Below are 236,242 nucleotides of genomic sequence, written 5' to 3'. Positions count from 1 at the left end.
CTGAAAGTCTTCACCAATTGTCTAAATTTCCTCTCAGGATGTTCAGATGCCTGAGGTGCTCCATTAATTTCATCATCCTACAGACGGCTCCTAGAGCTTTCTAGCTCACTACCATCTGGACATTTTTATTAAGTTCAATATTCATTAAATGTTTTTCTTTGACATAGTAATTATTTTTATTGTGCTTTTGAATGTGTTTTTCAATTTCCAAATGCATGGGGATTTTTGATTTATCATTCAAAATTGATATCTAACCCAATTTCATATGGTCAGAGATGATGGTCTGTGTGATATCGATTCTTTCAAATATTATGAGACTTCCTTTATATCCTAATTTGTAGCCTAATAAGTGGTGAAGTGAGAAAATGGATGTGAGCCTGAAAAAAAAGAGGTGTTCTTTAAGTATTGAATGCAGAGTACTATGTTCATCAAATCAAACTTCTTAATTAGAGATACAATGAAGTTTTGTTTCAGCCTCCTGATTATTCCAAAAATCTGCCATTCAGCTGGGTTTTTGGATTCCTATACTCATGGATGACCAATGATTATGGGATCGTGTAGGTTACCATCATACCTGATTCTGTGGATCCCGGGTTGCACTGAGCACTCCAGCCCTGTGCCTCCACAGTATTTATTTTGAAATTGTATGTTTGTATAACTGTATCCCCTGTTAGGCTATGTACTATTTTCCTATTATGGCTGTAAAAAGTTGCCACAAACTCAGTGGCTTAAAACAACACGGATTTATTATCTTACACCTGGGGAGATTGGAAGTCCGACATGAATCTCACCATGCTAAAATCAAGGTCTTGGCCGGGCTGGTCCCTCCTGGAGACACTGAGGGGAGAATCCACTTTCCTGCCTTTTTTGGCTTCCATGCATTATTCCAGTCTCTTCTGCCATCACATCTACTAGTGACACTGATTCTCCTGACTTCCTCTTCTAAGGACCCTTGCAATTACACTGGGCCCATCCAGACAATCCACGATAATCTCCCTTTCTCAAGAACCTTAACTTAATCACATCCACAGAGTCCCTTTAAACAGGTAAGGTAACATAATCATAGGTTATCATAAACATAGGTTTGGAAATTAGGACATAGACATATTTGGAAGTCTATTATTCACGTCTGTACATATAGTACATCTTTTCTGATAATTCCAATATTTGGATTTATCTGTATGTCTCTACTCTGTTGTTTGGTATGTGTGTGGGGTTTTTTTTTTCCCCCTCTTGGTTTTCCACCATTTGGTCTTGTTTCCTGATAAGGCTGATAAATTTTTTAGTGCATCCTGGTCTTTAAGTATGAAAAATTACAGAGATAAGTTGAGGATCTGGATGGTGTTATCTTCCTCCGGAGCGGATTACTATCTCTTCTGGAAGGTTATTAGAGTAGGGGCAGACTACTTTAACCCAGTCTAGACTGTTCTGATTCCAAACTGGGTTTTTGTCTTTGTGAGGGCTGGTCTATTTCTGTAGCATCTTAATCCCAGGATGTAGCTCTGCAGGGGTGCTGGGCAAGTCCTGCCAAACCTCTGCTCAGCTTTTCAGCCTCGCAGCTGCTGCTTTCTGGTACTTAAAAATCAGCAAATACCTTGAGGTTCACCTCTCTGGACCTTCTCTCCTGAATCTCGATTTCTCAAATCCTCACCTACCTAAGTCTCCAATGCCTTCAAAAAGATTTTTAGCGACAAAAGCAAAAATGGACAGATGAGACTACACCAAACTCAAAAGCCTATGCACGTTAAAGGAAACGATCAACAGAGTTAAAAGGCAACTTATGGAATGGGAGAAAATAATTGCAAATCATCTATCTGATAAGGGGTTAATATCCAGTATATACAAAGAGCTGCTACAATTCTACCATTAAAAAAAAAAAAAAAAGTGGGCTTCCCTGGTGGCACAGTGGTTGAGGGTCCGCCTGCCGATGCAGGGGACGCGGGTTCGTGCCCCGGTCCGGGAGGATCCCACATGCCGCGGAGTGGCTGGGCCCGTGAGCCATGGCTGCTGAGCCTGTGAGCCATGGCCGCTGAGCCTGCGCGTCCGGAGCCTGTGCTCCGCACGGGAGAGGCCACGGCTGTGAGAGGCTCGCGTACCGCAGGAAAAAAAAAAAAAAATTCTAGAGATCTGTTACACAGCAATGCGAATATAGTTAACACTGCTTAACTGTACACTTAAAAACGTAACTTTTATGTTATGTGCTTTTTACCACAATTAAAAATTCTCCCCCCGGAAAGATTTTAAAATATATTTTACCAGCCCTTCTAGTTGTTCTCAGCAAGAGGGTTGTTCTGACATAAGCTAGGCAGTCATAGCCAGAAGCCATGAAGGCTTTTCTATTTTTGTTTCTAATAAAGTTGTTTACTTCCCTGTTTCCATTCTTTTCCCCCTCTAGCTAATTCTTGACTTAGTAGTCAGAGCTTGATTTTTAAAATATAATCAGAGTATTCTACTCCTTTGTTTAAAAAACTATCAGTGGCTTCCAATTGTGCCTACAATAAGATACAGCATCTATAGGAAAAACCTGTCTACCTCGCCAGCATCCTCTTCAGGCTCTTTCTTTTTCACTCATTTTGATCCAGCCACATTGGTCTTTTAGTTCCTCCAACAAACTGAGCTCTTTTTCACATGAAGGCCTGTACACATACTGTGCCCTCTTTTTGCCTGGAAAGTTCTACCCCCCACTGGCTATCTTCCAGTTATCTTTGATATCTCAGATTAAATATCACTTCCTTAGTGAGGACATCCCTGACTACACAAGCCCAAATAGGTACTTCTATTATATGAAATTCACTGTATACTTCTTTCCTTTGTAGCTCTCATCAAAACTTTGGATTATTTATTTGGGGGTTACTTGCTTAATCTTTGCTTATCTCTCTCACTAGATTATAAACTCTATAAACATCCATGTCTCTTTGATACAGTTCAATGCCAAGTATAGCGCTTGGTATACTATATATATTTATATATATTTGTTGAAAGAATAAACCAATAATTATTTTTTCAATTGCTCTATAATATTCATTTTACAGGAAAATTATTTCCTCTTAGTCAGGAGGTGGCATTGTTGGTTAAAGAATGTGTAAGTGGAAAAAAAAAATCACTTAATAAAGTGGCTTTTTAAATTAGTCACTTCTTCCACCAGTATTTAATCAGGACCTTCTCTGTTTGATACACCATAGTGACTAAAATCTTCCAAAGAGCCCAGTTGTCTGATAAGATATATTATTAAGATAATTTTAGTTAGGGAGTAGCAAAGTACAGTCAGCAGATCCACTGTCTGCTTTTGTAAATAAAGTTTTTTTTGGAACACAGTCATGCCCATTTATTTGCATTTTTGTCTATGGCTACTTCACAATACAATGGCAGGGTTGAGTGGTTGCAACAGTGACCATACGGCCCACAAGCCTAAAATATCTATCTGGCCCTTTAAGAAAAAGTTTGCCAACCCTTGTTTTAACTGCAAAAGAGCAAAATGAACAATATACATATACACACATACATATATATGTTTTTCTACATAAGTTTTAGTTTACAGACTGGGTTGAAATAACCTAATTAAAAAAAAAACTACCTTAGAAAAATCTTATAATCAACATATTAAAGTAATCCACAAAGATACTTCTGTGTCCTTCTCAAGAGGCACTGGTGGCAGCCTAAAGCAGTCACGTGAACCCACGTGCAGCTAATAACAAAGAAAAGTAGACAAAATATAATAAAGATAACTTTTTAAAGATCTGAAAGACAATGAATTTAGGCAGAAACCACAGAATTTACTCAGCAACTGGTGATAATTATGAATCTGTGGCTTTTTACCTGACAGTGTCCCTCACCCCTTCAAATACAGGAGTGAAACACTGCAGTCTTTTTTTTAATATGTATATATGTTTATTTATTTATTTTTGGCTGTGTTGGATCTTTATTGCTGCATGCAGGCTTTCTCTAGTTGCGGCGAGCAGGGGCTACTCTTCCTTGTGGTGCGCGGGCTTCTCATTGCGGTGGGTTCTCTTGTTATGGAGCATTGGCTCTAGGCGCGCAGGCTTCAGTAGTTATGGCATGCGGGCTCAGTAGTTGTGGCTCACGGGCTCAGTAGTTGTGGCTCACAGGCTCTAGAGCGCAGGCTCGGTAGTTGTGGTGCATGGGCTTAGCTGCTCTACGGCATGTGGGATCTTCCCAGACCAGGGATCAAACCCGTGTCCCCTGCATTGGCAGGAGGATTCTTAACCACTGCACCACCAGGGAAGTCCCAACACTGAAGTCTTATTGGCTCAAGGTGGTAGCAAACTAAGTTCAAGGTTGTTAGAAGAGAACCTGGAAACTTGGGAGGGAGTCCTGAAACAAAGGACCCACAGAAGGGAAAAGATCCAAAATCCGAATAAAAACTCTGCCAAAACCCTTGGCTGCATTCAACTACATGCGCAGGACCTGCTGAAATATAGCAATAGCAGTCAGGAGTCCTTGGAAAACAATAGCATTGGGTGAGAGGTGTGTTTGCTGCCCTCTGACAACATATATTCCCCAACAGATGTGCACCTCAGGCAGCAAAAGCTGAAGCCCTGTGGGTTTAAGATAGCAGAGAACAGAGACAGGGCTAGCAGAGAGAGTAGCTTGACATTTAGAAGGGAAAACTGATCATTAGGGGAACAGCGAAGAGGGTGAACCCCATAATCTGAGCAAAAACATTGGCCAAATCTTTGTTTAAATGGAGAACTAAGCAGAAATATAAGCTACTACACTCTACAGGGTTTGAGTCCAGGCAAATTCACTTCTTTCTAAATTAAAGCCACAATAATTTTCTTAAGAATGTAACAGAATCCAGAATGTCAGTGAACTTACTTTTTTTTTTTTACAACAAGTGGTAAATTTTAACTGACTAAAATCTGACAGAATTAGAAAGAAGAAATAGATAAAATAATTATAGTTGCAAATTTTAACATGTCCCTCTCAGTATTTGATATAACAAGTAGACAGAATATAGAACTGAAAAATACTCTTAACCAGCTTGTCTTGATTGATATTTATAAAACATTTCACCCCAAAACAGCAAAATAGACTTTTTTTCCAGGTATACAAGGAATACCCAGCAAGACAGGCCACATGCTAGGCCATAAAACAAGTCTCAGTACATTTAAATGGATTGAAATGTTACAGTTATATTCTCTGACCACAATGGAAAATTTCTAAATATTAGCATGAATCTCAAGGGCATTATGCTGAATGAAGAAAACCAGTCTAATAACTTACATACTACATGAGTCCATTTATTTGACATTCTTGAAAAGATAAAACAACAGGGATAGACAGCATGTCAGTGGTTATCAGTGTTCAGGGGTGGTTGGTAGACATGACTACAAAGGGATAGGGCAAGAATTTGGGGGGGGGGTGTTAGGGGAATGGAACTATTCTGTATCCTGATTGTGGTGTTCCTTATACAAAATCTATACATATGCTAAAACTTATAGAACTGTATACCAAAAATAAAGTCAATTTTACTGTATGTTAATTTTAAAATGTAGTGGTGGGACTGGCCTTCTTGTGCATCTGGTTCTAGGATTCAAATGATGTCAGGTCTTGACTTTTCAGTTTCTCTTCCATCTCTTGCAGATTTTGCTACATTCTTCAGGTTGCATATGCTAGCCCTTGGCAACTTCAGGCTCATATCAGCACAATGTCACATCTAGCAAAGGAGAGATAAAGAGCATGCTTAACTGATAGCTCAAAGAGAAGTCCCAGAATTGTCTTGTAGGCCTTGACTAGCCTTACTAGGATACTTTGCACATTTTTAACCAATCATTGTAATTAAGAGGGTGAGAGGGATGCCCTGATTGGCTTAGTGTAGATCATGTGCTCCACCCCTGGCTCCAAGGGGGTTTAGGGGAAGAGGTAACTTCATAGAAACCAGATGGCCTAAGACAGGAGGAGAAATAGATCCTCACATGAAAACCAGAGTACTGTTATCCCAAGATGAGGGCTTAGATGGCGGGAGGCAAAAGCATTACATGGCCATTACATTAAACAGCAATTTGCTCATTTGCAGTCAAGCAGACCACACTGTCACTATTTGCCAGGTACTAGAGCAAATAATTATTTGATTATTACAGTAGGATGATTTTTTTTAAAAAAGATCATTTCAAAATTCCTTTTAGAACAATTTCATTATTTAGATGCTTCATATGTTTAGGCTCCAGGATAAAAGAACTTCTAAGATTTTAATAATTTATTACAGGTTCTCAAAGGAATTATGCAATTAACTGTTTTCTCTAATCAAAATGAAGATTATCAAAAGAGAGAAAAAACTGGGGGGGAAATTTGAAAGGTGATCAGTTTGAAGGGTGATGATTTAAATAAGAAATTCTCTTGGCAGGAATATGGTTTGGAGAACCTCAGGAGTGTGAAGGAAAGTTTTCTCTATCACCAAAGTTTGAGATTCACAATGGTGTTAGGTGTATCCCTCATGATTTTTCTGTAGTCAGCTAGATATCTCCACAGGAACTTCCCACAGGCATCTTATCCAATTCAATTCGCCTACAAGTGAACTCATGAGCTTCCACTCCAAAACCTGCTTCTCATCCTGTATGCAGTCCATGTCTTAGTAAATGGTTTCATTTCCCACAGAAGCCCTCATTCTCCCTCCATCCGTCAGTCACAGGGTTCAGCTGACTTTAACAACGTCTTTCAAATTGATCCCTTCTGTCCTTCCCACTGTAATGGGGATGACTTGTTTGGCCTATTACAGTTTCTCCTAAACGGCCTCCGGTGTCACTTAACCACCTTGCATACTGTTAAGAAAAGCATTTTCCTAAAATGCAATGGAATTTCCTCCCTGTATTGCTTAACTATGCTTCAGTGAGGAAAAACACCCAGATGTTGAGTAGTTATCCTTGAACCGTGGGATTGATGATTTGATGTTTTTGTTCTTATACATTTGGGCATTTTACAATATTTAGTAATGAGCGGAAGAAAAAGATTCAATGCTTTCCATCACCTACTTAGCATGGTATACAGGCCCTATGAGACCCCACACCACCTCTCCATCTTGGCCTACTCCCCCTGACTCCAGTGAATACTCTTTGTAGACCAGTGGCTTACAAAATGAACTTAACAAAGTCTCTTCCTGGAAGTGCCTTGGAGGTCACAGCAGGGGATTAAGGGCTCTCCTTCACTCAGAGGATCCCCTTGCCCCTGTCTTTTATTTCTTAATGTATTGGGCTTTTTCATGATATTTCCTTTAAAAAATGTATTTTGCTTCTAATTAAAGGTTTAAAAGTGGTTATCCCAGTTACCATCAAGAAAGCATTTTCTGATCTTACCGTGCTCTTTCTCTCCTTCATAACTTTTACTTGCTGTTTCTTGTACCTCTGATGCTGTTTCCACCTTTATCTTTTGGTAAACTCTTCCTCTTCAAAACTTACCTTTTAGAGTGAGGGGGGTCAGAGTGGGCAGGGTGGTAAATCTTTTGTGAAATCCTCCCTTATGATGTGAAACTGAGCTAGTCACTCCTTTCTCTGTTCCTCAGCCTCTATCCAGTCACTAGATTCATTTATTTCTGTGTTCCATAAACATACATTCCATGTGTCAAGAACTATGCTAAGCTCCCCAATGCTAGGTTTTCCAGCTGTGCTGCTGGGGCCTTCAGGGGAGGGTAAGAAGGAAGCCCTGACTCACCATCTCAGGATCTCTTTTATTTCTTTCATGGATTGAGCCTCTGCCTAAGATTTCCATTCAGAAAGGTTTCTGCCACGAGTAATAAGCAAATAAATAGTTTGAAAATCGCAAAAAAAAAAAAAAAAAAGAACTATGCTGAGAACTGGGGTGCAAGGTTGATCAGCACACTGACTAGCCCTGAGTTAGGTCCTCCTGCTTTGTGTTTCCATAAAACTCTGTTTCATCTTTTATAGCACTGATCACACTTCGCTTCTTTGCCATTCCCTGCTGGACTATAAAACAGCGTGAGGGAAGCGAATCTTCTGTCTCGTCATCTCTCCATGCCCACCAACTACCACAGAGCCTAGAACATGGTAGGTGCTCAAAAATTATTTATTGAACCCTTGTCCTTAAAGTCGACACAAATTGGTGGGGGCAGACGTGATGGAACAATATATTATTTATTTATTGCACAGAGATTACTGGTGGGAATATGAAAGCGGTGCTGGTCATTTCTACCCTAGCAGTTCTCCTATGATACAGTTTATTTCTTTGGGCCATTTTTCTGGCTGTCCCTGAAGGCTTTTGATTGAATGCAGGAAAATAAACAATTACAGAGGTTCTAGATGATCTTATCTTTCTACAGAAAGATTGACCTTATTTTTTGGCAGGCAACTAAAGTAGGGCAGATCAGTTCATTACAGTGAGGGCTGAGCTCATGTAAGGCTGGGCTGCAGTCTTACAGCAGTTGCTCTACCTCTAGATTACACTCGGGGGATGCCTTCCAAGAGTATCAGTTGAGAGGGATGAGTTGTTTCCTGGATTACCGCATTCTGGCAGATGTTCAGCTCCAACTTCTGGGTACTGGAAATTCTACTTTGCTTTTTAGCCATTTTCTGCTTTGTTCTATAGCCTCTAATCCATGTATCTTAAGAATCAGTACATACCTCAAACTGAAATCAAGTGTCAGGGGACTCCCCTGGGGGCACAGTGGTTAAGAATCCACCTGCCAATGCAGGGGACACAGGTTCGATCCCTGGTCCGGAAAGATCCCACATGCCGCAGAGCAACTAAGCCTGTGTGCGCCACAACTACTGAGCCTGTGCTCTAGAGCCTGGAAACCACAACTACTGCACCCACGTGCCACAACTACTGAAGCCCACATGCCCTAGAGCCTGCACACTGCAACTACTGATCCCATGTGCTCTAGGGCCTGCGTGCCACAACTACTGAGCCCACGTGCCACAACTACTGAGTCCACACACTGCAACTACTGAAGCCCGTGCGCCTAGAGCCCATGCTATGCAAGAAGAAAAGCCACCGCAATGAGAAGCCCGTGCACCACAACGAAGAGTAGCCCCCGCTCGCTGCAACTAGAGAAAGCCTGCACGCAGCAACAAAGACCCAACGCAGCCAAAAAAAAAAGCATAAATCAAGTGAGTGTCAGGAGCTAAGTTCACCTCTGTATCTCCCTTATTGCCAAGATCTTGACTCAAGTCCTGGCTGCTCAAACTCCATTTGTTCTCTGTACCGCCATGAGATTGCTGAAATCTGCTGGTTGCTCTGCCTTTTGGCCCCTACTCCAGTTCTTCCTGTTGTAGATTCCTCGGCCAGTGCTCTCAAATTTGTTTTATCATGAAGTTATTTTCACTTAAACAATAATCAAACATTAATAATAATACAGGTTCAAGAGTGTGTTAATTAAAATGAGAATTTATAAAGGAAACACCATTCTGAAAATGAATAACATAGAGTATTCAGTAGAATAAATTCAAAATAAATAAATACACACAGCTCTGTTTCCAAATAGCAAAAATGGCTGCACATCAGTTTGAGTCAAATAAGCAACCAAACAAGAGTATGAAAACTCCTAGAATTTTATTCTAAAATCCTGAAGTTGACTATGAAAGTAAAATTTTTCTATGTTTAAAAAAGTTTATAAATTAAGGCTTCCCTGGTGGCTCACTGGTTAAGAATCCGCCTGCCAATGCAGGGGACACGGGTTTGATCCCTGGTCCAGGAAGATCCCACATGCCGCGGAGCAACTAAGCCCATGCACCACAACTACTGAGCCTGCGCTCTAGAGCCTGTGTGCCACAACTGCTGAAGCCCACGCGCCTAGAGCCTGTGTCTTGCAACAAGAGAAGCCATGACAATGAGAAGCCCGCACACCGCAACGAAGAGTAGCCCCGTCTCACTGCAACTAGAGAAAGCCCATACACAGCAACAAAGACCCAACTCAGCCAAAAATAGAAACAAATAAATAAATTTATATTTTAAAATAGTTTATAAATTATATGACTTGCAGTTTCATAAAATTCTGAATGAATGCTCTAAGGACAAAATAGATCCCTGAGCAACGTATCATATTTGAACAAGGCCCCTGAATGTCACAGATATCAGTCACAAAAGTAAACACTTATCCATGGCAGACTGAGTAAAGATTTCAGTGTGATATTCTAGAAGGTCAAGACTATAAATCACTTTTACTGTACACAGCTCTACACACAGAGTTTTTTGTGGGAATTCTTGGGTTTCCACTTTGCACTTCATCTATCACCTAATGTGTGAAATCAGTTCAGACATATGCAAAAAGTTGTACAAGTTACTGTATTTACGAAAATGGCACAAAAGTGAATTCAACAGTCTATGCGTGTACATACTTCATTCACCTCTTCAACAAAAACAAAAAGATATTCTAACACTACAGAAGTGAAAAACACTAGGTGCCATGGGCTCTCTTACATAAGCATTAGGGTCACACAAGGTTACACCAGAATAGGCAAATATTGCCCAGGAAAAATTCTATTTTTAAAAATGAAACAAGGTTAAGGCAAATCAAGTTCAGCTACAGGGACACAAGTCTTTCATATGTGCTTGAAATACATGATGTCTTCTAATCTGTGGTCTTAAACTAATGTTTTACAAAATCCAAAAAGAAAAAGACAGAGGAAAGTAACAATAGAGGTTATATGAAATAAGAAAAATATTAAAAGTTTAAAATTAAGTGAAGAAACCCAAAATATTAACATCATAAAATTTGCTTATTACTTGTTAGAACTAGTTCTACACTAGAAAATAGGAAATATATACAGTTGTTTTCAGAAAATTACTTTATACTGCTCTGATGTGTCTTTTTCATTGGTGCATTGTTTAATCCAAAAATTATACACATTCAAATTTTAAGATTATACCCCTTCAAGAAACAGCACATCTCACTGCTACCTATCAAGCTGTCCCAATGACATAGTGTATGAAAGAAAACAAATAGCTGAGAAGTAATATATTAAGAAGAAACAATAAAAATGAGAAGATTCCCAATTCAGTTCTTTTACTCAGCCAGAGAGTTCACTAGCCACAGCAATGGTCTCTGTTTGGAAGTTCCCGTCGAGTAGGAGACATGGTCCCTAGACACCTATGTCTCATCTGAGGCTGCAGTAGAAGTTGCTTGAGGGGCAAGATAGAGGCAGGGGATTAAGAGGTACAAACTACTGTGTACAAAATAAATAAACTACAAGCATATATTGTACGACACAGGGAATGTAGCCAGTAGTTTATAATAACTATAAATGGAGTGTAACCTTTAAAAATTGTGAATCACTTTTTTGTACACCTGAAACATATAATATTGTATATCAACTATACCTTGATAATAATAATAATAAAAGAAATTGCTTGATCTTAATTTTTTCTTTATCCATGTTGTAATTCTCAGAATTTTTTAAAAGGCTTTTTTGCAACTATTTCCTCAAGAGCTCTGCCCCTGGACTTTCTTCTCAGATGAAGATAGCTCGCTTTCAACTTTGTATCTTCATTTTTCTCTAGACTAGGCACTTTTTCTCTCATTTCCTTCATCTCAGCAAAAATGTCGTGGGAATGTCTGCAGATCCAGGACTCCCTCATACACCTGACACTGGGAAAAGCAAAGAACATGCCATCTCTTCCAGTGACTTCCCCCATCATTATTTAGAAGTGTATTTCATAATTTCCAAAGAAGTGGCGATTACACTAATTTTCTTCTTGTTATTGATTTCTAGCTTCATTCCACTATAGCCAGAGTCAAACTCTATGACTTACATTCTTTTTAGGCTAGCATACGGTGAATTTTTGAAATGCTTTGTATGTATTGAAAAAGAATGTGAGGCATCTCTCTCGAATGGTGAATCCTCTGGTTATCGCTGCCATCCTGGCCTTGGCGGTGCTGATTTCGAGACCCTCCGGAGCAGAGTTCCATGCAGGGGGATGTGTCGGAGTCCCTGGCTTGGCGCCCCGTGCTCTCAGGCCTCTGCGGGCCGCAGAGGGGCTCGATGATTGGGAATGGGGCTGGCAGGGGTACAGGCAGCCTGTGGTCGGTGACGACTCTGGAGGTCCAGTGTCTAGCAGTGACCTCTAAAACATGGTTTGCTATTCACTTGACCCAGAAAACACCACAAACTCATGCAAGTCAAGAGATTCAAATCTTCGTGTTCACTCTCAGAACACTCGTGAAACTGCTCAGGCCAGTAAGTGTATGCATATCCGTAAAGCCACCAAGTATCTGCAAGATGTCACTTTAAAGAAACAATGTGTGCCATTCTGTCGTTACAATGGTGGAGCTGGTAGGTGTGCCCAGGCCAAACAGTGGAGCTGGACTCAGGTCGGTGGCCCAAAAAAAGTGCTGAATTTTTACTGCACATGCTCAAAAATGCAGAGTGATGCTGAACTTAAGGGCTTAGATGTAGAGCACATCCAGGTGAACAAAGCCCCCAGGATGCGGCGCAGGACTTAACAGAGCTCATGGTTGGATCAACCCATGCATGAGCTCTCCCTGCCACATTGAGATGATCCTTACTGAAAAAGAAGAGATTGTTCCTAAACCAGAAGAGGAGGTTGCCCAGAAGAAAAAGACATCCCAGAAGAAACAAAAACTTATGGCCTGGGAATAAATGCCGCAAAAAATAAATGCAAATAAAAGTTTAAAAAATAAATAAATAAATAAAAAGAATGCGTATTTGGTAGTTGGGTGCTTCTAGATGTTTTAATTAGGCCAAATGCATTAATCATCTCATTTAAATATTCTGTATCATTGCTAATATTTTGCCTGTTTCTATCAGTTATTAAGAGAAGTATGTTAAAAATCTTCAAGTATGAAGTAAGTCAAAGAGAAAGACAAATACCATATGATATCACTTATATGTGGAATCTAAAATATGACACAAATGAACTTTTATGAAACAGAAACAGGCTCACAGACATAGAGAACAGACTTGTGGTTGCCATGGGGTAGGGGGAGGTGGGAGAGGGACGGAGTGGGAGTTTGGGGTTAGCAGATGCAAACTATTATATAGAGAATGGATAAACAACAAGGTCCTACTGTATAGCACAGGAAACTATATTCAATATTCTGTGATAAACCATAATAGAAAAGAAAATTTTTAAAAAATATATATATATATATAAAACTGAATCACTTTGCTATACAGCAGAAATTAACATAACATTGTAAATCAACTATAGTTCAATAAAAAATTATTACAATGTTTAAAAAATCTTCAAGTATGGTTACAGGTTTGTCTATTTTTCCTTGAAGTTCTGTAATTTTTGCTTTATAAAATTTGAGGCTGTGTTATTAAGTGTATACAAACTTAGAATTTTTATCTTCCTGTCAGATTTTCTTTTGGTTAGTGTTTGAGTGTTTTTTTTAAAAATTGGAATCTTTATATTTTATGAGTGCTTTCGGAATCTTTATATTTTATGAGTCTCTCTCATCAGAGTTTTGTTTTTTAACCAACCTGATGATCTTTGTCTTTTCATTAAAACATTTAGTCCATTTTTGGGCTTCCCTGGTGGTGCAGTGGTTGAGAGTCCGCCTGCCGATGCAGGGAACACGGGTTCGTGCCCCGGTCCGGGAAGATCCCACATGCCGCGGAGCAGCTGGGCCCGTGAGCCATGGCCGCTGAGCCTGCGCGTCCGGAGCCTGTGCTCCGCAACGAGAGGGGCCACAACAGTGAGAGGCCCGCATACCGCAAAAAAACAAAACATTTAGTCCGTTTTCATTTACCGCAATTACTGGCTTAAATCTAACATCTTACTAATTTCCTTCTATTTTTCACGCATGTTCCTTTTTCCTCTCCTTTCTTGCCTTCTTTTGGATTGAGTTTTTTATCATTTTATTGTCTTAATAGTTTTACACTCTATTAACTTGGTAGTTATACATTGTATTACTATCCTTTTAGTGGTTGTACTAGAGATTATAATATGCATCCTTAACTTATTAAGTCTAACATAAATTAGTACTTTTATTATTTCCAAGACAATGCTGCAAGCTTAGAACCTTTAACTTAACCTTTTCTCCCTGAAAATCGTATGCTATTGTTGTCATGTGTTTTAATTATACATATTTTTGAACTCCATAGAACATTATTAGAAGCATTTTAGACAATATTAATTAAAACTTGTCCTTGTATTTACCCTCTCTAAAGCTCTTTATTCCTTCATTTCTGAGCTTCCATCTAGGATTATTATCTTTCTGCCTAAAGAATATTCCATTCCTCCCAGCACTCCCAACTGTCCAACACTTTTTAAAAATATTTATTTATTTGGCTGCGCCAGTATCTTCATTGCAGCGTGTGGGATCTTTACTTGCGGCATGTGAACACTTAGTTGCGGCATGTGGGATCTAGTTCCCTGACCAGGGATCGAACTCGGGTCCTCTGCATTGGGAGCACGGAGCCTTAGCCACTGGGCCACCAGGGAAGTCCCTATCCGACAATTTTTTATTGCTGTTTGTATATTTTCATGGAGATATATATATATATATATCTTGTGGATATATATATATATCTCTCTACAAGATTTTATTATTATTGTTCATATGGTCAATGTTTACTTAAATTCACTCACATATTTGCCTTTTTTGTTGGTCTTTATTCCTTCCTGCATTTCCGGGCTTCCAAGTAGGTAATTTTCCTCCTGCTTGAAGGATACTTTAATATTCCCTTTATTGTATGTCTGCTGATGACAAAGTCTCTCAAGTTTTTGTTTCTGAAGTTTACTTCATCTCCATTTTTGCTAGCAAGAGAAGTCTAGGTTGGCAGGCAATTTTTTGTTTGTCAAACTCTCTAGTTGTATCTGGTCTAACCTCCAATTATCAAGAGGACTACAGTTTTGGTTCTTAAAGATGAAAATCTTAGACATCATGCATATTTTCTTATATTTGGGTGAACATAAGCTCATTTTCTAAAGTTGGGAGTTGGAGTATATAACTATGGAATCTTCACTCAGGAAAAACCACAGTCCTTGCCCACCCTCCCTGGTTTAGAACAAATAAAATGAATATCAATATTTGGAAGTTTAAGAGATGCAAGAATTCACAAAAATGCAGTCAGAGAAATGGGGTGAGTTGTCAAGGGGCAATTCCTAAAGCAAAACCCTGGATGTTTGCTGCAATTCTCCAGGCTTTAAGAATGGTTCTTTTTCTAGAATGAATATGTATATATATGTAACTGAGTATAACTGAGTCACTTTGCTGTACAGAAGAAATTAACACAACATTGTAAATCAACTATACTTCAATTAAAAAAAATTTTTTAAAGAGTGGTTCTTTTTCTTTCCTTCTTACCTTCTCAACAAGTATTTTCTAAGCTCTGCTTAGTGCTAAGTACTGTAAATCTTGATAAATAAGGCATGGAGTCAGCCTGCAAAGAGCTTCCAGTAGAGAAGATGACTGCTACATAAATAGTAGTAACAGACTGAGGCTTCATAAGAGCTGCATAGACAAAAATCCTTCCTAGTTCGGAGGAGTGAAAGGTTACTTTGAGGAAGTAAGGAGCTTAGGGAGGAAAGAATCAGGAAAAATACCTGTAGGAGGCAGCATTTGAGCTATACCTTTAAGAAGAGAAGGAATTTGGTCATGCCTAGATGGTGACAAGTGACAGGTGGCAAGCTTTCCTGGGAAACGTTGTCCAGGAAGGAATAGGCAAGTACTATGGTCACACTGAATTACACGTGCAAAAGAGCAGCGAGAAATAAGAGTAAGTGCCAAACTACAGACGGTCTTGAATGCCAGGCTAAGGAGTTCTGTTTGAGACAAGTGCTCAGCTAAAGCATGTCTTGAGCGTTTCTTCAGAGAGGTGAGGGAAAAGGCTGTCGGGTGTCTATCATCTATCAACCCATCTATTTATCTATCATCTGTCGGGACCAACTCTGTGCCAAGCCCTTTGCCAGGTGCTTTATACACAATCTCTCATTAAATCTTCTTGTCAGACTACGAGATAGGAATCAGGATCCTTACGTCGCGAAGGTGCCCTCACCCGTTTATCTTTCGCGGCTCCACGCACTTGCCTGTTGTCTTCTCAGGACTGTGTTAAGGACATGACCTGGGGTGTCAGACTGACTTTTAAGGCAGATCCTTATGTACTTCAGAGTGTGTGAGTAACTGGGAGAAGATCCCACAGATAGTGAGACTGCACCGAGGCAGCCGCCAGAAGCGGTCGCTCGGGCTGGGCACCAGCGCTGCTCCGGGAGGCTGGAGCACGCCCCGCCCAGTCGTTCGGGATTGGCCGCGGGGGCCCTGACAGATGAGGGGGCGGGGCCGCGAGCTGCGTCCCGGGACTCGCCGGGGACTCCGAGGCTGCAGGCCGCGCCTAGGCTGAGCCGCCCCCGCGTGCCTCCCGCTTGCCTCCCGCGCCGCCCGCACGAGCGCTTCTTTCCAGCATGTTGTGGCAGGGCAACCAGGCACTCCGGCGCTTCTCCACCGGCCAGGTGAGTCCGGCCCCGGCAAGCGTCCCGGCTCTCACCCGGGGGCTGCTTTCCAGATCCGGAGAGGGCGGGCCGGGCAGCGGGGCTGAGGGAGGGCAGTGTTTACTTTGAGCAAAGTGTTTACTTTGCTAAAGGTCAGGACGACGTTTTTAAAACCGGGAGAGTGAAGAGAAGGGTCCGGGGAGGGTCCTGAATGGGGCTTGTCGAACGAGCCATTGTCTTCTACCGGGACGGGGCTGAGGATGTCTGGCTGGGATTGACAGGGTGGAAACAGTCGCTCGGCAAGAGGGACAGAGTCGGTTCCCTTTCCGTTTTCATTTCAACTGTGAGATCCCTGCCTGGTTACGAGATGGAGCCGAGGTACAGGACCGAGACCACCTCCTGGAGGAGAGTGGTATCAAGTCAACCGGGTCCTCCTCCGAGGCCTGAGAGGTGTGAGCGCTCCCGACTGGCATGCAGGGCCCATTCAGATAATGGCACTCCGAGCCGGTGACCGCAAGCTCATTATTCCTGAGCTGCAGGCGGCAAGATTTCTAGGATCACCGGGCGCTGCAGAAGCAGCCACCCTGGAACATTAGTAAACTATGGTGCAAAAAACCTAGCCCTGGCCCAGCCCCGCGCCTTGGAATTGCATCAGCCTCTCCAGAAACGGAATGAGGGAGGACACGTTGCATGGGGCGCTGCCTTCAGCACTTCAGGGGCCTGAGGAGAGATGCCTCCCTGCATCTAGGCAGACTCCAAGCTGTTTAGGGAAGAAAAAGTCCACCCCATGTACATCATCTCTTTTATAGGAAGTGCATGTTTGCTGGGTTATGAAAGAATTTGCTTTTTGATTCCTCTTCTCTGCCAAAGTCATATGCGCATGTGTACATATCCAGATGTAAAAAACTTGGAGCAGAGAGAAGTCTTGAGTAGCATCAAGAACTGGCCCAAAGTTGCATAAATGGAGAAGCTTTTGTCCCCCAGACAGCCACAAGTAATGAGAATTCACTTTATCCCATGCAGTCAGTTCTAGTTATTTTGGGAGTATTCACCTTTTTTTAAATAAGCAAAAAGAAACTTGCTCTGGCAGGTATTTTGCTTGCTCTCCTATGCAGAGCTCTGGACTCCTCCTTAGCTTTCTCCTGCCACGTGGCACACGGGAATCTGGGTTGGATGGCACAGAGAACAAGGGGCTCGTGCATATCTGTTTTATTGGCCTCCTCTGTCAACACCTTTCATTTAATTGTCTTTTTTTGGAGAGCAGAAGGGATTCCTGAAGGATGAAAAAAATGCCAATAATGGGGTTATATAAGATTTCAGTAATAAAAGATGAACATCCCAGGTGGCAAGTGGCATAAACAAAAACACTCTTGTGGGGAAGTGCCAGGTATGGTCAGGGGTCAGGGGCCTGAGTCTATCTCCAGGAATACATGTGGGAGAGCAGTGCCACATGGCTGGGAAGGAGGCAGGTTCTTCAATGGCCAAAGGAAGACATGGAATAATAAGTGAAGAATTTGGGATGTTTTACTCCATAGAAAATGGAGATTCATCCTTTGGACCGTGTTCTATAAGAATTGTTCAAAATCAGACATGGCTGGTGGGAGCGTAAAATGGTACAGCTGCTTTGGAAAACCGACTTTTTTTTTTAATAAAATTAAACATAAACCCATCAAATGACCCAGCAGTTGCCCTCATAGGTATTTACCCAAGAGAAATTAAAACTTATGTTCACACAAATACCTATTTATGGATGTTTACAAAGGGATTATTCATAATCACCAATTTAAATGTCTTTCAGCTGGTGGCAGGATAAGCAAACTGTGGTATATCCATCCATATAGTGGAATCTTACTCAGAAAAAAAAAAGGAATGGACTACTGATATACACAACAACATGGATGAAACTCAAATATATATGCTAAGTGTAGAAGACAGACTCAAAGGGCTGCATATGTATATGAGTCCATTTGTCTGACACTTTGGAAAGAGTAAACCTAAAGTGATGGAAAAATAAGGCCAGGCTGGAGATAGGGGGAGGGATTGACAGCAAAGGGATGGGAGGGGATTTGGGGGGGTGATGGAACTGTTCTTTATCTTGATTGTAACTGGTTACATGACTGTGTGTTTGTCCAAACTGAAAGAATTTTGCATTAAAAATGGTGTGTTCATTGTATGTAAATTGTACCTTCGTATGAAAAAAATTTTTTTAAATCACACAGCGCTTTTGAGTTTGGTATTAAAGCAGAATGAAAGAGGAATGAAAAAAAAATCTCTCAGAACTTAACAAAATCCAAGGAGGAAATTAGTTCATAACACTTCCTGATATAATTAATTTTTCCATTCTCTGTCTTAAAGAAATGGACTTAGAAATATTTAATGATCTCAGCTTAATGATATGACTGGATTTTATTAACTAGTGCAACTATATACAGCAATAAGGCCCTTTGTCAATTAGTTATTATTGTCCACTTCCAGTATCTTGCCTGGCTCATTACTTCTTAATTTCTCCCGATGGTGGGAGCTATTTAGCCTTAATATTTATTTGGCACTCTGTTCTTTAGCTGTTATTTCCTCTGCCAGTGTCTGGGACAAGCCTGGCCGTTGCTCTGGATTCATAGCTTGGTTCCAGGACTTAAGGTTACTTTATGATCCGATTCAAGAGGCTGGACCCTTCCCTGCTTCTTGAAACCAAGTACTGGCTTTATACCCTAGTTCTAGCAACCAGGTCCTTAACTTGTTTCCTTATTGCCTGACCCTCGGCATTGGCATCTAATTTGATTTAGGACCTTCAGATTCAACTTCAAACCATATTACATTGTGTATTATGTGCTGAGCACTTCTTCTAAATCCTGAAGAAATAATAATAATAATAATAGGTATCATTGATATGACTTTGTATGCACCAGGCACTGTTATAAATGCTTTACATATACTCATTTAGTCTTCATAACATCTCAGTGAAGTGGGTACTATTATAATGCCCATTCTACACATCAGGAAACTGAGACCCAGAGAAGTGACATAACTTTTTTAGAGTCTTACAGCCAAAAAGGATAAAACAATAAACAAGAGATAAATAGTCCCTGCTTTCAAGGAGTCCACAGATTAGTGGGACAAATGATTAAACTTGCCTTTAGGTAAAGGATAATAACGGAAGGGAAATACAAGTGGACAATAAAATATGAAAAGGCACTCCACCAAACTAGGGCAGGGACTACTCTTGCCTTCAGCTTAGGGATCCCAAACAACCCCCCCCACCCCCCCCCCAGGCCAAACAGATAAGACAAAAGTAGCATTTGGGCTGGAAGGAGTGAAAGGCCACGTTCAGAGTTAAAGGGAGCAGCCCCTGCTCAGCTGCAGCCGACCGTTCCCACATGCGAATGTCAACCGTGGTTGACAAAGCTCCTGATTTTTAAAGAGGAGTCAGAAATTCAGCCTGCTAATGTGAAACCTCCTAAAAATCGTATCACAGTTCTTCTGCAGATGCTCTGTGGGCCCAATAAAATCCCCTTTGCCAGGCCACTGATTGCAACCCCACCATGCACTGTGCCCAGAGCTTGGCAAATGCTCAAAACGTGCTTGGTGAACAGATCTTGCGCACCATCAGGCACGATTTGGGGAACCATGTGCCAAATGGTCCATTAAGAGTTAGGCATCTCAGTGTCTCAGAAAAATTTATTTTGTTTTATTCTTTTGTGGGAAGGTCCTTTCTCCTTTCCAGTTCTCATTGGGAAAACTGCCAGTTCTCACAATTGCTCATGTGGACAGCTTTGACCTTATTTTACATCCTGCTCTGTTGGTTCTATTAAGGTAACATCTGCTTCACAAAAGGGCTTCGGATCAGCACAGACTCTTAGCACTGTGCCTTTAAGTTCTCCAGAGAAGACTGTGTGTATTTTTCTTTAAACCCTTGGAACATAATCAGAGTCCATATTAACTTGCTTCCTGAAGAATTTCACCAGGATGTGGATAGCCTGGGAATGCAACAGTTGATAGCTTAAGAAACAAAAGCTCTATTCCCTGCAAAGGCCTCTTCTAATGCAGAATGTTATCTCTAGAGGACCCCAAGATAACAGCACTTATCACCCGGATTTAGAAATGCTGTGGGTCATTTTATGCCCCCTTCTTCTTTCTCACCAATATAACAAGGCACTGATAGTGCCTTAAAGTATGTTCTCTGGTCATCAGCCTAACCCTTTAATGAATGGTGCTGTCTCCCATGTCAGGACCACCATGATATTCCCTTAGAAAGTCTGATGGAACTATTTCCCGTAACTGACCTGTCAAACTATCGCCAAATTTTCCTTTTAAAAAAGAAGGGGTGGGGGAACCATCAACATAGGAAAGCCATAGAAGCACATCTGCTGAAGCGAAACAGATCTGAGTTTGAATCCTTCCTCTGCCCCTTCTTAGCCCTGTCCGTGGACAGGTTACTTAACTTCCCCGAGCCCTATGTTTTCTCATTTGTAAAATGGATCACAGTAAGGCTTAAAGACATATGATAAGGATTTGATACATTTTTTTTAATCAGTGAAAAAGGCTCAATACAGTGCCTGCCTTATGGCACACTCCCAGTAGGAAAGATCCATTATCATCATTTTTATTTACCTGGGCATTACTTGTGGTATAATAATGATACTAGTTGACATTTATTGAGCCTTTGTTATTGCCACACACTGCACTAATGCATTACGCTTTACGCTTTATCCCACTAAATCCTCCTAACAACCTTATGAGATAGGTACTATTATTATTCAGATTTTAATTGATGAGGCTGAGCTCAAAGTAGCACAGCTGGTGTTACAGAAAAACAATGGCACTGGGGTAATAACTAGATTAGAATCTCAGAGCTGCCACTGAGTAGTGATTTGACTCCAGGCTGTATCTTTTTTTTTTTTAATACCATGCATTTTCTTTCTTTCTTTTTTTTTTATAAATTTATTTATTTTATTTATATTTATTTTTGGCTGCGTTGGGTCTTTGCTGCTGCCCACGGGCTTCTCATTGCGGTGGCTTCTCTTGTTGCGGAGCACGGGCTCTAGGTGCGCGGGCTTCAGTAGTTGTGGTGTGCTGGCTCAGTAGTTGTGGCACACGGGCTCAGTTGCTCTGCGACACGTGGGATCTTCCCAGACCAGGGCTTGAACCCGCGTCCCCTGCATTGGCAGGCGGATTCTTAACCACTGCATCACCAGGGAAGCCCTTTCGTTCTTTTTTTTTATTCACTTATTTTATTTTATTTTTGACTGCATTGGGTCCTCTCAGGGGTCACTCCTTGCCACGGCACGCGGGCCCCTCACTGCGGCGGCCCCTCCCGCTGCAGAGCATGGGCTCCAGGCGCACGGGCTTCAGCAGTTGTGGCGTGTGGGCTCAGTAGTTGTGGTGCATGGGCTTAGTTGCTCCGCAGCATGTGGGATCCTCCCGGACCAGGGATGGAACCCGTGTCCCCTGCACTGGCAGGCGGACTCCCAACCACTGCGCCACCAGGGAAGCCCCAGGCTGTATCTTAACCTCTCTTTGTTTTAGTTTCTTCATCTGTAAAGCCATCTGTAAAATGGCTTATTAATGTCTGCCTCTTGGGAGTCATTGGGCAATCAAAATGAGGTAACACATATTAAATACCTGACACATACCAGGGTCTCATTAAACTGTTTGCTACTACTTCCACCACTTTTTCCTTGACCCAAACTCCCCAGGGCAAAATCTTTTTTGTAGGGGGCGGACATACACCCTGTATAGCAGAGATTCGCAGACTTTAGTGTGCCTGTCAATCAATGGAGAGCTTGTTCAAATGCAGCTTCCTGGGCTAATAAACTGCAGAGGCAGGATCCAAACTTCCTCATATGCTTTTGAGTTAGTGCCTGCTTCCTGACGGTCTGACTCAGTAGATCAGGGATGGGGCCCAGTAAACCACATTTTTAACATTTCCTCCCAGCTGATTCTGCCAACACGGGCAGTCAGCCCTCAGATCATACTTGGAGAAATAAGACTAAGGTGAAATATCCCAGTCCAGTTCTTTGGAATTATACTAACTCATTATAAATACTTAAAATCTTAAACTCTGAAATTTTTCTCACTGCTAGAAACTCACCTTTATAGTTTCAGTTTTACCACTAAGCTCAGAAAGTGTTTCAGTGAATGTAGAATTTCCGGAGATACTGACATGGTTTCTTTAAACACTGTCTTTCTGGGGCAGTGTTGACTCTGGAATTGAACTTCCAATAACCAGATGACAGCTGAGAGCACATTACAATTGAGTCAGCTCATCCTCTTGGCTCTTGTATGTTTTAAGACTAATAATTTTAGAAGTCTTAAAATATTTGGTGTTGGTAATGGTATGAGGTAAAGCCAAATTTTGTAAGATAGCCAACACGTCAGGTCAGTTCTATTTCAAGCAACAGCATTAATTATAGGATTTTAAGATAGAATACTTAGAGAACATTTTGATATTTTTGATGAGAGGAAATGAAATAGTCATGCGTTATCTGCAGGCAAATTGTGCTGTTCTTACAGAGTTAATCTGTTTGTTTGCAAGAATCTATTAGATGTTGAAGCTCTAGGCTCTTTTGGGATAGAAACTTTGGCTGGGCATGGAAAAGAATTTTTATACCAAAACCTTAATTGTTTAATTATCAGCTCACAGGGAAGATGTGAACCCATATGCTTTTTTTTTTTTTTTTTTTTTTGGGCTACGTTGGGTCTTTGTTGCTGCACGCGGGCTTTTTCTAGTTGTGGCGAGCGGGGGCTACTCTTCATTGCGGTGCGCGGGCTTCTCATTACGGTGGCTTCTCTTGTTGCGGAGCACGGGCTCTAGGTGAGTGGGCTTCAATAGTTGTGGCTCGTGGGCTTCAGTAGTTGTGGCTCGTGGGCTCTAGAGTGCAGGCTCAGTAGTTGTGGTGCACGGGCTTTGTTGCTCCACGGCATGTGGGATCTTCCCAGACCAGGGCTTGAACCCATGTCCCCTGCATTAGCAGGCAGATTCTTAACCACTGCGCCACCAGGGAAGTCCCTGAACCTGTAGGCTTTTAAGTTTATGCCTAAAAAGGGATGCCATCTATGCCCTTAAGAAAGTGGGAAATAAGGGAAAATTGTTTTCCTCATAGTCAGATTTTAACAGTGAGGCTTTACTAAGTTAGAATGACTTTCTGGAACATTAATGAATTCCATTTAGATTGAAGGAAAAATATTCTAAATCCAAATCCTGTGGAGACGTATTCTAACGTGGAGGAATGAAAGATGGAAAGAACTCTGGGGAGCTGGGGTTGGTTCTTTGCCAAGACGGGAAGCTCATAGGAGGTGGTGACCCTCTGATTACCTCTCCATGCACAATCCTGCAGCTAGCCTGCTTCACCTGGTGGCTCTTCATCACCATCTTAACAATCATCATGTCAACATGTTACCTTAAGCTTTGTGAAAAGGTTCCATCTTGGGAGAATTTACAGAAGGCATAATTGCTTAAAGACAGTCCTTAAAAACTTTAACTCCTTTAGTGCCGCTCTTATCTATGTGGTGTTTATATTTATTGACAATCACTGCATTTTTGTGCATCAGTGTTAAAGTTCTAAAAAAGGAGATGGAAGAGATGGGCAGTAGTGGCTCATTTTATTTTTAAGTACCTTCGTGGGTTTTGGGGTCAGATGGCCCTGGATTCAAATCCTACCTCTCCCTTGTTTTGCTAGTATGACCTTGGAGATATACTTGATATTTCTAAGTCTTGGTTTCTTCATTCATAAAATGGTACAAAATGGGGGATAAGAAAACAGGATAGTTGTGAGGATTAAAATAAATGAAATTATGTGCAGCCCTCAATTCCTTATCTGAAATCTATGGGGCCAAATGTGGGGTTCAGAATCATTCACATTTGAGAAGATCAATACGGTATATAGGACCTTACGCACAATTTACAGCAGGGTCTGGGATAGTATCTGTAATGAAGCACATTGACTTTTTTTTTTTTTTTTTTTTTTTCTGTGTTACGTGGGGCTGTCACTGTTCTGGCCTCTCCCGTTGTGGATCACAGGCTCCGGACGTGCAGGCTCAGCGGTCATGGCTCACGGGCCCAGCCGCTCCGCGGCATGTGGGATCTTCCCGGACTGGGGCATGAACCCGTGTCCCCTGCATCAGCAGATGGACTCTCAACCACTGCGCCACCAGGGAAGCCCCACATTGACTTTTCTGCAGCAAATTACAATATACTATAAGTAAAGACTGTAAGTGACATTATCAGTGCAGGTCAAGTTTGAAGCCAAATGACTGCATTAACTTATAAGAAACCTACAAGGGCTATAAAGAACATTTCATTAGTTCAGTCCATGTCTTAAGACCAAATGAGTTTATGCCACTTACCAAGGACTGTAGAATTCTGGACCGTGTGAAAAAACGTAGAATTGTCTAGTATATAGGAAAGCCTTTAAAACATTATTAAAGCTTTTACTTAAACAGTGCTTTGTGTCAGACACTGCAGTAAACCTAATGCATATTGTCATCTACCTCAATCAGAATTGTGTGAGTTGGTGTTATTCCAGTTTTACAGATGAGGAGAATAAAAGGCAAATGGAAGTTAGTTACTTGCTAAAGGTCACACAACTAACAAGGGGTGGGTGACCCTAGGTTTGACCTCAGATAGTCTAGGATCTGCTTTTGACCCCTATGTTATACTAGATGTTAGCTCTTGGCATCTTTTGGAGGTGGGCATAAAAAAATTGCAGGACATAAAAGCATTGTCCATATTGAAGTAGATCTTGCTCAGAATTACACCCCTTTTAACTATGAAACTTATGCTTGTTTGTTAACATCTGGCCTCATTTCATCAAGGAGTTGAAATGCCTTGTAAAAATATATGCAATCCCAATGATTATAATGAATAATCAAGGGAGTTGGAGCAAAGGGAAAATGAGGAATACTTAGGTGTGAAATTATTTTCACTACTACCTATATAGCATGTAGTCTGAGTTCAGTGTATGTCAATAACTATTCTACTGTGTAGATCTTTGAGCCTTTTGTAATGCCCAAGTCATCTTGTATGATTGAAAAAAAGAGTGTTTATTATCCATATGTCTTCTATCCATACTAATACCTGTCACTGTTGAATTGCTTCGCAGGTTTATTTCAAAAACAAGCTGAAGGTGGCACTTATTGGTCAGAGCCTCTTTGGACAAGAAGTCTACAGCCACCTCTGCAAAGAGGGCCACCGAGTTGTGGGAGTGTTCACAGTTCCAGATAAGGATGGAAAAGCTGACCCACTGGGTGAGTGTATCTTGGAACACCTGGATCAAGGACTGCACTGGCCTCCACTCTGCCTGTTGAAAGCCTTCTTAGGCCAAGTCTATTTGTGTGGCAGATACAGACTCAGAAACTCTCCCTTCTCTGTGGGCCTCAAGACAAAGATGCCGGCCCCTATTTTACTAAGTTTCTCCACTTACCTCCATGGTAATCACCAGGTCCCTCAGAGGAATTTCCAAGCATGTGTTTTTCCTGAATTACACTTGTGACTTTCCAAAGGTGCTATGGGACATCTAGAGTAATGTCTGTTGCAGAGGTGCCGATAGGAATGCAGGGAAGCCCACACCCAACAATAGCAATTGATGTGGGGTCATAAAGAATACATTTATCTCAGAACAAATTATAGCTATGACTGCTTGGTTATTAAGGTAGGTAAAGAAAATAGCCATCCTCAGAGCAAACCTACAGCGTGATTCTGATTTGCATGCTATAGTTATGTTGAGAAAGAGTGCAAGAAACAGTCTACAGGTAGGGAATAAGAACTAGCATCTAGAAATCGTGACTTATGACTTGAATCTTTATAAATCACTGGTATGATGCAATACATTGGTTGGAAAACAGTATCTGTGATAACCCTAAAATTTTACTTTTCTTTCTTGGAGGAATCAGCTCTGGGGTTTATTCTAGTTCTTGTTACTGGGGTAGTTGGATGAAGGCAGTCAAAAGGTACAAACTTCCCATTATAAGATAAATAAGGACTAGGGATGTGGTGCATAGCATGATAAATATAATTCACACCGCTGTACGTTATATGTGAAAGTTGTTAAGAAAGTAACTTCCTAGAGTTCTCAGCACAGGGAAAAATTTGTTTCTTTTCCTTTAATTTTATATCTATCTGAGAGGATGGATGTTCACTAAACTTATTGTGATAATCATTTCATGATGTATGTAAGTCAAATCATTATGCTGTACACCTTAAACGTACACAGTGTTGTATATCAATTATATCTCAGTAAAACTGGAAGAAAAAAAAAGAGTCAAGCTAAAACAGAGTTGGGCCAAGAGCACATATGCACATGGATTTAACCACTTGATGTAGAAATTATCCATGTTTCAGAAAAAAATTATCTCAACCTGGGAAATTCTGAGGGAATCTGCCTCGTGAATTCATACCTGGCTCCAAGGGCAGAAGGGGACAGATTCCCGTCACTGGGACTACCTGTCTCATCATTATCTATTCCCACCAGCTTTGTGTGTGGGATGTTTGGAAGGACTTACAGTTGAGGTATCAGATTGGCTGTTGAATCAGGAGGACCTCAAATAGTATTAGCTTAAATAAGAGAGAAGTCCCTTTCTCAAGTTTGGATTGACCATCACAGCTGTTGTGGCAGCCAGATATTTATCACAGTGAAGGCTCCTTCAGTTTGTTGTCTTGCCATTATTAACACTGGGCTTCCATCTCATGGTCCAAGGTAGTGGCTTCAGCCCCCACTATCAACTCTGCATTCCAGCAAGCAGAAAGGGCAAGATGGGAAGCAGAGAGCAAGCCTTTATTAAGGGCATAATCCAGAAGTTTTACATATTACTCCCACTTGTATCCTGTTGGCTAGAACTTAGTCATAGGCCAAATCTATTTGCAGAACAGGCTGAGAAATACAGATTTTATTTGGGGTGGCCATGTGTTCAGCTAAAGTAGAGGAATCCTTGGTAAAGGAGGAAAGGGGCAACTAAGAGTCTCTACCATGTACAGTGAACTTCAGAAGAGTTGCAAGCATATGACTCTTACACCTCCTTTCAAACTGTTTCCTGGGAAATGAACTTTTCCCTGGTGCCTGGTCCCAGCATATGGTTAACAGTGTATGTTCTAGAATCATGAAACTAGTTCTGACTCTGCCACTTGATAGCTGTGTGACCCTGGACAAGTCACTTAAACTCATTAAGCTTAGTTCAGTGATACCCATCTCACATGGATTAAATGAGATAATGTATGTAAACGGCTCAGCACGGCACCTGATTCATAAAAAGGATCAATAATGACAGCGGCGATTTTTGTTGTCAGTATAGTCAACTAGAGCAACAAAAAATAGTCCTGGGGCAGCCAAAAATCAATATGGGGGAGCAACACCTGAATGGCTCAAGCTTGTCTCAGTGGAGTGGATTTTTCAAATGAAGACTTCTAAGTCTCTTCCACCCCATTTTTCTTTCCCAGTCTAACCTTTCACAATTTTCTCCCAATTTCACCACTTTTTTTTTTTTTTTTTTGCGGTACACGGGCCTCTCACTGTTGTGGCCTCTCCCGTTGCGGAGCACAGGCTCCGGACGCGCTGGCTCAGCAGCCATGGCTCACGGGCCCAGCCGCTCCGCGGCATGTGGGATCTTCCCGGACCGGGGCACGATCCCGTGTCCCCTGCATCGGCAGGCGGACTCTCAACCACTGTGCCACCAGGGAAGCCCTCACCACATTTTCTTCACCACCATTTACCCATTTTCCTATCATCTGACATTTTGTTTTGTTCACAGGTTTTTGAACATTTTAGGAACATTTACATTTTGTAAACATTATTATACTGGTCTCTCAGATTCTCCCAATTGGATTGACTAAAGCATCACCTTGAAGGCCAGGGCCATTTTAGGACTTGTTAGGCTTTGGCCTTTAGGCTTCATGGAGGCATCATCCCCTGCAGAGTCTATGAATGTTGATGATTAGATGGGGAGAAAGGAAAGGAAGCCCGAACATGCAGGTACAATGCCTTAGTTAAGACTTCTGGATATTGCCGAAAAGGTAGTTTCTTTGTGTTATTGATGGAGAATAAATATATATACTTAATATATGTAAGGTATATAGTTAATAAAAGTGTTATTTTATTATGGAAAAAATGGGCTTGTGCTGTCTGTACTTTGGAGGGCCATTCCATTTCACACAGAGGTAGGAAGGAGTCATTCCTTTCAGAAGGGACAACATTTCCTGAGCAAAGAGTCTGGGATCTGCTTCAGTACGGAAAACCCTTACGGGGAGCATGGATTCTCCACTCTTGGCCTCTCTCCTCCACTAACTTATTTTATGGGCGAATTTAGGAGAAGGAACTAGACAGACGCAGCTCAACTCAGCTACTTTTGAAACCACACTCCTCCTCAGGTGGGACTCAAACCCAGCCACACCTCGGACTAGGGCTTGAATCACAATCCCTGACCTAGGAGGGGACTTGAACCCACTGTCTTTTCTTTTCATTGAAACCGCTTACCTAGTGTCAGGACTTACTGAAGCTCAGGTTCTTTTGTCTCAGCACAGAAAGAGTTCAGGGTGAGGCAAAGTGGCAGGCAAAGACTGAGTTTATTAGCATAGGAGGCTTGAGGGGTACAAGCAGGCCGGCAAGGGAGTGCGGCCCCAAGAACAAAGAGGGCTACTTTTTTTTTTTTTAATGTTTATTTATTTATTTGGCAGCACTGCTTGCGGCGCAGGGGATCTTTGTTGCTGAGTACGGGACCTTCGTTGCGGCATGCGGGATCTTTAGTCGTGGCATGCATGCAGGATCTAGTTCCCCTACCAGGGATCGAACCTGGGCCCCCTGCATTGGGAGCACGAGTCTTAACCACTGGACCACCAGGGAAGTCCCCAGAGGGCTACATTTTTATAGTCAAAGAAAAAATGGGAGGGAAGAAGACCACCTTCTTCCTCATTTTGTGTATATGTCAAGGCTTACATCATTAGTTCCTCCTTTGACCCTACATGGTCTAACCGGACTGTCATGGCGCTATTTAAATCATATGCATATTAGCAAAAGGGTGGTAACATATACTAAAATATGGTAATTTGTCTCAGGTTTTGGTATAATGTCCCCTTCCACCTAGTTTCTTTCCCCTTTCACCTGTTTACCTGTCTTGGCTACATGCAAGAATGCGGTTTTTCTCAGGGTCTGTTATCTTATAGACCTCCCAAGGCCGAATGCAGGCTTATATCTGTTTTTCTGTGGTATTGGCCTAAGTCAGTCTGTTTAGTTTCAAAATGTTCTGATTGTTGCTTAGCTGCCCGATGGTCTGGGCATTTTCTTGTTGGTGTCTAGCTTATGGTGATCTCCTGAAGTCTCTCTCTATCTATCTTCCCCTAGTGGGATTTCTATCTGTGTAACTATCTTATTCTATCCCTATCACTTTCTCCATTTATCTTTTGGGATCTGCCTGTTTGGCGGGGAGAGTGTGTTCCAGTCTACAGTTTTCCCTGTGATAAAAGGGACTTCCCCCCCAGGAAACAGGTGTGGGAAGGGAATCAAGGTTTTCCATCTGTACCAGAGGCTACGTCTAATTGGGGTGGTGATGTTTTGGCACTTGACTCCAAATCTTAAGAAACAAACAAACAAATGTCCTTTAAATGGCTGTATCAGTAATAAAGGTACAATTTTTGATCTATAAAAGAAGCAGCTTCAGTTAAAATCTCAAAACGTTGTCTAGCCACAAACTTCTGAGTTGAATCATATTATGCCTTAACTATATAGATAAAAATCACATTAGAAAAATAGGTGCATCTTGATAAAATTGTATCATGTCAAATCCTGGTCAGAATCTAAATTGTTCTTTACCATGTTTTATTTGTAAATGTTTCATGAAATTACAATGTGTGGATCCATAGTAATAGAAAATTATGACTAAAACTTTTTTGATGAAAATAATCTTCTCTTTCATGCTCAGCTTTGGCTGCAGAGAAAAATGGGACCCCTGTGTTCAAGTTCCCTAGATGGAGAGTCAAGGGCAAGACCATAAAGGAGGTGGTGGAGGCCTACAGATCTGTGGGTGCTGAGCTAAACGTGCTTCCCTTCTGCACGCAGTTCATCCCCATGGATGTAATTGACAGCCCTAAGCACGGTTCCATCATTTATCACCCATCTATCCTTCCCAGACACAGAGGAGCCTCTGCTATCAACTGGTGAGATTTTTTTAAATAACCAAGATGGGCCCATTCCCATTGCTTGTAATCTTTCTGTGTTTTACCTAGGTGATCAAGCAACTAGGTATGCTTGAACAATTGTGAGGTCCCGATTGGCTGCTACTGTTGCACAAACTCCCCTGAGATCTAGAGGTACTGCATAAGCCAGAACAGTGTTTCCCAAGAATAATCTATGGAGTATTGGCTCTATCAGATGTAACTAGGTATTGAGCAGGCAAAGGTCCTGTGGTTAGACAAGTTTGGTTTATGCTGGATTTCTTTATCTCAGGACTCAGAAATTTTAATATGTGCTTCAATGTGGGCATCATAATCTCCAAGAGGGAATCTGAGTATAAAGTGCTCCCACACTTATTTGGCCGTAGAACATCTTTTTGCATAGAATATCTCAAGTACATTTCAGGAAATATTGAATTACCTGAAATTATCTTTCTCATGGTGTGACTTCCCCCATTCTACTTTAAGCCTCTTGAGGGGAAATAGGACTCTGGTCTAACATTTTTACTGCCGTATGTCCCAGTATCAAGAATGCTGCCTGGTATACTGTAGGTGCCCAGGCCTATAGGTGTACTATACTGTGGGTCAAGGTGGGCCTTTCCCACCTTCTCTACCTTTTCTTCTTTACCTGCACATCTCCCAGCTGTCTCTTAGTGTCAAGTTATCAGATAGGCAGAAAATCTATACTTAGTTTAAATGTGGTAAAAAAAAAAGCATTTCATTGTATTTTAAGGCCAATTACATGAATTGATTTCTTTTTTGCTCTTGTAAATAGTACTATAGTGGATATCTTTGTACTTAAACATGTATTTTTTTTCTCAGTTCACATTGCTTGCACAGGCAGAATCATTGGGTCAAAATACATGAATATTTTCAAGGCCCTTAGATAACACAATGCCAATTAATTCCTCAATATTTCTGAAAAGAGTGGTTGATTGACTGGTTGGTTGATTGATTTAGGTCTTGCTTGATTAGTAGCTCAGAGAGGTAAAAATGATTAGATGGAGAGCATGGCTGACCTACCAGTTCATACTCTGTCGATATTAGCGTGCTCTCTGATATTCTCTTATGTATGTATTTTCATATATCTGGCTTATTGTATGTATTATAAGGTCTACAGGGCCAGCATTTCCTCTTAGGCTAAACTTACAGAATACAAAATACAAATAGTTGAATTAATCAACCATCTTTTACTACAATTTATAGCTAATCTAGAACTAATTCTAGCTCTAAGTGACGCTTGTACCTGAATTACACAACCTAAATTAATAATCAGTTCTCCTTTTCACATTGCACTGATCATCTTCTGTTTTATCTTCCATTATCTTATTCTGCCTAATACGGGGTCAGGTACAATGTAGGAACTGGACATGGGTGGCCAAAATTACTCGATGCTGCCGTAGAAAGCCGACACCTGGGAATCAGTGGGGGGTAGTACTGATGGTCTCTAATGGCTTTTTGAATAGACTATAAGTCATTAGTATGTGTTAACAAGAAAGACTACAGAGATGAGGTTGTATAAAGTAGCAGTACCATTAAGTTCTGCTTTTTTTGAGTGTTTACATCTCCCAGCTCTGCTGTAATTTTCACAATAGTTTCATTCACTGTCTATTTTCCATTGTAAACACCTTGTACTTTAATGTCACTAATTTATCACCTTATGATACAGTTAACCAACATTTTATGTTGAAACTCTTCTTTTCCCAGGACTCTAATCATGGGAGATAAGAAAGCTGGGTTTTCTGTTTTCTGGGCTGATGATGGTTTAGACACAGGACCAATCCTCCTCCAGAGGTCATGTGATGTCGAACCCAATGATACAGTGGATGCACTTTATAATCGATTTCTTTTTCCTGAAGGAATCAAGGCCATGGTCAGTATATTTATGCTATCAAGGAGAATTTAGTAATGCTTTAAAGTTTTTCTTTTATTGAGAATTTGCTCCTGTGAATTTGTACTAAAAATAAAAAGCCCCAAAATAAAATTAGATTTTATATTTGCCAGTAGGATGGTATTTTGAGGGTGGAAATCTGCACTTTAGAATTTCTTAGTCTATGAATCTGACTTGTTCTTCTGAGAACAGTGATCAAGTGGATAAAGTAGTAATCAAACTCCTTCATTCATTTTACCAAATATTTGAATCTCCAGCCGTGTTTATAATGACTAATTGTAAAGAAGCGGCAGAATCTTAAGAAATTTTGATATGTAATTTGGGCTTTCTTCAAAAACATTTAAAATCAGTCTATGTAAAAGGGTGAAATTTAACACTGCTTTATTTGTTCAGATATGCTCTGGATTAAAGGCTCAAAACATGTGCACCACAAAGAAAAAATACATTAACCTGTAAAAACATTGAAAGATAATTTCCATGTCATTTAATGTCTTCTATAGTTTGATATGGTAGAAGTACAACACAGAGATGGACAGTAAGATGATATAAAGAAGCAGCCATTGATTTAGGAGAGAGGAGAGCAGTGCTTTGTATCATTTAACGATTAAGAGAGTAGTTCTCGTTTCACCACTTATTTGCTGTATAATAGGCAGGTCACTTAGCCTCTTTAGCCTTGGTTTCCTCATCTATAAAATGTGGATAATACTGCCTGACTTACAGGGTTGTTGTGAAAATTAAATGACGTTTGTGTAAAGCATCTGGCACACACAGGTGCTCAAAATGATCATTATAATCAAAATAGTATTTTGTGTGTTCAGTAGCATTCGAGCAAGCCTGGATCCTGTACCTGGTGATATTATAATAGCCAGAAATAGATGGAATGAATGAGCTGTAAACTTGGCCCTGTTCCCAGGTGGCTCCCTCCACGTGCTCTTGTGGAGGTTGGAGTACTCAGCTGTGAGTACTTAGAGAGAAAACTGAGAACTTGAGCTCACATAGGTCTCCCAGTGAAGGAGAGAGGCTCTCAACTCAAGGTAAACATAAATATGGCATGGAAGGGGATGTAGGACACATCCCAAAGGCAATCAAACTCATGGACAGTTTTAATTGTTTTTTAATTCCAGGTGTCCTAAGCTAGAAAGCCAGTTGAATTCCTTAAATATGACTTTCTAGAATCATCATGATGAGCAGAAATAACCCACAATGACTTATTTTACAATTATATTCCTGAAATTTCCATTGAAACACCAAGGGGAGATTGAAATTTGCTTAAATAAAGGAGTCATTTTAAAAAGTACAGGATGGATATTGGCAGTAGATAGACCTGGATGCGGATCCTGCTTCTACCACCTACAAGCTATCTCTGTGATCTTGAGCTAGTTGCTTTTCCTCGAGCTAGTAGCTTGAGGCTTTTTGCAGGCCTCAGTTTCCTCCTCTGTAAAACAGGACTAATAATACCCATGTTGTAGGACTGGTATGATGCTGCAAGGGATATTTTACATAAAGTAGGCACCACACTGCCTGGCATAATTATGGATCCAAAGAAATGGTAGTTATTTTTATCAAAGTCTGACTCTCTGGACAGATTGATTTATATGTAGTAATTCTGTTCAACAGAAACTTCAGTTAAACAGGCCATGTCATTGTTGACCACTGGGCTCTAACACAGTTAATATTTTTGGCTTTAGGTGGAAGCTGTCCAGCTCATAGCTGATGGAAAAGCTGCTCGTATGCCCCAGTCAGAAGAAGCTGCAACATATGAAGGTATCCAGAAAAAGGAAAACGCTGAGGTATTTATATCAACTCAGTAACACATCTCAGAGTTTATTGTCATCCACCTTTAAGCAGTTCTCAGTTTACCATTTCCTACCAAAAGGTAAATCTCCAAGGGAGGCTGCTACCCCATCCCTACTCATGTCCGCCACTGATGGAGAGAAATGTTTCTATTGCCTTTGAGACTTGCAGCATTAGAAGTTCAACCTGTGCTTTGTGCATTTCTAGATCTCTTGGGATCAGTCTGCTGAAGCTTTACATAACTGGATCCGAGGTCATGATAAAGTCCCTGGAGCTTGGACAGAGATAAATGGACAGGTATGTTCTAGGAACCTTTTTTTTTTTTTGCATATAACCTTTGTAAGAGGTATTACACATAAGTCTAGTCTTCCTCTGGTTCTTCCTTTGGTTGTGAGGAGAGTCTGTGTTCTAGGTACACGTGACCAGCTAAAAGAGCTCTAGGTACACGTGACCACCTCCCTCTTTACTCCCCATGTATTGAGCATTTGGTGTGAAGCGGACACTAGGCACAGCCTCTGCTCTCAGGGTGACTGCAGTTTTATGGAGAAGGCAGAGAAGTGAATAAACACGCACAATGAAGTAGACAAATGATGTAACTGAGGCCCAGATTCAGGTGTCTTAGGAAAGGCTTTCTAGAAAAGCTGACTGTTTCGCTTGCACTTGGAGAAGAGGTCAACAGGTAGAGAATGAGTCAAAGAGTTAAAGACCCAGAGGTAGGAGAGCATATTACCTGGACAGGGACTCGCAGTAGAGTTCAGTGAAGCTGTAGCCCCAGGTGTGAGGATCAGGTGTGAGAGGCATGGGGAGGGATGCAGCAGGGGCGGTGGCGGGGGGGGGGGGCAGGAAAGGCCTTCTAATCCCTGTGAGATCTCCACTCAACTCAGCTTCTCAGGTTTCACCTCTTGTAGGAAGTCTCCTGACCTCACACGCCCAGCCTGGTGGGATTGGGCATCCCTTCTCTCTGTTCCCGTAACGCCCTGCCTAGCTCTGACACAGCATATTATATACTATAAGCCTCTCTTTATGTATCTATCCCTCTTACCCCTGTAGACTGTGAACCCCTCAGGGGCAAGAGCATCATGTTATTGTCTTGATACTCTCAGCACTTACACAGGGTTCTTAGTGCATATTAGGTGTCAATAAAAATATGTGGGATCAACGAAGGACCAAGGGAAGAGGTTTAGTGCAGTGCTTAAAGGGTGGGATTGGAAGGCATTATGGTAAGTGAAATAAGTCAGGCAGAGAAAGGCAAATACTGTATGATATCACTTATATATGGAATCTAAAAAGTACAACAAACTAGTGAATGTAATATAAAAGAAGCAGACTCACAGATACAGAGAACAAACTAGTGGTTACCAGTGGGGAGAGGGAAAGGGCTGGGGGGCAAGATAAGAGCAGGGGATTAAGAGGTACAAACTATTATTTATAAATTAAGCTACAAGGATATATTGTACAATGCAGGGAATATAGCCAATATTTTATAAGTATAAATGGAGTATAACTTTTAAAAATTGTGAGTCACTATATTGTACACCTGTGACTTTATATTATACATCAACTATACTTCAATAAAAAAATAAAGAATGCTACCATGGACATCCTTGCACATGTACCCTTGATCACATGGTTAGTACTGGGTGTATATCTTAGACTAGAGTGACATCATCATAGCATATGAATATATTTTACCACAACTGATAATACCCAGTTTTTCAAAGCAGATATACTCACACAAAAAAGTGTGGGATCTGAAGCCAGAATGTTTCCATTAAAATTCTGGCTTTGCAACTATTTGCCGTGTAACCTTTGGCAGGTTATTTAACCATTGGGTGCAGGTTATTTAACCAATGGGTGCCTTGGTTTCCTCATTGTAGAATGAGACTAATAATAGTGCCTCCTTTATAGGTTTGGGGTTGTTGTGAAGATGAAATGAGTTAATACACGTTAATTCATCGAAGTACTTAGTCCCTGGCATAGAATGAGTTTTCAATAACTATTAAACATTATAATGCTCAATAAATGATAGCTAATGGCCATAGAATTATAATAATAATTATAACAACAAATCAATTAGTATCCAGTTCTCTTAGTTACAGTCTGGATCCAGTCCTGTTTCCATAAACCAACACACAAAGCACCTGTACCTCCCATCGTACATCCCACTGCAATATAATAGTTTGTTTACTACTCTGCATCTGCCCTCCCTGATACCCCACCAACACCTCCACTTCCCCCACAAACCCTACCTTCAGGCTGCAAAGTCTGTGAGAGCTTTTATCTCATTCACCTTTGTGTCAATGTGCATAAATGATAAATGTATACTCGTGTCACCTGGATGTGCGGCATTTTTTAAAACTCTTCAGTCACACATTCACAGACTATCTCTTGCTTTGTGTCATTTCCATAGATGCTTGATATCATTGGGGGTGGGGGGGGTCCCAAATTTTGTCATAGATGAGAATTGCAACTTCAGCTTTTTTGCCAGGACTGCTGCTCGCATACACCCTTATAACCAGCCTCCACTTCCCCCTTTCACAACCTGGGTTTGATCTCTTTATTAGGTGGTCACTTTCTATGGCTCATCATTACTGAATAGCTCCATCCCTCCTGGAGAACCACTGGAAATTAAAGGTGCCAGGAAGCCCGGTCTTGTTACCAAAAGCGGCCTTGTTCTTTTTGGTAACGATGGAAAAGCAGTGAGTGTTCAACATGGTTACCTCTAAAATAACTTTTTTGGTTTCCTTTGATAAACCCAAGCTATTGAGGGACTAGCTTTCACAGGGTAGTCTGGCTTTGCAGTGGGATGTGGGAGCTCAAGGTGTCTGTGCTCCATTTCTCTCTAGGGATGAGCTGGCTCTAGGTACCTTGATGAGAAGAAGGCTTCTCAGGACGGGCCCCGAGGACCCGCACAGCCTCGTTTGTGATACAGTAGAAAGATCTTGGAGTTTAGTCAGGAAACAGGTCGTGAATCCCTGCTCTGCCACTTACTGGTCTTGGGCAGGACGCCTCTCCCCTCAGAGGCTCAGTTTCCGCATCTGTAAAACAGAGAGTGATCTTGTCTGTCTGCCTTCCCACTGGCAGAGTCTGGGAGGATCAGATGGTGTGGCCCTCTTCAGAGGCTCCCCCCTCTGCCTCACCAGGCAGGCGCCCACCCACTCTGCCTGTGCTTGGGAGCATGGACTCTGGGCCTCTCTGGGTTCTTGGGCAGCTGCCCAGTAAAGGAAGCAAAGGGGCATTTGCAGCTCACAGACACTTTCTGTTGGCTTACAGAATAGATCAGTTACTAAGATTGTAGGCTGCAGAGTCCATCTGGTCCTGGGCTGTAACCCCAGCTCTGTTACTCGCTGTGTGGCACTGGGCAAAGTACTTAATTTCATTGAGCCTCCATTTCCTCATCAGTAAAATGGGGATAATAAGGACACCTGCCTCCATCAGGATTTATGGGATTGAATAAGATACTTCAGCATGTACGTACTTAGCACAGTGCATGCTGCAAAGTTAAGTGTTCCAAAGATGGCAGTAGTAGTAGTAGTAATACTTGTACTAGTAGCAGTGGTAGTTACCGTAGGCTTTAGACCCAATACCTATATCCGAATGTCAATTTTGGGAGGGCTTATCATCCATTTTGCGATATACCTACCCGTAGACGTAACTTCCTCCTTTCTGCTGCCATGGCTGAAACACCATTTCAGTCCTTTTACACATAACGATGAGTGCTTTTAATCCAAATATATATTTTTTTCGGTACGCGGGCCTCTCACTGCTGTGGCCTCTCCCGCTGCGGAGCACAGGCTCCGGACGCACAGGCTCAGCGGCCATGGCTCACAGGCCCAGCCGCTCCGCGGCATGTGGGATCTTCCCAGACCGGGGCACGAACCCGTGTCCCCTGCATCGGCAGGTGGACTCTCAACCACTGCGCCACCAGGGAAGCCCTAATCCATATTTTTATATTTGTCAAATAAGCTGCTTCTTATACCCATATAAGACTCCTCCCACCAGTCTCACTTTTGAATTGTCCTAATCCTCAATTCTTCTGCTTGTTTTGTTGTTATTTTATAGCTGATGGTGAGAAATCTGCAGTTTGAAGATGGAAAAATGATTCCTGCCTCTCAGTACTTTTCAGCGGGTGAGACATCAGTGGTGGAACTTACAGCCGAAGAGGTGAAGGTGGCAGAGACCATCAAGGTGAACATGAGAAGTTCTTAATGTTACTCTTATCTTGGAAAACGAAACCATTTTTGTTAACTGGTACCATTAATCCTCAAAGTAGTTGGGATGGAACTTTTATTTCCTCTTTTTCGTATTAGCTGCAAAAGGAAATCAGTGCCAAAATTTATACGCACATTTATTTGTCACTCACATAAATAATCCAAGGCAGTTCTAGGTTGGCCTGGGGGTTAGGGGTGAAGCTGGAACATGAAGGTTAGGGGTGGAGTCAAGCAGGAACCCAGGCTGGGCTATCTTCAAGGTCCTGCTGGGGGTCATCTCCATCCCAGACAGCCAAGAAGAGCACAAGAACACAGAGAACTGTGTGAAGGAGGTTTTTCATGGGGCAAGTCTGGGAGTACAGGTCACTTATATTCATATTCACCGGCTAGAAGTCAGTCACACGGCCACCTCTAACTTGAAGAGATGCTGAGAATTGTAATCAATCCAGGAAAAGAAGTAGGTTTGGTGAGAAGCTAACTAGTCTCTGCCACAGTGTTCTACATGGCAGCTCCCTCATAAAAGTTTCCCTTGTGCAGGTCATCTGGGCTGGAATTTTAAGCAACGTCCCTGTTATTGAAGATTCAACAGACTTCTTTAAATCTGGAGCAAGCTCAATGGATGTTGTCAGGTAAAACCACCACCTTACTGACTCATACCCCTCCACCAGGGATTTTGACTTTGACTTTGAAAATCAAATCGAAATCCTTTGTACTGGTTATCACTCTATTGTACCCATCTACTGTATTTCTCTTTTCTTCATCTTTTTTGGTTTGTTTGTTTCCATGGTCAAATACATGTATTTGTTCCCTTCTCTTCATTGCTAACCAGGAGTTATTTTCATATTTACTCTACACCTAGAAAGCAACCCTTCTAATGATTTGTTTCATTTAAAAATCTGTCTTCATATTTCTTAGTTGATTCTCCTCCAGTTAAAGTTGGGAAGTTCTGAGTGAGAATGTTAAAAGGGATTTCTCTATATAGTCTCACCTAAAAGGATACCTTACACTGATTATGCTTACCCCTTATCATTTTCTCCTATCTCCCTAAGTTACCTGGTATGATATATCTAGAATGAGGATTGCCAGACTTCTTGCAAGAGTGAGGGTAATCACTCTACAGTCAGAATTTCTCTACAGAGGTTTCAAACAAGTAGAAAGGGCTAGAGGACTAGAAAGCCACCCTCTGTGGCATGAAGAGCAGACCAGGATCCTAACAGTGGCGAGTCTTGCAGAGGTGCTTTTTCTTTGAGGGCCACACTATGGCCATTTACTAAATAAACAAGGTAAACTCCTCTTGACAATCCTTCATGTCGGCAAAGCAAGTGTTCTTGATGAACATTCTATTTATTTATTTATTCATGTATTTAACAAAATTTATTGAACATTTATGACATCAGGAACAGTTTTTTGCACTGGGGATACAGTCATGAACAAGACAAAGTCCCTTCATTCGTGGATCTTTTTTATTCCAATCATCAAAAACAATCCTCTCAAGAGCAAATATCATTACCAGAAGTTAAAAGTTTTGGTTCCTCAAGTTACAGATTTCTCAGCTATGGTTCATGAGTTCCCAGAACCTTCTCATTTGCTCAACTAAAGATTTCAACATTGTACTTTTAACACTAGTTTTTTGCTAACAAGATACTGCTGCAGGAGTTACCCATTTCCTGTTTGAGTCTCTGACTTACCATAATCATCTGATATTATTAGCTTGGACTACCAAGGCACCTCATCTCTCTTAGGGAATAAATGGCTGAGCAACCCCTGTGGTGAGCTTTCTAGTACACCTCTGTCTGGTATACCTGTGCTACTCAAGAAATGTCCAATTAGAGCTATGATTTGAAAAATTAACAGTGAAAAATCAAAGGGTTGAAAAGGACTTTACAAATTATATTAACCTTCCCGATGGTTCTATTTAGTACCTATCTTAGCCATGTAATACAAACAAATGTTTGTTTTATTGTTTCACAGGATCTAGAGAAAATATTCTACGGTATGACTTTGGTTTCTTATAATCGTCATAGTTCAGAAAATTTCCTTATTTCTTATTCCTTGAGTATTTTGAAAGGAAAGAAACTGATTTTATGTGCCCTTTATCATCTTGCTTGCAAGTAATTAAAATGTCTTTGCCTTGATTTCTTGTATTTCTAGTCATGTATAAAAAGAATTGCTGGGACTTCCCTGGCAGTCCAGTGGTTAAGACTCCGCACTTCCAATGCAGGGGTTGCAGATTCGATCCCTGGTCGGGGAACTAAGATCCCACGTGCCATGCGATACAGCCAAAAATAAATAAAATTTTTAAAACATAAATAAAAAGTTTAATAATTGCCACTGTCCTTCAAGACCGCTTTAAAATTTTTTTTCTCCCAATCTTATCAATTTCTCTGATTATTATCATAGAAGATCTCATGGGATATAAATAGGCATGTGACATACGTCCTACTTCAAAGCACGTTAAATGTAATCACAGTCCCTCTAACCTCTTTTAAAAATGTAAGTAACATGAGCTGGTTCTTCCTTTCAGGCTGGTTGAAGAGATAAGACAGAAATGTGGAGGACTTCAGTTACAGAATGAGGATGTTTATATGGCCACCAAGTTTAAAGACTTCATCCAAAAAGTCGTGAGGAAACTGAGAGGAGAAGATCAAGAAGCGGAGCTAGTGGTGGATTACGTAAGCCTGTCCATGGTGTTGAAAACCTAAATCGTTAAGACCTTCGTACTGTAAAAGAATGCTGTACCTTTCATCCATTTGTTTTTACATTTACAACCTTTTTAAAATGACAGTTTTATTGAGATTATAATTCAGATACCATACATTTCACCCTTTTAAAATGTATAATTCGGGCTTCACTGGTGGCACAGTGGTTGAGTGTCCGCCTGCCGATGCAGGGGACGCGGGTTCGTGCCCTGGTCCGGGAGGATCCCACGTGCCGCGGAGCGGCTGGGCCCGTGAGCCATGGCCGCTGAGCCTGAGCATCCAGAGCCTGTGCTCCGCAACGGGAGAGGCCACAACAGTGAGAGGCCCGCGTACCGCAAAAAAAATAAATAAATAAAATAAAATAAAATAAAATGTATAATTCATTGTTTTTTAGTATTTCACCGAGTTGTACAACCATCACCACTATCTGGTTATGGAACATTTTTATCACCTCCTAAAAAGAAACCCTGTATCCCTTGGCAGTCATTCTCTGCTCTCCTCTCTAATTTACTTTCAGTTTCTATGGATTTGCCTATTCTAGACATTTCATATAAATGGAATTAGGTAATAAGTGGCCTTTTGCAGCTGGCTTCTTTCACTTAGCATAATGTGTTCAAGGTTCATCCATATTGTAGAGTAGATTATCACTTCATTCCTTTTTCCTAGCCAAGTAATAGTCCATTGTGTGGATAAACTACATTTTGTTTATCCTTTCCTCAGTTGATGTACATTTGGACTGTTTCTACTTTGGGGCTATTATAACTAATGCTGTTATGAAAATTCATGTATAAGTTTTTGTGTGAACATATGTTCTCAGTTCTCTTGGGTAAATATCTAGAAGTGGAATTGATGAGTCATATAGTAACTCTATGTTTAACTTTTTGAGGAACTGCCCATCTGCTTTCCAAAGTGACTACACCATTTTACAATGCCAGTAGCAATGTAGGAAGCTTCTGATTTCTTCATGTCCTCACCAACATATCCTATTGTCTGTCTTTTCTCTTTCAGCTGTTCTAGCAGGTGTGAAGTGACATCTTGTTCTGGTTTTGATTTACATTTCCCTAATGACTAATGATAAACATCTTTTCATGTGCTTATTGGCCACTTGTATGTCTTCTTTGGAGAAATACCTATTCAAATATTTCACCTGTTTTGGGGGTTTTTTTTGTCATTGTTTCTTTTGTTTTGGTTTGGTTTGGTTTTTTTGGCCTCACCAAGCAGCTTGTAAGATCTTAGTTCCCTGACCAGGGATGGAACCCAGGCTGCTGGAAGTGAGGACACCCAGTCCTAACCACTGGACCACCAGGGAATTCCCTCAAATCCTTTGCTTCTTTTTTAACTGGGATATTTGTCTTTTTAATTTTTGAGTTGTAGGAGACCTTAGTATATTTTGGATACTAGACCCTAATCAGATTTATTATTTGTAAATATTTTGTCCCTTTCTGTGGGTTTTCTTTTCACTTTTTTGATAGTGTCCTTTAACACACAAAAGTTTTAAAATTTGATTAAGTCCAATTAATCTGTTTGTTCTTTTGCCACTTGGGCTTCTATATGTCTTGTTTTATGCCTTTTTTGCTCCTCTACTCCTTTACTGCTCTCTTTTTTGTTAAATGGATATTGTCTAGTATGCCAGTTTAATCTCTTTTGCTATATATTTTTATTTCCTTAATGGTTGCCTTGAGGATTTCAAGAGACGTTTTTCTTAAAACATTCTAGCTCAGATTAATACCAACTCAATATCAATAGTGTAGAAAAAATTTGCTACAGTATAGCTCTGCTCCCTGCCCCCTTATTTGTGCTATTACTGTCATACAAATACATCTTTATACATTATAAACCCACCAACATAGTTTTATAATTATTGCTTTATGCAGTTGTCTTTCAAATCAGATAGAAGAAGAAAAGCGTTTAAAAACAAAAATACATTTATACTGACTTATATTTACCTTTGTCAATGTTCTTTATTTCTTCATGTAGATTTAAATTACTGTGTAGTGTCCTTCCATTTCTGCCAGAAGGACACTTTTTAGTACTTTTTGAAAGGCAGTGTGCTAGCAATGTTCATGTGCAAGCAATGTTCATGTGCTAGCAATGTGCTAGTTTCATTCATTTGGGAATGACTTAATTTCTCCTTTGTTCTTGGAGGGTGTTTTTGCTGTATGTGGAATTTTCGGTTGACAGTCTCTTTCAGCACTATGAATATATCATCCTATTGCTTTCTGGCCTCCATGGTTTCTGAGGATAAGTCATCTGTTAATTTTATTGAGGATCCCTTTTATGTGATGAGTTGCTCCTCCCTTGCAGCTTTCAAGATTCCCTCTTTGTCTTTGGCTCTTGACCATTTTTATATGATGTGTTTAAGATGGATCTCTGAGATTTTTCTACTTGGAGTTTATTGAGCTTCTCGGACATGCAGACTAATGTTTTTCATCAAATTTGGGACATTTTCAGCCATTATTTCTTCAAATATTCTTTCTGCCCCTCTCCTCTTCTCCACTCATTCCTGGGACTCTCATTATGCATGTGTTGGTACATTTGATGGTGTCCTGCAGGCTTCTAAGGCTCTATTCATTTTTTAAAAATATTTATTTATTTTTAAAATTTATTTTGGCTGCGCTGGGTCTTCGTTGCAGCACGTGGGATCTTTAGTTGTGGCATGTGAACTCTTAGTTGCAGCATGCATGTGGGATCTAGCTCCCCAACCAGGGATTGAACCCGGGCCCCCTCCATTGGCAGTGCAGCATCTTACCCACTGGACCACCAGGGAAGTCCCTCTATTCATTTTTTTAATTCTTTTTCCTTCCTATTTTCAGACTGGATATCTCTATTGACCCATTGTCTGGCTTGCTAATTCTTTCTTCTGCCTGCTTGAATCTATGTTGAACCTCTCCAGTGACTTGTAAAATTTCAGTTATTGCACATTGCTTTTTTATGGCTGAGTAGTATTCCATTGTTTATATGTATATGTATATATATATGCCACATCTTCTTTATCCATTCATCTGTTGATGGACATTTAGGTTGTTTCCATGTCTTGGCTATGTAAATAGTGCTGCTATGAACATTGGGGTGCGTGTATCTTCTCAAATTTAGAGTTTTGTTTGGATATATGCCCAGGAGTGGGATTGCTGGATCATATGGCAACTCTATTTTTAGTTTTTTAAGGCACCTCCATACCGTTTTCCATAGTGGCTGCACCAATATAATTCCCACCAACAGTGGAGGAGGGTTCCCTTTTCTCCACATCCTCTCCAGCATTTGTTATTTGTAGACTGTTTAATGATGGCCATTCTGACCCGTGTGAGGTGGTACCTGATTGTAGTTTTTATTTGTATTTCTCTACTTACTGGTGATGAGCAGCAAGCTACCCTCTTGCTATTTTTTGTTTCTTTTCTAGGCATCGTCAATTTCTCTATGTAAAATAATTTCTGAAATCATTAAATTTCCTTTTTAATGCCTTCATTGATGTGTGATCTTATGCCAATAATGCTCTTTCACATATATAATTTTAATTATGTCTCTTAATAACTGTATGAAGCAGGTATATTATCCCCATTTTATTGTTGAAAAAACTGAGATTTATAGAGGTTAAGGGACTAATCTAAATTCACTTGCCAGCTAATAGTAGAGAGTACAATTTAAGCAACACATATGTAAGAGAGGGAAAGTGAAAATGGGGAAGAACACTGGAAAGAAAACTTAAAATGGCACCAGTGTAAAAGGAAACCTATTGACAGGCAATTTCAAAACTTTGAATGACAGTAGTTGGTGCACTCCACAGATGTTGCCACTAGATGGTGGTGTTTCCACTATTTGAGGTCTTCTGAGTCATAGTTCATCTCTATGAGGAAGAAAACAGATCTTTATAAGCTCCCCCTAGAGTACTTCGGTCATCCCAGAAGCTGACCTCCTGTCTCAATGGCCAATCTAAGCATCATGAGGCCTAAATATTACACATGCTTGTCTCTTCTGGACAGTCAGCACTAGAATCCCATTGACTTAACGCCTCCCTCTGCATTAGTGAATAAGCTTCTTTATTGCTATTTGGTATCAAATGCATACGCACAGAAATCCATTGAATCTATTAATATAATTCTCTCTCTTAGGTTTCAAAGGAGGTCAATGAAATGACAGTAAAAATGCCACATCAGTGCTTCATAAATGGACAGTTCACAGATGCCGATGATGGAAAGACTTATGACACCATCAACCCAACAGATGGATCTGTGAGTAATTTCTTAGCGTGTGTAGTGACCACCGATCATGGATTTTTTTCACGTATACACTGTTATAAAACAGTCTTAAAAAGTTACTTATTCTATTACTCTGACCCTGAGCACTTAATATAAATGTACTTCATGCCTTTCTTTCAACTATTCATTTCTGGTACTGGCTGCTGTTAACTACAGTAACCAACTTTAAAGAATGAATATTTATGATGAATTTAGATGGATCACTATACCTATACACATCAGAAGCACAATTCCACATAAAGCTATATGTGTGAAAAAAAAAATCTCAGACTTTGCAAGCTCGTGGTGAGAAATTCCGCTTCCCCAAGGCGAGAGAAGAAATACAGTTTCCTAAATGTGTCTTTTCATAGTGTAGTGTGACATGCGAAGTACTAAATTTTAGGCTCATAATTTTCATGTTAAAATTGTTTCTTTTTCTTTACTATATTACTGGAAGTATTGATTTTCCATCATAAAAATTCTTTGAATTTTATAGTATAATAATTAATCCCAAGAAACATAATTGCATATCTCCATATATAGATAACCTAGAACCTATTTTTTCCTACCTTGAAATAGACGATATGCAAAGTATCCTATGCCTCTTTGGTGGATGTTGATAAAGCAGTGGCAGCAGCCAAAGATGCTTTTGAAAATGGTGAATGGGGAAGAATGAATGCACGAGAAAGAGGAATATTGATGTACAGGTACGATTTTTAAGGACACAGCCTGTGGCCTTTGGATACTGACTAGATTGCCAAGATTTTAAAATTTTCTTCAAAACATTCTAGCATGCACCTGTTATATAGCACGTCTTTTGTTCCTTGCATCCTATAAAATCCCATATATATGAGCTCCTGATTTTTGTACTGTTGCTTGTTTCAGTCAGCGTCCCTGTACCAGAAGAAGTTTAGTAAAGGACTATGTATTTGTAAAGATGTGAGCAAAGTCAAGGGAATCCGTCAAAGGATAATGAAGCACCCAGGCAGGGGTAGAACAGGGGGAAGGTGCTCTTACTCCAAGGCCTGAAGGGACAGAGGAAGGAGCTGTTACTAGAATCAGGTAAGATCTATAGCTATAGGAGAAGACCACACTATAGCGGGTTTGGGTAGAGGGACGCAGCATCTGCTGGTCTACAGCCCATCGCTGAGGCAACCGGAGGATTCAAATCCCAGACCATTTTATCCTCCAGTTCGCCAGTCTCTTGGGGGTGCCTCCCACTGGCCCCTCATTAGCTATGCCCAGTGAGAGAGCACGGGAGCCAGTGATGTAGTCTATAAAGGTCATCCTCCAGGGATCACAGAGCAGGGTGGAGACGAGAGCACATGGAGAACATCCAGCACCCTGCTGTTTCCAAAGGGACATTTTAAGTCTACTTCATGTGTAGGGAGTAGAAGCAAGGAGGAAAAACACTAAGGCCTGGAAAGGGTATTATAAATCGGTAGCTGAGTATGCCAAGAGTAATCAGATTCGATCATAAATTCAGTTTCCTACTTACTAAAAGCCAAATAGCTGACTTTGTCCAAAGATTTCTTGGAACAGGATCTGAAAGAAACATTAGGGAGGAGGATTTCAAGCCTGACTTTGGAATGGTCCAAAAGGAACATCTCAGAACCGCTAAAGGAAGGAAGGAAAACAAATGGAAGAGGTGAACACAAAAGATGAACTTGGACTATTTCATAGTCATTAGACAGTCCTGTACTTATCTTCCCAAAGAAACTAGACACCAAACAGAAACCTGTTGCAGTGTTTATCATTCATTCCATGTTTTTCTGTCTTTGTCCTTTTCATCTAGTGTTGGAAATATTTCTGTCCCAACCAGAAATCCTCAAGTGTTCCTGGGTTCTCTAGGAGTGTGGTTTGCCCCCTAACATCTCCCAGTATATTCATGAACTATCCACATTCCCACTGTTTTCTGTCATTGATCTCCTTGGATTACTGTGGCTCAATCACTATGTTACTGCTTATACATCTATGATGCAAATGATACAGACTTCCAACAGCCTCTGCTTCTTCATTATAACTCTTAAAACAAATTATTAATGAAATTTTTTGTTGAATGTCTGTCTTCCCTACTAGACCATGTTCTCCATGAGGACAGAGACCTGGTTCATTTGTGTTCACCTCTGAGTTCTCAGCCCTTAGGATGATGCGTTAAATGCAGTAGAGACTCAATATTTGTTGAATGAATTTCTTTATGCATACAGACTAGCAGACCTACTGGAAGAGAACCAAGAAGAGCTGGCGACCATTGAAGCCCTCGATTCAGGGGCTGTCTACACCTTGGCTCTGAAGACTCACATTGGAATGTCTGTGCAAACATTCAGGTATTTTGCTGGCTGGTGTGACAAAATTCAAGTAAGTGCAAATGTTGTTTGTCTCCATGTAGGTCATTCCAAGAGGAAAAGGGACGAATGTTTATTAGTCTGTAAAGACACTTTGTCAGAGCCACCCTTATGTAGGTTTTCTCATCTTATCCTTATAACAATCATCTGAGGGAGGTGGATAGCTATTAACTCTTATTACAGGTGAGGAAATTGAGGCTTAAGGACAATGAATGACTTACCTATGGTCACATAGTAAGTAAACCATAGAGCTAGGATTTGAGCTCAAGATTTTCTGAACCTAAAATCTAATGCTCTTGAGAGCATCTAACAGTCTTGTTGGCATATAGAGAGAAGCCTGGTATCATGGAGGAATTGAAAACTCAAATACCTATAGAGGTCAGAGAGCTAACATAGATGGGCTATGCAGACTGGTTATAAGAACAAGATTTTAAAGACATGAGTTCAATAAAAATTTCCACTTCCTTTTTTCTACAAGAAAATAAATATTACATGTGTGATGATAAATGGCAACTATACGTGGCTTTGGTATTGGGATACAGAAGGGAAATAGGGCTTGCAGCAAACAAAAGAATGCATGCCACTCGTAGACTCATGGTAACCATTGAAGCACGAGCCATCACAGCCACATTCCCAGCAGCAAGGAGGAAGTGGGGAAGAGGGAGAAAGGTAAAGGACTTTAAAAAGCATTCCGATCCTCCTGTCCCTTGTGCTTACATCTCCCACTGGCTGTCTCTGCTGAGGAGACTGGGAAACATAATATTTTATCTGGGCACATTGCCGCCAACACCATTAATACAGAGTCAGAGAGAACTGGTTCCAAGCCTCAGCTTTGACACTTACCAGCTATTGTTGTTAAAGTTATTTACCTCTCTGTGCCTTACTTTCCTCATCTGTAAAATGGTCACAATAATCCATACCTTGCAAGTTATGTTATGAGGATTAGAAACAAGTGTTTATACACTACAGGATTAAAGTCTGCACCATAGTAGGTCTTGCACATAAATGTCGTTTTTATTATTGTTCAGCCACAAAATCATACATATATGAGTATTTAGTAAGAGCAGTTCAAGTCCATCCTTCATCCTCAATTATGAAATCCAAATGGCTGTAAAGCCTGAAAATTGATTTGTTTGATTGGTTCAGACTCCTTTGGCGCCAAAACCTGACCTGAACCAATATGAGTCTATAATCTCTATTCATATCACTTAGAGTGAATGTTCATATATTTCACTGAATAAATATTAATATGCTTGATTATGGGGGGCTTCCCCAGACCTTATTGGAGGTTATAGATAAAATAACATTGTATAAGGTATATACATTATATTATGTTTCTAAAGTCAAAAAATTCTGAATCGCAAAACACACCTGGCCCCAAGGGTTTCGGATAAGAGACTGTACGCTTACTTGTATTAGTAACAGCAATAATATTTTATGTGGCAAAACAGATGTATAGCTTCAGTTAAAAGACTACTGTCATGAATCGGTTGGGATCAGATTTGGCTGCGTATAATAGAAAACCCAACTAAGAAGTTTGTTTTTATCTCACTTTCAAGAGTCCAAAGCAGGCACTCAAGTCCAGTGTGTGAGATAAAGATTCCTGCTCTTTCTTTGCCAGGGCGTCCTTATACCATATGATCTCTACCCTCATGGCTGCCTCTTGGTCTCATGATAACCACTGCAGTGCCAGCCTTTTTAGCAACATTCTGAGAAGGAAGAAGGAAAGAGTGAGAGTGAGGGGGAGAGTAAAAGAGCACTTGTCCAAGCTGAGTCAGCCTACTTTAAAGAGTGTTCCCCTTTCAGTGCTTTGTGCTTACGTCTTCCATTGGCCATCCCTATCTGCTGTGGAAACTGGGGAACGTAGTAGTTTATCCGGGCGCGTTGCCATTCCCATTATTAATATAGGGTTTCTGTTACTAAGAACGGAGGGGAGAATGGATATTGCTCAGGCAGTTAACCTTCTCTGCCATGCCAAGAAATTGGGAATGGAGGCGATTAAATTAGAATTATGTTTTTTTTTCTCCTGTGTCTCAGTTCTTTTGAGAAAGACATAGCAGTTCCTTTTTAGGTGTAGATATATTTCTCATCAATTGAACACTGCTTTTTTAATATCAGCTAAGAAAAAGCAAGAGAGGCAGACGGAAAATGGATTCGTTAAGTTTACCCACTGAAATTAGTAAAATAGTATCAACCTTTTTCATTCTTTAGGGTTCTACAATTCCCATCAACCAGGCCCGTCCAAATCGCAATCTGACCTTCACCAGGAAGGAGCCACTTGGGTAAGACAAGGAGAGCACTTCTGAGTGACTTGTGTTAGTTCGAGAGGACTGAGGATGTCTCTTTCTTCCCCGGCAGTGTCTGTGCTATTATCATCCCCTGGAACTACCCGCTGATGATGCTGGCGTGGAAGAGCGCCGCGTGCTTGGCAGCAGGCAACACTTTAGTGCTCAAGCCGGCGCAGGTAAGGCGCGCGGGGCAAGGTACAGCATCTCCTCCTCTCCCGTTTACTTAAAACCAGAGACGTACATTTACAAATATTATGTCTTTAAGCAAAAATGGGATCAAAAATCACAACATCATTTCATATATCATGGGCATCTTTTCATATTAGTAAATATTCATTTTTAATAGCTACCCAGTGTATCCTATGAGGATTCCAAACTTTAGAACTTCCATGACAGTGGCAGCAGGCATAGTGTATGTCAGTGAAATCCATTAAATTTCTACAAACCAATTCAATTCTTGCAAAATGCCACATGCCCAGTAGTGATTTAGAGTAGCTACGACATATCAAAAGAAAAAGGTTTTTGCAGGCATTCAAATTTTCATTATCAAAAATATTGTAAAGTTATGCAAGATAACTTTACATGCAAAAACTTTACATGCATGCAAAAGAATGCATATAATTGTGGCAGCTGTGTGGAAATATATACATGTGGAAAATGAGGAAATAATTTAAAAAATAATTCAGATGATAAGAGTTCTCAAAAACATCTTTTTAATGCTACAGTAGCTTTTCAAGAAAAAAATATGGTAGCCAACTTAACACCTGGCTGAGCATTTACTCCGGACAGTGCACATTGTAGACATTCTGAGGTACCCAAGTTGTGGAGAAAACTTGGTCTCTATTCAAGAAGAGTTTACAGTTTGTTACTTATTAACTATTCTTTTATTTCTTCTTTTAGGATTTAAAAAAATACAATTTTGTTTGTCATAACTACATAGTCATGTGACCACAGCCATCTTGTTTTCTCATTAAAAACAATTTCAGTAAAAAAAACAGGTATACATTCAAAAATTGTTTTAATTCAAAAGATACCAAGAGGTAGATAGTGAAAAGTCTCCATCTTATTCCCCCAGCCCACCAATTTACCTCCCAGAGGCCACCAATGTAATTGTTATTTATTAGTTTCTTAGGTATTACAGAAATATTCTCTGTGTATACAAACATATTTTTTAAATTAAATGAATAAATAATTTAAAAAATATATTTTTTAACCAATTAAAAAACACACAGGAGGAGAAGGGGAAATGGGAAATTGCTAATCAACAGGCATAAAGTTTCAATTATGCAAGATGAGTAAGTTCTAGAAATCTGCTACACATCATTTTGCCTGTAGCTAACTATACTGTATTGTACACTTAACAATTTAAGAGGGTAGATGTCATGTTAAGTGTTCTAACCATAATACAATACAAAATTAAAATAAAATAAAATAGTAGCATTCTATACATACTACCAAAGGGGGAAAAATAACTTTAAAAAAAATTTATTGAGCACTTAGTATGTGCCATATGCTGTGTTAAGCACTTTTTCTTTAATTTTAAAAAATTTTAAAATATGTATGTATGTATGTATTTATTTATTTATGCCGTGCCGGGTCTTAGTTGCAGCATGCGGGATCTTTTATTTGCAGCATGCGGACTCTTAGTTGCGGCATGCATGCAGGGTCTAGTTCTCCAAATACAGATCGAACCCGGGCCCCCTGCATTGGGAGCTCGGAGTCTTACCCACTGGACCACCAGGGAAGTCCCCAAAACTTCTTTTTTTAAAACAGTTTCCGGTGTGTAGATAAACAATATTTTATTTAACGAATACCTAATTAATAGATATTGAGATTTTCCCATCTTTTTGCTGTTATAAACTATGTTGCAGTTAATAAGCTTCTAAATATGGCATCATGCACATGTGCAATTACCTTTATAGGGTGGTATGTTCCTAATAGCAGAATCACTTAGTTAAAAGATACATGTGTTTGTGTGATAGCTGCTGGCTCATCCTTCCATGGGAATGGAACAGTTCACCAGCATTCTGTATAAGTGCTGTTTCTCCCAAGCAGCAACACTCATTAAACAGCAAGAAGCTAGTAAAGTGAAGAGAGAAGGTAGATAACCTAGCCCAGTGGTGCTCAATCCTGGCTGCACATTAGAATCATCTGGAGTTCTCTTTTTAAAATACTGATATCTGGGCCCCATTGGCAGAGATTCTAATTTAATTGGTCTGGGTCAGAGGCCAGGCATCGGTATTACTTAAAATCTTCACATTAGTTTCTAAGGTACAGTCAGGGTTGAGAACCACTATATGGCATCCAGAGAGAGTGCTAAGCATTGGAAAACCCTAGTGATTACATAGAATGTTCAAAATTTACAAACATGTATTGAGTGCCCACTGTTTGCCAGGCATATTATCAGTGACAAAGACATAAAATTTCTGTTCCTGTGGAAATTAGTCTAACTCTATCTGCAATTTAAAACTGATAGTTTAATGATTGATTATCATTTTAATCCTGAGAATGAAAGACCCAAAGTTGCCATTGTTATGTGGGAGGTATCTTTTTATTATGATATGAAACCATTGATAGTATTAAGGCCCTGTGGAAATGGCAGGAGGGCTGAATCAGTTGGCTTTCCCCCCTTGACCAGTAAGAAGTACAGATTCCCATGGTCTGAACTGGTCCAGGTCTGTCAGGCTCTAACACCTTTTTTAATTTAATATTTAATAATGACCTACTCGTGCCCAGAACACTGCTAAATGCTTTTGCATATATCATTTAAACCTATAATCCTGCCATAATATAAACCTATATTCCTGTTGGTTAGCCAAATGGAAGAAAATCAATAAAATGAAAAGGGATGAGATAAAGATGAAACAATTTGTTTTATTTTATTTATTAATGGCATAAAATCTTTCTATTCTTACTTTAAAAATCTTATCACTAATTTAGGATAGTTTTTTAAAAAGTCTTTCTAATCATGATGACTTCATACTAAGGCATAATAATATACACTTTGGTCTAGGATTGTCTTTAACTATAGTAGGTATAAATCCACTATTTGAAATATCTTCTTGACAATTTCAAATATTTGGGCATTTGAAATTTCTTGTCAAGTCTAACTAGATTGCCATTTTTTTTAAACCTCACAATGTTATTGTCATGGACCTGTTACTAGAAGGAGGAAAAATGTTAACCCTGCTTTTTTCTTGTTGTTTACTTGTATTTGTTTAGTATTATTAGTATTATTTAGTAATATATTAGTATTATTTATTATTAGTAATATATTAGTATTATTTATTATGCAGTTTCTATGTAGATTCTTTTTAAGTCACTTGATCATTTATGAAGTTTGCATTAGTTAAAACAACAACATAGTCTATGAACCCATGCAACCTGGCCTGTAAACGTCAACACACGGCAATATTCTGAAAGCACAGGAGCAAGTGAGGAAACCACTGTTTTTCCCTTGGCCTTGTGAGCTCCTATTCTTTCCTAGGATACCACACGTACCTCTGTGACCAGTGACCATCTGACCTTCATTCAGACGGAGTGAGAGTACCATTATCCAGCCACATAATAAATGTTAGTTATGTTTGATTTATTTCACATCTTCTTCCGTTAAAATATACAAAATAAAATAGCTCTACTATTTTCTATTCACAGCTCAATTTTTGCCCATTCCATTTTTTGAGACCAAGGTAACCGAGTACTAATTTAAGACTTGATCAGCATTGCTTTTTAAGAGTGTAAAAATATGACTTTCATTTTGCTTCTGAGATATGCATTGCTGTAATAGATCTTTAAAATGAGATCCACAACTCTACCAATTTTTTTGTAAAAAGAAAGGGAAAATAAGTATGTTTTCATTTGAGCAAAAAGAAACATACGAGGGATAAACCGGAGACTAATTAGGTTGATTAACTACAAGACTTGGGCAGGATGCGGTGGAAAGGACTGGGGGTGGGAGGTGGTTGGCCAGGAGAACGACACTTCTCTGAATGTGCTTTTGCATAGTCCTCACTTTGGGAAGCATGTTTCCCATACTCAACAAGACAGCAAATGAACAAATAAAGAAAAGAAACACAATCAACGTAGATGAGGCCAAAATCGAATACAAAAAAAATCAGTCAAGCCAAATTTCAAATGAACGACATCACCACGCCGAAGGGAGTGAGGAAGCACTCACCCGAGTAACTTGTGAATGACACTTGCACTCTATGTCCTCAGACTAGAGGCAAAAACACTGAAAATAAGTATTGAAGTTAGTAGGCTTCTTTTTCACAGGGACATGGCTTAATAATTCTCAAATTACTTTCTGTACATTTTAGGATTAAGCAAACAAGTAAATATATTGTGGATATTGGGAGCTATGCTTTTCACTGTTGAAGAGAGTTACAGATATGAACAGAAAGAAGGATAGAATGAGCCCTCAACCCACTGTTGAGAGGTCTTTATGGAAATTCCATTTCATAGGTACGACTGATTAAATCATTGGCTGTCGGTGATTGAACTCAAACTTCAGTCCCTCTCCCCTGGTTTGGGGCTGAAAGTTCCAACTCTCTAACCATGGCCCGATCTTTCTGGCTACAAAAACCCATCCTGAAGCTACCTAAGGGGCTCCCAGCTACCAGCCATTTCATTAACATATGGAAGGCATTTTTCATTTGAGATTCCAAGGTTTTAGGAACTCTGGGCCAGGACCCAGAGACAAAGACCAAATATATATTTCCCATTATATCACAGTTTTAAAATACTATTCTGCACTAAAAGAAACCTGGGCCTCTTGAAAAAATGGTTGGAACAGGGAAAATACAAGATGTGCCTGGAACATCTTGTTGGGCCAAAAAGCAAGGAAATGCTCAAAGAATGATCGGGACATGTCAGAAAGGCAGAGGATCCACACAGGATCCATCAGCCAAAGCTGGAACAATTTGAACCTCAAAAAAATTAACAGTAGTAAAAGATTATAACCATTTGAATAAAGTAAGAATCCATGAGTTCACACTGATGTTAATTGATTAAATAGAAGGGAAAGCTCTTATAGTGGAAAGCCAACTAATGAATATATGTAGAAGGAAAGATGGAATTAGAAAATCACCACTTAGCAACCATCATAATAATGATTGATTCAGGCAGGAATCATCAATGGATACTAAAACTAGTGGAAATTTGAGGAGTAACTGAATATTTAAATAGCCTCAAAGTAGCTCCCTAAAAAATATTTATTAACTACAAAGAGTAAAGTCTCAAAGTAGCTGCCTTTCTTTTTACAGTAACTTACAGTGATAAAACCTGGCAGATCACCTTTACCAAAGGATCAAAGTTAACCTTTCCAACATTGGGACTATTCAACCGCATGTTCCTCTTGATATGATGCACTGAGGAGAATTCAGCATCACTCCTGTGGTGTTCTTGCCAAAAGTGCATAACCTGAATCTAATCACGTGGAAACAGCAAATCCAGACAAAAGGACATTGTACAAAATAACTGGTCTGTTTTTATCGAAAACGTCAGTGTAATGAAATATAAAAGAAAACTCTGAACCTCTTTCAGAGGAAGGGAAACTATAGACGTGGTAACTAAATGCAATGCGTGATCTTGGATCTTCTTTTTCTATAAAGCACATTATTGGGACCATTGGTGAAAACTGAAAAAGGAGTGTAAATTAGGTATTCTAGCAGTTGTTAATTTCCTGATTCTGGTGATTGTATTGTGGTTATATAAAAGAATCCTTTGTTTTTAAGAAATGTACACAAAAGTATTTAGAGGTAAAGGGACACATCAAATTTTACTTCTTAAACAGTTCAAAAAACATTGGGAGAGAGAAGGAAGATAAAGCAAACGTAGTAAAATGTTAACATTTGAGGAATCTGGGTGATGGATACATAGGAATTGTTTGTACTATTTTTTGCAACTTTGCTGTAAGTCAGAAATTACGTCACAATAAAAGAAAAAATAAAATGAACTCTGGTACGGCCATAGCAGGAAAGCTGGGTGCTGATCTAAAGGACAGGACAGAATCTGAAGTAGGTAATTGCTGTCTGCTTCTGCTCAGGTCACGCCCTTGACTGCTTTGAAGTTTGCAGAGCTCTCTGTTAAAGCAGGCTTTCCAAAGGGGGTAATCAACATCATTCCAGGCTCAGGTAAGCCAGCAAGGACCCACTTTGCTGTAACTAATGAATGGTTCAAGGGTAGCTGAGTTTTCCCACTGGTGTTTTGTCCTGACTTATAACTATATTAAAACTAAATACAGTTTACCAGTTAAGTATAAACATACTTACCATGTGCTAAAATCTGAAAGTGGAAATACAGTGGCAGGTGAGTAGGGTGGGAGGGGTGGAAATTGTACAACATTGTAAAACCACCCTACGGTGGCCCATTTCAATTTTTAAAAATGGCTTTGGAAGATTAAAAAATCAAGGCATACCCATCTTTGGGGTACTGACAGTTGCATGGAGGATATTATTCAGATTTTTGTCACTTTGTTATTAGTACAGAAAGTGTAAAACTGAGATTTAAATGAGAGCTTAGAAATCTACTTCAATGAATTCAAAGCCACCTTTACCATAAGAACTCGATAATGTTTCAGTCTGTGTTTTATTCCGTAATTCCACAGGTGGCATAGCAGGACAGCGCCTTTCTGAACATCCTGATATCCGGAAACTCGGTTTCACTGGTTCCACTCTGATTGGCAAACAGATCATGAAGAGGTATTGGTTTTAGTGTGTTGATTTGCTAAAAATCCTGTAAAACCAGGTCTTTGGCTTTGTTTTTGCTTTTTTAAATAGGGTGCTTTTGGAGGGAGAAAAATAACATCGAATTTAGAAGAGAAATCTTACCACAGTAGGGTATTGAAATGTTTGAATACAATAAAATACTTTCCAAAGTGTAAAGCCCAGAGTCACCAAAACCAGAGTTGTACTGAAAGTTCTGATAGCTTTAACAATCATTAAGCACAAAACATTTTCAGTACTAAAGCTGGAGCCCAAATTGGTTTTGGAGCATAAGTAAGAAATTGAAAAGACATATAAAAGACAAATCAAATCTGGATTATTTATAAAATTAATTCCTAAAAAGCAGTAACGTTAGTTCAGAAAAATGCAAACCATCTAAATGTGCAAAATATGGCAGTGGTTAAAGTTTGTTAATGTAATAGAATACTGTGCAGTCATGTCGAATTTTAATAACATTGGAGTGTTAAACGGTAAATAGAAAGAAAAATAAGGTATAAAATTGTATATATTGGGTAATCCTAACTATGTTAAATAAGACAAAGGCTGTGCTTGGATACAGACCAGAAATAAGTATATCAAAATTGTAAAAAACAAAATGGTTGCCATTGAGCCATGGAGTGGAATCCTGTGATTTTTTTCCTTCTTTCTGAATTTTTAAGAGTATTTTTAAAACACTTTAAATAACAATACTTTTGCAAACAGGGAGAAATAAACAGTATGCTTCTAAAAATTGATTTTTTCCCCCGATGTGCCAGTAATCTGGTTAAAGGTTAAATTCTTTGCCAGGTCTTTATGTAACCAAAATTCTTACACCTAAAGAATCTGAATTTACATATGATAATCTCTAATCATTTGACCACAGAATTTAAAAAGAAACCCGTTTCTATTACAAAAGATTTCTAATATTCACAAAGCTTACAGAATAGTGTAATGAACTCCTGTGTGCTCATCACCCAGCTTCAACTGTTATCACCATTCTACCATTCATGTTTTGTCTTTGAATAAGTTTCTTAATATTTCTGAGGCTCAGTTATATTTCCCATGCTAAGTAGTAATTTATGGTTGAAGAAACAGAGAGAGAAACTGATAGACAAACTAAATGCTCATATTCCCTTTATTTTTCTCTAGCTGTGCTATGAGCAACTTGAAGAAAGTTTCCCTTGAACTCGGTGGCAAATCCCCACTTATAATATTCAGTGACTGTGAACTTGACAAGGCCGTACGAATGGTAAGAGTAGGTCAAGTCCACCTAACTAGGTGCCCACTTCGGAAACACATTCTACCTCCTTCTCATCAGGAACCTTAGAATGACGCTTGGTTGGGGTGTTTTTTTCGTTTTTTTTTTTTACTTAATTAGTTAATTGATTTTATTTTTGGCTGCGATGAGTCTTCGTTGCTGCACATGGGCTTTCTCTAGTTGCGGTGAGCGCTACTTTCGTTGCGGTGCACGGGCTTCTCATCGTGGTGGCTTCTCTTGTTGCGGAGCACAGGCTCTAGGTGTGTGGGCTTCAGTAGTTGTGGTGTGCGGGCTCAGTAGTTGTGGCTCGCAGGCTCTATAGCACAGGCTCAGTAGTTGTGGTGCACGGGCCTAGTTGCTCCACGGCATGTGGGATCTTCCCGGACCAGGGCTCGAACCCATGTCCCCAGCATTGGCAGGCAGATTCTCAACCACTGCGCCACCAGGGAAGCCCAACGCTTGGTTCTATCTAATCATAAACAGAAACCATTCTCTTTATGTTTAGATTTGGGACTGCTCAGGGCACTTAATTTAAAAAAATAATGTCATTATAATTAAACGTGTTTTTGAAACTTGGAGGCCAGGATTTTAAAACTGATGTAGAGATTTATAAACATTCATGATTTATTTAAACTGATGTAGAGATTTTTAAAAGCAAAATTTGGTATAGAAATATTACATTTAAATGTATAGAATAATCTAAATTTTCTTGCAACACAAAATCTGTTTTTATCACTATGTCCTTCATGTTATGTACATTTTTTTTTAAGTACTCATGGACCAAAAGGGGGAAAGGAGAAGCAAAATTCCTAAAAATATCAAAACCAAGAACCTCCAAGCAACACTAACTTGGCCAAGGGCTTGTGTTTTTCTCTGTCTTCTCTGTGTTGTCTGCTGTCTTCCAATAACATCTAATTCTCAGTGTGTGCAATTTTACGGCAATCTTGACTTCCCAAGCAATAACAGTATTTTCTCTTTTGCTGCCGAAGGGCATGGGAGCAGTATTTTTCAACAAAGGAGAGAACTGTATTGCAGCTGGTCGGTTGTTTGTGGAAGAATCCATCCATGATGAATTTGTGACGAGAGTGGTAAGCATCTTCAAATTTGCTCTGTGATTTGTATAGAAATTGCCTTTACTTTAAAAGTACTTCTGGGATTATTAATGATAGTTATGATAGTGATGATAGTGCTATGGTTATATTTTTTAAAAAGAACACAATCCTTATCTTTTAGAAGTAGTTTCTGACATATTTACAGATTAGACTATGATATCTGGACTTTGCTTCAAAATAATCCAAAAGGGAAGGAAGTAAGTGGGGGAATAAATTGGTCATGAGTTGGCAGTTGTGGAAGCTGACTGATGGGTATGTGGAGTTTCCTTATATTATTTACCTACTTTTATATGTTTATAATTTTTCTTTAAAAAAAATTTTTTTTATTTATTTATTTATTTTTGGCTGCATTGGGTCTTCGTTGCTGCGCGTGGGCTTTCTGTAGTTGCAGTGAGCGGGGGCTACTCTTTGTTGTGGTGTGCGGGCTTCTCACTGCGGTGGCTTCTCTTGTTGCAGAGCACGGGCTCTAGAGTGAAGGCTCAGCAGTTGTGGTGCATGGGCTCAGTTGCTCCGCGGCATGTGGGATCTTCCTGGACCAGGGCTCGAACCCGTGTCCCCTGCATTGGCAGGTGGATTCTTAACCACTGAGCCACCAGGGAAGTCCCTATGACTTTTCATAGTGAAAAGTTATAGGTCTATATTAGAAAACTTGACAAGGTATGCTTAAGAGCTATTACTACCTATACCTTGCTCTGCATTTATAGTATATTAGATCCTTGATATTTGTAGAAGATATACTCCTAGATTACTGTAAATCCCTAAATTGGCTATGAGAGATATACCACTAGATTCTTACAAATCCTGAATTTACAGTTAAATGATAGTATATAATTTCCTCCACTAAGATAGATAGATAGATACGTACATACCCCCGTAGTTGGGCATGATTCCATAAATATGAGACTAAACGTCATTCATAGAACTACTAAGATGAATTCTGTGGCTAAAATGAACTCTAAACATACTACACAGGGACTTCCACAGTGGCTCAGTGGTTAAGAATCTGCCTACCAATGCAGGGGACACGGGTTCGAGCCCTTGTCCAGGAAGATCCCACACGCTGGGGAACAGCTAAACCCGTGCACCACAACTACTGAGCCTGCGCTCTAGAGCCTGTGAGCCACAACTACTGAGCCCATGTGCCACAACTACTGAAGCCTGCGCGCCTAGAGCCCGTGCTCCGCAACAGGAGAAGCCACCGCAGTGAGAAGCCCGCGCACCACAGCAAAGAGTAGCACCCGCTCGCCGCAACTAGAGAAAGCCCGTGCACAGCAACGAAGACCCAACACAGCCAAAAATAAAATTAATTAATTAAAAAAAAAAAACATACTACACTCTATCATTATTATGGTAATAGTAATCACGAATTTGTTTCTATTTAAAAAACCAGCACCCAGCCTTTTTTCCTTCAGAGCCAATTCCCCCATCCCACCCCGCAAGAAGCAAAGGCGTCTTTCCTCATGAGAGTGGAAAACAAGGAAGTCATATGGAGAGGCAGCTGGAGGGCAGTGGCTGCCTCGTGAACATCCCCATAATTCAGTTTTGTGCCTTAGTAAAATGCAAGGTACAGCACTACACGTCATGGGCTTTCACAGCAACTTGTTGAAATTTAAAATGCTGAGACCAGAAATGTCAAGGATTTGCTGTATCAGTCCATCAACAAACATGTTTTGCACACATATGAACAGTATTCATTTATTCATTCAGCACGTATTTCTTGAGCACTTACTGAGGGATTATTGCCAGACCTAAACTCAAATTCATGGCCCTGTGGGGGCCACTCCCTTTCTTTCTCCTTAGTAGAATTGGACTTAACATCAGGAAACGCAGAAATAGATTAAGATAACCAAGGAGCACATATCAGTGATGAACATTCTTCGATAAAGATGGTTTTTCATTGGAACATTCTAGTATATCCTCTGGTGTGGCTGTACTGTGAGAATTTCACAAGGGCAGTCTTCCACATTTGGGGAAAGGAAAAAGACAACAATGTGGCCATTTTTGAAATTATTTTGCCATGAAGAGTGTAGGTATGCTGTATTAACAAAAATTCCAGAACATCAGGTTTGCTATTTTAATGAATTAGCATTCGGGATAATTTTAAAACTCAGTGGTTACAAACTTGGGCTTTCAAGGCAAGGAAACTCTACAGTATTTAGTGGCTGTGTGCCCTTGGGCGAGTCACTTAGCCTTTCTGATCCTCGGTTTCCTCATATAAGATGGAAATAATAAATATCTACCTCCAGTGCTACTGAAGACTAAATGAGGACACATCTTTGAACAGCTTAGTACAACACCTATCACACAGTAGAAACTCGGTCAAGGGTATCCATTCTTATTATTAACAGTCAATTGTGTTTTGTGAACTGGGTGACGTACAGGTGGAAGAAATTAAAAAGATGAAAATTGGTGATCCACTTGACAGATCTACTGATCACGGGCCCCAAAATCATAAGGCCCATCTGGAAAAGCTCCTGCAGTACTGTGAAGCCGGAGTGAAAGAGGGGGCCACCTTGGTGTACGGAGGAAGACAAGTCCAAAGGCCAGGTAAGACCACCTCCATAGGAGGTGTGCTGGGGGCCTGGCTTCTTAAGTCGGAATAAATGGTAACAGTTTTCGTTGCAGCACCATCTTGCCTCAAAAGTAGTGTCATTTACGTTATGATAAGAATTACTTTCTAGATCCTGCTTGGCCACTTATAAGCTGTGACACCTTCAACAACAGTTCTTCTGAGCCTCAGTTGTAAAATGTGATGAAATGTGCATATCCTGCTTTACGAGGCCATTAAAATCAAATAAAATGGATGTGACAGGCCCTTAGCAGCATAAGTAAACAAGTGTAATGGATACGGTGTTATTCAGGCACTGGTGATTTTCATTCCTGGCAACGTGGGATTTAATCTTAGCCAGCTTAGCCTGGGAAGGATTCATTCCTGTTGTCTAAGGTAGTACTTGTTACAGAAGTATGTGAATGGCTCAATGTCATGATACCCAAAAGGAGAGAAAAACAAACAAACAACAACTGGAAAACCTCATGTTTTACTGTTGTAGGTAGATTGAGCACCAGCAGGACAGCTGGTTATGATGTGCCCCCTGTGGGATTCAGTGTGTAACACAGCATCGTCTATGAAGTATTCTTGCCAAAAATGTTTAACCATGAATTTACTCATGCCTTTAGGTCATATTTTCCATTTACAAGAAATACAGGGGATAGAGGAACAAATTAAATATCATCTCAAGGAAGCAATGACAAATCTGAAATGCATAAAATATTCTGCAGGACAACTGAACCAGTCTGTTTAACAAGTCAATGGCATGAAAAATAAGGGGCAGGGTAAAGGGGAGAAATATTCTAAAGTTATTGGACCCTTATGCTATCTAACAACCAAATGCAGTATGGAACTTATTTGAATTCTGAATCAAACAAGTCAACCATAAAAAGATATTTTCCAGAAATCAGAAATTGAATACAAGTATCGAATCATTATGGTGTACACCTGAAACTAATATGTTCTATGTCATTGCATCTCAATTAAAAAATTGGAACTTAAAAAAAGGAATTGAAATATAAACTATGAATAAGGAATTGGCGTTAATTTTGTTAGGTGTGATAATGTATTGTGGTGTGTAATAAAATGTCCTTGTTTTTTACAGGTTTGTACTGACGTACTTGTGGAGTATAAATTGTAATCTCTGGAATTTGCTTTAAGCTATTTCAGCAAGAAAAAAAAGAATCAAATATGGCAAAATATGCATAAAGATTTATTTTACTATTCATTATACTATTTTCTCTACTTTTACATATGTTTGAAAGTTTTGTAATAAGGACATTAAAAATATAATAACCTAGGAATGCTAACACCAAATAGGAAAATGAAAGTCTTCTTGGTTTTACTGACCCATAACGGAAGAAAAAAATTTATAATGTAATTAAACGAGAGAACTACTAATTGAAAATTACCCTTTAATTGATGTTATTTTCTTCTGTTTTTCAAATAGGCTTTTTCATGGAACCTACTGTCTTCACAGATGTGGAAGACCACATGTATCTTGCCAAAGAGGAATCCTTCGGGCCTATTATGGTCATTTCTAAATTCCAAAATGGGTATGTTCCTCAGGCATAATTTGACCGGATTGCCTGGATACTTTTCTTTTTTCTGTCATTGTGGTATGTACAGAGCATAAAATCAATGAACATATAATTTTCTACCATAAGAGTAATTGTCTTAATAATTAGAAGAGAATGCTAACCAATGTAGATTGTAATATATTTTTGCTCCTTAGTTTAAACTAATGGCTGACATTATGGGATGTTCGCTAAGTTTTAGTTTTTGTACAGTCAGCATTTGAAATGTCTCTGGAATAAGGTCAGTAACTGAGAATAACAGAACTGGTTTTCGCATTTACATTTCTAGGGAAGGCAGCATCTATGAAATCTGATTTTCCCAAAGAAAGAGTGTTTTCTCCATAGGGGATCATGCCCCCAAAAGCCTAATACTCAACTCTTTGTAGAAATGTCCACAATCACCATATAATCAACCGTGAATGACATACTGGTTTGTTATGGTGCCTGAAACTTTGATATGCTCAGTGTTTAGCATACCAAAGAGGGCCGTATGGTAACTGAGCTCATATCAGAATATTTAACACAATAGACTCTCATGGTATACTGCACACAATTCTTCAGAATTCTGGCTTTAGTTTTCCTTTAACCAATGAGAAAACAGAATACAGAGTTCAGAAGGACTTCTTGGTCTTGAACAGACATACTGTGAGAGACCTTTGGGGACACTAAGCTGTAGTGAGTAACCTTTTGACATACTGATCCAAGGATGCCCTGTTACCGTCTTTTCCTTATTATAAGTTTCCCCATAGGATGGTCCTTGTGTTAAATATGCAGATATTAGAAGCCAGTTTTAGGGGATGTAAGCCTAGATAAGTCACAGTTCCTGTCCTCAAGGAGGTCACCATCTAATAGGGGAGACAGACAAGGAGACGGACAATTAACCCCAGAGGGCCTAGGTGGGAGGTGTAGCAGGTAGAGTCTGCACTGACCACCTCTGTGGGCTTGGGCCACTTAATTCCTCTATTAAGTTTCTCTATTTGTGCAGTTTATCTATTTGTGAAGTTGGGTTATTAATAGTATCTACCTTTTTGGGTCATTCTAAGTGTTAAATAAGTCAAGTGTTTGCTGTTGGTGACACTGCAGTCATTACGCTCGTTATTATTCTAAAAGTGGGCAAGGTGTGCTGTGAAGCTATGTCGTCTCAGTAGTCCTCAATGGGCAATGGCATACAGCCGTCTTTCGGCCTTAGTCCAGGCTGTAAGTATTCGCAGTGCAATCGGGTGCAATGCATCAAGTGTGAGAGTTTTAGCAGAGCCTCAGTCCTTTCCAAGTTAGAGTCCACATTTCTCATGAGAGTTGAAGATTGTGTATAGTCAAGATTACCTTTGAAAATCCCTTGGGAAGACACCACATTGAAGCCTATGCTGTCTCTCAAAGAATTCAGCACAACTAATTTTCGCTCCAGTTTTGGAAAAGAAATCGTGTTTCTTTGCCGGAGCCCCAGATAAAATCTTGGCTTACATTTGCTGGCCATGTTGTAGTTCATGCATTTTTTTAACATTAGTATGATACTCATAAAGATGAGATACTCACACTATGGCAGGCATGTTGGAACTGGACCCAACTGAGAGAAGAGCAGGTTCACACCTGCACTTACTTGGTGTGTACACATACTGAGTCAAAAGGCAGGGAAGTCACCAGACCCATTTAAGGATGATTTACTACCCTTTTATTGGATTGGCATATTAACTGCGTTCACTCTCACGTGATGGTGCAACACCCTAGTATACAGAAAAGCAAGATGTTATCCCTGCCCTCGGGGGGGTTCCAGTCTAGTTGGAGGGTGAACACCAAATACACGAAAAGGTAAACCAAAATACTGAATTGGAGGAATATGCGCTACCCTATTATAGCTAACTTTCATTGAGCATTTCCTGTGCTTCAGACACTATTAGCTCATTTAATCCTCATGACAAGAAGACAGGTGCTATTATTATTATTTCCATTTTTTCACAAGAATAAACAAAAGCAGGGGAGATGAAATGATTCACCCAAGGTCACCCAGGCAGTCTGGCTGTGGAGCCTTCTCACTGGGCCACTACACTACACTGCCTAAACAGTGGCACTGGTGGGATCTGGGAAGGCTTCAGGATGAGGCATCGAGTGAATGAGCCTTGAAATGTGCATGTAAAATCTGAATAGATGGAGGGACACTGCAGGTGCTCTGAGAATATGTCTGTAAATGGAGCTCAAGGGAGAGGAAAACAAATGGGGTAATCATGAAGGAGAAGCAATGAAGAAGGCTGAAAAGATGACTTCAGATTTTAAAAGGTGTTTCATGATATATGTGAAAAATATAATACTAGAGTTGTAATATTTCATTGGGAGTTTCTTTTGGTGTAAGCCTGGAATATTTCATTTATAAAAATGTAAGCACATTGGCAGTAATGTTTTCCTGTTTCTAGCACGGAAGGGAAAAACATTAGAACAGAAAATGAAAGTGTTTTGCTTTTGCATTTAATGAGGTTTTATGTCTTCTAAAAACATCTTGCAGGGACATCGATGGAGTGCTGCAGCGAGCAAATAATACAGAGTATGGCTTGGCCTCAGGGGTTTTTACGAGAGACATAAATAAAGCTATGTATGTGAGTGAAAAGCTAGACGCAGGAACTGTTTTCATTAACACCTACAACAAGACGGATGTGGCAGCCCCTTTTGGTGGAGTTAAGCAGTCTGGCTTTGGAAGAGACTTAGGTATGAATATGCCTTACCTTTCTACTGCACATCACAGAACAGTCCGCTTCATGCTTCATGCAACACTCTTGTATTGCTTTAAAGGGCATTTCCTACATGGCAGTTGGATCTGGGCTTTCAAGGGTACTCATTTTTTTCAAAGTTAAACATTTTTATTGAACATAACGTAAATATAGAAAAGTACTCAAATTGTGTGGAAAAGTGTTTCCTTTTAAAAAAGAAGATTCGTGTTGAAAAGAAAACCCTGACAATATCTTTTAGCTAAAATATGTTAGGTTTGTTTTTTTTTTTAACCTGACATTCAGCATGAACTTGGTTTAGACGTCATGGGACCAAGTGGAACCAAGAAAGGAAAATGGGTAGAAGGCAATAACCGGCTAGCCCCAAGAATAAATCCTGTCTCTGAGCCACCTGGCAGTCTTTCAGAGACAACATTGAAACTGGCAGAGTTTTCTGGGCATCTGGGAGCTCAGATTGAGAGTCTGCAGAGAGCCCAAAATGTAATTCACCGTGGGCAGTAACACTATCACATTTCCAGTTACAGCTTACTTTGAACACTAAATATGTACCAGGCCCTGTTCTGACACTCTACCTGTAACAGCACGAGCAGTCCTCACAGTAGCCATGGGAGTGTAGGTGCCATTATTATCTTTATTTTACAGATGGGAAAAATGGGGCTCAGAGATTTGGGGTAACTTGCCCAAAGTCAGCCAGACAGCCACTGGCAAAAAGAATGCAAAGCCAGACAGTTGGCTATGCAGCCCATGTTCTCACGCCCCATAGTCAGTCTGGCAGGTTGTTTCAAAAATTGAAATGCTTGTGATTTACTGCAATTACAGTCTGCTAACATAAATTGGGTTAATTTGGGGTATTTTTACATTTTCTCTTTCGTGAAGACTTTTGGCAGTGTATTTGCAACAATAAAAGTGGCTCTCGTTTTAAATTCCATTGAGTTGAAGGTAAAGTCTTTTTTTTTTTTTTTCATGTCTTCAATCTGGCTTTCATCCCTGGATCCAAAACACATGGGGAGATTTTCTTAGGGAAATTATTTTTATAAAGTGAGACAACAGTGTTCCACTTGTCTTTTGATAGAGAATGATCGACACACTTCATGTCTGTTTTATTATAAAACAGTAGACTTTGTCTAACAGTTTCTTCCTAATTTGAAACTCCCTCAGCCCAATGGTTCCCAGGTGCACATTGGATTAGAATCACCTGGGAGCTTTAAAAAAAAAAGGAAAGATGCTGATTTAATTGGTCTGGGGTAGGACCTGGGATCAGGAATTTTAAAAGCTCCCTAAGGTGATTCTAATTTAACATTAAGAAGCCTGGGTTTAGTCAACTTCCAGAATCATATACTCATTAGTTTCACCTGTGGTATTCATGCCCTTTAACTGTTGTAGAAATCAATGATTGTGGTAGCTCAAAATAGGAACAGAATAGAAGCAGAAAGGCAGACCTATTTATTTTTTCCTGGATATACCCCTGTGTCTCTAACATACTATGTAAGTCAGGAAAACTGCCTTTCCCTTAACTTTAAAATAAGATGAGACCAAATGATCTCAAACTTTCTTTGCTCTATTCTGCTTCATTTAATGTAATCAGAAGGACAGTATCCTGATCACTTCTGTTCAGCCTAAACGGGCAAGGAATAGACGTGGAGATTTGTCATCAAGCTGGGAAATAAAGGAAGGGTTTGGGGTAAAAGTGATAAGCCGACACTCTGGTCCTTAGAAGGCCTGGTAGCTGGTCTAAACCCTCGCTCCTCAAACTGTGCCCCACAAGCCTCAGCATCATCGGGGAGTGGTTAGAAACATATCATCTCGGGGCCTCTGCCGGACCTAATCCAATCAGAATCTACAGTGTCACAAGATCTGCAGGTGATTCACATGAAATTGAAAGTGTGAGAAGCACTGCCTCAGCCCCATTCTATTCGCTTAGTGACTGATATGCCTGCACCTGTGTCCAAGATCTGGCGATATCACATCCACCTGTGAACGTGGTCCATCGGCTGCTTTTCTCTTCCCTAGGTGAGGAAGCTCTAAACGAATACCTCAAAACCAAGACCGTGACGCTGGAATATTAGAGCAGTGCCGTCATCAGGAACCCCGCTCAGACAGCACCGCTCCGCAGCTCTCCACGCTGAAGAAGCCGGGCTGTGCTGAGGAAGGAGGTGTCAGCCACCAGCCGAAAAAAACCACAAGGACCACAAAGAGGGTCGGGCCACGTGTCTAAGCATTTACACATGTTCCTGAGTATTTTCTAATACCCCTTTTATACCTTAAAATGATGTGTAGTTGTTGGGTTTTGACTATGTCATATACCACACATATTTCTAAAATATCAACTGCTTTTGTTCCCCACCAAGACTAACCTCGTCATGGTTGTTCATCTTGCAGACGTCAATATCATGCAGTTATAGTACAGAAAGTGCATTGTTAGGAGCCCTTGTATAGTATGTACAGGTTTTAACCTCTGAACCAGGCATATGGGGTTGTTAAAAAGATTTTCTGTAATTTTGCTCTCAAGGAACAGTATATCCTCTAAGGAATGTGAAGGAAGTTCTTTTTTTTTTTTTTTTCCTTTTTGGAAATAAGATACATCTTTGTGCCTTTGATGTTCTATTTTTCAACCCACTGTGATGAGTGACCAACCCAGAAACGGTTCTTGAGTACCTACCAAGTACGAGGTACTATATCATGTCCTGAGGAGTATACAAAATTTAATGACATGATCTTTGGCCCCAAATAGTTTAAATTCTAGTCAGTAGCTTTTAAAGTGGACTTTATAGTATGATGTATTATAAAGTAAATAGCTTTTGGAGGCTGATCTTGGTTCATACCATACCATCTTACTATCTATGTGACTTTGGGAAACTTATGCAACTTCTCAGAGCCTCAGTCTCCTTATATGTAAAATGGGGACAGTAGTGCCTCCCTCGGAAGCCTTAGAATGAGGATTCAATGCAATAATCTTAGTACAGCACCTTGCACTGGGCTTTGTTTGTGGTAAATCCTCAAATACTCAATAAAAGTTAAGTGCTTTCCCCGTCACTATTTTAAAAATATAGTGAGATATATTAGTTCAATGAATTAATTTCCCTACAGCCCTTTCCAGTAGTCATCAATTCCTATGCTGCTTTTCTCCTCCATTGTCTGGCCCAGCACCTGATACAGCAGCACTGGAAAATACCATGTAGTGAAAAATGGTACAAGGAAAAGGGTGCTTTTCTTTCTACAGCTCATGCGTCCTTCTAGGACATTTGGTTTCCCATTCTCCTACCAATTGGTTCTGCTGCCCACTAGCTGGGTGATCTTGGGCAAATTAGTTACCTAATATCTCAAAGCCCAGATTTGGCATCTATAACACAGGGATAAAGTCCCTGTCTCATTAGGTGTTGTAAGGATCCGGCGGGATAATATACATAACGCACTCAACAAGGTGTCTGGACCATTCTCTGTGCTCAAGAAAGAGGAATTATTACAACCCGTGTAGTACTCACGTAATTGCTCATGTCAGACAAGAGTAGGTGGGTAGATTCTAACCATCCATGTATGACTAGAAGAAGGTGAGATCCTGAATTGAAGAGCCTTTGGCAGGTGGTCAGAGCAATTAATTTCCATGAATCCTCCTTTTAAAGTAAAATTTCAGTAAACATCTCTATCTCATTGGCTTTGAAGAAGCCCTTAGGGATTACTTGTTACTTCGGAAACTCGGCAGCTTAACGTCAGAAGAATGTAGGGAATCAGTAATCAATAAACAACAATAACAAAAATCAGGGGCAGAAAACATTCAATAGGAAGAATATCAGGTATGATCCTGGATGATCAACAGAGCAAATTTTGCCTGTAAGTATTTTGTATTGTACCACAGCTCATTCAGAGCTCGGCACAGGTGAAATTCTAAATGTGGACCCAGCTGGGTCCAAACTGACAGTTCATATTTGAATAAAATGACAATGTTCTTAATAGAAAGGAACCACTTTTTAAATGCAGTGTTTTAACTGATTTCATGTGATTTAAAGTATCAGTTTACCAGATATTTTAATGATAGATGAAATGGCCAACAAAAACCTGGCCATTTCTTCTAGAATGACTTTTACCCTCTAATATTACTCTCAGTAGCAGTGCTTTTAATAGTTTTTGGGCCATAAACCTCTTTGAGAATCTGATAAAAGCTAGATCTCCTCTGTCCCAAATTCACACGTACACACCTAGTTCTGCAAATATCTTCAAGAGATTCACAGACCTCCTAAAACCCACGCTTGACCTCCAGATTAAGAACTCCCTTTTCCCATAGCGAGTTCTAAAGTTCTCAGCGGCTTGAGTTTTTATATCCGCCTGCTGACCAGAATCAAAGGCTCCATGGAATTTATAAAATTACCAGTGAATCTGAATTGGAACGTTGACGATGCACAGCCTACTAGGTGATTTAATTAACACACCGAGTAATTAATTTATCACCATTTCTTCAGATCACTGATTTTGCTAAAGGACAAAGCTGTGATCTGTCCCTCAAACTGGGGAGTTGGGGAGGTGTAGACCCTTTTAAAAGTTGTTTTCCTTCCAAGTCCACTTCCTGGTGCCTTTGCTAAAGCAGCCCCCAGCCCCCACCCACCCCCTAGTCTTTTGCTCAAATACACCCTCCCTGGCCTCTCCTACCCCCCAACTTGGTTGTCAGTGTCTCTCCTCTATCCTCTCACTTGTCTGGAACATAGTACTTACCACTTGGTGCTGGAATTACTGGTCTTCCTAATTAGATATAAGCACCCCTCCCCCACCCCCAGGATTGGCATCTATCAATAACAACAGCTATCATTTATTGAGGGGCTGCTGTGCGCTAGTCACTATGCTAAGCCAACTTAATCTTCACAACATCTGAAAAGATGAATAAATCAAGGTGCTCTTTTTCCTGGCTCCACCACTACCAAGAGGTTATCGCCAGACTCTTGACTGGCCTTCCCGATTCCTCCCTGTGTGGCTCTCTTCAAAGCTTGAGTCAGATGGTGTCACTCCTCTGCTCAAAACCTTCTAATGGCCCCCATTTCACTTAGAATAAAGTCCAGTGTACTTACTGTGCAAAGTCCTATCAGTTCTGTTCCCAGCTACCTCTAACTTCATCTCCTATCAACTACCCTCTCATTCTCTTTAGCCACCCTGGCTGCCTTGATGTTCCTCCAACTGATCAAGCACACTCCTACCTCAGGGCCTTTGCACTTACTGCTCTTTCTTCTTAGTGGTGTGCTGGTAGATATTTAACAAGTGGCTCTCTGAAAGGAAAAGAAAACTCTGATTTGTAGCATTTGCTGATTTCTGTGTACAGATGCTCTCACCAAGGCAGATTTCAAGCTACCAACTTGACTTCACTGAACACAGAGTTGGGATGAGATGTGTGTAATTAGAACAAGTGTGGGCCAGCGCCAGCACACCACTGCCTCTTCCTCAAACTCTTTCCCCACACACCACCCTCAGCTGGTGGCTGCCTTACTTCCTCCAAGTCTCTGCTCAAACATCATCTTAGTAGAGATCCATTTGCTGACCACTCTTCCTAAAATAGCACATAGATCCCCACATTCACACCTCATCTGTCCTCATTCTTTAGTCTCCTTCTCCTGCATTATTGTTGTAGCACTTACCACCACCTGGCGCAGTTATTATCATCGATTTCTTCCCATTAGAATGTAAGCTTCGTGAACAGGTGCTTCTTTCATTCAAGGACTTATCTCCAGTGTCTAACACGTAGGAGGAGCTCAATAAATATTTGCTTTCAAATGAAAGAGGTTAAGAAACCTGCCCAGATCACACAGCTATTCAGTGGCAGAACAGGCACTCAAGCAATGAAACTGGTAGTCTTAACCAAGCTAAGATGCTGTTACTGCCGATGCCTGAATCAGGCCCTCAGTAATGAATAGTAGGCAAATGTTAAATATTTGTCAAAGTAAAAAGCTAAGTAGAGTGAACATTAACTGCAAGAGCTTTTGTGGAAATGACTAGAGACAGGGCAAGGAACTAAACTGGTTCCCCCATACCTCCCTTCTAAGACAATAGAAGCTATCAAGGGAAACCTGGGCTATAAGTAGATTATCAGACATGAGACATGATGGACAGGGTGGATTATTATTATTATACCCATTATGCAAATAACACCCAAGCAGATTTTTTAAATGATTAATACCTAATTTTGTAAAAATAATAAAATGGGAAGGTAAGATTCAACCATAAACTCTCCACAAATAACCACAGATGATATTTGAGATGTTCCAGATTTTTTCTATGAATACACTTTTTTTAGAACTAGTGTAATACTGTACATAACTTTACCTGCTTTTTTCAATTAACAATATGTAAGCATCTTTCTATGTCAATAAACATACCTCTGCATATGTTCAGTGGCTTTAATTCAACTTGTTCTCTACTGTTGGACATTTGTATTTGCTTTCTATTTTAAATGTCAGTCAATCTTAGATAGAAATTTGTGAACAAAACTGTTATTTGCTTAATTAGAATAAATTCCTAGAGGTGGAATCTGATTAAAAGGATATAGCAATCTGTAATCTTACCAACAGTTTCTCCAAAGTTTTGCCACCACTGTGCATTATTCTTTTTAAAAAAAATTTAATTAATTTATTGATTTATTTTTGGCTGCGTTGGGTCTTCGTTGCTGCACGCGGGCTTTCTCTAGTTGCGGTGAGCTGGGACTACTCTTTGTTGTGGTGTGCGCGGGCTTCTCATTGCAGTGGCTTCTCTCTTGTTGAGGAGAACCGGCTCTAGGCGCACGGGCTTCAGTAGTTGTGGCATGTAGGCTTCAGTAGTTGTGGCTCGCAGGCTCTAGAGCGCAGGCTCAGTAGTTGTGGCACACGGGCTTCGTTGCTCCGCGGCATGTGGGATCTTCCCGGACCAGGGCTCGAACCCGTGTCCCCTGCACTGGCAGGCAGATTGTGAACCACTGCGCCACCAGGGAAGCCATGTGCATTATTCTTACAGTATCATAATACCTCACACTTACCAAACACTGTTCTAAGCACATGATGAGTATTAACTCATTAATTTCTTACTGAAACCTCATAAGGGAGATACTCTTATCCCCGTTTTACAGATGGAAAGTGGCTGGGCTGGGATCGATCCAGCTTCAGAGCCCATGCTTGTGGCATAGTGACTGGTAGGCCCACAATGGCAGGATGTGGCTGACTGAACTTAAAAGTTGGCTCCACCAGTTACCTATTGTAAGGCTCTAAAAAAATTTGCTTAGTGTCTCCCTTCCACTTTTTTTTTCCTTAAATCTGTGAAGTAGGTACAAGAGAATATCTCATAAGATGGTGGCCTTTTTTTTTTTTTTAACAAAAAGGAAATTTATTGTGTCACAAAACAAGAAATCCAGTGATAGTCTGGTCTACAGTTATTTGATGCAGTAATTCAGTGATGTTCCTTGCTTCTCTTTGCTATCCTTGACGTGCCGACTGTACCCTCAAGAGCTGGCTCCATTTATGGCCACTAGACCAGAGTTCCAGGAATCATATCCAGTCACAAGATATCCATGTTCCAAAAGAAAGCAGCCATCCTTTCATGTACCTCTTTTTTAGAATGAGAAATCTTCTTTCCAAAAGCCTACTAACAAAACTTGGCTTGTGCCTCTTTGGGAAGGTTGTCACATGCCCATCCCCAAGCCAATCACTGGCAAGGATCTTCCATGAACATATGGTGAGGAATCAACCACAAAGATTCCACCATTAAACTTCTGGGAAAAGTCTACCAATCAAAAGATAGTAAACCTGTCTTTCTTTCCTCAGGACTGTGAACCACTGATGTTTAAAATGTATTACTTTATTGGCATCAAGAGGAAAAAAAAGTTTCACGAACATTTATCGTACATTCCGAGTGAAAGGCACCATGCCAGGCACTGAGGAAAATACAAATGGAAGACTCAACCTCTTTACTTGTCTTTCCTACCACAGTAGTGGACTCAGGCACAGGAATACGAGCTACTCTGCAAGGCAGTTTGTTTTATAAGTACCATATTTGATGCACAGTTAAAGTATTAGGAGAATAGATAGAGGAGATTCATTAAGAATATTTTTGCTTCAAAGACCATTACACCTAATTTTCTGATTTATGACTGTCAAAGAGCCATAGAAAGATAATACACAAGGTTGAAGAGAACATTTCATCAGCCTTAGCAGGAACAGAATTGTTCTCCAAATGGCGGCCATCACCTCACACCAAAGCATCAGGCAGAGAACCCACAGGGTCAGACCAACCAAAGCACAATGGTGATTTAATTTCCAAGAGACTGTAGAGCACACTGCTTACAAACAAAACAGCTTTTTAATTAAGGTATAACATACATAAAGTGCACCGATGTTAAATGTATAACTCGAGAAATTTTTGTGTGTGAGTGGCAGTAACTCTTAAACATAAAACACTCAGAATAGTGGCTGACACATAAAAAGGGCTCAGTTAAGTACTAGCTGTTGTTTGATCTGCCACTTTGAGAGGTAAAAAATACAACATTGGTTTCATTTGCATTTCTTTGAGAAATGGGACCGAACATTTTTTTCCTGTGAATTACCTGTTCAAGTCCTAAGGCCTTTTCACTATTGAGATACTAGTCTTTTTTTTTTTTACTAATTTGAAAGAGCCCATTATATAACACTCACTCTTGCCTTACAATGAGATTATTTTTCCCAATTTGTCCCTTGACTTTTAAATTTCTTTGCCACCCACTAGTTTTAAATATTTATGAATTTTATGCTTTCTTTTTTTTTTTTAATAATTCTACATTTTTTTTTCAATTTTATTTATTTTTTTTGGCTGCATTGGGTCTTCATTGCTGTGCACGGGCTTTCTCTAGTTAAGCTGAGTGGAGGGCTACTCTTCGTAGCAGTGCACAGGCTTCTCACTGCAGTGGCTTCTCTTGTTGTGGAGCACGGACTCTAAGCATACAGGTTTTAGTAGCTGCAGCGCGTGGGCTCAGCAGTTGTGGCTCACAGGCTTAGCTGCTCTGCAACATGTGGTAACTTCCTGGACCAGGGATTGAACCTGTGTCCCCTGCATTGGCAGACGGATTCTTAACCACTGTGCCACTAGGGAAGTCCCTACATTTTTTGGTTTGAGGGCGTGCACCATTTTACATTCCCACCAGCAATTCACAAGGATTCCAATTTCTCCACATCCTAGTCAACAGTTGCTATTTTCTGTTTTGTTTATTTTTATAATAGCCATCCCAATGGATGTGGTAGTATCTCATTGTGGTTTTTATTTGCATTTCTCTAATGTCAATGATATAAAAGCACATCTTTTCATGTGCTTATTGGACATTTGTATTTCTTCTCTGGAGAAATGTCTATTCAAGTCCTTTGCCCATTTTTAAACTGGGTTTTTTGATGAGTTGTGGGAGTTCTTTATATATTCTGGATGTTAACCCCTTATCAGAGATATGATTTACATGATATAAACATTCTTAAATGATACACTAATTTAAAAGGGGGTGGCGGGGTGGGATGAACTGGGAGATTGGGATTGACATATATACACTAATATGTATAAAATGGATAACTAATAAGAACCTGCCGTACAAAAAATAAACAAATAAAATAAAATTCAACAACAACCAAAAAAGGGCTAGAGGGGACTTACTTCCCTGGCGCTCCAGTGGTTAAGACTCTGCACTCCCAATGCAGGGGGCCTGGGTTCAATCCCTGGTTGGGGAACTAAGATCCCGCGTGCCGCACAGTATAGCCATGTTCCAGACAAAGTCACCAGCCTTGTGGAAATTCCATTCTAGTTCATATTTCAGAGCCCCCAAAACTCCAGGCTTTAGTTTAGTGGTATCATTCACTGGGAGGATGAAAACAGGGGATGATCTCTTTTTTTTTTTTTTTTTTTTTTTAGGGGATGATCTGAAGAGGAAGAAATTGAGTTCCATTCACAGTCTAGTTCAGATGGCAGCCGAATGAATACTCAGTAATGGAAGACTTTAGGGAAACAGTTTCAAAAGCCAAATTGCAGAGGGCTGAAAAGTTAGGAGTTTAAGCAGATGGTATAGACTACTCTAAAGCAGCTTTGGGACAAATGACGGAAACAGATGGGATGGTTGGGGTGTGACAGAATGAGAGGTCTTGGTAGGTCAAGTGAAGTAATATGTTGCCACGAGAGTGTGGTGGAAGTATTCCTGGGATCCGGTGGGTAAAGTGAAGTCAAGAGGACCTAAGACCTAGACCAGTGATTCTCAAACTTGACTCTATGCTCTTTTCCTTTGTAATTTCAAGCTTTGATGTTCTGCTTTAAAAAAAAAAAAAAAAAACTTTGCCCAACTATGTTATTAAATATTCACCTATATTTTAGTATGAAACTTATAATTTCTTTATATTTAAACCTTTAAGACATACATAATTTATCTTAGTATCCAACTCTGTTTAAAAACAGCCATCCCTGACTCTGTTTATTAAATAATTCAACCATTTTACACTTACTTAAAACGACATCCCTATCACATATTAAATTTTTGTTTTTCCTTTTCCTCCTATGTCATAAGAATGTCCAGAGGAACTGAATTTAGTTGACTTCTTTAACTGTATAGAATACCTAGTTGAATTATAGAAGGTCATGGCAGGAGAGAAATATAATTCTACACACTAGTATATATTTCTAGACTGACTAGTCTCTTTCACTGAACATCAGACTATTTCTACTAGGCTTTGTATTTCCGGTGAAGGTACACTTTCATATCCACATGGATACCATGGCTTAAAATGCCCTGTACATCCTCAATATACCTGTAAATTCATTTATCTACATCATTCGGTGCCTACTGTGTACCACGCACCAAGCTAAGGAGTGAACCAGACAAATGCAACTCTTCCCACAATGTGGCATAAATATTATCTAGTAGAAGACAATCCTTAAATAGTCACACCAATAATTCATCACACCTGTGTTTGGTGCTACAAAGTACAGCATAATACCCTTTGCAGCTGAGAAGTCTCCTTTCCAGATCTGTTCACTTCTGCATACTTTGAGTGCACAGCCAATTTCCAATTCCCAATGAAAAATACCAGAAGGAACTTGGAGAATTATCTTCAGAGTATTTACAAGATGTCGTAGGCTAATGAGAGGAGTAGGAGAAAACAGTTAAAACAAACCCCTATAATATTAGGCAACAAAGTCCCATCAGCTCAATGCGCTTGGAGACAGTCCTTTAAATTCTCAGGTCTATATCCTGAGCAAAGCCAGTCCCATGGCAGATGAGATCCCAAACAAGTTAAATAAGATCAAGAATGTGGCAGAAAGGCAACTCCAATGCAGGATCATTTTGTCTTTTGAAAGAGAAAACCAGTTACTACCTTTTTATGTACTGTGCCCTATTTTCCTGGGGTGTCCCTATTCTCTACAATTAATAGGTTTCAAAACTGTGGGCAACTGGGAGGAATAATTTTAATAGCTGAAACAAACAAAAAAACTCCTTTATGAGAAAAAGAAAAAACAAAACCAAAAAACCCACAAATTTTTCCAACCGGCAAATTCTACATGCATTGAGAGGCTACAGAGTCACTGACAGTGATTAAACCACAGAGCACCAGTTTTCCAGCACACACTGGACAGGATTTTTTTTTAATTAAAGTAGATATGTCTGAGGGCATCTAAATATAAGTAATTCTTTTCTTTGTAAAAAATTTCTCCCTCGGGGTGGGATAGGGAGCGTGGAAGGGAGACGCGAGAGGGAGGGGATATGGGGATATATGTATACATATAGCTGATTCACTTTGTTATACAGCAGAAACTAACACACCACTGTAAAGCAATTATATACTCCAATAAAGATGTTAAAAAGTTCCCCCTCACTGGACCCATTTTGATGGTAACAAATAAATGTGACTTTATAATAACCTAAAAAAAAAACCCAACCTAGGTTGTTTTATCCAAGAGGCCAATTTTTTTTTTTTTTTTTTTTTTGCAGTACACGGGCCTCTCACTGTTGTGGCCTCTCCCGTTGCGGAGCACAGGCTCTGGACGCGCAGGCTCAGCGGCCAAGGCTCACGGGCCCAGCTGCTCCGCGCATGTGGGATCTTCCCAGACCAGGGCATGAACCTGTGTCCTCTGCCTCAGCAGGCGGACTCTCAACCACTGTGCCACCAGGGAAGCCCCAAAAGGCCAATTTAAAACAAAAACAAATGGGTAACTTGTATTTTTACTTTAAAATAAGTTTGAGATTTCTGAAGTCTATGCTGATGAAAGAAGATGCCAACAAATTCACTCACCATACATAAAGTTAAGCTTTCTAAACTAAATCTCTTTAGCATGAGATCAAAAACAGTCTGCTCTTAGAAGATGCCCAAATGCTATCTCTTCCAACTCTTTAAAAGCCAGCTTCTGTTTCTCCAAGAAGCAAAATACATTCAATACTGCAAAAAAGCACCACAGGTATCTGAAATGCAAAATAACCGGCAAGCCACATTCTTTTTCACAGAATTAGCAGGCATCTATCACCTGTTTCTCAGATTGTTTATTTCCCTGTTTCTTTTTTTTCACTGGCAGGATGGTCCAGAACCTCTATTTTGCCTTTTCCATCTTCTGAATGAGGAAGCTTAATGGTATCGATGGTAACTTCACCTTCAGAAGAGGTGCTATCATCTTCATCCTCAAATTCTGAACTGTCCTCTGAACAGTCTTGTGAATTCTCTTCTGAACTGTCCTCTTCTTTTGAATCAGACTGATTCATCTCAAGCAAGGCCACATCCTGCAAAACACCACCATGTGGGAAATTTATTTCAGGGCAGTTCCCTAAAAAGTTACAGTAACAACTTTGGGAAGGGACCAACCTTTGGCCCAAGAGGCACGCAGGACAGAAAACATTCTTTTTTTTGGCTGTGCCACGTGGCTTGCAAGATCTTAGTTCCTTGACCAGGGCTCAAACCCAGGCCCTCAGCATTGAAAGCATGGGGCCCCAACCCCTGGACCGCCAGGGAATTCCCCCGGACAAGAAAAGTTCTTAATACAATATGGCACTATTATTCTTTCAGTTGCCAGAGTCCACCATAATGATTTATATTTACTGCAAGTCTAAAAAGTCCCCCACAACCGAATTCTATATATCCTGATTATATTCAACACAATTCACTCAACAAATATTAACAAGTATCAACATGAACCAGGTACCACACTAGTGGCTCAACAACAACAAAATCCTGGCCTTTGTGGAACTTATGTTTTTGAGGAGGAGTTGGCAAATCACGGCCTGCAGGGCAGACCCAGCCCACTGCCTGTTTTCGTGCAGCTCTGAGCTAAGAATGGTTTTTACACTTTTCAGTGGTAGAAAAAGCTAATCAAAAGAGTAATATTTCATGAAACATGAAAATTATATGAAATTCAAATTTCGGTGTCCATAAATAAAGCTTATAAAACTTGCCTATTCATTACATATCACCTGCAGCTGCTTAGACAGCGAAATGGCAGAAATGAGTAGTCACAACGGACACAGTAGGGCCCACAAAGCCTAATGTATTCACTATCTGGCCCCCAACAGAAAATGTTTGCTGACTTCTGTTCTAGTTGGGAAAGAAAGACAATAAACAATTACACAGAAAGCATAGTGTAGGGCAGTGAAAATTTAAAAAAATAAAAGCTAATAATAGAGCCACCGAGAAGGCCTCTCAAGGTGACAAGTGATGAGAGATGGAAGGAGTCAAGACGCAGGAATCTGGGGAGGGGCATTCTGCAAGGAGGGAAAAGGCCCGGAGCAAGGAGATGGAGACTGCAGTGCAGTCACTGAGGGTCCTTGGTGGGAGACAAGGTCAACAGAGAGCTGGAGGCAGGATCACACAGGCCCACGGAGGACTCTGAATTAATTAGAAACGTGACGGCAAGCCCCCTGGTTCCCAAACTGCAGGCCACACACACTGGGTGAAGAACAGACTCTGGGAAGAAAGGGTGGAAGCAGGAAGACTGGTTGGGAAATGACCCGGATAATCCAGAGGGGAGACCGTAATCACCTAGAGAAAGGGTGGTGGATGCCGTGTGGAAATGGCTGGATTTGGGATGTGTTCTGGAGGTAGAGCTGCCAGATCTGCTGATGAATCCGATATGATTCTCAACAATGGTGTCAGCGCTGTCCAGACACGAGTGTCATACAGGGAATTCCAGTGTAGAAATAAGATATGAGCCTAAATTGAGAGACAGTTTTCACGTGTGGCTTATGTGATCAGTTATTCTGTTATACACATCATTTACTTTTGCATTCTCAATGAATCAGACTATGATTACCTCTTTTGGGCCTTAGATGGGAAAATAAGAAAAAAATCCAGTTAGAACACTTAGTAAATAAATGCTTCAAGATAACAAATGTACTATTTGACTTGAAAAAGGCCTTCCTATGATGCTGAATTACTAAATTCCTAAACTTCACCCAGGGAAGCTTACTGACCTATGAGATCCTTAATCATCAAATGACCGAGTATCTATGCAGTACTGGAAACATGAGCTGACTTTGAAAGAAGGAAAAAAACACGCAGAATTAAAATTTTAAAGTTCTCTTTTTCAGGTGACGAGGCATACTGGTAATTTTACATTATGAAATGAAAACAAAGCATAGTTACCATTTGTATAACTTTTCCGACAGTCTCGTCAATATTTTCAATATTGAAATGACCAGGTGGTGCAGCTGCCATTTCTTTCCTTAGCTTTTCGTTTGCCTGAGCCATCTGTGGGAGAAAGCTCTGTACTTGGTCCAATACTAAGGAGGGAAAATATAGTTTATCAATATTTATGTTAGTATTTGGCCAAACTTCAAATTTTTAAATCCAGAATTTCCTGTAAAAACACTTCTAAATTTGACAGGAATAACAATAATTATAATAAAATCTTTCAAGTTCCTTCCATTTTACAAACTCCCATCCTCTCCTGAATTCTTAAAACGGTAGGACTACACAATTCTGCAATTATTTCTCAATGTTTTGTGTTTCTCATATATGCCCAGGACTGGAAATTCCTAGAAGGCTGGCATTCCACAAACAGTAACTGAATAAGTCGGCAGCAGGACTTAATAGTTAAATGCACGAGGCCCCGAGGCTTTGGGGTCACACCGACGATGATAATAGAACCCCAGTACCACCTCTTACTATCTGGGTTATCTTGGGCATGTTAATGAAGCAATGGCTGTTTTCACCTGCCCAACATCTGTTCCCCTTTCTTCTGATAATGTAACGATGACTTGCCTTTTAAGCTCTGTCACTCTTAGTCAGTCTTGTCCCTACCCCATTCATGCCGACGTGTTCCACAACCTTGGCCACTATGATTTGGTTTAACGACACTGTGATCTGTCAGGCCAATCAGAGATCACCCTGGGACTCTGGTTGGAACTGTTGAGAGAAATATCCCTTCTTTCCAAGTAAATGACTAAGTGAGCTGCTGAATGTAAGCCTGGAGCTGCTGATAAACTGGCCCACCTGCCACCCGTCCTGGACGAGCTTGTTCTAGATGAAGTCAACACCTAGGAAAGCAGAACTAAGAGATACAGAGCAGAAGATCCTGGATGATGCCAAGCACCTGGATGCAGATGTACCTGAAATCACTGGGGTATTTTTCCCCAACAAAATGAGCCAACATCGTTTGGCTGAAGGCAATGTGAACTGGGTTTCAGTCATTTACAACCCCAGAAGTCTAACTAATACGTTTAGTTTAATCAATCAAAACCTGTTTACTCACCTGTAAAACAGGGATGATAACTGAAAGGCACTATGGTAAGCACAGGGGAGTCAATAAACAAGGAATTTCTAATTTCTTTAGCTCTAAAAAGAGGCCCGGCACATAACTATGCAGATCATGGGCTCTCAGAACTCCTTAAGTCACTGATACAACCACAGAACAGCTGACTGAAATGTCCAGAGTACGGAAGAAGAGAAGAAAGTCGAGGTGAAGGTCAAGAAATGGCCTTTAATTGTGAAACAGGACGGCTGGAAGGATTCCAGATGGCATACCCAACTTGGAGAAGAGTTTGGCAATTTTTTCTTTATTAAAGAATACTTTTCATATGACCCACAAGTTCCACTCAGAGATATGTACCCCCCCCAAAATAAAAACCTATGTCCACACAAAAGCTTGGCTTTGAACGGGGAGCCGCCATGCAGGCATTTTAGCTCTTGTAGATTTAGTGCATACTATAGTTAAGTTCCCCTCTCGGAATACTCATCATTTCTTAGTTTATAGACATGATAACTTCATGCATCATTTACATTGTTTTTACTACTCCTTGTCTTTCTTCTTTTTTTTTTTTAAACATTCAGAGTGAATTACACAGCACCTGAGTATTACATGAATGCTACCTGAACAAAGTCTGAGTGGTCTATAGCGTGCAGTACAGCAATATGACACAGTAATTAATGAAGAGAACTAGCCCTGTTATGAGTAACATTTACTATTTAAGTAATTATGTCCAATTTAATGGGATCTGATAGTGTTTTCCCACACATGAATACTGAATTCGGGACTCAGTAACCTCTAGAAAAATTCCCCATGGAGAGTAACAATAATTGGTTTTGATTTCCAAAACTCCATCCCACAAGGATTTTTTCTGGGCAAGGTTACCGTCTTAAAGCAGGGGAATAATGTATTATCCCTGTGCACTGAATTCACAACATAATTCCCAAGTAAGACTTGCTCGGCTTCACCCTCTGTGGTTTGATATCTGACAACAAAGGCAGATACTGTCCCATCAAATAAGCGTTTAATTAGGCAGAATTTCACATCACAGAGGGTTCTTGAGAGAGAGAGAAAGGAAGAGAGAGAGAGGGAAGAGTACTTACGGGGACTCCTCTCTATTCGAACTGTTTGAAGAGTGGAATTCTTTCTGGAATTAGGCTTGGAGTTGATGAGCAACCTGTCCCATATACCTGCAAACACACACACTTCATTTACTATAGCGTAAAGAAACAGGAGCCCATCAGCAAACTTTCCAAGACCACCCTCAAGCCCTCAGGTTTTGACCATTTGTTTCTCACTTCCCAACACATTTTTTAAAAAAAGAAGCACTCCAAGTTCCATTACAACATTTTAGTTCTGCACACAGATCTCCCCTTTCTTAAATCTGTCTCCTACATCTCTGCGTTACCAATGCCAGGTAATAAAAGAACACTGAACTGCACCTTTCTGGGTCAGAAACCCATCAATAACAAATGTGGGTCGGCAATGACAGAACACAAGAAGCAATACAAAGTACAATAAGGGTTAAGTGAAGCCAGAAATTGTTTACCAGCTGCATTATATCGGACAAAATTACCTAAGCTTTCTGAGCATGAATTTCTTCATTTATAAAACATGCCTGCCAGATTAGTTCCCCCTCAGTAAAGATGTCCAACCTAGACAGAACAGCTCTTTAAACCTCCCCACTCCCAACTCCATCTATTCAGCCTTACATTCACAACTCCTCAAATCAACCCCACTCTCCAGCTCATCAGAGCTCAGAGAACAGGACTTGTCTTTCAAAACCCAAGGCTTTGCGCACCGTGTTTCCAAATTTTTTTTCGAAAATCTCTTCACTCTGGTGTAAAAATCCCGTTCACCCTCAGAGCAGCAGCTCAACATTCCTTGCTTACTACCTTAGACCTGGCAATTGGACTAGTGCAAAGAGCATGGGCTCTGGAGCCCCGCTGACTGGATTCAAATCTCAACTTTGCCACTTCCCAGCCACACCATCTCCAGCACGTTACTCATCTGTGTGATACACCAGCTCTCAGTTTCCTCATCTATAAATGGCGATAACAAAGCCTTCTACACAGGGTGGTTGTGAGGCTTAAATTAGTGAATTAATTCCTGGGTCAAAGCAGGCACTAAGAAAGCTTCGGCTATTATTATGACAACTTCTCTGGATGCTCTGGATTCTCATAGAATGTTTTCTTCAAAATAGTATTTAAGGAGAATATGCCCAAGACTTTTAGGTGTATTCTTCTTAGAAAAAAAAAAAGAAAAACAAATTCTATAGATACTACTACTTCTATTTTCCCAATGTAAAAACTGAGGCGTTGGGAATGTAAACAACTCTCCTAAAGTTCCATAGCGAATAACTCGTGGGGCTGGGATTCGAATCCTTGCTTTTTAATTCTCTATTATGGTGTCTGAAATCCTGTGCGGATTTCCTGTACCCGTCTTCCTCTAGAGAGAGGCACTAAGGGTGGCTCTGTGGGCATCTGCCGAGGAAGGGTGGTTAATACTCATCCGCTCCCCTTACCAGTCAACTGCTGGGACCCAGAGCCGACCATAAGGCCGTCCCCTTAGGGCAGGTGTCTTGCTGTGGCGCACACCAGTGGGCACTCACCGCGGTGCAGGATACAGGAACCACGCCCAGGCCCGAGGCCGGGTGCGCGCCCCCAGCCGCCCGGTCCCACACCGAGTCCTGCGGCCACCCCGGGGGTCCCTCGGTGGGGCCGGGCCTGGGCAGGGAGCCGACGACCGGTCCCCGGCTGCTCCGGCAGCGCGACCCCTGCCGCACGTGCGCGCCCCACGCCGCCGCCACCCGCCCGTCACCTCCGCGGCCGCCGCTGCCCGCCGTCAGCAGCTCCCTGGACACCGAGACCCCGGAGCCGTCCCGGGTAAACGAGGAACAGCTCGCGTCGGGCTGGGATTCGCCGTGGGCCTCCATGCTGCTCGCCCGTCTTCAGAGCAGCTCCTCCAGGTCCGGATGCCGGAAAAAGGCTGGGGAAGGGGGCGGGGCCAGGACTACAATTAGAGGAAAGTCGGAGGGGCGGGGCGAGGGCGGAGCGAGGGTGGCCTGCGGCGAGGGCGGCCCCTAGCGGAGTGAGTAGGCCATTCCTATCGTGGGAAAAGGAAGGAGGAGGGTCTGGGGACCCTGTGATTGGATGAAAGAGCTGGCAAGCCTGGCTTTTTAGCTAAACCTGAAGAGCGCATGGTAAGGCTGCCTTCCTTTTCTTTTTTTTTTTTGTTTTTAATTGTGGTTAAAAAAAAACACATAACACAGAACGTACCATCTTAACTGTTTTTAGGGGTACAGTTCAGAAGTGTTAACTCTACATTCTTATGTAACAGATCTGTAGAATTTTTTGCAAAACTGAAACTCTATATCCATTGAGCAACCTCCCCATTTCTCCCTGACAATCACCATTTTTTATTTTATTTTATTATTTTTTTTTTGCGGTACGCGGGCCTCTCACTGTTGTGGCCTCTCCCCTCTCAACCACAGCGCCACCAGGGAAACCCTGACAATCACCATTTTAACTTCTGTTTCTATGAGTTTAACTATTTCAGATACTTCATATAAGTGGAATCATACAATATTTGTCTTTTCGCAACTGGCAGATTTCACTTAGTATAATGTTCTCAAAGTTTATCCACGCTGTGGCAAGTAATAGTATTCCCTTCTTTTTAAAAGCTGAATAGGGGCTTCCCTGGTGGCGCAGTGGTTGAGAGTCCGCCGGCCGATGGAGGGGACACGGGTTCGTGTCCCGGTCCGAGAAGATCCCACATGCTGCGGAGCGGCTGGGCCCGTGAGCCATGGCCGCGGAGCCTGCGCGTCCGGAGCCTGTGCTCCGCAGCGGGAGAGGCCACAACAGTAAGAGGCCCGCATACCGCAAAAAATGATAATAATAATAAAATAAAATAAAGGCTGAATAATAATCCATTCCATGCACATACCACATTTCCTTTACCCATTCGTCCCTTGATAGCTGGGTTGCTTCCTCCCGGATATTGTGAATAATGCTGCAATGAACATAGGTATGCAAATATATCTTTGAGGTACTGCTTTCAATTCTTTTGGATTTATACCCAGAAGTGTGATTACTGACTATATGGTAATTCTATTTTTAACTTTTTAAGAACTTTTGTACTGGTTTCCATAGTGACTGCACTATCCTATTCCCACCAGTAGAGCATAAGCGTTCCAATTTCTCCACATCCTCACTAATGCTTATTTTCTTTTTCTTTCTTTTTTTTTTTACAGTGGCCATCCTAGTCAGTGCGAGGTGATAACTCATTGTAGTTTTGATTTGCATTTCTCTAATGATGAGTGATGTTGAGCATCTTTTCATGTGTTCACTGATCATTTGTATATCTACTTTGGAGAAATGTGTATTCACATCCATTGCCCATTTTAACTCAGATTGTATGAGTTATTTACATATTCTTATCAGATATATGATAATGTTTTGGAGACATAGACCATTATGAACGTACAAGGACTCAGGAAATATTGTTCCCATACCCCTTTTAAAGAATTTACTAGAGAATACGATTCAGAAAATAATTGGAGAAATTCAACTTAAGTTTTGGTGATGAGCATTTTACAGTAGAATTGGAGAGAAACAGTGAGAATAAGGTTGAAAGAATAGTATTTAATTTATATAGGTTTAGATAATATGGATATAACACAAATATGAAAAATGGGGAGGAAGCAGAGACTATATATGAAGAGAAAAGCTGACTTTTTAAAAACTGGGACTAAAAGGGTAATACTTTAAGTTAGATGCTGGGGGTAAAGGAGAGAAGAGAAAGAGGAGATGACTTGCAAATTACAATATTGTTCATAGTGGGAAGACAATATAAAAAAGGGGGCGTACTGAATGGTATTGAGTAAAGATATTAGAACAAAATTAAAATATTCCTAAATACCCAAATTAATGAGATAGAAAGAGAGAGAGAAAGAAATAAAACAGACTTCATAGGAAAGACTTTATATGATTATGACAAAACTGAAGCAAAGCATATCAATTGTATAATACATGCAATAGGGCTTAAGTGACCTATAAAAAGAAAAGAATTTTCAGATTGGATAAAAAGTCAATATCCAACTCTATGCTGGATAGAAGAGACTTACCTAAAATATAAGATTAAAATGGTAAAAATAAAAGGATGGTGTTTTTAAAAATTTAAGTGTACCTGGTATATCTATAACCATTCTAAGTAAAACCTAAATTTTAAAAAGGGTGGGGGGGATCAAAGCCACAATGAGATATCACCTCACACCTGATAGAATGGCTATTATGAAAAAGACAAGAAACAGCAAGTGTTGGAGAGGATGTGGAAAAAAGGGAACACTTGAACACTGTTTATGGAAATATAAATCGGTGCAGCCACTGTGGAAAACAGTATGGAGGTTCCTCAGAAAATTAAAAATAGAACTATCATATAATCCACCAAGTTCACTTCTGGGTGTTTATCTGAAGGAAATGAAATCACTATCTCAAAAACATATTGGCACCTCCATATTTTGCAGCATTATTTCCAATAGCCAAGACATGGAAACAACCTAAGTGTCTATCAACAGGTGAATGGATAAAGAAAATGTGATACTTATATAAATTCAGCAATATAAAGAAGGAAATCTTCCCATTTGTAACAATGTGCATGGACCTCAAGGTTATTATGCTAAGCAAAATAAGTCAGACAGAGAAAAACAAATACTGTGTGTTCTCACTTATATGTGTAATCTAAAAAAAAAAAAAACCAATAGAACACATAGGTACAGATTGGTGGTTGCCAGAGGATAGGCGTGGCAGTGGGTGAAATGGGTGAACTTCTAGTAAGATAAATAATTCCTGGAGATGTAATGTACAGCATGGTGACTATAGTTAACTATACTGTCTTGATATTTGAAAGTTGCTAAGAGAATAGATCTTAAAAGTTCTCATCACAAGAAAAATAATTTTAGGTGTGTGAGGTGATGGATGTTAACTTATTCTGGTAATCATTTTGCAGTACATACATATATCAAATCATTATGTTCTACACCTAACACTAATACAATGTTATATACCAATTATATCTCAATTTAAAAAAAGGTAAACAGGGTCATGACTTTATTATTAGACAAGCAAGAATTCAGCCTTGTTCCCCCTAAAGGAAACAAAAAGACACTTTATAATGCTAAATACTGCAATTTGCAAAGAGGAAACTATCATTAATATCCATGTGCCCAATAAAACAGCAACGAGTATTATAAAGCAAACTGAAAAGGAATGCAAAGATAAATAAGCAGAAACTCTAATAATTGGAAATTTTAACACGCTTTCATAACAGAATAGACCTAACTGGACAAAAAAATGTGTATGGATACAGAAGACCTGAACAAAATTGTAAACAAAGTAGATCTAATAAATGTAAACACTGAATCCTGATAATAGAGATTAAACTTTCTTCTAAATCACATGGAAAATTCACCAAATTGACGTATTATAGTCCACAAAGAAAATTTCAATACATTCCAAAAATGTAAATGATATAAGGGGCCTTCTGTGATCACAATTCTATATAACTGGCAAATAATGACATTAAAAAAATCTCTTCCAACTAAAACTGTAAAAACACACTGTTAATCAATCCTTGCATCAAGAGGAAATAGTGAAATGAAACTGTGCCCCCCAAAAGCTAAGTACTGAAAAAGTCAAGAAAATGACAAACCACTAGCTAACCTAAACCAAGATAGGGAGTGGAGGAAGGTTTGAAGGTATAAACATATGAAATAAAAGGTAATGGAACAATAACCATAAAATCAGAGGAAATATATAAAAACTTATAAACACTACTTTGCACAACTCTATGCAAATAAAACTGAAAACCTGTATGAAACCATTTGAAATGGTTAATGTTCCATAAATATATAATTTACAAAATTTCCCCAGAATCAATAGCAAGTCTAAAGAGAGCAATTTCTACAGACATTACAGAGAAGGTTTTCCCACATAAAAACACCATGCCCAGTTGGTTTTACAAGGGGCTTTCTATCAAACTTTTAAAGATCAGATAAATCTAATGCTACTTAAACTATTTCAGAGTATGGGAAATAAAAGGAAATTTCCCAAGTTCTAAGAAATGAATATAGCATTGATACCCAAACTTCACAATGATTGTACAAAAAAGAAAATTAGGGACTTCCCTGGTGGTGCAGTGGTTAAGAATCCGCCTGCCAATGCAGGCGACCTGGGTTCTAACCCTGGTCCGGGAAGATCCCACATGCCGTGGAGCAACTAAGCCTGTGCACCACAACTACTGAAGCCCGCGCACCTAGAGCCCGTGCTCCGCATCAGGAGAAGCCACTGCAATGAGAAGCCTACGCACCGCAATGAAGAGTAGCCCCCGCTCACCACAACTAGAGAAAGCCTGTGCACAGCAACGAAGACCCAATGCAGCCAAAAATAAATAAATAAAATAAATAAAGTTTAAAGAAAAGAAGAAGAAAATTATACACCTGGCTTAATTGGGTTTCCCTAGAAAGCCAATATAGAGACGAGGTTCAAATGCTAGTAGCTTGGGAGTCAGAGGGGGAAAGAGAAACGAGGAAGGAAGGGAACCAATAATGTGTTACTATCAAGCAAATTGTGGCTAAGGGCAACTGGAACTTAATCCTGCTGGGGAATTCCCAGAGTTATCCTGGGTGAGCCTTGGTATTTATCCACCAGCTCATGTTAGTCATTGGTTGAGGGCTGCTCCAACGGGGTGCAAATTTCCCAGCATTTCTGGCCTGCTCCTTGCTCTCTAGTTAAGTGGGCTCCACTGGCCAGAGAAAACCTTCAGGCAGAGTTGTAAATGCTGGTCATTGAAAACTGGGCAGATGTGTACACAAATACTAACTGCCAACGTGGTATGGGTGAGGCACTGACAGCCTTTACTCAAGGCCAGTCTTAATTATGAATATTGATGCAACAAATTAAATATTAGCAAACAGAATCCAAGAGCACATTAAAAAATAGATGCCATACAAGAGATGCTGATTCCAGGAGAAATTAGTATATTTATTAAAATAGTATAGTCATTAATATAATACATCAGTTTAACAGAATTAAGAAGAAAAATCACATAATCATCTCTATAGATGTTAAAAAGATATTTGAGAAAATTCAACGTTCAGTAAGATGAAAATTGATACCCATTATGCAGGATAAAATGGGTATACCTCTGCCCCCAAATCAGCATTTAACTTAATGGGGAAATACAGGGCTTTCCTGCTGAAGTCTCCAGACAAAATACAAGGATGTTCAGAGTCTTCACTAGTACCTAAACACTGAATTGGCAATGTTAGCCAAAACAGTTACATAAGAGGAAACAGTGAGAAACAAGAATTCGAAAGCATGAAGTAAGACTATTTCTAGATGCAGATGTTCTGATGGTATACCTGGGGGTGGGAGTGGGGGAAGCATCAGAAAAACTGCTACTAACAAGAGAATTTGGTAAAGTAGCAAGAAATAACATAAACACACAAAAATGCCACCCAGTCTGAAAATATAGTGGAAGGGAAAACCCATTTATAAGAGGAATAAGATAAAATACCTCGTCATAAGCTTAACAAGAAATCTGCAAAAAATGTATGAAGAAAACCATAAAACATTCTGGAAATATAGAAAACAGATTTCAGTAAATGGAACGATATAACATAGATAATCCATGGTCTTGGATAGAAAGATTCAACGTCAAAACATGTCAGTCTCCTAAAGTACACTATGAAATTTTCCCAATCCTAATATAAATACCAGAAGATATTTTTTTCTCTTTGAGAGATTATAAAGTTCATACAAAAAGACGAACAAACAGTAGCAGCAGGGAGACTCTGAAAAGGAAAAGCTATGGTGGGAAGGGGGAGCTACCCCTGGTAGATATTAAAAACATAAAGTCTGCATAATAATTAAAAACAGTATTGGTACACAAACAAAAGAGGGGACAAAAAAGAAAACTCAGAAGGAGATCCCAGAGCACTGGGAAATTTGGTGTAGATAAGGGGAGCATCTCAGATCAGTAGGGAGAAGATGGGCTTTTTACTAAGTGGCAGTGGAACAAAAGAATAGCCATTTGGAAAAAAAAGGGAAATTTGCATCCATTCCACACACTATGCAACCAAATAAATTCAAAATGTATTAAAGATTCAAATTTTAAAAATGAAAGCTTCAAAGTACAGAGAGAGAGGGAGGGAGGGAGGGAGGGAGAAAACATTTTCTTTATAACTGGAATCAATGGGGAAATTTTTCTTAACTATCATTCAAAATATAGAAGCAGTAAGAGAAAAGATCCATGATCTGACTATATTAAAATTCAAAAATAAACTTTATATAACAAAAATCAGCATAAGCAATGTAAAAAGGCAAATGACAAACTTGAAAACAAGATTTCCAACTTATCTCACTGGAAAGGGTCAATACTCATAACATTAAAAGCTTCTAAAACCTGAGAAGAAAAAGACCAATAACTCCACGGAAAAACGGGTTGGAGAAATGAACCAACAATTCACAGAAATAGAAATACAAATAATGCTCAAGCATATTTAAAAGAAAAGGTGCTCAAACTCATATTAAACAAACAAACACACAAGAGAAAATGACACTGGAGAACCATTTCTCATCTATCAGAAAGGCAAGAATAAAAAATTACAACATACCTACTGGCAAAGTTGTGGGGATCCAGACATTGTCATACACTAATGTTGGGAATGCAAAATGGTCGAGTTGCTATGGGAAGGAATAGGCATTATCTAGTAAAATTACACATATGCCTTTACCTTTATACCCAGAAATTCCTATCAATACTCTGGGAAAAAATTCAAGATAACATACACACTGTGGCACTATTTGCAATAGTAAAAATTAAAATAACCCAGATGTCTATCATTGGGGATCTAGTTGAATAAACACAAAATGGAATACTATGCAACGTAAAAGATGAGAAAAATATGTATATCCTGCTATGGAGTGATTTTCTGGATATATTGATAAGTGAATAAAAAGCAAATTGCAAGAGTGTTTATAATATGCAGCCTTTTATGTAATAAAATGAGGGAAATACCTATATATGTTTATAAACATGAACACATACATACATATGCACATATACTTATGTCTTCCAAAAGAAGCAATGGAGGATAAGCCAAAAAAGAATGAAATAGTTACCTATAGGGGAAAGGAAGAAACAGGGAAGGTATTAGACTTCTCCGAATGTGCTGTTTTATAGTTTTGTCTTCGGAATCATGTAAATACTTTATACTTTAAAAAAAATTAAATACAAAAGGAAAGAAAACCCACCCAAAACTGAAAACAGACTGAAATAACTGAATTTAACTATATATCAAGTTTGTGGCCTAACAACACAGAAAAGAATTATTTTAGGCGACTTTAAACCTCAATATTTGGATGGTACATCCTTAGTAAGATGTATCTTAAGGGCGATGACAATAGCTACACACCCTCAGAGAAATCTTAAATTGTATTCAATCATCTTAATTTTTCATACTACTATTGGTATGGTTATTTTGAAACTGCTATGTAAATATTTTAGATAGAGCAAATAAGTAATTATATTAACACCATTTGCAGCTTAGATGTTTTGTTCAAGAGAAAAGAAATAAAAGCAAAACCCTCCTGTAATCTTAAATTTGAATTGGCAATATCTGTATAAATTCATGGTTTCCTTTTCTCTTTCTGAAAAACTACTTATTCCCTAGCTTGGTCCACTGGAAGGTCTAGAAACAATAGCAACCCACCATACAAGTATCCCTGAGCCCAGATCGTGCCTGTTAAACACCTTTCCCCACTAAAAGGAATAGAGCTTCTTAGATAAATGACTGATTTCAAGTCTGGGTCAGGAAATATAAACCTGGGACACCTGTGGAGCCAGAAAACAAGGAAGCTCTCAAAGACTATTGGGGTCATGTCAAAAGGAATCTGGAACTAACTCCAGAAATTCCCACTAGCCCAAACTGACAAAATCTGGATCTGCCAACCATTCTGACATCACTAAAAGTGTGACCAACCAGTTTGTGCCCTGCTGCCTTAATGCATTAGGAAGTGCACAGTACCACCTAATATGTTTTGTAAAATAATGACAACTTTTCTAAATCAAGCACCTGGTTCTAACTACCATTTTATAGGAAATATAAGGAAGAGAGGGATAAGTGAAACTACTCAAGGAAGCAATCAGCCTAATCTAGAATATGGGAAATTGTACAGGTTAAATTTCTGTTTTCTTCAAAGGGAAAATCATACAAAAAGAAGATGAACTGTTTTAAATTTTAAGATACTTAAAAGGCATATAAATATAAGAAACTTGTTGGTTGACCTGCATATAGGTTATAGTTATTATCATGGGCAAAAGCTCTAATCATGAGAGAAGGGAAGCAGCCCCCGATTGCTGATTGGGTGTTACCTTAAAACTTTTCCAAGAAATTGGAATTAAGATTTGCTATCCAAAAGTTAAAATGTAAAACTAAACAACTTGGGTTGTGGGCCCGCCATTGAATTAGCTGAAACAATTAGGATGAGCCTAATTGGTTTAGGCAAATCAGGGCCTACCCCTCCAGTTGGGGGTAGGCGTGTCAATATCACCCAGAAGGCAGAGCTGCTGTTATATGGAGAGGGTGCAAAGGAAATTAGGGAGGCATCCACATGTTTGCTGCAGCCAATAATATTTGGGATTTATTATTTTGAGAGTCTTTTCCTAAGAGGTAAATTTTACTCATTTTTTATCTTCAGCAGACTCACCAAACTGATTATTTATGTTGGTAACTTTTCAAGTTGCTATTACCTGACTATCAGGCCCATAGGAACAATTATCTACTTAATTTAATTATCCAGTTTTGCAAATCAAAACTATTTTATCTCTAGAGACATGGATATTTTAATGCTGAAAATTATGGTGTAATTACATTGCAAATAATTTATTTTGATTAGCTTCATAATTCATCCATTTAATGCTACGGATAAAATCAAACATTTGTGTCAAAGAAATGCTTTATTTTCTAGCAACATAACATGTTCACGCAGGGGGAGGGAGTAGGGAGGCATGGGGAACAGGATTTTATTTCTAGTTCGGAAGAGTAGCCGCCTTAAATAAACTGGCTTAAACCTTGATTCTCTGCCTCACCTGCTGGAATTTAGAAAAAAATATTTTAAGGGTTGAATTTTGTATACAGTGCAAGGTGTCCTTTCTTTGTCAAAGTTCCATCCATAGTATGGAACAAATGATATCTGTGTAAAATTCTGCTAAATATTAATGAACCAGAACTAACACCCATGAGTTAAATCCTGAGAGAGGACTGGAAGGAAACACTTTTTTTAAAAACATTGGTAAATTGTGTACAGTTTGTACTGTTCCCTTTTTCTCATCCTACACTACCTCTTCCATCTATCTTATGTTAAGAGCACTTTGCAGGTTTAGACATTCTGATTATAAACTATGACAGGGCCCCCAAGTTGCCATCCAGGACAGAGAGATCTCTATTATTTTAAAATGAATACTTTCATTTTCACAGAAGCTGTCTTCCTTTGAAGCTGCCCAAACAGACCACCTACACACTGGCTAGAAGTTCCTGATTTTTTTTTAGCCAAGAATACAGAAGGTATCAAAAGAGGGGTGGCTACAGAGAGCAGAAGCAGAACCAGCACGTTTTTGTATGGCTTTTACCTCTGCACTGGTGGGATGTTACCAAAATAACCCTTTATGTGCCTGTTCCTCCATCTCAATTTTTTGTCGCTTTTTGGGGGATAACATTTCTGATTTACAGACAAGTTGCAACAGTATTATAACCCCTGTAAACCGTTTACCCAGATTCAAAAATGGATATATTTTGCCCCATTTGTTTTTTGCTTTGTCATATTTTTCTCTTTCTCTCCCCACACCATACAACACAATCCTTTTTTTTTTCACAATCCTTTTTTTTGAATAATTCAAGAGCAAATTGTAGACTTCCTACTCTGTTTAACCTATAAATACATCAGTATATAAATCCTAAGGATATTTTCTTACATAACCAGAGTACAATGAACAAATCAGACAGTTTAACATGAATATAGTACCACTATGTAACCCATTGTTTGTATTCAAACTTTAATTTTCTCAATACTGTCCTTTATAACTTTTTTTTGCCAGTCGAGGATCCAACACAAGATCATGCACTGCATTCAGTCCTCTCTATCAATCTGTGACAGTTTCTCAGTCATTTTTTCTTTTATGACTTTGACATTTTTGAAGAGGATAGACCAGAGATTTCATAGACTGTCCCTCAATTTGGGTCTCTCTCCTGTTTCTTTGCAATTAAACTCAAATTATATATTTTTCGCAAATAAACCACAGAAGTGATACTAGGTCCTTCTCAGTCCATTATATCAGGCAGTACATGATGTAGTTTTGTCTCATTACTGGTGATGTTAACTTTGATCACTTGGTTAAGGTGTTTGTGAAATTTCTGCACTGTCAAATTACTAGTTATTTATTTTCAATTAACAAGTATTTGTGGGGAGATATGTAAATATATTGTCTCATTAAACTTTCACTCCTTAATTTTTACATCTATTGATGATTTTCTATGTATTAGTTGGTATTCTATTGTGAGAAAGAGCTTTCTCTTCTCCTATTTACTTATTTATTCACTTATGTATACCTGTGTGACTCATGGATTTTTATTCTATTTAATGGGCTCTCATCCATTACTATTATAATTTATTTTAATACTAAAATTGTCCCAGCAGGAGCCCTTTCAATTTGCAAATCTCTCCTTTTTATGTATCCCCATCGTTCTTTGAGCACTTCCTTAATTTCTGGTACAAGTTATTGCAGATTCATTTTGTACTTTCCCTGTCCCAGCCCTGGAATTAACCTTTTCTCCAAGGAGCACTGGCTCCTTTTAGTGTTGAGAATGATATTTAGAAAGTAAGATCTGAATGTGTTAGTTAGCTAGGTGTGTTAATTGCTAATTATGTGTCCTAGCTTTTAGGCCTTCCCATTGTAGAGGGCAAGGAAACACACACATACACTCTCTTATCCACAATATATCTATATTTACTTCTCTATTTATCTATGTTTAAAAGCTTCAAGAATGAGAAGCTTGCAGCAACGTGCTGGAACCAGCATGAACCAGCTCAAGAACGCTGATTACTAGCTATTTGTAATTTTGTGAGCTGGTTGTTGTCTGAAATCATCCAGGAGAGAATTTATACCATTGCAATTGACAAATGCTGCAAATCAAGTTTGTTTTTATTTTACCCCCCACCAAGAGAACCAGTTTAGCAGAGTACCACTGGAAATCTGACTTTCATTATTCTCAATATATTTATTCAAAATACATTACGTGGCAAAAGGGAATTAAGGTTGCTAATCAGCTGACTTTAAAATAGGGAGATAATCCTGGATTGTCTGGGTAGGCCCAATGTACTCACAAGGGTCCTTAAAAGTGGAAGAAGGAGGCAGAAAAGAGTCAAAGAGATGTGAGGATGGAAGGAGGGTCAGAGACATTGTGTACACTGCTGCCTTTGAAGAGATGGAAGGGGGCCACAAGCCAATGAATGAGGTCTGCCTCTAGAAGCTGGAAAAGGATTCTCCCCTAGAAGAGAGCCCCCAGAAGAAATGCAGCCCCGCTGACACCTTACTTTTGGTTCAGTGAGATTCATTTTGGACTTCTAACTTACAGAACTGTAAGATTACAAATGTTTTGTTTTAAGGCACTAAGTTTGTGGTAATTTGTCCCAGCAGCAATGGAAAACAAATATGCATAGTATGTATATTTTTTCTGTCAAGGCTCTCTCTCTTTCAGCATAGTGTCAGTGAGATTCATCCATTTTGTTAAGTATATCCATAATTCGTTTCACTTCATTGTGGAGTAATTCTATTATTAACTTAGTTTTTCCATTCTCCTATGATGAACTTTTGATTATTTCTAGTCTTAGACAACTATGACAAAGCTGCTATGAACAGTTTTTTAAAAAATTTATTTTATTGAAGTATAGTTGATTTACAATGCTGTGTTCATTTCTGCTGTACAGCAAAGTGATTGATTCAGTTATACATATATATTCTTTTTCATATTCTTTTCCATTATGGTTTATCACAGGATATTGAATATAGTTCCCTGTGCTATACAGTAGTATCTTGTTGTTTATCCATTCTATATATAATAGTTTGCATCTGCTAACCCCAAACTCCCACTCCATCCCTCCCTTACCCTACCTCCCCCTTGGCAACCACAAGTCTGTTCTCTAGATCTGTGAGTCCGTTTCTATGAATGGTTTTATACAGTCTTTTCGGGGCGGGGGGGATATATGAGCATCCATTTAAGGGAATGGTCACAAATATTGGGTTTGGACTTCCCTGGTGGCACAGTGGTTAAGTATCCGCCTGCCAATGCAGGGGACACGGTTCGAGCCCTGGTCTGGGAAGATCTGACATGCCACGGAGCAACTAAGCCCGTGCACCACAACTACTGAGCCTGCGTTCTAGAACCCACAAGTCACAACTACTGAGCCTTCATGCCACAACTACTGAAGCTCGTGCACCTAGAGCCCGTGCTCCGCAACAAAAGAAGCCACCACAATGAGAAGCCCACATACCACGATGAAGAGTAGCCTCCACTCGCCGCAACTAGAGAAAGCCCGTGCGCAGCAATGAAGACCCAACACAGCCATAAATTAATAAATTAATAATAAAAAAAAAATATTGGGTTTGCCAGGTCCTTAAACCAAACAGTATCAGCAAGGCCACATCCTCATCCCCAGAAAAGTAGTCAATACCCAGATGTCCCTGAAAAATATCTCAGCCATCAGCATCCAGTGTTACAGAAAACCTGTCTCCCAACAAAATCCGAAAAGTCAGATTCAAGAAGCCAGAACAACGCCATATATAATTACATTTTTAAATCTATTAAGGGACTTCCCTGGTGGCACAGTTGTTAAGAATCCGCCTGCCAATGCAGGGTACATGGGTTCGAGCCCTGGTCTGGGAAGATCCCACATTCCCGGAGCAACTAAGCCCATACGTCACAACTATTGAGCCTGCACGCTAGAGCCCGCAAGCCACAACTACTGAGCCTGTGTGCCACAACTACTGAAGACCACGCGCCTAGAGCCTGTGCTCTGCAACAAGAGCCCGCACACTGCAATGAAGAGTAGCCCCCGCTCGCTGCAACTAGAGAAAGCCCGTGCACAGCAATGAAGACCCAACACAGCCAAAAATAAATAAATAAATTTATTTTAAAAATTAAAAAAAATAAAATCTATTAATAATTCTGCTGGGAGTGGAACTGGAACAGAAAATCAAAATGCTGATAGCAGCACCACTAAAAGTAAAGGAAGGTCAATTAAAATGTATTTATTTATTCACTTCAGGGTGAAAATTATTGAGTATCTGTTCAAGGCTAACAACAGTGTTCTAGTCTGAGATTTAAAGGCCCTGCTGATAACCTAGTAGAACGATGGACAGATAAGTAAACATTTCCAACGTGGTATTTTAATTAAGTGCCATGATCATGCCCTTCACTGGCCATCATGGAAGCAAAGAGCGAAGACCCTGAGTTCAGCTGGTGGGTGCAGACTCGGGAAGGCTTATGGGAGAATGGAGTGTCCTAGTTAATGAGAACACCAAGCCCCGAAGCTGGGAGGCAGGAACCCATGGGCATGGTTGAGGAACGACAGGGCCCTGATGAGTATTCAAGGATAGCCGACCTCTGCTTTCTCAGAGACACGTTCTAAAGACACCAGGAATAGGGAACCCTTGAAACATTACCATGAGTTCTTGGAGGAAAACTCTCAATAGGAACCAATCAACAAGGTGTTCTAAAGGAGATACAAATGTCACACTGAAATTCTTCAATTCCTGAAAATCCCTGTCCCCCCTCTTTTTTGCATAAGTAGTTCCGTCTGCCTGGGATACTCGCCTTCCTTTCCTATCCTACCTCCTAAAATGGCTTTTAGTTGAACTATTGATCCTTTAGATTTCAGCTCACTATCACTTCTTGTAAGTCTTCCCTGACTCCTGCCTGTCTTCCCTCCCCACAAACTTTGGAAGATGCTGCTGCTTTGTACAACTGCAGCCCCTCAGACTCTCCCCCACAGCCCCAGATATTGTTGTAATTGTTTATTGAGTTGTGTGTCTTCCCTGACAAACAATGCAGTGGTAAACTCAGGAGTCCTATCATCCCCATTTTACAGCTGTGGAATCTGAGGCACACTGTAATGGCTCAGTTACTCACCCATAAAGTAGGAATAGCAGCAGTACTTAACGTAGAGAGTTGTCACGAAGACTGGGTGAGTTCACTCCGACAAGGCGATTAGAACAGCGAGACCTCACCAGGTGACCTCATTCCTGTCTCCTGACTTTCTTCTCAGAGTCTCATTCAGTCCTCCACCGGGGATCCCGTTGAACCCTAAACCACTTCTCTGCTCAGAGCCCTTCAGTGGCTCCTGTCTCTCCCAGAGTGAAAGCCAAAGACCTCACCATGGCCTACAAGCCTCGTGACCTGCCTCCAGCCACTGCTCTGCCTGCACCTGGGACCACTCTTCCCTTGATCACATCACTCCAGCCACACAGGACTCTGCTGTCTCTTGAACACAACAAACACACTTCTGTCTCAGGACCTTTGTGCTTGCTGTACTTCCCAGATAGCAGAGCTCTTCCCTCACTCCTTTCTGTTCAGACCTGCAAGACCTCCCTGGATCACCCTATAGACAGAAAGTCTCCCTTTCTGTCTACACATCCCCACAACCTGCCCCCAAACTCTCCAACTCCTGTGTTTTCTTTGTCTTCATAGTAGTTACCACCATATGGGATATACATTTGTCTATCAATATACATATACAAGCATATGTCAGTTTGTTTGTTGTCTTTCTCCACTTGAATGTGAACTCTGTAAGGCAGGAATTTGTTCATTTTGGTCACTGCTCTATTCCCAGAGCACAGAACAGAGAGAGCATGGCATTAGGTAAGTGCTCAGTAAACATTTGTAAATGAATGAATGACTACTATTATTATTATTATTTGGCACATAGTAGGTCTACCATGACTACTTGTTGATTGAATGAACAAATGAATGTTCTAGAGATTCCTGGGAGGAGTGTTAATATTGTAGGATGCGGGGGAGGGGGAAGAAATGGGACATATGTCTGCAAACATGGGCTGCATGGGCTGCATGTCCTCTGAATCATGCTTTCCTCTAATCCTCTTTTCTTTATGAGTGTTTTATATGGTTTGTGGGACCACTTTTAAACAGTCCACAGGGTGGTTCTTGAACCTCAGTGATCACCAAACTACCCGCAGAGATTCTTATTTAATTGGGAATTTAAGTAATTTTGAGCAAGGATTTAACCCTTAGTTTCCTCATCTGATAAACGGCATTATAACACTGCCCTCATAGGGGGTGAGGATTAAATAAAATAACCTCTGTGAAGCATCTCACAAGTAGTAAATTTAGATTCCCTTTGCTTCTGCTCATCTTCTCTAAACCTTAGAGGTTCAATTCTTACAAACAAGTCATATTCCCTGTTCTCTTAAAATTTAGCTTTATCTTCAGTCCAGATCTCTACTTTGAGTTCCAGATTTATTTTCCAAATATATACTCAGCATCTTCACTTGGATAGCTCATAGAGGCTGCAAACCCAGCATGTCCAAAGTAACTCAAAATGGTCCCCTTTAGCCTTCCTCCTCCAGATTCTCCCTCTCAGCGAGTAGGATAAGCTCAAGCCAGAAACCCGGGAGTCATTTTTGGACACTTTTCTCTCCTTCACCTTCCACACACAGTCAAAGATCAAGCCTTTGCAGTTCTAACCCTGATCTACTTCTTTGACCCACTACCTCCTAAATCCCCATTGCCCACAAACGGACCTTCACGCCTCCTCCATTGCTCCCTTCCTATTCCTGGTCCACACATATGACCAGCAATGTCCTTCATAAAGACAAATCTGATCATGTCCAAATGGACCCTCTCCAACTCTTCAGTGGCTTCCTTTTGTCTTTAGGAATAAATCCAAAGTCCTCAGCGTGGTCCTCAAGGCTCCTGCCGGCCTCTCCTGCAGAACGAGCCATCTCACTCTGGCCACAGTGGCCCTGTCCCAAGGCCTCCACAGGTGAAACCCCTTCCTACCAAAGGGCTTTCAAATCCGCAGTTTCTGTAGCTTCAAGGGCACACTCCCCACCCCACCCCCTTCCCTTTGTTGCCAGGCCTCCTCCTCTTTATTCTTCAAGGCTCAGATTAAATGTCACTTCCTCAAAGAGATCTTTCTTATCCGCCAGAACAGACAGGTTCCTTTGTTACACACTTTCATAACTCCCAGCCTTTTCTCTAGCAATCATCCAACGGTGATTACTACATATCCTCAACTCTAAGTCACTTGCTTCACATTTAGGGTTGCCAGCTGTCAGGTAGAAGATGAACTAGTAATGTGGTGTTGCCTGCACACATCGGGACCTAACTTTTCAGAAGGGGGTAGCTCTTCGCCAGCTTCCACCCTGAGCTATTTTCAGGGTTGAAACTTAAATTTGGATTCCAACTCGAAGCTTAAAATAACTAAAAAAATATACTCTATGTTGTGGCATACAGAACGAAGGGTGCTGTATAAGCAGAAGGTTGCTACATACATGGCGACTAATGAAATTCAGGGCAACGGAAGCCATCAGCTCTCTGAGAAGAAATGTTGGTAGAATTTTCAAAGCCGGTAGAGGGTGGCCTCTCCTATGTATGCTTTGCGCAGAAATCTTGAAAGACTGCAGGACCCAGAGGAGGAACACATCCGTTTGGAACTTTTACTTCTGGCAAACTTTCAGCAGCAGCTAATTACCTCTGAGTGATATGCAATTCAAAGCATTAAGAACAGAAAGCACTTGAAAAGGCAGTCTAAACACTGTTTTTCCATATTCCTTGCAATTATACTTTCTTTCCTAATAATGATGTTCAGGGGTGAAGAACACTTGCATGGGCCATTATAAAAAGCATTACCCCAGATGGCCAAGACTGATACAGAAGCACCCTGAAGGTGAAGGTCAAAACTCTGATGGCAAAGCAAAAGAAACAAACGGGATAAATGTACTCTCTGATATCCTTTAGCACCTGAAAATCTGCTACTAAATCATTAGAGTTACTTAGAGTTGGTGGAAGCTTTGATTTGAGGAAGTGTCATTTGCTGTGTAATTTTTTAAATGACAGTCTCTCTTTTAGAAGAAGAGCCTGAGGACGGAAACCTTTGTTTGGGTCACTGGAATACCTCCGCGGCGTTGCCCATTACCTGCAAAAGATGCTCAAAAGATAGTTGTTAAATAAAATACACGAGTTCTCGGCTTTACGTTGCAAACTGTGGCTCACTTTTATATAGACTACAAAACAAACACGGGCAAGCTTGAAAAGTGTGGCATTCCAGACACCTCCACAGGGCCCATGCACTTTGCCTGTACACCTCTCTCCCACTGCTGGGAGCTGCCCTAAATCTCATTCTTCTGGGGGTCGCTCCCCTTCTCTCCTACCTCGGATCAAGCATGGCCCATTCTGCACTGCTCTTAAGAAAGGCTTACACAGTTTTAACCCCGGTCTGTGAGAAGGAAATACGAAGACGGCCAGCAGGAGGTCCCTGGTCTGAGAACAGAAATCATGAGTCATAGATTTGGGGCTCGGACCGAGGAGCAGCCAGCGATGTGGATGTGCGTGGGTCGGTGGGGATGGAGGGGGCTGACGAACAAGGAAGTCCACAGCACTTCTCTGCTGAGTAGCATCCCTTGAAATATTCCCCTTTTGCTCTGCCCTATCGGGTTCTCGGCCCGCGTTCGTCAGGTTGCCGCCAAAGGTCCGGGAGAAGGCGGCGCTCGGGCTCCCGATCGCCAACCCAGCGGCCACATCACCAGGCTCTCGCTTCCCCCGGGGCGGTGGCGCGGCTGCGCCTGCGCTGGGCGGCCGCGCGGGGGCGGGGCGGGCGGCTGGAAGCCCGCGGGCGGAGGGCGCCGGCTCCGGGGCTGTCACCGTGGGGCTGCGACGGCGCGAGGAGGCGCGCCAGAGGAAGGAGCCACGGCCGCTGGGCAGCCGCCGCCGCCGCCGCCGCGGGGGAACTAGGTGAATGCCCCTTCCGTCCCCTGCCACGGTGCCTCGGTCGCGTCTGAGGAGGCGGGGTCCCCTCTCCTTGCACCGCTTTCCGGGCAGGTAATAATGGAGGGAAAGTCTCGGCTTTGGCCGCGGCGCGGGGTTCGGGCGCATCCCAGGTACTGGAGGGAGACTTGAGACCCGGCGGCCGGGGCGTAGGGAGGCCAGGGCAGGGGGAGCGGCCGAGCGGCGGGGCCCGCCCGAGCCGCCGTGTCCCCTCCGGGCCCGCAGGCAGCGCCCGAGCCCGGCCCGCCGCGGCAGCCCCACCTCGGGCGGGAGGGCTGGCCGGCCCTGGGGCGCCCGCAGCGGAGCCGGGCGGCCGTGGTGGGTCGTCCCCGGCCCTGACAGTGGACCGGACAGCGGGTGGTGGCTGAGTGATGGGTGGAAGGTGAGCACGGATGGAGACCCTGCGAGTCAGGCTGGGGCACACCCCAGATCCAAGGCTTCAGGGCTCACAATTGCTCCGTGTCACCGTGTTCTTTCATTCCTTTCTTTATATATGTGATATATATCTCAACTAAAAAAAACCCCCAAACGTTGATTCATAGAAAGAGAATACGTATATGTATGTAATACATTTGTAGGTATATTACATGTCTATGTAATTTCTTTCTGTAAATGAAGAATTTTTTTAAAAAATTGAGATATAGTTCACATACCACAAAATTCATCCTTTTAAAGCGCGGCCTTTAGTATTTTCACCGAGTTTTGCAACTATCACCACCATGCAGAACATTTTCATCACCCCAGAATGAAACCCTATACCCATTAAAAGTCACTCCTCATTCCCCCGTTATCCCCCCCCCCTGGCAACCACTAACCTCCTTTCCGTCTCTATTGATTTGACTATTCTGTAAGTTTCATATAAGTGGCATCATACATTATGTGGCTTTTAGTGTCTGGCTTCCTTCACACAGCATAATGTTTTCAAGGTTTATCCATGTGTAGCATGTATCAGTACTTATTTTTTATGGCTGGATAGTATTCCATCGCATTGATGTACTACAATATCACATTTTGTTTATCCATTTTCAGTTGATGGACATTAAGGATGTTTCTACTTTTTGGCCATTGTGAATAATGCTGCTATGAACATTTGTGTACAAGTTTTTATGTGGGCATATGATTCCCATTCTTTTGGGTCTGTAGATTTAACTTTTTCAGGAACTGTCAGACTTTTCCAAAGTAGCTGCACCATTTTACATTCTCATCAGTGTATGAGGGTTCCAGGTTCTTCACATTCTCACCAACACTTGTTATTGACTATTTGCTAGTTTTTATTACAGACATTCTGGTGAGTATGAAGTAGTGTTGATTTGCATTTCTTCATGACTAATTATGTTGAGCATCTTTTCATGTGCTTATTGGCCACTTGTGTATCTGCTTTGGAGAAATGTCTATTCAGATCTTTTGCCTATATTTTAATTGGGTTGTCTTTTTATTGTTGAATTATATTTAAAAAATTCTAGGTTTGGGGGACGAGTACTGACCGAAAAACCCAACCAACCTGATACCAAGCAACATAATACTTCTACTTGGGGGAAGTGAATAAGTGCCGTTTAAGTCTGTCAGAATATGCTAACTGTCATTTCTTGGGTGCCTTACTGCCCCTTTACCCTTTCTGGTATTTTGAGAAAAGCCACAAAAAGTGTGTTCATGACCAAAGTCAAGAGAGAACACACACAGCATTTTCATGTATTCTATGCTTGGTTTGGAAAGTCCCAGTCATCACTTTAATTACAAATAATTTATTTTGGTGGCTAGCTAAGCAAACTAATAAAAAATAGCAAACACCAGTTACTCAATTAAAATTTCATATACTTCTCAGGCAAAGTGGAAGATCTTATCATCCTAAGTGTGTGTAGTCTTTATTACAGCTATATTCATATTTGGGCGGCAAATAAGTATCTTTTATGGCGCTGAAGTTAAGAGCCACTTGCAGCTGAATGAATGCTACTTTGCCTATTCCGTGCTTAATTTCTGAGCGCACACAAATTCAGCATCAGCCGCAGGTCTTTCATACAAAAACCACTGAAAAAGACATGATGTTTACCTCCCAGGAATTCAAGCTCATTTTTCTTTTACTCTAATATGACTGTTCTAAAGTACACTACCAAATTTCAGAAACGTTATGGAAAATAAAATTAGAGATTTTCAAGTGGAATTAATGGATAAACAACTGATTCAAAGTGGGTGAAGAGCCGTCCAGTCCTGCTCTTCAACTACTAAACTTTAAACAATGGAAATGTTATTTAACCCCTTTATGCCTCATTGACCTCATTAGTAGAATGAGGTAATAATTGCAATATATAACCTGAGTATATGTTTTACCTAATAGAATGATTGTCAAACATACTGAAATTATAATGTATCCAACCTAATATTGATTGTAACTGACTTACCCAATGGATGACTAAATATCCTGTAGTTACAAATGCTTTCCCAAGTTGGCTTTCTCTGCCCCCTGGGGCTTTTAGTGTCACTTAAGGACTGAAAGTTGGGGAAAATGTGGGAACAACTTTGGGGATGTGATCCCTGGGAAATGCTAATCAGAGCGGACCTGGCTTCTTTATGGGAGATTTTTAGGCACCCCTCATCTTTTCTCTGAAATTACTGTAGTTAGATTTCTATAGCTTAAAAATGTCTGTGTCTGTGTGTGTGTGTGTGTGTGTGTGTGTAAAATAAAAAATATGTGTATCTCTAGTAGGCTGGCTAGACTGTCAGCCAGTTATTTTATCTTAATGTGAACGAATTTAATCAGATTGCTTTCCTCCAGATCAGCTGCACTGAGGAAATGGGAGTTTTGACATGAGGAGGGATAGGAGACGTTAGTGGTATGGGATCATGGAACATTTTGGAGGTTTGGGGAAAACATGGTCTATTTCTACAAGTGTGGGTGTTGAAAATGGAGATCTATGGGCAGCATAAAAGGTCTGGAAGATGAGAAAAGAGAAGCAAGAATGAGAAACAATTTGGAGGGGAAGGTTGTAGGACACAAAGATAGGTTCAACTTCCTTAGACATTTTTGCCCAAGAAAAATTCAAACGAGGAAAAGTGAAAGAAACCCTTTCCTCCTTCATTTCATTCCCTTCCCTTTTGCTCCACCTTGTTGCTCTGTGCTACTCTTCTCCTCAGACCCAGAAATCAGACTGGGATGACTGTTATTCCTCTTGGAGCTTTTCAGTTTGCTGATTACATCTCTTCTCCCTCCAGATTCTGCAAACTGAGATCAGATTCAAGAAGCCAGATGAGGATTATAGTACTATTAAAATATAATTTAATTTTCATTTCTGGTAAAGCTGGATTGGAGAATTTAGCTTAGACCCACACTTCCTCTGCTCCTTCTTAATTTATCTACCCACGTGATTCTATAGCACCTAAAAAACTGCAGGTCTCCCCTGCAGGCAGGGAAAGCCCTGTCTTGGGGAAATTTCCTCATGGGAGTTGGAAGGGAAAGGAGAACCTTCTCTTCTTGAAGACAGATAAATCCAAGAGCCAGTGAGAGCTCAGGGCTGGGGCCTGTCTGGAATATTGACCCTTAGTCTTATCTCAGCCATTAGATAAGTCACTTTGCTCTAGGAGGAACTGATAGAGTAGGGAGGAAGCAAGATGTCCCTTTAATCCTGTTTTCTCCTACTTAGAGGAGTGAAAGTTCTCTTGTCCTTGCAGAGAGGCAAATAAGCAGCCATCCGCTCATCAGTTAAGTGCTTGTGGGTAATAGCGTTTTGTAGGCTAGCTTAGGAACTTAATCACCATTTATATAATTGGGACTGAGAATATATTTTCCTTGGAACTGGCTAAACCTCTTAACAGTTTTTAAGTGGGTGCTCATTTCATTGTGCGGTTAAATATATAGATTATTCAAGTCCATTTCCTTACTTGCTTTACTCCTCATTGACTGAGTGCCTAATAAGTAACAGGCACTGGGCTAGGCTCTCAGGATTCAGCAGAGACCAAGAATGGGTCCTGATGCTTATGGAGTTTACAGCCTAGAAAGACAATTAGCACACATACAATTACAGTAAATCTTAATGAATGTTAGAAAGCATAGAGTACTTCAGGAACACAGAGGAGGGGGAACTAATCTAAGAGGGTCAGGGAAGTGATGTTTAAGAGCTCAGGTCACAAAGTACCATAGGAAGTAGCCAGAAAAAGGCAAGAAGGAGGATGAGCAAGAATGTTTCCGGCAAAAAAGAATGTGTGGAAAGGCCAAGAAGTGAGAGAGAGAGAGTGTGGTATATACCAAGGTGGTATTTTTCAAGCTGCAGGCACCTAGGCACCTACCAGGAGATTGTAAAATTAATTTAGTGGTTGTGAACTGCATGTTTTTAAAAAGAAAATAGAAAATAAGCGTGTCACACATAGATACTTTACTAGATTGTGATGTATAAAGTTTGAAAATCCCTACAATAAAGGAAACAGAGAAAAAGAACAGTATGACCACAGCCAAAGATCTTGGGTAGGTGGGAATGGTGATGCAAGATTTAGTTACCCTTTTTAAACATTTTGGCTTTATCTTAGAGGAAATGAGAAGCCATTGAAAAGGTTTAATCAGAGCCTGATTAGATTAATATTTTCTAAGGATCCCTTTGAATACCTCGTTTTCCTCTACTCAAATATAAACTTTGCATTCCTCGGCCCAGTGTTACGGGTATTCCAAAGTCTGGTTCTGGTCTCTTTCTTCTAAAGAATATTTCTATTTTTGGTACTGGAACTTCTCGTTTCATAAAGATTCGTGGTTTGCCAAAGTGCCTTTGCACCAAGAGGGAAAGATCTATGAGAGCAGGCCTTGCTTCTGTCTTGTTCACACTGAACGTCTGGCGTTTAGCATGGTGCCCCATGCCCAGTAGGCACTAGGCAAATCTTTGCTGATAGAGTCTAAATACCCTGACTATTAGAACTGTTACATAGTAGTAGAAGTGACCTTGATGTTTCTAGCAATCCTTGCTTTTGGAAAAAGAAAAAGGGGTTTTTTTTGTTGTTGTTGTTTTAATTTTTATTTATTTACTTATTTATTTTATTTTATTTTTGGCTGTGTTGGGTCTTTGTTGCTGTACGCGGGCTTTCTCTAGTCGCGGTGAGTGGGGGCTACTCTTCGTTGCGGTGCGCAGGCTTCTCATTGTGGTGGCTTCTCTTGTTGTGGAGCACAGGCTCTAGGTGCACAGGCTTCAGTAGTTGTGGCACATGGGCTCAGTAGTTGTGGCTCGTGGGCTCTAGAGCGCAGGCTCAGTAGTTGTGGTGCACAGGCTTAGTTGCTCCGTGGCATGTGGGATCTTCCGGACCAGGGCTCGAACCCGTGTCCCCCACATTGGCAGGTGGATTCCTAACCACTGCGCCACCAGGGAAGCCGGAAAAAGGTTTTTATTAGAAATTCTTTTTGCCCAGTTGGATTCATTAGTGATAGAACTCCATTCACTTATTTAACAAAAAGTTAATTTAACAAAAAGTACTTTTGTTATACTAAAACAGTAGTAGAGATAAGAAAAAGAACAACAGACTTTCTGACTCTGGGGTTTCTGCTTTCAAGAAGTACAGAACATTGCAGGCTGTTCACAGGAGGAGGCAATCGGGCAGCCATTTATATTTTGTTTGAACAGATAGGCATTCTCTGAGCACTCACCAAAAGGCAGTTTTATAAAGATGGCTGGGGACAAAGAGAATACATTGATTAAAATGTATCAATCACCTGCAGCCAATCCAGCCAACTGTGCTCTTTTCCCCATGGGGGCCTGGTGCGCAGTGGTTGCAAACAGCAGCCTCCTCGGTAGTGTATGCAGCCTGTTGCCTGTATAGGTTGCCCTAAGGGACCTCGAAGACAGCCCTTTCCAGTGGACATTAATGACTGGCATGCTGTCCCCAGTCTAGGCTCCAGACAGGTATGGGTGGTGCCTTTGGAAAGCCCCAGGGCACAGGGGTCAGGGTCCACATTGGCCACGTCATGATGTCCATGGGCACCAAGCTGCAGAACAAGGAACATGTGATTGAGGCCCACAGCAGGGCCAAGTTCAAGTTCCCTGGCTGCCAGAAGATCCACATCTGCAAGATGGGGATTTACAAAGTTTAATGCGGACAAATTTGAAAACATGGTGGCAGGAAAGCGGCTTATCCCGGATGGCTGTGGAGTCGAATGCATCCCTCGTTGTGGCCCCCTGGACAGATGGCGGGCCCTGCACTCGCGAGAGCCTTGGCGCTGTCCCCTCCTTACTCACGCGCACCAATAAATCCTACTTTCTTGTCCAAGAAAAAAAAATGTATCAATCATATGAGCTTAATGGAGAGGCAACAGAAAATAGATTTTGATCTTAGAAGTAAAAATAGAACATCCATATACCCAACAGAACTTACAATTAAGAATTTAGTGATGTCAGTTTGTTGCCAGAGAATGATTGTACTGTCACAGTACTGTGACTTCACAGAATTGGATAGTGAAACCCAACTGTGAAGGAAAATTGTTTCAGTGTATGGTTTTGATAAGTGGCAAGAGAAGTTATGAAAAATTCATGAAAGGTAGAGAGGCTTCAAGTTCTGTTTCAGATTTTTCTTTTATACATTTTTTGAGATATGGAAACTTTGCTAATTAGTTTTGTAAATTAGATTTTATATATCTTTTTTTTTTTTTTTTGCGGTATGAGGGCCTCTCACTGTTGTGGCCTCTCCCGTTGCGGAGAACAGGCTCCGGATGCGCAGGCTTGGCTGCCATGGCTCACGGGCTTATCCGCTCCGTGGCATGTGGGATCTTCCCGGACTGGGGCACGAACCCGTGTCCCCTGCATCGGCAGGCGGACTCTCAACCACTGCACCACCAGGGAAGCCCCTATAGGATGACTTTTAAAAAATACTAATTGAACTTAAATGGGAACCATTAACTTGTATAAATTTATCCTAAGAAAATCATTCTAAATAGGAGAAAGTGTTATGCACAAAGATGTTCATTTTCATTGCAGTATAATTTAGTCAAGAAAATATCCTGCTATAAGGAAATGATTCATTAAAATGTGGCGATTCTCGGGGCATCCCTGGTGGCGCAGTGGTTGGGAGTCTGCCTGCTAATACGGGGGACACTGGTTTGAGCCCTGGTCTGGGAGGATCCCGCATGCCGCGGAGCAGCTGGGCCCGTGGGCCACAACTACTGAGCCTGCGCATCTGGAGCCTGTGCTCTGCAACAAGAGAGGCCTATCGCGGCCTCTCTTGTTGAGAGGCCCACGCACCGCGATGAATGGTGGCCCCCGCTTGCCACAACTAGAGAAAGCCCTGGCACAGAAACGAAGACCCAAAAATAAGTAAATATTATTATTATTATTATTATTATTTTGCGTTACGCGGGCCTCTCACTGTTGTGGCCTCTCCCGTTGCGGAGCACAGGCTCCGGACGCGCAGGCTCAGCGGCCATGGCTCACGGGCCCAGCCGCTCCTCGGCATGAGGGATCTTCCCGGACCGGGGCACGAACCTGTGTCCCCTGCATCGGCAGGCGGACTCTCAACTACTGCGCCACCAGGGAAGCCCCATAAATAAATAATTTAATAAACTCCTACCCCCAACATCTTCTTTAAAAAAATAAATAAATGTGGCAATTCTCGTGAAGAAATTTAACCATTAAAAATGCTTTTTTAGATCAATGGTACCTTATTTCTTTTGAAATTAAAAAGTAAAAAGTGCTCAATATAAACAAAAGTTCAAATAATATTAAAAAAAGGCAGGATTTAAAAAGTGAAAATAGTATTTCAAGTCCTTCCTTACCCTGCTCCCTCAACCTAGGCCAACCCAGTTCTCCAGAAGTCAGTGCTCTGAGCACTTTGGTATCTGTCCTTCCAGACCTTTTTCTAACCCAGTGGTTTTCAAACTGTGCTCCAAGGAGGGGCTTTGGGGGCGTCTCAGTTAGGTAAGATGGGGACTGAGTGGGGCTTCAACCGGTACGGCTTTGCTTTTACCTGTTTTCTATATTGGGGTTTCGAGTAGGGTTTAATTTAAACAAAGCATTCCCCTGCATTAAAAATAAATGTTCAGAAACCATTGGCCTAATTTAGAAAATGAAGTCCTAACCCTGCAGTCAGGAATTCCAGATCTTCCAGTTTTTTTGCTGCTTGGTGATACGGATCTACTCAGACCTGCCTATCCATTTCCCCAGCAGTCGTCTGCCTGGTTGCCAGCCACCTCATTAGGACGTACTTCCCCTTCTTTTTCTCCATCTCTCTAAATGTTGTTATTTAAGGTTCAACTCATCAATGTTTCGTGCACTCCTTCTTTCAACATTTTTAGTGGACACCACCTACATTTTGACTAATACTGAGTGGGGAATATGCAGAATTTTGTATCAAAAGCTCACAGACTAGTAAAGAGCAACCTTCATGTAAATAAGTGCAATTATGTATTATAAAACAAGAGCGTTTGAGATACTAAAGATATAAGTGGTCTCTTCCTTCTACACCACATTATATGGCACTTATAAAAAGGGCAATTTATGGTATGGTTACATTTCTGGGTCTTCAGTAAATAATTGCTCATTTATTTATTAACAGAAGATAAGGCAGAAGATAATTCACCTGTGAATGGGGGGGGGGGTGAGACTTGGGAGGCAGCTGTTTCCATTCTTGAGCAATCAGCTGTGTTCAAAAATAACTTGAATCCAACCTGCTAGATTCCGGTGTAGCGCATGGAGTTGGGAGGGAGCACTGAAGGACTTGTTCTGTAATCCTCGTCTCCGTGGCCACTCACACTGGTGTACAGGGAATGCCTGTCATTTCTGCTTTATCATTAGCTGGTAAGAAAGTTGTGAATTTGAGTCCTGTGTCTTTATTTTACTGACTTTGTAACTTGAGCATATTACTTAACCTCTCTGAGACTCAGTTTCCTGAACTGTAGTGTATGAACATGTCTACCTCCTAGGTTTTCAGAAAAGATTATACAAGTACATACAAGCAAAGTCTATTCTTTTTGCTTTCAGTGGTTTTGATGTTCTGTAGAATGGGTGATTGTTCTCCTTTTTTTGGGGTTTAAGTTTTTAAGTATTTGGGAGGACTTATGGATTAGACTCTAGTTCTTTTTTTTTTTTTTGGCCACACCACATGGCTTGCAGGATCTTAGTTCCCCGACCAAGTATCAAACCCATGCCCCCTGCATTGGAAGCATGGAGCCCTAACCACTGGACCTCCAGGGAATTCCCTAGACTTTAGTTTTTTGAAGAAGTGGGTTTTTTTAATTCTGAGAGTGGCTTTTTGATAAGCTATTCATATTCCTGGCAAGGTATGAATAAACAATATAGGAAAGTAATCAGGCCAAAGAACATTTAGTGGGGAAATAAATCTTTTTCATTATTAACCAGTGTATTCTCCTGAGATTTAAAGCAGACTGTTATATCTATGATCAAGAAAGCAAAATTAATAGGTAGGCCCAGAGTCCAAAGCCCGGCCTATTTTCTTCATTTTATCTGCCACTTTCCTCTATCTTTTACATAACAAACAGTAAAGAATTTTTATGGTAATGTTCTAGTACTCTTTGGAAAAAAAAAAAATCAGAGAATTCTTGTCTGTCATTTCTGGATTATAGGTTTCAGAATAACCCCAGGCAAACTCATGATGGATTCTATCTTTGTAATATTTCTCGTTCTGGTTGAGCAGACTTAGTTCTCTAGCCTAGAATAAACCTTACACTAATGGTTTAAGGTAGTCTGTTTTACTTGTAAATTGTAAAAATGTTATTTAGATACCTTTTTAAAAGTAAAAAAGTACATTAGATATGATATTTAAATTTAACAACAGTATTAGAGCTACTTCCTATTCCAGCTTTCATCTTCTTTTTTCCTTTTAAAACATTGTGGTTTCCTGAAGACCTGTGTTGTTCAGTATATATAGGTACCATTTGTTCTGTGTATATACTGGTCATTATAGATATACAGTATTTTATAGCATGCTAGCAGTTAAATGAAAAATAGGATGAGTGCAGTGTATACAATGTAAATATTAAACTTCAGTTTGTTTTTTAAAGAAAGTAGGAACAAAACACTTGATCTGAAAATTATAAGGTAGGGGTTTAATACAGCACTGTATAACATTTTTGTGATTCTGTGGTCTAGTCTGTTCCTTAGTAAGGGGAGAAAGAGGTGGAAAGTAGGTTTTGAGCCTTTTACAAAAATATATAATAATGAATAAGGATGATGGTAACTAGCTAATATTTATTGAAGGCTCAATACACTGTTCTAAGCACCTTACATGTATTAAGTCATTTAATTCTCACAGTAACCCAATGGAGGAGATATTTTTTCATGAGGAATCTAAAGTATAGAGGCATACGTCCCATAGCTAGTGAAAGTCAGAATTTAAGCCAAAGCAGTTTGACTTTAGAACTCAGCCTCTAAACTACTGTCAATATCATTAGTGTGTTGACACTTCTTCACATTTAATTTTTTGGAAGCAAATCGTCTCTTTTAATTGAAGTGTGGAGATTTGCTGAATAAGTCACTTGAAATTCCCCCGTAAAACCACTCAATGCAAATCATGTTATCCATTTATTCATATAATGAAAGCATTGCATATATCTCGGGAAGCTTTGTACAGTTTCAAACACAGCATAAAGCATTTGCCAGTGATTCCACATGAATAACACAACTTTGAACAAGCAGTTAATATTCTCCATTTCGAAATGTGTTTGACTGAAGTCTGTGTGCTCAAGTCTGGGATTTTGATTGTGCATAGATTTTATCATCTGAGTTTAAACTCATATTATTCCTTGGAACAAAACCTACTCTTTTCTCAATCCCAGGAGGCAGTGCTTAATAGACAATGTAAGCATGTGTTTGAGCATTAGCAAGGGGGCACCAAAAGATAGAAAAAAAATTAAATAATATTTTGAATTTTTTTTCCAGTTTTTTTTAATATATATATTTCAGATTATTTTCCATTATGGGTTATTACAAGATATTGAATATAGTTCCCTGTGCTAAACAGTAAATCCTGTTGCTTATCTCTTTTATGTATAGTGGTTTGTATCTGTTAATCCCGTACTTCTAATTTATCCCTTCCCCTCCCTCCCTTTGCCCTTTGGTAACCATAATTTTGTTTTCTATGTCTGTGAGTCTGTTTCTATTTTGTATATAGATTCATTTGTATTATTTTTTAAGATTCCACATATAAGTGATATCATATAATATTTGTCTTTCTCTGTCTGACTTAGTTTGATAATCTCTAGGTCCGTCCATGTTGCTGCAAATGACAATATTTCATTTGTTTTTATGGCTGAGTAATATTCCATTGTATATATATGCCACTTTTTTATCCATTCATCTGTCAGTGGACATTTAGGTTGTTTCTATGTCTTGGCTCTTGTAAATAGTGCTGCTGTGAACACTGAGGTGAACTAGAGTTTTCATATTTTCTGGATATATGCTCAGGAGTGGTATTGCTGGGTCATATGGTGGTTCTGTTTTTAGTTTTTTAAAGGAACCTCCATAGTGTTTTCCATAGTGGCTGCACTAATTTACATTCCCACAAAAAAACACTGTAGGAGGGCTCCCTTTTCTCCACACCTTCTCCAGCCTTTATTATTTGTAGACTTTTTGGTTATGGCTGTTCTGACCAGTGTGAAATGATACCTCATTGTGGTTTTGATTTGCATTTCTCTAATATGTTGTTGAGCATTTTTTCATGTGCCTGTTGGCCATCTGTTAATGTTTTGTGACTTTTAAAGAAACAATGAAATAGTCTTTCTAGGAAAAGTTGTACCTTGTTGTGACTCTTATTTTGTTTGGAGTTATTTTGAATTATATGTCATGGTTCATGGGGGAGACACACTGTAGACTTGATGGCAGCCTGGCCCTTCCTTGGAACTTGGTGGCACAGACACAGTTGTTTATTCATGATCATCTAACAATATAAAATATAAATGAAATAATTGCTGTGAATACAGTGGAATGTTAGTTTTCTGGAAGTGTTTAGGATGTATTAATTGAATGAATGTTGCCTTTTAGTTGGGTTCCGACCTGGAAACCGTGGAGGGTGAGAAGTAGGAAAGAAGAAATTTTAGAGCCCCTGGGAGTTTTAGAAAGAGGAAATTTTAAGTAGCCATTAAAAATAACTTTGTAGGATACTGATAAGACACTCTTTTTTGATATTTTATGAAGTGCAAAAAGCAGGATGCCAAACTGTGTGTAATATGAACCAATTTTTGTTTTAAACATAGATATAGAAAAAATATATCAACAATAAAGTTATCATACGCACTAATATATCATCAGTGATTATCTCTGGATGCTGGGTTTCCAGAATAAACAACTTTGTTTGTCCTTGATTTATTTGTTTATTTTGCATTGAACACATATCACTTCTGTGAAAAATAGAAAAACAATAGAACTCTATGCCAGTGGATGTTAGAAGCACCATTTCCAAATGAGCTGGGAAAGAAAGGTAGTCAGGATATTTTTATGAGCAAAGGCCAGTATGTGGCAACTAAGTTGTTCTGGGGTGACTTTGAGGGTAGTTTTAGTTTGAACTTCAAGTTGGACTTAGAGCCCTTGGGCTCCTTTTTTTTTTTTTTTTTTTTAAACTGGTATTTGAATTAAAAAGTACGCAGCTCTGACCAAAGGGTAGAGGAGAGACTTGATTGCAGAGAGTAAAGATACTGAAAGAGTTAGATCATTATTTCAGTTTGATGCCAAAATAGTTGAGTAAGGTAACACTGTGTACCTGTGGTTCACCTAATCTAATAGAGCCTCTTGCTGTGAGTTTGTGCACTTGCCCTGCCTTCACAGGTCTGTGTACCAGGGAGCAGTATTGAGGGAAAGTACAGTTTGGGAAGGGGGAAGATTGGTGTCATCTCCCTGGGTGGTACCATTGTGAAGGGGTCCCAGCGAGGGAAGGTGATGGTAGGCCACCACCTGAGGAAGACCTCACTGGGTTTGGGAGCTGTCCTGTTTCGTCACCTAGTAGAAGGTAGTGTAATTCTATGTGGCCTGCTCAGCAGGGTGTAGCGTGCTGCTTCCTCAGGGGTAGGGGAGGAGAAGGGCCCCTGGAGGGGTAGAATGGCTCTGAGTAAATATTTGGAATGAGATCACCATGAAAATTATGGGGCACTCTTGGTCTTCAAATGTAGAAGAAAAATGTTAACCTTACACGTGGCAAATCATTTTTCCCTTTTCCTTTTCTTAGAAAGAAGATTTTTACTTTGACACATGGTTATCCACTCTGCACTTTACAATTCTGGAAGATTTTATATTCAGTTTTCACTTTAATTGTACGAAGAATAAAGTGTATATTTTAAGTTGGCGCTAGAAGTGTGTTTGCGTTTTAAAAATGGAATTCTCTTTAAGAGTATAAGGTTGTATTAAGGCTAAAAGTATGAAAGTATACTTTCTGGTGAGTTCTGAATAATAATTTCTCTTCATTTGAAATGCTGAACTCCAGTTACCTAGTCTCTAAATTTAGGTATTTCAGATTTATAAGTGCCAGGGAAAACCAGTAAGGAAATGTATTATTTATGTTTTATTCTCATGTATACTACCTTTTACACAAAGGTGTTGAGTCACTTTATAAAAAATAACATTTACAAGAAATATTGGGTTTTAAAAAAATTATGAAACCACTACCAGAGAAAATAAAACTAGGAGTATAACATTAAGATGAATAAATTGATCATAGATGTGAGTTTCAGATGTAGCTGTAAGTTTCCTTGTTGCTGAAGTAAAATAAAAGGGTTGCTCAATCTTCATTAAAGAAAAAGAAAAATACCAGTTTTCAGTAGCAAGGCTTTCTGTAGCTATAATTTCTAAGTAAAGTTTCATGTGACTCTATCTAGGGTGATTGATAAGGTGGTGATGTTCTCAGCAGTAGTTTGCAGGAAGTTAAGGAATGTCAGTTGCAAGTTAATTTCAAGAGTGTGGTTAAGTAGTTTTTTTGAATAAGATACATGTAAGAAATGTTTTAAAATGGGAGAAATATACTCTTTTGTTGTTTAAAAGCAGTTTCTCGGCTTCAAAACAGTTCTCTGATTTTGCTCCTTTGCTACCAACTATTCACCGAGTTGTTTCAAACAGTAGTACTAAGTGATATTTCTGGTCATTGTTTACTACCGGTATTATAAATCTGTATCGCTCTTAATCTAATCAGAATCTAGTTAAATGATTGGGGTTTTTTTTTCACTTTTCAGTTGATTTGATAGGGGTTAAATATAATCAAAGTTCATTCTACCAAGTATCAGTCAGTGCACTTGGTAGAATGAACTGTACTATGTTTATGCAATACACTTAGTTCTTTGGACACACACTATATTTATTCTGTCAACATTTTCTCAATAAGCGGAAATGGTTCAATTGCGGATTTTGTTTTAGTTGATTCATTGGCTTGTCTTCGGTGTATCCTTCTTCCAAATAAATCATTCTTTTTAAAAAATTATGTTTTTAAGTGGGGTTGAGGGTTGTGATTCTGAAAACAAATCAGTTGTCTGGTTCTGGTTTCCTCTGGAACATTATTGGAGAGGTATTGAGGATTTATCACACCGAAGATTTATTATACCCACTGATTCTTTCTCTGGGCTCAAACAAATTCTTTACAAATGTTTGGCTGTCTTTTAGGCCTATAGAAACTTGAGGATTGATAAATTTTATGATGTTACTCTGTTCTATCAGTGGGCAGTCTTAGAAATGAGTGATTGTTTTATGGAGTCCTTTAGCTTTGGGATATCAGGAGCTGAATCATGCCCATGATTTCTCAAGCTTCTGTGTTTGTTAGAGAATATCAGGACTACCAGATCAAGAAAGCTTGACATCACTACCTAAATTACCTAAATGTTACCTAAATGAAACCTGTGTGAGTGCTTGAATTCAGTTTAATTAGACAGTTTCCAGTTTAAGCCAAAAAGTCAGCATTTTTTTTTCTAGGAGCTAACTCTATGCATTTCAACCAAAGCAAAAAAAGTGTGTGTGGTGGGGCGGGGGATATGTTGATTCCACTTTAGAGGTGAGCCTTTTAATCGGGGAGGACAGTATTTGTGAGGTAGCAGTTATTTGTTTTTTTTTTGCGGTACGCAGGCCTCTCACTGTTGTGGCCTCTCCCGTTGCGGAGCACAGGCTCCGGACGCGCAGGCTCAGTGGCCATGGCTCACGGGCCCAGCCGCTTTGCGGCATGTGGGATCTTCCTGGACCGGGGCACGAACCCGTGTCCCCTGCATCGGCAGGCGGATTCTCAACCACTGCGCTACCAGGGAAGCCCAAGTTTCATTCTTTAAATGAACGTGGTGGAAGAAAACTGAGCGGCCATAAAGGCAGCCTGCGGTTTGAGTGCTGTAAAAAGCAAATTAAATAGACATAATCCTTCTGTGTGAACCTGCTATTCAATTAAGTACTTACTGGATATTATTCAAAAGAATGTACCAAAATTTTTTATAAAACAAGAAAATAATTTGTGCAATATTGGCTAAGGTCTAGCTAGTTTTGGCTGGCATGACCTCTCTGAAATCTGATTTAACTGACCACATAACACATCCTGTTTGGTGACTATCTACATCTTCATAACAAACAGAAACAGAAGACATATATTCAGAGGAAATGAAAGAAGCAGAATGGGGACTTCCCTGGTGGCGCAGTGGTTAAGAATCCACCTGCCAATGCAGGGGACACGGGTTGAGCCCTGGGCCGGGAAGATCCCACATGCTGCAGAGCAACTAAGCCTGTGTGCCACAACTACTGAAGCCCGCATGCCTAGAGCCCATACTCCACAAGAGAAGTCACCGCAATGAGAAGCCCACGCACCACAATGAAGAGTAGCTCCCACTTGCCGCAACTAGAGAAAGCCCACGCGCAGCAAAGAAGACCCAACGCAGCCAAAAATAAACTAAATATTTATTTTGTTATTAATAATTTTTAAAATTAATTTAAAATTATTATTTATTATTTTAAAATTAATAAAATATTAATTTTAAAAAAGCAGAATGCACACTTGCAGAGTGGTGAAACTAAGAATACACAGTAACCATAGGCTGGCTTGACTTCTAGGTTAGTGTGTGTGTGTGTGTGTGTGTGTGTGTGTGTGTGTGTGAGATAGTGCTGTGGTTTTATGTGTGCTTATACAAATGTAAAATACCCACCCCCCAACAAGTTTTGAGATTTTAGACTAAGTGCGATAATCTTTTTGTTGTTGTTATGGGAAGATAACAAAGTGTTAAACTTCCATTTATTGCCTCTCTTAGTAATGAGGCGTGACTTAGGCCTGCTAACTCACAGCTCTGATGAATTTTTCAAGTGTATTATTTAACCTTTGCAATGGAACAGAATGCCTCTTCCAGCACGATAGGCAGATTTTCTCCAAGATACTGATTTAGTAAATCAACACACATACAATACAATTCTTTTTCTTCTAAAAAGAAGCAATTTTAGCGTTAATGTTTTTTTGTTTTCGTAACTACAGTTGAATTCATCAGGATTGTTTTGTATTAGTTTGTTTTCCTTTAAGTCAGTGGTTCCCTGACACAACTCTATAGATTAATGCTGGCCCATGACAAAGCTTTCACAGGGAGCATGAAGTGAGTTCTTGATAAATCTATATGTGCTCAATGGAAAGGCTTTTAGTCCAAGATTTTGTCCTTTCTGCATTTTTATTTTTAAAGGAAAGATCATTTTTAAATTGGTAAAATTTGGGGGGAAATTTGGTTAATGAGATCTGAATGTTTGGAAAACACTGTTTTCAAACTCTTTAACCATAGACGGAATCCTTATGTGCTCATATATCAGAGAGATTCTCTTAAACTAAACTAGATGGGAATCTGTGGTTCAGATTCTTCTTTAAAATATTTACTTTTTTGGTTAGCTTTTGTTAGATCATGCTGTGGTGGTAAACCCGCGCTCTCAGTGGCTTTCATCAGCAAAGCTTTCTTTCTCGTGTTGCATGTTGCTTGTAGGTTGCTGCAGCTCTGTGTGTTATCTTTGTCCCAGGACCCAGTCTGAAGAAGCAGCACTTACCTAGGACATGTCATTCCCATGTCAGATGGAAAAGAAGCCATAGCTGAACTATTTCTGTTTGTAGATGTTGCTGCCATCATGAGTCAGATGCCCAAACCTGATGTCAGGGGATGTGAGGCAGTATAATCCTCCCATAGTCCCTGCAGGTAACATGGCAACAGGTGGAGAAAACAATCATCTTATAGGAGGGGAGCAATAAATGGGAGTAAGAAAATCTGTCACAATATCACTCATGTGACTGAAGCACTCATGTGATATAATGAAAATGTTTAAAAAACAATAATAAACACGTATATACCATCAAGCTTAAAAAATATAACCACTACTTTTGGAGTTCCCTGTGTGCTTTTGTACTACTTCCCCAAATGTAACCATTCTCTTGAAATTTGTGCTTGCTTATCATCCCCTTCTTCATATATTCCATTGTGTGACTGTCCCGCCATTTATCTTTTTTCTTGAGTTAATTCCAGTTCTTTTGCTAGTGTGAAAATATTGCTAAGGATATTCTTTTATGTATCTCCTGGTGTACAAAGCTAGAGTTGCTTCAGAGTATGTACTTAGGTGTGGAATTGCTGGAATGTGGGGCATATGCCTCTTCAGTTTTTTTTTTTTTTTTTCTTCGGTATGCGGGCCTCTCACTGTTGTGGCCTCTCCCGTCGCGGAGCACAGGCTCCGGACGTGCAGGCCCAGCGGCCATGGCTCACGGGCCCAACCGCTCCGCGGCATGTGGGATCTTCCCGGACCGGGGCACAAACCCCATGTCCCCTGCATCGGCAGGCAGACTCTCAACCACTGCGCCACCAGGGAAGCCCGCCTCTTCAGTTTTAGTAGATAATACCAAATTGTTTTCCAACGTGGTTGTACAGTTTACACTTGCACTAGTGGTGTTGTATGTGTTACCAGTTCTCATGTCTTTGTTCACATTTGAAAGTCTGACAACATCTAATTTTTAGTCTAATGGGTGTAAATCAGATTCTTTTTTGAATGTTCAGGGAAGTGCTTCTCAAACTTCCATGTGTACATAAATCACTTGGAGATGCTATTAAAAGCACAAGTTGTGATTCAGTAGGTTGGGTTATGCATGGGAGCTGAGAATCCTGCATTTCTCATAACCACCCAGGTGATACCAGTGCTGCTGCACCGTGGACCATACTTTGAGTAACAAGGGTTTAAGGCACTCGAATAGACTTGCCCCTGTGTTGGCTCCACATAACACCTAAAGAGTCTTTGGAACAAAATTGCTACATAACAGCATCTGATATAGCCACTCAATCTAGGGTTTTTGAATCATGCCTGATATTTTTATTGACCTTACATGAGCACTATAGATAATACTTCTTTTTCATGTAGTAATTTGGAAAAAAAAAATCAAGCCACAATGTTAATCACTGTACCTGTTTTACCTGCTGCAGATGCTTTTTGTTTCTTTTTTGGAAACCTGTTTTGTGCAAACATTGGCCATTAGCAAATAGAGTAGTGGATTCCTTTTTCCTAGAGATTGCTTGCTTTATAACTTACAAAGAGAATTGAGAATTTAAACCTAAGCTAACCTAAACTTTTAAAGACACTGTTTATTTTCGGCTATGTTGGTACTAGATTAAAATTACCTATTAGGTAGCTAAAGAGTAACCCATAAATATCTCCACTGGTATTCTTTAACTTAAAGCACCTAAAACCAGGGGAAACTTTGCCCAGTTCTATTCACTTATTTTTTAAAATTTTTAGTTGCTTTTACTCATTCATGGATGAATAACAATATAGAGCAACCCAACCAACTTTTTATTTAGTGGCATATGTGTACATTACCTATTTTAAATCAACCACAAAGTATTTTGATTGTAACTATTATTCAATGAGTTTCTAAGTGATTTCTTTAAAGGAAGAAAATTTAAGGAGTCTTTAAGGGAGATAATAGACCTTGTCAATATGCAAGCATTAGAATAACTGATCACTCATAAACTGGATAAAATGAAGGATAAATAAAAATAAACGCATTTTCCTCAGTGCAAGACGGTGGTATGTGGTCCGTGGCATGCACTGGTAGCAAGGTAATTCCTAGTACTTCCAAATTGCATTATTTAAAAAACAGATGTTAGGACAGAAACACCACTCAGACTAGCTTAAGCAGTGGAGATTTCTTGGCCCATATAATTGGGAAGAACAGAGATGGAACGGGCTTTAAATATATGAGATAGACATTCTCATCATGATGTCAGAACCCTCTCATCATCTCCTAGCTCTGATTCTCTGTTTCTGTGGATCCTTTTCTAACACACATGAGCTTTCCTCCAAGTGTTAGTGGTGGTGGTGGTGGTAGTGGTGGTAGAGGGAGCTTTTTGAGGAGGAAGACAGAGTGACAGCTTCAGAATTATTTCCTTCCAAAAGGAAGTGAGAAAACACCCTTCCAGAGGCCTTCCCCTCTGAAGTAGCCCTGCAAGTCATTCACTCTTTGCTCTATCAACTGTTTCCTTCACTGCCTTTACCACAAATTATCTCATTTATTTGCTCACCTGATTGTTGTTCCTCCCCACTACAAGGAAGAATCCTTGAAGCAAGAATAGTGCCTCTTTTGTTAATGGGGCAGCCCCAGGATCTAGTAGCCATTCAGGAAATAATAAGCCAACAAATACGTGAAATTCTGGTAGGACTCAGGCCTGCTCCAGGCACTTGTCATTATGTGGTCTGGAGGGGAGGGGACTGTGATGCTAGGCCTACCAGAACCTCATGGAACAGGGCAAGTGTGGTTTTACGTGGGAGATGGAAATACCATAAGCTGAAAAACTGGGGAAAGATGCTGAGGAAAACAACAATAAAAATGTGGTGTTTTGTTTGTTTGTTTTATGCTCTTTAAGCGTAGTTTACCATTTCACCCAACTGCCCAGTCTTGTTGTTTAAGGTTGTGCAGATCCTGCAGTGCCTGAAGGTGCTTGGCTGAGGGCATGGAGGGGGGCTGAAATCCAGCCGGAGACTCCATTCCTGTGGCTTCCTTTTTCCGGGAGGTACTGTTTTAAATTTACCCAAAGGCTCTATCTGGTCTCTGCACACAGTGGCCCTGTGTACAGAATATCCACCTCTCCATCTAACCTTCTAAAGAAAGAATACTAGGGGCAAAAGTAAGAGCTGGATGTGTCTTTGCATCTGGATCCTGCTGGCCAACTCAGTGCGGACTATGTGCTTAACCATGTCCTGCAAATACTCTAAGAGAGATGACTTGTTTTGGGAAATTTCTCTTTTTTTAACCTTCTCCTCACTCCATTTTCCTATTTAGTGTTAGCTGGTCAATTTTCCTGAGCATGGTTTTTGAGCTGAATGGTGACTGAATGGTGATATACACACTGTCATCTCTCTTTATTGTTTATCTACATTTCTCTGCATTTCCATTTTGATTACCCTTATAATTCTGCTTCAAGGGGAAGAAGAAATTGCCTATATCCATCACTGGCCCTTCAGACTTGTCTGAAAGCTTTATCTCTTTGAGATTTGCTCTGTTTTTTTGTTTGATTAGAGATCTCTTTGGGGCAGTGAAATGCTCACTACTTAAAAACAGGTGAATTGGTTGAAGGAACAGAAACCTACTCAATCTGACTCATGTAAGGCTGCTGGAAATCTCATAAGTTCCAGACATACAGCTGAGCCCTTCTTACATGGAAAGTTCTCAGGCAGCTGTTCTGGCTCTCTTCCTCTTTGTGGACTGCTTGGGTTCTTCTTTGCTTCACTCCGGACATTGCTTCCATTCCTTTGATTTTCTTTAAACACTGCCTTTGTCTGCATACTGATCAGCCTGCAAGTGGCAAAGATGGCAACTAGTACTTAATCTCATCGGATTCTCTGCAGGTCCACAGGATGTCTGTACTGTAATCACTTGGGGAGCTTAAAAAAAAAAAAAGGTTTATATACCTCAAATATATTCTGAGTCAGTAGGTCCAGAGTCCTAGAATCTATATTTTAAGACTATTCTCCAGCAGGAATTCCCAGACCCCTCCATAATCACAAGAGGGAAGAAAGGAAAGTGAGTGAATGATGAAATAGATGAACCAGATCCTAGCATCCACTTGTCCCCAGCATAGTCCCTTTTCTTTTTCCCTTTGCCATTCCTTGTTATTGATCTTCCTATCCAAGGAGAGGAGATCGATATTCTAAGAAATTGAAAACAAATATTGAAGAATAGAATGGTTTTCATTAAAAGCAGCAGTATTGTAGCAGCAATTCTTAGCCTAGCTTGGTGGGTGGGCAGTCCAGTTAGGCAGTGGGCCATCTATCCCTTATCAAATCAGAGCCAATTTGTTGATCTTGGATGCTCTTATAAATGTAAGACGGGGCTGGGCATTCCTGAGAAACACCTGAGGCCTTAGACCCACCCTAATAACTTTGAAAACGTACGTACCTGTGGTGGCAGCTGTCCCAAGAGTCAGACTCTCTACCTGGGCAGGTGATGTACGACCTCACAACTTCAGTGCCTGTCACTCTCAAACCAGCTTACACAATGTGTCTGTGTCTTTAGTTCAGGATCTTTAGAGAGAATCTTGTCCATAACCAGCCAATCAGGAGCATACTCTGGGATTAAGGGCCAGAGCTGACTTTGAGAAGGGCATTAAGTGATAAGTGCATTGCAAGCTTTCTTTTGGTTGGCTTGCAAAATAGGATTAAGTGAATATTTGTAATCCCTTTTCATTTTGGTTATTTCTTAGGTAACAGAGGGATTATATTCCTAAATCAACTATAATGAATTTTTTGTATGTCAGAAACTACAAATATGACATCAGCCTAATTTTACATGTGAAGTAAATGCCATGTACACTATTTAGGATATTTATCAAATAATTTCATGGCAAACATTATCATCGTTTCTTCATATTTTAATAGCAAAATGTATATTATATTAAGTTGTAAATAAAGTAACACAGATTATTATTTAATATGTTTAAAATATAATGTCATATACTTTACCTTTGTTGTGCCTGCATATGTAAAGGGTTGTAGCAATTTGATTCTGAGACCTCAGTATAAGTAATGGAAGCCATTACTTTATTTAATAACTTTGTCTATTGTAGAATTTCGGAGACATTTGAAGACTTTACATGGGTATTAATTACATAAAGTATACGAAGATAAACATTTTTAACCGAGATAGAACACACAAAGAAGCTGCATACTACATTTCTGTGTACAAAGCAGTTATGTGTTAAGCCCAAAGGGTATAATGTCAGTACATTAGGGTTGGTTTAAGAACATGTGTTATTTTATACCTTTAATTATGAAGTATCAAGATAGTTAATCTGACTTTTAAAAACTATTTTATTTTGTTTTTCCAGATCCAATCCCTCTGTGGAACTTCTAAACATCTTCGGTTAGTGGAAACGTTGTTTTCTACACAATGAAGTCAACATCTTAATTTAAACCAGCATTCATGTGGTTCTGATTCATCTGCTATGGTTCATGAAGCTTGAGATCTAAGGCGTACAGGGTCTTTTGCGATGACAATATGACTAATAGTAAAGGAAGATCTATTACTAACAGAACAAGTGGTGGTCCAAGTAGTGGAGGAGGTTTTGTAGACTGGACTTTAAGTTTAAATACAATTCAATCTGATAAGTTTTTAAACTTACTGTTGAGTATGGTTCCGGTAATTTACCAGAAAAACCAGGAAGACAGGCACAAAAAAGGAAATAGCATTTGGCAAGATGGGTTATCAACTGCAGCACAAACTTTTAGTAATAGATCTGAACAACACATGGAATATCACAGTTTCTCAGAGCCATCTTTTCATGGCAACAATGGGCACACGCCATCAAGCTGTAGCCAGAAGTATGATGACTACGCCAACTACAATTATTGTGATGGAAGGGAGGCTTCGGAAACTACGGCCATGTTACAAGATGAAGATGTATCTAGAGATGGTGATGAAGATGTCATTGTGGAAGCAAACCAGAAATTACCAAAGGAGTCCAGTGGTGTCATGGCACTGCAGATACTTGTGCCATTTTTGTTAGCTGGCTTTGGAACAGTCTCAGCTGGCATGGTTTTGGATATAGTCCAGGTGGGTTTTCATCTTTGTTTAACTTCACTGTCTTTGTTGTTCAAAGTGCTTTGTGTTGGTTACTAATCTCAAACATTATATTTAGATTTAATTTATCCCTTAGTTAAACTGAACTGATGCTGACTTTGGTGAAGAATCTAATACTTCTGTTTTTTTGTTTGTTTTCCTTTAGAAGTTCTAAGAGAATTGTCTCATTCTGACCATAGAGTAACTTTTCATAAAATATTAAATAGTAAAGTAATCCCCAATTGGGTAAATCAGCTAAATGAATAACTCAATAAATGTTATATTTAAATACATCCTTATTTTAAAAATAAAAATTAATATATGCTCATTAAAATGAATTCGGACAATGCAGAGGATTAAATAAAAGATTAGTCTTTCCTATTCCTCATCTCCAAACCAAAACTCTCTTCCCCTCCAGAGGTTACCATTGTTAAGAGTTTGCTGTATATACTTGCAGACTTTTTTCTATGCTTATATACATGCGTATGTGCAGTCTTTTTTCAAAAATAAAAATGAAATGCTATATATATTTTTCTGCAGCTTATTTGCATTGCTTATTAATGTATCTTGGACATCTTTCCAAATTAGTAACAAAGATATTCAGCATTTTAAAAAGAGTGCTTGAGGGCTTCCCTGGTGGCGCAGTGGTTGAGAGTCCGCCTGCCGATGCAGGGGACACGGGTTCATGCCCCGGTCCGGGAAGATCCCACATGCTGCGGAGCGGCTGAGCCCGTGAGCCATGGCCGCTGAGCCTGCGTGTCTGGAGCCTGTGCCTCGCAGCGGGAGAGGCCACAACAGTGAGAGGCCCGCGTACCGCAAAAAAAAAAAAAAAAAAAAAAGAGTGCTTGATATTTCCATTGTATATATACACCAAAATTTACTTATTCATTCTTCCATGCTGGTGCTATAACAAATATCCTTATAAATTTATCTTTACACACTCATACTAATTTTTTCATAGGATAGATTTTAAAAATGGGATTGCTGGGTATTAGGGCAGCTGTATGTGTTTAAAATTTTTATAGGTATTGTCAAATTGCCTTTCAAAAAGTTTGTACCAATTTGTAGTCCTGACATCAGTATATAAGTACTTTTATCTATCCGTACCCTTATCAACATTGGATATTCTTGATCTTTTTCATTTTTGCCAATTGATAGGAAAATGTTATCATATTTTAATTAACATTCTTTAATTATTATTAATGTCTTAGCATCTTTTCATGTGTTTATTGGCCATTCTTACCTTTTCTGTGACTATTTCTTATATACTTTTTTGTATCTTTTATCCATTTAAAAAATGGGTATATTACTTATTGACTTGTAGGAGTTCTTAATGTAGTATTATATAAAATTACAAAATTACCTATTATATAATTACCTTTCTAAAGCAGTAAATTGTTAAAAGGTGGCATTCTGTTACTATCAGTTTTCATTCATCAGTCAGAGAAAGCTTGGCTCTGGGAAAGGGTTAGAAACATTATGCTCATGTGCCTTTGTCTTTCATTGTTTGCTCCCTAAAAGAAACCTCAGGTTATCTGTGACTCTAAGACACTTTTAAACAGATAACATTTTTATCTAAATGGAAAATGTACATAAATAGAAACATAATTTTTCCACCATCAGATGGAGAAAAGATATGAAAAGATATACTGTGTTAAATATAATGAATTTTTGAATAGACTGTAATACTCTAGGGAGACCAAACCTATCTGTCTACTTGAAATATAATTGTTTCAAATTATTACCATAGTATCATAGCTGCTAAAATGAATATGCTGTTTTGGGTTGACTTTTTTTTTCTTCATATACCAGTTATTCTGAAGAAACACTCGTCATTTAGCTATAGATGATAACATCTATAGGAAAAATATGTTAGAGTATAGATTGTTAAGCAGAATATTTACGTAGTTCATTACCTTCCTCTGGTGCATGTTCACCTATTTCTTGATGCTATTTGAGAGAAGAGCACATATGTAATTGGGAAAAGTTCCTTTTATGATTTTATGAACTTTAATACTGCTAGCCCTAAGGACTTTATAGTGTTAAACTTCAGTGTTAAAAATCATAAAGACATAATGTAAATGTTTTGAAATATTTCATTTGAATGAGGTTTTAAAAACTTTTAAATTGTGAAATTGAAAACATACAGGGTGAAAACAAACAGCTCAGTGAAAACAAAAACATACAGCTCAGTGAATTTTCATGACACAAACAACCATATAACCATCACCTGGGTCAAGAAGTAGACTCTTACCTATACTTCATTAATGCTCCCTTCCAATAGCTTCCTTTTTTTCCTTCATCACCAAAGATAATCAATAATCTGATTTTTATGAGAACTTTTTTGTCTTTATAAGCATGTATTATTAAGCACCACTGCTTGGTTTTACTTAATTCTTTTCAGAATTTATCCAGTGGAAGTATAGAGTATATATTCTTTTATGTTTGGGTGTTTTTGATCAACATTACGTAAGTTTTAGGAAACTGTTGTTCATTTATTTTTATTGCTGTGTTGTAATCCAGTGTATAAATACATCACAATTTATCCATTCTACTATTTTTTTAAATCCATTCTACTATTTTTTTAATCCATTCTACTGTTGATGGACATTGGGCCTAATGGTGTTTCCAGGCTCTTGCTGTACGTGTGCATGCATTTCTCTTGGGTATATATGTAGAAATGGAATCTCTAGGTCTTAGAATATGCAGATATTTAAATGTAACATTTGTCAAATGGTTTTCCACAGTGGTTGTACCAATTTACAGACTAATATAGCAGTATATGAGAGGTCCAGTGCTCTATATTATTATTTATACAAGGTATCAAAAGTCTTTTTAATTTCAGAAATTCTGGCATATGTGGGGTGGCATCTCATTGAGGTTTTAATTGGGATTTTCCTGATGACTAATGATGTTTACTGACCATTTGGATATCATTGGTGAAGTTTCTTTGCCCATTTTCTATTTGATCGTTTATCTTTGTCTTATTGATTTATAGGAGTTATTTGCATATTCTGGATGTAAGCCTTTTAGTTATATGTATTACAAAATTTTTTCCCCTCTGTGGCTTGCTTTTTTACTCTCTCAGTTGTGTGTTTGGATGACCAGAAGTTCTTAATTTTTATACAGTCCCCTTTTCCCTACTTTTCTATGGTCTGTGCTTTTCGTCTCCTGTTTAAGAAATCTTTCCATACGCTTTGAATTAAGATATTCTCTTATAATAGCTCCTTGAAGCTTTGTTTTGCCTTTTACATTTAGATTATTCCCTACCGGGAGTCGGTTTTTGTACAGAGTGTGAGGTAGAGGTTATATTTTTTCCTTTCCACATGGATTTCCAATTATCTCTGCACTGTTATATAACCAAAATATTTGTTATAAATATTTTCCCATTTATGTGTAGTCAACTTCTGGGCTCTCAATTCTATTCCTTTGGTGTATTTATGTCTCTTGTCGTGAATGCCACACCATCATCATTACTCTAGTTTATAAATCTTGATATCTTAGAGAATGTTCTCTCTTTATTCTTCCTGAAGAGTGCTTTGGTTATTCTTTTCCCTTTGCATCACTATGTATGTTTTAGTATAAAACCTTGTCAGTTTTCAAAAAAAGTAGTAGCGATTGTGATTCAGATATAATAAGGGGGAGAATTGACTCTACACTGTTTAGTCTTCCAACACAGGTATGTGGAATAATAGCCTCCATTTATTTAGGTCATCTTTAATTCCCCTCATTGATGTTTTACAGTTTCTGAACACAGGTCTTTTACATTTTTAGTTGGGTTAGTTCTATTTATTTTGCTTCATATATCCCAGACTCAGAGCTAAAGAAGCCGGCAACCAAGAAATGCCAACAAGGGCAGACAAAACAAAACAAAACCAACAAAAGCCTGCTCTTTGTAGCTGAAGGACTAGGAAAGGGACACCCTAGCAAGACAAAACAGTTTTAGACAATAACTGTTCTGCTCTAGCCAAACACTACGGAAAAAACCGTGGCCTCACCCACATCCACATCAGCAAAGGCCCAGTGGGGAGCCTGGAGGGCATTCTGCTAAGTGAAATAAGCCAGATAGAGAAAGACAAATATTGCATTGTATCACTTACATGTGGAATCTTAAAAAAAAAAAAAAGTCAAACTCATAAAAACAGAGAGTAGAATGGTGGTTGCCAGGGCCTGAGGGGGTGAGGGAAATGGGGAGAAGTTGGTGAAAGGGTACAAACTTTCAGTTACAAGGTAAGTATGCTCCGAGAATCTAATGTACAGCATGGTGACTGTAGTTGATAATACTGTATTGTATACTCGATATTTGCTAAGAGAGTAGATCTTAAGTATTCTCACCAAAAAAAAAAAAAAATTCTCACCAAAAAAAAAAAAAAAAAGTAACTCTGTGAGGTGATAGATATGTTAATTAACTTGTTGGTGGAATTCCTTTCATAATGTATATGTATATCAAGTCATCATACTGTACCCTTAAAATATATTACAATTCTATTTGTCAATTATACCTCAGTAAAACTTAGAAAAAATGAGCAAAATATACCAAAAGCAAGCAGAAGAAAGGAAATAATAAATATAAAAGCAAAAATCAATGAAATTGAAGGCAGGAAAACAGTAGAAAAAAGTCAGTGAAACGAACATCTGGTTCTTTGAAAAGATCAATAAATCTGACAATTTGTAGCAAGACTGACAATGAAAAAAAAAGAAGACATAAATTACCAATATCAGAACGAAATAGGAGATATCACTACAGATCCTGTAGACATCAAAAGGATAGTAAAGAAGTACTACAAACAACTCTGCACACGTAAATTTTACAACTTAAAGTGGGCCACTTCCTCAAAAAACACAATTACCACAATCCACCCGAAATGAAGTGGATAACTTGAATAGCTCTATACTTATTAAGGAAATTGAGTTCATAATTTTAAAAACTCCCAAAAAAGAAATCTTCAGACACAGATAGTTTTACCTGAAAATTCTACCACATGTTTAAAGCAGAGTCAACACTAATTCTACACAAGGTTTTCTGGAAAATAGAAGAGGAGGGAACACTTATCAATTCATTTTAAGAAGCTGGTATTACCCAGATACCAAACCAAAGACAATGCAAAAAACAAACCAAAAAACCCAAAAAACCTACAGACCAATACTTCTCCTGAATATAGACCAAAAAAATCCTTAACAAACATTGGCAAATAGAATTTAGCAGCATATAAAATGAATTATACACCATGAAAAATGAGGTTTATTCCAGAGATGCAAATCTTGTTCACTGTTTGAAAATCAATATAATTCACCATATTAATAGGCTAAAGAAGAAAATCACATGACCATGTCAAATGATACAGAAGAAGCATTTGACAAAATTCAACACCCATTCATGATAAAAAAAAACCCTCAAATAAATAGGAATAGAGTGGAACTTCCTCAACATTATACTTAATTTAATGATGAAATACCGAATGCGGTTTTCCCCTAAGATCAGGTACAAGGCAAGGATGTCCACACTCATTACCTTTATTCAGCATAGTGCAGTAAGTCAAGAAGAGGAAATAAAAGAATAAAAGATGGGAAAGGATGAAATAAAACTGTTCCTATTTGCAGATGACATGATTGTCTACTAAGAAAATCCCAAGGAATCTACCAAAACAAAAACAAAAAACAACTCCAAGAACTGATAAATGAGTTCAGTAAGGCCCAGGATACACAATACATACAAAAAATAAATTTTATTTCTAGCAATGAGTATGTGGACATTGAAATTAAAAATACAATAACATTTACTCAAAAAACAAACACCTAGTTGTAAATCTTAGAAAACACATACAGGATTTGTACGCTGAAAGCTACAAAACACTGATGAAAATAATCAAGGAAGATCTAAATAAATGGAGAGACTTGCCATATTCATGGCTTAGAAGACTCAACATAATAAAGATGTCAGTCCTCCCCAAACTGATACACATGTTTAACAGAACTTTAAAAATCTCCACAAGATTTTTTAATAGAATAAATAATATTAAAATGTATACGCAAAGGGAAAGAAAATAGAATTTTCTTTTTAAAAATCAAAGTGGGAAGGATCAGTCTACTTGATTCCAAGCTTATTAAAATGACCACAGTAATCAAGACTGTGGTATTTGGTGGAGGGATAGACACGCTTAAACTTTTGACACCAAAAGTGTGATCCATAAAATGGAAAATGGATAAATTGGACTTTATCAAATAAAAATTTTGTTCTGTGAAAGACCTTGTTGAAAGGATGAAAAGCCAAGTTACAGAGAGAAAGAAATTATTTGCAAACCACACATCTGGCAAAAGGCTAGAATAAAGAACTCTCAAAAACTCAACATTTTAACAAAAACAGCCCAGTTAGAAAATTGGCAAAAAAAAAAAAAAAAAAAAAAAAGCATAGAGACGTTTCACAGAAGAATATGTACAGATGGCAAATAAACTTGAAAAGATATTTAGTATCTTTAGCCATTAGAGGAACGCAAATGAAAACCACAATGAAATATCACTGTGTACCTATCAGAATGATTATAATAAAAAATAGTGGTAGTATCAAATGCTGTTGAGCATGTAGAGAAAAGGTATCACTCATATATTGCTGTTGGGAATTTAAAATGACACAGCCGCTCTGGAAAACACTTTGACAGTTTCTTTAAAAAAAATAAAACCTAAACATTAACTATCATACAACCTAGGAATTGCATTCCTGGGCATTTATTCCAGAGAATGAAGACTTACGCTAACACAACTCCTGTACGTGAATGTTTACAGCAGCCTTATTCATAATAGCCAAGAACTGGGATACACACCAGAAGTCCTTCAACAGTCAAATGGTTTAACAAACTCTGGTAAATCCATATGATGGGATACTACTCAGCAACAAAAAGAATGAACTGTTGACACATGCAACAATCTAGATGAATCTCCAGAGAATTATGCTGAGTGGAAAAAGCAAATCTCAAAAGGTTATACATATTATATTCATTTATAGAAATTCTTGAATCAACATTTTATGGAAATGGAGAACAGATTAGCAGTTGCCAGGGATTAAGAAGTGGCTGGGAGTGGAGAAAAGTGAACGTGGCTATAAAAGGGCAACAGGAGGAATCATTGTGGTGATGGAAATGTTCTGTATCTTGATATCAATATCAATATCAATATATCAATATCAATATATCAATATCAATATCCTGGTTGTGAGATTGTCCTAGAGTTTTGCGAGATATTAGCATTGCGGGAAACTGGATAAAGGATACATGGGATCTCTCTGTTATTTTTAATAACTGCAAGTGAATCTATAATTATTTCAAAAAGTTTAATGAAAAACATAATGTATGTATCTGGTAACGCATATTTAAGCTGTATGAAACAATATATAAAGGAGAAAGAAGTCTTTTTTTTTTAACATCTTTATTGGAGTATAATTGCTTTACAGTGGTGTGTTAGTTTCTGCTTTATAACAAAGTGAATCAGTTATACATATACATATGTTCCCATATCTCTTCCCTCTTGCATCTCCCTCCCTCCCACCCTCCCTATCCCACCCCTCTAGGTGGTCACAAAGCACCGAGCTGATCTCCCTGTGCTATGTGGCTCCTTCCCACTAGCTATCTATTTTATGTTTGGTAGTGTATATATGTCCATGCCACTCTCTCACTTTGTCACAGCTTACCCTTCCCCCTCCCCATGTCCTCAAGTCCATTCACTAGTAGGTCTGTGTCTTTATTCCTGTCTTGCCCCTAGGTTCTTCATGACATTTTTTTTTTCCTTAGAGTCGATATATATGTGTTAGCATACGGTATTTGTTTTTCTCTTTCTGACTTACTTCACTCTGTATGACAGACTCTAGGTCCATCCACCCCACTACAAATAACTCAATTTCGTTTCTTTTTATGGCTGAGTAATATTCCACGGTATATGTGTGCCACATCTTCTTTATCCATTCATCTGTTGATGGACACTTAGGTTGCTTCCATGTCCTGGCTACTGTAAATAGAGCTTCAATGAACCTTTTGGTACACGACTCTTTTTGAATTATGGTTTTCTCTGGGTATATGCCCAATAGTGGGATTGCTGTCTCGTATGGTAGTTCTATTTTTAGTTTTTTAGGGAACCTCCATACTGTTCTCCACAGTGGCTGTATCAATTTACATTCCCACCAACACTGCAGGACGGTTCCCTTTTCTCCACACCCTCTCCAGCATTTATTGTTTGTTGATTTTTTTGATGATGGTCATTCTGACCAATGTGAGATGATATCTTATTGTAGTTTTTTTGTTGTTTGCGGTACGCGGGTCCCTCAATGTTGTGGCCTCTCCCGGTGCGGAGCATAGGCTCCGGACACGCTGGCTCAGCGACCATGGCTCACAGGCCTAGCCACTCTGCGGCATGTGGGATCTTCCCGGATTGGGGCACGAACCCGTGTCCTCTGCATCGGCAGGCGGACTCTCAACCACTGCGCCACCAGGGAAGCCCCTCATTGTAGTTTTGATTTGCATTTCTCTAATGGTTAGTGATGTTGAGCATCCTTTCATGTGTTTGTTGGCAATCTGTGTATTTTCTTTGGAGAAATGTCTGTTTAGGTCTTCTGCCCATTTTTGGATTGGGTTGTTTGTTTTTTTTGATATTGAACTGCATGAGCTGCTTATAAATTTTGTAGATTAATCCTTTGTCAGTTGCTTCATTTGCAAATATTTTCTCCCATTCTGAGGGTTGTCTTTTGGTCTTATTTATGGTTTTCTTTGCTGTGCAAAAGCTTTTAAGTTTCATTAGGTCCCATATGTTTATTTTTGTTTTTATTTCCATTTCTCTGGGAGGTGGGTCAAAAGGATCTTGCTGTGATTTATGTCATAGACTGTTCTGCCTATGTTTTCCTCTAAGAGTTTTATAGTGTCTGGCCTTACATTTAGGTCTTTAATCCATTTTGAGTTTATTTTCATGTATGGTGTCAGGGAGTGTTCTAATTTCATACTCTTACATCGACCTCTCCAGTTTTCCCAGCACCACTTATTGAAGAGGCTGTCTTTTCTCCACTGTATATTCTTGCCTCCTTTATCAAAGATAAGGTGACCATATGTGTGTGGGTTTATCTCTGGGCTTTCTATCCTGTTCCATTGATCTATATTTCTGTGTTTGTGCCAGTACCATACTGTCTTGATTACTGTAGCTTTGTAGTATGGTCTGAAGTCAGGGAGCCTGATTCCTCCAGCTCTGTTTTTCTTTCTCAAGATTGCTTTGGCTATTCGGGGTCTTTTGTGTTTCCATACAAATTTTGAAATTTTTTGTTCTAGTTCTGTGAAAAATGCCAGTGGTAGTTTGATAGGGATTACATTGAATCTGTAGATTGCTTTGGGCAGTATAGTCATTTTCACAATGTTGATTCTTCCAATCCAAGAACCTGATATATCTATCCATCTATTTGTATCATCTTTAATTTCTTTCATCAGTGTCTTATAATTTTCTGCGTACAGGTCTTTTGTCTCCTTAGGTAGGTTTATTCCTAGATATTTTATTCTTTCTGTTGTAGTGGTAAATGGGAGTGTTTCCTTAATTTCACTTTCAAATTTTTCATCATTAGTGTATAGGAATGCTAGAGATTTCTGTCCATTAATTTTGTATCCTGCTGCTTTACCAAATTCATTTATTAGCTCTAGTAGTTTTCTGGTAGCATCTTTAGGATTCTCTACGTATAGTATCATGTCATCTGCAAAGAGTGACAGCTTTACGTCGTCTTCTCCGATTTGATCCTTTTATTTCTTTTTCTACTCTGATTGCTGTGGCTAAAACTTCCAAAACTATGCTGAATAAGAGTGGTGAGAGTGGGCACCCTTGTCCTGTTCCTGATCTTAGTGGAAATGATTTCAGTTTTTCACCATTGAGGACAATGTTGGCTGTGGGTTTCTCATATATGGCCTTTATTATGTTGAGCAAAGTTCCCTCTGTGCTTACTTTCTGCAGGGTTTTTATCATAAATAGGTGTCGAATTTTGTCGAAAGCTTTTTCTGCATCTATTGAGATGATCATATGGTTTTTCTCCTTCAATTTGTTAATATGGTGTATCACATTGATTGATTTGCATATATTGAAGAATCCTTGCATTCCTGGAATAAACCCCACTTGATCATGGTGTCTGATCCTTTTAATGTGCTGTTGGATTCTGTTTGCTAGTATTTTGTTGAGGATTTTTGCATCTATGTTTCTCAGTGATACTGGCCTGTAATTTTCTTTCTTTGTGACATCTTTGTCTTGTTTTGGTATCAGGGTGATGGTGTCCTGGTAGAATGAGTTTGGGAGTGTTCCTCCCTCTGCTATATTTTGGAAGAGTTTGAGAAGGGTGGGTGTTAGCTCTTCTCTAAATGTTTGATAGAACTCGCCTGTGAAGCCATCTGGTCCTGGGCTTTTTTTTTTTTTTTTTAAACATCTTTATTGGAGTATAATTGCTTTACAATGGTGTGTTAGTTTCTGCTTTACAACAAAATGAATCAGTTATATATATATACATATGTTCCCATATTTCATCCCTCTTGCGTCTCCCTCCCTCCCACCCTCCCTATCCCACCCCTCCAGGCGATCACAAAGCACCGAGCTATCTCCCTGTGCTATGTGGCTGCTTCCCACTAGCTATCTACCATACGTTTGGTAGTCTATATATGTCCATGCCTCTCTCTCGCTTTGTCACAGCTTACCCTTCCCCTCCCCATATCTTCAAGTCCATTCTCTAGTAGGTCTGTGTCTTTATTCCTGTCTTACCCTAGGCTCTTCATGACATTTTTTCCCCCTTAAATTCCATATATATGTGTTAGCATATGGTATTTGTCTCTCTCTTTCTGACTTACTTCACTCTATATGACAGACTCTAGGTCTATCCACCTCATTACAAATAGCTCAATTTCGTTTCTTTTTATGGCTGAGTAATATTCCATTGTATATATGTGCTATATCTTTTTTTTTTTTTTTTGAAATAATGTGATTTTATTCAGGACATATCTTCTTTATCCATTCATCCGATGATGGACACTTAGGTTGTTTCCGTCTCCGGGCTATTGTAAATAGAGCTGCAATGAACATTTTGGTACATGACTCTTTTTGAATTATGGTTTTCTCAGGGTTATATGCCCAGTAGTGGGATTGCTGGGTCATATGGTAGTTCTATTTGTAGTTTTTTAAGGAACTTCCATACTGTTCTCCACAGTGGCTGTATCAATTTACATTCCCACCAACAGTGCAAGAGGGTTCCCTTTTCTCCACACCCTCTCCAGCATTTATTGTTTGTAGATTTTTTGATGATGGCCATTCTGGCTGGTGTGAGATGATATCTCATTGTAGTTTTGACTTGCATTTCTCTAATGATTAGTGATGTTCAGCATTCTTTCGTGTGTTTGTTGGCAGTCCATATATCTTCTTTGGAGAAATGTCTATTTAGGTCTTCTGCCTGTTTTTGGACTGGGGTTTTTGTTTTTTTGTTATTAAACTGCATGAGCTGCTTATAAATTTTGGAGATTAATCCTTTGTCAGTTGTTTCATTTGCAAATAATTTCTCCCATTCTGAGGGTTGTCTTTTGGTCTTGTTTATGGTTTCCTTTGCTGTGCAAAAGCTTTTAAGTTTCATTAAGTCCCATTTGTTTATTTTTGTTTTTATTTCCATTTCTCTAGGAGGTGGGCCAACATGGATCTTGCTGAGATTTATGTCATAGAGTGTCCTGCCTATGTTTTCCTCTAAGATTTGATAGTTTCTGGCCTTACATTTAGGTCTTTAATCCATTTTGAGTTTACTTTTGTGTATGGTGTTAGGGAGTGATCTAATTTCATACTGTTACATGTACCTGTCCAGTTTTCCCAGCACCACTTATTGAAGAGGCTGTCCTATCTCCACTGTACGTTCCTGCCTCCTTTATCAAAGATAAGGTGACCATATGTGTGTGGGTTTATCTCTGGGCTTTCTATCCTGTTCCATTGATCTATATTTCTGTGTTTGTGCCAGTACCATACTGTCTTGATTACTGTAGCTTTGTAGTATAGTCTGAAGTCAGGGAGCCTGATTCCTCCAGCTCCGTTTTTTGTTCTCAAGATTGCTTTGGCTATTCGGGGTCTTTTGTGTTTCCATACAAATTTTGAAATTTTTTGTTCTAGTTCTGTGAAAAATGCCAGTGGTAGTTTGATAGGGATTGCATTGAATCTGTAGATTGCTTTGGGTAGTAGAGTCATTTTCACAATGTTGATTCTTCCAATCCAAGAACATGGTATATGTCTCCATCTATTTGTATCGTCTTTAATTTCTTTCATCAGTGTCTTATAATTTTCTGCGTACAGGTCTTTTGTCTCCTTAGGTAGGTTTATTCCTAGATATTTTATTCTTTTTGTTGCAGTGGTAAATGGGAGTGTTTTCTTGATTTCACTTTCAGATTTTTCATCATTAGTGTATAGGAATGCCAGAGATTTCTGTCCATTAATTTTGTATCCTGCTACTTTACCAAATTCATTGATTAGCTCTAGCATTTTCTGGTAGCATCTTTAGGATTCTCTATGTATATAGTATCATGTCATCTGCAAACAGCGACAGCTTTACTTCTTCTTTTCTGATTTGGATTCCTTTTATTTCCTTTTCTTCTCTGATTGCTGCTAAAACTTCCAAAACTATGTTGAATAAGAGTGGTGAGAGTGGGCAACCTTGTCTTGTTCCTGATCTTAGTGGAAATGCTTTCACTTTTTCACCATTGAGGATGATGTTGGCTGTGGGTTTGTCATATATGGCCTTTATTATGTTGAGCAAAGTTCCCTCTATGCCTCCTTTCTGCAGGGTTTTTATCATAAATGGGTGTTGAATTTTGTTGAAAGCTTTCTCTGCATCTATTGAGATGATCATATGGTTTTTCTCCTTCAATTTGTTAATATGGTTTATCACATTGATTGTTTTCCATATATTGAAGAATCCTTGCATTCCTGGAATAAACCCCACTTGATCATGGTGTATGATCCTTTTAATGTGCTGTTGGATTCTGTTTGCTAGTATTTTGTTGAGGAATTTTGCATCTATGTTCATCAGTGATATTGGCCTGAAGTTTTCTTTCTTTGTGCCATCCTTGTCTGGTTTTGGTATCAAGGTGATGGTGTCCTGGTAGAATGAGTTTGGGAGTGTTCCTCCCTCTGCTGTATTTTGGAAGAGTTTGAGAAGGATAGGTGTTAGTTCTTCTCTAGATGTTTGATAGAATTCGCCTGTGAAGCCATCTGGTCCTGGGCTTTTGTTTGTTGGAAGATTTTTAATCACAGTTTCAATTTCAGTGCTTGTGATTGGTCTGTTCATATTTTCTATTTCTTCCTGATTCAATCTTGGCAGGTTGTGCATTTCTAAGAATTTGTCCATTTCTTCCAGGTTGTCCATTTTATTGGCATAGGGTTGCTTGTAGTAATCTCTCATGATCTTTTGTATTTCTGCAGTGTCAGTTGTTACTTCTTTTCCATTTCTAATTGTACTGATTTGAGTCTTCTCCCTGTTTTTCTTGATGAGTCTGGCTAATGGTTTATCAATTTTGTTTATCTTCTCAAAGAACCAGCTTTTAGTTTTATTGATCTTTGCTATCGTTTCCTTCATTTCTTTTTCATTTATTTCTGATCTGATTTTTATGATTTCTTTCCTTCTGCTAACTTTGGGGTTGTTTTGTTCTTCTTTCTCTAATTGCTTTAGGTGCAAGGTTAGGTTGTTTATTCGAGATGTTTCCTGTTTCTTAAGGTAGGATTGTATTGCTATAAACTTCCCTCTTAGAACTGCTTTTGCTGCATCCCATAGATTTTGGGTCGTTGTGTCTCCATTGTCATTTGTTTCTAGGAATTTTTTTATTTCCTCTTTGAATTCTTCAGTGATCACTTCGTTATTAAGTAGTGTATTGTTTAGCCTCCATGTGTTTGTATTTTTTACAGATCTTTTCCTGTAATTGATATCTAGTCTCCTAGTGTTGTGGTTGGAAAAGATACTTGATACGATTTCAATTTTCTGAAGTTTACCAAGGCTTGATTTGTGACCCAAGATATGATCTATCCTGGAGAATGTTCCATGAGCACTTGAGAAAAATGTGTATTCTGTTGTTTTTGGATGGAATGTCCTATAAATATCAATTAAGTCCATCTTGTTTAATGTATCATTTGAAGCTTGTGTTTCCTTATTTATTTTCATTTTGGATGATCGGTCCATTGGTGAAAGTGGGGTGTTAAAGTCCCCTACTATGATTGTGTTACTGTCGATTACCCCTTTTATGGCTGTTAGTATTTACCTTATGTATTGAGGTGCTCCTATGTTGGGTGCATAAATATTTACAATTGTTATATCTTCTTCCTTCTTCTTGGATTGATCCCTTGATCATTATGTAGTGTCCTTCTTTGTCTCTTCTAATAGTCTTTATTTTAAAGTCTATTTTTTCTGATATGAGAATTGCTACTCCAGCTTTCTTTTGGTTTCCAGTTGCATGAAATATCTTTTTCCACCCCTTACTTTCAGTCTGTATGTGTCTCTAGGTCTGAAGTGGGTCTCTTGTAGACAGTAAATATATGGGTCTTGTTTTATATCCATTCAGCCAATCTGTGTCTTTTGGTGGGAGCATTTAGTCCATTTACATTTAAGGTAGTTATTGATATGTATGTTCCTATTCCCATTTTCTTAATTGTTTTGGGTTCGTTTGTGTAGGTCTTTTCCTTCTCTTGTGTTTCTTGCCTAGAGAAGTTCCTTTAGCAGTTGTTGTACAGCTGGTTTGGTGGTGCTGAACTCTCTCAGCTTTTGCTTGTCTGTAAAGGTTTTAATTTCTCCATCGAATCTGAATGAGATCCTTGCTGGGTAGAGTAATCTTGGTTGCAGGTTTTTCTCCTTTATCACTTTAAATATGTCCTGCCAGTCCCTTCTGGCTTGCAGTTTCTCTGAAAGATCAGCTGTTAACCTTATGGGGATTCCCTTGTGTGTTATTTGTTGTTTTTCCCTTGCTGCTTTTAATATGTTTTCTTTGTATTTAATTTTTGACAGTTTGATTAATATGTGTCTTGGCGTATTTCTCCTTGGATTTATCCTGTATGGGACTCTCTGTGCTTCCTGGACTTGGTTAACTATTTCCTTTCCCATATTAGGGAAGTTTTCAACTACAATCTCTTCAAATATTTTCTCAGTCCCTTTCTTTTTCTCTTCTTCTTCTGGAACCCCTATAATTAGAATGTTGGTGCATTTAATGTTGTCCCAGAGGTCTCTGAGACTGTCTTCAGTTCTTTTCATTCTTTTTTCTTTATTCTGCTCTGCAGTAGTTATTTCCACTATTTTATCTTCCAGCTCACTTATCCGTTCTTCTGCCTCAGTTATTCTGCTATTGATCCCATCTAGAGTATTTTTAATTTCATTTATTGTGTTGTTCATCGTTGTTTGTTTCATCTTTAGTTCTTCTAGGTCCTTGTTAAATGTTTCTTGCATTTTGTCCATTCTATTTCCAAGATTTTGGATCATCTTTACTATCATTACTCTGAATTCTTTTCCAGGTAGACTGCCTATTTCCTCTTCATTCTTTAGGTCTGGTGGATTTTTAACTTGCTCCTTCATCTGCTATGTGTTTTTCTGTCTTCTCATTTTGCTTATCTTACTGTGTTTGGGGTCTCCTTTTTGCAGGCTGCAGGTTCGTAGTTCCCGTTGTTTTTGGTGTCTGTCCCCAGTGGCTAAGGTTGGTTCAGTGGGTTGTGTAGGCTTCCTGGTGGAGGGGACTAGTGCTTGTGTTCTGGTGGATGAGGCTGGATTTTGTCTTTCTGGTGGGCAGGTCCATGTCTGGTGGTATGTTTTAGGGTGTCTGTGGCCTTATTATGATTTTAGGCAGCCTCTCTGCTAACGGATTGGGTTGTGTTCTTGTCTTGCTAGTTGTTTGGCATAGGGTGTCCAGTACTGTAGCTTGCTGGTCGTTGAGTGAAGCTGGATCTTGGTGTTAAGATGGAGATCTCTGGGAGATTTTCGCCGTTTGATATTACGTGGAGCTGGGAGGTCTCTTGTGGACCAGTGTCCTGAAGTTGGCTCTCCCACCTCAGAGGCACAGCCCTGACGCCTGGCTGGAGCACCAAGAGCCTTTCATCCACACGGGTCATAATAAAAGGGAGAAAAAATAGAAGGAAAGAAAGAGAGAAAGAGAGAGAGAGAGAAGGAAACAGAAAGGAAATAAAGTTATTAAAATAAAAAATAATTATTAAGAAAAGAATTTAAAAAAAAACGGACGGACAGAACCCTAGGACAAATGGTAAAAGCAAAGCTATGCAGACAAAATCACATACAGAAGCATACATGTACACACTCACAAAAAGAGAAAAAGGGAAAAAATATATTTATCTTTGCTCCCAAAGTCCACCTCCTTAATTTGGGATGATTCGTTGTCTATTCAGGTATTCGACAGATGCAGGGTACATCAAGTTGATTGTGGAGATTTAATCCGCTGCTTCTGAGCCTACTGGGAGAAATTTCCCTTTCTCTTTGTTCGCACAGCTCCCAGGGTTTAGCTTTGGATTTGGACCCGCCTCTGCATGTAGGTTGCCTGAGGGCATCAGTTCTTCCGCTCAGACAGGACGGGGTTAAAGGAGCACCTGATTCGGAGCCTTTGGCTCACTCAGGCCGGGGGATGCGTGGCGAGCCTGCTGCGGCAGAGGCTAGCGTGATGTTGCACCAGCCTGAGGCGTGCCGTGTGTTCTCCCGGGGAAGTCGTCCCTGGATCACGGGACCCTGGCAGTGGCGGGCTGCATAGGCTCCCGGGAGGGGCGGTGTGGATAGTGACCTGTGCTCGCACACAGGTTTCTTGGTGGCTGCAGCAGCCGCCTTAGCGTCCCATGCCCGTCTCTGGTGTCCACGCTGATTCCCGCGGCTCGTGCCCGTCTCTGGAGCTCCTTGAAGCGGCGCTGTTAATCCCCTCTTCTCATGCACCAGGTAACAAAGAGGGAAGAAAAAGTCTCTTGCCTCTTCGCAGGTCCAGACCTTTTCTCTGACTCCCTCCTGGCTAGCCGTGGTGCAGTAGCCCCTTCAGGCTGTGTTCACGCTGCCAACCCCAGTCCTCTCCCTGCGCTCCGACGGAAGCCCAAGCCTCAGCTCCCAGCCCCGCCCGCCCCGGTGGGTGAGCAGACAAGTCTTTCGGGCTGGTGAGTGCCAGTCGGCACCGATCCTCTGTGCGGGAATCTCTCTGCTCTGCCCTCCGCACCCCTGTTGCTGCGCTCTCCTCCGCAGCTCCGAAGCTTCCCCTCTCCGCCCCCCGCAGTCTCCACCCGCGAAGGGACTTCCTAGTGTGTGGAAACCTTTGCTCCTTCACAGCTCCCTCCCCGAGGTGCAAGTCCCGTCCCTATTCTTTGTCTCTGTTTTTCCTTTTTTCTTTTGCCCTACCCAGGTACGTGGGGACTTTCTTGTCTTTTGGGAGGTCTGAGGTCTTCTGCCCACGTTCAGTAGGTGTTCTGTAGGAGCTATTCCACATGTAGATGTATTTCTGATGTATTTTTGGAAAGGAAAGTGATCTCCGCGTCTTACTCTTCCACCATCTTGAAGCTCCCAGAAGTCTCCTTTTCTATGTGCCCTTCCCCTATTCCCTTCTTTAGAATTTACTGGTATTATTTTTTTCTGTCTCCTTCCACTGACATTAAATGCATGTACATTGAGATATATATATATATGCGCTAATATATATGTGTGTGTGTGTGTGTGTATTCACTAAAAAACACAAGCAAAAAACATCCTATAATGCTGCTCTTCACCCTGCTCTTAATTTATCTTGGAGCTTCCTTATAGATACACACAGATTTACCAAATTCTTCTCTGGAGAGCTCTATTGTTATGTTCTATTGCAAAGGTGTATCATTGTTTTTCTACCAAGTGAGCTAATGAAGGAGATTTAAAGTACCTCAGATCTTTTGTGATTATGAACAGTGATGAAGTTGACTCATTATATGTATGTGTTTGAACTCACATTCAACTTTATTTGTAGGATAAATTCCTTGAAGTAGAGTTTTGAGTTGAAAATTATGTGCATTTTACATTTGATAGATATTGCTGAATTCCCCCAAAGAAGTTAAACCAATAGTGTAATGGAGTGCTTATTTCCTTATACTCTTACCGACAGTATTATCCAACTTTCTGAACTTTACCAATCTCACAGAAGAAAATTGATCACCTTTTAATTTGCATTTTTAAAATTATGAGTGAGGTTGGTCACTGGGTCATATGTCTAAAAGTGAATGCGTTTAGTTTTTTAAAACTCAGTTAAAATGAGAAACAAATCTTCTCCAGCTCTGGGGTATATAAGTTTTTTTTAAAATTGCATAAGCTTCTTTTACCAATTAGTTATTTTTAAACTTTTTCTGTTTATTTTTAAGTTAGGACTCTATGGATGTATTCCTCAACTTGTTTATTCTTTTTTTTAAATTTAATTTTATTTTTCTTTTTTTTTTTAAGTTTCATTTTTGTTTGTCCTTTTGGACATTAATAGATTTTTAGGTTTCGAGTACAGGACATATGTAAGCAATCCGACATTATGTTTGAGGTATGGGTGCTTACGTAAGATTCTGGGTATTGACAGACATCTAAAATTAGGTAAGATTAGAAGTTGATTTCCTGTAGGGAGGATTCTTGTGGAGAAGTTTAGCAGTGCATAATAATCTACATAGCCTCAGAGGACATGTCTGTATTGTGGCAAAATTTATAAGTAGGTGTAATTTATTTGGGGCACTGGCTGCCTCAGCATCCCCTTTCTGGACTTTTTTTTTTTTTTTTTTTTTGGCATTACCTCTTCCTGACAGGAAAATTAGCTGATAATATATCTTGGTGTTATAGCTAATAAACCCTCAATATTGTTATTTATTACTATGTACAGTCATGGTCCTGAGCACAACTGTATGAGGTAGGTACGCTTATGACCCTATTTTAGATGAATAAAGTAAAGCATAGTTTTGCTCAAGTCATACAGTAAAAGTAGTCGTATCAGAATTGCAACTCAGATATAATCTGATTCCAGAGCCCTTTTCTTTGACTAACGTGCTGTACTGTTTCTCACTATTCTCGTATTTCCCAAACTGTGTGTCTGGACACCCCAGGGTTGCTGTGGGATATGTTAAATTTTTGAGGGAAACACAGTGACATCCCTTGGACACTCTACAGACCACTGACTCGAGGTGGTTCAACATATCAGCATTAGCTCACACTCCATCTGACGTACCTCTGCAAAGCTACATTTTCAGCGGTGCTGGGAAAAAAAGCAAGTGTCACACAAAAATCAATACAGAACAAGAAATGAAGGCAGTAGTTTCCAAATTCCAAGGTTTGAGACGCTGTGCAGTGCCCAACAGATATACACATTCTGTTAGTAAGTACTTGTGGTAACATGACTTAAAAATATGATTTATTCTTTCAATTTATTTGTGTTATTTCTTCAAATGGCTACCAAATTGTTAGGAAATAAATACTTATTAAATTGTTTGGACCTAGCTACTTAGTAGGACTGTTAGATATTTCTTTTGGCCTAGGGTTGTCATGAAAACATTTCTGAGATACTACAGGTGCTGTGAGCTGAGAAAGTTTGAGAACTTCTGAAAGCCCACCTCTGCAGGTGTAGAGAGAAGAATGCAGAATTTATTGGGCATGAGGTTGGAAATCAATACGTGATAGTTCTTATTGTTATATCAATGCTAAGATGTGTTTTCATAGTAATTCTCACAGGAGCATTTGATTTGAATTGAACTTGGAAAGGGTGGTAGTAACCCAAAGGAATACATCCCAATAGATCCAAAGTGGGATGGCAGTGACTGATAGAGAAATTTGGATATTCTGGTGTTTCTAAAATTGTGTAGGTAGGTGTCTTAATATTGTGACCTAGGTAATCCCAAATTATGTCTAATGTGATAAAAACAATACCTATCTCGTAGATTTGTTGTGAAGATTAAATGATTAAACCTAGAACAGTGCCTGGCACTAACAAGCAATCAGTGAATGTTGACTGTTGTTAATATTTATTATTATTATTATCTGTTGTTATTCATCATCATCATCATCACCGTCATCTGTGGAGGATGCATATTCCAGTAGCACAGCAGAATTCTTACCTATCATAAAACATGGACAGAATTGTTTGTTAGTTTTTTGACATGTTAAGGAATCTGAGAGGCTACTGGACCCCGAGTGCTGTTTTTAGGCCCATCCTTAATTGACTTGAACCCTGGAGGGATTCCCTTGTAAAACTGTTAAACCAGGTTTTTACCAAAGACTGGTCTGATAAACATTTCCTAAAGCTTCTTTAGGCCCTAGTTCTGCGCCTATTTGGAACAGCCTCTAGGGAAACTTTGGGGACAAATTGAAATTTTCTTTCATTTATCCGATGGATTTGTCTTACTTTTCTCACCTGTCTTGGTGTTAGTGACAAGACTGTATTCTTGATATTTTTTGGCATAAATTAATATGCCTAGTCCCTAAAGTCTCCTTTGGGACAGTCACCTCTTAATAACACTTGTAAGTAGCATTTTGTGTTATTCAGTCATTTGTATGGTCTTTTCAGTTTATAAAGTACTTTAATATCTATTGTTTTCATTATTATGGTATTTCCTCATAGGCTAGACAGGGCAGGTAGTATCTTCATTTCATGGATGAAGAAACTAAGATCAGAATGGTAGGTAACTCCATCCAGGATCACACAGCCAGGTTATGACAGATCCGTGCCTAGAATAAGAAATTTTCTTATTTCCAATTTAGTACTCTTTTATGATCCTGTGCTCTGCAGCCTCTTGCCTCACACCCTAAAATGGGGAGCAGAACATGGGATGACTCAGAACTCCTGGGGTCAATTCTAGGTCCCATTTTTTGATCTTGGGAAAATCATTTTAACTTATTTGAATGCTTATTTCTTCATTTGTGAAACGAGCTAATAATATTACTGTAATATTCCTGTGGGTTGGTTGTAATTAGTGTTGGAACCAAGATTCAAATACAGGTTATCTGGTTCTTGAATCTGTGTTTTTAACCACTAGTTACACTGACTCTTGCCATCATAAAGAGATACAGTAGACTTTAAGAGTAACAGAGTTGTGTAGCAAGCTAGATGTACTATGAGATATAGTGAGTGTATCAGCTATTACTTCCAACTCTAACTGAATTTCTAAAGTAACTCTCAAGGTTTTAGAACTCTGGAGAATGGCTTAAGCTAAATGTTCACTGATTAAATGACCCGTGTAGTTATTCAAAATGTAGATGCAACATCGGTAAAAAGGCTGAGATTTTTAGAAATCTTTATTCTAAAGTGTTTTTTAAAGGGTGTCAGAAAATTCTATTTTTTTGTTTTCTTACAGCACTGGGAGGTGTTCAAAAAAGTAACAGAAGTTTTCATTTTAGTTCCTGCACTTCTTGGTCTCAAAGGGAACTTGGAAATGACATTGGCATCCAGATTATCCACCGCAGTAAGTTTTTTCCTATACGTAAACATATACTGTTTCTCTCTATTGAGGAGAACTTGCACCAGGAAAATAATTTTCTCCTCTGTCTACTGGTAAATTTCTGAACCTCAGGGCTATGCTAAGTAGTTACGCCTGTTAATCATGCCCTGAAAGCTCCCTGGGTTGTCTAATCTGGGGATTATAGGCTTTCCTTTTTCCTGAGAAGAAGTAGCATTCTTGCCTCCTTTCATTCCAGGGCGTTCTAGCAATTATCATCAGTGCTTAAAACATGGCGCAAGTCAGATATTGAGATTCTTTATGGTTCGATGGTTGGTAAATTGTTATTTAAACTTTTTGTGATTGTAAAAGTAATACATGTTTATTATACAAACTGCAGGAAAGGGAAAAAAGTATCAAGAAGAAAGTTTATAACTACCCCCAATTATTTACCTAGACATAATTACTATTAATATTTTGATATAGATCCTTGTATACTTGGGCATCTCTGCCTATGCATAGGTATATCATAATGTAGATACATACTGTATATTCTAAAAAAAAGAAGAATCATATATATTCTCTTTTATAATCTGTGATATCCATTTGTAGATACATCATGATCATCTTTCCGTATCAATAAATGTAGACCTATCTCATTATTTTTATTGGCTGTGTGTTTTTCTGTTGTATAGCTCTACCACAGTTTAATCCATCATCGTTATTGAATATATAGGTTCTTTTTAATGTTTTGCTGTTATAAACAATGTTGTAATGAATATTCTTATACATACAGTTTTACATTCTTTTCTTATTTCTTTTGGGCAAATTCTAGGGTTGTAATTACTGTACAGGAAAAAAAAAGTATACTTTTAAGGCTTTAGCCACATATTGCAGAATTGTCATCCATAAAGGTTAAACACTTTTGATAATACTGCCACCAGCAGGGTTCTGAGGTTTTTTAGTAGCCGAAAAGGACATTGTTTTTTCACTATAACATTCTTTGGGGGTTCACCATTGTGGAACCAAGTTATCATTAAAACCATGTAGCTAGTGAGGTTCACTTCAATGAGCCATCAGCCCACGGAACGTTAGCCAAAAATTAACTAAGTCATCATTACTAATTGCAGTGCTGTTAGTATATGAAGTTTGTTTCTTTCCTTAAAGAAGGTACAACAAATGAAGCTATGAACTAGGAAAAAACATTTGTGTATCTAAAGGTAACCGAGATGTGGAAGCTGAACAACCATGTTGTTGATGGGAGCCCTCTTTCACTCCTCTTCCCCTCTCCCCATTTTTCCCCAGGCAGCTGTGAGTTCCCTAAGGTTTCTTGGGTGAAGCAGATGCTTGGAAAGGAAATGCATTAAATAATGTTTTATTAACATTATTATTGGCTTGCTCAGTTAAGAGAAAATGCTACATATGCCCTATGGAAATTTCTAAGCCCTTTCCTTACATATAAAAGATCATATAGCCATACTCTGCCCAGGCAATAATGAAGTATTGGATGTTAGTGAGCTCTCATAATGTGCCAGCACTGTGCTAACTGCTTAACAAGGATGTCTCTTAACAACCCTATGAGATAAACACTATTCCTGTTTTACAGAGGAGGAACTGTGGCTTTGAACAGTTGAGTGATGAAGGGTGAATCCTGAGAGCTATTTTATGTTAGGTGGTTAGGGAAAACTTCTCTGAGAGGTGGTGTGTAAGCTGGAGCCTGAATAATAAAAGTGAGTCAGCCATATCAAAATCTTGGAAAAGACCATTCCAGGTTACATTGTATCTAATCAGTGTAATGATGTCAGTGTAATAATGTCAAATATTTATAAGTGTTCTGTACAGATTCACTTTCACAGTTGAGCCTGTGTAACTGTATGTCTGTGTAGTAAACAGAGGCCCATGTAACCGTATATCTATGTAGTTTAACATTAAACAACAAGCTTACAAATTAAAAAAAACTTCTAGGGACTTTCTTTTCCTGGTGGCGTAGTGGTTAGGAATCCACCTGCCAATGCAGGGGACACGGGTTCGAGACCTGGTCTGGAAGATCCCACATGCCGCAGAGAAACTAAGCCCATGCACCACATCTACTGAGCCTGAGCTCTAGAGCCCACGAGCCACAACTACTGAGCCCCCATGCCACAACTACTGAAGCCCGTGCACCTAGAGCCCGTGCTCCATAACAAAAAGAAGCCACCACGATGAGAAGCCCGTGCACTGCAACGAAGAGTAGCCCCCGCTCGCCACAGCTAGGGAGAAAGCCTGCATGCAGCAACAGAGACCCAATGCAGCCCAAAATAAATAATTTTTTTTTAAATCTCTATCTTTCTGCCTTGGCAAATACAGTATATCCTTTGATGATCTGGAAGTCCAAGATCAAATTTAGAATTCTTGAACTTCTTGGGTTCTATTTTGGAACATAGTGATATGGAGAGAGCCAGCCCCTGGTCTGATGCCTGCCCCCTTCCTTCTCCACCCTTGGCCCTATGTCCTGCACTTTGAAAGACCTCACACATACCTCACACCTCACGTTCATCTATACCCCCAACAAACAGCCAGCCCTGGAGCGCTCCTTGGCTTGGGCATGCACCAGTGGTGGCATGGTCTGCCTTCAGGAAGATTGGCTTCAGGAAGAGGCCATTGGGCTCTAGGCCATTTAGTCAGGGAGCTTTATGATCCCAGGTATCTGGAGTGTGGCCTAGAAGGGGATGAGACACAGGCTTCGAGTGGGCACACTGCTTGGGCCCTATGTACTCTTCATCCTAAGGAATGGGGCGTAGCTAAAGGAGGGCCAAAGTGGGGCCTTCTAAGCCATGGGTCTCAGAGCTGAAGTCCCTCTTACGGAATTAGAGAACTACCGATTCTAGATTCCAGGAGTGAAAACTTCTCTTGGCCTGAGGAAAATTATATGACATAGAAGAGATTTAGAAGCTTCCTTGTGATGTACTTCTGCAAGATATTAAAACAGGATGGAAAAGTTATATATTAAGAAGGGTTGCTTGAACAAAATAGCCGTAATATTATACTCTGAAGGTAGCAGTCACAGGACTTACTAATAACCAGTGGTTGCCTACAGAGAAAGCAGTTCTTTTATTGGAAGCTTCTTAAGTAACCAAATGGCTGTACCTTGAAGTATACAAGTATCTCTTACATGATATCTGTCCTATCATTCTACTCTTGAGACGATACTGAAATTAGTGTGAATGCAATAAAAGCTGAGATATAAATGGAAATCCACTACTTTTTGGTGTCTTGGAAGCCAGTCACATGGCTCCATTGTTACACTTTTAGATCCGAGGTTTAAATGCAAATTTTTCTCAAGTGATCATGTGAAGCAGTAAGTACATGTAAAAACATTAAAATTTTAAAATGTGTTAGGACAACACCCTTTGACTCATCTGAAAATATTTAGAAAGCATCATCATCAAGCAATATACAAAGTTTCAGTTTATGCAATTATTTCAATGAAATTGCATCATCACTATTAACCAAAATGTCAAACCTGGGAATTAAAGAGGATATAAGTCCTTTATCAATTATATTTACTTCCTAATACAATATTTAGGAAAGAAAGCCTAATAATTTGATAACACCATCATTCTCAGCAGTATCTAGACTGGCAAAAGTAGCCAAAAACATTCTTGATTGTTTAATGACTTCATTTGAAAGTGGGCATGTATATAGTATTACAAATATGAAGTATAGTGACCACAGGATCAATCTAGCAGCCCTCAGTGCTAAGAACTTATTTCTCAAAAATTTAATAATAAGATGGTAATAAGATTTTTAAAATTTGATTAAATTTCACATTTGTTCTAATCTCCTAGAAGTTCATCATATAATGGTGACATTTGGTGTCAGCTGAATATTGATTTTAACACTTGGCATCCAACTGGAATGTGTGTCTAGTATACCTCTAGCTTTTGTCTTCAAAAACAAAACAAAAACTTTTATGTAGTTTTATTAAGGTTTTCAAAGTTAGTGAAATTACATGCATGTGTTCCATCTGCCATCTTTTCCCAGTGGTCTACCCTTGCATTGTGTTTTAAGAGCTGATGGGTTACCTAGATAGAACTCAATCCAAGAGTCTTTTTGACAGGAGAGGAGAATAAAGAAGAGGTCTTGAAAAACAAGAGTGGCAACATTTAAGGGACAAGAAAGTTATTAGAATGAGAGTTAAAAGGTGGCTTTAGGTACATTTTATTAGAAAATGAACTTTGTTCTGATACATGTAGTTAGGCATACCAACACTTAAGCAACTTGATAACTTTGCCAGGAAAACTGAAATTTTGGCTAACTTACCTCGAAGAAAATATTTCTAAAAGCGACATTCTTGAGCATTACCCAACATTTGTTTAGATTCAAATAACAGATTAAACATGCCAGTCCATTTTGAAATAAGCCATGCTGTAGGGAATCTGGTTAAAAAAGAATATGCTGCAAGTTAAATTGTTTAATTTGATTACGTATTACCATTAAAGCTGAATTTAATCTTATTATTTGAACTTGATTTGTTGTGGTGCCTATATTTTATATTAGATATTTTTGTCAAATGTCTGATTATATTTATTTGTCTGTTCATATTTAAGACAGGAGAACTCCAAAGCTGATTAGAAGCTCAGCTCAGCTCACTGCAGGGTCATCTAGCTGGACCTTTCTTTGGGGAGATGGGATGGAGTCGCTATTTTCCATAGGTCAAGAATTGGGTCACTGATTATAAGATATCTGAGCCGTAAACTAAAGGAATTACTCAGTTCTCTAAGCAATTAAAACACCATAAACTAGATGAATATACCATGTTATCATGGCTTGATGCCATGAGTTACTACTTTTCCATCTACTAATTTGTTTACTTTTATTTTTTGAGGCTCTTTGAGATAAGAATGTCCCCTTTATTGCCAGGGCCAGAGACAGAACTGTTGTTGATTTGTTATATTAGTGGTTCTCAAAATGTGTCCTTCTGAACAGCGGCATCAGCAGCTTGTTAGAAGTGCAAGGTCCCAGCCCCACTCCAAGGCTACTGAATCAGAAACTCTGGGGTGTGGCTCAACATCTGTATTTTAACAATCTTTCCAGATGATTCTGATACATATCAAAGTTTGAGAACCACTGTGTCACATGAACAGCATGGAGGCCGATAGGGCTGGGACCAAGTGAGAGAGGGGGAAAATCACAGGGTGTGAGATCACCTGTGGGTCATTGTGAGGACGTGGGTCATTGTGTGAAATGGGAAGCCTTTGGAAAGTTTTGAACAGTTGAGTGATGTGATTTGATAGATATTTTTAACAGATTATTTTGACTGTTGTGTTGAGACAGAGCTATAAGAGGCCAAAGACCAAAGCAGGGAGGCAAGTTGAGAGTCTGTTGGAATAATACTGCAGTCCAGAGTTGAGGTTGGCCTGGATCAGGGTGGGGTAGTAACAGGGGATGTAGTGAGACATAGTTGAAGTCCAGAACTCATTTTCAAAGAGAGTTGTCAGAATTGGCTGATTGATTAGCTGAAATTAAAGACCAGGAGTTGTCACTTGAAATTTTCTCTGGATCTGAGAGGGGTAAAAGTAACCAAATTAGAAGATGGAAAGCTAGTAACTTGTGGCATCAAGCTAAAATGACATGGTATATTCATCTAGTTTGTGGTGTTTTAATTACTTAGAGAATTTGATCTCAAGTTTCCTAGGCAGAGTACTACCATTCTGATAGAGTGCTAGAGAATCATTGTCAGCTGTATTCCAGCTCCGATGCTCTATTTGCTATTAAAGCAATTCTGGGTTAATGACTTCTCAACAACAAAAACCCCAAAGCCTCACCTTCTCTGGCTGTTCTCTACTTGAAATTTTTATTACCCTTGACTTTGAGACCCCACACCCTCCTCACTCACCTCTTTCATGGTTTCTTCTTAGTTTACTTTTTTCTTTGCTCATCCTCTTGATTTGAGGTTTTCTTGAAGTTTCAGTACCTTTGTCTTACATGTTCTCCATCAGTAATTTCATGTCCTGGCACATTGCTGACTCTCAGATTTGTATCTCCGATCTCTTTCCTGTCCTCCGGAGCTGATTGCACCACTCTCTACCTTCAAAATTAAACTCATTATCTTCTCTCACTCTAACTGTGCTTTCTATCATTTTTGTCAGTTTATTAATGTTACCAATCACCTCCCCTCTATCTAGTTACTCTCTAGACTGTCAGTTCCACCTGTGAAATCCTCTTCCCTTTCCCTTATGCCCCACCTGCCACCACCTTAATTTAGTTGCCTATTGTCTCTAATTGGGATGCTGTAGCAGATTTCTAACTGTACTCCCTTGTGCCAGGGAGAAGGATGGATGAGTATAATTTTTTTTAAACTTAAAACAAGCACAATTTGAAAGTCAGCTCTTTCATCTATGGTCAAAAGATAATTCTCTTAAAAATTTTACAATTTTTTTTCATTTGTGAAATTAGGAGTAAAAATCATTATAGCTATAGAAGGCCAGTCTATGATTACTTTAATCTTTTTGCTCCATTAAAGTCTTTTCTCATTTTTATGACTGTCTGCAGTAGAATCATGTTATACAAGCTTATAGGATTTTAAGGAAGGCCTATAAAGATGGAGAACTTAAGACATAAGATATCAGATGCAGCCTACTTACCCAATCCTTTGAAGGTCAGTTGTATTTCAAATTTATTATTCTATGAAGCTAAAGATTAGTTGTTCACAGATAAAAAAGATATTCCAGTAAAGTATGTTTCCTGTTTTAACAAGGGAGATTTAATAATGACGAATCCAAATCAACTTTATCTCTCCCTCTTTTACTTCAGTCAAAATTTATTTCTAAAGGTATAATGATTAACTTGAATAATTTCTCCTAGATTTTTATCTTTTCAACAGTAGATATATGTTATAGTAGTATGTTATCTACTATGTTATAGTCGATATTCTTACAGATATATAACAGTAGTATATAATTGAAAAATAAACGAGGTACAGTGACTCTGTAAATTGCTGGATTTAAGATCTGTTATCTGAGGTCTAAAATTTTCTGCTTCTGAATGCTAGATAGAAAAGAGTCAGGAATGATACTCACTGTCCTAATGACAGGATTTTTTTAAAAAGTCTTTAAAACTATTTTCCAGAAGTAAATTGCCTAGCACTTTTCCACTCTAGGCAAAAGTGATTTTTGTTGCCTCAAACCTTTATTCTTTGAAATTACTTTGAAACATTCTACCTTTTTAATTCATTAATTGAAAAAATATTTTTGAGCCCTTTTTATATGCCAAGCACTACTCCGTGTGCTAGGGACTCTGCGATAAACAAACCGGAAAATGTTCCTGCCTTCATTGAGCTCACATTCCAGTGGAGGCATGTGAAGTTGGAAACACCCTCTTTCCCTAATAATTTTACATTAGACTTCCCACTCAAACTGTGAAACTTCTAAAATAAAGAAAAAAATAGAGCCCCCAATAATGATGTTAATAACTATGGCATAATTTAGGTACCATCACAGTCTCAGTATTATTTCCTAAATTTGGCATAATTCTAAATTATATGTGTTCTTGTCATATCCTGATGATTAAATACAAATGAGATTGCATATTTCTATTGTTCTTAATTTTGAGGTATGTTTCTTAAGTTATGAATACCAACCCATAGTCATAGCTTTGTGGAGTGGAACTGCTTAAGTTTAATCTAGAACTGTTTCAATCAACTAGATATTTAGCTCTCTCCCTTCTCCCTTCTTTGAAGCTTTATTGAGGTATAATTGACATACAGGAAACCACACAAATTCAGTCTTAATTTGATGAGTTTCAGTACACAGTATGTACCTGTGAAACCATCACCACAATCAAGACTGTGAACAGATGCATCACCCCTGTACATTCAGAAAGATATTAGGGTGTGTGTGTGTGTGTGTGTGTGTGTGTGTGTGTGTGTGTGCACGCGCGTGTTTTAGTATATTGTTTTATTATCAAATATTTCAAGGGTGTAAAATTCTAATAAAGTGGTTGAGTGAAACTTCCCAGAGAATAACATTTACAAAATCTGGATAATAAATTATTTGCAGGCAATGGAAGGTGATCAAAAGCAGGTAGAAACTAGAGTTTACCCTTAAAGACCATAACTACAGTGGGTAAGAGTTGCAAAGTTTGTGGCTTGTTTTGCTTGATGGAATTCCCCAATCCTTGGGTCTCATGTGGTAGAAAACCCACAGTCTTACCAGCTTGAGGTGGCAAAGGTCAGGGAGTCTGGCAAATGAAAAAAAGGAAGAAGAAGAAAAGTAGGCAGAGATGTGAGAGGGTCCCATACTTGAAAGACAAACACACTGGCTAAAACTTACGAGTTTTTGCATTTTTGACTAAGTGCCTTCTATTACTATGCCCAGCTATAGTGGCAGAAAATTGAAGTTTTGTTGGCTTGAATTATCAGATAACAGAGCTTGGAGGTGACAGAGCAGGTGGAAATTTATGGGGAAATCCCAGCAGCAGAGAACTGCAGAGAGGATGAGCCCCAAAATCTGAGTATTAATTCTCTCCAAATCTTTGGCTGACCATTAAACTACACAGGTGCAGGGGAGATCCCCAAAAGGCTGGACTAAAAGTTGGTAGCTGAAGGAACCAAGCAGAGATATGAGCTGCTCCACATTGTGGAAGAGACAACAGTTTGTAGTTTGAGTCTAGGCAAATTAACTGACTATTAGAAGGAAAATCCAGTTATCCTCAGAAGAACATAGCATTATCCAGAGTTATTATAACATATTATTACACTGTCTAGTTTTCTACTGAAATCACTAGATGTGGAAAGAAACACAAAAGTGTGATTCATATTCAGTCAATGGAAAGTGACTCAAATTGGGCCTGGATGTTGGACTTAACAAAATCTTCCAAAACAACTAGTAGAAATATGTTCAAATAACTAAAGGGAAAAAATGTTCAAAGAATTAAACAAACGTGTCTTAATGAGTGAATGTATCAGATTGGTGATAGCAGAAGAAAGAATTCATGAACTTGAAGATAGATCAATAGAAATTATTCAATATGAAAAATTCAGAGGAAAAAATTGAATAAATATAAATAAAGCCTTGGATATCTGACAATATAATGATGTTAAACATGTATGTGATATATTGGTATACTAAATATGGTAAAATTTTATTATTTGACAAAACCAGGTAGTGGGAATATAAATGTTATTTTTTAAAAGCATAAAAGCAATTACTGCTGAATGAAATTATCTTTTTAAAATTAAACTTTATTGAAGTATAATTTACATGTAATAATATATGCCCATATTAAGCGTACAGTTTGATGAGTTTTGACAAATATATTAAATGTGTAACTATCACCACAAACAAGATATAGAATATTTCCCTCACCCCAAAAAGTTCCCTTATGCTCCTTTGCTGTTAATCCCACTGCCAGGTAATCCCTCTGGTCTCAGGTAATCACTGCCCTTTCAATCACTAGTTTAGGATTTCATATAAATAGTATCATAATTTTTCTCATTCATTATTTGAATAACAGTGTTTGCCAGGTTTCTCCATTATAAAGTTACATTTTACCTCTTGATATATTACTAAATAACCTGTAGGAAGGCACTTTGAGACTGCAGACATATCCTGTTACTTAACAAACTTTAGCCAATTATCTTAGCATATATTAATGATTTTTGTCTGAATCCATTTTTACATTGAAGGCTGCTGAATTGTCATTTTCTAACTGTTATTCCTTCTACGTTTTTTACTTAGCATTCTACTAAGGAAAAGATCTCCCTGTCTTTCTTATCTCCCTCTCTTCCTCCCTCCCTCTCTCTCTCCCTCCTCTCCCTTACCTCTATCTGTCTATCTACCTATCTATCTATCTATCTATCCATCCATGCATCCATCCACCCACTCTCAGTATGGACTCAATAGACTCTTATTTTATTCAATGAGTCATAATCCATTACTGCTGTTACTCATTTTGATGCCCAGATTGTCTCAGATTTGGCTAGGGGGAAGGCCTTTCAAACTGGTTCCTGTGTTGTTTTGACAGGCCCTTATTATGTTTTGAGTACTTTGTTACTTTCTGGCATAAGATATTCCAGGCTCATCTTATACTTCCCTGTCCCAGCCCTGGAACCAGCCATTTCTCTAAGGAGCCTGCTTTTAGTGGGGAATAGTATTTAGAGATTTTAGGCTTTTTAAGCTGAGTAGTTCCTTACTACTTCTAGATTCCACATTTATGGTATTTTCTTCTATCATTTTAACTGATATTTTTAAAGGACTTTATGCTTATTTATTTTATGTAATAAAGTTTAACATCATAACTACCCAAGAAGTACCATTTTCACTAACACTAATATTTTACAGGACTGTTTGCATATTTCTAAATTTGATTTGTGGTCTTCATAAGAGAGGTCATTTAGTCAAATCTTCATACTTTGTGCAAGACTGCCAGTGTGTCCTTCTAGATAGATGAGAGTCAACCTTAAATCAACCTTAAAACTTCAGAAGAGCAGATTTTACAGCCTCTGGGGAAAACGTACCAATAACCAGTGGCTGACACTCAAGGATTATATGCATTTTATGCTCACTTCTCTAAAGGGAAACATTTTTTTCCTAAAAGCCTTGCCCCACTTTCTTCCCATTTCTTTGTTTTCCTTCTACTCCTTCCACTTTTTTTTATTCTTCCTGTTATTCTCTTCCAAATGTTTAGTGTCTTACTGGATATAGGCCATTTTTTAGCTACTCTCCAGTTCCTTATATTTTTAGAGTGGTCTTAGTTTACATTATGATTTTCATCTTAATACTCTTTTTTTTTTTTTTTTTTTTTTTTGCGGTACGCGGGCCTCTCACCGCTGTGGCCTCTCCCATTGAGGAGCACAGGCTCCGGACGCGCAGGCTCAGCGGCCATGGCTCACGGGGCCAGCCGCTCCGCGGCATGTGGGATCTTCCCGGACCGGGGCACGAACCCGTGTCCCCTGCATCGGCAGGCGGACTCTCAACCACTGCTCCACCAGGGAAGCCCCTTAATACTCTTTGAATTTTAATGTTATTTATGTTGTAGGACCTACATTTAGACAAAAAGCTGAGATTATTTCTTTTTCTAGTTGCCAGTGTTTTAATTCACCAATTAATGTTTTTAAATAAAATTTCTCATTATACCAGTACTATTTTTTCAGTGATGAAAATTTGAAAAATTCTCTAAAGAACAAAGAAGAAAATAAAAATCATCCATAGACTCATCACCCAGAAATAACAATAGTTTTTTTTTTAATATACCTATTTTTTGAGCTCAGACGTAGAGAATGGACTTGAGGACATGGGGAGGGGGAAGGGTAAGCTGGGATGAAGCAAGAGAATAGCATTGACATATATACACTACCAAATGTAAAACAGATAGCTAGTGGGAAGCAGCCGCATAGCACAGGGGGGTCAGTTCAGGTGCTTTGTGACCACCTAGAGGGGTGGGATAGGGAGGGTGGGAGGGAGGCGCAAGAGGCAAGAGATATGGGGATATATGTACATGTATAGCTGATTCACTTTGTTATACAGCAGAAACTAATGCAACATTGTAAAACAATTATACTCCAATAAAGATGTTTTAAAAAATTTAAAAATAAAGACTAATACTTCAGTGGAGACTTTCAGTGCCCTTGTTTCAAGTATTTACATATTAAATGTACATTTTCTAGTATCAGTTTTAGTAACTATATTTGTATATGTGTAACTATATTTGTGTGTATATAACAATTATAATAACACTATTTGTATTTATATTTCAAAGTCATCTCAACCCACTTTTATCTTTAGCCCCAGTAAATCTTGGGTCCTACCCGTAACTCATATACTTGAGGGTCAGACAAATAACATACACATTTATGGAGGGGAAGGGTGTAGGGATTATAAAAAGTAGAGACTGCAGACTCCACCTAAAGGCATTCAGATTCAGAAAGTTAAAACCGCTGTGTTGGCCAAACAGAGCACATCTTCAGGCTGTTCGCTATCTCAGCTCTACTCTTTCCTAAAAGACTAGTTCGTATATCTGCAGAAATAGTGGCCTGGTTTCTGATACTTTAAGATGGGTGTAATTTAAATAAATCTGGATTGCACAGAAGTCTTTATCAGATCTTGCCCTAATGTGCTTTATCACCTTCCAAGTTCTTAGTTTCTCTAGCTGAGCACCATCAGGTCAACTAATCTAATAAAAATAGATCCAACAGTGCTTCCCTGGTGGCGCAGTGGTTGAGAGTCCGCCTGCCGATGCAGGGGACACGGGTTCGTGCCCTGGTCCGGGAGGATCCCACATGCCGCGGAGCGGCTGGGCCCGTGAGCCATGGCCGCTGAGCCTGTGCGTCCGGAGCCTGTGCTCTGCAACGGGAGAGACCACAACAGTGAGAGGCCCGCGTACCGCAAAAAAAAAAAAGATCCAGCAAAGGCCTTTAGATAGAACATTCATGCTTCTCCCTTGCTACTTTGAAAAAATATAGACAGTTCACATTAATCCTAGGCTCTGGACAGTAGGGTGGGTTAGCCCGCGTCTTGGTGCAGTTTTTACAAGTTGGAGGCAACTAGGGTCAATTTTCTGTGTCTTGCCATACCCCACCCTAATGCCCATACCATAACTGTTTTTCCTAACTATGGAAATGGGTCAACATTTCTCTAGTTTTATTTTCTTTTTTAAATTCTTCTAAAAGTCTTTTCTTTGTAAAAAGTTATTGTTTGTGAATATATTCTACTTTTTAAATTTCACATCATAAATTATATTTCATAAATATGAAATATATTTTATTTCACATCATACATCAACTTGCTATTTATTATTTATCTTACACTAAAAGGATTACAGGTTCAGAGACTCCTAGACTGGAACAGACTTAGAGATTGTGACCATCATCATTTATAATACAATTAACTGAATAGTGTGAAGTTGCTCTGTCAGTTGGGTTTGGTCAGGAAAACAGAGCCATGTTATGTATTGTGGTAATAAGGAGTTTAATAGACCAATCTGGGCTTACACAAATGTGGGAGAAGTTGAAGTAGGAGGATCAGAGAAACAACCTGAAGCACTGGAGTAGGGGAAGAAAGCCATGGGTGCGTTGTAGTGAAGAGATCTGGATGCTACTGTATCTGACCAATGAGACCTTCCAAAAATAATGGCCTCTCCTTCACTTCTGCCTTTCAAATCTTAGGCAAGTTCTTCTCACTGGCAGACTGTAAGCTGAAGCTCTAGAGAAGGGGATTTTGAGGCATGTCACTGCAGGCATCACTGGTAGTGATGATAGCAAGTGAATCTGGCACAGCTGCTTACCTAATTCATGGTGCTCATTCATTCTGTCATCTTCACCTTTCTTAATCTTTTCCTAGACCATGATGAATGTGTGTCTCCATTGATCATCAAGCAGTCATGGAGTCTTGACATCTTGTACTTTTTCACAGAATCATTTTGATTGCTTCCTATACCTACAGACATCTTTCTAAAAGTTATAAAAAAAGTAATTTCTCTCATATCTATTTCTTGAACACTAAACCCGAGATAGATTCACTCTTTAAACATTGCTTGTACCTTGTTCACTAGAGCAGAGACTCAGGTTGCTAGAGCTGCAAACACAAATTTTATCAATAATTTAGACTTTCAGGCTTAGGAAGGAAATAATACAAGTAAAGACAGCAGGAATAATTATTCTGAAACACTGAGAAATCTTAATATGTGCATTTGCTTGATACTTTGAGACTACAGTCGAGAGTGAAGTTAGAGAATAGAATGTTTTCCAGATTGATACAGGAAGTGCTGATGTAGCACTTAACCTGTTGGTTTGAAGCCAGTGAACTAAACTCTAGTTTGTCCATGGTTAACTACCCATAAATAATTACCCTTATATATCTCCCACTTTACCCATTCATCTGTCTTCAGTGAACAACCATATAATGAGTAATTGAAACCTGGCTTAGTATATTTTTAATGATTATTGCTTTCCAAATGTCTGCATTAGAAAAACGTATCAGTTTGGGATATACCTTTTTTGAATCCTAAGTGGTTGAGAAGTATGATTTAGCTTACAGAGCAATTGAATATGTGAATAATAATATTATTTTTTGGAGGCTCTTCTTTGATTTAGCCAACAGATGTATACATTTTAATAGTGAAGTACATTATCAAAATTCACATGTGAACTGAATGAATTTTTTATTGATAACAATTTTAGTCATGACTCAAATATAAATTATGTACATATGAATGATTTATTTATATCTGGGTTTTTTGGTCAATAATTCTTGAAATTACATAAGTTTCATGATGTGGAATTAAACGCTAGCAGCTAAAAATTATGTAATTATTTATGTTAGGCCTCAGTAGACAAAATTTGGCATGTTAGTATGACACTTGATGTTAGTTGTAAAATAACATCAGAGGGCAGGTAGATAGTACTAACTGGCCCACTAGTTCTTATGAGCTAGTAATTAAGTTAAAAAAATTTTTTTTCTAAATGTCCCAGGCAAGCTGCGTGTGAGATGCAAGACTTGTAGGGAATTTAAAATTATATTTAACGTGCAATGTGAGCTCATCGAGTATACGAAAGGATTATTTTTGGCTTTAAGACGTCATGTGCTGTTTAAACAGAGTACAGAGCATGTGGATTATTCAGTGATACATGAAACTGTCCATCTTAACAGGTAAATATTGGGAAGATGGATTCACCCATTGAAAAGTGGAACTTAATAATTGGCAACTTGGCTTTAAAACAGGTAAGTGATACATACATTTGTTTACAGATCTTGAGCTTTACCTGTAAGAATGGAATAAATGTTAGTGCTCTTAAGTCTACCATTTAATTGTTTCAGGGGACCTAAAATAATAATTGGGTACTATGAACCAGTGATAGAATAAATGGATACCCATGGCTTCTGAAAGTTTTCTTTTCCTAGAAACTGATCAGATTCTTCTAAATATGAAAAATGTATGACATGCAAAATATAGAATAAATATATGAAATCTCTTCTACCATAAGTATATAATAGAGCCAGAATTTGAGTTAATATCTGTACAAATAAATATTTAACACTTCATGGCTTAGGTGCTGTTTTTCTACTTTGATTTTTTTAAAAGTAAATCCTCTATTTAATTAAACTCAGCTTTTTAAATATATTATGGTAAGATTTTGTTTAAGCTGAATTTTCCTTAATTTATTAATGTTATCAGTGTTAATATAAATGAGCACATTAAATTGTCAATTACATATACATGAATTATATATAGATTACCTACAGTTCTTTCTAATCTCAGGGGAATATCTCTTTCTCTCCCACTACCCTCTCCTATACCCAAGACACAAGACTGCAGCCCCCTAGCACCTGTTTAGCAAGTGCAAGCTTAGGAAATGCTCACTAATTTTAATGTTAGTTCAACTAGGACATAATGTTGAGAACATGTGGCAAACAATTTATTTCATGTAATGTTCAAAGACAAAGAAATAAAGGAAATTTTGGAATATAGGCTTTAAAAAAATATCTGTGCAACTACTTCTAAGATCACAGGGTTAGAAATAAGAAAATCTGGTATCTAATCTCAGCTCTAACATTAACTAGCTATATAACCTTTGTTAACGTAACCTTTCTGTGCTTAATTTTCCTCTTCTTTTCCACAGTATTGCACTAGAGACATGCATGATCCTTTTCAACTCAAAACTGTAGGAATCTATGCTGGAGTAATAACCAAAATACCTAACAACCAGTAGACGACTATAAATTAATATATAAATTAAAATTTGAAAATATATTCCATTTTTGTCTTTAAATACCCTAAACTCTTACTAAGTTATATGAATTATACTATAAATTATTCATCAAATTATTCTATTAATTTTCCATCTCTGCTTTTAATTTTTCCTTTCACTCTTAGTCTCCACCCTTCCCTTGTCATCCTCTCTCCCCACAACTGTTGGTCAGGATGGGAGCCAGTGATGGCCGGGGATTCACTGATCCTAGTTGCCACAGCCTGAAGTCTGTGTCTTTGTCTCACTCCACCAAGGATGCATGAGAAACAGGGAACCCCACACAGGCCCATCAGGACATAGTCGGTGCCAGCCAGTGAGGCAGCAACTGGTTGGAGCCCAGTTACCTGTGGACAGAAGCAGAGGGGAGAAGAAAACAAGTTCAGGTGGGGGGTGGTGGTTGTGCTATCTCTGAAGCTTTATCCGCTAAAGCTCGTGAGGGAGTAGATGGCGTGGGGGAGGGGCATGGGATGGTTAGCAGTGTTCCTTCGACTAGAGGCTAGTTATGGAGGGTAGAGGTGGGGAGTGATGGAAAGGACAGAGGAGGCTTATGCTGGCATTAGCTGGGGTGTGTTCTTCTGACTATTAAATAGGATCCCAAGCAGACGATCTGTCACAGATTTCTTCACAATTGTACACAGTGGCCACCTCAAACTGTCCATAAATTGTCAAATAAAGCAAAGTTCCCAATCCCACTGAAGAATCATTACCTCACCAGGAGGGATGTGCCTTGCGCTCACATGTATTTATGGCTCCTGTTAACTTCCCCAGCTACTCCTTAACCCAGACTCTGCTCTCCTCTTGCGTACAACTGGGCATTTCCTTTGCAGGTTTACAGAATAGGACTTATTTATCTCAGGTGTGTGTGTGTGTGTGTGTGTGTGTGTGTGTGTGTGTGTGTGTGTGCGCGCGCGCGCGCGCATATGCTGTAAGTCTTACATAGGCTCCCTAGCTCTGTATTTCATTTCCAAGAAGTAAAGCACTATATTTTATTTCTAAGAAAAACCTTGGAATCACAGTGCTAGAATTTAAATTATTAATTAATTTTATTTCTTTTACATACCATATTATTTACTAACGAGTAAGAGAATGCTGAAGTATCTTAGCAACTGGTACAACCATAATGGTGCTTACAGCTTGACTCTCAGCTCTGAATCTGCTGTAATGAAAGATGTGGGGCTGGAATCTAGGATATCTGGACTTGCTGGCCCAGGCTTTTCCATTAATTTGCTCTATGACAAGATCAGACTACTTGGGTTTTTCACCTGGAGCCCTGGGTTCCAGTACATGGATTGGCTTCAGAGAGTCTAAGCACCCAGAAGTTCTACTCAAAATATTGAATGCATCTGTGTTTTCGTGGAGGGAAGAATCTACAAAATTTTTGCCAAATTGTCAAAGGAGTCTATGACACAAACACAGTTAAGAATCAGTGAACTGGAGATTCCTTCAGGGTTTCTTTTAGTTCTGGCATTCGACTAATAGAATTCTAAAAGTAGTTGCCTTTTTTTTTTTTCCTGAGGGTTGCTTTGTGCCACCACTGTGGGAAGTACTTTATATATTTATGTAATTCATTTAAATATCAAAATAACCCTTTCATGTTCGATATGATCATTATCATTTTTCAGATTAGGAGCTAAGGTTTCTATAGCACTAATCATAATTGTGACTATTTGTGAGGTTATTTTTTAATGTCTGTCCCTCCCATTGACCAAGAGCCCTGTGAGGGCAGGAAATAAATCTATTTTGACCACTGTTGTAGCCCAGCAGTAAGCATAGCACCTTGTACATAGTAGATCCTAAATTAATGCTTGTTGGATTAATAAATTTAAATAGCTTGCCACAAGATTAAGTGGTGTAGCTAGGAATCAAACTCTTATCATTTGATTGTAGAATCCAATCTTTTGCCAATACTGTGTCTAGAGTCAGACTTCAGTTACGTGGATTGGGTACTTTTCAGTCTTCAGGTTGGTATTTTTTTAGGTGATCTGTGGGTTACACCATCAAAGTCACTTAGGGTGCTTGTTAAAAATAGATTCCTAGATCCCATTCCATACCTACTGCTGCCAGATCAGGGCACTTTGAGAACCCATCACCTTAGGGAATAGTAAAATAAAATACAGTAGCTTCTTCAAAAGGTAAGGCAGCTCAATGACCATATATAATACTTTCTTCTGACTCCTTGTATGCATATTTACATCATAAAATAAAAAATGCATTTTCAAAATGAATAATTCTGTTGGATTTTATTAAAACTTTTTTAAGGTTCAAGCAACAGTAGTTGGCTTTCTAGCAGCTGTGGCAGCAATTATATTGGGCTGGATTCCAGAGGGAAAATACTATCTTGATCATTCCATACTTTTGTGCTCTAGCAGTGTAGCAACTGCCTTCATTGCATCTCTTCTGCAGGGTAAGTAAATTTATAAATGTCTACTCTATAATACTTTACTTTCTAATTATTTATTTTCCATGTTAACTATTTTTATTTAAATGGTACTTGTTCATTATAAAAAACAGAGAAAAGTTATCTACAAACTTTTTAAATAGATTATTTCAGATATATTTATATATATTATATGTAATCCTTAGTATAGGGCAAGCTTTCTGAGGTTGTGTCCCAGCTTTAGGTCCCCTGGTGCAGCTCCCAGACAAGATCAGGAAAATAGTCTAGATATTCATTTGTTTCTGTAATTTAAATTAATTGAGAATCTCCTGTCTGGAAATCGTGCAGAGGATTTACCAGCTTGTCATTTGAGTAACAAGTATTCCAGGAATTCTGAGTTTTAAAAGCAGTCCCTCTGGGTTTCCCTGGTGGTGCAGTGGTTAAGAATCCACCTGCCAATGCGGGGGACACTGGTTCGAGCCCTGGTCCAGGAACATCCCACATGCTGCGGAGCAACTAAGCCTGTGCGCCACAACTACTGAGCCTGCGCTCTAGAGCCCGCGCGCCACAGCTACTGAAGACTGTGTGCCTAGAGCCCATGCTCCGCAACAAGAGAAGCCACCGCAATGAGAAGCCCATGCACCACAACGAAGAGTAGCCCCACTCACGGCAGCTAGAGAAAGCCCGCGTGCAGCAACGAAGACCCAACACAGCCAAAAATAAATAAATAAATATTTTTTTTTAAAAAAAGCAGTCCCTCTTGAAATTTTTTAAAGTTTCAGATTTCAAAAAAATTCCTTTACTGTTTCTGTGGCAATACAAGTATAACCATATGCTTAACACAGCATATTGTTGGCTATAGAATGTTAAAGAGCCAGAAGGTTTTAACGTTTAACTACATTATAATTTTTTTAGTTGGGATATCATTCTTTATATTGATTTATTAATATCAACTTTACACTAGAGAACTAGCTTATTATGGAACAGTAATCATAAAGACTTGGTAATTTTTATTTTATAATTGCCATCTTCTCATTTTAGATCACCAGCAAGGTTAAAAATGGAACACTCTACTGTCAGGTGATCATACAACAAAGCTAACTTTTTCGGCTAGGTTCTGGTAATTTAGAAACTCTTATTAAAATTAAGACCTGACTACCAAAATATTTTCAAGCGTTTTATTTTAGTACTTAAATTGTACCAGGGGTAGTTTCTTGTCTTTATAATAGAATTACTAGAATTGAATGGTGTTAACACTGGTGAAAGCATAGTGAAGTTATGCTATTGGGAAACTAATTTCTGGTAAAAAAAAAAAGTGTTAAAGCATTAGCACTCTGTTTCTTTAGGCTCATTTGCTTCTGTTTTCTCTCTAATATTGTTTCATTTAGAAAAAATTGTTTAAAACTTTTCAGACTAACAAGTATTTGTATTGCCTGTGATTTTTAAAACCATAAAAATTCAGATTTTTAAAATATATTTGTTAGCCTTCTTACTTTTAATAATGTGTGTTCTAATTTTATGATAATCTGACCTTTATATATGTAGAGCAGATACTATTGACCACCTTTTGTAGGTGAGAAAACTGACTTAGGTAAGGTGACTTGTCCAATTTCATCAGCTTGTTCACAGAAAAATCATAATTAAAACCCATTTCCTGCCTCCCAGCTCTTTCCACTGGTCCATGATGGCAAAATATTTGTTTTCCGCTGAAAAGTTATAGACAGAATTCTTTCATAGGAGAACTTTCCACATTGATCTTTAAATGTACTGATTTTGAAAAAAAATTTATATGATCACATCTTGACTGATTATTGTATAATATGTTTAAGTTTTTTTCCTGCTATTGTTTTTTTCTGTTTACAATGATATTATGGGAAAGGTAAGTGCATAGATTGAAAAAGCCTACAGAATATAAGACGTGAGATGTTGAACAAAAATTCTACTTTCAATAATTTGGCTTTACGGGGTATTAGAAAAAACAGTTACTTACAAGCTATGTGACCTTATGCAAGAATTTAAACCTACTCCTAGGACCTCAGTTTTATTATCTATAAAGTGAGTATGTTAGAATAAAATCATTTAGAGTCATTTTCAGTCTAAAAATGCAGTGAGATTCTGGTTTTTGTCTATAGCCATATTTAGGCTTCCATATTGATTTATGGTTAGCACATAAATGAACTAATCTTAAATATTCTCTGCCCTGCATCCTCTTAAATGTGTTGGCATGAGAAAATCTATATAATCGGGTATGGCTGTAATGCTATCATTTTTCTCCCATTTCTGTATTCAAGAATATAAGGAGGGCTTCCCTGGTGGCGCAGTGGTTGAGAGTCTGCCTGCCAATGCAGGGGACACGGGTTCGAGCCCGGTCTGGGAGGATCCCCCATGCCGCGGAGCAATTAGGCCCGTGAGCCACAACTACTGAGCCTGCGTGTCTGGAGCCTGTGCTCCGCAACAAGAGAGGCTGCGATAATGAGACGCCCGCGCACCGCGATGAAGAGTGGCCCCCGCTTGCCACAACAGGAGAAAGCCCTCGCACAGAAATGAAGACCCAACACAGCCATAAATAAATAAATTAAAAAAAAAAAAAAGAATATAAGGATTTAAAAGTATAAGTACACAGTCACATTTTCATCTTCTGTTGTTATAGGTTCATAGACAGAAACTTGGGGTTTAAAGAATATCCTTTACAAAGACTGCTTCTTGTATTCTGGCCTTCAGTGTTCAAAATTTAATTACTTCCCTCTTCTTAATACTTCAACACTTTTTAATAATAAAATGAAGCAAGCATTTCTGGCTACCACTATGTAAACAAATCTGGTTTTGTTGGCCTTCTTCCCAATTGCTATGTGTATAAATATGACTCACCTATTTATTTATTTTAAATTTATTTATTTTTGGCTACATTGGGTCTTCGTTGTCGTGTGCAGGCTTCTCATTGCGGTGGCTTCTCTTGATGCGGAGCATGGGCTCTAGGTGCGCGAGCTTCAGTAGTTGTTGCTCTCAGGCTCAGTAGTTGTGGTGCATGGGCTTCATTGCTCCGCGGCATGTGGGATCTTCCCAGACCAGGGCTTACACCCGTGTCTCCTGCGTTGGCAGGTGGATTCTTAACCGCTGTGCCACCAGGGAAGTCCTTAAGTATGACTCACCTTTCTTTGACATTTTCATACTTTATTTGAGGGTTAAAATAAAATCTTTGACTTTGATACACATGAATACATTACATCTAAGACATGCATGTTACTAAATTTGGAACTTTAATGTTATTTTACAGTAGCTCTTCAGGTCTCTAAATGCAGCATTGAACTTCTCAGATCTTTTGTGATCCCCACTTGGAATTTGTTGAAAGACATTTTGCCAAAGCATTCAAGTAAAACGTTTTGTTTGCTTTAGTCAGCTTATCTAAGCAGTCTAACCGGAAGTGATACGCTCTTTGTCTAGCCTATGTATTTCAATATTTCGGGGGATTGATTTTCTTTAAATTATAGCAGAAAAAGTAATGAGCTTTATTTTTTTCTAGGAATTATAATGGTTGGGGTTATCGTTGGTTCAAAGAAGACTGGGATAAATCCCGATAATGTTGCTACACCCATTGCTGCTAGTTTTGGCGACCTTATAACTCTTGCCATATTAGCTTGGATAAGTCAGGGTTTGTACTCCTGTCTTGGTAAGTTGACTTGAAATTAACTATAATGCATTATTCAAAGTCTCTTTAAATAAATATTGTTGCAGCAATGTCATGACTCCGTGGTGGCCTTCATCTGTGTTAGAACTGTAGTTGAGGCTGATTAGAACAATAACTGTTACTTGTTGTACACCTACTATGTGTTGTGGTTCTCACATATTTTTCTCTTCTTAAAGAGTTTAAAACTCAAAAGATAAGGATTATCATTTCTAATTTCAGATGAGAAAAATGAGGATCATAAAGGTTATGTGTGTTACCCACTGGTGGTAGGAAGGTTGAACACAGATCTGTCATAGTCTATGAATTCTGCCCTTTCCTCTGAATGTGTAGCCACTGATGGGTCAACCCACAGGATTCTGATATGTGTGTTGCACTGTTATCTCAAAACATAAGGTTATGGTGGAGTTTGAAATTTAGTGATTTTTCCACCTTTCAGAAACCAACGTGGCAATTAATACTAACAACCAAAAATCACCATGAAAATGAGCCTGAGTGCTGTGTGAATTTGGAGTCATCTTATATATGTGATTCCTGATAATAGTAATAGGGTATTTATAGAATGTAATGGATTGTTTTAATGCAAATTTATGCTGTGTGGCTATTGTCAATGTAGATGTATATGATTTGTGAGCATAGGTTTAGTGCTAAAAGTTGGTTGTAGTTTCATCTTTTTTGATGCCAAATTTTTAAAAAATTAAAAGAAAACAGAAACCCACAGTAATACAAAAAAAAAAAAAAAGAGCGAGAGAGACAGAGAGAAAGAGAGAGAGAGTTTATAAGCCAAGCCAGAAGCAAACATTTAATCACATATCCTCATATATTTTCATGGATTCTAGACAGATTTATGGTATACTTTAGAATAAATCTAAAGTATATTTGGTTTGTAGAAGTAAGAGTCTCAGATAAATGTTTTTGAACTAAAGAGAGGGCTTTAACCTGTCAAAGGCAGTCATTTTCTACTACTTTTGGAGATATCAAGAGAAGTTTCATGTAGTATATAAAATTACCATAAATTATTTAATGACATAAAAACAATACTCATTAAGACTTGATATGTATGTTAAAGGAAAATTCTCATATAGAAGATAAGATGTGTCTAGTTGAAGTAAGGTGGAAGACAGTAAATGATCAATGGCCCAAATGTAAGATCTTGTTCCCATAAAAAAGAAAAGTGTATTATTTGCAGACTTGGGTACTTAAATTACCATGATGTCAGCTGCCTGCCAAATACCAGGATGTCTCCACAAGTTGAAGCCATTGAAGAATGTTACCATAATAAATATGACAATTGTTATAATGATACAGACTATTACGATATTCCATAAGATAAATCAACTTCTGAGGAATTTATTTTTAAAAATTACACAAGTGATAAACTTATAAAAGACTTAACATAATGTGTTATTCTCTAAAGCTTTCAATATTTTGAGTGTTACAGATGATATATCAGTAGTTTAACCAGATCAGGAAATTTGAAAAGTGAAATGTAATGAGACCATAATTTTGTGAAATAATTTTATTTTTAAATATTGCTTAGCCTTTTCTAGGCCTTTACTTGTCTTCTGAAAGTTGACTCACAGTAATTCAAGATGAATTAATTAAAACAGGGTCTTTTACATTTCGTCTGTATCATTTGTTTCCCTAAAATTATATTTTTTAATGGGCTACTGATTGATTCCTCAGTTAATTTAAAGGTGTTTCTGAAGTGCCAGTTTTGGATTTCTACAATAAAGTGTTTGCATTTTGAGCACTAGGGGGCCTCATAGGACCAGCAGTTGGAAGCCTCTTATTGGAGGTATTTTGAACACAGAGATTAGGCATGGGCATATTTAAATTCCAAGATCCCATTCATCCTGCTGAGTGGGATGCCTAGCTCTTGGAGTCAGTGTTCAATTCCTGAACTATATTGGAAATACTTAGCTGTCTTTAGAGATAAAAAGAGGATTTCATGGCAGCCATACACTTTGGTTATAAATAGAGGCCATGAATTATGTGGCTCTCAAAGAATTGGACATTGAGAAAAGTCTCACTTAACTCCTCACGTAGAGCTTTGGATATTCAGAAATGACTGAACAGCTCCGCTGGCGTTCTGTTAGCTTCGGTACAAGCTCACTCTACATTCATTCAGTGTGCTACCTTTCTTTCACTCCTGATAAAACGTGCTGATTTCTGATATCTGAAGTAAATATGGAATTCCCCCCTTCTCACCTCTCCAGTTCTCCAAAAAAGGACAAAAAGAAACAAAGCTTTGTTTACGGTTACTGACTTTATTTTTGTAGTCACCCTGAGAGGAAGTCTTTATTGCTTAGTGAACAAGGTTAAAGTTTTAACTTGGTGTTCAGGCCTCCTGGAGTCTTCCTTCTCAAGCTCCTGCCTGCTCCTCCCTTTCTTGTACCTCTTGCCTTTCTTGTACTCCAGCCAAACTCAGCCATTTACTGATTCTCATACGCCACCTGTGATTTTTGTCTTTTCTTTCTTATGTCATTCCCCTCCTCCATGAAGGCCAGTCAGAATCCTCATTTTTCAAAACTAAATTCATATATTTCCCTAATCTTAGGTAATTTTTTCTCCTCTGAATTCCTATAGCACTTTATTGACACTTCTCTTAAGTCATTCTTTATATTTGGCCAGTCATTATAGCTTTTTAAGTAAATGTAGTATCTTCCCTTATGATGGTATAAGCCTCTTGAGGACAAAACTGTGTCTTTATTTTATTTATTTGTTTTGTTGACTCCATAGTGCCATATACATAGTGGATGTTAAATAAATAGCACTTCACCAAATGTTTTATTCCTTTTGAAAGCTATCCAATTAATGTGAATAGAAATTATTTAGGAAGTGGTATATGTATGGAAAATGAAGGAGAGTTATCCCTCTAAATGACTTTGCCACAGTACCTGTCCAATAACATAATAAATTGTAATGAAAAAAATGATCCTTTCAATGAGGACATAGTATTAGGAAAATAGAGTATACTGCCTTAGCAGAAAGTATTTAGACATTAGTATCACCATAAAAAAATAAAAATGGCAACATGTGGCTAGAAAAAATCTATTTCAAATGAAAATAGAAGAGGAAGGACTTCCTTGGTAGTCCAGTGGTTAAGACTTCAACTTCCAATGCAGGGGACACAGGTTCAATCTCTGGTTGGGGAGCTAAGATCCCACATGACTCACAGCCAAAAAACCAAAACATAAAGCAGAAGCAATATTCTAACAAATTCAATAAAGACTTTAAAGAAAAAAATGGTCCATGTCAAAAAAAAAAATCTTAAAAAAAAAAGAAAATAGAAGAGGAAATAGAAAGTCAGTTTAGAGAGTAATCTAAGCTCTAGATTATGATATGCTTAGGTATGACTTGTAGAGAAAGTATAAAGGCATTTATTCATCCATATGGTAATCTTTAAACATGTAGTTATTTTTAAAACTATTATAAGGATCTAACGTTGGGCCAGTAACTGAAATACCTGTACACAATGATTGTTGCCTTTTCTTTTTCTTGTATGCATAATTTTAAGAGGATTTTAAAGACTCTTTTTCAATTTTTTATAACTACATGGCTATGTAATTCTTGTATGTACATGATATATACTGATTTGAAAAATTATCAGCTTTTCTCTCTTTAGGCAAGATCTGAGAAGCAAAATGTTGATTCATTTCTCATTCCTCAAGGTTAACTTTAAAAAGATGGCCTAAGAAGCAATAAGCTCTAAGAGCAATAACAGTCCGCCTCAGATTGTTACTTGGGTCCTGTGGAGACTAACAGGGATATTTACAAAACATTCTAGAGTATCACTGCCTTGATGTGGTGATGTAAGTAGAATGTAAGATTATCGTGCATGTCACTCTTCTACAGAGTTCTGTAGCACCGTATGATCTCAGTTTAGAGTGATTCCTAGAAGGTCAGTCTAGTGAGGAAATTCTGATGGTTATTATAAAGGGCATTTTAAAAAGTGTTTACAACTTTCCATGCCCATTGCTTTCTTGTTTGCACACAAACAGCTAATATATAAAAATGTCACTCATAGCAGCTACATATTTCAGAAGAATTTAGGGTGAAAATAATGAATGCTATTAATGAAAGTATGTAACAGCAGTTACAAAATGCCACCAACAATCTAGATAAATGTGAAAGCCATGAATCAAAAAGATGGCAGTTATGTTTCGCAGTTAAGTGGAATCATAGCAGTTTGAACCACTTTAGCCGTGTTAATCCTTACCTTTCTGTAGTTTACCTGTATCATGGAATCAGTACCGAGGTACACAGACATTAATTAGGCTTAAAATTCTACAGTTTTATCTATAGTCTTGTATTCGTTTCCACTGCTGCTGTAACAAATTACCACAGCCTTGTGGCTTAAAACAACAGTAATTAATTTTCGTACAGTTCTGGAGGTCAAAGTCCAAAATGAGTTTGTTATTCAGGGCTAAAATGAAGGTGTCAGCAGGGCTTGTTCCTTCTGGAGGTTTCAGGGGGAATCGTTCCTTAACTTGTTTCATTTTCTGGTAGCTGCTAGCGTTCCTTGGCTTGCAGCCACATTACTGATCTCTGCTTCTGTGGTCACATTATTTTGTCTTCTGTAGTCTACTTCCTGCCTATAAGTACACACCTGTGATTACTTTAGGGCTTACTCAAATAATCCAGGATAATCTCCCTATTTCAAAATCTTTGACTTAATCACATCTGCAAAGCCCCTTTTTGCCATAAAAGGTAACATTCCCTGGTTCTGGAGATTAGGATGTGGATGTCTTTGAGGACCATTATTCATCCTACCACATTACACAAGATGATATCCCCAGAAATTAATACAAAATATTATTTTGACTAGGGTCATTTAAATGTATTAAAAAGGGTCATTTAATTTAGAAGGCAGACACTTTTAGGTTTTGATATTAATGCAGAAGTTCATGGTTGGCTTTTAATCAACCAGTTTCCCTCACTGATTGTGTCATCAGTGGTTTTCTAAAAGTAATTCTTTAATTATCTATAAAACACCAATATATCCTAAAAAGAGGAATATTTTAGCACCTTTCTCTTTTTGTATATTTGTAATTTCCACCTAACTATTGGATTAGAATTTAGCCAGGGAAAAGGTAAGAGGGTCCTATACAATTAAACATACGATTTAATTTGGTGGGAGTGGGCATGTTAGATTTGCAGGAAATTGAATACATTTGCAGTAAATCATTTTAGATATTTTGATTTTACCATGGTTTTCCCATTCTTTTTTTTTAATGTTAAAAAATTTTATTTGGAGATAATTTTAAACTTATAGAATAGTTGCAAAAATAAAATAGTACAAAAAACCCTGTATACCCTGTACCCATGTTCACCAAATGTTAACATTTTACTCCATTTACTTTATCTTTTATTCTGTCCATCTGTCTGTATGAATATATGTATGTTCTTTATATTTTATAACGTTGACATTTTTAAAGAGTATAGTACCCCCTCCTTTTTTTTCATTGTGGGAATTTTAAAAAATTGAGATATAATTCAATTACATCATACAATTCACCTTTTAAAAGTGCACAATTCCATAGTTTTGGCATAGTTATAAGATTGTGAAACCTATTATCTCATTCCAGAACATTTTCATCACCCCAAAAAGAAACTTTAGCAGTCACTCCCCATTCCACCCTCCCCCCAGCACTGGCAACCACTAATCTAGTTTCTGTCTTTGCCTATTTTAGACATTTCAAAAAATGGAATCATATAATATGTGACCTTTTATATCCAGTTTCCTTCAATTAGTACATTTTCAAGGTTCATGCTTTAGCATAAATCAGTTCTGAATACCATGCAGTACTGAATAATATTTCATTGTATGGGTTAATAATATGGCTGACTAATATTCCATTGTATGGATATATCACATTTTGTTTATCCATTTACCATTAGTTGGACATTTGGGTTGCACCCACTTTTTGGCTGTTATGAATAATGCTGCTTTGAACATTGTCGTACATGTTTTTGTGTGAACGTATGTTTTCAACTCTATTGGTATATACCTAGGAGTGGAATTTCTAGATCATATGATAACTCTTTAACTTTTTGAGGAACTGCCCACTCATTATTTTTTATTTCTTTCCTGAGAAATTTTTCCCCCTCTTTGACAATCCAGGGCAATGATTCTGGAGTTAGGATGGTGAGCGTTTTCTTCAACTTAAGATGTCCTTCCAGAGATGTGATGTTGAGAATAAATTAGAAGCCTGGCATGGTGCTCCTCTCTTTACCTGAAGATGAAAATACTAAGACAACCTAGCAGAATAGTTCTTTTCAGTTGTGTTTAGTGGGTTTTAATGCTTTTAGTTTGCTGTTTGAGTCTATAAAGAGATTGTTGGTAACCTTAGTTGTTTTAGGAGGTAAGAATGCTTCCTAATTGGAATGTTATTTATCCCTATCTAATGGTTTAGCAAAGAGAACTGGAAATCCATCCAATAAAAGTTTCTTCATGTTTTAAAAAGCTATGGAGAAAATGACTCTATATGTAGCACTAGTTATGTCCCTTTAAATGGAAGGAAATATTTAAATGAATTTTGTTAGCACAATTATTTTGAAGATGTGTTGGCAAATCCAGCTAAAACCATGAGTGTAAAATTTGTTTGGGTATTATTTTAATATTTATAGTAATTGTTCCTACCTGATTTGAAAAAAATTGAGTTTCTATTTAATTTAAACATCTTAATCATAGGTGAGGAGATTTTTAAATATGTTAAAATGATAAAATATAAAATTCAGTCCAAGAGAAGGGTGTGAATAACAGTTGAAGAATTTTGTGAGACATCAGAAAAATTTAGTAACATTTAACTTAAATCTAAGGCTGTAGGCTACAAAGACTGTGAGATCAACTCTGTGTTTAAGGTATGAATTCCCTACCATACAAAATGTGTATTAGAGTCCTTGAGAAAAATGCAGGAATGTCCTGGCTGAGATGTCTGACAATAAGAAAAGCTCGATCAGCTAAAATGATATTACCAAAAATGTCTTGGGATGATGCAACTGTTTCAAGAATGGGTAGGCAACTTTTAACCGTAGGGAGATTTAGAACTAAGTATAAAAATATTTGAGAATCAAATTTATGGTATGAATGATTTTATGGTAAAGAGGCAGTACACATTTTTAAATATACTTGTTACTTAGCCCATTACAGTAACATGCCAGTCTTCTGATTCCATTTTAAAAGTAATGATTATGTAATTAATTTATTCTTGTGATTGTTAAATAGAAATCTTACCAAATTTATATACATTGCATGAATATTTATGAAAACATAAGACTCACCATATTTGTACATATAATTTATTAGATTTAGAAAAGTTACTTTAAGTACTAGGAAACTTTTGTGAGATAAGTGAAATGTCTAAAGTAAATAGAATATTTCCTGGTATTTAACTAGGTTTATAAATGCAACCAAATATAATTTCAAACTCTTAAAAATAATTTTTGATTGGATGTTAGACATTGTGAATGTAATGTTAAGTGCTTGACTGTTTTTTCCTTACAGAGTATTTGTTCTGCTTTTTGCTTTTTTTAAAAGATTGAAGTATAGTTAATTTACAGTGTTGTGTTAGTTTCAAGTGTACAGCAAAGTGATTGTTATACATATACATACATACATACATATATATATATATACTCTTTTTCAGATTCTTTTCCATTATAGGTTATTACAAGATATTGAGTATAGTTTCCAGTGCTATACAGTAGGTCTTTGTTGTTTGCCTGTTTTATATATAATAGTGTGTATATGTTAATCCCAAACTGCTAATTTATCTCTCCCCCCATCCCCCCACCCCTCTCCCCCTCCATCCCCCCACCCCTCCCCCCTCCATCCCCTTTGGTAACCATAAGTTTGTTTCCTGTGTCTGTGAGTCTATTTATGTTTTGTAAATAAGTTCATTTGTATCATTTTTTTAGATTCCACATATAAGTGATATAGTATGATATTTGTCTTTCTCTGACTTACTTCACTTAGTATAATAATCTCTAGATCCATCCACGTTGCTGCAAATGACATTATATCATTCTTTTTATGGTTGAATAATATTCCATTGCATATCTTCTTTATCCATTCATCTGTTGATGGACATTTAGGTTGATTCCATGTCTTGGCTATTGTAAATAGTACTGCAATGAACATTGAGGGTGCATGTACCTGTTCGAATTATGGTTTTCTCCGGATATATGCCCAGGAGTGGGATTGCTGGATCATGTGGTAACTCTATTTTTAGTTTTTTAAGGAACCTCCATACTGTTCTCTATAGTGGCTGTACCAATTTACATTCCCACCAACAGTGTAGGAGGGTTCCTGGTTCTCCACACCCTCTCCAGCATTTATTATTTGTAGACTTTTTAATAATGGCCATTCTGACTGGTGTGAGGTGATAACTCATTGTAGTTTTGATTTGCATTTCTCTAATAATTAGCGATGTTGGGCATTTTTTCATGTGCCTGTTGACCATTTGTATGTCTTCTTTGGAGGAATGTTTATTTAGGTCTTCTAACTATATTTTGATTGGGTTGTTTGTTTTTTGGATATTAAGCTATACGAGCTGTTTGTATATTTTGGAAATTAATCCCTTGTCAGTCACATCATTTGCAAATATTTTCCCCCATTCTGTGGGTTGTCTTTTTGTTTTGTTTATGGTTTCCTTTGCTGTGCAAAACCTTTTAAATTTAATAGGTCCCATTTGTTTATTTTTGTTTTTGTTTCCATTACTCTAGGAGACAGATCCAAAAAAATATTGCTGCAATTTATGTCAAAGAGTGTTCTGCCTACATTTTCCTCTAGGAGATTTATAGTATCCAGTCTTACATTTAGGTCTTTAATCCATTTGAGTTTGTTTTTGTATGTGGTGTTAGAGAATGTTCAAATTTCATTCTTTTACATGTAGCTGTCCACTTTTCCCAGCACCACTTATTGAAGAGACTGTCTCTTCTCTATTGTATGTTCTTGCCTCCTTTGTTGTAAATTAATTGACCATAAGTACATGTTTTTATTTCTGGGCTTTCTATTCTGTTCCATTGATCTATACGTCTGTTTTTGTGCTGGAACCATACTTCTTTGATTACTGTAGCTTTGTAGTATAGTCTGAAGTCAGGGAGTGTGATTTTTCCAGCTTTGTTCTTCTTTCTCAGGATTGCTTTGGCTATTTGGGGTCTTTTCTGTTTCCATACAAATTAAAAAAAATTTTGTTCTAGTTCTGTGGAAAATGCTATTGGTAATTTGATAGGGATTGTGTTGAATCTGTAGATTGCCTTGGGTGGCATGCTCATTTTAACAGTATTGATTCTTCCAATCCAAGAATACAGTATATTTTTCCATCTGTTTGTGTTGTCTTCAGTTTCTTTCATCAGCATCTTACAGTTTTCATGGACCTTTTTCTTGTAGGCAGCTGTTTGTGGATTAGTTTGAGCCTTACAGGGCTTGGTTTTAAGCTTCACTGGACTAGATCTAGCTGTGATCATATAGTGGCTAGTACCCTGCATTGTGGAATAGATCTAGAGTAGACATTACAATAGGGCTAGCCCTACTACTAAGAAGTATCCCTTCTTTGGTCTCCACTGAATGTTCTCAGTTTTCAAAGAGGCGCTCCTATCTAGGGGGTTAGATCTCAAATGACTTCTAGCCCTTTGTACACTCTGGGAATTTTTTTAGTTTACAAATCCCCAATTGTCTTGGCTTAGCCTTGTGGAATTCACCCTATGCATGCATGGCTTGGTATTCAGTTTGCAAGCTCCCTCTCTAATAGCTTCCTCTTCTCCAGTGTTCTTCCCTGTAAATTCCTGCTGCCTTAGACTCACTCTGCTGAAATTCTCCCTTCCTGAGCTGTGGTCTGGAATGTGCCTTTAGTCAGAAAGCTCAGGCTATTGTAGGGCTTATCTCATTTCTTTCCCCTCTCTCAGGGATCACAGTCCTGCAATACCAGTTGTCAGTATCTGAAAACAGTTTACTATCTATCTATCTACATATATTTATAAATCTTCTAGTAATTTCCAAAAGCACATTTCAGATTTTGCTCAGAGATGGCATACATCATGTCTACAAAGCTAGACAAATAGCCAAGCCCAAAGTCAATAAGCTTTCCTAAACTCTATAGGAAAGCATTAACAAGAATGGGGAGAGAATGAATAATTATGATCAAGTAAGGCAATCTACCACAGAGAGGTATAAAAAAATATCCTGGCACTCTGTTATCTGAGTATATCACAAGTAGAAAGATGCTAATAACAATGGCAATGATGATTATGTTGCTAGTAAGTGTTCAGTAAATGTTAACTATGTGCCTGGGTGCTATTCTAGTTAAATTACATGTGTTAATTCTCTTAAGACTCACAATAACCCCATGAAATAGTTATAATAATTTTTATCATTTTATAGATAAGGAAATTTAAATTTATAGAAGTTAAATTTCTTCTTTTTAAATTTTATTTATTTTTTTATACAGGAGGTTCTTATTAGTTATCTATTTTATACAATATTAGTGTATATATGTCAATCCCAATCTCCCAATTCATCCCATACCACCAGCCCCCACCACTTTCCCCTCTTGGTGTCCATACGTTTGTTCTCTACATCTGTGTCTCTATTTCTGCCCTGCAAACCAGTTCATCTGTACCATTTTTCTAGGTTCCACATATATGCGTTAATATACGATATTTGTTTTTCTTTTTAGAAGTTAAATTTCTCGTCCAAGGTAAGTTGTAACATCAGATGTGAAACTAAGTAGTCTGGCCAAACTCTGGTTTGCATATTTTTGCATATTAAAGGTTCTGAGTAATTTTGCAGTGAAGAAATCTGTTTATTAAACCTAGTATTTCAATTTCATTTTGGATATTGGAACACTATTCAGAATTAGGAGGATATCTATTATCAATCCATTGGCCAATATTCCATGGAATGCTTGTGCTATAAGATCCTGATGGGTAAAAACAATGTCCTATTAGACTTTATAGTTTGGAGTTAAGAGCACTAACTTCAGTGTCAGACAGATGTCATTTTCTCCCAATTCTTGCTGTTCCTTAGTGGTGTTCTTAAGCTCCTAAGCCTCAGTTTCTTCATAAGGTAGGAATGAGTTTCTACCTCATACTTGTGAGGACAATTAAGTGAGACAATGAACATAAAGCATTTAGCACAATATTTGGAAAATGGTAGGAGCCAAGTAATGTTAGATTTTTTACTGTTGTTACTCTTGTTATTATTACTGTTGTTGTTCACATCTAGGTCACATAACTATTTCAATAAATGTTGAATTAATGTGTTAGCTTTCAGTTACATTATTTAACATTTTTACCTTATCTATAGTTTTCAATTTGTTTGAAATTTATAGAAAGTATATAGCATGAGTGTGTTTGATAACATATCTTCTGGTAAACTTTTAATACTTACATTTGCTATATGGTTATAAGAGAGATTGAAATGTGTTGTCTCTTTTTGAATTTTAGAGACCTATTACTACATTCCTCCATTAGTTGGTGTCTTTTTCTTGGCTCTAACTCCTATCTGGATTATAATAGCTGCCAAACATCCAGCCACAAGGACGGTTCTGCACTCAGGCTGGGAGCCTGTGATAACAGCTATGGTTATAAGTAGGTTAGTATTAAAGTGTGTGTTTGTGTGTGCGTGTGGGGGGCAGTTATTCTATATGCATGTATCTATGTATATATTAAAACAAACCAATTGCCTGTTTTTATTTCTTAGGTCAATCATTTTATACAGTCGGTTCTTTATTATCCCAAGTAATAGGGATATAGTGACAAGAGTTATTGAAATCAGTGGATGTATGGAACCTCATTTGCTACCAGTTTCAAACTTTTCCCCAACCAAATCCTTACCAGATTGATGATTAAAATTTAGTGGTGTTTGTCTTTGTCTGTGTGAGTTTTAACCTGACAAGGACATCACTTATTTTGAACAGTAAGTGCTCGGATAAGTATCAGAAAACCTTAGAAATGTACATACCATTTGACTACGCCACTTCTAGGACTCCGACAGGACTTAAAGATATAATTATGGATCTATGCAAGTGATTAAGTTGTAAGGATCTTCATCACAGTGGAATGTTTAATAACAAAAAAGAGAGAGAGAACACCTTAGATGTCTAGCAATCAGATGTTGATTGAATAAATTGTGGCATAGTCACAAAATGAAATATTAGTCAGCCATCAAGAGTAGCATTGCAACATTCCTTTGATGTGGAAAGGTGTTCGTTATACATTTGGTGAAAGGAGAAAGCTAGAAAAGAATATGAATTTCCTATTAAAGATGGTAGATTGACACGTTTATCTTCTTCCTTATTGAAGCTATTAAAATGACAGTAAAAGAATAAAAAAGCTATACAACCACAAAAACAGAAGGGGAGCAGAGAGGACAGTAGGTGAAAGATTTACCAAAATCAGTAAGATAGGAATCGGTTCTATGGTTGTTAACTGAACTATCAGAATGAAAAAAGCTAAAACCTAACTGCCTGCAGGACAAGGGGACACCGATAAGAAGCAAGCTGAACTGAGCCTCAGAAACCCCAAAAGGTGGAGGATTTAGAGACACTAAGAACTTCTGAAAGCTGAAATGAAGGGGATTGGTTGAAAGTTAAAGAAGCAATTAGAACCTAAAAGCCCTTTGCTAGCTTGACCACCCAGGTGACTGCCTCCTCCCATTCTATAGAAGACAAGAATTAACCCTGGAGAGGGTAAATCATAGAGCCTCTGGATTTAGAATCACCTGCACCAGTGAGGCTGTGGATTAAACACTGTATAAAAAACAAGAATTAAGGAAAAGTCTACATGCTGAACAATGAAAACCCATCCCACTTCCTTTTCTTTTCTCATAGAATGCTGGCACTCTGGCTTTTACCCCCAGGCAAAAAATTAGATAATTCCTTTCTGGGGAAGCTCATCAGCTCAAAAGAAAAACCTGCAAAAACTGACCCTGTGGATCCTTTAGTGAAAGAGCTACATGCCCATCTGATCATTCTTCAGTGAGGCCCGCCTGCTGACAAGTTCTGCGCTTGTGCACAGAGAGCTCCAGATATGCTTTGCAGTATCCCTTAAGGAGGAGCAGACAGTAAACGGTCGCCAGACATTTGGTTAAGGCTTTTAACATGACAGAGACAAAAAAAAAAACAAAAACGTTCCCCCAAAATTGCAGGCATAGTTGAAAAGTCTCCAAAAACGATCACCAGTATCCTCAGAGAAATTAGAGAAGTTATGGCATCTATAATGTAAGAACAGAATTTTCTAATAAGGAGGATTTGAAAAATTGGAAGAGCTCTTGGGAATATAAAAATGTATAAATAGTAGAAACAAAAAGAATCAGAAGAAAAATCTTGAGGGTAGAGTTGAGGAACTATCCTGGAAAGTAGACCAGAAAGCAAAGAGGTGGACAATCGGAGCAAACAATAAGGAGAGGAAATTATCAAAGAAATAATACAAGAAAATTCCCCAGAATTGAAGAACATGGGCTTCCAGATTTAAAAGGCCCTCTGAGTACCTCGCACAATGAGTAGGAGGGACCCCAAGCAAAGCACATTATCATAAATCCCAAAAGCTTCCAGAGAGGAAAGTCCAGTTGCATATAAGGGATTGGGAATTGGAATGATGTCCAGCTGCAACACCAAGTGATTCCCTCACAATTCTGAGGGAAAATTGTTTTGAACATAAAACATGCTCACTGTATCAAGCAAACATAAGCGTAGACTCAAGAAGCTTTCAGACATGCAGGATCTCAAAAAATTTATTTCCCGTATACCCTCTCATATAAAAGCTGAGAGAAGATGTCTATCAAAATGAGGAAATAATCAAGAAATAAGATGACACGGGAATGAGGAAACCTGTGACAACATGTGGTTCATTTTTCTATGATGTAGATTGTGTTTTCCTGGAGGATTTGGTCAACAGGATCCCATGAAATGTTGGGACCTGGTCATAGTACATAAACCAAGACCCATCGTGGGGAGGTGAAGGGAAGGTACAGAATGACAGCTGAGCATCAGACCTACAGAGCAACTGTCCAGGTTGGCAAGACAGTGACCTAAGAAGGAATGTCTCTAAGGGAAAAAAAAGGGAACTCATTGGTTACCTAATGAGTATGTATTCAGAGGCCATTCATTAACTTTGTTCCAAATTTGATTCTGAATTAGTAATAAGTACCTAAAAAAAATTAAGAAAAATATGAAACAAGGCAAAACAGTACAAATGGGGAGATCTCAACACACTTTGTGGCCCAGTTGTGAATAATGATTTCACTGTTAAAATAAAGTAAAACCTAAATATTTCACCAAAAATTATAATATAACCAGATTGGCAGGATAGAGGAAGGAAGGGAATTGTGAAGGGACTAATGTGGGGAGGGAAGGGTAAGAGAGACTAAATGCTCACCTGCCATAGTGGACGTCATTAGGTAAATGTCTAAAATTAAAAATCAAGAAATAGTATAAACATGCTGTTTAGAAATAGAGGATTAAATGCCAGAAGAAACAGTTAAAGAAGTTAAAAAGAATTGCTAGTGGAGAGCAGGATGTGTTGTTAGGGCTAGGGGCTATTTTATAAGCTTTGTGGTACTTTCGCCTTTTAAATGATGCATGTATGTTTGTTTGATAAAAATCAAATTTAATACAAGTGAAGAAAACTACTTTTACAATTTGAGTTTTTATTTTTAAAAATATACATGTTTTGGACTTCCCTCGTGGCTCAATGGTTAAGAATCCGCCTGCCAATGCAGGGGACACAAGTTCGAGCCCTGGTCTGGGAAGATCCTGCATGCCACGGAGCAACTAAACCCGTGCGCCACAACTACTGAGCCTGCGCTCTAGAGCCCGTGAGCCACGACTACTGAGCCCCCGTGCCACAACTACTGAAGCTCGTGAACCTGGAGCCCGTGCTCCACAGCAAGAGAAGCCACTACAATGAGAAGCCCGCACACCGCAACGAAGAGTAGCCCCCGCTCACCTCAACTAGAGAAAGCCCGCGTGCAGCAACAAAGACCCAACACAGCCAAAAATAAATAAATTTATTTTAATATATATATATATATGTTTAAAAATGTCTGGGAGGCTATATATCAACATGGTAACAGTATAACCCTGAATGATGTAACTGTGGTTGATTTTTTTTTTTTTTTTTTTTTGCGGTACGCGGGCCTCTCACTGTTGTGGCCTCTCCCGTCACGGAGCACAGGCTCCAGACGCGCAGGCTCAGCGGCCATGGCTCACGGGCCCAGCCGCTCCGCGGCATGTGGGATCTTCCTGGACTGGGGCACGAACCCGTGTCCCTTGCATCAGCAGGAGGACTCTCAACCACTGCGCCACCAGGGAAGCCCTATGGTTGATTTTTCTTCTTTTTGTTTGTATTTTCTAATTTTTCTATGATAAGTTTTTATCACCTGGGTAATAAAAATATTTTAAAATTATTTTAGCAAGTGTTCATGTTATATACACAGCATGATCTGTGTGTTTTGGCATGGAGATTTATTCTTTGACATATAACTAGTTTATTCTATGAAATACATAGTTTTTTAAATTACGTAGTAAAATATTTCTAAGGATGACTGTTTTTAGACTTTATAGTATACTTTTTAATGGGAACTCCTAGCAGTTTAGGCATATTTAGCCATTCATTTATATTATTAAAGAATTAAAATAGTAAAGATTTAATAATTTCCTAATATTAACTATCAGGTAGTGGTAAGAACCTTTGATCTGATAGTTGACCATCAACCCTGTTCTCTGACAGCATATAGTTCATTTTTCTGTAACGTGAATTGCATTTTCCTGGAAGATTTGGCAACAGGATCCCATGAAATACTGGGACTGACACTGTTTTATAGTACGTAGACCAACAGACTGAAGTTAACCAATTGTTAATGGTCTTGGAAACAAACAAACAAAAAATCTCCAAGCTCCATTGAGACACTGAGAGTGTTTATCTTGCCACTGTATAGCTGTATGTTATTTTTCCAGACCTCTGTTCTTCAGATCAGCTCTTTCTATGGCTGCAACTCATTGTTTTAATTTACCAATGGTCAGACACTGTAATCTACTGTATCTAGTTTTAACACAATAAAAGTCATCTCTTTAATGGCTTGCTTACTTCAAATATGAAAGGATACTCTTTAAACCTTTTTTTAAATTATAAGGGTAATAAATGCACATGGTTTTTAAAAAACTAATAAGTACAGAAGGATATAAAATGACCATGAGTCTCCTGTCAGTGTCACCTGTAGGAGTGGACATTGTTAATAATTTCTTACATGTCCTTCCAGACATTTTAATGCACTTAAAGTATATGCTTTTTTCCTTTCTACGTGTAACGTATGTAAACATGTAGACCAGAAGGAGAGACCTGAAACGTGGGGCTACAGCTTATGCCATGTTTTGTTTTCACCATTTTGCTTTTGACAGTGATTTTTACTTTGAATATTTTTTCTTTTTATTCAATTTTTCAAATGTCTAAATATTTTATGTTTAAAAATAGGGGTGTTTGTATATAAAGAACAACTTCCAATTAGTACATTTCCTTTCCTCTTCCCTAAATTATATGCTTTTGCTTCTTTCAGCATCGGGGGCCTTATTCTGGACACAACTGTATCTGACCCAAACTTGGCTGGGATTGTTGTTTACACACCAGTTATTAATGGTAAGAATTAGATACACTGTTTCATAATGATATCCTGTCTCTCTATATCCTTAGGTACAAACAGGAACCTTTGAGTTCAGATTTTAAGAGGTCTGTCTTCCCATTCTATTCATTTGATTTTCAATCCCAGGTTGTTGCTCATGGTGGAAACTACACTGTATGTTCTCAGTATGCAGAACACATTTTTGAAAAGAACTCTCACTTAATCTTATCTCTAGATATTAGTTTGAGAATCAGACATACCTGATTTTTAAGATTCCTGTGGCAAAATAGGATATTCCAATTCTATATTATCATTAACTTTGGGCTTACCTGCTTTCTTGTGCTGCTGTGTTGCTGTCCCTGTCAATTTTTGTGGATAAATTAGAGTTAGCTAGGTTTAAGCATTGCTGGAGTCAATTCACTCCATTAAAATCTATCACTCCTCTGTTGATCCCTTTCAAATCTGCCTTATATTTTTTCTTATCTATAAAATGGGAATTATAATACTTAAATTCACAGGGGTTTTTATATAAATTCCATTTAAAAAGACAGATTTAATCCAGTCCTACTGGCTTTTGGGCTGGCATTCACTAAATTGGATTTTGGTATAGCCTAAGCCAATATAATTTAAAATAATGCTACCTGAGGAAAACTGTATCACAGGATATATGACACATTTAATATAAATTACTTTTGTATATTTATGAATAAGAAAATATGATATACAAAGGCAACTTCTCTAAAATCTAATTTCATATCTACAATTTTTACTGAACATTTTAATTTTGGGGTACCTGAACAAATTTCCCCTAGAGATGCCCCTCCCAGTTTTCCTGGTAGCACCATTCTCCCCATCACCTGCCCTTAACATCATGGACCCATTTGATTCAACCTGGCTCTTTCATCCTCTTTGAATAGATAATGACCAAATCTTGTCTATTTGTACATTAACATAATTCACTTGTTCATTTATTTATATAACAAGTATGTCTTACTACTGTAGTCTACTAATGTCTCAGTTCAACCATCATTCAAGTAATAAAGTAGGCTTCCTGACTCACTCCCTGTTCAGTGCAAGTTGAACGTCACTAGTAGATGGGTCTACCGTAAACATTGTTTTTATTACATTAGTTTTAAGCTGATGAACTTGACAGTGGTTTCCTCCTGCCTGTCAAATCAAATTAGAACTCTTCTGCCTAGCTGTCAAGACTCTCTCTATATGCTCTTGGACGCACACAACTTTATCCTTTATCATTGCGACTTGCTTCTTGCATTGTGGCCATACAGAGATCTAATTTTCACTGCCTGGAATAACTATCACTTTCTTTCCCCCTGTCCGAATCCTCTCAGTGACTATTACTTGATGAATTCACTAGCATGAATATTACCCAACAATGACTGTTAGAACTGTATTGCCCAGCATCTCAGTGAGAAATTTAACTTAAATTACAACCCCGTTATTAGTAAGATTTTAGTGAGTATCTCTGTTATTTTGCCTTTTACAAGAAACAGTTTGCTAAAGTGCCCTCATTGGAAGTCTGTGCATGGCATGGCATAGTGGTAAAATCTTTTTTCTATCTCAGTAAGTAAACCTCTTAGTTGGGTATCACAGTGAACACATTTTATGTTACATTATGCTCTTTAAAAACATTGATTGAGAAGATTCACGCCATGCTTCTCAAAAAAGTTGTAACTTCTGAGAACTGAATTTCGTTTTAAGTGTGCTGAGACATACTATTTAAAAGACCCCTCCCTGTTTTATCACCATCGTCATCATCTGCTATTTTTTCCATATTTATTTACTTATTTATTAATTTATTTTGGCTGCACTGGGTCTTCGTTGCGGCATGCGGGATCTTTAGTTGCAGCATGTGGACTCTTAGTTGCGGCATGTGGGCTTCTTAGTTGAGGCATGCGGACTTCTTTAGTTGCTGCATGCGAACTCTTAGTTGTGGCATGCATGCGGGATCTAGTTTCCCACCAGGGACCGAACCCAGGCCCCCTGCATTGGGAGCGCAGAGTCTCACCCACTGTACCACCAGGGAAGTCCCCATCATTTGCTATTTAGTGAGTACCTACTCTGTGGCAGATTACTTTTAGTTCTTTTATGCATGTTATGTTATTTAATCCTCAAATAAAGATAAGGTCTCATATCTAGCAAATGGTGGTTTAAACCCAGATCTGCTTGATATCCCAAAGCCTGTGACTTCTTTCCTTCAAAATGAACAGCTACTAATTTATCTGTTATATTAGATACGGGAATACACACTTTGTTTAAAGTAAGGCATATCTGTGTTGATACTGTGATGAGGGTATCTTTTAATGCTTATTAACATCTCTCAGAACCAGTAACATTTTTAAAAAATATATTTCATGTAACGATAGTTCTCGAGGTGTTGAAAAGTGAGTTCTGTGGTCAGCTAAGTTTTGGAAACATTAGGTTAAAAAGATTTCTTTTCCACAGGATGCTGTGAGTCTCCCCTTCTGGAACTTTTGTTAGAGAGGGGTTGGAATTTCTGGATCTAATCTTCTTTCTAAACCCTAGACCATACTTTGAGAACTACTGATCTAGGTCTTATTATATCTTTATCACAGTCTACTTTCAAATAATAATATATCACTTTACGTAAAGGATAAGAACCTTATATTAGTATACTTGGATTTTCACTCTTTCTTATGGGCTCTTTTTGTCATACGTTTTACTTTGCTATAAATCCTATAACATTATTTTTGCTTTAAACAAGTATTTTTTAAAAAGATAAAAAATGAGGGGGTGGTATCTTGTACATTTCCCCAGATTTTTCACATTTTCAGCACTCTTCTTTCCTTTGTGTAGATTCATATTTCCATCTGGCACTGCCTTCCATCTTCCAGAAGAAGCACCTTTAATGTGTCTTACAGGGCAGCTCTGCAGAGAAAACAGAGGCTTTAGGCAGGTGTCTCCCAGCTTCCTTCTCCTTCCTTTCCCTTCAGCTCTAACAGTGTCTACTCTTAACCTTTTTCACTCCATCTCAGAAGAAGAGTAGACTCTTTTATCTAAGACCATTACACCTCCAATGGGATCCTTACTCTCAGTTATCTTAACTTTTCCTGTATCTTCCATACCTTCCTCTCTTCCATCTTTCCTCTTTTTTTTTTCATCTTTCCTCTTTAGTTTACAATTGTACTCGACTCTTTCGTTCTAAATCACCTTTCCCACAGTGTTCTGCCTTCTCAAGCTTCTGTTTTCTCCCTTCTACTCTTTACAACCAAACTTTTCAAAGTGTAGCCTGTACTTGTAAAATTTCTTACAATGTCTTCCATCCCTCTCACTCTACATAACTTTTTTTACTGAGCTCCACAGTGACCCCCTAATTACTTTATCCAGTAACTTGTTTTCAGTCTTCATTCTGTTCAGCTGTTTGATACTAGTTAATCTGCCCTTTTGCAACTCTCCCAATTCTCCTCCCATTCTCTGAAAATTCTCTCCATTTTCCTTCACTAACTCCTCCTTTCTAACTGCCTCTTTAAGTATGTGTATTCTTCCAGACTCTGTTCTTGATCATATTCTATTCTCACTTTTCACCTTCTTTATGAGGGATATTGTCTAGTTCAGAGGTTTTCAAAGTGTGGTCCCCAGACTAGCAGCATCACCTGGGATCTTGTTAGAAATGCAGATTCTCAGGCCTCAGCCCAGACCTCCGATGTCAGAAAGTCTAGTGTAGAACCCAGCAATTGATTCTGACACATGCAAATGTTTGAGAACCATTTGTCTTAGTTATGTGACTTCAGCTCTCTATCCCCTGTCTCGACCTTCATTCACTTCCAGATCCATACTTTAAACAGATATTTCCACACGGAAGATCCAAAGCTCCAAATTGAACTCATTATCTTCCCCCCAAACCTGCTCTTCCTTCCGGGTTTCCTGTCAGTTAGTGGTATTATTATCTACACAAACAAAACATCCCAAAGTCACACACTTCCTTTCTCTAAATGCTCTCTCTTTTCATCTGCTCTTGAAATACCTTCTGAGTTAGTCTCAACCCTTTGTCTCCCCATGCTCCCTGGTTTTTGTTCATTCATCTTCCCTGGGTACATCTGCATAAATTGTCTCCCTGCCTCTACTATAACCCAGTGTAACCTGTCTGTCCTCCATACTGCTGTTAGAGTTAGCTTCCCGATCAACAAAGCTGATCCTGTCCCTTGCTTACGTAAAGATCACAGTTAAGTTTCCTGGAGATAAAGTACAAATTATCTAGCGTAATATACTCAGTAAGCCCAATCTGCCCTAAAATCACCCTCTCTAATCTCATTTCTCCACCACTCCACCAATTCTTAAAATTCTCATCTTGTTGAATTTTTGTTGCTTTCTCAAAAAGATCATGTCATTTCTCTATACCATTCCTTTGTACCTGATGTTCCCTCTGTCTCACTTCCCTTCTTCTACTTACCAAGTTCTGCTCATTCATTCAGACCCAATTAAAATGTCACCTCTTCTGCAAAATAGTTCCCTTTGGGAATTCCCTGCCAGTCCAGTGGTCAGGACTCTGCACTTTCACTGCCGAGGGCATGGGTTTGATCCCCAGTTGGTGACCTAAGATACCGCAAGCCATGCGGCATGGGCAAAAAAAAAAAAAATTCTCTTTTCTATGCTTCCACAGCATACTTTTAACATACATAATTATTTTATATGATGATTCTTTTTTGTATGACTCTCTAGTGCCTAGAGATAGTGCCTAGCATGTTAGGATTTGGTAATTGCTGGATGAATAAATGCATGAGTTTAAGGAACATGCTTTGTTTTGCTGCAAAGTACATGTCACCGAATTTGAAGTTATCTTATTAAATAACACAACTTAGATTATACCCGAAACATTTCATATACTTAGGAACTGGTGAAGTGCATTAAAAAAAGGTAAAAAAAAAAAATAAATAGAAAAATGGTTCTTACTATTTGTATAAAAAACTAGTAGTGATGGCAACGTTTATTACTTTCCTTAACAATTTCTCCTGTGTGTAACCATAGAAATTGGTTTCTTAGCATTTCCTCCTCTTTGGTATATTCTACAAGCTTTTTAGATAGGAGTGAATATTTATAAATTTATTTATTTATTTATTTTTGGCTGCATTGGGTCTTTGTTGCTGCACGCGGGCTTTCTCTAGTTGCATCGAGTGGGTGCTACTCTTCGTTGTGGTGTGTGGGCTTCTCATTGAGGTGGCTTCTCTTGTTGAGGAGCACGGGCTCGAGGCGCGTGGGCTTCAGTAGTTGTGGCTCACAGGCTCAGTAGTTGCGGCTTGCGGGCTCAGTAGTTGTGGCACACGGGCTCTAGAGCGCAGGCTCGGTAGTTGTGGCATACAGGCTTAGTTGTTCCACGGCATGTGGGATCTTCCTGGACCAGGGATCGAACCCTTGTCCCCAGCATTGGCAGGTGGATTCTTAACCACTGTGCCACCAGGAAAGCCCGGAGTGAATATTTAGATAGGAGCTCTTTAGATACTGAAAGAAGTTAGCAATCCCAGGAGTGAATATTTTGTGGACAGAAAGAGTTGAGCTAGAGATCAATTGGTTAGAAGAGGGATGAGCTAAGTTAGTGTAGCCAGGGGAAATGATTCAGAAGGAACCATTTCTTCAGTGGTTTGGAAGTCATTTGAGAGTTCAGTTTTTGTTGAGTAGAAGCAATGGCTAAATAAATGAAGGTATAGCCTTAGATAGAATGTTATGAACAATCAAAATTAAAAAATTACATTTCACATAACAACAAAGATGAATTTTAGGAACTTAATATATGTGAATTATCCCATTTCTATAAAGTTCAAAAGCATGTTTAGGAATACACATATATGTGGTCATAACATAGAAAACAAGAGAATGAAAAACACAATTCAGGATAGTTACTCTGATTGACGAAGAAGGGCATGGGATTGGGGAGGGCACATAGGGTACTTCAAATGTAAAAATCATGCTGTATTCCTTTTCTTAAATTGGGTGATGGGTACATGGGTGTTTTTGCAATATGGTTATTTATAGCTTATATGTATTTTATAAGTATTATTTCTGTATCTATTAAATATTTAGTACAAAATAAAAATCCTGGAAGTAGCACTTTTAGATTTCTTATTAAATGGTTGACTATGAAAAGAAAAGAATTAGAATAACAGCTAGGTGTCCAAATGAAGAATTTCCAAGGTAGGAGGGATATAGGTATGTTTATTGACAAGGAGGCAAAGGAGTAATAGAAAAGGAAAGATGGAGGATGCATGAGAGATGGTGAAGAAGGAAAGGGCAAAGTCCACAGAATGATGGGCTACAAAGTAGCCTTGGAAAAAAAGGATACCCCTTATTACTTCAATGTGGTAAGAAAAGGAGTCCTGAAGAGAGACTAAGGTGAAGGGCCTTACCTATAATGACATTCTCAGTTGTCCCAAGAAGGTAGATAGATTTCCCAACCTGTTTCATGTCGTGACACACACAGAAAATTGTAATATTAGATGGCACACTAGGGAGAAGAAGGAGGCCACTTGGAACCAGAGGCAACCAGCCTGCCCCTGCAGAGCTTCGAAGGTCAGTATCTTGACACAGCTGTAAACTATTCAAGGCATCCTGGTTTGGGAAGTTCCGATCGAGGCAGTGTTTCTCAACCTTTTTTTCATTATGACCCTCTGAGGGAACCATTTAAAACATTTTTTCCCCTAAATGTTCCCACCCATGAAATTTTAATATCACAGATATCCAGTTTATCCATTTCTATACTGTATGTATATCCGTGCTTTATACATAAAATGAGTGAAAAATTTTTTTCTCCCCCCAAGAACAAATTTTTGTCCCCACTAAGAATGCATGATCTAGGGTAAGGGAAGCAGAAAATTTGGAGACCTTGTAAGTCACTCATCAGGTTGCCGACACGTACACCGGAAGGAAGTGGTAGAGGTGAATGTGCCTGCCCTCATTTAGAGGAAAGGGTCTTCACTCTGAGGGGCTTACATGTATTTCTTCTTAAAAAAAAAAAAAAAGAAAAAAATGGAAGACACATCTCCCCTATCCCTTTGCATTTCTTGAAACTAAAAGAGCAGTTCCTGTGTGTGAGTTCTGATAAGGAGTCATGAAAGGAGGAGAGGTGAAAATGCAGAGATGTGTGGAGATGGCCAAAATATGTAGGTATATATGGAAGATACTAGATCTGCTGTGCTGTTGATTATAAGGCTTTGCTTTTGAACAAAATGAACTTTTATTTCAGGTTCCCTTAGGAATGCCCAAAAGAATTATTGACATAATTTGAAATATATTCTATGGTGTGAAATCTATTCTGTGCTAAACATTTGCTGGAAACATATATTTCTAAATTTAATAAAGCATGAAGTTGGATTTTAAAGCAGTCCTTTGATGAACCTTCTGAATTTGTTCATACTATCAAACTTTCTGTTATCAGTGGAGCTCATTCTAGCAATAAGGCACTTAGAAATTAGGTCTTATGGATACTGAAAGCTCTCACTAATTAGTATGTTGAAAATCTGTTTTTTATTAATGTTATTAATTTATGTGACAATATTTAAAAGCTCTCTACTAGCTCTAGTAGTGCAGTTAGTCTGTGAGGAATTTAAGTAATTTAAAAGAAATGCTGGGGGCTTCCCTTGTGGCACAGTGGTTGAGTCCGCCTGCCGATGCAGGGGAGCCTGTGCTCTGCAACGGGAGAGGCCACAACAGTGAGAGGCCCGCGTACCGCTAAAAAAAAAGAAATTCTGATAGACTTGCTCATAATAGAAATGTAGAGTATGTTGTGATAGCGAGAAAGCATTTCTGACATTAAGGGAAGCTATTCAAGGTAATAATTCTGCTATAGTTTAAAAATATAACCGGTGATCATGATGAGATCATGATGGGGTTTTAACTTCATGAGTGGTTAAAACTTTAATAAGTTTCTATACTAATTATGTTAATTATTTTGTCTTTCACATGATGCCTTTAATCTACTTGGAACTGATTTTTGTGTATAGTATGAGAATAGGGGTCCAATTTCATGGTATTTTTTGGCATATTAATAACTGTCTTGGTACTGTTTATTGAAAAATCTATACCACTCTTTATTGATCTGCAGTACCTCTTTTGTATATCACAGATTTCACGTGTATGCGTGCGTGTGTGCATGTGTAGTTACCAGGTTAAAAAAGTACCCCTCAATTCCTGGTTTGCTAAGAGTTTTTAATAATAAATAATAAAATGATGAACTTTATCAAGTTTTCTGCATTTATTCATATAATCATATTATTTTTTCCTTCATTTATTTGTTAATGTACCGTATTATATTATTTTCAATTATTAAATCAGCCTTACATTCCTAGCATAAATGCAGTTTTGTTGTGGTGTATTACACATTTAACATTTTGCTGGATTTGGCTTGCCAACAGTTTGATATCTTTTTTACATTTATTTTTATTCATAAGATTGGCTTATAATTTTCCTTTTTCATATTGTCATTGTTGGATTTTGAACTCAGAGTTATGCTAGTCTCATTATGTGTGTTAGATATACTTACTCATACACTTTATACTGTAAAGTAATGTAAGATTTTGTAATCTATTCTTTTTATTATTATTTGTTACTTAAATATTTGGTAGAAATCACTTGAAAAAAACAACAACAACAAAGCAAACAACTTATGTGGACCTGGTGATTTTTTGAAGAAGATTGAAAATTTTAGATTTAATTTCTTTAGTCATAGAATGATTCAGATTTTGTATTTCTTCTTGAGTTAATTTTGTTAAGTTATATATATTTTAGAATATTTTCCCATTTAAATTGTCAAGTTTATTGGCATAAAGTTGTTCATAATCTTATTTTTAAAATATTGGTAGTAATTATGGCTTCCTTTTTCTTCCTATTGTTTGTCCCTACTCTCTTTTTCTTTTCAGATAACTGATATGTAGCTTTATTGATCTTCTTATTACTTTTTTCTCTTTCATTACTTTTCTGATTCAAGTTTGTGTTTATATTTCTGTCTTTTCCCACTTCTTGAGATGGATGCTTAGGTCAGTAAGTCTTCCTTCTTTTTTAAGTATGTGCGTTTAAGACTTTAAGTGTGCTTCTCACTACTGCTTAAGCTGCACCCCACCTGCTTTTGTATGTAATATTTAATTTCCATTCAAATACAAATGTTTAAAAATTTCTATTATGATGTCTTCTTTAATTCACAAGTTATTTAAAGGCATGTTCTCTCAGTTTCCAGATAATGAAGGCATCAGGCCCTGAAGGTTTTTTTTCATGAATAAGTTTTTAACTATGAATTCAATTTCCTCAATATAGGGTTTCTCAATCCTGACACTTGTGATATTTGGGGCCAGATAATTTCATGTTGTAGGGGGTGGGATCCTGTGCACTGTGGTTTGTTTAGCAACATCTCAGGCCTCTGCCCACTTGATGCCAATGAAACATCCCAAATTACGACAACCAAAAATGTCTCCAGATATTGCCAAATCTCTTTTTTTTGGATTGGGGGTCGATTATTGGTGGCAAAATCACCCCCAGCTGAGAACTACTGCTTCATAGATATAGGGCTATTCATATTATCTATTTCTTGCCAAGTGAGTTTTTATAGTTTGTATATTTCAAGGAATTTTAAAATTTCACCCAAGCTATTATTTTTTGGCATAAAGCTGTTCATGGTATAACCATATTATTCTTTTAATGCTGCATAGTCTGTAGTAATGACTCCTCTTTCATTCTTAGTATTGAAATTTGTGTCTTCTTTTATTCTTGATCTATTCAAAGAAGCAGCTTTTGGTTTCATTTCTTTTCTCTATTGTTTCTGTTTTCTATTTCATTGATTTATGCTCTTATACTTCTTATTCCTTCTTTATGCTTCCTTTCAGTTTAATTTTTTATTTTTTTTTTAGGTTCTTAAGATGGGAACCTTAGATCATTGATAATAGATCATCTTTTCTAATATAAGATTTAATGCTGTGAATTTCTAAGGACTGCTTTATGTGCAGTACTTATCTCAATATGTTGTGTTTTCATTTTCATTAAATTCAGAATATTTTAAAATTTCCTTTGTGATTTCTTTTTTGACCTGTGGGTTATTTAGAAGTGTATTGTTTGCTTTCCAACGTTTGGGGGAATTCTCAGATATCTATCTTTTCTGTTGTAGCCAGAAAACATACGTTATGTGTTCCCGTTTATTCAAATTTATTGAGACTTGTTTTATGGCTCATAGTATGGTCTATCTGCGTGAATGTTCCATGTGTATATTTGTAAAGAATATGTATTCTGCTTTTGTTGGGTGTTGTGTTCTATAAATGTCCTATAGATCAAGTTGGTTGTTATTATTGTTAAAATCTCCTGTATAGTTTTGATTTTTTAAAAATCTGTGTATTCTACCAGTTAATAAGAGAAGAGTGATAAAGTCTCCAAGTATAAATACCAACTTGTCTGGTTCTTGTTTGTTTGTTTTTCAGTTTCATCAGTTTTTCCTGTGGGTATTCGGAAGATCTATTTTTAGGTGCAACTACATTTAGGATTGTTATGTCTTTTTCATGAGTTGACCTCCTCAGCCATTATTCAATGTTTGTTTTTCTCTCTGGTAATATCCCCTGTTATAAAGTCTTTTCTTTCATCTTTCTGATATTGATATAGCCACTCTAGCTTTCTTTCCCCTAGTGTTTATATGGTATATCTTTTTCCGTACCTTTACTTTTAACCTATTTATGTTCCCATCTTTTAATAATGCATATTGTAACCTCTTTCCCACTAGATCCTTTAACATATTAATCATAGTAATTTTAAAGTTCTTGTCAGATAGTTTCGACACCTGAGTCCTGAGTCTGGTCCTATTGACTTCTTAAGTCCTGACAGTAGTCTGTTTTCTTTATTGCTTTTTACTATCTCAGAAATTTTTTATCAAATGCTGGACATTGTGTATAAAAGAACATTGGAGATTGAGATAAATATTATTTATGCCTTAAAGGCAGGCTTTTTCTTCTGTTAGGTCATTAGTATGGAGAACTGTGTGAGTCTCATCAGTAGTTGAGCCGGGTCTGGTTTTTGTGGTTGTTATAGTTAACTTCAGTGCACCACTGACTTCAGATTTATCAGTGAGCTCCTGCTACCTTATGCTCAGTGTGAAGCTTGGAGCGCTGTATGCCTGGAGCATGAAAGGCTTAACTATCTGTGCTCTTGCTTCTCTTCTCACGGTAGGTTGTTGATACTTGTTACATGGTGCAAGGCATGGGATGGGATTTGGGATTCTCTTGCACTAGTCTCAATCTTAGGCAGTTCCTATGCACTTGGTCCACAGAGGTGAGGCCTTCTCAATGTTTCTTAAGACCAATCAATTACTCAGATTGGTCTTAAGCAGGAAGATTTCCTTCCACTTCTCCAGCAGTAGACAGCTTTTGCTTCTGCTCTTCCTCCAGTGGCAGTTGATCTTTGCCTGGGGTCGGGTAGCTGGAGTGTTTCCTTCATCACCTCAAGCAGCTTTTGTTTCATATGAGAGAGGGAGTCAGAAATGGATGTGATTTCTTGCTGTGTGCCACCAAGGTCGGCTCTCTCAAGTGTTCTGTCCTACCTCAGTCTGTCTCACAAGTGCCCAGGGGAGGCTTGCAGAAATAGTTGACCCGTGAATGTAGACTCCCCTTGTGTCTAGGGTTCCCAGGTGTTCTAGATGGTTATGTTAGCCCACACTCAGCATTAAAGAATTTGAAATTTTCAGTTGTTTCCTTCCTACTTGCTTTTATGACTACTACCTCTTCCTCCCCATAATCTGTCAAAGGAGAAAGAGTTTGGGTGTCCTAACTTACCTTGGGGGCACTTAGCACCCTTTGGAATTCATTTCACTTCTAGGCATCAACTCCCCTTCCTCTGAGTATATGAGAAGATAATCTAGGTTAAAAGATGACTTTCTTGAGTAATTTTTTCTTATACCCATTGGTATAAGAAATGGGTGTCTTATACCCATTTCTTTAGTAACCTGAGAACCTGAGAGACATGTATCAAGCCTTGTCTATTTGAATAAATCTAGCTTGTTTTCCTTGTCATTAAGATGATAAACATGGAATATCTTGTTACCTAGTTTTATATCTTGGTTGTGATAGTAATTTTTAAAAATTAGTTACTCTGCTTTCAGACCAAACAGTGAGTTAGATTTGAAAAAATAATGAATGAGTCTTTCACATCAGTGATTTTATGTCTTTGGAATATCTACCTCAGCATTTAATAAATCAACATTTCAGAAGAATTCTTTGTTTGTTTATTTTCTTGGCCCAGGATGTGACATAAAGAGGCTTGTATTCAGTTGAATGTATGCACATTATTTAAAATATGAAGATAACTACCTTGTTTGTTTTTCCTTATGTTTCAGGTATTGGTGGTAATTTGGTAGCCATTCAGGCTAGCAGGATTTCTACTTACCTCCATTTACACAGCATTCCAGGAGAACTGCCCGATGAACCCAAAGGTGGTTACTACCCATTTAGAACTTTTTTTGGTCCAGGTAGGTGCTTGTGGATTCTTGCATATTTTATTTCAGGAACTATTGCTCTCTATGAGTATAGGCAGGCAACATTTGTTGAATACATACTTTGTTTGTGAATATTGCATAGTTTTCCATTTCTGAGAGCTAAATAGATTTTAAATACTAGAATAGATTGTATTCACTAAATCTCAGTGAACAACAACAAAAAAAAAAAACAATTTGGATCAATTCTGCAGTTGCTGAGGAGCTTTATATAGTTTTTCTCTTTCTCTGGGATATCTTGCTTTAGGAGTCAGGAAAGAGGAACCTTGTGCATATAAGAAAGCACTGTTAGGTGATTTAGGGAGACAGATATACCATCTGTCTTTTGTATATTAATCTTTTGGACCTTTCTAAATGTAGGCATTTGATTCCAAACAAGCAGAATGAGAGGGGATAACCTCAGTTACAAGGACATTATTTTGTCCCAGGCGTATGATATCCAAAAAACTAAACCACAATTTTAAATTCTTGACAGTTTTTTCTTTCTGATGAAAATAAATGTAATAAATGTAACTTTTGAATGAGGATCAGAAATGCCCAGTCTTTTAATTGCAGTGAAAGAATTCTAAAGGAAAAATAAAATTAAAACATTTCATAACCAAAGGTCCTCTATTAGAAGATCATGAGATGTCATTTAGTCATTAAAATGGTCAATAAAAAGGAATTAAATGATGTAGGGAAAAAAACCACATTTCAGTACTTTAAGAACTTCATATTTTTTCTTTTGTCTTTCCTCTGTTTTTATAATAGATATTATAGTTTGACCAGTGTTCTTCGTAGCATGTTTTTATCAACCACCTTTTATTTAATTAATATATAACATATAGGGAGAATTTTTAAAAATTAAGTGAATTGTAAATAGTTAAAATTTATTTTTAGCAACTGAATTTTATGTGATTCTATGCACTATAGTAACTAGAAGTAATCCTCAAATTTTAACAACTGTGACCTGTTACTCACCAAAATATGATTTTAACAACTTTTACATTTTATATTACAGGAGTAAATAATAAGTCTGCTCAAGTTCTACTGCTTTTAGTGATACCTGGGCATTTAATTTTCCTCTACACTATTCATTTGATGAAAAGTGGGCACACTTCTTTAACTATAATCTTCGTAGTAGTATACTTATTTGCTGCTGTGTTACAGGTAAGAGTTGAAACCTCTTGCAATCTCTTTTATGCTCAGATTGATGTAAAAGTGTAACTGTAAATCTAAAGGCATAAGAAATATTTTAACATTTCAAAACTCAGCTGAATGCCTTCATATTGATTTGATCTTCTTAAAACCAGTAACTTTTAATATGATTTGATCAATAGAACCGTTGAATTTCCTGTTTCCTAGATTCTGTGTCTTCCCTTTTATTTGTTCTCTTCTTTTGTATGAACACATCTTCAGATAAATTCCTGAGAAAGACTGCTGCAGAGGAGAAAAATTTTTGAGTCTTTGCATTTTGTAAAATGCTTTTACATGAATAGCTTGACTGGATATAGAATTGTTTCTTTTAGAATTTTGAAGGCATTGCTTCCTTGCTTTTTAACTTCTCCTGCTACCATTGAAAAGAACAACACATGCCATTCTCACTGCTGATCTCATGGTACAGAACTACTTTTATCTTTCTAGAAGCTTCTAGAAAGAAAATCTTCTCTTTTTCCCTATTGTTCTTAAATTTCTTCTGGTATTTATCTATAAGTTTTAAAGTAATATGCCTAAATTTCTAGTTCATGATTAATCTTCTTTAGACTTTTGCTAATAAAAGTTGAGGGCTTGGGGGCTGTTATAATGCCACATCTTTCCCATATGGTTATATAACAGTTTTTGGTTAAATTAGTAGTCAGTGTTTCTATTATTGGGTCTATCTAAACATTGTTTACTATAGAGCCAGATAATGTATTATATTTCCTTTTTGTGTATTTTACTTTTCTTTGGGTTAATAATCACATCTTTTTCCATTTGCCTCATTTTCCATAAACCCATCCTAAATTTTTTTTCCAACTGTTGCAGCTTTATTTTGGCTTCTTAGCCATGGCTTCTTGCTAAGCTTTGTAGGATTTGGTACCTCCTACAGTGAGAAATCCTAATTTAAGAGATGCATTCAAATAATTCTTTGAAAAGATAACATTTGAATTTGGCCTTCAGGGGGTTTGTAGGAGTGGAGCTGGAGGGTAAGTATGTGGAAAGAAACTGCATTGATGATAATGATGTTAATGAAATTAACTGACATTTACTGTGTTTCCTGTATGACCAGCATTGTTCTAAGTGCTTTACATGTACAGATTTACTTCATTCTCACAAATACTCTCTGAGATTTGTCCTCCTGGTGTAAATCAGTGATTTTTAAAGTGAAGTACGTGCAAAACAATGCATTGTGTGCAGAAAGAGAAGATTAAAACTTCTATTTATATATGTCTACCTCATTTGTTTAAAATGTCTATTTTCTCCTGTTTTTATGATCGCTTTACAGTAAACGTTAGCACAGTGTTACGTAAGTATACTCATTTATATTGAAAGGGCTGCATAAGCTAAAACTTTTGGAGGTTACTGAGTAAAAGCATAGAGATGAGAAAGCACAGAGCTTATGCCAGAAAGAGCAAGTAATTCATACAGAGGATATAACTAAAAGAAGAGAAGATGAGGTTAAGAAGGTAGATTAGGGCCAATGTAGAAAGGCTTTAAATGCCAGGCAGAGGAGACAAGAATCCGCTCATAAAATAACAAAAACGCTTATGACTTAATTGATATTTTTAACTTTTCTATAATGCTTTATAGCACCCAAGATTTTGTTAAAAGTCACTTATCAAATCATTCATTCATTCATTCAATAAACCTTCATTCTACTAGGTGCAGGGATGGGTTTTAAATCCCAGGATGAATAAATTCAGACCCTATCCTCAAGGACTCACAGCCTGGAGGGAAGACTACTACATGAACAAATAACTATATTATATTGTAATAGAATATAAACGCTGGGAATAGCTACGCGTAATTTGCTGTCAGAGCTTGGAAGAAAAAGCAGCTAATTCCACCTCGGGAGTTATATTTTTCTACTATTCAGTAGGGACAACAGTTACTTCAAATGCATTTTTACTACTGGCTATCTTTATTGCTACATATGATATGGTCATTTATTATAATTTATGTTCTCCATGTGTGTAAGTATTATGAAAAAGATGCATTCCTCAATCCTATGGGAAATATTTAAGAGACTATTCTTTGGTCTGTTTGTAAGCATGCCATTTTTAGAGCAAGTTCCTATTTAGAGCAAATATTTCAAATATATTTTCTTATCCCTCTTCACTTCATGGATGGATTTGATGTTTATGTTTATGGTTCTGTGCCAACATACTATCATGCATCATTTCTCTTAAGTTCATGAAGGATATAAGAAATTATTCTGAATTCATAAAAATATTAGATTTCAACCTTATGCTCACAGTATTCCTATATGTCTTCTGTTAACCTCTGACCCAAATTCTGACCAGTAAAGTTTGAAAAACTAGAGTTGAGGAGAGTAATTATTAATCTCTCTGTGTCTCAGTTACCTCCTCTATAAAGTGGGAGGGATACAGACAGTCCGACTTAACGATTTTTCAACTTTATGATGTGCAAAAGCGATAACGCATTCAGTAGGAACCGTACTTCAAATTTTGAATTTTGATCGTTTCCTGGGCTAGTGATATTCGGTATGATGCTCTCTTATGATGCTGGGCAGTGGCAGCGAGCCACAGCTCCCAGTCAGCCACGTGCTCATGAGGGCAACCAACTGATAAACCGATCCACTTAAGACCATTCTGTACCCAACCATTCTGTTTTTAACTTTCAGTACAGGATTCAGTAAACTACATGAGCTATTCAGCACTTTATTATAAAATAGGTTTTGTGTTAGATGGTTTTGCCCATCTAACTGTAGGATAATGTTAGTGTTCTGAGCATGTTTAAGGCAGCCTAGGCTGAGCTACAATATTCAGTAGGGTAGTTGTATTAAGTGCATATTCGACTTACAGTATTTTCAGCTTATCATGGTTTTTTGGGATGTAACCTCATCATAAGTCAAGGAAGATCTATAGTGTTACCTACCTCATAGTCACTTTTGAGGATTAAATGAATTAATTACATAAAGCTTGCTTCATAGTAGATGCTATATGTGTGTTAGCTGACACTATTGTTGTTGTTTTAACATGGAATTGTAAATGGTGAGCCATTAATCTCTGAATAACAGTTGGATTTTTTTTTAATTTTATAGTATTGACTGAATTTTCTTATGTGTCTTTTACAACTTTCATTTTTATGGGTTTTAGTTTTTATTTTCTCCCTAAGAATCAGATAATCTGCCAGAGTAGATCTTTGGTTTTGCACCTGACATTGTGCATTATTTCAATGCAATAGCTTAGAATGAGATTGTAAATTGTCAAATCAAATCTTCATGCTCTGAGACTAACATATATAACACATACATGAGCACACACATTCACACATCTCTTTAGAGACTGAGGTTGAGATAAAAAATCTTGACCTTTCCCTGCCTACTTCACTCAGTCCAAAGATGGACAGAATAAATAAGTACTTTTTTTTTTTAAGACTTTTTTCTTTTTGATGTGGACCATTTTTTAAAGTCTTTATTGAATTTGTTACAATATTGCTTCTGTTTTATGTTTTTTTTGGGTTTCTTTGGCCATGAGGCATGTGGGATCTTAGTTTTCCGACAAGGGATCGACCCGCACCCTCAGCATTGGAAGACGAAGTCTCAACCACTGGACTGCCAGGGAAGTCCCTAAATATGTACTTTTTAAAGACAAAGACTCCTTCACCACTTAAGACTCATCTTTTAATATCCTTTACTTGACTGACTTCCTTTTTGGATGTGGATTAAATTTATATTCAAAACCTTGGTTTAAGTCCCAGCCCTTATTCAAATATTTCAGTCCACACCAGTCTTCCCATCACTAGACTCTATATTTTGATTGAATATTATATAGTAAAATTTTCTAATGCCTGTTTAATTTCTCTCCGCCTAGATTCCTACCTCCTTGAGGGGAGAGACCAAGACTTTTTTCTTTTGGTATTCTCCACAAGACATGATAGAGTCGTTGTTTTTTGAATTCTTGATATTTCACTCTCTTCCCAGACTAATGTTCTTTAAGGAAATTTCCCCACACCACCTAATTTCCCCAGCCAACTGAATGAAGGAAATCCATTTGGAAGAAACTTTATATTGAATTTATTATAATGACATCATGACAGTTCTTTGCAGTATTTTTGCATTTACTCAGATGTCATCTTCCTGGAAGCCTTTCTTGAATACCTAATTTGGTGCCTTTATTCTCTGTTCCCATGGTACCTTGTGAATACCATTATCCTAGCTTTTCTACTTCACATTAACATAATCTGTTCCTGTGTCTGTCTCACCCATTCTAGAGAAAGGGTCTTTGTTTTACACATTTTTTTAATCTCTAGCACCCAGCCCCATTCCTAGTGCGCAATTAGTATTTGTTAAACTGAATGACTGTATCTTGCTAGCTCTGTCACCCCCTTCAGGAAGAAGAAAGTTTACAACTGTATTTAGGTACTAGAAATTCCAGAAAAACTGAAAAATCTGAATTTTCTTCTCTTGCTCAAATTTTCTCTCTTTCACTGACCTAGGTATTTAAAATTAAAAAAAAAAAGAAAGGAAATAAAAGGCAATGAAAAGTAAAACACAAAATATCACAAATTGTATCAGGGTTCAGTCAAAATTACAAGGATTTACTGAAATGTTTAGAGATGACATGACTTGATATCCAGGGAAAGTGCAAGGTTGGCTTTAGATAAAGGGAATTGGAAATGAGTTGAAAATTGATGAAGCTGAAGGATGGAATGTGAGACTGCTGTGGGGATAATGTGTAGTATTCTGTGTACTTTTGTGTATGTTTGAATTTTTACATAGTAAGGAGTTTTTTAAATTAAGGTTTTTCAGAGCATTTTTTTTTTGCGGTACGCGGGCCTCTCACTGTCGTGGCCTCTCCTGTTGAGGAGCACAGGCTCCGGACGCGCAGGCTCAGCGGCCATGGCTCACAGGCCCAGCCACTCCGCGGCATGTGGGATCTTCCCGGACCGGGGCACGAACCCGTGTCCCCTGCATCGGCAGGCGGACTCTCAACCACTGCACCACCAGGGAAGCCCTTTCAGAGCATATTGACTTCCTAATTTTGGTCCTGTAGCTGACTATTTCTTACTTAAAGTGAAAAGTAAAAAGTAAACTTGAGTTTGAAATTGTTTGAGACTTAGAATAGTCGAGTTCATGTCTTGTTCATCTTAAGTGCACACTGACTCCGTTTTTTGAAGCTATTTTTTAAATTTAAAAATCTGCTTACATGTCACACATTTCATTGTTTAGGTATTTATTATGTGTCTTGAAATTAGAAGGAACATAACAAATGTGTTTTTGTTGTGTCATTAAGTCCACTGAACCACAGTCAGTAGGTGTGACGGATTATACTCTTCCTCCTGTTCCTGCCCGGTGCCCAAGAGCAGTCAGAGTAGTTGGAATATGTCAAGGCTGGAGTAATGTGCAAAAGGCATCCATATTTAGTACACCACCAACCACACTGCATTTTAAGGGTTTTTTTTTTCAGCATTAAGGATGGGTCAGCACCAAGCTGACCATGCTGATCACCCATTCTTCCTTCTGTGCCATGAGTCAGCATTTGTGAGACTGCTAGCTGTGGCTAAGGGTACAGTCACTGGCTTTAGAACAGAATTTTTCATCTGTGTCAACAGATTAGCCCACTGAACCCACAACTTTGATTTCACAGAACCAGAGTAGACTTTCTTCTACAAACTTAGAGATGATTGGGTTCTTTCTCTCTAAGCAGTCATTTCCTCTGCCTTCACGTCTTTCTTATTCAGATGCTCTATTGACTGCTCAAAACCTGTTAATTTGTGATATCAAAAGCGTAATAAGGAATTCCAGGCTGTGATGGACCTTGCTGGCCTTCCTTCTAAGATGTACAGAAGGGGCTTCCCTGGTGGCACAGTGGTAGAGAGTCCGCCTGCCGGTGCAGGGGACACGGGTTCATGCCCCGGTCTGGGAAGATCCCACATGCCGCGGAGCGGCTGGGCCCGTGAGCCATGGCCGCTGAGCCTGCACATCCGGAGCCTGCGCTCCACAATGGGAGAGGCCACAACAGTGAGAGGCCCGTGTACCGGAAAAAAAGTAAGATGTACAGAAGGGAATTTTGATATCTTCCTCAGGGTTTTCTGTTTCTAATTCTTTTATTTGCCTTATTCCCTGCAGTTTTTTTCAAGGACATAGTACCTGGACCGCATAATAAACCTGAGAAGGTACAATGATAACTATCAATCAAATAAGCAGACTGATGATCTCTTGAGCAAAGAAGGAAGAGCAGTACATTGTCGTTCATTTCCCTACTTAATTTAAACCCTCTGCTAGTTCTCCTTTGTGTTTGAATTGCTAAATATGCTTCCTTTGTCTGTGAAGAGATAAAAGCTTAAACTTTGGATGACATAACCTACAAAAGGCAAAAAGATAGGCACGTATGGAGTATATTAATTTTTTTTCTGCTATAAACTATTTCAGTGGGAAAGAAAAATGAGACTTTTCTAGCCCTAGAGGCCTACTAAATTCCAACATAGTGTTCGTTAATATAATTCATAAAGAATGACTCAAAAACACTTCTAAATGAAAATTTTAATTCCCTCTTTTAGGCACTGATTGTTTCATATAGAAAATTAGGTTACTAAGAACTTTTCTAAACTTCTAGCAGCACCAAATTCCATGGGAAATTCATGTGAAAGCTTGTGGAAAACCTGGCTGTATCTGTTTTTTAATTGGGAGAGACAAAGTGGTTCCCTTAAATGGTGGAATGACAAATTCTCATTTCGTAAAATTAAAAATATAAATATCGGGATTTTGTCAACTGTATAGTGCACATTATCTTGCTAGTCTCTGTGCAAAAGAAATAGAAGATATTGTCCCTGCCCTTTAGGATCTTCTCTTGGCTGTGGGAGATGAGACTTAAATGCAAAAAATAATTAGAGAGGAGCCTAAATAAGACTTACCTCCTTATAACAGTAAGTTATAAGCATCTTCCTGTGTAACTTCAGAATCACACTTTGTGCTTATGCCTGGATTTCATTGTTTAAAAGTGCTTTAATAGGTTTTTTTTTTTTTGGAGGGGAGGATCAGAATATATACTGTAGCTGATGAGAAACTTGAATTAATATCAATAAATATGAAACTGCTCTTAGCAAAATAGTAATACTTATACTTCTTACTAATATAATTTTGAAAGCAGAAGTCTCCTTAGTTTTTATTACTGCCTTTCAGTAGGCAGTGTTTGTTTTTTCATTTTATACTTATGTGCAAATTGCACCATCTTAACATTTCCCAACAAGTTCGTGTTCTTAAGAAAAATTATTGTCAGCAAAGCCCAAGCCAAACTTAAATGAGCAAATGAGTGACCCTCATAATAAAATTAATAATCTGGGTATTGAATATGAATTTCCTAAGAAGTGTTTCTGTTTTATAAATAATAGTTCGTGGTTGTTTTGAAACCTATGTTTGTACCATGAACACACCCACAGCACAAATAGTGCAAATTAAGAGCAAACAGCTTCCATTTCTCATCTAGTAGAACATGCTTGGGGCAGAAACATGGTCCACGTACTTGCTAACAGAAGCATTGGCAACATCTTAGTTCTGAAGTCACATTCACAATGACTCAGTGTCATTATTTTAACTACAAAGACATACAAATAAATGTTTTCACAGAAGAAAAATATTTATAAGCCTTATAAATCATCACATACAAAGGACAAAGTGGAAAAGAGGGAAGATAAGATCCAATATGCAGAACATTGTAGAAAGATCACAGAGCTCTTTAGAGGCAGAGCTGAGTCTGAATTTCTGCTCTGCTGCTTATTTTGTGGCTTCAGTCAAGTTTCCTAACATCTCTGGCCTTATTTTTTTCCCTACCTCAGAGGATAGTAATGAGAACTAAGCTAATGTATATAAAGTACTTGGTAGAGTTGCTGGAACGTAAAAAGTTTCCAGTAATGGTAGTAGCTGCAGTTTATCATCATTATTGTTGTAGACATTATTTTTGTCTTCCTCTCATTATTGGAGCTGGTTATTCAGTGTCCTAAGGCCTTTTTCATCTCCTCACCCTTCACCTTCCTTTTGACCCCTGTTCTTTACTGCAGGACTCTTTTTCCTGCTCTTCTCATGAGTGCCCTAAGCTTCAGATACCACCCTTTCATTGCTAACTCCCAAACTGATATCTCCAGTCTGGCTTCCTATTCTACATCTCCAGTTAAATGTTGAAATGTTGTTTCAAATTTAACATGTCCAAAACTAATTTATTTCTCTCATAATCTTTCCCACATCAGTAGGGGTGGTGGACAAGAAGCCGCAAGTGCACAGAGAACTAGGCCAGGCTTAGGTACACAAAGATCCCCTAAATCTCTCAGCCCTCAGCATCTGACCCTGTAAAGTTCCTCCAGGATGGGGAGAGCCTTGCTCGCATAGACTTTATATCTCATGTGTATCGCTGGTGTCCAAATCCTGCCCATCTCAGTCATTGCCATTACCTTGTTACTGGTGAGTCCAGGCAGTGTAATAGGAAGACTCCTAGATATTTCTGGGTTCTAAGTCTGGTCCCTTCCTAAGTCCCTAACTTTGTCTAAGTCACAGCCCTGCTCTGTGGCTTGGTTTCCTCACTTGTAACACAAGGGTGAAGATACTAACACTAAGGTAACCATATAATTTTAGTCCAAACCAGGACACTTTTGAGAATGAAAGGGAGCTGTTAATAATTATGATTAGAGTCACAAGCATACCATGACTATCCGGGGCAAACCAGGAAGTAGAGTGGCCCTAGCTATCACTCAGATCCCTTCCTGCATTTCTAATAGTTGACTTTGTGAATTCCCACTCCTACAGTAAAGATGATTTGTTACAAAGCATTGTTGTACATAATTAATAATGTATATGCTAATATTAACATTATTTGGCAACTAAAACGGTGTTTAATATTAAAATCTATAATTGCTGCTAAGGTAATATTAAGTTAAATTGGCTTTTATGGGTTAGCCAGAGAACCCAGGCAATATATAAATGTTGTTTTCCTTAAAAATTGTATTTCAAGTCCAAACAGCTAATTTTGAATTAGTCTTTTTAAGTTAGAAGCTATCTATTTTTACATTTGTTCAGCCTAAAACAGTCTCTTCCAGGTTCCTGGGTGCCCTCTGTGTTCTAATATCTCTGTATTTTACCTAGAAGTCTGTATTTGCCTCTTTCTGCCGTAATTTGACTTTTGTTATTTTATAGTGTTCAGCTTTATCTCCTCTTGATCTGCAACTTTTGAGAAGAAAAGAGTACTGGCTCTCTTATATTAAAAGCTGGCTTATCTCCTTATCCCCTTAATTGTTCATTCTGAAAATTTTCCGTCTCTGACAGATCCCTTCTTGAGGTTTGGTGTTCTGAGCCACTTTTTCAGTATATATATTTAAGAGTTTCCAAAATGGTGATAGCAAATATTTATATAGCATTCATTCTGAGCCATGCACTGTTCTAGGTACTTTACATGTATGAACTCACTGAGTACTTAACACAGCCCAATGAGGTAAGTTATACTATTAGTTCCCACTTACACATGAGGCACTCGACCTGGAGAGAAGTTAAGTAGCTGGTCCAGGTCCACTCAGCAAGACGGAGTCCAGATCCAGTCTACAATCCTAACCACTTGTGTTTTACAAGAACAAGTTTGACATTTTGTTTTGCTCTTAGGGAAGGTCATAGTTTTCAGGATGGCAGTTCTTGGAGGCTTAAAGCTGCCTCTTCTCTCTGGTTTCATTAGATCTTCATATTTCTTCCAGCCAGGTGTTCTGCCTCCAAATTGCATTCGTTCCACAGAGTTTATATGGAATCTGTGCCTACTGAAGTCAAGTAGGAGTCCAGTCAAGGACGTGAATAGGTCCTGAGAGAAGGACTAAGTGCTACGGAAGTTCAGTAGTGGGAGAGTATATTTCTAGGGAGGGAGGGAACCTTTATAACGGATAAAATTTTGTTTTGTGGAATCCACAGAAAATGCCACTTCAGCAGAAAGGAAGTAGCATTAAGTAACTGAGAAGACTCAGGGTATTTACAGAAATACTAAGAAAATTTCCGGAGCATAGGGTTTATGAAAGGGAGTGATAGAAAATAAGGTTGAAAACTACAGATTGTGACAAGATCATGAAGGGTCTTGCAGACCAGACTGAAGAGTTCATTTTATTCTATAGAACGATGATTTTCAACATTTTTCCCACTCCCAACAAACTTGAGAGATCTGACACATTCCTCTGATGCAGTGTCATATAATGTGGAAGGGCTTGAGCTTTGATTTCCACCACTCACTGCCACCACTCACTGCCTGTGTCACCTTGATCAAGGTAATCTCTCGTCTGTTTTCTCAGCTGTAAAAAGAGGCTACGAATAGACCTGCTTTGTGGGTTGTTATAAGGATGAAATGAGATAATGCATGTAAGGTGCTGTTATTGTCTTATCATTTTAATATCATCATCTCTAATAGCTGTGGATTACTGGGGCAGTGAGTCTCTTAGGGTATCACTGAGTGGGTCAGATCCTGTGGAATCTAGCATTGAGTCTCTACCATGATTCTAATACTTGACTCAATCCTTGGAGTCATTCTTCTATGTAAGGAAAATGTAGCCATATGGTGGTAACGTGGCCATAATTGGAATCCCAGGATACCCACCCAATAGCTGAGCAAGTTAATTGGCTTAGCCTTGGGCAAGTTACTTAATTCCTTGGGGGGTCTTATTGTTCTTGCCTGTAAAATGAGGATAATGATTCCTCTTTGCACAGCAGGTATAATACCTGGCACATAGTAGGCCCCTATTAAATGGTGTGGTTATGTCTTTTCTTTTATTACAACATTGAGTCAAATCCTATTCCCGGATGGCATCTCAAAGGAAAGAGCTAAGCAACCAGGAGATTTTAACAGGTTGCCTGACTTCACTCACATTTTTTCCTCATTTCTCAGGATTTAAGTCCACCAGATTCCAACGGGAAAGTAAGGATCTCTTTATTCTTTCTGTGACTGTTCTGCCTCTGTCTCTTAATTGGTTTCTGTCTGTCAGCTTGGGTTGAATGGAAAGTGTGAAGAGAATGATAAAGGAAATATAAAGGGAGGACCTACAGTTCTAAGAATTTTTTTTCTAGTTGTAAAAATAGCTACTTTAACTTTGGGAGTTGATTAATATGGTGAAGGAAGGAAGTTGAAACAGGTGATTTTTTGAGATTCCTTTTTAGCCCTGGGATTGTCTTTTTGTGATACAATAGTGTGTTATGCTATTATAGCTTAGGTTGTAGGGTCTTAAAATTGATACACTTTCCTAAATCCATATTTATGATTAATTCTCTGGACAGGTATGATTGGGCTCCAGGCCAGTAAGCACAGAAGATGAAATGATTGCCTGCCTCATTGGAGGCACGGCATGCCAGAGCCCTGTGGAGCAAGGCATTCAGAAAGGGAGCTTTTTTCCATCCTGTCAAGCCTGACAAGGACGCAGTTAGGACCAAGGAAGCCGAGTCCTCTTTTTCTAGCGTGCTGGTTAGGATGTTACTGCCTGTGCTCCGAGTTCTGCTGCAATTGCAGACATGACTTAGAGGAATTTTCACATCATCTGGAAAAAAAAAAAATCTTATAACACAGCTATGTGAAAGCACTTACTTGGAAAGCATAAAAACTATTTTTCAAGAAATTTGCCAGAATAAAATCTTGGTTGATTGTGACCCCAGAATATTTAGCCAGAAAATACTGACTTGAATGATTCGATAATTTAAATTTTTTTGCTATTTAAAAAAATAGACGTTTAGCTCCATACTTCTTTTTTATTTTAAAGCTAAATGTCTGTGTTAGTTCCACATAACAAGGCTAATCTAAGTTGTGATTTTTTTATACCATCTAGGGAAATGTGTAAAAGCAAAAGGTCTCTAAAGATTTTTGCATTTATTAAAAGGGGTGTTTAAAGGGTGTCAAAAGATGATGAGACCATCATTCAATATCCAAAGTAGATAAACAAAATTGAATTTATTGCTCACTGTTGTAAAGGATCAGGGGAAATCTCTCCAAGCAGCGCAAATTACTGATCTTTTGTAGGGTTTTAGGGATGCCTGGAGTTCAGGGGTGGGCAGATATTCAAAAGCGTGAGTAGGCCTATGTCATCTGTAGAGATGTGGATACTTGGGTGTGACTACTGTTGTTAGTTGGTCCTCAGAGGTGTATTTATTAGACCGGATTTGTTCCTAATTGCCTACTTCAGAAGCAAGGACTATCATTGATCGGCTGCCTTCTAAATGCATTCAGTACGGCAAGTTGTTTATTGATTGAATGAATTTAAAATCAGTTCTGGTGGCTTCTTGTTACCATGGCTAAAGATCAGTCTTTTCCTGGGAGTGTGGGAACTTCTTACTTTCTCAGTCTCCACTCTTGTTCCTCACTCAGTCAAAGCTGCAGGATTTCATTAAGGATTGTCCAGACCTTCACTTCTGTTGTTGATTCTTCTTGAAGATGGGGTATCTGATTTTCAGTTTGAGTCCATCAGTGTAATTCCTTTTGGGAGGAGGGGTCTTTGAATTATTTATGGAAACATCTGATGGGACAGTGGCTGGGTTGAAACATTTGAGACACTGGACAATAAACATTAAGTGTGAGATAAAGAATAATTAGAAGTATTGTAAGAAGGGAGTGGAATATATTTCACTACCATAACCTAAGATTTTTCAGGCCTAACCAAGAAAACATGTCCTAATGATTCCCTAGGTAGCCAGACTGCCTTTTCTTTTAGCTTGGATACAGATTGTTTTATTTCATCTGTAACATTAATTCAGGTATAATATGAAGTGTTGGCAATGGTTCTGGTTGGCCAAAAGAAAGTCCAAAACCATTCTTTTATCTGTAACCATAACTGTTACTTTGCTGGTCTTAGGTGGAAGCTGTCTACTTTGTGTGCTCATCTCTTTGCTCTGAGAATCTTCGGTTAATAATCGACCTCCGTGAGTCATCTGCTTTGGGAAGTGCTCTGGAGAACTTCAGTTTAGGTTCCCTGTGGTGTTACTTTCCAGCTCTGCTGAAGATCTCTTCCGTTTTTCTCCCAGAGGACAGCAGACTGTGTTGCCAGTTCAGGCGCATTCAGGGATTATGTTTTATTCATCATCTTAGACTCAGCATTCAGCCCCTGCCTGGTACAGTAAATATTTATAAAATGAATATTCAGCTTTATATTATTCTTGGATTATTTTTGGCATTTCAATTATATTTCTTCATTTAGATTCTGATCTCACTGAAAGCAATAACCGTGTCTTATTCTTCTCTAAATGCTCCAGAAAGCTTATCACAGTGTTTTCTATGTTAGATAAAAATAAATATTTGTTAAATTGGATTCCAGATATATTGAGTGTACTTTGTTTGGGTGATAGGGCAAATATTTGACAAGATTTCTCATCTAAAAGAGAATAAATCTGATGGAGAGGTGAAACATATACATAAAACAATTTGAAGATGATGCTTTTTTAAAACATAATATTACATGTTTAACAAGTACAAACAAAATATTCTATAAATGACTACTTAACAGTAGGTTTTTTAAACCTCTTAACCACTTAAACAGAATGCTAAACTTTATTATTTTTAATGGATTTTTAAAAATTTTGATTTTGGAGTATACTTGATTTACAATATTATGTTAGTTTCAGGTGTACAACAAAGTGATTCAATTATACATTTACATATATCTATTCTTTTTCAGATTTTTTCCCCATAGATGTTATTAGAATATTGAGTAGAGTTCCCTGTGCTATACAGTAGTCCTTGTTGATTATCTATTTTATATATAGTACTGTGTATATGTTAATCCCAACCTCCTAATTTGTCCTTCCCCTTTGGTAACCATAAGTTTATTTTCTGATTCTGTGAGTCTGTTTCTACTTTTTGAAAATAAGTACATTTGTATCATTTTTTAAGATTCCACATATTAGTGATATCATATGATATTTTTCTTTCTCTGTTTATCTTATTTCACTTAGTATGATAATCTCTGGGTCCATCCATTTTGCTGCAAATGGCATTATTTCATTCTTTTTTATGACTGAGTAATATTCCATTGTATATATGTCCCACATCTTCTTTACCATTCATCTGTCGATGGACATTTAGGTTGTTTCTATTGTAAATAGTGCTGCAGTGAACATTGGGGTGCTTATATCTGATCGGATTATGTTTTTCTCCAGATATGTGCCCAGGAGTGGGATTGCTGGATCATATGGTAGCTCTATTTTTAGTTTTTAAAGGGACCTCCATACTGTTCTCCATAGTGGCTGTACCAATTTACATTCTCACCAACAGTGTAGGAGGGTTCCTTTTTCTCCACATCCTCTCCAGCATTTATTGTTTGTAGACTTTCTGATGATGGCCGTTCTGACTGGTGTGAGGTGATAATCTCATTGTAGTTTTGATTTGCATTTCTCTAATAATTAGTGATGTTGAGCATCTTTTCATGTGCTTCTTGGAGAAGCATCTTTTCATGTGCTTCTTGGAGAAGCACATGTGTCTTCCTTGGGGAAATGTCTATTTAGATCTTCTCCCCATTTTCTGATTGGGTTGTTTCCTTCTTGATATTGAGCTGCATGGCTGTTTGTACATTTTGGAGACTAATCCCTTATAAGTTGCATAACTGCAAATATTTTCTCCCATCTGTGGGTTGTCTTTTCATTTTGTTTATGGTTTCCTTTGCTGTGCAAAAGCTTTTCAGTTTAATTAGGTCCCATTTGTTTATTTTGTTTTTATTTCCATTCCTCTAGGAGACGGATCCAAAAAAATATTGCTACAATTTATGTCAAAGAGTGTTCTGCTTATGTTTTCCTCTAGGAGTTTTATAGTATCTGGCCTTACATTTAGGTCTTTAATCCATTTTGAGTTTATTTTTATGTATGGTGTTAGAAAATGTTCTAATTTCATTCTTTTACATATAGTTGTCCAGTTTTCCCAGCACCATTTATTGAAGAGACTGTTTTTTCTCCATTGTGTATTTGTACCTCCTTTGTTTAGATTAATTAACCATAGGTGCGTGGGTTTATTTCTGGTCTTTCTATACTGTTCCATTGATCTAAACATCTGTTTTTGTGCCAGTACCATATTGTTTTGATGACTGTAGCTTTGTAGTATAGTCTGAAGTCAGGAAACCTGATTCCTCCAGCTCCATTTTTCTTTCTCAAGATTGCTTTGTCTAGGGCTTCCCTGGTGGCACAGTGGTTGAGAGTCCGCCTGCCGATGCAGGGGACACGGGTTCGTGCCCCGGACAGGGAAGATCCCACATGCCGCAGAGCGGCTGAGCCCATGAGCCATGGCCGCTGAGCCTGCGCATCCGGAACGTGTGCTCCACAACGAGAGAGGCCACAACAGTGAGAGGCCCGCGTACCACAGGAAAAAAAAAAAAGATTGCTTTGTCTATTTGGGGTCTTTTTTTTTTTTTTTGGTACCAGGGAAGCCCTATTCGGGGTCTTTTATATGTCCATACAAGTTTAAAAATTTTTTGTTCTAGCTCTATGAAAAATGACATTGGTAGTTTGATAGGGATTGCATTGAATCTGAAGGTTGCCTTGGGTAGTATAGTCATTTTGACAATATTGATTCCTCTAAGCAATCCAAGAACATGATATATCTTTCCTTCTGTTTGTGTCATCTTCGATTTCTTTCATCAGCATCTTAGTGTTCAGAGTACGGGTCTTTTGCATCCTGAGGTAGGTTTATTCCTAGGTATTTTATTCTTTTTGATCAGAATGCTAAACTTTAACGTTATTTTAAAAAGTAAAGTTTCACAATGAAATAAAACGTATTTCACAATGAATCGGGCAAGGGTAATGAATGACCTACACCTTTATGCAACAGTATATTCACAGCAATATTGTGAATCCCACAAACCTAAGGTTGAAGCCAGACACAAAAAGAGCGCATAATACGTGATTGCATTTATATTAAGTATAGAAATAGGCATTAAGAGCTTAAAAAAAAATGTAAAGGAAGGTTGATAACTAACTTCTGCCAGAGTAGAACTGAGGCAAAGTAGGGAACAGTAACTTCTGGTGGGTGATCAGATTCTTTTTCTTCCTCTGCCCCACTTGACAACCCACTGTTCTTAAATGGCTCATTTAGAAGAACAATATGAACTAATATTTATGATGTCTATTAACTGCCAGACAATATGTATTTTATTCACATTATTTCATATAATCCTTTGAGCAGTCCTCTGAGATATGTATTGTCTTCCCTACTTCTCAAGTGACAAATATAAAAACTGAAAGCGTTAAAAATTTACCCAAGTAATAGAAGTAGTTAAGTAGTAGATAAAATTTGAACTTAGATTTGTATTACTTCAAAGACTTTGTTATGTCTACTCCATCACAGGATAAGTAAAAGGGTCAAGAACTTAACCTGGTAATTTCATTAGTGGAGGATGATGGGAAGAGGCTCTATACTAGGGCAGGGATCAGCAAACTTTTTCTGTAATGGGCCAGGTAAGCAACATTTTAGGCCTTGCGGGCCATATGGTCTCTGTCACAAGTACTCAAATCTGCCAAGACAGCGCAAAAGCAGCCATAAACAATATGTAAATAAATGAACGTGGCTGTGTCCCCAAAAAACTTTACTTATGGACACTGAAAATTGGATTTTGTATCATGTTCACAGGTTACAAAATCCTATTCTTCCTTTGATTTTTTTCAACCATTTAAAAATGTAAAAATCGTTCTTAGCTTATGGGCCATGCAGGTGGTGGGCCAAATTTGGCCTACAGGCTGTAGTTTGCTGACTCCTGCTCTAGGCTGTTGCTGGGAAGAAAACTCTACCAGAGTCCTTGTATATATTTAGGCATTCCCTTTCTAAACAGGTTCAAAAGCTCAACAGATATTTGTCAAACCCCTCCTGTGTGCTCCACTGCTACTTGACATACAAAGATGACCTCTCCAACCTACAAAAGCAATTTAAAGGAAAATAACATTAAGATATAATTTACATACAGTAAAATACACCCATGTAAAGTGTGGAGTTTGATGAGTCTTGACATATGTGTTCAACCATATAACCACCACCACAGTCAATGTATAGAACGTTATCTTCACCCCCAAGAAGCTCCCTCCTGCTTCTCTGCAGTCAGTTCCCATCCATCCCTGGCTCTAGGCAGCCACTGATCAGTTCTCTGTCACCATAAATTAGGTTTCCCTTTTCTAGAATTTCATATAAATGAACCTAAGTATGTACTCTTTGTTGTTTCCTTGTTTTACTCAGCATATATTTTTGGAATTTATCCATATTGTTACATGTATTAGTAATTTGTTTCATTTTTGCTCCTTAGCATTCTATTGGATGAGTATATCCAAGTCTCTGTACAAGTCTCTGTGTAGACATATGTTTTTATTTTCCTTGGGTAAATACCCAGAAGTAGAATTACTGGATCGCATGGAAGATGCTTGTTTAACTTTATAAGAAACTGCCAAGCTGTTTTCCAAAGTGATTATACCATCTGCCTTACCATTAGCTTGAGAGTTTCATGTGCCTCACATCCTCACCATCACTTAGTATTGTCAGTCTTTTTACCTTTACCCATTCCCGTGGGTGTATTGGTGGTAATCTCATGGTGATCATAATTTCCAGCTACCTGATGACTAATAGTATGGAGTATCTTTTCATGGATTTATTGGCCATTCATGCTTTCTTCTGTGAAGTTCAAATCTTAGGTCCATTTTTTAAATTGGTATTGAGTTGTAAGAGTTCTTTATATATTCTGGATACAAGTCCTTTGTCAGATATAGGCATTGGAAATACTTTCTCCCAATCTGTGCACTGTCTTTTCATTTTCTTAATCATATATTTTAATAGCAGAAGTTTCAATTTTAATGAAGTTCAGTTTATCAATTTTTTCTTTATGGTTAGTGCTTTTCGTGTCCTAAGAAATGTTTGCCAATCCCTAGAGTTTTAGGGATATTTTCTTTTAGAAATATTCTGGTTTTAGCTTTTATTTGTATCTCTGATCCATTTTGAGTTAATTTTTGTATATGGCGTGAAATACAGATTGAGGTTTATATTTTTCCATGTGAATACCCAGCTGTTGCAGCACCATTTGTTGGGAAAACTGTCCTCCTCACCTTCAGTGACCTTAGTATGTTTGTCGAAAACCAATTTACTATATGTGGGTCTATTTCTAAATTGTATTCTTTTCCATAGATTTATATGTCTATTCTTTTGCTGCTCTTCTAAGCCTTAACTTTTCTAAAAAATTTTTAATTGCAAACTCTCTTCTTTATGTAGATCTCAGCTCACTTTCATGAGTATTTGTACTTTTACAGGTATAAATATGCCAAACAATCAAATCTAATGTAGATGTGTTTCTCTCTGTGATTCCAAATCAACATCCTTTTATTCTCTACGCTTAGCATAGAGTTCTTAGTGTGCTAGCATTTCAACAGCAGCAGTAATTATATTTATGAATCCTTGTCTGATACTGTATCTCAAACCTTACAGTCCAGGTTGATCATATCTGTGTTTTCACACTTGTCACTTCTCATAGCTGCTTCTTCTAAAATGTTAATTAGTTAAGCATGCTCCTTGCCTTTGTACATCCAGTTCTATTCTCTGCTCTTCTCCATATTCTGTCTCTAACTAATGACTGTAGACCCTTCTAATATCAAGAAAAGATTGATTTTCTAGGTTTCAAATATCTCAGTTATTTCTTTGCCCCTTACTTTTATCCCCTCCCATAAAAATAAGTTGTCTTCTTTTCAGGGTTTGTTTACTTATGTCAAAGAAGTTCAGAGCTGTATTTCTGACTCTTTTCCTTTTACCTGCAATTAAAATTTTTTTCAGGTAGTTTCATTTTCTAGCAATATCCATTACTAAATTCCTATAGATGTCAAAGTTATCCTTTTAAATCTGTTCTCTGAGATGATATCTCACCTAGTAAAGGGAAAAAACAGACCTCCATGCTGAGCTTAGAAAAGGAAGTGGTTTTTGGTCTTGTTTTATGGGGATTTTTTTTTAGTTTATTGAGTTTTGTTTCTTATCATAAAGCAACACATGTTCATCATTGTAAAATTGTCCATAATCCCCATACTCAAGACCACCACCACAAATATTTTGGTGCGCTACTTCAAAAAATTATTTCTCAAATTTGAGTAATATATTAGAAAGGCATTCAATAAATAGTTTTAAATGAATGAATATTCTTTTTTCCAGTGAAATGTTCTGCTGGGCAACAAAGTCTTCCTACTTGAAAAGGGATGGTGTTAGAAGCAGAGCCATCTTTGGGCTACAGGCAGAGGGTGAAGAGGGAACACCTAAGTTGTTCAGGGCCTGATCTCTGCTGATTGCATCTTTCCTTAATATTCTATGGATATTAACAGCATTAAAGTAATTTTATTTAGCATGTAAGAGATAGTCAATAAATGTTAGTTTCCTCTAGCAGTTTGTATATGTTTTATTTCCATCTTTTTTGCTTATTATTACTAAACTAAGAAACGTCTTCAGTTTGACTTTCTTCTTGATTTTCAGGTTGTCATTTCACAATACTAAGTGACATTGGCAATCACTGGTTCTTTGCATGATTGGAACAGAATGACATGGTCACATGAGGGAGGATCATTAGGCCAGGGTTAATGAACTCCCAGCCAAAAATTATTGTATTTAAGAAAAAAAATTTTTTTTTGGCCACGCCACACGGCTTGCAGGATCTTAGTCCCCTGACCAGGGATTGAACCTGTGCCCCTTGCAGAGGAAGTGTGAAGTCCTAACCACTGGACCACCAGGGAATTCCCTTTAAAAATTTTTAATTGCATATTAAATATTGAATAGGTAAACAATAATGACACGTACAAGGTATAAAGAGTAATAATACAGTGACCACCAGGACACTCACCAGTCAGCTTAAGAATTATAACACTACCAATACCCTAGTACCTATACCTTCTAAAGCTACCTGTCTGCTCCTCCCTCCTCCCCAAAGCAAACTATTGATTCAGAATTGTATGGCTAAAAAGTTTTTGCTCTTCCCTATGATTATGCATTTATTTGGATACCTAAAAATATATGGTTTTAGTTTTGCGTGGTTTTGAAATTTATAAATGGAATCAATGAATTTGTGTTTAAGTGGCTTTCTTCTTTTGCTCAGCATTGTATGTGAGATTCATTCATATGGGTAACTGTTGTTCATGTATTTTAGTTATATAGTATTCCGTTGTATAAATATTCCATGATTTTTTCATCTGTTCTTCTTTTAATGGACTTTTAGGTTGTTTGTAGTTTTTTGCTATTAAAAATCAAGACTGTGAGTATTGTTATATTGTCTCCTGAACACATTCTGAGGGTTTCTTTCGGACAGAAAGTCTTAACCATTTTTGTGCCATGGACTCCTTGGGAAGTTTGGTGATTATTAGGGACTCCTCGAAATAAGGTTTGTTTGTTTCCTACCTTCCCCCACCTGCCACCTCACAAAAATAATTCAGGCCAAAGAAAAGACATTTTATCTGTATATCAGGAGTAGACTGAATTCCTGTTGACTGATAATCCTAAATTCTTAGCTGACATTTAAATATTAGATTTTAATGAGTAGCATTAGCAGTCTGGAAACTGGATTAGGGAAGCATATTTTTATAGGGAAAATGAATTCAGCTTTTGTAAGGCTTAGGAAGAAATGTACTAATTTGCTATTCCTGGTGTTTATTTGTATCGTATTTCTAAGCATTCCTCTCCCAAAGAAATCATCTTTCATCACATGATACACAAGGCTGTTACTGGCAATGGGGCATTGAAGGGATGCTAGTAGATGGGAATGTTGATTCTAGCTCAGAGAAGGAGCTGGCCGAGAGAATCAATCATCCAAAGCAAATATATATTCGTGTGTTTTATATATTTATTTAAATTCCAAGTAATACATCTAGAACATGCATAATTAGCTGGGGCAACAAAGTTGCCTTTTAAGGAGGTATATTTACCCAAAGAAGTTGTGCATATTTCATAAAAAACAAACAGACCATGTAAAATACAGGCTACGCTTGGTTAGATTTTTGATGTGTTTTCCCAGTAAAAGAGAATACATTCCTTAAATAATCATTTAGTTTGAAAATAAAGCATATTTCATTAAGAAGTATCTGATACTTACTGTGCTTTTAATAATTCATTTATACAGTGTTCCAAGGAAACACTGATATCCTTGTTAACTTGTAAAAAAAAATAATAAATTTAAACCTGCTTGACCTTTAAGTCATCACAATACCTTTAAAAAGAAATTGCATGGGAAGGGAACTTAAATTATGAGACTAAGAATGTGGGAGGGATGGAGGAAGAAATGCAGAGATAAGGAGAGCAATCACTATGTGGTTTATGATCACAGATTTCTTACCCTTGTACTTTAGAGCTAAAACAGACTGTGGAGACATCAATTCATCCATTTATTTTTAACATCTTTATTGGAGTATAATTGCTTTACAATGGTGTGTTAGTTTCTGCTTTATAACAAAGTGAATCAGCTATACATATACGCATATCCCCATATATCTTCCCTCTTGCGTCTCCCTCCCTCCCACCCTCCCTATCCCACCCCTCTAGGTGGTCACAAAGCACGGAGCTGATCTCCCTGTGCTATGCAGCTGCTTCCCACTAGCTATCTATTTTACATTTGGTAGTATATATAAGCCCATGCCACTCTCTCACTTCGTCCCAGCTTACCCTTCCCCCTCCCCATATCCTCAAGTCCATTCTCTACGTCTGTGTCTTTATTCCTGTCCTGCCCCTAGGTTCTTCAGAACCCTTTTTTCTTTCTTTCTTAGATTCCATGTATGTGTTAGCATACGGTATTTGTTTTTTACTTCGTGACTTACTTCACTCTGTATGACAGACTCTAGGTCCATCCACCTCACTACAAATAACTCAATTTCATTTCTTTTTATGGCTGAGTAATATTCCATTGTATATATGTGCCACATCTTTATCCATTCATGTGTCAGTGGACACTTAGGTTGCTTCCATGTCCTGGCTATTGTAAATAGTGCTGCAAAGAACATTGTGGTACCTGACTCTTTTTGAATTATGGCTTTCTCAGGGAATATGCCCAGTAGTGGGATTGCTGGGTCGTATGGTAGTTCTGTTTTTTTAAGGAACCTCCATACTATTCTCCATAGTGGCTGTATCAGTTTACATTCCCACTAACAGTGCAAGAGGGTTCCCTTTTCTCCACACCCTCTCTAGCATTTATTGTTTGTAGATTTTTTTTGATGATGACTCTTCTGACTGGTGTGAGGTGATACCTCATTGTAGTTTGGTTTGCATTTCTCTAATGATTAGTGATGTTGAGCATTCTTTCATGTGTTTGTTGGCAATCTGTATATCTTCTTTGGAGAAATGTCTATTTAGGTCTTCTGCCCATTTTTGGATTGGATTGTTTGTTTTTTTGATATTGAGCTGCATGAGCTGCTTGAAATTTTAGAGATTAATCCTTTGTCAGTTGCTTCATTTGCAAATATTTTCTCCCATTCTGAGGGTTGTCTTTTCATCCTGTTTATAGTTTCCTTTGCTGTGCAAAAGCTTTTAAGTTTCATTTGGTCACATTTGTTTATTTTTGTTTTTATTTCCATTCCTCTAGGAGGTGGGTCAAAAAGGATCTTGCTGTGATTTATGTCATAGAGTGTTCTGCCTATGTTTTCCTGTAAGAGTTTGATAGTGTCTGGCCTTACATTTAGGTCTTTAATCCATTTTGAGTTTATTTTTGTGTATGGTGTTAGGAAGTGTTCTAATTTCATTCTTTTACATGTAGCTGTCCAGTCTTCCCAGCATCACTTATTGAAGAGACTGTCTTTTCTCCATTGTATGTTCTTGCCTCCTTTATCAAAGATAAGGTGACCATATGTGTGTGGGTTTATCTCTGGGCTTTCTATCCTGTTCCATTGATCTATATTTCTGTTTTTGTGCCAGTACCATACTGTCTTGATTACTGTAGCTTTGAGTATAGTCTGAAGTCAGGGAGCCTGATTCCTCCAGCTTTGTTTTTCTTTCTCAAGATTGCTTTGCCTATTCGGGGTCTTTTGTGTTTCCATACAAATTGTGAAATTTTTTGTTCTAGTTCTGTGAAAAATGCCATTGGTAGTTTGATAGGGATTGCACTGAGTCTATAGATTGCTTTGGGTAGTAGAGTCATTTTCACAATGTTGATTTTTTCAATCCAAGAACATGGTATATCTCTCCATCTGTTTCTATCATCTTTAATTTCTCTCATCAGTGTCTTATAGTTTTCTGCCTACAGGTCTTTTCTCTCCTTAGGTAGGTCTATTCCTAGGTATTTTATTCTTTTTGTTGCAACGGTAAATGGGAGTGTTTCCTTAATTTCTCTTTCAGATTTTTCCTCATTAGTGTATAGGAATGCAAGAGATTTCTGAGCATTCATTTTGTATCCTGCTACTTTGCCAAATTCATTGATTAGCTCTAGTAGTTTTCTGGTAGAGTCTTTAGAATTCTCTATGTATAGTATCATGTTATCTGCAAACAGTGACAGCTTTACTTCTTCTTTTCTGATTTGGATTCCTTTATTTCCTTTTTTACTCTGATTGCTGTGGCTAAAACTTCCAAAACTATGTTGAATAATAGTGGTGAGAGTGGGCAACCGTGTCTTGTTCCTGTTCTTCATGGAAATGGTTTCAGTTTTTCACCACTGAGAATGATGTTGGCTGTGGGTTTGTCATATATGGCCTTTATTATGTTGAGGTAAGTTCCCTCTGTGCCTACTTTCTGAAGGGTTTTTATCATAAATGGGTGTTGAATTTTGTCAAAAGCCTTTTCTGCATCTATTGCGATGATCATATGGTTTTTCTCCTTTAATTTGTTACTATGGTTTATCACGTTGATTGATTTGTGTATATTGAAGAATCCTTGCATTCCTGGGATAAACCCCACTAGATCATGGTGTATGATCCTTTTTATGTGCTGCTGGATTCTGTTTGCTGTATTTTGTTGAGGATTTTTGCATCTATATTCATCAGTTTTATTGGCCTGTAGTTTGCTTTCTTTGTGACATCTTTGTCTGGTTTTGGTATCAGGGTGATGGTGGCCTCGTAGAATGAGTTTGGGAGTGTTCCTCCCTCTGCTATATTTTGGAAGAGTTTGAGAAGAATAGGTGTTAGCTGTTCTCTAAATGTTTGATAGAATTCGCTTGTGAAGCCATCTGGTCCAGGGCTTTTGTTTGTTGGAAAATTTTTAATCACAGTCTCAATTTCAGTGCTTGTGATTGGTCTGTTTATATTTTCTATTTCTTCCTGGTTCAGTCTCAGAAGGTTGTGCTTTTCTAAGAATTTGTCCATTTCTTCCAGGTAGTCCATTTTATTGGCATATAGTTGTTTGTAGTAATCTCTTATGATCTTTTGTATTTCTGCAGTGTCAGTTGTTACTTCTCCTTTTTCATTTCTAATTCTATTGATTTGAGTCTTCTCCCTTTTGTTCTTGATGAGTCTGGCTAATGGTTTATCAATTTTGTTTATCTTCTCAAAGAACCAGCTTTTAGTTTTATCGTTCTTTGCTATTGTTTTCTTCATTTGTTTTTCATTTATTTCTGATCTGATCTTTATGATTTCTTTCCTTCTGCTAACTTGGGGTTTTTTGGTTCTTCCTTCTCTAATTGCTTTAGGTGTAAGGTTAGGTTGTTTATTTGAGATGTTTCTTGTTTCTTGAGGTAGGCTTGTATTGCTATAAACTTCCCTCTTAGAACTGCTTTTGCTGCATCCCATAGGTTTTGGGTCGTCATGTTTTCATTGTCATTTGTTTCTAGGTATTTGTTGATTTCCTCTTTGATTTCTTCAGTGATCTCTTGGTTATTAAGTAGTGTATTGTTTAGCCTCCATGTGTTTGTATTTTTTACAGGTGTGTTTCCTGTAATTGATATATAGTCTCATAGCATTGTGGTTGGAAAAGATACTTGATACTCTTTCGATTTTCTTAAATTTACCAAGGCTTGATTTGTGACCCAAGATATGATTGATCCTGGTGAATGTTCCATGAGCACTTCAGAGGAAAGTGTAATCTGCTGTTTTTGGATGGAATGTCCTATAAATATCAATTAAGTCCAGCTTGTTTAATGTATCATTTGAAGCTTGTGTTTCCTTATTTATTTTCATTTTGGATGATCTGTCCATTGGTGAAAGTGGGGTGTTAAAGTCCCCTACCATGATTGTGTTACTGTCGATTTCCCCTTTTATGGCTGTTAGCATTTGCCTTATGTACTGAGGTGCTCCTATGTTGGGTGCATAAATATTTACAATTGTTATATCTTCTTCTTGGATTCATCCCTTGATCATTATGTAGTGTCCTTCTTTGTCTCTTGTAATAGCCTTTATTTTAAAGCCTATTTTCTCTGATATGAGAATTGCTACTCCAGCTTTCTTTTGATTTCCATTTGCATGGAATATCTTTTTCCATCCCCTCACTTTCAGTCTGTATGTGTTCCTAGGTCTGAAGTGGGTCTCTTGTAGACAGCATATATATGGGTCGTGTTTTTATGTCCATTCAGCCAGTCTGTGTCTTTTGGTTGGAGCATTTAATCATTCATCTGTCAGTGGACATTTAGATTGTTTCCACATCTTGGCTATTGTGAATAGTGCCGCTGTGAACATAGGGGTGCATGTATCTTTTTTTTTTTTTTTTCGGTACACGGGCCTCTCACTGTTGTGGCCTCTCCCATTGCAGAGCACAGGCTCCGGACGCGCAGGCTCAGCGGCCATGGCTCACGAGCCCAGTCGCTCCGTGGCATGTGGGATCTTCCTGGACCGGGGCACAAACCCGTGTCCCCTGCATCGGCAGGTGGACTCTCAACCACTGCACCACCAGGGAAGCCCTATCCTTAATTTTTTTCAAGTGTTCCATCACAACTATCACCCACCTATAATTAGTCCCTTCCCCCAACTCTCTTATTTCAGATAATTTACCAATTTGCCTTTATCCTGGGACTTCATTTCCAGAGCCGTCCACCCTCTAGCTCTGTCTGGACTCTGTTGCCAGCCCACTGCACAGCTCTTCCCCTGGACGTTTCCCTCACTCTCTCTTAGGTTGGAACTTCTATTTTCTGGATCTCAGGTCTTTCTCTTTCTTGGTTCTCTCCCTCATTTTGCATCAAAACATTTCAAGAAAGTTCCAAAGAGAACATGGGAGAATTTTTCTGAGTGCCTGCATGTCTTAAGATGACTATAGTTTACCCTCAACACTCAGTTGATAAATTGGGCACAGACTTATAGACTGGAAATACTCTTCTCTCAGGATTTTGAAGGTATTGCTCCCTTTTCTACTAGTGCAGCTGTTGAAAAGTCAGATTCTTGTTACTCATATATGACCTGGTTTCTTTTCATTCATAGCAAATAGTTATTATGTTCTTTCTATGTGTCCAGCACTGTTCTAAGTGCTCTGCCCTGTTCAATGCTCATCTCATCATCTCTATGAGAGAGGGACTGTTTTCCCTATTGTACAGGAAGGCAGCTGAGGCATGGAGAGGTTAAGTAGCTTGGAGGTGGGAGAAGGCTGTTGACTGGGCACTTTACTGTTGGAGGATCTGGGGTAGTTGGCCATTTCACGGGGAGCCCTCCAAGTTTGAACATCTAACCTCCTCTCTGGGGAGTTATACTCCCGCCTGCCTCTGTTCTTGGAACAAAATAAAGGTCTGAAAGAATCCCACTGTTAACTGTGCAGACTTCCAATTCATCCTCATCCTCTGCCAGTACCTCGTAGTGTCTGGTATCCTTGAGACCTGAGTCGTTCCCATTCAGTTTCTCTAGAATACGTCCCTTTATCCTCCCACCTGGGCAGGGCAGTTGAGAGAATGATGAGAGATGGCAGACATTTGCTTACTCCATTCACAGACTTTTATTTTTTTTATAGTCAAAACTTTTATATTTAGAATTAGCCAGCTGGACACAGTTTGAATGATCCCAGTTTTGTTGGCAACATCCAAAGCATCGTAGTCAGGAGCCAGTCAAACATATGCCTTCTTCTCTCCATCAGGCCTGATCAGGGTGTTGACGTTCGCCACGTCAGCGTCATAGAGCTTCTTCACAGCCTGTTTAATTTGGTGCTTGTTGGCCTTGACGTCCACAGTGAACCCCAGCGTGTTACTGTCTTCTGTTTTCTTTATGGCTGACTCAGTCGTGAGGGGCAACTTGGTGATGGCGTAGTGGTCAAGCTTGTTTCTCCTAGGGGCGCTCTTCTGAGGATATGTGGGCTGCTTCCTGAGCCACAGTGTTTTGGGCCATCAGAAGGCGGATGACATCCAGATCTTTTTTTGTTGCTGTGGATGCCTTTCAACACTGCTTTCTTGGCCTTCAAAGCCTTTGTTTTGGCTTCAGCTTTGGGAGGTCAGGGGCTTCCTTCTTCCCCTGCGGCGCCATCTTCGTGAAAAGTCATTCACAGACTTTAAAATAATCCTTTGGTGTTAGCCTCAGCGCTACTTGGTCCTTACAAGTCCAAGCTTGTCATGGATTCTGCAGGGCACACTTACTGCCTTCCTTTCTCAGGCATCCCCCTGGGTAGGTATTTAAGTAGTAGCCCAGGCAGCCCTGGTCAGTGAGTTGCCGCTGCCCCAGCTGCTTACACTTTGTATTACGAAACACAAATGTACAGGAAATGATAGAAAATAAGATAACCATGTAATTACCACCCAGCTTTATCAACCATTAGCAAATTATTTAAGCAACTATTTCAAAATGCTCAATAAAAATACGTCATACCTATGGTTGGTGCCTCCTAGATATCCCTTCCTGGTCTTATTTCATTCTCTTCCTAGCAGTTATTAGCATTCTAAATTGGTATGTATCGTTGCCATGCATGTTTTTATACTATTGCTACAGATGTGTGTATCTATAAATAACGTATTTTTAATATTTATAAACCTTATTAGAATCATTTATTTGTACTGCTTTTTTCATTCAGCCTTACGCTTTTGAGACATACTCATATTAATTCATGTAGCTTTTTCATTCATTTTATTTATTTATTTTTCAAATATTTATTTATATGGTTGCACCAGGTGTTAGTTGCAGCACATGGGCTCCTTAGTGGTGGCTTGCCAGCTCCTTAGTTGCAGCTCCAGGGCTCCTTAGTTGGAGCTTGCCAGCTCCTTAGTTGTGGCATGAGAACTCTTAGTTGCAGCATGCATGTGGGATCCAGTTCCATGACCAGGGGTCGAACCTGTGCCCCCTGCATTGGAAGCGCAGAGTCTCATCCACTATGCCACCAGGGAAGTCCCTCTGTTTCATTCATTTTAGCTTCTATATAAGTGTTCAGTTGTATGACCTAAGAGTTAACTTAGCCCTTTTTGTTTCAATAGACATTTCAGTTTATTTCCAATTTTCGGCTTTTACAACAGTGATGCAGTGAATATCCTTGCACATCTCTCTTAGTATGCATGCATACAGTACACCAAGATATTGATCTTCCTGGTCCTTGGGTAGTCACATGGGACCTGGGCCCAGCAGAGCCCCTTAGGCTAGCCTCCTCTAGCCTACATAGTTTTATCCTCTTAGGGTTGCAAGAGGGGAAAAAATCATTGTTTCTAGTGGAATTGCTGAACTAAGGAACTGCACATCTTCACACTTAACACGCAGTGCCGCATTGCTCTCCAGAGTATTAATAATTGTGCATGTTGCCAATGTGGAGTTCTTTTTTACCAAGACAATGTACTTCACTGATGGATGAGAACTTGGGCTTTAGTGTTAGACTAAACTTGAGTGGATGAGTTTGAGCCTGACTCCCTATGAGCTGCGTGATCTTGGGCAGACTTCTCATACTCTATAAATGCCTTTGTTTCCTCATACCTCAAAGAGGGATAGTAAAAATCGATAGCATTTTACAGAGATGTTTTGAAAATTAAATCAGTTCATACACGTTAACCTCTTTGAATACCGCATGGCCCCATAAAGTGCCATTTCAAAAACAATGTTCACTATTATTGTTGTTTAAAAGGTGATTTCTGTCAGTCAGATGGATATGAAATGGAGTTTAGTGTGGTTTTAATTTGCATCCCCATATTATTAGTGAGGTTGGGCATCTTTTCATATGTTTATTAGAGCTTTAGGTTTCCTCTTCTATTCTGTTGAATTGTTTCTTTTTCTAATGAACTGTAGGAGTTCTCTGGATATTCTCTTAGTATTTGAATACTAATTTTTTTGTCAGTTATGTGTAGTGAAGAGATTTTTTTCCAAGCCTGGGGCATGATTTTTAACTTTTATTTATGGTATTTATTGAACCACAGGAATCTTTAATGTAAGTTATAAACAGTTCCTTTAATATATTATGCATTTTATTTATGAAATCATTCCCTACATCAAGGTCTTAAAGACCTTCTCTTACATTTTCTTATAAAACTTTTTGAGTATTGCTTTTTTTTTGGTAAGATATGCCTAGGCAGATATTGTTTTTATTTTTTAATAAATTTATTTATTTATCTATTTTTGGCTGCGTTGAGTCTTCATTGCTGCACGCGGGCTTTCTCTAGTTGCAGCGAGTGGGGGCTACTCTTCGTTGCGGTGCGCAGGCTTCTCATTATGGTGGCTTCTCTTACTGCAGAGCCCGGGCTTTAGGTGCGCGGGCTCAGTAGTTGTGGCTTGTGGGCTCTAGAGCACAGGCTCAGTAGTTGTGGTGCATGGACTTAGTTGCTCCACGGCATGTGAGATCTTCCCAGACCAGGGCTCGAACCTGTGTCCCCTGCATTAGCAGGTGGATTCTTAACCACTGTGCTACAAGGGAAGTCCAAGTATTGCTTTTTATATTTGTCTTTACCTGGAATTTATTTGGGAGTATGAGGTAAGGATGCCATTTTAATTCTGTTTTGTGTTTGTGGACCATATGGTCTCTGTCCCAACTACATAATTCTGTCATCGTAGTACTAAAACAGGTTTCTTACCCTCTCTGACTCACCTTCTCCAAGTGAACATTAGAGATGATAACAGTACCTACTTAATAAGAAGGTTGTGAGGATTAAATAATAGACTAAATACACAATAAGTAAGCAAACGGGTAGAGTTGTGTTCCAATAAAATTTTATTTACAAAAAACAGGCAGCAGGTTGAATTTGGGCCATGGGCTATAGTTTGCCAACCCCCGTTCTAGACAAATCTCCCATTCAGTGTAAATGTTATACCACGAATTAGTAAATTATATATCACATATGTATGATGTATGTTATATAAATTTATATAAATATACTCATATTATTAATATATAAATACATAATGTTATAAAAAATATACAATATGGATTTGTTTGTATTTCCTGCCAATCCCAGAGAAAATAGCTACCCTCATTCTCTTTAAAAATTTTGTTTCCTCCAGCACGTATTACTCACACAATCAAAAAATTTCTTTATTGAATCTTCATATACTCCAGTAATACAGAGTTTACTACATAATTTGTTACAGATATAGACAGCCCAAATTGCTTTTTTTTTTTAAGTTGTTTTGGTAACTTTTGCCCTTTACCCTAAAACTCTACCCTATGACACTGTGTGTTATAAGCCAGTGTCTCTTGACACAATAACCTTCTTAAGTTTACATCTCCTGCCCTCCTTGCCCAGGACAAACAGTTCTTGTTCTCATAGGAGTCTCTTATATGAATGACCTTGTCTCCCGCTGATTTTTATGCCCTCAATCAGATATCAAGGGTCTACTTTGTGAGCTAGTCACTCTGCTAGGTGCTGGAAGCACAGGGGTGAACAAGTTCCTAACACACTGCCGAGTTGTGGCCTGACCCATCCAGGGTCCAGTGGGTGACACTCTCTCGGTCTGTACACTATGCTTTTATTAATGTAACTTGAGACTGTGCTGCCTTTTTACGTTTCTCTTCATCTTCCTAAACTGAGGCTCTTATTAATTATCTCAAAGTAAGTGTGGCAGATATGAGGCCCGTTTTGGTTTTGTTCTCCTCAAATGAGGAAATTGAGGGTTAATGGTAAGAAGCTTGCCCAGAGTCATATAGCTGATAAATGGCCAAAGTGGAAATCAAATCCAGATCTTATGACTTCCAAATCCAGAATTATTTCTAACATTCCATGCTTCCTCCACACGCAAAACAGATTGTCCTGAAGAACAGGACAATATGATTCCAAAACAGTCTTTGCCATGAAACACTAAGGAAGAACCAGCCTCATACAAAAGAAAACAGGACTTAAAGTACAACCTCTCTCTCTGACCGATGTCCAAAGACATGTGAAGTTCCCTCCTTTGGATTAAGTATATGGCTCTCAGCTTGGACAAGCCACCGTCCTTCCTGGTAAACGTGTCAGAGCTAAACCACAGCACAGAAGTTTGGAACCCAAGGCAGACACCTCACCTTCATGGCCTACTTGTCAGAGTAGTAAAAGGTCACAGGCCCTGGGCTCGGCTAGACCTAGGCGGGCTTCCTCCTATACGTACCAGTGTTCTCACTACCACAAATGGCAAAGTAATAGCAATGACACGGTTAAAATCAACTAATGGCAGACGTCTGTTGAAAGTGTATCGTGTGCCAGGCACTGAATTACTCAGTCTATTATTTAATCCTCACAACATGCTCATGAGAGTAGATGCCATTATCATCTCTAATGTTCATTTAGAGACATAGAGAGGTTAAGTAACTTGCCTATAGTTAGCCAGCGGGTATAGAAATACGCTCTTAACCAGTATCCTGTATTTGCCAACTTGTCCCAAACCAGTGAATATTAACCTCTCTAATCCCAAATCCCTTTTAATACTTCAGGTGTTTGAAAACTAGAGAATCCTCTTACTCTAAAAGGATGAAAGAAAAAAAGCATTTATCTGATCCCAAAATTCAAAGCATTACAAAGGTCTTAATATTCCTGATATCCTAGAAAATACTTACTTATATCACCTTAGTGTTTGAATAGCCCTTTGAAATATTTTGACCCTACCTATCTATAAATATATCTGTATCTGTATCAACAAGTCATTCCTCAGTGCCCTTACCTTCTGGTGACTGTTCTTACCATTGAAACGAAGTTTTCCTTGACAAGCCACCAATGGCCTTATAATTAGTAAGTAAACGGTCGGTTCTCCATCTTTATTTTATTTGATTGTACCTGCAATAGGAGAATGTTATTCCTTATTTTTATTTCCTTCTTCGTATGTCTTCTTCTTTCTTCACAGATTTATCATATAGGAAGAAGTTGAAACAACAGTGGTTTGGCAAAATGTACAATACTATTAAATATAAGGAACATGGTGGTTTGGGGAAGGCTAGAAGAAAATGAGAAGATATATGTGACAAGTGGAAGAAAAATATTAATTGCAGCAATACATAGTATTTTCCTGTGAAAAGAAAATGTTACTGTCAATTAACTCTTTCTTCTTTTCCAGTGAGGTTCTTGACTTAGACGCATTCTGTTCCCTTCAGAGAGCAGTGGCTTAGGCTTATGGCCGTGTTTACTGGGCTAGGACTGTCCAGGCGACAGGAGTAACCTTTGGTGCTCTCTTCTAGGTGTTTACCTTGCTGTGGATTGCTGACTGGATGGTCCATCATTTCTGGAGGAAAGGAAAGGACCCGGATAGCTTCTCCATCCCCTATCTGACGGCACTGGGTGATCTGCTCGGGACAGCCTTGTTAGCCTTAAGTTTTCATTTTCTTTGGCTTATCGGAGATCGAGATGGAGATGTTGGAGACTAATAAATCCTACAAACCGCCCTCAAGTTACCAAGAAGGAAAACACAAAGACAACCACTTATAGCTCTTTTTCAAAAATTTTATTTCAGTAGTTTGTCTTCTGCGAGGGTAATCTTCAGTTGGCCCTGATTCCATTAAATGGCCTTAACATTTTATTTTTAAAGAATTTGTGCTGAAACCAGAATGAACAGTATTTGTGCTGCTTTTCATAGAATAAATGATAATTTGACATAGACATAGACTCAAGCTCTGAAATAAATAGGAAAGAATATAGGATGTTTACAATGAATAATTTTAAGACCACAGACGTAGCAGAAATGTAATGTATTACTGTTTAACTCATAATGCCACGTTAAAGGAAACAGAGTTCTGGTTTAGCCTTTCTTGTCTCACAGATGTGTTGTACTGCAAAGCAGACTTTAAAATGAAAGGAGCCCAACCAAGCTTGTAACAGTTCTAACTATGCCCACCTCTCTGCCAGCTGAGGATCCATTTACCAATTACTTTGCTCCTAACCTGACCTCAATATGTTCTGCTGAGTATGAGATAAACTCACTTTTACCTGTTTTTATGAATCCCTGTGCTGATGCTAATTTAATTTCAACTCTGCAAGTTCTCGGCAGGCTACCCTTTAAACACAGAATGGCCTTTAATGAAAGCAATGGGTCTTTTTTTTTTTTTTTTTTTTTGGCCATGCCATGTGGCATGCGGGCTCTTAGTTGCCCAACCAAGGATCAAACCCGTGCTCAGAGTGCTAACCACTGGACCGCCATGGACGTCCCATCAGTGGGTCATTTTTGATCATTGATTTGTTGAAAGAATGTTGATCTTTTTCTGAAGACTTAATAGTCCAAAATAAGATAACCTGAGCTGTGTTTGTAGAAACAAGATGGTGTGAGAAATCGTGCGTGCTTGTGTGTGTGTGTATGTGTGTGTGTGTGTGGTGTGAAAGAGAGAGACAGAAGCTTTTGATGGAGAGCTAAATCTTTGCTAAAAATTGTTGATAGCAAGATCATAGTGGGATATTAGCGTTCTGTGGTGATTCTTCAGCGCATTTTACTGGTATGCTTTTGTCATGCGGTGCCAAAATTTTGCTACTGGCCAGAATTTAGTATTTGTTACCTACCTTATAATTAATACTTTCTTTTCATTAAAAAAAACTGTACCATTTAATATAACCAAGCTGTCATAAGATTTAGAATGAGCAAATGATTCATTCGCTCCTCTTAAGAACTCGATTGAAACTGGTAGGCTTACCATTTTAAAGGAGAAATCGGTGGGGTTACTTTGGTTATTTTTCATGCCTGTGCACATCATCTGTTTGCACAGGCTGACTTCTACGTGGGAGACTATCAGGTACACTGCTATGTTTCTCAAATATTTTTCTAAAACTCTGATTGTATTCTGAACACTTGACCAACACCTTAGTCATTCAATAGGTAAGCATTTTTATATTACATATAGTTCATTTTTTAAAAAATGCAGTGGAATCTCTCAAGACTGTCAGATATTTAATAATTTAACTGATAAAGGGAAGAAGAAATGCACATCGACTTTGATCGTGTGGTTTAAGTTGTCAATTAGTGTTAACATTATATAAGTGGTAGGTTGTTTATAAATATATTGGGGGAAGTGTTCCTATTAAGCTCTTTAAAATAAGGGGACTGTGGTTTAGAGTTATATATTTGTGCTTATTTTGAAACTTTATTCCACTCTTCTGCCTTATAATGAAGCTGCTGAGGCAGAGAACTGAACTAATTATAGAATTTCTCCTTTGGAGAGTTATATTGTCACATAGTGAACATTCTTATAAAAGAAAGAATGATTAAGTTGATGAATATTTAGCTGCAAGATTTTTTATTTTTAAAATATCCATGAATAATTTGATTTTATTGTAAAGCATTTGTAAATTACTTATTTACATTTGGGCTATATGATTCAGAAGGATTTATGTTTCCCAGTGATTTCTATTTTCATTTTTTTAACCTAAACAAGTGCACAGCAAACCACATTTTTAAAGCATTTACCAACAACTTTAGTGCATTACATATTCCAAAACACATTCAAATACATGTATTATTTAGTACTCACAACAGTACATGTGAAATAGGTCAGGTAGATATTCCTATCTCTATTTTACAGCAGAAGAAACTGAAAATCAGAGAAGGTACGTTTTCAATGTTGCACAGCTACAGAGTACCCACATTGTGATTAAGTACAGGTCTCCAGTCTCCTAAGCCAGTGCTATTTCTGTGACCCTCCAAATGTACCAAGAGTACCTAACTCATTAACTGAGAGGAAATCAACTAGAGAAACAGGATTTTCTAAAGTAGAATAGAGTATTGCTACATCTCTCCAATTTCAGACAGGGAAATCTTCATTTAATATATCTTGATGGTAAGTATAGCCAACTCTAAATTATTCAAGTTCCTAAGACCAAGGAAATCAAAGATAAATGAATACTTTGGAAGAAAAAAACAATGCCTTATTTCATAGAATATTTAATTGCCACCACCCTTCCCAGATCTAGCCATTTTCCATGAGATGCTAATAGATAACTAGGATGACTGATATGAGTTCTGTCCCCTCTCTCTTTTGCTACCCAATCTTGGTTACAGCAACAAAATGTCTAAAAGACATGTAATGGGAAAAAAAATAAAGACATGGAAAAATCAGTCACCAATCAGCTGAATTAATTTATAAAAGAGGTTTAAATTCCTTTTAAAAAATTTTACCGGTTTTTTGAAAGCCTTCACATAAGTATGGAACCAATAAGATAACTTTGCCTACCCACAAAAATCATTTATTATCAGTCTTACATACAGCGAATTCACAATATTTATTTTTATACAACGTAAGTTTGCTTTCTGAACTTCTTCCCTTCACGAATTTATTAGGCACTTTATTTAAATACAGATAGTCTTTTCAAAGACATTTTTTATTTTTCCCTACAATCATTTTTTTCTTTAAAAAATAAAGTTTCTTAGAACCTAATACAATAGAAACTGATGGTAATGTATCTTCTGGGAGACATCAAAAATTCCACGACGTAGACTATCAATGATGTAGCCAAGTGAAGTACATTTTGAAGGGCCTTTCAGTAATTGGGCTTCCTTGCCTTATAATATAGCTCTAGTATAGTATACCCATTTATAAAAGGCATCTGCCATCTCTGAATTGTTGTAAACCAAATAATAAAATTTAAGATGTATTTACCCAGCCTTGTTGTACTTACTTCTTGATAAACCAGATGAACACTGAGCCTGTGTGGAACTCACCCAGAAGAGACTGGGTGGTCCGTGTATATACGTTGTGTTTATGAGCATAATAAATTGGGCTTTGACCATACCTAGAGCTCCACTCCATTGCTTTACCACTTTTTCACTGTTAGGTTCTCTCCTCATTATTCAGCTTAGGTTCTTTGGCCCATCAACCAATACATCCTCAGCTGCCTCCTTCATACTTACTGGACAGCTCTGGTTAAATACAGCTCTCTGCCTATCCTTTGCCTACATTTAAACAGCTGAATATGGTTCATGAAGAACCCATGACTGCTAGGACAGATCTTTACATTCATAACCTCAGACATCAAGTTAACCCTCAACTGCCCAGCAGCCTCCTCTATTTCTCTAATCACTTCACTCTCTGGGAGATCAGGCTTTTGTCCCCACCACTTTACTGAAAGTACCCCCGTCAGGGTCACCAGCAGTCTCCATGTTGCAAATCCAGAGATCAGTTCTCAATAAAAATCCTCATCTTACTCAGCCTCTAAAGGTATATGACAGAGTCTCCTTCCTCCTTGAAATACTTTCTTCACTTGGCTTACAAAAACATCTGCCTTTTGCTTTCTTTTCTGCACCGCTGGAAGCCTCCTCTCTGTCTTGCTGGTGGTTCCTCCACCTCTCAATCTCTAAGTGTTGGAATGACCTACAGCTCAGTTTTTATTACCATTTCTCTATTTTTTATCCCTAGGTGACCTCACCTATCTCATTGTTTCAAATGCCATCTATACCTATTATTCCTAAATTTCTCAGTCTAGACTCTCACCCGAGTTCCACATTTGTATTTCCATACTAAACAACCAATAGATCACTGAAGAAATCACAGAGGAAATCAAAAAATGCTTAGAGACAAATGAAAATGAAAACACAACGATCCAAAACCTGTGGGATGCAGCAAAAGCAGTTCTAAACGGAAAGTTTATAGCAATACAGTCTTACCTCAGGAAACAAGAAAAACATAACCTTACACCTAAAGCAACTACAGAAAGAAGAACAAACAAAACCCAAAGTTAGTAGAAGGAAAGAAATCATAAATATCAGAGCAGAAATAAATGAAATAGAAATGAAGAAAACAATAGAAAAGGTCAATGAAACTAAAAGCTGGTTCTTTGAAAAAATAAAATTGATAAACCTTTAGCCAGACTCATGAAGAAAAGAAATGGAGATGGCTTAAATCAATAAAATTAGAAATGAAAAAGGAGAAGTTACAACTGAAACCACAGAAATACAAGGGATCATAAGAGACTACTGCAAGCAGCTTTGTGCCAATAAAATGGACAACCTGGAAGAAA

General features: G+C 38.5%; 3 protein-coding genes, 2 non-coding genes and 2 pseudogenes across 11 annotated transcripts; 4 read left to right on the top strand and 3 right to left on the bottom strand.

Moving 5' to 3' along the window:
- Nucleotides 1–12,040: 12,040 nt before the first annotated feature.
- On the top strand, nt 12,041–12,580 carry LOC137203000 (large ribosomal subunit protein uL22-like; annotated as a pseudogene).
- Nucleotides 12,581–16,229: 3,649 nt separating this feature from the next.
- On the top strand, nt 16,230–72,252 carry ALDH1L2 (aldehyde dehydrogenase 1 family member L2). Of its 2 annotated transcripts, XM_067697806.1 has the most exons (23): nt 16,230–16,386; nt 25,464–25,608; nt 30,268–30,502; nt 32,225–32,390; nt 34,097–34,198; nt 34,410–34,499; nt 36,767–36,901; nt 38,265–38,390; nt 38,951–39,042; nt 40,938–41,085; nt 45,219–45,338; nt 45,924–46,051; nt 47,552–47,702; nt 49,901–49,971; nt 50,048–50,153; nt 56,024–56,111; nt 56,585–56,678; nt 57,831–57,930; nt 58,929–59,027; nt 61,433–61,598; nt 63,050–63,155; nt 65,671–65,870; nt 67,901–72,252. In XM_067697806.1, exons 1-23 carry the CDS (start codon nt 16,339–16,341, stop codon nt 67,954–67,956), a joined length of 2,772 nt encoding a protein of 923 aa, XP_067553907.1. In that variant the 5' UTR covers nt 16,230–16,338; the 3' UTR covers nt 67,957–72,252. The 2 variants fall into 2 exon arrangements, with proteins under 2 accessions (XP_067553907.1, XP_067553908.1); XM_067697807.1 differs by lacking the exons at nt 61,433–61,598; nt 63,050–63,155; nt 65,671–65,870; nt 67,901–72,252 and adding an exon at nt 60,024–60,376.
- TRNAG-GCC (transfer RNA glycine (anticodon GCC)) lies at nt 43,807–43,879 on the bottom strand. Its single transcript has one exon. It is a non-coding gene; the product is annotated as a tRNA-Gly (tRNA).
- Nucleotides 72,253–73,669: 1,417 nt separating the features above from the next.
- NOPCHAP1 (NOP protein chaperone 1) lies at nt 73,670–84,555 on the bottom strand. 3 transcript variants are annotated; one of them, XM_067697810.1, is made up of 5 exons: nt 84,380–84,555; nt 82,663–82,749; nt 80,458–80,594; nt 78,353–78,602; nt 73,670–76,970 (listed from the first exon to the last, which is right to left on the bottom strand). In XM_067697810.1, the coding sequence occupies exons 1-4, from the start codon at nt 84,492–84,494 to the stop codon at nt 78,369–78,371; spliced, it is 573 nt and encodes a 190-aa protein (XP_067553911.1). In that variant the 5' UTR covers nt 84,495–84,555; the 3' UTR covers nt 73,670–76,970; nt 78,353–78,368. The 3 variants fall into 3 exon arrangements, with proteins under 3 accessions (XP_067553911.1, XP_067553909.1, XP_067553912.1); XM_067697811.1 differs by lacking the exon at nt 73,670–76,970 and adding an exon at nt 79,855–80,025 and having other exon boundaries at nt 78,466–78,602; XM_067697808.1 differs by having other exon boundaries at nt 73,670–78,602.
- A 17,948-nt stretch (nt 84,556–102,503) lies between these two features.
- On the top strand, nt 102,504–234,888 carry SLC41A2 (solute carrier family 41 member 2). 4 transcript variants are annotated; one of them, XM_067697804.1, is made up of 11 exons: nt 102,504–102,644; nt 124,924–125,648; nt 146,973–147,080; nt 161,681–161,752; nt 165,040–165,184; nt 168,678–168,824; nt 180,291–180,438; nt 185,398–185,477; nt 197,789–197,920; nt 198,945–199,093; nt 231,487–234,888. In XM_067697804.1, the coding sequence occupies exons 2-11, from the start codon at nt 125,094–125,096 to the stop codon at nt 231,670–231,672; spliced, it is 1,722 nt and encodes a 573-aa protein (XP_067553905.1). In that variant the 5' UTR covers nt 102,504–102,644; nt 124,924–125,093; the 3' UTR covers nt 231,673–234,888. The 4 variants fall into 4 exon arrangements, with proteins under 4 accessions (XP_067553905.1, XP_067553904.1, XP_067553903.1 ...); XM_067697803.1 differs by having other exon boundaries at nt 102,520–102,731; XM_067697802.1 differs by having other exon boundaries at nt 102,520–102,790.
- On the top strand, nt 108,358–108,492 carry LOC137203045 (small nucleolar RNA SNORA70). The gene has a single exon (XR_010932876.1). It is a non-coding gene; the product is annotated as a small nucleolar RNA SNORA70 (small nucleolar RNA).
- LOC137202692 (large ribosomal subunit protein uL23 pseudogene) lies at nt 225,809–226,406 on the bottom strand (annotated as a pseudogene).
- Nucleotides 234,889–236,242: the final 1,354 nt, after the last annotated feature.

This window comes from Pseudorca crassidens, chromosome 11, assembly GCF_039906515.1.
Source record: "Pseudorca crassidens isolate mPseCra1 chromosome 11, mPseCra1.hap1, whole genome shotgun sequence".
NCBI lineage: Eukaryota > Metazoa > Chordata > Mammalia > Artiodactyla > Delphinidae > Pseudorca > Pseudorca crassidens.
The sequence above is the reverse complement of the archived record's forward strand: the minus strand, read 5'-3'. Positions and strand labels throughout refer to the sequence as shown.

Bases quoted from the DNA above. Each gene is read 5' to 3' on its own strand.
- ALDH1L2 (XM_067697806.1), top strand. From the start codon at position 16,339: ATGTTGTGGCAGGGCAACCAGGCACTCCGGCGCTTCTCCACCGGCCAG. The intron at 61,599-63,049 runs GTAAGACCACCT...TTTTTCAAATAG, and splicing joins AAGACAAGTCCAAAGGCCAG to GCTTTTTCATGGAACCTACT. The intron at 63,156-65,670 runs GTATGTTCCTCA...AACATCTTGCAG, and splicing joins ATTTCTAAATTCCAAAATGG to GGACATCGATGGAGTGCTGC.
- NOPCHAP1 (XM_067697808.1), bottom strand. From the start codon at position 84,494: ATGGAGGCCCACGGCGAATCCCAGCCCGACGCGAGCTGTTCCTCGTTT. The intron at 82,750-84,379 runs GTGACGGGCGGG...GTGTGTTTGCAG, and splicing joins GGGCAGCGGCGGCCGCGGAG to GTATATGGGACAGGTTGCTC. The intron at 78,603-80,457 runs GTAACTATGCTT...GGTGTTTTGCAG, and splicing joins TCGGAAAAGTTATACAAATG to GATGTGGCCTTGCTTGAGAT.
- SLC41A2 (XM_067697804.1), top strand. From the start codon at position 125,094: ATGACTAATAGTAAAGGAAGATCTATTACTAACAGAACAAGTGGTGGT. The intron at 147,081-161,680 runs GTAAGTTTTTTC...CCATCTTAACAG, and splicing joins CATCCAGATTATCCACCGCA to GTAAATATTGGGAAGATGGA. The intron at 168,825-180,290 runs GTAAGTTGACTT...TTTGAATTTTAG, and splicing joins GGGTTTGTACTCCTGTCTTG to AGACCTATTACTACATTCCT.